Raw genomic sequence first — 253,824 nt, forward strand, 5'->3', positions numbered from 1 at the left:
ATTTAAATTAGGAACTGCAATGCAGCGACACTGCGCGGCTAAATCCGAAATCATTGCCGCGCAATATAGATACCTACCTCTCTGAAATTTAAAAATTATATAATAAAAACGGTATAAAAGATTGTTCACATTAAAAGAGAGGTTCAATGGCGCAACATTGAAGAATAGATTTTAATAATGGACCCAAATCTCTAAGATGAACCAAATTTACAACACTTATTTAGAACCCTTACCCTTACCTATATCTTTTTTAAATATATATAAAGTAAAAACCCAGGTTTTAAGCCCTTCAGTTACGGGTTAATTATGTTATGTAATGAAATGAAGTTGTTACAAAATATGCTAAAGAAATATAAAACAATAAGTTTAATGCTCTCAAAAGCGTAAGTTCCTTGTGTACTGGATTTATTCCCTGTGTACACTTTTAATAGTTGCGTTTTTTTGTAAATATTGATGGGAGTCACCATCAAGACTTGATAGATGTTGCAGAAAATTAAATAAAATTGTTCCTTACAACGTGAGGTCTTTTGGAAATAAACCGTTAATTTATATTTTGTTTGAAAAATTTATCTTTCTGAACTGTGATAAAATTGGTATCTGTAACCACAGAAATTATGAGCAAACATTTTTGTGAGCAGCCTAACAAGTTTTTTAGTTCAGCACGCGTTTCTTATTTATAACCGACTTAGGTACGTAGTAAAAGAGTTCAATGGGATCGTACGATAAATGATTGGCAATTGTAGCGTAAAGCGCTGCAAGTATCACCAACCGCTATTGTATGTTTAGACACCCGAATTTAAAAGCAAGGCCATTTGTCGCTTGTTGTCATCACGCCACATTTTGGTAGCGCTGTCGCATATAATATACTCTGTGTCCCGCATGTATCGCGTGAATGTATAGTGCCGCGCCGCATGTATTTTGCAAACTTACAAAATAAAATTGACGCTCAGTTATATTAAACACGTTTAATATTATTAACTTTTATAATCTACCGGGTTATACATGTGATGTGATTCCAATGCTCATCGTCTTTTATTGATGGTTGAAGGAATTCTGTTGCGTATCGGTCGATCGAAATTGACATTCGCCACTTAAATTGTTGGCGGGAAGACGTTTAAGTTTTGGATTTTAACATTTTTATAACTAATGGCTGTGAGTGATGTGATGTGTTACGGTTTTGTTTATTATTAATGTTAATAATTGCGTTTTTTGTAGGAGTTTTGTTTATCTGTTACATTCTTAGATTAATTAAATATAAAGTTATTGAAGAAATTTCGCAACGTAAGTTCTTGAGGTTTTTATTTATTTGTAGATAAATATAGTTTAATTATAAAATTTGCAACAGGTACTCTGGTAGCTGTAGTTATTATGTCATAGAATATAAAAAATACAATAAAAACAAAATAAAGACTCATTCTAAATTTTAAACTATCATAATTATTTTAATGTAAAACTAATTCACTACAGGAATATTTTGAGGAAGTAAATTTATTACAAGTAAAAATGCTACCGATCTGACTTTATTGAACTTTTTGACGACAATAGTCGAACATTAGCATTCAATAACGCATACATTAATTTTAAACTACTTACAGAACTGTCGTAAATAATGTTAATCATAATCAATCTTATGTAGCCTGGTCATGCTCCTGCCAAATTAAAACTAAGCGAGTAATAAAATATATGAAATATAATCCAGCATACATCAACTTGCAGAGCGTCCCCTGGTAGTCTGGTACCGCTGGAGCAGTGGCGTTCACTTCATATGCACAAAAGCACTGCATACCCAACATTGTTCCTATAACTCGTTTACGAGTAGGATTTTTCTATTTTACGCCATCTTTCTGCCTTATGCGTACCCTGGTGAAAAACCCTGTGCACGCCACTGCGCTGGAGTTAGGATCAAAAAAGTTAACAGATACCTGAAACTGTCCGGAAGTTAGAGAGTTGACTCTCCTTACACTTTCCCGATTGCAGCAGGTTATAATATGTCTGTGGTATCATTAGTACCACTGAGTGTGCCCATGGAAGTATATAAACGCCCGTTGTATGATTTCAACTCCTACACTAGCTACAACTGATAAAAGAACGAATAATTATTATTCTCAAAAGACTAAATAGGTGTATATATTTATCAAACATGGCTGAGACTATAATAGCAATTCGACATATATCCAGTGACCTATCTATTCAAACCCTGCAAATTCAAAAACAGACAGACGCACATTCAGAGGAAGCAACAGTTGTGCGAAGGGTGGGGTTGAGCATTGAATGGCGCTCCACAGATAACGCTTTTAAAAATCTTTCTCATTTGTATGCAGTTCTCAAATCATGAAATTACTCGTCCATACAAAACGATAGATTTACGATATATCACGTTAGTGCATCTTAAAAATATACTAGGTGCTCGTTCTAAATTTTAGCTGTTCTAACATTCGCAAAAAGCGAATAAAATATCTTGTTTAGGGTTATGTGAGACTTCTAGCTCGAATTCTCAATCAACCTTTAGGAAAACATCTTCTGAAATGCCTGCGAGTTCTCCATACTTTCTCAAAAGCGTGATTTACCACTTTATCAGGTCGCGCTAGGTCAGCGTGGTGGACTACACCCCGACCCTTCTCATTCTGAGAAGAGACCCTTGCCCGTAATGGGCCGGTAATGGGTTGAAAATGGTGACGATGATGATTGGCCCATGTTGGCCCATACTAGGTGGCTCCTAGATCTTCATGTAACTAGAAACTCTTGCTCAAACAAGCGCGAATTTTGATTGACCTTGACTTAGGGCTAATATTTCCACGCCACACCACCCCGTACCAGGTTGAATGCTTTGATTTGACCTTCGCTAGAACACTCAGATGTCATTCTCGCACTATCAAACCTACACATACAAGAAAAATAATATGATGTAAATGAGGTTACGCTCTTCTCGGGAAAAAAAATCCCACCCTGATACTTATGCCAAATCAGAGGTGAACTAAACCAAGATTTGATTTTATTTTTAGTTCTTACTAAAAACTGGTGATGGTGATATTATAATATTGCATAAGTGACACCATTGTTTGCTAGATTTTAATCTGTCCCAACAAGGTCATAAGATGCCAAGAACGATCTGAAATCTCGACTAACAAAGGCCTTTGGATATTAATAATGCAAAAGTCTTCACAAAAGCTGTTTCTATCTTCAATGAGGGATCTTGAGATATGCGAACACTAGATACATAAACATGACTTTTAATATAGTTACCATTACTTACAAGATAGGTACATACAAGATGCACAAAAAGGAAAATGGAAATTATTGCGTGTTCCGATTTGCTAACACAGATACGGTCTGAAATATGATTGATAACTATGTAGCTGATAATCAAGAGTAAAGTAAATCTTAGCAAATAGTTGGGGGATAAAATATCTCCACGTAATTAAATCAGAATGAGAAGATCCGTAGAAACTCGCTGACATTGCTCACCAAGTCGTAAAGTGTCATTGGGTCTGCACAAGACCCTCCATATTACCGATCACAAAGTGCATTGTAAAAATAATCCATTGACACTTTCGATATAAGCGGTTAGGAATCTGAGATGCCTTTAACATTCAAAATACCTGTCTTAAAAGTTAGAGGAACTAAGCATGGCACCTCAAAATCAAATAGGCGCCTATACAATAATTATCCTGTCATAGGTATAATGTTTTCCCGCGGCAAAATATACATTTTCAAATCAAATAAATGCTTGCATTAAAGGAGTACCAAGTTTGTGTTGCAATAATAATTATTTTCTTTAAATACTTTTATTTTATAAACATAAAAGTATGTGAAGAACCACGAATCATGTGTTTTATTATTTGATCATAAAACATCAACTGGTAGAGTAAAACCTAATTTTTCTTTAAAAATCTTTTCGATAAAATAATAACGTTTCTACACAAGTTAGTAGGTCTGTTTATGGAGCTATCATTTTAATGGTAGCTCCAGACCTCTAGCGGGCAATCGACGTTCCATGGATACCAATCTAACGAGATCAAACTGGAGGGTTAACGATAATTAAGGCGGAGGTCCTATGACCATCTCCCGATTAAACTTTCAGAACAGCTCAATACCTACCTACATTATACCATACCACCTAATTTCAAATGCAAAATTTAGCTTAATTCAATTGCCATAAGAACTTTTTTTCAAGTGAATATGTAATTAAAAAGTAGTATACGTACGAGGCCAGTCCATAAAAGCTTGTAATAATGTGTCCAGAATGCCCTCTATTTCACTTCCTTGCCGATATGTGTGTCCTATTTCACCTTCAGATCTCCCAACTTGACATTTGAACTTGACACTCGATAGCTGCTGATAAGAATTAAGTTAGTCGCAATATTACCAATGTTACCGGTCTTTCACCAACACTAGCCTTAACCCTAATTTTATAATTTTTTAAACCCCAGAGTAAAGCAAAAAGTTATGACTTTTTGTTTCTCATCTGTTTATTAATCAGATATGTCCTCTTAGTGCCTAACAGGACGGGCTAATTTGAATGCGGTTTTTTGGCATTAATTATTGTATTACTTCTGGGCAGATTTAGCTACAACGGAAGCTTCAATTTTCGGGTGTTCATTTCAAAACCAATATCAAGTAACTGTTTCCTAAAAAAATACTGAGCCGAGCATAGACTCAGCTAGGAGGTTCATGGCTCTTATGTGGGCGTTGTAGAGATTTATTTAGAACATATATATAAGCTACTAGCTGTACCCTGCCACGCTTCGCTGTGACACATTGTGATTAAATGGTTGAGAAAAATAGATAAAAACAATCCTTGATGCGTATTATATATCATGCTAAAATTTCAGATCGATCGGTGCAGAACTTTTTGAGTTTTTGAAGCGTACACAAACCAACATTACATTTTTATATACATAGACTATTTAATGAATAAAGTTTCATTAGAATTCTTTATTTGTTGCATGCTTGTTTGCTTTTTAACTGTAGCATAATCACAGCATCGATATTTATATAATTTTACGTATATCAAAGTTATGTCCCGTAGATAGACATGACCTTATTGATTAATTATGTTATTACAGATTATACAGGACAAAAACCTTTCCGCGACTTGAACAGTTAAGCCTATAGACGAAATTTTGAATACTAGGTAAAAGATTTGCTCACTCGCACTCGGAGTCGTTAAAGAAAAATGGACCTCATGATTGAAGGTTTTAGAGTCGCAAATCCTGTAATTCTGATTTTACAAACGTCCTTTGAATAGCCCGACCTAAAGAATTATAGACAAATTTGAGCTTTAATGAATGCAGAAAAAAACGTTTTTACTCCAATTTCCGTACTCGAAAACGACTCCTCGATTGTACTAAAGTTACAGTTATGTATCCCAGTTATAATTAATTTTAGTTTTAAGCCCAGGAAAACATAACGCGAGATTTAAAAAAAATGAAAATAATACTAAAATAAGATATAAATAATCATTTATTTTTGAACGTACACGTACACCCATACATTTTGATACAGAAAACCCCAAATCAACAGGTGCCTAAAATGTACCTTTTTCAAACTAGCTGTTTTTTAATTTACGTAATACTAAAAGTGGTACGCCCAACTGGGCTACATTATGTAGTGAAATTTACTTCAAATGTATTATTTTAAATTAATTTATCGATTTGAATTTTTTTTTAATAACTTTATTGGATTTGAACCTACGACCCTTGACGGTATCTGACAGGTGGTCAAAACGTGTTTGTGTGACCGTGGCAAGTGCGAGCGTGCTAGACAGTCGAGATAGCAAATTCGACACTTGCACAGATACAGAGTACAGACTAAAGCTACAAGATAGACGAAATCTTATATTCGAAACATTTACACCAATATTTAAAATTGAAGTGTGTCAAACAAGAACTGCCTTTTAGAGTCAATAATCAAACTCAAACTATTTGGTTATTTAATACTGTGGTGAAGGCTTTTCCTTTGTATAAACCGAGAATCTTCGCGGTAAGAGTATTCACTCTTGTCTTGTAGGCAAGCCCACCTAGCCTGTCAGTTCCAACTGAGATATCGTGCAGTTTTAAGTAGAAGCTACTGTCATCCAGGGCCAATTCTTAAAAAAACATATTTTTTGAGTTTGAAACAATATTTTTATTTTGAGTATTAAAATTTATTAATATTTAAGGTTTATTTTTTTCAGCTGTCTCTTATCTATCTATCCGTTACCTATTTATGCCGTTTATTTTCGTTTTTGCAAAGTAAGTAGAAGAAATTTTATCGTTCTTCTATAAAGGAGATGAGGTGATTTTGTATGAATTAAAATGTTGGTACACTTACCAAATGAACATAAAGATATTGCAATAAGTACTTGCAATAAGTACTTTTAAAAATATTTTATTTCTTTTAATTCCATACTGTTCAGCAGAGTAAATTGACTTTGAAAAGCCACATTTTATTGATTAATTTACACTAAAATCTTGGCATTCTACATGCTTTGATTCACTTAGGTACAGAACTATTATAATATTATGTGTTTCCCTACTGAGTGCAAGGGAGGTACGGAAATTGGTTTGGATTATGATAAAGTATCACACTGACTGAAACAACTGACCCTGACTGACAATAGACATTATTGACAAGACAGACATTCCATCCATAAAAGTACATTTTACTCCACCGGGAATAATAATCGAGGCACTAATAACGAGTGAATAACCTGTTTCGACCAAAATCTAGAGAGCGGCCTAGGAAAACTTTAGGAAACAGCAAAAAATTTACAGTTATTTTCTGAGAACTTGTGATGAAAATCTTCGTATGAATAATACCTTACGTTACAGTAAGGTATTCATTAGTAAAAACTCGTGTCTGGGCCAAAATTTATAAACAAAACTCTCTTTTAAAAAATTTACATTTTGCAGACTGTAGCATATCCGATTGCCCTATTTCCTTCACTTTCTTTGACTTTCTGATCTCCGTGAGGTTAAGACAGCTTATGCCCGACTACAGATGAATACCAGATTTCCTCGAAATCAGTTTATCGTCTGGAATGTCTCGAACATATTGACTTTTGCATTTAAATAAATAGATAAAAAAATAAATATACTACGACAATACACACATCGCCATCTAGCTCCAAAGTAAGCGTAGCTTGTGTTATGGGTACTAAGATAACTGATGAATATATTATATGAATAATATACATAAACGCTTATAATATAAAGATAAAACACCCTGACAATGAAAAACTTTCATGTTCATCACAGAAACCTTTTCCAGTTGTGGGAATCGAACCCACTGCCACGGATCGAATCGAAACGAATCACTCTGAAAGCAGGGTCGCTGTCCACTGCGCCAGTCGGCCTTAATGTTATAGTATATTCATTCGATGTTTGCCGTATCTCGTCTATCAATTTCTTATAGTCTGTAATGATATTTAGTCTGAATTTCTCGTCTAAATTCGCAAGTTATCTGTTGCACGTGGGGTTATGAACCATGCAGACCTCGAGGCTTATCTCGGAATAAACATAACATAATATTTTTGCATGGTTGCTATTACTATTTCTTATCGCTCTGGAGTCTACAATGCAACCAATTCTATTATTCTCTGAACTATAATAAACTGACGGGTCTAAAACTAGTGGTATCCTTTTCTTTGGAAAACATTGTGAATAAGACAGCATAAACACCAAGGCCGAGGGTTCGATTCCCACAACTGGAAAATGTTTGTGTGACAAACATTGATGCTTTTTAATGTCTAGGTGTTTATCTGTATAGTTTAAGTATTTATTCATTTAAATATTCATCTGTGTGTGATGAGCATGAATGTTTCTCAGTGTCTGGGTGTTCATATGTATACTATAAGTATTTATGTATATTATAAGTATTTGTGTATCTATATATATATAAAAGAAAGTCGTGTTAGTTACACTAAGTACTTATAACTCAAGAACGGCTGTACCGATATGGCTGAAAATTGGTAGGTGGGTAGCTCAGAGCCAGGAGACGGACATAGAATACTGATTATCCCGTTCGACAGCGTTCCCGTCTGAGTTGACATAAAAGTCAGTTACACCATTTATAACTCAAGAACGGCTGGACCAATTTTTATGATATTTGATTTTTTGGATTCCTCTTAGACCGGAATAGGATAATAAGAATTAAAATAATAACATTCATCAAAAAAAATATGATGCGCGGTACGAAGTTCGCCGGGACAGCTAGTTATTCATAAAAATATTCATCAGTCATATTAGTACCCATAACACAAGCTACGCTTACTTTCGGGCTAGATGGCCAGGGGAGCTATCTTCACGTATCTTCTTCCGGCGGATGTTCTAAGAGGCGACTTAGGGAATATTACGGAAACGGGCAGCCGCCTCCTTCGTGCCAGTACTACCATCTACTCTGATCATCAACCCTTCAGCCCAGCGTGCTGATTATTGGCAAACCCTCCCGCTAGATGTGTGTATTGCCGTAGTATATTTATTACTAGCTGTTGCCCGCGACTTCGTCTGCGTTTAATTTTGTTTTTTGATGTGGCATTCAATTTAGTCGAAGTTCTCAAAAATTTTTAAGTATTCAGTATCGCTAAGCCTTAAATGAGGGGTTGCTGCTGTCCGCTGAGGAGTTCTGCCCTCTATCTCCAACCACATTTATCAGATCTACACCAAGCAAAATTAAACACATATTATAACCTCTATAGTACAAAAATAATTATTTAAATCGGTTATAATTTGTCGGACTTATGGTTTAAAATCGTCAAACACTTTCATACCCTCTCCCAAAGGAACCGAGCTTAATGTCGGGATAAAAAGTATCCTATATTACTTGTAACACTTTCAAGAATATGTGTACAAAGTTTCATGAGGATCGGTTTAGTAGTTTTTGCTTGAAAGCGTAACAAACAAACTTACATTGACATTTATAACATTGGTAGGGATAGGGATAGGGATTTCACCATTATCAACCCTTTACCGGCAGTGGCGTGCATAGAGGGCATCGACAGGGTATGCAGCTGATTTAAAATGAAGGAAATCTCCAGTACGAGTTATAAAAAACATCAGGATAGGCAATGTAAGAGTTATAAAAGGCCTACCTATAAGTATTTATAACTCTCTCGTAATGGAGATTTTCTTCATTTTGTATCATCTGCATACCCCGTGCATACCCTATATGCAGTGGCGTGCACAGGATTTTTGACCAGGGTATGCATAAAGAAGGAAGATGGCATAAAATTAAAAAATCCTTCCCATTTATGAGGAAATCTCCAGTACGAGTTATAAAAAACGTCAGGATAGGCAATGTATGAGTTATAAAAGGCCTACCTATAAGTATTCATAACTCTCTCGTAATGGAGATTTTCTTCATTTTGTATCATCTGCATACCCCGTGCATACCCTCTATGCAGTGGCGTGCACAGGGTTTTTGACCAGGGTATGCATAAAGAAGGAAGATGGCATAAAATTAAAAAATCCTTCCCCTTTATGAGTTATACAAAAATTTTAGGGTATGCAGTGCTTTTGTGTATGTATGAAGTGCACGCCACTGCCTCTATGCACGCCACTGCTTACCGGCCCACTACGCTATTAGGCCGTCTCCTGTAGGAGGTCTCCTGTAACAATGAGAAGCCGAAGGGTTGAGGCCGAATTCCATCACTCTCAGATATGCAGATGATGGATTTGATGAGTGTCCTTTCAACGTTATCCTACTTATTCTGCCGTCCATACAGCCGTAATACTAATAGTAGAAATCGGATATACTTTGACTCTTAGGTAACTCAATAAAAATGACTAAATGACCTTTGGCTTGGAACCCTGGGTAGTTTTCGAATATGCTTAGTTATCACCATCATCTGATTCTGACTACCGTGGTATTGTGTGTCATGTTTGTACCTACCTAGGGCCTAGGGCCTGTTTCAATGTAGAAATTTTTGACTTTGTCTTTAATCTCCATAATTAAAAAAGGCTTGTATCTATGTACGCAGTTGCACTTATAAGGAAAATCGCGAATTCGATAAGTGCGCAATAAATAAAAAATATATCCGTCCAATACTTACTTCTAATTTTTTTTTATAAGTCCATGTCTTACATTCCTACGTGCTACATTAATTTATGTTATTGACGTAACTAAATTATTGATTACCGTCCAATATAAATCCAAGCGCACTACGAAAAAAACGAGTTTTTTTTTTTAACTCTAGGTATCGTGTGCTTCATATGAAATCATTTGTAAATACGTCTATACGAGATTTTACAGAGAGGCTTGCAGTCAAGGATCTTTAGTTTGTATCATCATCGTCAACCCTTTACTGGTTCACAACAGGGCACTAATCGTTCCGAGAAGAGGGTTTAGGCCTTAACCCACCACGTTGGCCCAGTGCGGATTGGTAGACTTCACACACCTTTGAGAACATTATGGAGAACTCGCAGGCCTGCAGGTTGGTTGCCTCACGATGTTTTCCTGCAAGTGATATTTTCAATTCCTTGAATAAAAAACAGATTTGTAACACCAAAAAATATGAACTTCTTCAGCTTATCATACAAGGTAAAGTGGCAGGCAGAAGAAGGCCTGGCCGGAGAAAAATATCATGGCTCAAAAGTCTACGACAATGGTTTGGAAATAGCACCAAATCATTATTTAGAGCAGCGGTGTCCAAAGTAGAGGTAGCCCTAATGATTGCCAACCTTCGTAAGGAGATGGCACCCTAACGAGAAGAAGAAATAAAAAACGCACATAAATCCGAAAAGTTATAGGTGCGTGCCGAAAATTGAACTCTCTAAAGGGAGCCCGGAGTTCTAACCTCTAGGCTATCGCTTACTTTAGATCATTCCTATTAATTTCTCAGTAGGTACATACTACATAGGTTAAGGTTGCCTGGCAGAGATTGCTACTAAGCGATAAAGCCGCGTTTTGTATTCTGCTTCAGTTATTGTGTCTCTATTTTTTTAAATTATTATGTACTAGCTGTTGTCCGCGACTTTGTCTGCGTTTGATTTTATTTTTTGATGTGGCATTAAATTTAGTTGTAGTTCTAAAAAAAATTAAAGTATTCAGTATCGCTAAGCCTTAAATGAGGGTTTTGCTGCCGTCCGCTGAGGAGTTCTGTCCTCTATCTCCAACCACATTCAGATCTACACAAATTTATTTATTATTTATTGGGCAAATTGAAACACATATTACAACCTCTATAGTACAAAAATAATTATTTAAATCGGTTATAATTTATCGGTATAAATCGTCAAACATTTTCATCCCGTCTCCCAAAGGAACTGAGCTTAATTTCGGAATAAAAAGTATCCTATATTACTTCTAACACTTCCAAGAATATGTGTACAAAGTTTCATGAGGATCGGTTAAGTAGTTTTTGCGTGAAAGCGTAAAAAACAAACTTACATTGACATTTATAATATTAGCAGGGATAGGGATAGGGATATCTAACTTGTAGTGGCAAATAAAGAGTATATAAATAAATATACCTACTATACTTTTTTTTTGAGCGAAAGATAGTTTAGCAATGCAAATTTTATTTACATTACTGTTAAGAATCGTTAAGTTCATAGTTGATATCGTGATTAATTATATATTAGTAGGTAACGATTGCATATTATTGGCTTGTTTTTCGTTTTAGACACAGGTCACGCGGTCCTTTATGCGAACCTCGGGTCGTTCCATTATTGGGTGTTGATCTCTGCTTAAAAATTACTAGTAACTTGGCCCGAGTCAGGAAATTAGGGTTGTGCAGCTCCGTGCCTCAGAGTTCACGGTTCGGTTCTTAATAATGACTTATCTATGAACTGACTTAGGTGTGAATTGCTTTCATCGCTCACAAGATAGAAAAATGAAGGTTAAAATGTAAATAGTTGATGTTGGAAAAGAGCAACTGCTGAGTTTCTTGCCGGCTTGCTCGGTAGAATATTTGGTACCTTCCGAACCGGTGGGAGTCACTACAAACAGACAGACTGACTTGACGTTTCAAAAGTGCTTATATTAGGCCTTCTTGAAATGAATGATTTTTTAATTATTTTTTTAATTATTGTTAAAGCCCTCGATCCCGCATGGGAGAAGCGTTGTGGGTCATTGATCTTAAAAGACTGAGTATGACGACGAAAATGATGATCATTGGCGATTATATTAAATTACTTATTTGCAGAGTATTCATTATTAGAACATAAGTATTTCGTATATATGTTTGACATTGCAATCACTAACTAACTCCAGATAGAAATTATGTTAATCCGTTTCCCCGTTGCTGCGTGAAACAAGTTAAAATAAAAAAGCGGACTTTAGCATCAATAATAATATTAAAGGAAAAAAGAAGGAAAGTTTTCTATTAGGGTTAGTGGCTCCCTTCTAACTTAATGCTCATAGCAATTTCTATTTAAGTGTGGAATGCTTTCGAATTCGATTACGATTTTCATTATAGAATTCCTTCAGGCGTGCCAAGGCGCACCGCGTCGGCCGTAATTGGAATTTTCTTCGGTAGGGATCAGAATAGTTAAATACAATTTGAACCAATACGACAGACTTGGTCAACCGTGGAATAAAGATTGTTTAAACTAATTGGTCGCCTTAGGTTGATTAATAAGTTTTATTTAGTTACTAACTATTGCTCTAAACATTTCAACAGGAGTAAATTTTCATTTCTTTATTTAAAACCAAAAGATGAAGTTTTTGTCACCAAATTTCTACTGGTTTTTCACCGCAATTTCTACTGGTTACTTAATACAAATAATGAGTTTGACAATGATTAGCTGGAAGCTTTAAACGGAATTTTGTTAGCCACCGAGTTAGTAAATACCTCCAGTATCAACTACAGTTCGCCCAATTTAAGTCCGGCTAGAAGTAGGTACCTATGTAAGTTTGGTAAGTTACGAATGAAAGCAGCGCAGATACCTCTTACTGTTTTTAATAATGCAATAGTTATAGTTTGCATTTGTACAAGGTGGATGGGCGAGCGTTTCAGCCCGCGCTGTAATATTGTGTGAACTGTACCAATAACAATGCAACCTTTTGCAGCCATAAATGACTTATTTATATCGGGCCAGCTTAGATCGAGATCTCGCGTACCACAAGCAAACTTCCTACGTTCACATAATAGATCGCGTGAAGCGCTATCTAGTTATAATACTGGGAAACAATAATGTCAATAGATGGCGCTCTATCGATACCAAATACATCGTAGTTAACTTTCACGCGATCGAATAAGTAAATGCAGGAAGTAAATCATACACTTTGCGCTACGACCTACACTCGTTAAGCCTTCAAAGCGCTAGGTGGGGTGGGGACCCACACCAAGTTTATATCGAGCCTTTTAAATTCGCAGTATGTATTTAAAGTTTATATAATGCCGCCTTTTGTAGTCGGTTATAGTGTCTCTATTTTTCTTTTATTTTTAGTGGTGTGAAAATGAAGAGTATATAAATAAGTTATAAGGGTTCTAAGTGTTCCTTCTTTTTGCAGGGCACTACTTTTTTTTAAAAATAATATTTGTATTTTCAGATACAATGGCGGAGGCGGAGCAGGAGGCCGTCCGGTGCTCTTCAAGCGACAGCGATAACTTCGAGAAGATTGACTCTGAAGACGTGCAGCATGTGTCCAACGTACGTTTTTTGTAATAAATATATTAATATGTTATGGTGAAATTGTGATCTCACCAAGACCCCCTACTCGATGCTGTGGCTGTGGTAAATTGTCCACATGTTGGGTGCTCAAAATGCAACACATCTCGAACGCGTGTACCATTTGTCTTTCTCTTGCCTTGATGGTCCAGGTTTCAACACCGTTTTATATATGGCAAAATTAAGACATGCCGCACACCCGCGGAATGTTGCTAGGTCACAATTTTTTTCTTTCTCGTTTTCCCATTTTATTGTGAACGCTTAATATATTAGAGGTAAAATAATTACTGTCAACTGCTAAATTGTATAAAGAGATTAACCGGTTGTTCGAGGAACCATTCTAAAGTGGAGTGGTTTTTAAAAATAATAATAATGAATAAATATACTGCCACAATACACACATCGCCATCTAGCCCCAAAGTAAGCGTAGCTTGAGTTATGGGCACTTACATGATTTGTGAATATTTTCTAAAAATAATATGCATAAATAATTATAATATACAGATTACTGAAAAATGTTCATGTTCATCACACAAACATTTTCTGGTTGTGGGAATCGACCCCACGGCCTTGGACGCAAAAAGCAGGGTCGCTGCCCACTGCGCCAAAGATTAGTATTACTCGGCCTTCAATATTAGTCGTGTACACGGTTTTTGTGTGTTTCGGTTTAATTCTGTGATCTCGCCAGTGCCTATGCTCCTGGTCAAATGATCAGATCTTGAGATCAACTTATTATTTTGTATCCAGGAGGAGAACGCGCAGTTCACTGTGGGTGACGAGACGCCAGAGGAGGAGGAGCCGGCTCACGAGGGTGGCGACCGCTTCCCCTACGCGCCGCCACCCAACATCAAGCCAAAGCTAACCATCGTGCAACAACTGGCCCTGGCAGAGAAGCGCAGCAAACTAAGGTGAGCAATATTTTGACACGCTTTATAATAAAGTCAAAGTCAAAAATATCTTTATTCAAGTAGGCCCATAGGTGGCACTTTTGATGCGTACATAAGAATTACACGGTAGTGAGATGATGGCGATAACCACATTCGTAAACTTAAAACTAAAGCTACGAGGGTTCCAAACGCGTCCTGGTCCAAGAAGAAGCCGACAACAAACTTAGCCGGGTGTTTTTTTTGTTATCACCATCTCACAATGTCATTTTAAATTATTAGAAGAGCAACCTGGTTAGAGCTATAATTTACACCCAAGCTGTTTTATCGATTACGTAGTCCTTTATACTATAATAGCTTCACCTGTATGTTTGTAACCGAGTCCTTTGGACTTGATTTTGACCCTCTTCAAGCGGTCTGATTTCTTTCAAACTTGGTAGATATATCGAAGATCGATGACAATACATTATTTGGTTAAGATTTTGCCATTTTTCAACTTGCAAAATAAGGATTTTTTAAATTTATACATTGATTTAATATGTTACTATTGTAAGCTTACCTACTCAATTTATATAATTTTCATCTATAAGTCAAAATCAAAGTCAAATATTTCTTTATTTAAATAGGCACATATAATGGCACTTTTGATGCGTACATTACATGTAAAATATGACATAGAATTGGGTTGATGAGAATCTACTAAATCTAACTCGAACTAAATTCGTCAACATAAAACTAAAGCTACAAGGGTTCCAAACGCGCCCTGGTCTAAGAAGAAGCCCACAACAAACTTTTTTTTTGTTTTCATCATCTTACATTGTCCTTTAAAACTATTATTATAATAGGTATTTATAACTATTAATAGTTTTAAATACCCCACAATAACTATTATTATAGTCGATAAGGCTGGAATGATGTTAATTTCAATTTCCAACCATTATCTTAAGCCGATTTTACAAAATGAAACAAATTTTATGGTGACAATGTAACCGATTATTTTTGCTCTGATAAAAAATAATAGTTTAAGAAAGACTAAAATTCAAACTTTTACAAATACAAATAAACTAAACTAAAAGGTACAAATCAGTTTGGTTTTTTATACCAAGCGTGTTTTTTTGAACTATTTTTTTTTTCTTTATATTTATAACATAAAGGAAAAAATTAATAGCTGCCGCCCTTGACTTCGTCCGCGTTTGGTTTTGTTTTTAAAATATATTTTTAAGTTGTGTATTCTTGTAAAAAAAATCGGCGCTAAGATCCTTTTTAATTAAGGCTGTCTTTAAAAATAACTGTTTTGTACATTTTTAAACGCGCTATAATTTTTACATTAGAAGTTCGATTGGAATGAATTAAGAGCATTTTACTGCTCTTTTTATATTTATTTGAATAAGAATTAATACTAATGTTAACCCACTTCTGTTCCTGACGACGCGGGGCGGCGGTCTAATATCTTTTAGAACACAAAAGCTGCGAGTGAATATGTCTAAGTGAATTTTCATCTTCTTTCCATAATGAAGTTTACTTTCTTTTATAAAGTTTATATATATATATATATTTTTTTTATTGTTTTTATATGTGATTTCATAACTGGACTTCCCTCAACTAAATAGGTACTGACAGAATACCAGCGTTGTGGGTACATTAGTATCCGGAGCATTAAGCTGAGTCAGAACCTTTTTATTGGCACGACACATCATAGACTTACCTATTAATAATTAAGTACAAAATTTTTAAGTTACTCCGTATGTAAGTCTGTTTGTGTTGTTCTGGTAAATAAACAAATTCTATTCTATTCTATTCTATTATATTCTAAGTTTATTGGATACTTTATACTAAGATATATTCTCTCGCTGAAACAGAACAAGTATATGCACTGTGCCCATCAACCTAAGGCGTAGGTGTTAAGTTACATGTGCGGAATGTTGCTAGCTCACAAACTTCTTCCCATTTTCCAACTTTATGGTGAACGTTTAGAACATTAGAGGAAAAATAATTACAGTTAACTGCTAAATGGTATGTAGTGACTAGCCGTTTGTTCGAGAAACCAATCTAAAGTGTTAGGATTTAAATTTAACTAGCGTCGTAATTTCCATTTGTTTATTTTTTTTAATTTAGTCGGTTTGTTTAGTGCGCGTCATCCCCGAAACGACTGTATCGATTTTGAGAAGATTTTCACAGACGAAGTGTAGGACAGTAAAACGAAAGCAGACATCTTTTGGAATGTTAGTCGCAGTAGTATTCTTTAGTTTTTCTTTGCGGACAGCAAAGAAGTTTCTGGAAATTTACCCCTTACGGATTGAAACTGGGGTTGGAACATAATATAACATTGATAGAACTATTTCTGAATGCCGCCGCCGTCTTATGTTTTTCCCAAAACATTGCTCTATTGAATGGGAGATATTAGTTTGTATACGACAATTTTACGGAAGAAGTCGCGGGAAACAGCTAGTAGTAGCATAGTAGATAGATAGTAATATAAAAAATCCCCATGTCAGCAGCTCAGTATTGAAGTAAAGTGTGATCTAGAACAAGGCAAAGTCTGCATTATTTTTAAATACTATTTTCCTCTATTTGAATTTTCCTATATTTGTCCTCCTATTAAAGTACCATAGTCAGACAAATATGGTGATGCTATAAAACGACTTTAAGCAATATCTAACACGTCATTATTTATGGCCGTCTATAATCGCGCGGTTTATAGTTGTCGGAAAAGGCGGGAAAAGTCTCCAAACTACGATTCAACCAGTTCGCGGCGAACATTCGCGGTGTGTGCACTTTACCGCATCGCCTTTGCGCATTTAACGAAAAAAAAAAAAGTGGTCCGCGAAAACAAATTACAGCGTTATTATTTTTGGTAGTGGTTCGGTTAATAGTGATTATTGTTTGGTATATTCCTGACTTATTTTACATATTATTTAACTAATAATTAATAATATAATTTTGAATTGCATTCTGAGTACTTTTTTCGGAATGTTGCCAGTTACATTAGTCAATTATTAATTTAATGTTTACATACGAGTGACGTCCCGTGATTTATCGATACATGTTATCGATATTTATGCTAATTCTTGTTTGGTAGTACTTCGCCAAACCTCTTGTATCGCTAATCGTATGGCGGATATTGATACAATCGATGATAAGATATAAGGTGGCGTATTTTGTTTTTTTATTGATTGTTGATAATATTCTCAAGTAAATATAGAATTTGATAAAGTTTGTATTGCGGTGGGTGTAACACATCATTAATTTTGTCAGTTGTAAATAAATAATTATTATAATGAATTATCATCTGAGTATGAAGCTACATATGAAGTGAGTTTTTTTATGTATTTTATTTGTACCATCTTTGCTAGGGAACTTTGCGGTGAAATTTAATAGATAATTTATTCAAATAATCGTAAGTACTAATTAATATTATCTACTTCAACTGAGCAATGACTCAGTACATATGAACAGTGGCTTAAACAGAGTTTTTGACCAGGTATCAAGCAGAATGGCATTTAATAGAAAAAAACCCTTTTTAGTTTCTTCTAGTTTAATAAAAAAATTAGGGTACGTAGTGCTTTTGTGCATGTATGATGTATGCAGTATAAGCCACATTGCAGTTCTAGATTTAATTTAAATAGGATAATCTAGAAAGATTTCGAAGCAAGACACGACCTTCGACCTAACTAGGCTTAAGCCAGTTTATAAAACACCACACATTGTCGCCTTAAATAATATATATGATATCGTAAGGTTTAAGTAAAGCAAAAGCAAGCAAAACTTTTTTTTTGGTAACTGGTAACATAGTTAAAAATTAAAACACGATAAAAGACCTCTTGCGTGCCTTTATATGTGCTACCTATATATCTAAGAACCTGCCTAGAGGAGTAACGTGCACATTGGACCGAATTTAGATCATAGCGCTTCGACAACACAGCCCACGGACAGGTGGGCAAATAGGTCCACCTAATTTTTAGATGGGCATGAAAATGTTTCTTATAAGTACGTACGCTCTTTCCATGTCAGATTATTTTAAGATTTCATTACAAACACAACTGGATTCTTGTGTTTTTAAAATTTTGCATTTGAATGCAGTTTTAATTTCGTTCAACGCGTGTCGTTTTACCGGTTCCCTTACGTAACACATTAACCTAAAGCTGCTTGATATAAAACTAGTTTTAAAAGCCTACTTAGTTTAAAAGATTTTTTTACATTACCAGTTCTTGTCCGAAGCTGCACCCATCTCAAATTTAGGTATTTTCGTGTAAATTTTATCGAACTCCTAATTGTCCCGGAAATTAAATTGACATCCCTAAAAATAATGATATATTCTAGATAATATCATCGTTTATGTGGCTTAGCCCTACAGGGCAGACATTCATTGGGATTAGCCCTAAATACAATAGTTTCTAAACATTTTGGTTGACCTGAAGTAAGCTTGCGCCTAGTTCAGACCGGACAAAAATATTACAGACTCTTTCTGTACATTTTATGGTAATTTAATTGACGAGCGGACTAGGTCGCCGACAGTATCTTTTGGTCAAAGACCTTGGTAGGTTACTGGCGGAAGGTCGGTTAAAGTCGAGAGCCGCCGACCATGATGGGAAAATGCATAAAAAGTAGTCCAACAAATTGCTTCATATAGGTATTAATTATTATCGAGTGCAACATTATATTGGTTGCATCATGTATGGTAATTTTTGTGTAGATTTTACCCCAATTTTAATGTCGTACCTAGTACCTATGAACTTTCAAAGCCAAAAAAGTATTATATTATAAGTATAAAAAGTATTATGACCGCTAGAAAACACTTATTTGTTCGCTTCTTTATGTTTTATTGCCATTCAGTTTACATTTTTGGATTTTTAGTCCACGTCTTTAAATTAAATTGTATAAATTACTTAATTTAGGTGGGTTTCCGTGAACAAGTATCACTTATTTGGAAGTCAGTTGAATTTTTTTAGTATGTAAGTAAGTAATTAAAAAGATAATCAATTGGCTAACACGTACACGTATAGGCGACCTTTTATTCTTATTTTCCTCCGTAATTTTAAATGACAATTTAATTTTCTTAGCAGATGATGATAGGTTCTCTGCCATATGAACTCCGTTAATATACATTGTATACATCTATAAAACACGTCGTAAATTTCCTTATTACCTACATTATGGTAGCATACATATTGTATAACATGACATAATCAGTACGTTTTTGTTATTTACAATAGAATCCATATATTCCGTACAACTACAACCGGTTTACGCGATTTATACTGTATGTAGTCTGTATCTATATTAATAAATTAAATTGAAGTACCGTGATGTGATTTTAAAACAAAAATTCATACCTATAATTTTTTCAAATATAATTTTATCATTTGATTAATATCATTATCCGAATACTACACAGATTAAAGTATAAGCATTGTAGCTGTAGATATACCTAAATTTGGCTCATGTTAATAATGCTTTGAACTGCTTAATCATCTTAATGTTTTTTTTTATCGTCTTCAATAGTTCATTGATTTTTGGTATCTAATTATCTAAAGTAAACAAATTCGACTGGTCTAAAAGCAGTCCAGTTTGCAATGTTCACTATGGTCTATCTTTGACAGTATTTTTGCAACGAAACTACATCGTTTTTTAGCATTGATGCGTTATATCACAGTCGGATCTGAATTTTGTCATTTATAAACCAATTTGAAAAATTACACTTCCCATTTAATTTCATTTTCATCAGGTCAAGATCTGTTGAAGGGATCATGGAGAAATTGAGCGAACTCTTCAAATAATCTATGCACACCGATTGTGATTTGATATCGAAATGCACCATGGCCACGGAAATACACAATAATAAATATTACATTGGTTCCGTTTTGAGTATGGAACTCCTCAAGCTTTAACTCAAGCCCCAGATCCGGGAAAAGCAAGATTTTGTTGAAGCTTATGAGCAGTTCTTATTTAGCTACTATTACTTTAATATGACTACAGTACAATACGTGGAAAAACACAACATTTTTAAATAGGTACCAAGTAAAATATACAAAACTACTGGTACTTTCCTTGCTTCTTTATAAAAAGGAATAGAAATGAAATTATCTGTACATACCTAGTAACTTTCTTATTTTACTTAACACATTACAAAGTCGAGTTTTTTATCAAGGAATCATCAAAATATTTTATTTTTATTTATGGCCCAACTGCATGCTTCCTAGAACTTCAAGGCAAGGCATATTGACACCGAATTTTATTATTTTGTCTATTCGAATAACAATTATTATTAAAAATATTAAGTAAAAGTATTACTATTATTATTAAGTACTAGATGTGCTCTGCGGCTTTGCCCGCTTAAATTATGGGAAGCGTCGTACTGCTAAGTAGTCTACAACTACCTACCTCAATAAATCAGATACCAAACGTACGAGTAATGTTTTTTGGATCGTACTGGAAGTGCCAAATATATAATCGTATGATATTAAGTACCTACATCCTGATAGTATTTCTACATATTTAAACAAACGGCAGAGGTGTGGATGAATAATATATTTGTTCTTCCTCTTGGAGCTTTAATTACCTACTATTTGCCCTTAAATAACGTAAACATTGCCAAACGCAACTACCCGCCCCGAAAACCTACTCCCGTTTTTGTCTTATTTAAAATACTTTGAAAAATTACTGTATTAATAATAATGTGTTGCTTAGCAGCAGCTTTTATTGGCTTAGGTCAAAGTCAGCAACGTTGACCTAAGCCAATAATTGAGTAGGTCCCGTCTTTGGAAGTCTGAAAGATAATTTGGTATTCACCAGTCTCAACTCCTATCACCAACGAACAGCGATATTTGAACTGTTACAGTTTTATTATAAGTTTAGATAATAAGTTAAACGATAAAAGGAAAAGCAATATGAAACGGTAACAATTTAACGTATTCTTATATTAAGATCTACCATCAAGTTAAAATACCTACTATGCGTAATGCGTAACAATATTTTTCAATGTTGCAACGTAAGAAATAATTAAATGTAATCGTAACAACCTGTATTAAAATATATAAATATTTTATCATATTAAAATCGTTCAAGAAGTTGTATCATAAATCACCTTCATTGAATCTAAACCTCATCAGATTCTCGATGCTGAAGATATCATATAGGTGCGTTAAGGTTATGTATAGCAAAGTATGTAATAGATAAAGTGTTCGATTTTGACTCATCAAATAAATTAAGATTTAAGAATTTTTGATGACTAGGTGGTTTGGCAGCTGACTCTGCTTCCAACTATCTCAAAATATAAAATTATGAAAAGATATTGAAAAACAGCAACTGCTGAGTGTACCAGCCTATTAGTAGAAATAGGCTTCCAAATTGTCAGTTTATATATTAAACGCGCTTTATATATTAATACTGTTACCCAGCATCTCTCCTCTTCTTACCACCTATATGCTGATGATCTTCAACTGTATACTGCTGCGCCCTCCAATGATATTCATGTTGCTATTAATAATCTTAACCGTGATCTAGATAAAATTAACACTTGGAGCGAGACGTATGGATTGTGTCTAAATCCTAATAAATCTCAGGTCGCTATATTGGGTGGTCCCAAGCAAGTATGGAAGATCGTGGCAAGTAACTTACCTCCGATCCGGCTTGGTCCTACAGTCACTACAGACAGATAGACTTGACGTTTCAAAAGTGCAAAATAAGTTAAAATAATGCCTATTTTTTAGCTTGAAATAAATTAATTATAAATTTGAATATATACACGTTTGTGCTTTAATAGTGACGTGATACATGTATCGATAAAAACGAAATAGACACGTTCACATTCCAATTTGTTAAAAGCTTATGGCGGTCTTCTGCCTACGTGATATTTAAAGAATAAATTATATATCGTGCAGCGTATTTATATGTACTTTTTTATTATCTGCACTTAGTACCGTATGTGGCTTACGACACATTAACATAATAATAGTTAGGTACTTATGAAAGTAATATAATTATTATAATGCAGTCAGGAAATAACTGTTAACATGAAGCTTACTCGTATATAGCTTATAAAGTTTGTATTTCATAGTTAAATTCTGAATGACAAAAAATTGCTTTTTTGTTTTATTCTCGTTCTAAGTTCAAATTTGTATTTAAATTGTAGGTAATAGTCCCGTTAGGGACTTAACAAACGCACTAAAATTTTATAAACGTATGTTTGTGTATTCTATCATTTGAAATTTTGAAACCGCAAATATTTTTTTTTTTAATAAATCAAACATTATATAAATAATTGTTTTTCTGTCATCTAACGGTCGAAGATGAAACACTTATATTCCGTGTCAGCCGTCAAGGATAACACAGTTGTTTATTAATATACCAGTACGGGCTTGAGGAAATAAATATCAAGTTAAAACCCAACAACGAACTTGTCATCGTGGCTAAGTTTGTTGTTATGAATCTTCTCTAGCCATTTGACCAGCATCTGAGGTATCCGCCTGAGGTACAGGCGGAGGCGTTGTGGCTCAACGGTAGTTTTCAATAGTTTCAAGTTTCAATAGTTTCAAGTTTCAATCTTATCTTTGCATATAAAAATAAAGTTGTGTGTGTGTCTGGTTCAATAAGTGCGAGTATGTAAAAATATTGAATTAATTTTTGTAAAAAAAACCGTAACTAAAGAAATAACTTTCGTAGCGATCTCTCGATCGACTATTTGATCATTAGGGTATCACTATAGATTAACAGGACTTGGAGAAAATATATTTCAAATCCGATGAGCCCAAACTTGACTCTTATGCTGTAAGGTGACGAGGACGAGACGAGGAGCAAGTCTGCTGACCTTTGTGGTTTTAACATGAGAGCTAAGTTGCAGGTATTATTATACCAATTATAGCACTGCCAATCATCACACTGTTAGTATACCTAATAATCTCGTGTCCGGATAAATAATAAAAAACAAACATCATTTCACAAGTGCGTAATATGTGACCTTGGGTAGTGTTGTTAAGCTAATCATTGATAAATACTGCGAACTAGTCAGAAAGATTTTTGTTGGATAAACACGAGCATAGCGGCATAATAAATGGTTCAATTAATTTGGAAAAACCAATCCACCAGGATAGTTCTGTGACCATGCATAGTCACAGGTGCGTATCAGTTTATTTTACAGTAACATTTAAAAATCCATGACGAAAACTTTCAGCAAACAAACATACGCTTTTAACATAGTGGTGAAAAATCTTACACATGTCCATGAACCAAAACAATCACACATCTGCTGTAAGCGATCGAGGAGTTGGATACTTTCCTAACTTTGCTGATTCAAGTATTACTTGATCTCCTTCAAGGTTATTTATGTCGGCAATCTCTACATCTGTTGTGAAAAATTCTTATAATCTTCAAACTCTAAACAGATTTGATATTATCCCTACTTGAGCTGCCGCAAGCCGTTATCTTGACCCGCGGCTGTGTTCAGTAGATAGGCAGCTAAATACTTATGAGCTTGTCATAGTTTTTCTTTTCAGGTCTCTTTATATTAGGTACAGTTTTTAAGCGGACAAGTTTCATGCACAAGTCCTTAATAAAGACGAATAGATAATTCACATATTGTTTTGTGTAATCAGTAATTACGCGTTTAATAAGGAAATAACAATGTTTTTCATGGAGCATTCGTATTTCCTTGTGTGTTACTTACGTGATATGCATTTCATAACTCCCATACCGCTTTAATTAAAGTCAAAAATACATATTTAACATCCTTTAAGATTGGATTAAAAGAAGTAGACGGCATTATTTGGACTGTACATAATTAACTGAAGTAAACAATAATAATAATTATTTATAATTTAGATTGTCTTCATAGCAATATTTATATCTACCAATTTAGTTTACAGATAGAGAACTTGGTATTTTAGCTAGTACTGGTACAGTGGTGCCAATTCTGTTGTACACAGATGTCTTAAAAAAACTAAATTTATAGGTCTAACAGTGGTGCTATCAGTTTCCAAAAGACGCATTGTAAAAAGGATAAGTTAATTAAGTTTCCGATCCCTAGATACCCGATAATTTAGGTATTCGTTATCCGCAGAAGAACTAGATTTACCGACATAGCTAACCGAGTCGCGAAGCTGAATGGGCGGGGCACTTAGTTTGGAGAACTGATGGACGTTGGGGTCCATCAGACTACCTTTACATGTAGTGAGCCCGTATTCGGCCTCTTGATACGTCATCTGCCCTTTTTTAGTACAACTTTAGTAATGAAAAGAGCATAACATCATTTTCATTATATTATTTTTCATTATTATTAGAATCTATGTTGAGTTGCCAATGTAGGTATTTTGGAGCGCTCCAAAAAAGCGTTACTTAAATTGGGCTTACGATAATATTTTACGACTTAAAAGGATTTTTGAATAAACTTGAAAGATTCTTACGCAATAATTTTTTTTTTGGCAACATTATTGTGTCCAAAAGTGACAATAAGTGACGATAACATTTCGAAATGGATCTCTAAAATGCAAATATTGTATTGATAGCGGTTCTTTTAATAATTAAATTATTAGTATCTCCACTGCTATAGGTATTATTATTATAACTATTTATTTGTACACCACATGAAGAATTATACAAGAAAGAAAGAAACATAAAAAAAGAAGTAGAATAGAAAAGGCAGCCTTATCGCTGAGTAGTGATCTCTGCCAGGCAACCTTAGAATTAGGAAAAAAAGAGGAGAACTAACTGCAGGTGGAATAAAATCTATACTTATAATAAAACTGTAATTGGAAGATTTCTGTACATTTAATATATTTTGAAAATTTTGACCGAGGGATGCTTTATAATCGATACTGAGTCCAAAACAGATTTTTATTTAACTTTTGTCTGTCTGTCTTTCTTTCTGTCTGTCTGTCTGTCTGTCTGTATGTCTGTCTGTCCGGGCATCACGTGAAATCTACTGAACGGATTTAAATAAAATTTGATATTCCGGGTCAACATATAGGCTACTTTTTATCCCGAAAAACAATAAGCTTCTTCCGGGAAATGAGATGAAATTTTTTACAAATTTTACTTCATACCTCTGTTAAATTTGAACCGATTTAAATAATTCTTTTTTTATTTGAAAGTGTATACTATTAAGCATGTGTTGTGTAGTTTTAATGAAGATCTGATAAATATTGTCGTAGATAAAGGACATAAATCTCCGGAGTTGCTCCGGTAAGACCAATTAAATTTAAGCACTTGCCAGCTCCGTGGTTATCAGAGGAGATTAAAATTCTAATGCATAAGAAGAACACGGCAAAATTTAATTATAAAATTAATGATTCCGATGCTAACCGTATAAAGTATCATAGGGCACGAAATCGCTGTAATACATTGTGTAGAGATGCCCAACGTCGCCACATCCATAAGTCAGTCGAGAACGGTGATACCGCTAAGACTTGGAAATTTCTTGAGTCACTTGGAGTTGGTAAATCATCCCCTAAGACTTCTATCAACATTGATATTGAACTCCTTAATAAACATTTCTCTACTTCTGATACAATTGATAGTGTCAATAAGGAGCGTACTCTTAGTATTCTTTCTTCGTCATCAACTCCAGACTTTTTATCTTTTACCTTCAAGACTTTCACTGAATGTGATGTTAAGAAGAGCATATTGTCCATCGCCTCGAATGCAGTCGGTACTGATAGCGTCAGCCGTAATATGATCGTTCCCATTCTTGATGTTGTTTCCCCTTTTCTTACCCATATTCTCAACTATTCCATCTTGACTAGCAAATTTCCTGAAGCTTGGAAGAATGCACAAGTCACCCCTCTGCCTAAAAAGGCCAATCCTGTTTCTTTCTCTGATTTCCGTCCCATTTCTATTTTACCGTTCCTTTCTAAAGTTCTTGAGAAGCTAGTTTACGAACAATTCCATCTTTTCCTTAATAAAAACTTACTTCTCAGTCCCTTGCAATCCGGCTTTCGTGCTGGTCATAGTACAGTTACAGCGCTAGTAAAAGTAACTGATGATATTCGGTGGGCGATGGATAATAAGGAACTCACAGTACTGATACTGCTAGACTTCAGTAATGCCTTTAACTCAGTTGATTATGATATCTTGTTGAGTATCCTGCGCTCCATTAACATATCTCCATCGGTGATAGATTGGTTTCGGAGTTACCTGTTTGGTCGTCGGCAACGCATTCGGATTGAGGAGACCTCTTCATCCTGGTGTGATGTTGCGGCCGGGGTACCTCAGGGCGGCGTGTTATCTCCCTTACTCTTTGCTATTTTTATTAATTCAATTTCCAAACGTATCTCTTCTCTCTATCACATGTATGCAGATGATATCCAAATCTATCGTCATTCAACCCTTGATAACCTTGGTTCTACTGTTGCTGCTATTAACACCGATCTTAATGAAATTTTTGAGTGGAGCAGGCAGTATGGACTTAAGGTTAATCCAGCAAAATCTCAGGCTATTATTATTGGAAGCCCTGGTATGCGGTCAAGGGTTGATTGGGGAAATCTACCTAGTGTTGATTTTAATGGTGTCATAATTCCGTTTTGTGCCTCTGTAAAGGACCTTGGCTTGCATCTTGATAAAGAGTTATCGTGGTCTGTGCAAGTCAGGGATTTGAGTAGAAGGACTTTTGGCACTTTTAGGTCGCTGTGCCGTCTGCGATCCATTCTTCCAATCCCGACTAAAGTTATGTTAGCACATTCTCTTTTTCTCTCTATTCTCGACTATGCGGACGCAAGCTATCTTAATTTGTCCGAGGACTATCTTAACAAACTTGAGCGTCTTCAAAATCTAGCTATTCGGTTCATATTTGGATTACGCAAATATGACCATGTATCTGAATTTCGTCAGAAGCTTAAGTGGCTCCCTATCCGCCGTCGCCGGGATCTTCATGTACTTTCACTTCTGTACTGTGTGTTATTTAATCCTAAGACTCCTTCTTATCTTAAGGAGAAGTTTAAATTTCTTGGAGTGCAGTCGGAACTTAGATCGAGTCGTGCGCTGACTTTGAGCATGCCGTTCCACAAAACGAAGTTTTATAAGCATTCGTTCACTGTCAAAGCTACTGAATTGTGGAATGCACTCCCATTGATCATAAGACAGTCGAAGTCATTGGGCATATTTAAAAATGCTGTTAAGGCTCATTATCTCGCTCAGTAAAGACGACTATTATTATTTATTATTATTTATTTATCTACTCAAACTCATATTTAAGTATTTATGGTATATTAGGATATGTATTAGTATATTTATTTTTTTTATATTTATCAATAGTATTTTTAATTTTTTTTTTTATTTGTGTAGTCTGGTTTATGTATTAGTATGTAGATATTTGTATGTATGTACTAAATAGTGTACCCCACCTATTTGTTTTCTTTTTAGTTTTCCTAATCCTAAGGTTGCCTGGCAGAGATCGCTACTTAGCGATAAGGCCGCCTTTTGTATCCTGCTTCATTCTTCATGTGTTTGTTCTTTTTTTGTCTTGTTTCTTTGCTTGAGTGGTGTACAAATAAAGAGTATAAATAAAAAAATAAAATAAAATAAATCTTCACAGATAAAAGCGAGTCGCAAGGCATATGGGACAACGATCGAATGCATGCGCACCATCTTACTTATATAATAAATGCGAAAGTTTGTGAGTATGTATGTATGAATCGATGGAGATGTTTAAAGTAATCATTATTACTTTAAAAAAAGTCCGGGAGGCTAAATGTCTAACTGTTAAGGTACAATAACCGCTTTTTGTTATAATTTGTCAATCAAAACACTGGTACAATCTTAAGATGGCGTTCCTATCAGATCTTTATCCAAATAAATAGTTTTATAGTTAAAATTGATTATGTACCTGCAAATTCTTTTTTAAATTATTCAAATTGGACCTATCGTTTAAACGTTACGACGGTTATGGAAATGCTTAAAAATATTTTAATTATATTTGATGCAGACGAAGTTGCGCGGGTCAGCTAGTATATATATAAAAAGTTAAAAAAGGTATATTGATTTATAAAGAATGCTAAATGAGAAGCTAAACTGTCCTTGAAAAATCAACGGCTACAGTTTCTGAAATTTATCGCGTGTGGTAAAGCTGTTACTATAAAACTATGCTAGTAATGATTATGCTGATAATTTAATCAAAGCTTTATTTTTAGTTTTGTTTAATATATATATACATTACTGAAATCCTATTCTTCAATGTAAAACTTTTTACTTTTATATGCATTTTAAATTTATAAAACTTTTCGTGTGCACGATACTTACATTGATTTATTTTAAAATTAAAAATTAAAAATACTGTATACTTAAAATAAAACTGTAACGAGTCGAATTCTGTACTTTAATATCTGTTCAATTGGATCCAATACTTTGAGACAATGTCAAAACCAATATCATACAATGAAAATATAATAAAAAATAAAATAATTACAATTCCTTGGAAGGTTAATAACGGAAGGTTTTTTGCTAGATTTCTATTGATTATTATGATTAGGTCATTACAATATAATTTATACAATGCTATTATCTATTAAGCAATGCTTGATCGCCGTTGATTATTGATATTTGAAGTTAAAAAATCGGTGTTAAATTTCTTATTCGTGATCATAAAGTTTCAATAAGAACCTCAGAAATTTATAGTGGAAAGTGAAATTGTAGTGATGTGTGCAAACAAAAGTGTTATATGAACTTTTGGACTATAATAGCGCCGATTGCAGCAATAACGAATTACGTGAGAGAATTCTTTACGATGCTTAAGAGAAGGACATCGAAGCGTTTTGTTTTGGGTGATACGTCTGTAGATGAGGAAAAATACGACGATGAAGCAACGGAGGTCATGCCCTCCAGCTTGGTGCAGAAATTCCAAATGACTATCGATTCAGATCCTGACAGGCGCGAAAAAGAAGAAGAGGATCACATGCAGGTACCAGATGGTAGACTCCTTCGGCTCCCTCTTACGGGAAGTTTAACGTGAGTATTCCTAAATTATCTACGGTAGAATGAGAATGGGAGGTACATTAACAGTATTGAGTTAATAGTAATATTAAAAAAAAAAAAAACCCTGTTACTAAAAGGTGGCGTGTTTTTAAAACAATGCTAATGATTCGAATATTTATAAAATGAAAGAGTATCTACATGTTAAAACTCCTAATGATGTAAATTATGTATTCAGTGTATTATGTAAATTTATGAAAATTCAAGCCATCGACATTGAAAGTAAGGGTTTTAGGAATTTAATTACGGCAGCTACTTATAAATTCAGCTGTCAAATATTTGAACGATTTTTATACTTTCTCGGTCGTAGTAAGTTTGGTACAAAGGTTGTACTAACTACAGTCTAAGTTACTTACACTAAAAAATGTAAAATTATCTTGTTATAATGTCTGCCTTAGTAAACTATGCACACAAACTATTAAAATACCTATTTAGAGATCGATGAATAAATACATGATCAAATATGTTTAATTTTAACAGGTCTGACCAAGATTTTAAGCAAGAAGGCTATGAATGGTATATATTAATTATTGGTGTTTAACATTATAAAATGTAGGCTTAGGTAGGGTTAACTTGCTGGCCACAAGACAAATTAAGTCGCACGCATTTTTCCGCGATTTGAATAAATGTATAGTGAGCAAGCCGCGCGCCGCGCTGCGCCGGTTACCTACCAGCTATCATGGCTTGGTTGGTATATATTCATAATTTTTTTTTAAGCTGATTGGTGGTTTTTTGTACATCAAATTAATATATTTTAAAATTATTATATTTTTAATTAAGATACCTATTTTACAAGCTTTAACTATTACTATAAAATTACGATTGCTTCAAAAATGTCTTCTTTAAATCTTCGTCGGGCTATTATAGTTAAGTTTTCATAAAATTTTAGTTAAAATATCCGGGATCTGATTCCGAAGTAAAGAGACTTTAACGGATGAAAGACCATATTGCAAAACCATTTTCTTATTAAATTGTTACATTATGAAATGTCTACGATATATTGATTAAAAAGTAATAAACAAAAGAGTAGTATTAAGAAAATTAAATTTCTGGTGGATAAGAAGCATAAAGCTAAATTACTCGTAAATGTAAACGGCGCGGCGGTGGCCTGAGGCGGCCGTACTTACGGCGGCTTTACTTCGGAATTCAATTTGTTGCTGTTTGTTTGTTGTTGTTTCTTGCAGTCCAAATAATATTTGAATGCGTACTTAATTTTCTTGTACGCATAATTTAATTATTTAATTTTTTTTTTGCTTTGTAGTGAACTGAAATATCCTGAATATTGCTTAGTTTCTTTACATTGAATAGATAAAAGATGTCTATGTTCGATAATAAAAAAAACAGTGAAGTAACTTGTCAAAATGTGGCGATTTAGATTGAGTAAAGATTTGCCTATCAAATAACATGTGTCTGCTTTGGTATGTGAAGACTGATTAAATTGACTTCCATCGTTTCTGTATACCTACAATATAAAATCCGACCAACAATGTATAGATAACTACTTTGACCTTAAAAACAGTGTAAACAAACTTGAGGGAACCTGTTTACTATTAGGTGAACTAAGCAACACTTAAAATAATATTACCTATGTAGGTATGTACTAAACGTTACATCCTTATTATATAACTGATTTAATGTTTTAGTTTTAATCTGCTTAAGTCACAAAACATAATTTGTTGATTAGATATTAAAGTGTTAATTACCTAATTAGCGTTAAATTTAGTATAAAAATACTGATTACTTAATAATTTTCTAATTTACAATTTTTAATTTATTTTATTAATTTATATACAGATGAACTCTGTTATCGTAATAGGAAAAATACATACATTATTTCCAGTACTTGTTGCGTTGCAGCAGAAATTATCGATAATTACCTAGACCTTTCACATTACTACGCAAATCGGAAAAACATTTTCATACGCAATAATCAGACCCAACACAATAATTAATATGGGCAACTCCTACAATTAATTATAATTTATATGCCATCCTCGTTTTGCGATACGTAAAGAGTGAGTGTGATAGAGACGGAGGTATCGTATGATCCGTCATTCAAAGATCATTGGCGAACGTAACGTCACTTGAGAGCACGAAAACAAAAGCAAAACAGAGTTTCATTTTCGCGAAGAAATGTTGGATTTTTGTTGTTTTTACAATTTATTAATAGTTGTGAATATTTGTGATCTATAAAACAGTGATTTTTCTTTACGTTGCTTGGTGAAAATGTACCCATCGATGAACGGTCTTTACTCCGAAGGGCCTTACAGGTTAGATTTTAGATTCAATTGTAATTTTTAATTTTTTTTCCATATAATTGGTATTTAATTTATAAGAATACGAATAACTGCATTATTTAAGAATAGTTTAATACATCCCTTCGTTTAATAAAGTTCCAAAGTAAAAATAAATTCGTGCAAAACTTAGTTAAGCAAACATTAAATTTCTCTTCAATTTCGCAATTTGCATGACTATTTGGCCACTTTCTTAAGATTTCTAATTAGGATTACAAAATACATGCGCTATGAATGTGGTAATTCTAGAAAATTTGGACATAAAAAGCACTTTGAATTATATGTTATGTTTAAAAACAACATTAGAACTTGGGTAATAGTTATTATGTGTCTTATTTATAAGATTTTAATTCAGTACCTTTTAAATGACTGAAAACTTAAGTACTTTCCTCTCATTCCTATCCTCTCCTATCCAATCCTATTCACCCAAGTTTTAAGAGCAGCAGCAGTTCTTGAAAATGCAAATTGTGTGATCAGATAGATAAATGGATGGCGAATGAATGATGGCAGATAGAAATACTTGCATGTAGATATTTTTCTTATCTTGATAAATTGGAACATTTACTAAATAAAACTGATGCAATCACTGCTTTTTTTCTATATTTTTATACTCCTCAGAAACCTGGACTCTAAAACCTTGTATACTCTCCAGAATAGATGCTTTCGAAATTTTGTGCTGGTGCAGAGTATTAGGTGTTGTAGGCATCGCACAAACATGTTTATCTTGGAGGAGTTAAAGATCCAGACCCGTCTCTATAGTCTATGTGCTCAAAGACTTTTTGCCCATGGCGCAAATGCCTGATTGTTTAGAACATCTTATTATTATGGACCAAACTATCCTGTGTTACTCTCCGTCCTTTTAACTATCTCTATGAGTTGAAAAAATGAGTTTGATTAGTTGCATTATAATATTAATAAGGATTATGTTTTGATAGTTTAGAATAAGTATTTGTGGTAAACTAAATTATTGTTAATCTACAGTGCAAATTATATAATTCTTTTAATATCAGTGTGAAGTCCAAGTAGCTGCTGGCTATCGCAATTAATTTAATCACATTTATCAGAGAATTAGGTCTTGACCTGATTATGCAAATAATTAAAATTGTAAACACTAAATACAATATGCAGCTGTTTTGCTAACAGCTTTGCGAATGTATGTAAAATCATTCATAAGAATTCTTAAAAAACAATAATATATATTTTTTTTTGGCTTGTTGCTATCCCACAATTATTGCTATATATAGTATCCATATCACATATTAAATGTAATTGATTGTCAACCTGACAGCGTCTGTTGTTAAAAATATAACACATATTCAGTTAAATCTTGTAGTGAAAAATGCATGTATTAAAGTGTTTATTCTAAATGTATTCTAACGTATAATCCCTCTTCTCCAGGCCCTCTATGTCCCAGGGTACGGTGATACACAGTCAACGTTTTCAAGAGAAGGATTTCACCATCGCCACCCCTGAGGAATTTGTTCGACGCTTTCAAGGGACTAAGGCAATAAATAAGGTACATCTTACAAGCTTTTGTTTAACTAAACATGTACTTGAAAACATACTAAAATTAATGATGTCATATTTAAAGTAAACTGTCTTTCCTCAGGATGCAATCTTTTTCCTATAAATGTTATGGAAATCTATTAAATGGTTTAGCGTTTTATTCGGTTTTTCAAAAATTCTGCGGGTACTGTTAGTTTTCCCAGGATATAAAGAATCCTATGTATGTCTAGAGGATGCAAGTAGTCTTTGTGCGAACCGTTGCTAAGATCTGTAAAGCTGCATATAGCTGGAACGTTACCCCCATTTTTCCCGGGATAAAAAGTATTATATTATATCCAGGTTGTATTGAATGTAGGTACCAAACAAATAAACTAAAATATTTTATAATGGTAGTATGGAATTATAGAGTAGGTATACCAACTCATAATCTTGCCATCCAAGACACGGCCATCCAAGACACAGAACTGCTGTTGGTATGCATGCTTGATTGGCACTTATGCGGTTTGTATTTATCATTATAAACCCATTACAAGAAGGGTTTAGGATGTTGTCCATCACGCTGGCCCAGTGATAAATGGTAGACTTAAGAAGTCTTTGAGAACATTATGTAGAACTCTAGCATGCAGGTTTCCCTTACGATTTTATTTATTTTAATTTAATAGATGACCCGCGCAACTTCATGTGTACGCAATCGGTTATTACCGGTTTTAATATCGTAAAAACCCTAGATAAACCCATAGCAGCGCCACCTACGGGGTCCATTAAGAGGTGGAAGAGGTGGAAATATCCAGATTTGTTTAACAAAATATATCATACGCGGCGGGGCGGCCCGCGGCTTTTTTCTTGCTTTTAGAATTTCTATACGCGTCGTAACTACTAAACGATAGGTCCAATTTGAATAATTTTAAAAGGAATTTGCAGGTAGGTAATCTTTATTATAAAACGTATTTGTTTTGATGAGGATTGATTAATATCATGATAGCATTGTCACATCTTTCGATGGTACCCGTGTTTTGATTGACAAATTATAACGAAATGCGGAGAACTCTTAAGCATCCGGGTTTTCCTACCATGTAATATTTAATTTCGCATAACTGAGCAGTTACAGGGGCGTGTCGCGGATCCCGGCCCCTCACGAAAGGAAGGCTGTAGTACGAACCACTAAGCTATCACCGCTTCTTTATTTATCACTCAAATTTTAATTCGCAATATTTGGATACTATTGTCTATTCATTTTAGATGCATGCTTATGGGCTACTTTTCGTGATGACGTCAATTTTATTATTGTGTGCCGGATTAGGCATAGATTTTATTATTTACGCACTCATTCGTTTAAAATATAATTTATATGCGATTGTTATATAAAAATGTAGCAGGTTGTTATTCAACCTACGTGTTTACAACTGGGCACAGGCGTTTCACGTCTTTACGTGACGGTTTTAGAGCGTAGATTCACCACGCTATTCCAATGCGTGTTGGTGGGTTTTAACGATTAATATCACATGGTAATAAAAACTAGTTAGTTGTGGTTAGACCGCAAGCGTCTTAATCTGTATCTGTAGCAATAGCCACCGGGTGAGATTGCAATCAAAGCCAAATTGTACGTTCTACCTTATTGTGCTGTTGTATTTGTATCTCTGTAAATTTTCTCTGTGGTGTACAATAAGTGTATTCATTCATTCAAAGACTAACTCTTAGTGATATAATAGTAGATTGTTCAACAAGGGGGCAAAGCAATGTATTACGTTATGGGCGCCGGAATAAATCCCAAGCAAACGTGGGATCTTAACAAGAGAGTAACTCCCGAGCGTAGCGAGGGTGTTGCTCCTAATTGTTGCGAGGGTTTTTTTACAGTCGCCCAAAACATAACAAAATAACACCTTTGAATACTCTACTTTTCAAACCTCTCGAGCCAATTGATTCAAGTTTTGGAGGGATTTCTTTTACTATATATACTCTTATGACAAGGACGCCATCTCACGTTAGAACGAGACAGAGATAGTAAAATGAACAGATTTTATTAAGATACGCCACGCGCCATGACAGTCCTTATTGAAATCATAAATTTCCTAGGGACTCCAGTTCAACATTACTTACTCGTTGAGCCTATAGGATGTATTGACGTACTTGATCTTTCAATACTAGGCTATTTAATAAGGTATTGGCCAGAGAGAGTTGTGTGAAAGTTATGTGAAAAGATTTGGTACGCATGTTTTCTGTTAAATATTATGTAATATTTTTATTTTGTTGAAGGTTCTGATCGCCAACAACGGCATCGGCGCGGTGAAATGCATGCGATCGATACGAAGATGGTCCTACGAGATGTTCAAGAACGAACGGGCCGTGCGGTTTGTGGTTATGGTCAGTATCAGTGTTGCCAGCGGCAGATAGTCAAATAAATAAATATACTATGAAAATACACACATCGCAATCTAGCCCCAAAGTAAGCGTAGCTTGTGTTATGGGTACTAAGATGACTGATGAATATTTTTATGAATAATATACATAAATACTTATAAAATAAATATAAACACCCAGACACTGAAAAACATTCATCTTCCACACACAAACATGTACCAGCTGTGGGAATCGAACCCACGGTCATGGACTCAGAAAGCAGCGTTGCTCCCAACTGCGCCAGTCTGCCGTGGCACTCTATTACACAAAAACTAAAAAGTTTTATTTATTAAGTAAAAAACACACGCTGAGAAGACAACCCTTAACTAGTGAAAAATAACAATAATAATAAATAACTCAAATAATAAGAATAAATAAAATAAAAACCAATGATGATATAAATTAATTGTTACTAATAATAATATTTTGTTATTGGGTATACTTATAATTTTGAATGACTTGTTAATTTTTTTTAATAGTTTTGATAAAATTGATGATATTAATTCATCAATTTCATTAATTCTATATAACTATATAACATACAATAAAATTCAAAATTCAAAATTCAAAATTTCTTTATTCATGTAGGCGTATCACAGGCACTTATGAAGCGTTCATACATAATTGTTTACATAATTGTAACGGGATGGTGATAACTTCGTTCGCCAACTTAAATCTAAAGCTACGAGGGTTCCAAACGCGCCCTGGTCTAAGAAGAGCCCACAACAAACTTAGCCGGGTAAATTTATTTTTTTGTTATCACCATCTTCCAGTAAATTTAAATTAAGCTATGAAGCTAGAGCAATTCACACCCAAGCTTTTTTATCGTTTAAATAATCCTTAATGTTATAATAGGATTTTTCTGTAAGCTTACGTTTTATATAAACTTTGAATTTATTGAGAGACAACAAAAAAGATTTCATTTGGTAATTTGTTATAAAATAATATACAATTGCCCTTGAATGAATTTGCAATTTTGTGTAGCCTAGTAAACTGCACAACGAGTTTATTTTTGCTTCTAATATTTATATTGTTACAGTGGATTTTCTTTTTAAATTTTGATATATTTTTATGGACATAAATTAAATTTTCATATATGTACTGACTATGTGACACCGTCATTATTTTAACTTCTTTAAATTTATCCCTTAATGACTCTTTTGGGCCCATTTTATATATCGCACGAACAGCCCTTTTCTGCAGGACGAAAATAGAATCTATATCAGCAGCATTACCCCATAATAAAATGCCATAGGACATAATGCTGTGAAAATAACTAAAATAAACAAGCCTAGCAGTTTCTATATTTGTCATATGACGAATCTTTTTTACCGCGTATGCTGCAGAACTAAGTCTGTTCGCTAAATTATTTATATGTTGAAGCTTAGCATCTAAAGTTATTCCTAAAAAGATTGTCGTATCCACCAAATCCAACTCCTCATTATTAAGTTGTACAATGGTTTTTACTTGTTTAACATTCGGTAGTGTGAATTTAATACTCTTCGTTTTTTTTTCGTTAAGAGCTAAGTTATTAGCCTCAAACCATTGTACTACTTTAGCGAGACATATGTTTACATCGTCAAGATTTTTTTCACGACGTTTAATTTTAAACATCTATGATGTATCATCAGCAAACAATACTATCCCGTGATTGTCCTCAGCTAGGTAAGGAAGGTCATTCATGTAAATGAGGAATAGGAAGGGTCCTAATATAGATCCCTGGGGGACACCAATTTGCACAAATTACCCGTTAGACCGCTTTCCGTTCACGTCAACTTTTGAATTCTATCATTAAGATAGGAAATCATTAAATCTAGAGCTATGCCCCGAATTCCATAGTGGTGTAGTTTCCTGATTAATGTTTCATGTTGTACACAATCGAAAGCCTTGGACAAGTCACAGAAGACGCCAAGTGCGTCCCGTGACTTCTCCCAGGCTTCAAATATATTTTTTACTAACTCAGCACCAGCATCGGTTGTTGAGCGACCCCGTGTAAAACCAAATTGCTGCCCGTGCAATAAATCGTTCTTATTAAAAAAGTGAAGTAATTGATTTAATATAAGTTTTTCAAAGACTGAGAGTAGGTAGTACAGATATTGGTCTAAAGTTAGAGGGGTCGGTAGTACTACCCGATTTGAACAACGGAACTAGTTTGCTATGTTTCATTAAATCAGGAAACACACCACAGTCTATACAATTATTAAATATGAATGATAGGTCAGGTGCAATTATATCAATCAAAGACTTTACAACGTTAACGGAAATGCCCCACAAGTCATTTGTTTTCTTATTATTTAATAATTTAAATGCCTTAATAACGTCTGAGCTACTAACGTGTCTGAACTTAAAAGTATCGTTACATTCAGGCACATTAAACTTCAACAAAGAGAGAGCGTTGTCCGGTGATGATTTCAATGATTTTGTTGTGGAGACAGGAATGTTGGTGAAGAACGTTTCAAAAGCAGTTGCAACCTCGAAAGCTGACGTTATTGACTTGTTATCTACATCAAGTTTGATGTCATTAGTTCGAGGTGTTACTCTTCCTGTCTCCTGATTAATTAAATTCCAAGTTGTTTTTATAACATTACTGCTATTTTTTATTTTATTCTGTATGAATATAGATTTAGCCAAAATGCATTCACGTTTAAATTGTTTGGAAAACAATTGCACATTTTTTTTGAACTCATCACTGGTGTTATATTCTCGTATCGCGTACAGATCATATAACCTTTGTCTACTTTTATGCAATTCAGTCGTAGCCCACTCACTGAAAACTAGTGTATCAGTAATCATGACAGACTTACTAGTGAAAATGGAATTAAATATTGTAATAAATTTACTGAAGAAAGTAGTGTACATTGCGTTAGGCCCAATCAAGGTTGGGTTGTCAAGGTGACGTCACGGACGTAGCTAGTTTCTGATTTGCATTGCGAGGTTTTTACTAAAATAAAATTGCTTTACACTGATTTAGGCTCAGGAAATTTTCTTAAAGTATAGTCTGAGTCTGTCTTGACGTGAAGTGATCTTAAGTGAGGTTTTTGTGGCGTTTTTTTGGAAAAATTTGACGAAATTTCACGTAACGTGAGAAGTGATTAGTTGCATACCCTCAACTCATCAGTGCCAATAAAAAGTGTTGCGTTTAGTGGCTGGCTATCATATTATAGTTTCTAAAAATGGAATAGGCCAAATTTGGAGTGTGTGGGTTATTTATACACGCATTAAGTCAATATTATAATCAATAATTGGTTATAGCGCCATCTATTAGTTCAGCTCTGTACTACTAAAGGAGTTGGCTATTAATATGAGCAAGAACTGTGTCCAGTGCGGGCGTTTTGTAGCCCCAACGTCAGATGTCGTAGCAAAATGTACGAAGTGTTCTTCTTTGTTCCATCGGGAATGCGCAAAATTAAGCCCTAGCGGCCCCATTCCCAGGAAATGGATTTGTTGTCCCTGTATTAAAGGCAAGGGAAAAGTGGCGACCTCAAGAATTCCAGACACTCCGAACCATCAATTGCCATGCTCCCCTAATCCATCGCAGGCTGCGGCTGCCGTAGCCCAGGCCGTTGGGAACCCTAGTATGCACGATGATGTTGCAAGTAGCATAGTGGCCGAGCTCAGACTTTTGCGAAGTGAAATCTCCTGCTTCAGAGGGGAGATGGCACAACTGAATGCTAGTATAATCGAGTTTAACTGTCGGGTGGAGAAAATGGAGGCTAGGCTCTCACAATTGGAGGCGCAATCTACGTCGCGCGAATTAGGTGACCAGGATAATGAGCAATCTGTTATTTCACATCTTCAAGAACAACTAAATGAAAGGGATCAAGACTTACTATCAAATAATGTGGAAATATCGGGTTTGCAAGAAATTGCCGGTGAGAACCTTATAAACCTAATTAGCCTGGTAGGAAAAAAATTAGGAGTCGACGTGGATGATCGTGATGTGGTCTCTGCGGAGCGCGTGGGCCCGCGGCGCGTCTCAGTAGGCTCCGGCGTCGGCGATGCGGACGGGCAGTTGCGCCAGCGGCCGCGGCCCGTAGTCGTGCGTCTCGCTCGGCGCGCGGTGCGAGACAGCTTGTTGCACGCGGCCCGCGTGCGCAGAGGGGCTGATACCTCGGGCATTATATCTGACTCCGCTCCACGACGTTTTTATGTTAATGAGCATCTTAGCCGAATGAACAGGCAACTATTTTATAAAGCACGCGAGGAAGCCCGCAAAAATAACTGGAAATATGTGTGGACCAAGGGGGGACGTATATATATTCGGCATACGAGTTCAGCGCCCGTACATCGTGTTCGCACTGAAGCAGATATTGAGCGTTTTTTTGGAAGCGTATCTATTTGATTTTAGGATGCGATAAGGCTATATCATTGTATATAAATAGACTATGGCGTGTTTTTTCATTTTTAGATAATAACAATCCACAATTGTTGTTTTTTACAAAAGTATCTATTAATTATTATGAATATTTTAAAACCTATGAGTATAGTAAAGCAGCAATGCCTGATTTTATTTATATTATAACGGTATATATTATGTGTGAGAGTGGGTGTAAAATGATCGGAAGTAATAATAATTGTATTTTATTTTTTATTTTCTATTATATGAATCTACATTTTACAATATATTACATTATTTTATTTTTGTGTGCTTATAGGATGACAATGCTTGTATACGTAATATATTCTTATAAATGTTTTGAAATACCATAATAATTTTTTAAAAATAGGTTTCCTCAATGCGGGGTCTTTAGGAACTATGCACGATGAATTCTTAGTTGCTATGGGTCGTGTTCAGGTTGACATCATGGCAATCAATGAAACCTGGCTTCATGATGGCGAGGAAGGCCGTGCGCCCTCTGTCCCCGACTATAGACTTTTGCATATTCCTCGTCCGGTCACAGTGCGCAGTGGCCGTGGTGGAGGCGTTGGTTTTTATATCAGAAAGGGACTCAAGTTGAGGCCCTGTCCGTTCCCCAGGCACGAAACTGTTGAGCAAATGTGGCTAGGTCTCGCCGTCAACTCGCTTAAAATTGCTATTGGTACAGCCTACAGGCCCCCGTGGTTAAATGTTGATCTTTTCTTGGACGTCCTTACAGATACTATTCAGGCATTGTCTAGCTATGAGCATATTATACTGCTAGGAGATTTTAATATTAACTTATTGAACAGTAATGAAACTAAAAGCATTAAGCTGACAGACTTTTTTAATTATTTGCAATTGACACAATTAATTACTTCCCCGACACATTTTACTGATTCTAGTGAAACACTTATAGATATTATAGTTACGGATCTCCCTGTTAGAAGTGTAAATGTAACATCTATCCCGTCTTTGAGTAGTCACGCCCTTCTAGACTGTGTTTTGTGTATCAAGAAGAGAAAAATTCGCCCAAAAACTGTTGTGTACAGGCCTCTTAAGAGTGTATGCATGGATACTTTTAATAGGGATCTCGATGCTATACCATGGGTTGACGTTTCGTCTGCGGACTGCGTCAATGACATGCTATCGGTTTTTAATAATTGTTTAAATGAATTGTTTGATAAACATGCACCAAAAAAAACAAGAGTTTTCAGAGAGAGATACAGTCCTTGGATTACATCTAACGTAAAACTTATGATGAAATTGCGAGATGATGCGCATATTCGGTGGCGGTATGATAAATCAGACGTTAATAAAACATCTTATAAACAATACAAGCATTTGGCTGTGGAGGCTATACATAATGACTATCGTAGCAAAAAGTTAATGACTGTAGTGGAATCCTGTAGTTTGACTGTCTTGCCCCTTGCTGCTACGCATTACTCTCCTGGCTGTACTCCCTCTTTTCTTGACCTTATTATGGTCTCTTCTCCGGATTTTGTCTTCAAGCACGGTCAATGTCCTGCTGATGCATTTTCATATCATGATTTAATTTTTCTTTGCTATAAAATACGTCCTCCTAAAGCTAATTCTAAAATAATTCTCCAGCGTAACTTTGGTGGGATTGACAAGAGTCGCCTTTGTGATGATGCCAGTCTTCTTGATTGGACTGCTATCACAGATGTCGACTCGATTGATCGTAAGGTTGAGGTATTTAATACTTTGCTAACGCAGCTTTATGATACACATGCTCCTATACGACCGATAAAGATTAAGCATCTGCCAGCGCCATGGTTGTCGGATGAGATAAAAGTCGTAATGAATAAAAAGAATGCGGCTAGATATAAATATAAAGTGAAAGACTCGGAAGACAACCGTAAAAAATATCATAAATTACGGAACCGCTGCAATACCATGTGTAGAGATGCTCAACGACGCCACATTCATAAGTCAGTTGAAAATGGTGATACCATTAAAACATGGAAATTTCTTGAGTCGCTTGGAGTTGGTAAGTTATCCAGTCATACTTCTATTAATTTCGATATTGATCTCCTGAATAAACATTTCTCTACTTCCGATACAATCGATAGTGTCGATAAGGAAAATACTCTTAGACTTCTTTCTTCTGCCTCAACTCCAGACTTTCCTGCCTTTAACTTCAAATCTTTCACTGAATGTGATGTTAAGAAGAGCATTATGTCCATCGCCTCGAATGCTGTCGGTACTGATTGCATAAGCCGTAATATGATCATTCCTATTCTTGATGTTATTTCTCCCATTCTAACTCATATCTTTAATTATTCAATCCACTGTAGTAAATTTCCTGATGCATGGAAAAATGCACAGATTATTCCTCTTCCTAAAAAGACAACCCCCGAATCTTTTTCGGATTTTAGACCTATATCTATTCTACCCTTTTTGTCAAAAGTTCTTGAAAAACTAGTTTTCCAGCAACTGAATCTATTTCTTAATAAACATTCCCTTCTCAATCCTTTGCAATCGGGATTTCGTCTTGGTCATAGTACGGTTACAGCATTAGTTAAAGTGACCGATGACATTCGGCTGGCGATGGATAATAAGCAGGTTACAGTTTTGACTCTGCTTGACTTTAGCAACGCTTTCAATACTGTTGACTATGACATTTTGCTTAGTCTGATGTGCTCTATTAACATATCTCCATCTGTGATAGACTGGTTTCGGAGTTACCTCTATGGTCGTCGACAACGCATTCGCTTGGATGAGTCTATGTCTTCTTGGTGTGATGTTACGGCCGGGGTACCTCAGGGTGGCGTGTTATCTCCCTTACTCTTTGCTATATTCATCAATTCCATTACTCAAAATATATCTTCTCTCTACCACATGTATGCAGATGATATCCAAATTTATCGCCACTCAAGCATTGAAAATCTTGGTTCTGCTGTCTCTGCTATAAATTTGGATCTTGGGGTTATTTATGAGTGGAGCAAGCAATATGGTCTAAAAGTTAATCCTGTGAAGTCTAAATCAATCATCATTGGCAGCCCTGGAATGATTTCCAAAGTTGATGGACGTAACTTATGGCCTATTCTATATAACGGTGTAGGTATACCTTTTTGTGCTACCGTTAAAGACCTTGGCTTATATTTAGATCAGGATTTGTCTTGGTCCACACATATAAAAGAAATGAGTAGACGTATGTTTGCCACCATGGGCTCGCTGCGACGCCTAAGATCTATTCTCCCAATCCCGACTAAAGTTATGTTGGCACATTCCCTCCTTCTATCTATTCTTGACTATGCGGACGCAAGCTATCTTAATTTGACTGAGGACCAGCTTAACAAACTTGAGCGTCTCCAAAATCTTGCTATTCGGTTCATATTTGGCCTACGCAAGTATGACCACGTATCTGAATTTCGACAAAAGCTCAAGTGGCTCCCTATTCGCCGTCGCCGAGATATGCATGTCCTTTCACTTCTGTACTGTGTGTTATTTAATCCTAAAACACCTTCGTACTTGAAGGAAAAATTTGATTTTGTAGGATTGCCTGCTGATTTAAGATCATGTCGTATGCTGACACTTCACATGCCTTTTCACAAGACGAAGTTCTATAAACTCTCGTTTACAGTGCAAGCTATTGAGTTGTGGAATGCGCTCCCACTAAATATACGTGAGGCAAAATCGCTTGAAACATTTAAAAACGCGGTGAAAGCATATTATCTTGCACTATAATGACGACATTTATTATACCTTGATTATGTTTATTTTTATTATCTATATGTTCATATATGTGTATGATTGAGTATATATTAGTTTATTATTTTATATTTATTTATTATATTTTTCTTATTTGTGCAATTTTGTTTATGTATTTGTATTTAGCTATTTGAATGTACGTTTATAATAATTTTACACCACCTGTCCGCTCTCTCTCATCTTGTCCTAATCCAAAGGTTGCCTGGCAGAGATCGCTACTTAGCGATAAGGCCGCCTTTTGTATTCTACTTCTGTCTTTGTATTTCTTTTGTTTTTTTTTATTTTCCTAACTTCATTGTGGTGTACAAATAAAGAGTTAAATAATAATAATAATAATAATAATGAGAAATGTTCTTTTTTTAAACAAAACATTAACAGTAAGCTTAAATATCCAAAGGTCCTATGGCAAAATTTAAAAAGGACAGTCTTGCCTAATAATCCGAACCAATTGCCGGCACATTTCACTAATGCAGATGCTATTAATGCACATTTTCTTAATGTCCCAGGATCGAATCACGTCTCTTTCTCTCAATTAACTTTTTATGAGTTCAATAAACTATATGAGGACACTTTTTCTCTTAACACAGTCTCTGATACCGTAATCTTTGAAATACTTAAGCGGTTACATTCTAATGCTGAGGGTATAGATAAAATAACATTAGATATGATTTTTATGTCACTTCCTCAAAGTTTAGATAGCATTCGATCCATTGTTAACGCGTCTATAACTACTTCTGTTTTTCCGAATGACTGGAAAGTTGCACTAATTCGTCCACTCCCGAAAATTTCTAACCCTCTCACGCCAAAGGATCTTCGTCCTATAAGTATTTTGCCTTGCTTATCGAAGGTATTAGAAAAAGTTGTGTGTTCTCAGGTGTCGGCTTATATTGAGAAGCAAAAAATTTTGCCGGATTATCAATCAGGTTTTAGGGCTGGTCGTGGTACTGTTACGGCACTGTTGGATGTGACTGACAACATTCTTAGACCACAGGATTTGGGTATGTGCACACTGTTGGTGCTTCTTGACTTCTCTCGGGCATTTGACAGTATCAATACAGCACTTTTATTATCAAAGTTATCGCATTATGGCTTTACTGTTGATACTGTCAAGTGGTTTGAGAGTTATCTTAGCAAAAGAGCACAAATTGTGGAAATTGTACTCGAGGATGGTAAGGTGCATCGTTCGGCGCCGGTGCCAGTCAATAGAGGCGTGCCACAGGGCTCAGTCCTTGGTCCTCTTCTTTTTATATTGTATTCTGCTGATGTTGCTAAGCAGATCTTACACTGTAAATATCATATGTATGCAGATGATTTGCAACTCTACTACCATTTCAAGGCAGAAAACCTCGATGACGCTGTTCGTTTTGTTAATGCAGACTTGGGCCGAATAGGGGCTTGGGCAGACCGTAATTCTCTTGTACTTAATCCGTCAAAGTCGAAGTATATACTATTCGGTTCTGCAAAGCAACTATATAAGCTTCGTTCCGGTGTTAGTATAGATATTGAGGGCTGCGCCATAGAGAGAGTCTGCAAAGCTCGAAATTTGGGATTGCTCATGGATGCAGATTTGAGGTTCGAGGAACACTTAGCAGAAGTAGTTCGCAATTGTTTCTACAGACTAAAGATACTCTACAAGGTCCGTCAGTATCTTTCAGTAGAAGTGCGCTTACAGCTAGTAGAGGCTTTGGTGCTGTCTAAACTAAACTACGCGGATGTTGTGTTCGGTCCTCGATTGCTGTGCCGTACGAAGCGTCTCATCCAGAGAGTGCAGAATGCATGTGCGAGGTTTTGTTTCGACATACCTCCTAGAACCCATGTAACTCCTTTCTTAAACAATCATCACTTGTTAAAAATGAGTTCTAGAAGGAAGTTGCATCTTGCAGGTCTTCTCTATGGCGTAATAAAGCAAGGTAAGCCTTTGTATTTAATAAATAAACTGAATTGGGTTAGTGACGATGAAAGGAAGCTTCGAAGTAGTCGAAACCAGCTTCGCATCCCACTTCATCGTACTGCTGCGTTTAGGGGCTCGTTCACGTACTCCGCCACGAAGTGTTGGAATAATATTCCTCCGCCAATCAAGAACTTTAAAAGTAAGTTTGGATTTAAGAACCAAATTAAACAATATTTATTGGCCAAACAGGTGGAATTCCAAGAACATGTGGCGGAGTCATCTTTTCTCTAGAGACAGTCTGTATACTTTACTATACTTTACTTTACCACTTAATAATTTTATCACTATTATATTACACTGTGTATCTTAATAAGTTTATGATATATGTACGTTTTTATTTTCAAGTTTATATAAATATATGTTACTTTAGTTTATTATTATTATTGTTGTGGATTTATTTAGTTAGTTTTTTTTTTTAAACTAAGCTTAAAATGTGGTCAGTAGATGGCTACGTATTTCCGTGGTGTTACCTGGTACAAGGTGCCAACTGAAAATCAGCGCTGTATGCTCCCACTGGCGCATGCAGCACAATGCTGAGCTGGCACCTTTTTTCTAGGTTGTGCCACACATAACATATGTGGTGTTGTGAATATTGTAATGTGTGGCGCAATGTAAAAAATAAATGTTTCTTTCTTCTTTCTTTTCTTTCTTTCAATTGTAGATGATAAAAAAGGAAGGTCCTTAACAAGGCCTATTCTCATTTTCTCCAGTCGGTCTGATGTCACAGGCACAAAAGTTATTTTATGTTTAGACAATATATCAATACATAACTATATAATATAATATACAATCTCAAATCAAATACAATATCATTTCTTCTTCTTCGCCGGCTTCTTCTTGGTAGAATCTGTGTTCCGAACCGGTGGTAGAGTCACTACGAACAGACAGACTTGACGTTTCAAAAGTGCTTAAATTATGCCTGCTTGAAATAAAAGAATTTCGAATTCGAATTGTTGCACATTACCGTATTCCCACTCGCAGGTCACTCCGGAGGATCTGAAAGCGAACGCGGAGTACATAAAGATGGCGGACCACTACGTACCCGTGCCGGGCGGCTCCAACAACAACAACTACGCGAACGTGGAGCTGATCGTGGACATCGCTGTGAGGACGCAAGTGCAGGTGAGGATTTTTGGATGAGATATGCCGAAATGCCATTTTGCCTACTACCGAATATTCGGTCACGCTCTTGGTCGATGCGCCGAAGTTCTCTTTTGTAGTACTCGTGTTATAAACTGGCAGCAACTATTAAATGAAATCAAGTCATACTTAACAAAAGCTATTTTTTGTAATGCCTCAGTTAATTATATATTTATCAGCAGCTTATTATATATAAATCCTATATGTTTAAATAAATATTATATATCCTATGTCCATCCCTAGATGATCCAAGTTTCGTCGATATCGTTTCATCGTTTGCGTTTTTGACGTACAACTTTGGCATCTATAATTTAAAAAAAACGGCTTGAAAAAACTTGCACAAGAAGGTAACAAGGTGCAATATGGAACACTACATATATCGACATTATTGGTATAACAACATTTACTACGTATTATTAATTTTATTTTATTTAAGAAACATTTTTTTACCAATAAATAGTAGACATTTGACATAACATGGGTATGTTTATAAATGTGTATTTACCCATTAAGAGGAAAAAAAAATTACCATATAATGACGTATATTTCTTCAAATAAACTTGAGCTATAATAATTTATTTGTTCCCAGGCGGTTTGGGCGGGATGGGGCCACGCGTCCGAAAACCCAAAATTGCCGGAACTGTTGCATAGAGCTGGCGTAGTGTTTATAGGACCGCCAGAAAAAGCCATGTGGGCCCTCGGAGACAAGATCGCTTCCTCCATAGTGGCGCAGACCGCTGATATACCCACCTTGCCCTGGAGTGGCAGTGGTGAGATAAAATTAATATTGTAGCTTTTGTTACAGTAACTTTTTTTAAGTAGTTGAATAGTCCAAATTTGATAATAATAGCTTGGTGTGTCACTCGTTACATTTCGAAATCAAAGTCAAATATTTAATTAATAAAATGGTAGAGGGATGATGGAAGTAACTACATACGTAAACTTAACGTTAAAGCTACTCGAATTCAAAAAACTTCATACACATTAAAGGAACATTGCCGAAGATCTGTTTGGTGTGGAAAGATTGAAGAAATTATAAATTACACAAAAACAAATTATACAATAGCAAATTAAACTCGTCTAAGAAAATAATGCATCTCGTATGAACCCTTCATAAATCATAAGTGTCTGTGATACTTTAGTTAATATAGTTTACAAGAAATACATATAAATAACATAAATAAATATATAGACTACGAAATACACACATTGCCATCTTGAACCAAATTAAGCGTAGCTTTTGTTATGGGTACTAAGATGACTGATGGAATTTTCTATGAATAATATACATAACTACTTATGACATTTAGATAAACACCCAGACACTAAAACATTCATGTTCACCACACAAACATTTTCGAGTTGTGGGAATCGAACCGACGGCCTTAGAATCAGAAAGCAGGGTCGCTGCCCACTGCGCCAGTCGGCCGACAAACCACATCATATTTACCATGTTGAGACACCTTGACCTTGGATTATCTTTGGTCTTGTTGAGAGACTCAGACGGCGCGAAGATACCTCAAGTTGTACCACTGAAATTCATGAAATTAACGATAGCTAACCAATGAATAAATTGCCTTCATTAAAGTAACCAATTGTACCGCTAGTATGTTGTATTTCAGAATTGAAAGCGGAATACAACAGTAAGAAGATCAAGATATCGTCGGAGTTGTTCGCGAGGGGTTGTGTCACCACTCCAGAACAAGGACTGCAGGCGGCGCACAAGATAGGTGAGATGTTTTCTTCATATGAAACACCCGAGGCGACGGTTAAGACTGGCTGCTGGCGTGGCGACGCACAGTGGGCGTAAAATTGAACATCGAATTAAAATAATAATAATTAGGCTGTTTAAAAGGCTTCGAAATGATTTAATTTTCAATTTTAAATTGATATTGCATATTGCAAATTATTTCTTTTCTTTTTCTCTAATATTGTAATTTTTCAATATATAACTATGGACTATGCCTGAAATAAAGATTATTATTATTTTTTTATATTTATTTATTTTTGTTTTTATTCAATTATAGTCGTAAAAATGTAATAGGCCTGTTTTGACATTTGTCATCGCGACGTAACTAGTTATGGAACCATAAGACTCGGGACTCGATACTCACGATAAATCAATTCAAGTTTGTATCAGTACTTGATTGATATTATTATGTATTGTAAAGTGTTCGTTCGTTCAAAGTATTCCTTTAACTTCACAACCGATACGCGTGACTGGCTTGTGGCGTTGATTATACGTCCACTTTTCAACATGTTGAAACAGAGTTAGTACTATATAACAACAAACACAAAAATCGAGTCAAATCACTATGTTTAAATTAATGTCCAAAATAGAAGAGCCATAGTTAACGTAATAGTAAACAGTATATATCAAACTTAAACGAGCGCACAGTCAACTTTACAAGATGAGGAACGAAAAACTGCGCAGTGCGCGCGGAGACGCTTCAGTCATGTGCCGCTTGGTCAGATACATCAACTCACTCTTACTCTTTATTTAGAACCCATTTTGAGAACCAAGCTCATTCTTTGCAGTAAAGATAACTACACAATATTTAATTTCGATATTCAGTAAAAAAATGGTTACAGCTCTAGTATAAAAAAAAAAGACTGAGAACGTAACTGTTTTCGGAACGTTTCGCAAGAATTATAAATTGCATGCTACTATAAAGTAAGCGCAAAAAGAATACTCGCGATATATTCTTTCATATTATTTAACGTCCCAAAAAAATTTACGTATTTTTTAAAACACTGTATGTAATTGATTTTTATTTTATTGTTTCTTTCAGTTTCGTTCCAAGTTACATTCTATGGTCTTGCACAAATGTCAAAACGGGCCTATTACATTTTTACGACTATAGTACGGTTAACACCAATTACACTTATTAAATACATAGCAGATTAATATACATATTAAAACGAGAGCAAAAGAAGAAAAAATAAAAACAAAAAACATAATTATAACAGTTCAAATAACTTTACAATAGTTTTACCTGCTAGTAATTATGCTATCTTCGTACGCAATCATCTTAAGTTATAATATCAAGAAGGTGTTAATCGAATCTCGTTGCTGAATATAAAGTACCCCGGCGATAGTTTCCATACAATTGTTTACAGTACCTGGGAATCGGACCCTGTATCTGTAGTCAAACATGCCAAGCACCGGACCAAAGAGGCAATTACACAAGCACAGACATTTCTGGTATCATTATTAACGTTTAGTAGCCTGCTAGTAGTAAATTATATTTTTGTTTCCTCAGGGTTTCCCGTCATGATAAAAGCGTCCGAGGGCGGCGGCGGTAAAGGCATTCGGAAAGTGGAAAACCCCGATGACTTCAGCAACATGTTTCGACAGGTTCGTATTTTTCATCCACTTAGAAATATATACATATATTGGGACTGAAACGAGTCAAATTCTGTACATTAAAAGATAAATAGATAGAATATATTTAAAAAAAAAGTTTTTGAGGGCTCTATAATCGATACTCATGGAAAAACTGTATTTTTTTTATTTTTGTCTGTCTGTCTGCCTGTGTCTTGGCCGCGTATCATGCTGAAAGCACTACGTTTGCACATTTTGAGTTCATACTACGGAGTAGGACATAGGGTACTTTTTAACCCGAAATTTAGCTTGTTCTTTCGGGAGAACGGGCTAAAGTTTTTGACGATTTCAAACCACAACTCCGTGTCAAATGTAAACCGATCTTCCAGCGACCCATCCATTTACTGTTTTGGGTCAACGTTGCTTGCCCAGCGCTATCGACTAATGTGTAGTGCTGCTTTTAAGCCACACATGCCAGTTGCTATAGGGAATTAAAAGCATTTTAAGTAAAGCGGAACGGGAGTTGGTCCCCGGGACGGTCATTTGCGATTAGCAATGTTTACGTGATTGAATATGTCAAATAGTGTGTGGCTAAAGCCACGCCAAGTCGTTTGTTTAAATATGTTGAAAGAAGTTGCATCACTGTCTTTTATATCTGTAATTAATATCATAGGTTTTATATAATATGTAAATTATAATAATAATAATAATAATATCTTTATTTTATCAAAATAAACGTATAGTGAAGTGAAGATTACTTCAGATGTTTTAGAGGTACATTATATACTGTCTCTGAGACAAATCTTTAGAACCAAAACAATAACAGTTTTTCAATAAATCACTGGCATAGTTTTTACTAAAAAAAATCAGATGCAGCCCTACATTAGATGCAAAATTAAAATCTAGTGACAGCTTTATTAGGTACGCGTTGCATAGCGTAGGTACTATGCGCGTGTCGGTCTTTTATCTAGATATTTTATTTAAATCTTCAAAAGGGTTGTTATACGTAAACACTTTAAGAATGTATTGAATTAGTTTGTATGGCAAATGAAATATTTTTATATTTCGTAATTCGGTGACAGGGCAAGGTAGAAGGCACTAGAGCACCCGGTAGGTCACCCATGCGATGGACCGATCAAATCAAATCTTCAGTGGGAGGTCCCTTGCATGAGTGTTCCAGACTATCTGGAAACAGGGAGAAGTGGCGAATGATCGTGAGGCGAGTAACAACTGCCACAAATAATGTCCCACCGTGATGACCACGATCACTCTGGCAAGAGTGTTACGACAAAGAAGAAGTAATTCGGTGACCCATTGAATGTGGTTAAAATTAAGGAAATTTAAAATTAAAGTCGACCTAGACTTAGCTAGTCGTAGCTCATAATCTAAAGAGTTTGGCGTCTGATTTGATCGCTGTGGCCGCTCCGTAACTTTGCAATGTTAAGACTTGCTTTGATTAACAGGTCCAAGCTGAAGTACCAGGCTCGCCAATATTTGTGATGAGGTTGGCCAGGTCGGCCAGGCATTTGGAGGTGCAACTTTTGGCCGATCAGTACGGTAAGTTATATACATTAATGTTATAAAGAGGAAAGTTTGTTTTTGTTTGTTTGTTTGTACTGAATAGAGATTATTATTAGGATCGTTTATTTTAAAACTCCCTCCAAAAGACCTATGTATTATTATTATTTTTTTTATTGCACACACAAAAACAAAATACAAAGAGAAACACAATGACGACCTCCCTGGTGAGCGCTGTGAATTTAAGTAGGAGGTCCCGGGTTCGGTTCCCGGCAGGCGCAATTTGGGAATTTATATTTTCCGAATTTTCTCTGGTCTGGTCTGGTGGGAGGCTTTGGCCGTGGTTAGTTACCACCCTACTGACAAAGACGTGCCGCTAAGCGATTCAGTGTTCCGGTAGAAACCGATTAGGGATATGACTACCATACTCCCAAACAGGTTAGCCCGCAACCATCTTACACTGTATCATCACTTACCAACACGTTAGCCCGCAACCGTCTTACACTGTATCATCACTTACCAACACGTTAGCCCGCAACCGTCTTACACTGTATCATCACTTACCACCAGGTGAGCTTACAGTGAAGGGCTGACATGTAGTGCAATAAAAAAAAGGATAAAAAATAATAATAATAAAAAACTACCTACCAATTGTAGATCAGTGGACTACAGTTATTGTGATGATGATTTTTATTATTTTTTATCTATTATATATAATTCCAGTATCACGATGTTTGTCCGGGATGAACTCCGAAACTACTGAATCGATTTTATCTCAAATTATAATTGTGATATTATTTTATTGTAAACTATTTTGGTTTACCTAATAATTGAACGCAATACGAGAAAAGCACAGCAACGCGGGGTTCGCTAGTTATTTTATATATCATTGTTGTTATTAGTTGATTTCTTTAAACGAAAGCTTAATTATTTTTTTGCCAGTCTGTGTTTTTGTCTCTGAAGAGTATTCTAAATGTTTTGCTTTCGTAGGTAACGCAATATCGCTGTTCGGTCGCGACTGCTCCATCCAGCGTCGTCACCAGAAGATCATCGAAGAAGCACCCGCAGCTATTTCTAAGCCTGATGTGTTCATTGAAATGGAGAAGGTAAGCTAAGTATACCGCTAGTCTGACACTGAATTATTTATAGTATTCCAGGATAAAAGATATAAAACATACACCTATAAGGAAATATAAAAATAAAAGTTGATCGACTCGCAAGGACAATGTTTCTTACACCCATGGGGGGTGTATTTTAAAGAAGTAATGTATTCTTTAACCTTATTAATTAAGCTATCCTACTGTAACAGGTTTTTCATAAAACTGTATCTTTAAACCCCGACGCAAACACGCCGGGTGTTATAAGTTTCATGTGCGTGCGTGTGCGTGTGCGGCTGTCCGTCTGTTCTTCCTTTCTTTCTTTCTCTCTCTCATTCTTTCTTTCTTTCTTTCTTTCTTTCTTTCTTTCTTTCTTTCTTTCTTTCTTACTTTCTTACTTTCTTACTTTCTTTCTTTGCTTTTTTCAAACAAAACTCCCCCGATATGGGGGGCGACTAATATAATGTAAACTACATTACAATTTTTCGAAGAATACAGCTTTTACATTCTCATTTCGTTTTCACTTTTAAATTGTATCTACTGCTTGGTCGCAGGCCGCGGTCCGCTTGGCTAAGATGGTGGGCTACGTGAGCGCAGGCACGGTGGAGTACCTGTACGAGCCGATGACCGGCGCCTACTACTTCCTGGAGCTGAACCCGCGGCTTCAAGTGGAGCATCCGTGCACTGAGATGGTCGCGGACGTCAACTTGCCCGCAGCCCAGTTGCAGGTTAGTGATCTTATGTTATCCACGTATATTGGATAGAACTTTGCGAAATTCCATGATATATAATTGACATAAGAAAAATCATCAGGAGATGGTAAACGTATCAAATTCATCAGCGTATAACAGTCCACTGCTGGACTAAAGTAAAGTGCTTTTAATACATACAGATTATGACATCCTGTTGAGTCTCCTGCGCTCGATTAACATATCTCCATCGGTGTTAGAATGGTTTCGGAGTTACCTCAATGTTCGTCAACAGCGCATTCGGATTAAGGAGTCCTCATCGTCCTGGTGTGATGTTGCGGCTGGGTACCTCAGGGTGGCGTGTTGTCTCCCCTACTCTTTGCTATTTTCATTAACTCAATTACTCATCGTATTTCTTCTCTCTATCAGATGTATGCAGATGAAATATATAGTCACTCTACCCTTGAAAATCTTGGTCCTACTGTTTCTGCAGTTAATAGTGATTTATCAAACATTTCTGAGTGGAGCAGGCAGTATGGACTTAAGGTTAACCCTGTAAAATCTCAGGCTATCATTATTGGCAGCCCGGGATTGGGTGTTAGAGTTGATTGGCAGAATCTTCCTCCTGTTGTATACGACGGTGTCACTATTCCCTACTGTGACACTGTTAAAGATCTAGGCTTACATCTTGATAAACAACTATTATGGTCTGTGCATGTCAACGTATTGAGTAGGAGGATGTTTGCGACTATTAGGTCATTGCGTCGCCTGCGTTCTGTTCTTCCAATTCCGACCAAAGTTATGTTGGCACATTCTCTTATTCTCTCTATTCTTGATTATGCGGATGCAAGCTATCTTAACCTGACCGAGGACCAACTGAACAAACTTGAGCGTCTTCAAAATCTCGCTATTCGGTTCATATTTGGCTTACGCAAATATGATCATGTATCTGAATTTAGACTAAAGCTTAAGTGGCTCCCTATTCGTCGTCGCCGGGATCTGCATGTTCTGTCGCTTCTGTACTGTGTGTTATTTAACCCTAAAACTCCCTCTTACCTAAAAGAGAAATAAAATTTTCTTGGAGTGCAGTCAGATTTACGTTCTTGTCGTACGCTGACTTTGAGCATGCCGTTTTATAAAACTAAGTTTTATAAGCATTCATTCATTGTTCAAGCTACTTGAGCTGTTAAAGCCCATTATCTTGAGCAATAAAGACGACAGTGATTAACTCTTACTCATATTTAAGTATGTTTTAGTATATATTAGTTTATTATTTTTTATATTTATTATTTTTAGTATTTTATGTGTGTAATCTTGATAAGTATTAGTGTGTAATTGTTCGTAAGTATGTATATAATTATAATACACCCCACCAATCAGTTTCTCTTGGTTTTCCTAATCCTAAGGTTGCCTGGAAGAGATCGCTACTAAGCGATAAGGCCGCACTTTGTATCCTACTTTCTAAGTTTATTTTTGTTGTGTTCATTGTTCTTTTTTACTATTTGTGGTGTACAAATAAAGTGTATAAATAAAATAAATAAAATAAATAAAGGCCTCTCCCACCAGGAGGATTTGTGATCGGTGTAGATGGTAGCAGTAACACTGAGGTTCTCAGTTACATTTCCTTAGTCGCCTCGTACGACACCCGCGGGAAGGGGGGGATTGTGACTGTATTTTGATTTACCGTCACGACACGTCATCTAACGGCACTTCATTGTTTATCCCCTAACAATTATAGCCACATCCATTTTCTCTAATTTGCCTTATAATGTAAAAATATATTACTTTCATTACTTTTTAGGGTGGTGGGTATATTTTAAAAATATAAAAAAAAACACAAGTGCTGTAAAAAAATCATGTACTTGGGTGCATTTTTTTTTTTTGATTATTTAAAAATATACATTAACCTAAAAACAAAAATATTAAAAGCCAGGTAAGAAAAAAAAGACTCTCATATAGACAATCACTTTTCGTTTCGAAATATTTTATATAAAATCAATGTAACGAAAAACTGAATCGAGGTAACCTAACTTATAAAAAAATATTTTTCAACAGATCGCAATGGGTCTCCCGCTATATCACATCAAAGATATAAGGCTACTGTACGGAGAGTCACCCTGGGGCATGACCAACATAAACTTTGACGAACCAAGGCAACGCCCTTCACCGTGGGGGCACGTTATAGCTGCTAGGATAACTTCTGAAAACCCTGACGAAGGTGAGATATAACTTTACATTCTACTGTATGTTAAGGATTACTACTATTTTCTACCAAATGGTAGAATTTAAAATACCACTTGCTTCAACGGTGAAGGAAAACATAGTGAGGAAACTTGCTTGCCCAAGAGTTCTCCATAATGTTCTCAAAGGTGTGTGGAGTCCACCTATCCGCACTGGGCTTGGACTTGTGGGCGGAGACCCGTGCTCCGTAGTAGGCCGGTATTGAGTTGATGTTATGATGATAATTAGTAGGACTATTTCCTCAACGCGAATGAACTGTAATACAATAATTTTGGTAATTTCTTTACTTTTCATTTATTTGGTATATAATTGGGATTAGTCTTTAAATCCGATTATTTTCCTCATTCGGTTACCCTTGGTTGCAGGTTTCAAACCTTCATCGGGCACAGTCCAAGAACTGAACTTCCGATCGTCAAAGAACGTTTGGGGCTACTTCAGCGTGGCAGCCTCTGGTGGCCTTCACGAGTTTGCGGACTCACAGTTCGGGCATTGCTTCTCTTGGGGAGAAACTAGAGAGCAAGCGAGAGAGTGAGTAGACCATTATACCAGTGGACTAGGAGATAGTGTGACCTTTAGAAGAGTTATTTTCAATACTTAACGATCAAACTTACACAGTGTTAACGAATATTTAAATAAATATAAATAATAATAAATAAATATACTACGACAATACACACATCACCGTCTAGCCCCAAAGTAAGCGTAGCTTGTGTTATGGGTACCAAGATAGCTGATGAATATTTTTATGAATATGATACACATAAATACTTATAATATACAGATAAACACCCAGACACTGAAAAACAATCATGTTCGTCACACAAACATTTTCCAGTTGTGGGAATCGAACCCACGGCCTACGACTCAGAAAGCAGGGTCGCTGCCCACTGCGCCAGTTGGCCATCAAAATGACAATTTGATCTAAAATTTGACTGGAAATCTTTGACTATAATTATTATTTCCTTAATTTTTATTTTTTTTTATTTTTCTTTTTCCGAATGAGTTTGAATCTTATTCCTTAGAATCAGAAATTTGCACACTGTCGTTGACAGTAGATTGCGTAGGAGTGTATTTTAATTATTGTAAAACAACTTATTGTGATCCACAATTCTAGCAAATAAGTTATTATTTATTATATTGGAACTGCTTATAGACTTTGTAGACGAGAAATAGTAAAATAGTGTAATTAGTGGCGTGCACTTCATACATGCACAAAAACAGTGCATACCCTAAAATTTATATATATCTCGTATCGAGGGTTTTTGCCGTTTTATGCCATTTTCCTGCCGTACCCTGGTAATAAACCAAGTGCACGCGCCACTGGTGGTAGTGGGGCTTGTTGTGTAAGAGCCATACTTATTTCAGCCGCTAAGCAGTATTCCGGTCTGAAGCACGTGGTTGCCGGTGTAATTACAGACACATGAGGCTTTAAATCTACGCCTTAGGTTCATGGACACGTACCAATACTTTGCAGGATGTGTTCCTCGCATGCCTCGCGAAGTGTTGCCCTGTTTATAGGCTTGGTCCATCAATTATTAATTATTAAAAAAAACACTATTGACGATAAATTGGATGGAACAGGATTCTTGAGAATCTTTGGGAATGTTAGGGAATCTGGTCCCACGATGTTACTGAAAATCCAGGACGACAGTAACTTTGGTCTAAGCTGTCCCCAAGATGGCCTTTTCTGACCTTATGTTGATTTAGTCCATCCAATCCGTACTGATATTGCCAGACCGCCTTAAAGTTTGGACTATACTAACTTGTTAAACTGTAAAATGATGTTGAAAAAGATCAAACTTATGAGTTTCTTGCCGGCTTCTCCGCGGTTGAATCTGTGTTCCGAACGTGGTGGTAGAGGCACTAGAAACATACTGATGTCTAATAAGAGCTTGTAAAGTACTCATAAGTTTGCTTAAAATAAATGAATAATAATATTTATAAAAAAATATTTTTGCCCTCGAAATACACACATGAATCCCAAAATAAAAAAAAATAGCCTCTATTTAGCAGAAATATAGATTTTGTCAACATTTTGCTTCGCTATGCATAAGCATGATGAAAATAAAAGGTAGATATAGAGATTAATTTATCTATTTATTTATAGGAATTTGGTAATAGCTCTGAAGGAACTATGCATTCGAGGAGATTTCCGCACGACTGTGGAGTATCTTATCACATTGCTGGAGACTCCGGCCTTCCAGGAGAACAATATCGACACAAGCTGGTTGGACGCCCTTATAGCGGAAAGGGTGGGTTACTTCACGTTTCAAAAGTGCTTATATTAGGCCTACTTGAAATTAATTCATTTTGTCAGTAATTCAGATAAATTATATTATGTGACAGGAAAATAAAATACCGATAGTAAAATAATAATATTTACTAATTTTGTGATCTCAAAGAACGAAGAAAAATATAGCTTACAAATTTTCAAATCTGGAAACTAATCACCAGAACGGCTTTGACTTATATTGTATTCCTTTAGTATGTATGTAATGTGTTTCCTTTAGTACTATAACTAATTGGGGTATATTTTTGAAATACGTACGTATTCAGTATTACAGATGCTGATACATAAAAAAAGTTATTGTTGCCTCAGTACTCTGTAACGACCTCTAAATTTTCGAAATTCTGGGCTTTTTAAGCAATGAAATGTCACTTTCTTTAACACTGAAGGAAAACATCGTTAGGAAACCTGCATGCCATTGGTAAAGTTTACGTGCCCTTGAGAAAACTGTCTCTCAAGGGCACGTAACCTTTACCAATGTGGCATTGGAGAAGTGTCATGTAGAAGGTTGGAAATGCGTTGATAACGATGATGATGATTGACCCATATTGTTTTATATAAGGAGGCTCCTTGATCTCCATTTAACTTGCTCACCCTAATGCGAATTTTTGATGGTTGACCTCGACTTAAAGCTCAAATTTCCACGCAACCAATGAATGCATCAATGCATCAATTTGACCTGCGCTAGTACGCGCCGATGTCATTCTCGCACGATGATACCCATACGTACTAGCAAATAATATATGAATAACTTGATTCATGATATATGATTATCTTAAAATCCTGCAGGTACAATCGGAGAAGCCAGACATAATGCTGGGAGTTCTGTGCGGATCAATTCTCATAGCTGACAATATTATCACGGCAAACTTCCAAGAGTTTAAAAGTGCTTTGGAGAAGTGAGTAATAAATGTTATAAGCAACGTACTAGCCGCTCCTTTTAGGTAGGTATCTACTCAGATTTTATAGAAGTACTTGCTCGACGAAAATACATGATTCCGTATTAATTTTGCGTTGCTTTAAATTGTTAGTCTAGCAGAAATAACACTTTCAAGAATCACTTTCCTTTGCGACATTGATTCCAATCCAGTGGTATATAAAACCTAAGTTCGCAGCTCTATGTGGAACAGGACAACACTATTGTTATACTGGTAAATTTAGATAAATATAGATATTTGTTTTTAAAAGAATTGGCATAATTACCGTGTTCAACCAAAAGTAATTCAAACGTCGTAATAATTATGGTTTTTTTCAAGGATTCTATAACTGCATAGACTGTAAATATACTTAAACTGTAATTAACGGTGAATCTCACTTGAATTTTCATCGGTGATTGCCCGACAAGTATGGAACCCATTTATTGCAAGATAATATGAACTTTCTGTGCTTTGTTATGACGTCAGATTAGAATGCATTTGTCACCAGCTCTGCTTGTCCCGCGGGTGTCGTACTAGGCGACTAAGCGAATATAACATAGAATGGACAGCAGCGTGCTCCTTGCTACTACACCCATATATATTGCAATCACCAACCCGTCTGCCCAGCGAAGTCGTTTTGGGCAAACCCTCACATTCGGAGAAGCCTTTAGTAAAGCAATGGGTTGTTAAAGACTATTGATGAAAATTAATTCACTATAAATTAACTTAATACGGTTTAAACTCTAAAATTACCCTATTTTCTGCCAGAGGTCAAATCCAAGGTTCGGGCCAACTGTCCAACAGCGTGGAAGTGGAGCTGATACACAGCGGCCATAAATACAAGGTCAGCGTGACCAAGTCCGGCCCTACGTCTTACTTCATTGCGATGAACGGCAGTTTTAAGGAGTTGGAAGTCCACAAGTTGACTGATGGGGGTGAGTACTTTAGATGACCTTGAATTATAATTTGTCCGTCGTGACTTTGAAACATTTGAAATGGCGATCTTAAATTAATCAGAACATTAAAGTTGTAAAACGATGCAAAATTCAGGGATAGGGGTTCAAAATACCTGTGTCGTAATTTGATAATGATCTTTAGTAGTAATAGACATTTTTGTGACGGAGCACATCTTGGGAAATACTATCGCCATGCTTATTTCTTTCGCAAAGCATCAATGTTGTGTGAGTGTCGGAAGGTGTGGTTGCCGATGTAATTACAGGCACTTGGTCGATGGACACAGGGTAGCATTTCCTAGGACGTGTTCCTTGCATGCCCTACGAAGAATTGCTGTTTATAAGTGATAGTTTTCTACTTACGAACAGATATACAATTTCCTGGGTCCGTCAATTACAATGAAAACAATTTAGACCCCACTTATTGGATAGAAGCAGGCGTTACTCTGCTGTAATACATGATATATTATGAAAATTAAGATTAATTTGCCATAGTCATTTTTCACTTAACAATTATTGATTGTTAAGTCAACATCTCCTGAGGATGCTCAGGTTTCGGAGCGAAACGTGCGTAGAGGGTACATTGCCGAAGATCGATCTGTTTGGTGTGGAGTATAAGAATTGAAGAAATTATAAATTACACCATACAGATTCTTCTGCTTTTCGCGGACTATAGCAAATTAAGCTTATTTTTCATAATAGACCCCACTTGATTGAGTATCGCTATTTTAATTTCTACTCCATTGTTTTAGTTGCTTTTCAAATTTTTTGTTTTGTGATTTGGAATGAATTAAGGAGTTATAATTTATGTTCCTCATAGTCTGTTATTTTTTTACTGACTCAGAATGCCGCGTCGCTGCCCACTGCGCCAATGGGCTGTCTAAATTTTGTATTTGAAATGAGAATACACCGAATGAAGAAAGCTGCTTAAAAATCATTATGAAAATTAAGCTTAATTGGCTATACTCCGCGTAAAATTTATAATTTCTCCAATCCTTACACTCCACACCAAAAAGAGCTCCGCCACTGCACCCTCTAAGCACGTTTCGCTCCGAAACCTCAGTAGATGTTGACTTTACAATGAACAATTGTTAAGTCAACGCCTAACTTTGTTAGTAACGCCTGCTCCTATCCAATATTTAAAAATCTTGGTTACTTTTTCCTAGGGACACTTCTATCAGTCGACGGCGCTTCCTACACAACTTACCTCAGGGATGAAGTCGACAAATATCGGATCGTGATCGGGAATCAAACGGTTGTCTTCGAGAAAGAGAAGGATCCATCTAAACTACGCGCTCCTTCCGCCGGCAAACTGATTAACACCCTGGTAGAAGACGGCGGCCACGTGGATAAGGGACAACCGTATGCCGAAATTGAGGTCAGTTCCGTCAATATAAATAGGAAGTCTAAATATAAATGACAAATAAAGTCAGTGTTAGTTTAATGCGTCTGTGTTTTACTTACGAATTACAGATTGTAGCAAACTTCATAATATCTCATCAAATCTCACCTCGTATCATACCAGCTCAGCCTATTTATTTATTTTTAATTTATATACTACGACAACGCACACATCGCCATTTAGCCCCAAAGTAAGCATAGCTTATGTTATGGGTACTGAGAGGACTGATGATTTTTTTTATGAATAATATACATAAATACTTATAGTATACATATGAACACCCAGACACTGAGAAACATTCACGCTCATCACACAAAAATTTTCCAGTTGTGGGAATGGAGAAAGCAGGGCCGCTGCAAACTGCGCCAATCGGCCGTCAATATTGTAAACAGACTACTATTGTACCTGTATAATACCTTAAAATCAATAATGGCAGTCTATATTGTCGAATTTTGCTTTAAAAGTTTACGACACAGTTTTTGTAGGCTGCGATGTAATTCAAGGTAAATTCAGAATTGAAAGTATCAAAGCTTCTAGATTCACGATTTTGCACAGTCTACGGTACCAATTCTGATGCACCTAAATCTCCTAAAAAACTAAATTTTTGGTCTAAAAATACACATTATATATTATTATTTATCTTAATTATTATCATAATTATTCTTTATCTGTCCCTTAATTTATGGTTTTGTTCACCAGGTGATGAAGATGGTGATGACTTTATCAGCGCCAGAGTCCGGCAACGTGACGTGGTCCCTGAGACCTGGTGCAGTGCTGGAAATGGGCACTCTTATGGGGACCTTGGGTAAATATATTTCTTACCTTCCTTCATCGAGAAACTCTTTTCACTTTGATACAATTTTTCTGATAACTACTTTGCTGTTTTGACACGGTTTTTGCATTATGTAAGTAGTAAATGGTTCTATATACTAGCAGTTATATTTAGCTTACCAGATGCTGCAAAAGTTTTTTTTTCAAATTTTCATTATTTTACTTTTCTCCCAGAGCTCGATGACCCATCACTAGTGACCACGGCACAACCCTACAAAGGCCAGTTCGTGATAGAGGACCACCCGCAGGTTTCCGACAAACTGAATCACGCGCACAACAAGTATAAATGCGCATTGGAGAACACCCTCGCCGGTAAGTTTTTTTTTTTTTTTTTTAATCCACTACAATTTAGCCTTTGACTGCAATCCCACCTAGTATTAAGTGCTTAGCTGCACGTCTTTGTCGTTAGGGTGGTAGCCACTAGTCACGGCCGAAGCTCATTAACAGACCAGACCAGAGAAAATACAGAAATTATAGTTTGTTAAATTGCCACTTCCGGGGATTGAACCCGGGATCCCCACTTAAGGGAGTCGTCGAAATCTTCATCATCATCATCATCATCATCATCTTTCATATGACAACCACATTCATCCTGTACCTGTAATACATTTAATAAACACGAATGCACACAATCAAAATGTACCTAAACATACATATAGACACACACACACACACACACACACACACACACACACACACATAAATAGTAAGACATATTGACTATTCATGCAAACTAAAGTCACATCCACGTTAGTTAGCATAGTTAATAGTAATAGCGAGTGACTGAATCTGTACCAGTAATATCTGTACGCTTAGTATAAGTTTTGGATGCTCGCAATCGTGGAGTCTTTTACTAGTATGAAATGTTTACACTGTTTTTAGAGACCATTTTTAGCGTCGCAAATTCTGTAAGGCCGTCACTTAGCTCCACGATTGCGAGCATCCAAAACTTATACTAAGCGTACAGATATTACTGGTACAGATTCAGTCACTCGCTATTACTATTAACTATACTAACTAACGTGGATTTTACAAAAGTCCAAGTGTGGACGAATTTGAGCTTTAAGACTAGTGGCATAGATTCGATTCCGACGTTCAATTAGGAGCTTACAAATTTGAGGAGTTAACAATGTAATTTACCTTTTTATTGCGGATTTTGATGCAGTTTTATATATTACATATGTAACACTTGTGGGTATCAGGTGTCAAAAGCATAGACATATTAAATCAACATGCCTCATAAATAAATACAACAATACACACATCGCCATCTAGCCCCAAAGTAAGCGTAGCTTGTGTTATGAGTACTAAGATGACAGATGAATATTTTTATGAATGAAATATACATCAATACTTATAATATACGATAAACACTCAAGACGCTGAAAATCATTTATGTTCATCACACAAACATTTCCCAGTTGTGGGAATCGAGCCCACCACCTTGGACTCAGAATGCAGGCACCCGACTGCGCAATTCACACACACCTTAGTGCCGTGAATACTTGTATACGTTTTGAGGTTATATGCCCTGTTGTTTTATTTTTCTTACTTTATTACTTTTATTTTAGGCTACTGTCTGCCGGATCCATACAACACACCAAGATTACGCGAAGTTGTCGAAAAGTTTATGCAGAGCCTGCGCGACCCCTCCCTACCTCTACTCGAGTTGCAAGAGGTAATAGAAAATAGAAATAGAAAATATTTATTAGAAAAACTCAGTACAATAAATCTTTGGAATCCTGACCCCTAAACTAGGAAATCCCGTATCTTAGGGGCCAGTGCCTTCCCATACATTGATTCAATCATTGAGATCATATATAGTGCACTTTAACAAAGGAAACTTTCAAAGGTGTGTTGAGTTCTCTAACGGTTTAGTGAGAATAGCATGCTGACTCGAACGCGTGTGTATGTGTGTGTGTGTTAATTTGATTGTGTGTATGGGTCTGTGCGCCCATCTGTACGTGAATGTTGTGAGTGTATGTTCCTGTGTTCGTGTGAAACAATTACAAAAGCATAGACATACAATACAATACAATTTTTAAACGGGCTTGAGTCCTAATAATGACGCTGAATTCACGCCGATTTTCGTTCAAGTCTTAGTTATAGATTTCTCTACCATTTTCCTAAAACTAAACATGTGTGTACTTATGCATTATAAGTTATACTTCTTTGGCGTAACAAGATAAAAATCTTTTCAAAAATTTTTTCTTTCGCCTTTTACTACGTTTGTAGAAAAGATTACACTAACAATAGAAAAAAGATATTGTTTGAATTATTGAAAGTCAACTGTGAAATCTTTAGTAGAAAAACTAAAATGTTGACTATAGCTAACTTCATATTGTCGGTTTTTTGTGACGGTGTGCGCGCGCATCGTAAAAATTTACTATCACCATTTTTCCCTAACGCGCCAAAAGAAGTATAACTTCATAAAAAATCTGTGTTGTAATGCGTACGTTCCACGTACAGGCATGTTATTTTAATGATATATCTTCAAGTTTTTTTATTACTTTTACAAGGGTGTTCTTAACTTTTGCTGTTTTTTTAGGTGCTCTCGTCCACATCGGGCCGTATACCGATCTCTGTGGAGAAGAAGGTGCGCAAACTGATGGCGCTGTATGAGAGGAACATCACCAGCGTGTTAGCGCAGTTCCCTAGCCAACAGATCGCGAGTGTAATCGACCAGTGAGTGTTTGTTATAAGTACGACCAGATAGTCTGTCAAGGCCAACGTTGCGCTCAAACAGATGGATTTTTTGGGGCCTTTTGTATATCGTAGATAATAGTGCAAAGACAGTACGAACATTTCGGAGCGATGTGCGTTTTCTTATTTTTTGATGGACCAAGATGTAAAATTAACGTGTTGACCTGCTAAAGTACGGCAATAGGCGAATTTTATACCCGATTATTATTACACATATTTTTAAAGAACTCCCTGGCGCATTGGCGAGCGCTGTGAACCTTAATTCCGGGTTCGATTCGGGCAGGGGCAATTTTGGAATTTATAATTTCTGAATTTTGTCTAGTCTGGTCAGGTTTGTTTCGGCCGTGGCTAGTTACCACCCTGCCGACAAAGACGTGCCGCTAAGCGATTTAGTGTTCCCATACGATGGCGCGTAGAAACTGACTAGGTATATGCCTACCATACTCCGTATCATCACTTACCACCAGGTGAGATTGCAGTCAGGGACTAATTTGTACTGGATTAAAAAAAATAAAAAATTATAAGACGTACTCCCACTCGTGCGCCAACGCTCGGTGAGTTGATAAAGCTGTGGGAAAAATAGAATTTTTACCTTTCCCTGAGGATAAAAATAACTCTTGCCCGTGCTATCCGTACAGGACCTTATGGTAATAACCATCAAAAAATCGTACGAAAGGAAAACTTCCGTATCACTGTAATTACACCGACAACCACGCTCTTCAGTTCGGAAAACAGCAAATAGTTTTCAAATGTCACTTGCTTTTACGGTGAAGGAAATCGTAAGGAAACCTTAGAGATCTCAATAGAATTCACAAATATCCCAACCTATACCCTATTGAACTTTACCAGTGCGGAAGACTACGACCTAAAGCTGTGTTTTGAGGAGACCCATGCTCTATAGTGGGCCAGTAATGCCATTCCTTAAAGACGAGTGGTCAGATTTAGATGCGGTTTCCTGCATTACATATTGTAACCTGAATGATAGCCTGGTGGGCAGAACTTCAATTTTACTTTCGGGACCCGAGTTCGAATTCTCGGATACCGGCACGCACCTCTTATATTTCGAAGTTATGTGCGTTTTAAGCAATTAAAATATCACTAGCTTCAACGGTGAAGAAAAGCATCGTGAGGAAATCTGTATTCCTGAGATCTTCATAATGTTCGCAAAGGTGTGTGGAGTCCACCAATCCGAACTGGGCGAGATTGGTGTACTACGGCCTTAACACCTTCACATTGTGGGCGGATACAAGTGCCTTGCAGCGGGTCGGTAATGGGTTTATATGATGATGAGGTAGCAGATTTAAAAAGCATAAACAGGTAAACATATTTTTAAAGAAATTCTATTTTTCAGTCACGCAGCGTCGTTGGCCAAGCGTTCGGACCGAGACGTCTTCTTCATGAGCACTCAGGCGCTAGTGGTTCTGGTGCAGAGATACAGGTACTGTACTGTCTTCACTCTTTATTTAAAGGTTACCCTCATTATAGGTAGAATGCGGAGATTCCTTGTTGTTTACACACTTTATATTAGCTTCACCTGTATGTTTGTAACCGACTCCTTTGGACTTTATTTTGAACCACTTCAAATGGTGTGATTTCGTTCAAACTTTGTAGATATATCGAGGATCGATGACAATACACTAATTTGATAGAATTATTCCATTTTTCAATTTGCAAAATGAGATTTTTATATAATTTTAGATAAGGCAGAAATGTCAATTCTGACCATCTTTAGCCGATTTCTCTAATACCTATTAATATATTTGTAACCGGTAAATTTTGCTGTGATAAAAATAATAGTTGAAGAAAAACTAAAAATGACGCTTTTATATCTGATGTGATGGCAGAGATTCTATGTATTTTTGTAATATAAGAATTTGTGAAATCAATAGCCATTCTTCGCTGGTTTTAATTTTAAAGCATAAATAGAAGTAACTACACTATAACACATTTACTTTTTATTGCCTCATTGGTTTAGTGATGATATCATTTGAACCACTTCGGAACACGGGACATTTAAGACGGAAGGGCATTCCAGTATTTATTTTTGTTACGTATTAAAAACGAGGTACATGCTCGATTTCTACTAAGAAACGGTGCAAATCCTTAAGATGCCTCACTATAATATGGTAGAAAGATGGTGGGACCAAATCGAATCTTTTTGTAAATAATAACAATTTTTTTTTAATCGTGTTTTGCTGTGCCTTATGGTAACGGCAGATCCAAATACAGTTGTCATATCATCTCTCTCCGCGAGTGTCGTACGAGGCGACTAAGGGAATATAACGGAGATGGCAGTCAGCAGAGGACGCTGCTATCCATCCATCTATGAGCCATCTATGCTATGAGCCATCTACTGCGATCACCAACCCGTCTGCCTAGCGTGAACTCTTTAGCACTTTAGTCCAGCAGTGGACTGTTATAGGCTATTAATGACACCTATCTTTGTATTCATAATCTTTCTGGGGCTTAATTATGATGGATTAACGGCGTATGGTTTCGAAACATATTTGCATATTTATGGGTTTGATAAGATAGCTCGAATGTCGAAGTGAGTGTAAGGTTTGAGTTGTACAGTGGAAAACGTATGGTTTTAAAATTACGGTTTTTGTAGGAACGGTATACGCGGTAGGATGAAGGCTGCCGTACACGATCTGCTGAAGCAGTATTATCAAGTCGAGAGCAACTTCCAGTTGGGTAAGTGACGCAAGCTCACTACATTTTACGTATTTTGTCTCTTTCGCACAGTTGGCGAACGACAAGTTTTATTTATTATTGGAAATTAGCAGGCGTTTGCGGGATTCCATCATATGCAGTGATACATAATTTAAATTCCTTTAGCCTATTATTCATTGTCAACATTTCCTTCATGCTTCGGTGTAGGAGCGACACGTGCGTCGAGAATACATTGCGGAGGATTTTTTTGACCTCACAGATTCTTCTGCTTTTTGCAGAGTATAGCAAATAAAGTTTAATATGAATTGTTTTATATAATGTTAAATAACAAAAACAGCAACGCTTAAACATATTTTTTGATTGTTCGAATTGAATGTGATAAATATGTAGTTATCTGGTAACGTAAAACCTTAAGCTATGAGGACATGCCATACACAAATTCTGTGCTACTATTTCATGACCAACGTTTCTCATATTAATAATTGTTAATTGTCATAAATTCGTAGGCTCCTATGACAAGTGCGTTATGGCTCTGCGTGACCGCTACAAGGACGATATGCAAGCCGTCGCAAACATCATATTCTCGCACAACCAAGTCGCCAAGAAGAATTTACTGGTGAGCTAAAACTACTGGGTGTTACTTAACATGTTTGAAAGATGAGATGTGCTGTCTGCGATCTTTATAATACGTCACTACACTCATTTCGTAGGATTTTTTTAAATTACAGGTCTTTTGTTTTTAATAACAAAAAATTTCGAATATGCCATAATTATTTTCTTTACTAAACTATCGTTTCAAACGTATATTCTGCATAAAATAGTTTCGATGTTTCACATTCGCCAGAAGTCTTGTGTATTTTCGATTATAAACTCGCCTTTGACCACAATTTCATCAAGAAATTATGGTGTGGTATGACCATCTTAGGTGATATGTAGCTCTTATTTACTCTGTAAACAGTGAAGGCGCATCAACAACTTTAAAACTAACTACCTCACAACGATGGTCTGTTTATGCCTAAGCTCCAAGTGAGGGATTTAGGAGGAGGAGAAAGTACGTGGGGCTAATCCTTCAAACTGATGAGCTTTACTTTTCGTTTTTTTAATAGGTGACAATGCTAATAGACCATCTCTGGTCAAATGAGCCCGGACTCACCGACGAATTGGCGGCGACACTTAACGAACTGACGTCGTTGCATCGCGCAGAGCACAGTCGAGTAGCTCTCAGAGCTAGACAGGTGAGATTGTTTGATAACGCAAATATAATATACTATTCCTTATAAAACAATAATCTTCTTGTTTATCAAAACAATAAAGTGTAAAAACGCGCAGGTTGGTACTAAGCTTTTAATTTCAGGCAGCCCATTTTCGTTGGAATTGCTAAACTACAATATAACAATGAAATAAAACAATAAACCCTACTATATATGGACTATAATATAGGACATAATCTCTGGCCCAGTGCTGTCACCATAGCGTGGTTAAATATGACCAGCAAAGCAGTACAATGTTATAAAAGAAATTATCCGGCTCGAAGGACCATTTTAATCACAAGGAATAAGAAACCTGTTATATTTGGTTTTGAAATCTACTTTTACAAAATAACACTATAACTTAAGCTTTAAATCTGTTGTGTACACTAATTCACTTATTTGAGTAGTAGTTCAACTATAAGCTCTTGAAAAGTAATGTTTGTCTGTTTGTAGTGAATCTACGTCTTAATATCAACCGATATTCACCCAAGAGGTGAAAGGTCTATCATATAATAAGGTATTAATATAAAACCATATTTCCAGGTGTTAATAGCTGCTCACCAACCGGCGTATGAACTCCGTCACAACCAAATGGAGTCCATTTTCCTATCAGCCGTGGACATGTATGGGCATGACTTCCATCCGGAGAACCTGCAGAAGCTAATACTGTCGGAGACATCCATTTTCGACATCCTACACGATTTCTTCTATCATACGAATGCTGCGGTAAGTTTTATGCAGATATTTACATCTTTCTTGAAGAGAGTTGTTAAGCGACTCTTTTGATAGATCGTAGATTTCTTATCTGTGCTGTCATTATTTCAGTTAAGAATGATAATTTATGTAAAGAATTATTCAGAAGAATCAATGCGTTTGTGTTGTAATTGATCATAATATAAATATTTTTTTACTGTCTATTAACCAAATCATCAACTAGGTCGTTACATAACTAATTGGCGCTAATATTATTTTCTAATTGATATAAAACAGTGTGTTGTTCATTAGTAGTATGGACCCATAAAAATAAGGTCGTAACTGCAATGTTTTTTACTAGATAGGGCTAACAGTTGACCAAAGGTTGTTCGGAGGCATATAATTCTAAGCATCGATGGTACCAGGACTGTGGCTTAGTTAGAAAAGCAGCCTGTAAAAAGCGATTATCATAATGTCAACCGATGGAATGCCAATGCTGCACGTAGTCGTTTTGTAGGGAGTTTCAAAATCCAAGGTTATGTGTAGTTTGCGTCCAACGGCTCCCTGTGACGTCATCATTAAAATTTATGATTTCAACTTTGTGTCATAGTGGAAGCAGAAGAGTAGTCAACTGTGCCTTCCCGCTGTTTGACTGATATTGAATATTGAATTCTGTGCACAAAAATGCACTAAGTTCGAGAAGCCATAAAGTTTGAATCGAACTGTTAGTGAAAAATAATAAATAACACTTCGCCCACAGGTATGCAACGCGGCCCTAGAAGTGTACGTCCGGAGAGCGTACACGTCGTATGACATAACGTGCCTGCAGCACTTGGCTCTGTCCGGAGAACTGGGCGTCGTGCACTTCCAGTTCATCCTGCCCACTGGACATCCTAACAGGTCTGTACATTAGAACTTTAAGAACGAGTAAAATGGTCTTTGATGTATTTTCAGACTATTTTATTAAACAGTCATATATTTCTGTTAACTTAACTAAATTACTAGGTTTGAATGTCGTAAAGTTAGGTTTCTTTATTAGCACATTTAATTCTTTACTACATTATGGTACTTTTAGGCTTATATCTATAGAGTATACTTCGCTCAGATAAAACCTAGTGTTAAAATGAGACGGATTAATGTCAGACCCGTAACTTTGTCCCGTTTAACTGTTTTTTTTTTTATTCTGGGCAAAGTTACCGTATTCGTTAACGTTTATTCTGCAAAAAACAAAGGATGAGATGATTTGAAACGTTAAGATTTCACGAGATAAACACAAAAAAGTTTAATATATACGTCACGTTTAATATACACGTGTAACTACTTTTAGGTAATAATAGTATCTGTCATTCATTTCAAGTACAGGACATATAGTTTAGTTCGGAAACGCGATGACCTTAAAGGGAACTTTTGCCGAAACTTTTTCAACAATATGTTTTGTTGCAGGATCCCAATCAGTCAATCGGAAATCGAACTAGCTTCAGCGCAGGATCAGGAAGGTGTTCCAGCAGAACTTTCTACCGCTGCCATGCGAAAATGTCATCATAGGACGGGAGCGTTGGCATCTTTCAACTCTTTCGAGCAATTCAAGGAGTATTCGGATGAGTTGCTCGACTTGGTTCACGATTTTGCCAGTTCCGCAACTGTAAGACGAGAGGTATGTTCTAACCAAAATTGACTGACTAATCTTTTACAAACCTTGACTTGTTTAAGGAACATAAACAGCAGTGATAACGTAAGCAAACCTCTAAAAAGGGATTAAAACTATTTATGGGCGCAAAGGCAAATTCCGCGAGGGATGCAAGTCGCTCGTGCCGATCGGATTGTGTCAATCAAGATAATATCTTGAATCATATTGTAATTTTTCTTTAAAATTAGTATAAGTTCGTCGTCAAAGTTAAGACACACATTCCTGCATTACGTAACAAAAAATAACTGTGGGATATTGCATCTGGTAAGAGACTAAGCGAGCAAGCGAATGGAACTCTACTAATGCGCGTGCCGCGTCACGCGTGGGATATGTGTCAGTATGATCAGAGCTTAGTAAGTAACTTATGACAACCCAAGAAAATAACCATAGACCATAGATCTGACATAAACTCAATCTACGGAGTTATTGTTTAATGTGTAGTAGATATATTAGAAGATTATCTAGATACTTTTGATTTTCATCGTCAAGCTTTGCCACTAAAGAAAGAGTTTTGCTCATTTTGCATATACAACCGCGTTTCCACGCTTGAAAACGTATCTTCAAAAACCTTAATTACTATAATTACTTTTAACTTACTTGCTTTTCACATTTTTGTTTTATTGAGATGGCCCTATTAATTTGTTAACATTTTAGTATTTCGCTGTGCGTATTCCACCGCTCTGATTGGTTGATTTATTAATAGTATTGTTATGTCACCAGGACTTGCAAGCCCTTCAGGAAGGCAGTGAAAATCGGGACAGTACAAGCATAAACGTCGGTCACGATCTCAAACCGAATATCGAGGATGAAGTTGTAAGTAACCGGCTCCTCTTTTACCCAATATATTTTCGTTTTAACTTATTATTCTTGCTTTTCGGCTGAATAGTATAAACGTTGTTTTACTCAAGTTGTTTTGCTGAAAAGGTAGAAATAATATTATTTGTAGGTTATTAAACATTTGTAAAATAACACTGAGTTTTCATAATAAATATTTCGTCTTGCAGCCATTGGAGCCGATCCACATCCTAATGATCGGGATAAGGGATACAGGAGAAAGCGACGACATTGCTGTGTCGCGTCGCTTCGGACAGTTCTGCCGCGTGCACGCGCGAGAACTGCATCAGAAACGTGTCCGCCGCATCACCTTCATGCTGCTTATCAAGTAGGATACTTTCTTATTGAAAAGCCTCCGTAACAAACCTTCTTTACTTTGACGAGACGTGTTTCAATTTTAACGATTGAAATTACCTCTTGGCTCTTCTTAACTACGTGGAACGCGAACGGTGGTCATAAATGCAATTTACGCCTGGAGCTTTTACTATGGTAAAAGCTTGTTTAATTTAACATTCGCGTCACGTAAATTTGATAAAGGAGAGTCGGTCTGTATATTCAAATTGGATTTATTTAATTTAAACAAGAAAAAAAAAAACTCCTACTACTGTAATGATATTGCAGAAGTGGCCCTCGGTGGAACCTAAAATAGTCGTGCTAACATAGTAGATGTCAGCCAATAAGCATAGCGTGGCCAAATTGGATTTTAGGTATCATCTCATTATAACGTTCCTTTCTCCCCAGGCGCCAATTTCCCAAATTCTTCACGTACCGAGCTCGAAACGACTTCACAGAAGACACAATTTACCGCCACTTGGAGCCGGCCTCCGCTTTCCAACTTGAGCTATACCGCATGAGAAGCTACGATCTAGAAGCACTACCCACTAGCAACCAGAAAATGCATCTGTACTTGGGCAAAGCAAAGGTAATTAAATACTTTAGCAATACATTAAAGATGACCTTGACTTACAGAATGTGACAGTGCATAGGAATTAACATTTTTCGCCCTGCGCACAGTTTAGAATTGTTTTAATACCGCCTCATTTTTTTTGGCTAATAGAATTGCACTCACACAGAAGGTGATGAGTGTTTTCTGCAGCTGTTCTCTGTAACCATTAAATCAAGTTTTAACTTTCACGGCTCGATGAATGTTAAAACGCGATAGTTGTTAGATTATATTTGACCAATGTTTGTTAACTCATTTGAGGATTGTGAGATCTTCAGCTGGTGTTGGAACTTCAGCCATAAAATTGATATTATTATTAGTTCTACTTGTCTAATCGATTTGAATATTTATTAATGACACTGCATGTAGGATAGTGCTCTACTTAACTCCTCGACAACTTACAGATGTATCTTGTTCGCGGAATTTCTATTTTCGTGGATTTTAAAATGTTAAAAATTTTACTTTGTAGGTCAAGAAGGGCCAGGAAGTGACAGACTATCGTTTCTTCATTCGATCAATCATCAGACATCAAGACCTTATCACCAAAGAAGCGTCTTTCGAGTATCTGCAGCATGAAGGAGAAAGGTAACCCACCCATTACAGCTTGCCTGCTATAAACTATTGAAGTTCGTATCCCAGCACGGATCTCGAATTATTTATAAGATAATTAGTTTTGTGCGTTTTAATTAATTAAAATATCACTTGCTTCAACGGTGAAGGAAAACATAATGAGGAAACCTACATGCCTAAGAGTTCTACATAATGTTCTCAAAGGTGGGTGGAGACCACCAATCCGCACTGGGCCAGCGTAGTGTTTTCCGGCCTTAACCCCTTCTATTTGTGGGAGGAGACACGTGCTCTGTAGTGGGACGGCAATGGGTTGATGTGATGATGATACTTCTACAGTCTCTATAAAAAGAATACTTCAGATTTTCGGAAGTTTCTTAATGTGGTTAACTATCATTAGCTTTAACTTACTCCAATTGATACTCAGACCCAGCTCCAAACTCTCCACTTCCATTCTACGCAAAATATTCGCGCGCCTTTATACTGTCTGGAAGAAATAGCACGAATTCGGCCGCCTTTTACTAATATATTCCTTAACTAGCTGTTGTCCGCGACTTCGTCTGCGTTTGATTTTGTTTTTTCATGTGGCATTAAATTTAGCTGCAGTACTAAAAAAAAATGATAGTATTCAATATCGCTAAGCCTTAAATGAGGGGTTTGTTGCTGTCCGCTCAGGAGTTCTGTTTTCTATCTCCAACCACAGTTTGAGCAAAATTAAACACATATTATAACCTCTATAGTATAAAAATAATTATTTGAATCGGTTATTATTTGTCGGCACTTTCATCCCCTCTCACAAAGGAACTGAGCTTAATGTCGTAATAAAAAGTATCCTATATTACTTCTAACACTTCCAAGAATATGTGTACAAAGTTTCATGAGGATCGGTTTAGTAGTTTTTGCGTGAAAGCGTAACAAACAATCTTACATTGACATTTTATAATATTAAGTAGGGATGGCGCGGGGTGTAAACAGAAATAAAACAATAGTAGATTTCAGGGTATGAAGATATAAAAAAACTTTTCTCTTTGTTTGCTGTTTTTCCCAGTTTAAAATAATATATAACAATTGCACACTTCCAGAGTATTATTAGAAGCAATGGATGAGCTCGAAGTGGCATTCTCCCATTCCCTGGCCAAAAGGACGGACTGTAACCACATCTTCCTCAATTTCGGACCCACAGTCATTATGGACACCGCTAAGGTAGGCATGAATTCTATGCAAGGAAGGTTTTCAAATAAATATGTTCGCATTTTTCTTCGATCTACAGACGACGCAATTTTTAAACCACATACAAAACGTTAACACATAAAGATATTTTGGGAATTGATATTGTCTTTCATGAATCCGTTTTTTTTTATATTATAAAAAACTATATATATTATCAATTTATTAATTTTAGATTGAAGAGTCCGTCCTAGGCATGGTAATGCGCTATGGGCCACGACTTTGGAAATTAAGAGTGTTGCAAGCGGAGATTCGATTCACACTGCGGATTGGTGAGTGGTTATTGTGACTCTTAAGTTTTTATATGTCTTATCAGGTTTTGGGCTTTTATCCAAAAGGCTCCTAGACAATGGTTTCGACCATTTCTTCACCAAGAAAGCTTAAATATTACGAAGTAACATTGGCTATAATTTTTTGAGAACACAGCAAAATATTGCCTATAAAAGGCGTTCCGCGAGAAAATGTTGTTAGATTGCCGGTAGAAACAACAGTGGGTTACCACCATAATATTGCAGTATTAATCCTTATTCAAATAAATAGGTTTATCAAGGGTATTTATAAATTAGTAAAATACTTTTTAATTCAGTTATTTAATTTAGAAGTCTCTCGAGCTCAAAAAAATAAGGACTACACGTAAACAAAACTGTTATTTTAAGATATAAAAAGAATATCTGTGTCATTCAATTCTAGACCTACATTTAATGAAACAAAAACAAACACGAGCGAAGAATACAGCTTATATAGTAATGATGAGGTTACGTTAGTAAAGGTTTTAGTTTTTAGTTTTAGGTACGTATTACATTATAATAACTTATTTTGTTGGGTTAAGTTAAAGTTATGTTAAAAGTTATGAAATACATTAAAGTTTACTTCGACATAAGTTTCGTTAAATCATAAATGGTTTTAAAAAGTGTCATTTCTGTTTGGCCAGGCCCCGGTCAGCCCACGAAGAATGTCCGCCTGTGTCTGTCCAACGGCTCCGGGTATTCCTTGGACGTGTACACTTACGAGGAAGTTATAGACCCCAGAACTGGTGTGGTGAGTTGAGATCTGTATTGTCGCTTTCTCGTGCTGCAAAGTGTTATAAAGTGGGTAAATAATTAAACTTTGGAGAACTATAAATTGATTTGTGCCAGATATTTTAGTTACACAAGGATTAACACTTACGCCTCAGGTGGAGTAACAAATACCGGCACTTTGTATGTCGTGTTCCTTGCATAGCCATGAGAAGTGTTTCACTGTTAAAAAAATATATGAGCCGTCACGGGACGCCTGGCAGATGTGAAACATCGAAATTGTTTTCTGTAAGTTATTGCAGATATTGCATAATTAAAAGATAAAGCATTACAAATTTGTACCAGAAATAAAAAAAAATACAACCAAATGGATAACCACTCCTTTGTGTAAGTCGGTTAATAATGTCTGTTTTATTACAAAATTAATATTAATTTTTATTGTTACATACGAAATACAAAAAATACAATCATATAGCGTGGCGATGCGTCGCCACGGCCTGTGTCGCCACGCCAAAAATCTGGTTTACCCTCCGCCTATAGATGTTTTACATCAAAAATGTCATCTGTTTAGTCCATAAATTATTATTACTGTAAAAGAAAAAAACAACAAGAGCGAAATACAATATTATCGATATCGTTTTCTTTACAGATAATATTCCAATCATTCGGACCGAAACAAGGTCCAATGCATGGACTGCCGATCTCCACGCCATATGTCACTAAAGACTATCTACAGCAGAAGAGATTCCTGGTAAGAAATAGTATTTTTCCTCTCTCGAGGTGACAAAGGAGGAAACCTGTTACCTCGAGAGGTTCCAGATGACATTAAATTATATTTTTTTTTTCAACGATCACTTAACTTATCAGCCCGTCGAACGAGCATTGAATACGGACATAGGTTAGCAAAATCGGCTACGTCTTGCCCTTTTTATAAATAAATACGTGTTTATTCTCAAAGAAAATTGTGTTACTCAAACTCTCTATCTTTTTACAATATATGGATATATTTGATTAAGACTTAAAATTCCTATTGCCACTGCAACATCTCTAGACTGAGGCAAAAGGAAAATTAATTAAATTAACGCAACTCAAGAAATCATCCTCGTAAAGGTTTTGGAAATTAGAACAGTAGATTTAGAGGTAAAATTGAGGCAGAAAACTGTTGCTAGGATAGATAGGAACACGTTTACATCCATCGTAGTTGAAATAGAGATTGTGTCTTGACAATAAATCTTTATTTCAGGCGACATCGCAAGGCACGACTTACGTGTACGATATTCCGGATATGTTCCGACAGGTCATTGAGAAGCGATGGAAGGAATGCATCGACGAGGGTACAGTTGATGGTAAGCTTATTTGATATTATTTATTACTGGCGGTCCCTCGCGACTTTGTCCATCCTTAAAAGATGGACATATGCTATCGCGGACGTTTTTTTTGAAATTTTTAAGGGGATCATCTTTGTCATACATTATTTTATCACAATTTTAACCGTTTACGCAGCGGAAGCTGCATTGCTGCTATGCCCATTTTGGTTTTAGCGTGATGATATATTGCCTATAGTCTTACTCGATAAATGGGCTATCCAACACTGAAATAATTTTTCAAATCTGACCAATAAGATCATCGCGTTCAAGTAAAGAAACAAACAAAGTCTTCACCTTTAAAAAGTTATTTGTAATCTTATACTAATATTAAACATATTTTAATACTTATTTTTATTTATCTTATGACCTTTAAAAACAATATCTTAGAAATTCACGTATTATCACCAAATAGCGTTCGGTTTCACAAAGCATTTGTGCAGATAATGCCCCAATTCTCTTGTTCTTATGCTTGACATTGATATGAATAGCTTTCAAGAAAGCTTAGCTTTAGTGTTAAGTTAACGAATTTAGTTATCACCATCAACTCACGTCTATGTCATATATTACATGTAATGTACACTCCAAAAGGGACATCTATGTGCCTATTTGCATGAAGAAATATTTGACTTGACTTCTTAGACCAGGGCACGTTGGAACCCTCGTAATCTTAGGTTTAATATGGCGAACGTAGTTAATACCATCACCTTACAATTATGTTAACATGCTTAGAGAAATAAAGACAAACAGGCTTAGAGAAATAAAGAATATTTGAATTTGAATTTTCATTGTAGATTGGTATTGTCTGTCATAAACAAGTCATCACGACTGTGGAAAGTTGACCGGACATCAATTGGTTTAGAGGACAGGGGTCTCGGGTCATTGTGACGAATGTTCCCCCTTACACTGAATAATCTGTTCAATCAGGTCCAGCGCCAGACACCGTGATGAGCTCGGTCGAGCTGGTCGTGGAGTCCGATGGCGAGAGACGAGTCGTAGAAGTGACAAGGTTGCCGGGACAGAACACTGTAAGAATATAAGACACTATTATCATTGTTTAAACGCATACACGCTCACAGATACACGATCGCACGCACGCACAAATACATGATACATATAAAATTACGTGCAGTTTCACAAACAAGTGAGATGCAGTTGTTATACATGCTATGTATAACAATAGTTCTGTCTTTAGATAGTGATATTTAGTGGTAGATTCCGGTTCGATTCGATCCTCGGCAGGGACAATTTGGGAATTTATAGTTTCAGAATTTTCTCTGGTCTGGTCTGGTGGGCTGTATACCACACTGCCGACAAAGACGTGGCGCCAAGTGCTTTAGCATCGGATGTCTAATCTGATTAGGGGAATGAGTTTAATATAATTCCATACCCGTAACCGATTAGCCCGTTACCATCTTAGATTCATTATAACCAATGTTCTTTTAGAAAATTTATATTTGCTATCGTATTATTGCTTTGCATCGTTCTCTCGCTCTAAGTTTATACGTTACATTTGGTCAAAAAGGCCAATATGATTCTACCAGGAATTTAAGCTGACATTCCTTTTTCAGGTGGGTATGGTGGCGTGGCGGTTAACACTTTTCACACCGGAATATCCCGAGGGACGTGACATAGTGTTGATAGCCAACGATCTCACTCACTACATGGGCTCTTTCGGACCCCAAGAGGACTGGGTGTACTACAGAGCCTCCCAGTACGCACGCGAAATGAAAATACCCAGGGTAAGTTACATGATCATCATCACCATATCCAGTGGCGTGCATTGCATATATGCAAATAAGCAGTGCATACCCTACCCTCAGGGTCTTAAAGAACCTTCAGATAGGACCATTAAAGTTTTGTAATTAAAAAAACACTAAGTAAAAAATATATGAAAGCGCCATCTAGTAATGAGCGGCCAAACTTCTAGGTCAAGTGTCGCTAGACAGGCGACAGCGCAACCAGCGCGCGCGAGGCGTAGGTATAGCTTATAAAATAAAAATTTCTACTTCGTATTTTATTATTTTCGTATCGTATTTATAATTTTTAACCGTAAATGCTAAACATTTACCTTTTAAAACACGTAAAAATACCTATATTATCATTTAAATCTCATGTTATCGATTGCAGGGTAAATCAATTATTATGAATCACTCGACATATGACGCCATCTACTGTTGCATAGAAATATCAAATAAAATAAGCACGCCCAAAGAAAGAATCGTTCTGCTAGATGTGTGCGTGCAAGTTAGTAGTGTGTGTCGTGTAATGTTATAATCGTGCGCTTGTACTTACAAGATTAGCATCGGTCTTGTGTGAACAGTTTCATTCATAAATTCTCTATGTATAGGTGTCTATAAGCACTGCTTACGGAAGTGGATAATCAATTACGTGTTTGATTTTTTTATGAAAAGTATTCCAGGAATTATTGGAAAGTGAGAAAGTTAACAATAAATATTGTTTCTATTTATTGTTGACATATCAAAATAAAATAGCGTTCGTACCCATACTTACAAAAAAATTAAAGACATATTTTCACTAATTTCGATTGCAATATTATCATTAGCATATTCAATCGCCATTATTGTTTACCTTCGAACAATGCTCTATGGCGTTGGTGATAAATAAACGGTTAAAGTGCATAAATTCAGCAACTTATAAAAGTTTGAGTAGTGATAGTTTAATGTGTTAACGTTATTTTATAGTTTATTCATTCATTTTATAATGAAAGCATATTCGTGCGGTATTTGTTTGGGTTCAGTGTGCCTGGAAAAAGTACTTAGAGACAACTTTAATTTCTATCCCTTTATCGTAAAATTAGAAATCATTCGCAAAGGAAGGTGTGTACCAATGTTACAAATATCCACAAAAAAAGGTGATAAAGTAAAACGTATGTGTAATAATAAATATTACGAAAACTATTCTTGACTAAGCGGCTTTGTACACACCAATCGATTATTTTGCTTTCCTTTTGTTTTATTGTCCAATATACGTAAAGTTTGAAATGATAAAGGATATTGTGATATTAATAATTTTCATCAAGACGCTAAAAACATGGAAAAAAATATTATCATCTTCAGTGTGCTTAGAAAATGCTGCCGAATGGTGTGTCATAATTTTGTGACGTAAATCAGGGTATGTACTTTTATTCAATTAGCAGTAGATAGACGATAGTATTAAATCAATCAAAAATATAACTTTCGTAAAGTAATTTGAATATAAACCGACATATCTAAAATATAAATTTTACTTTATGTTCGTGCTGAACACCTTGTGCATACCCTGGGTCCAAGGGCTATGCACGCCACTGACCATATCCCGGTTCTCCTATTGCAGTTAGAAGGGCTTCGGCTATAGTCCACCACGCTGTCCGGATTCGTGGACTTCACACACCTTGAAAACATTTCGGAGAACTCTCAGGCATGCAGGCTTCCTCGCGAGTTACAGCAAGAAATATTAAAAAAACATAAAATGCACATAACGTTGAAAAGAGGTGCGTGCCGGGATTCGAAACTCGGTCCTCCGAAAATGAAGCCGAAGTTTCTTGCTACTATTCTTACTTATAGGATATTACCGCTTCAACCGCTTTACCGTTTCGCAAGTTACATATCTAACTTAATAAATAGGTCCAATTATTTCGAGAAAGAGATGAACTGCCGAATCCAACTCGGATGGGCAGCGTTCGGGAAACTTCGTGACATCTTTTCGTCCTCCAAAGTGCAAAGTCTTCGAACAGTGCGCGTTGTCAGTGATGATTGATGGCTCTGAAACCTGATCGCTTACTTTAAGTCTTATAAGAAGGCTTAAAGTCACTCTGAGTATGTCTACGTGATCAAATCGGAAATGAGGAGTTACGCAGAAGCACAAGTTTTACTGAAATAGCACAACGAGTCGCTATATTGAAGTGGCAATAGACGCATAGTTCGGAGAACCGATGGACGTTGGGGTCCCAAGGTGCTGGAATGGCGATCGCGCACCGGTAAAAGCAGCGTTGTAATAAGAAAGTACAACGCTAATAAGGCTTAACTTCTACGCTACAGATTTTAGGGCACAGAGGGCACTTTGTTGGACATGTTCCTTGCATGCCCGCTCTAGTTATAGGTGATGGTTTTCCCCTTACCATCTGCCATTTGTTTGGCCCGTCAAGTATAAAAAAAAGATGTGTCAGACCGACTTTAACACTGCTTTTATTAACAGATATACATAAGCGTAAACTCCGGCGCACGTATCGGCGTAGCGGAGGAGGTGAAAGCGGAATTCAATGTTGCCTGGCTCGACGCTGAGAGGCCTGAACGAGGCTTCAAGTACCTCTACCTGAGTCCCGAGGCCTACTCCAGGCTCGGACCGCTCAACTCTGTTAAGGCACAACTGATCGATGATGAGGGAGAGTCGAGATATAGGATCACTGATATTATTGGTGAGTTTATATACTTCAGATTTGGGTCTTGGAACTCTACATCTCCAATAATAATAGAAATAGTAAATTTATTTAATCCGTAATGACATAATTTTAGAGTAGCGCTCAGATCAGAATAAGTTCAATTAAAATCCCTGATGTGTGCTAAACTGGTGTCAGATAGATATAATAGTACAGAAAGGGTGTCTTATACCACACTTCTCTTTATATATTTCTTTACTATTACTTACCCTGTGTTGGATAGATGCAGGTGTTACTTTCCGGAATCCCATGATAACCAAAGAACTTATATACTTAGTTTACACGATAACTTATCCAGTAATACTGGATACGAATCTTCCGAAATGCGCTTTCGACGCACTCTGCGCTACGACACCGGTGCATATTAAGGAGGTGTTGACTACAATGTACAATTGGCCAAGACTCGCTTCATGATAGTAAAAATAATAAGTTTATTTTTTTAAAACAACTTAGTCTTTAATAATTAAACAATTGGTATCAGTAGTACTTAAATAATTATCTTAATAAAACATGATGGTTGGCCTACTTTATATTCCAATGATTAGATTTCATACAGGATAAATAGCTCAAGGAAAGCTAAATGTTTATCCCATATAAAAACTTTGGATGTTCATTATTTAACCCGAAGCGAAATAAAAAACATTTGAAGACTGCTTCAAGTGTTCTTTTCTAACGTTAATACACTCCCTCCAGGTAAAGAAGAAGGCTTAGGTGTGGAATGCCTTCGCGACGCGGGGCTCATAGCGGGAGAGACGGCTCAAGCGTATGAGGACATTGTCACCATCTCGGTGGTCACCTGCAGAGCTATCGGCATTGGATCATATGTTGTCAGGTACCGATTATTCTATACATCTTAAGAAAGAAATATGTGATTTTACTTCCTTGAGTTTCCTAATGCCTTGACCATTTCAGTTTTAATTGAGTCTTAAAAGCGCTACCAGACTTGATTGGGTCAGTACGTTATAATCTACTCCACTACACTCACATCTAAACATAAACTACCCACTTTTTTATATAAACTTTAGTTGTCTTGATAAAATTTAACACAAAATATTTTTTTATTTCGCACCGATTATAGATTTTTGAAACTTCCTAATATTTGAAATGTTATATTTTAGTGTTATGAATATAAAATAAATCTTATATATACTCGTATATTTCTTCTGTGCGTGTGTATGTCACAGAACTCCTAAACAGCTGGACCGATTTGAATGAATTTTTTGGTATGCGTTTGGGTGGCACACTTTAGATCCACAAATCACCCGACAGATGGCGCTAGTCATAATATAAATATACTACGACAATACACACATCGCCATCCAGCCCTAAAGTAAGCGTAGCTTGTATTAAGGGTACTATGGATATTTTTATGAATAATATACATAAATACTGAAAAACATTCATGTTCATCGCACAAACATTTCCCAGTTTTGGGAAACGAGACCCTTGCACTCAGAAACCAGGGTCGCTGCCCACTGCGCCAATCGTCCGTCGAAATCAAAATATTTATCAGGGATGAAGGGGTACTGCTTTTAAAATTTCTGCGTCAAGTCCCGCTAACACTCCCGCTACGCCCAGGAGTTTACACCGTTAAACTAAGTAATTGCATTAAACTTCATTTTGAACAAGCTACTGTCATTGTATACATTGTTTGTTTTGACGGCCGAATGGCGCAGTGGGCAGCGACCCTGCTTCTTTAGTCTGAGGCCGTGGGTTCTATTAACACAACTGTAAAATGTTTGTGTGATGAGCCTGAATGGTTTTTCAGTGTCTGGATGTTTATCTGTGTATTATAAGTATTTATGTATATCTATATATATATAAATGTTATGTTGGTTTGTGTAAGCTTCAAAAACTCAAAAAGTTCTGCACCGATCGAGATTTTAGCATGATATATAATCCGCATCAAGGATTGTTTTTATCTATTTTTTGCATCAGTCACATATCCGCGACCGCGAAACTACAGTTTTTTTTTAACGATCGATGTACCAGTGACCGCGCCATCTGCCGAAAGCGAGAAAAACACTCGCTGACATATGTAATGTATTCTTTGTTTTGTTTCTCATTTCTCAACCATTCAACCATTGTACCCATAACACAAGCTAAGTTTATTTTGGGGCTAGATGGCGATGTGTGTGTACTGTCGTAGTATATTAATTCATTTATTGTAAAAACTTTTGATTTCTTTGCCAGGCTCGGACATCGTGTGATTCAAGTGGAGTCCTCATACATTATTCTCACGGGCTATGCGGCGTTGAACAAAGTGCTGGGTCGCGCGGTGTACGCCAGCAACAACCAGCTGGGCGGCACGCAGATCATGCACAACAACGGAGTCAGCCACGCCGTGGCCAAAACCGACCTGGAGGCCATACAGACAACGGTGACCTGGCTGTCTTATGTTCCCAAGGTCAGCCTTTTTTTTTTAAATACAACTTATTTATTTATTTAACTAACTCCTTATTTGTACACCACTATGGATTTAGTGGGAGCGCATTCAACAATTCAATAGCTTGCACTGGAAACGAGAATTTATAGAACTTCGTCTTGTGGAAAGGTGTAGTGGCAGCATACGACATGATCTTAATTCAGCAAGCAATCCTACAAAATCAAACTTTTCCTTCGAGTATGATGAGGTGTTTTAGGATTAAATAACACAGTACAGAATAGGGAGCCACTTGAGCTTTTGTCGAGATTCAGATACGTGGTCAAACTTGCGTAGGCCAAATAGCAAGATTTTTAAGATGCTCAAGTTTGTCCAGCTGGTCAAATAATACTTCACAGGCTTTAGAGGTAAATTATGTACTGTCTTTGAAGCTTATCTGTGAAACCGAAAACCTTATTGTTTTTGAGTAAACAACGGCCATAGTTTATACTTAAAAAAATCAGATAGAGTCGTAAGATCATATGCAAAACTAAAATCATGTGACTCCTGTCATACCCAAAGTTTACCCTTTTGGTGCGGGACCCTACTACTAAATCTCCGCTGTCAGACAATCTGTCCGTCTGTCACCAGGCTGATTTTTATTTATTTAAAATTTTTATTTGTACACGACTACACGACTACAGTTTGGGAAAATAAAGGACGAATAGAGAAAAACGCAAAGACTGGAGTAGAACACAAAAGGCGGCCTTATCGCTTAGAAGCAATCTCTGCCAGGCAACCTTAGGATTAGGACAACAAGAGCGCGAACAAATAGGTGGTGTAAAATTATTATAAACCAACATTCTAATAACTAAATACGAAAAGATGATCTATATCTGTTGCCGCTATAGCAAGAAATAATAAAAAACAGAATTAAAAATATTTAAGGGCCTCCCATACAACAGACATGATTGTTTTGCCGTTTTTATAGATGACCTCACGAGCGCGAGTCCGACTTGTACTTCGTCGATTTTTATACTATTAAGAAAACCTTAATATTCATTGCTAGACGCCGTAAAATCCTTTTTAAAATCTTGAACACGACTTTGTACAGGATAAGCTCAGCATAGTGCCAATAATGCGATGCGCGGACCCGGTGGATCGGCCGGTTGAATGGATCCCGCCCCGCGCGGCGCACGACCCACGCCTAATGCTGACGGGAGACAGCGCCAGGGGCGGCTTCTTCGACGCTGGCTCCTTTGATGAAATCATGAAGCCTTGGGCGCAGACTGTTGTCACGGGTATGTACATTTCAGAACCCTGCGGAAATAGTTTCTAGAAAGTTCCTTAATTCTCAAAACAACAAGTAGCAGTAGAGCTTCTTCTGGCAATGCTCGTCTGGGGAAGTACTACCAACAAGCTATTACTATTCATCATCATATCAACCTATAGACGTCCACTGCTGGACATAGGTCTTATGTAGGGAGTTCCGAATTCCACGGTTTTGTGCCGCTTGAATCCAGTGGCTAACTGCGATGCGCCTAATGTCGTCCGTCCACCTCGTCGCGGGTCTAACAACGCTGCGTTTACCAGTGCGGGGCTGCTATTCCAGCACTTTGGGACCCCAAAGTCCATCCCTCCTCCGAACTATTTAAGTAACACCTACGTCTCAGGTTGATCGATAAAGTTAATGGCACTTCGCAGGATGGATCTTGCATGCCCTGCGAAGTTTTTTTCTTTTTTTTTAGACGATGGTTATCCACTAGCCATAGAGTGGGCCATCTCCTTGGTCCGGCAATTAATTCAAAAAAAAACATGTGTGTATTACTGTACACGCGTTATAAGCTATACTTTTTTGGCGTAACAGGATATAAATCTTTTCAAAATTGTTATCTTTCGCCTTATTCTACGTTTGCAGAAAAACGCACTAACAATAGAAAAAAGTTATTTAATAAAAATTAAAGTTTTATTATAACGCATAATCTAGTTAAATAATGTTTATAAATTATCTCAAATAAAATATTTCTTCATAATTAAAGAAATGGATATAATAAACATTATTAAATTAGGAATAGTAATAGACTCAATATTAGACAACCAAGTTTCACTCAACATTAAAATTTGAGATTTTTGTGCAATTGAATCAATTAAATCACCCGACCCCACCCGAGTCAGACTTTGACAATTGAAGAAAGTACACACTGTCAAACCTTATAGCTAACTTTAGGGTGTCGGATGTTTGTGACGGTGTGCGCGCATCGTAAAAATTTACTCTCATAATTTTTCCCTGATGCGCCAAAAGAAGTATAACTATAAAAAGGAGTATTTTAAGTCCCGATGTGTATGTAGTGTGATGTATAGCTTCTTTAGAAGTGTTTATATCTTCTGCACTACGTATTCTCTTAGATCTTCGTGTAGTTTCTGAAAAATATTGAAATGCTCCATTCATTCATCATTCATTATGTATGGTGAATGAATGGAGGAATGAAGGAATGGGCCGGTTATAAATATCTGCAATACTTACCGTTAGTTTATTGAAACTATTTAATATACATTTTCATATCATATATTAACCTCCATTTGGGTAGCACACAGATGCAATCATAATTCCATTTTTATTTTAAAAAAATATTATTGTTTTCTTCCAGAAGTAAAAAAATTGTTTTTTTCATCTATTTTTGTTATTTTTGCACTTATAAATTGAAATCAATGCGTCATTTCAAATCCAACGATTTTTTTTATTTAACTTTGGCATGATTGTTTTCTCAAACAAATAAAGTTTACTTATTAACTGTATGTTTTCCCCAGGCCGAGCTCGTCTCGGCGGTATCCCAGTGGGCGTGGTAGCCGTGGAGACGCGAACGGTCGAGTTCACGCTACCCGCTGACCCTGCCAACTGGGACTCTGAAGCCAAGACGGTGCAACAGGCCGGACAGGTATATTAACTTGTATTTTTAGAAGGACCACCTTGTGCGTTTACCAGCATTTGTTACAAAATATCGGTTTTATTTTCTACATCTCTGCAGCGACCTGCACATTAAAGTCGCGTCAAAATAAGTTTAACGGTTCTAAAGATTGCTCTGGACAAACCGATCTCGACAAATTTTGAGAGCATTTTGGTTATGCTAATCGTTCACATTATTTCGAAATTACCGACATTGCCCATTTATATATTTGTACATAGGATCTACGGTATATAGGCACCGTAAATTTCAGTAGATCCTGAACTTCAATAATTTTATTCGGAAGTATCACCAAGATAAGTCTCTTACAAATTTCAACTACGCCTCGCAAGAATATATTCCTTCGCGCTGGTGTTGTGGTTAGGGTCAAATGTCCTATAATTTATTTGGAGTTATATACAAACTCCACGGTGGGAACTTTCGTTGTCCATATTATGACATTAATTACTTGTGGCGCCATCTACTTGGTAACGTGGAGACCGCTACTGATAATTAGAACACATTTCAACCATTTAACAAAATCAAGTGCTACATTGTTTTGTTTATGCGTGAGTAAAAATATGTTTGCGTTAGGAAACAAAAGTAAATAAATAAAGGAAAAGTTATATAGCGGATAACATCTTTATTTCCCAGGTTTGGTTCCCGGACTCTGCATACAAGACATCGCAGGCAATCAACGATTTCTCACGGGAGAATCTGCCTATAATCATATTCGCTAACTGGAGAGGATTCAGTGGTGGGCAAAAAGGTAAGTTTTCAATGTTCGTGCATATATGAAAGTAAAATAGTCTGGCTCAGTGGTTCATTATTGTTGTTACATATCGTGATTATGGCGCTCGTTTGCCTGAGACAGAGCAGCCGAGGCCAATATGGCGGCGTCTATGGTTCGCATTAGCTGACTGATGCGAAATACACATTTGTGCCAGTGCTCCGCGCTTTTTGTTTTATTTTCGTTTCTATCGAATATTTCTTCAAATTTTTCTTTAGTTACAATGCTAAAATAGTTTCAATTATAAACCACGGTTTCATAAAGATTTACAATGTTTTTTTGGATTCTATCCAATAATTACGTGATCGTTAAAGGAATATCAACATCGACCTCGTTTTTGAGGACCTCCCAGGCGGTACGGTGAGCGCTGTGAATTTAAGTAGGAGATCCCAATTTGGAAATTTATAATTTCTGAATTTTCTTTTGTCTGGTCTAGTCGGAGGCTTTGCCGTTGGCTAGTTACCACCTTACCGACAAAGACATGCCGCTAAGCGATTTAGTTTTCCGGTGCACTGTCGCGTAAAAATCGATTAGGGGTATCACTACCATACTCCCAAACAAGTTAGCCCGATACCATCTCAGACTGCATCATCACTTACCACCAGGCGAGATTGCAGTCAGGGGCTAAATTGAAAAAAATAAAAAGACAAAAGAAATAAAGTAAAACGCACGATTGGCCCGCAGACATGTACGAGCAGATCCTCAAGTTCGGTGCGGAGATCGTGTGCGCACTGCGGCGCGCCACCGCGCCCGTGCTGGTGTACATTCCGCCCGGCGCGGAGTTGCGCGGCGGCGCGTGGGCCGTGGTCGACCCCAGCGTCAACAGCCTGCGCATGGAGATGTACGCCGACAACGACGCCAGGTGAGCCCGCCGTTAACGCCAAAGAATTTAGAACGTCCAGAACCCTCATTCAGCCATGATTGCATGCAGTGCTGTGTTGCAATGTTGTGTGCAAGAACAGTGAAAACGCCCCGCGCACGTCTCACTTCACACCCGCGGAATTTTCTAGTTCTAGCTCACCAACTTTTCCCATTTTCCCCATTTTATTGTAAACGTGGTAGAATATTGCCTGAACCCTTCTAATTCGGAGAGCAGACCTGTGCCCTGTAGTGATAAACTTTTAGAACATTAGAGGTAAAATAATCACTGTCAACTGTAATAAAGCTACCTGGCTAAGTTTGTTGTGGGCTCTTCTTAGACCAGGGTTTGTTTGGAACCCTCCTAGCTTTAGTTTTAAGTTAACGATTGCAGTTATCACCTAACATTAGTGTTAACATGTTAAATGTATGAACGCTTCATAAGTGCCTGTGATAAGGTCTACATGAATAAAACATTTTAGAATTTGAATTTAAGTGGAAAGATGTGTCTAACCCACTTTATTAATGTTCGAGAAACACTACTAAAGTGGAGTGGTTCTTGATGCTTCAATGTTAGTCGGGTACACGGTTTCTGTATGTTCTGAATTCTGTGGGATAAGACTTATTCGATGACAATGTTCGCAGAGGGGGAGTCTTGGAAGCGGAGGGCATCGTGGAGGTGAAGTACAGACAGCGGGATATACTCAAGACGATGCACAGGCTAGATCCAGAACTGCTCAGGCTTGGCGCCCGGAACAATGGTAATATTTTCACCACTGACTTAGTTAACTATGGACTTAGTTTATATATATATATATATATATATATATAAATTTAGTGTGTATTTAGGACTTAAGTATCAGCTAAGAAAGGAATTTATGGAATTCCCTCTAAAAGGGGTTGGTAGGTTGTATAAAAGTATTATCTTTTTAAGTTAGGTAAATAACTCTTCATAAAAAATACATATATACCTAAAATGACGGCCGAATTGAACAGTTGGCAGTCTCCCTGCTTTCTGAGCAAAGGCTGTGAGATCGATTCCCACAGCTGGAAAATTTTTGTAGGTTGAACATGAATATTTTAAGTGGTTGGGTGTTTATCTGTATATTAAAACTATTTATGTCTATATATTATTCATTATTATTCATCAGTTATCTTAGTACCCATAACACAAACTACTCTGGGGCTAGGTGGCGATTTGTGTATTGCCTTAATATATCCTAACTAATATTATAAATAAGAAAGAGTGTTTCTTTGTTTTGTTTGTTTATCCTTCCTTCACGACCTAACCATGCAACCAATCAACTGGATTTTCGGCATAATGTTAGTTAACTTATTATCCTAGGAAAATATACGGGTCACATGGAATTTGTAGAAAAACAAAATAAACGCGGAAGAAGTGCGGGCACTTCTTTAAATGCGTCTATGAAATGATGCAAATTAGAAAATTCTTTAGCATTAAGTCCGGCTTTTGTAAAGTAAAAAAGTGGTTTTGTTGTTTTTACAAAATTCCTGCCATACAATATACGTAATATCTTTTCAGAAATCAAGGACCAGATAAACGAGATCTCGAAGAATCTTGACCGGCGCGGCTCCATTGACGACGTGCTCATTAAGACTGACGCCGGCAAACAAGGTAATTACGCTTTAATGAACGAAACGTTAATAAAAAGAATAATAAGATGGACTCAAAAGTAAACAGATAAGCTAACGCAGTATGGAGACTAGATCCGATTAATAATATAATTACCTAAATTTCTTGCGACCCACCTACCTTACACTACAGTAACTCGACACGGTTACCCCGACTAAAATACTTCGACTATACCTTTTGGGCCTCGTAAAGCGTGCCAGATGCACGCCTTTACGCACTCACATACGCATGCGTGTGTGCTGTTTTGCACGTTTGTTCGTAGTTTCAATACTGCTTTCATTTATTTAATGTGCTATGGGTTTGTGTTATCTTTAATATCACTATTGATTTGTCATGTCATAACTGTGTCTTTCCCTGAAAAACCATAATAAATAAATAATTAAAGTATTTTAAAATGTTATTAAGTCAACATTTTCTTATTGTAGCTGAGACTAGAGTTCGTGAATTGGATACGGAATTGACTGCCGCTGAGAAAACTATGAAAGAGCGAGAGAAGGAACTAGCACCTATTTATCACGAGGTACCTTAAACGCACAAACGCATTACGTAAAAAAACACATTAGTATAACGTTAAAATATAGATACGTATTACGTATCAAAATATATTAGTTTTGTGACAGAACAGATAAGTATACACAATACAGATACGCATAACGTAACAAATCTAATACTTTTTACGTAACAAACAGAAACGTGTTACATAACATATCAAAACCTTTTTACGTAACTAATATATACGTATCACATAACGAAACCAATGCGTATTACGTAAAAAAACAAATACGTATTAACAGAAACATATCACATAACAAACAAAAACGTTTTACGTAACAAAACAGATAAGTAATACGTAATAAAAAAATACGTTTTGCGTAACAAACAGATACATATCACATAACAAAACCGAAACGTTCACGTAACAAAACAGATACGTATCACATAATAAAACAAAAACGTTTTACGTAACAAACAGATACATTTCACATAACAAAACAAAAACGTTTTACGTAACAAAAGAGCTGCGTATTACGGAACAATACAGATACTTATAACACATATATAATATGTAAAATAGCATCTACAAAGCGTCATTTTATCTTAAATTCTTGATTTCAATTGTGTTCAATTTGCATCAGATCGCGGTCCAGTTTGCCGAATTACACGACACCGCCGAAAGGATGCTCGAAAAGGGCTGTATATTTGTAAGTATAAAATAAATATACAGAAAATAACAAATCTGTATATTTTACACTATTTTAATGTTCGTAATGATGACACTTCTACGCCAAACACTGTCATTATATAGTATAGTGATACGTTGTATAGCGAATTTTAGCTAAAATGTATTATTATAAAATGCAACAATAGGGAATTTGTTTCATAATTCATTGCAATTGATAACCCACCCAAATGCTTTTAATTCAACCTAGAAGGATTCATCCCATGAATTTCCTTCGGGCGTCCATTTTTCATGCGATATAAAACTGGAGTACCTTTAAGACAAAAACCTTCAATCAAGAATCTGCATTATTTATAACTAGCTGTTGCCCGCGACTTCGTCTGCGTTTGATTTTGTTTTTTGATGTGGCATTAAATTTAGTTGTAGATAAGGGGTTTGCTGCTGTCCGCTGAGGAGTTCTGTCCTCTATCTCCAACCACAGTTTGGGCAAAATTAAACACATATTATAACCTCTATAGTACAAAAAATAATTATTTAAATCGGTTATAATTTGTCGGAGTTAAGGTGTAAAATCGACAAACACTCATCCCCTCTACCAAAGGAACCGAGCTTAACGTCAAAAAAGTATCCTATATTACTTCTAACACTTCCAAGAATATGTGTACAAAGTTTCATGAGGATCGGTTAAGTAGTTTTTGCGTGAAAGCGTAACAAACAAACTAACATTGACATTTATATTATTAGTAGAGATTTTACTACTGATAAAAATGGTGATATTTTTTCCGGTACATTTTTATTCTGACCAGGGTAGCACAAAGCAGGAGTATGGCTAATTGAAAAATCCTCATTATAAGCTACTTGTATATTTTTTTTTTAGGCTAGGCAGTGCATTTGTGTTTGTATGAATTCCACGCCACTAGTCTAATGTATTGCCATAGAAAATTAGCGTCCTCAGAACAGGGTTTTGTTTTCCTACTCAGAGTTCTAATTGGAAAGTGTTCCCTATACAAGAAACGTGTTTTTTTTCTCGATCAAAATTGTGTTAATACTATACGGATCCCCTTGTGTCAATTCGCAATTAGCCGGTTCTTTAATGTTAAATCGCTCCTCTAGGATATAATACCGTGGCGCGACTCCCGACGTCTCCTTTACTGGCGTCTCAAGCGTCTGTTACGACAAAACGCACAAGAGCTGAGGGTTCAAGCAGCGACGGCCACCGGACCTGAGCACATGGACCAAAGAGCCGCAGCTGCTACTCTGCGCCGCTGGTTCACGGAGGACAAAGGAGAGACGCAGGTAAGACTACAGGCAGACTGAATCTAGTGCTATCCTTATCTACAGAGAAGGAGTAATAAAGGATGGAACTACTAAAATTATAATACATTATATCAACCTATTACCGGCCTACAGTGAGAAGGGTTGGAAAAGAGCAACTACTGAGTTTCTTGGCGGCTCTTCTCGGTAGAATCTGCTTTCCGAACCGGTCGTAAAGTCACTACAAACACATACCGTTACCGTTTCAAAAGTGCTTATAAAATAGGCCTACTCGAAATAAATGATTTTTTAATTTTGAAGTTTGGTTTAGGCCGTAGTCCACTGCTGGCGCAGTGCGTATCGATGGACTTTTGACTCTGTTCACACACCTTTGTGAACAAGAGTCAAAAGTTAAAGTCAAAAATATCTTTATTCAAGTAGGCTCATAGTTGGCACTTCGGATGCGTGCGTACATTACATGAAAAATGTGTACACGGTAGTGAGATGATGGCGATAAACATATTCGTAAACTTAAAATAAAGCTGCGAGGCTTCCAATCGCGCCCCGGTCCAAGCAGAAGCCCACAACAAACTTGCCAGGTGTTTTTTTTTTGTTATCACCATCTCACATTGTCATTTAAAATTATTAGAACATTATGGAGAACTCTCCGGCATGCAGATTTCCTCACGATGTTTTCCTTTAACGTTGAAGCGAGCGATGTCTTAATTGCTTGAAACGCACATAACTTAAAATCACATTGCATTCCACTCAATTCAAAGTGATTTCTGGCTACGAAGGATATAATATATTGGTGTTATTTTAATTGAATTAAATTTGAATGGAAACGCGATTGTTGCCCACAGTCCCACCAATGGGAGCACGACAACGAGGCGGTGTGCAGGTGGCTGGAGGCGCAGGCGGCGGACAACGACTCCGTACTGGAGCGGAACCTGCGGGCCATCAAACAGGATGCCGTGCTCCAAACTGTGAACCACTTGGTCATGGTGAGTGTTACCCTCGACCTTTTGACGACCTCCCTGGCGCCACGGGTTCGATTCCCGGCAGAAATTATAAATTTCTAAATTTTTTCTGGTCTGGTCTCTAGATGGCTTTGGCCGTGGCTAGTTACCACCCTACCGACAAACCCGTGCCGCTAAGTGATTTAGTGTCCTGGTGCGATGTCGCGCAGAAACCGATTAGGGGTATGACTACCATACTCCCTAACCGGTTAGCACGGTTAAAGAAGCATATTTATTTTTCCATACAAACTAATTCAAAATATTCTCAGTGTTTATATATGACACTCTATTGAAGATAACTATAGATAAGATACCTACGCTACGCGACGCGCACCTGATAAAGTGACAGGAGTCACTTAATTTTACTTTTGCATGTGACCTTAGGGCTGATCTGATTTCCTTTAAGTAAAAACTATGGCAATGGATACTCAAAAACTATTAGCGGTTCGGTTTCCTGTTCCTCTAATGCCTCTGAAGTATTATTTCGGTTTTCATTTACATGTTGTATAGCATCACACGCTGAATTTCAGTGACTGACGTATTTTGTCGATAAGATGTCAATTTAATTTACCTTAACTCCCAAGAAACTGTTTCAGTTTACGGGTAATCAGATATTTTTGACATTAACTGAATTTCCTAATGCTGATATTCTTTTTCAGGAACTAACCCCATCGCAACGCACTGAATTCATAAGGAATCTCACTGCCTTAGAAATGGAATCAGATTTTAATAATAGTAAATAAATAATTATAATAAATAATACAATGTATATTAAACTCAAAGTGTTAATAATGAAATTGAATCGTATTCGTTGTTGAATAGAATTCAAAATCTTTTGGGAATTATTATTACTTTTTTTAAACTATTATTCTTATGAAATTTTCATACAATTTTGTTTTGTTATTGTTGCGGAATTAGACTGTGTTTTTTTTTCAGATTTATCATCGTATGAATGAACGTTTTATTAATTTATTTATTGTTCTTTAATCCTTTACAGAAACGATACACGATGAAGCGTCATAATATTTTATCTCCTTTCACAAAAAAATAACCGTCTAATTCCGCCCCGTACAGGTGTTCATTTGTTACGTAATACAGGTATAGTTCGGGAATTTACAAGTTCTACATTGCCTCGGGACTGGTATGGTGAAATATTTCGGTCGTGGCTAGATATCTTAAGGCAAATCAGTATCGCTAAGCATGTATTACGGTTCAAAGCCATACATAAGTCGATTTGGGATATGGATTTAATATTAATAACCTTACCCCTTCGATCCTAACTGCATTTTCAAAAATAATTTTGCTTCATGTTTTTTTTACGTAATAAATGCATCGCCTCCACTCCCAAGGCCACCGCTATGTATGCCGTGGCCTACGGGACAATCTATTTTTTAATACAATGCAATATTAGTTCTTATTTTAGTTGTAGTAGGGTCTATGTTTGAAAAAAATACTCTAGCTGTTAGTAAAAAGTCGCTTGCGATTGTGATCATGACAAGATAGGTTTGATATGTAAACAATATCCTAAAAAGATACCTAATGTTATTTAAATGTTACATCAAAACTAGGTTCGTCCTATTTTATATTTAGATTAAAGTAAAAAAACAAATCGTTGATTTAATTATTTACACGAAAATATTATTTATTATCGTTTCTTATGTCACAAGCTTTGTTGAATAACACTTTTATAGCTATTTTGTGCGGTTAAGTATTTTACTAAAGATAACTCTTAACATGTCCACTAAAACATTTACTTATAATTGTTTATGTGTGTAAATATTGCAAAGATGGTTTAGTCTTTAGTTAATTACCTAAACTGACAGATTATAAATTCCACGGGAAACCTGAAATTCCTGGCTATTGATATATGGTATTTTCCTCGACATGTAAGGAGACTACGACCTTCTCCAGTATGCCAGTTACATATAATTTATTTTAACTCTTTTTTTCATCTTCCTTAGATTGAATTTTCAAAAAAGTTAATTCTCTATTTGTGTTTGTAAATCGAATACCAAATTTTTTATCAACGTTAGGGAAGGAATTTCAAAAAGTCCTTCCTTACGTACCTCTTCAGGAGTCAAGGAATATTACATTCGAATTTCAAATCTAGACCTACTTATATAAGCTGTGGGATGTCTTACAGACAGTCAAAACACTGTTTTTTATTATTTATCTTATTTAGGAATGTTTTTTTAATCGTTAGCTAATCTAATCACAACATATGCAATTTTCTAGACTATTAGGTACCGATACGTTGAGTATCGACATTTATACATCAGCTAAAGATTATTTGACGATTATTAATTCAGCCCTTATGACCGGTTCACACGAGTCGTTGCAACGACGTTCTATATAGAAAAATACAAAGGACCGGAGGTGGGGAGTGCTCTACGTTGTAACTGTGCGGCGACGCAATGCCCGCGTGATCGCAAATGCTTCAAAATTTTAACGGAACGTTGACGCAACGCACAGTGTGTCCCGGTCGCTATAGCCATAGATTTTCCACCAAAGGCTACCAGTGGTTCGTTTAGATTAATCTTTCTGTAATGGTGCCAATTCTGTTGTACATCATCCTCACTTCAACCGACTGGCGTCCACTGGACATAGGTCTTGTAGAGAGTTTCCAGCGACTCGTTCGATGTCTTGTGTCACGGGGTTCTGGTGCGGGGTCGTCATTCCAGCACCTTGGGACGACCCCAAAGATCATCGGTTCGCCGAGCTATGTGCCCTGCTCATTGCCACCAGATTCGTGGCTCGCTGATCTATGTTGGTCACTCTAGTTCTGCTATGGATATATCCACAGAAAACAAGGCCAGAATTGCAATCAGAGTGTCAGACCCTTTAATGACTTTAGTCAAAAGGTTTGTGTACAACCGAATTGGGGCCAATGTAAACTTTTTCTTAATTGTTGCTGGTTTAAAATCAGTAGCATTTTTGTAACTTTTTAAGTTAACAAAATTCGGCAGAATACCCCCTTTAAGATCCCACTGAACCTATTATATAAGGTGAATTGTACGTAAAAATGCACATTGCGGAATCGGGATGGATGCCACAGTTGTACTTCGATTCTTAGTATGATAAATAATTACCATAAATGACATCAGTGGTGTGTAACACATTTTTCCATTTTGAAGTTAAACACGCCAGCAGGGTTTTGGCAAAATATATTTTTTCTTCACGGAGAAAGGACAAAATGTTTACGTAAAACGGGCAAATTTCTCCTTATACCTGTTGCCTTGCTTTGGCTTGAGGACAAGTAAGTTTTATCTCTTGTACGTAAAATATGTAACTCGGGGGATACAATTTGGTATGCCTTCTGCCTATACCTACTAGTCCTGCGTTTGTTAACTTTAAAACTTTGACGGATTCTAATATAATTGCCTGTACACAGGGCGACATTTTAAATCGATAAGTTATACGCGAAATGGGATATTCTGACGGTGGTGATATGGTTCCACAGATACGTCAATACATCCGAGACTCGCTTTGGTTGCGTCTGACACAACTGCGACTCAAAATGTGGCCATGTGTAAGCTCTTTAATAAATTAATTCTCTTTATTTATTACCATTTATGTGATATACCTATTATGAGTTTTTTTTTTTTTTAATATTATTTGGGGTTTTATATTTTATTAATTAATGAATAAAATAGAAAATAGATGATATTAAAATTCTATGTATAAACGATTGGATACTTGGTTCCTGTATTAAGAAAACATACCTACACATTGAAATCAGAAGGAAGATAATTGGATGTATGTTTGTATATTTATAAGGAATCGGGAATTAGCATGACTGTTAGCGATAATATTTGAAAAGTTGCGGAATGCCTTAGTACCGAACGCATTGAGGGTTTTTGATTACTCTATATCAAAGTGCGGATTTAAGCTAAAAGCTGAAGATAACGAATTGTAGACTATGATCGAATTGCTATTACTATAATTTATTCCGTTTTCGTCTATTATTTAATCAACATTTTAAATTTTTCATTTCACATAACAGCATAAATATTTTTTTCAAGTGGCGTTATTTCGGTGATGCGTTTCCAATTGAGTTTGCTATGTGTAAAAAGACTATGTAGAATGTATGTGTTTCCGTTTGTATGTACAATTAGTTGTGAAACATATCAAACATTCGAAGGAGTGTTTGTAAATTCTTAGTACCAGTACGATGTCGCGTAGAAACTAATGAGCAATATCAGGTAGCCCTTTATCATCTTAGACTGCATCACCACTGTATTTTATAGAAGTTGAGCTTTTTTATGTGAAAAAAGAAGTAGTACTTCTTCCACCAAGTGAGATTGCATGAGATTGTCAAGGGCTAATTGGAAATTCGTAGAGGAATAAAAAGAGAGTACGTAAAAAAAATTTTATTCAAGTTATAATAAACAATGGTTAAATATTGGTGTTTTAATAAAGTCATATGACTTTTCCCGAATATTTTTTTTCCTCTCCGAAAATCACCATTCACCCACTCAGATTAGACACCGTTCAAGTTTTGGAAAAATGTACAAAAACATTGCAGTAACTGAGGAGTGCGGTTTAAAGAAGTGCAAAAAACTGGCATCTCAAGATGACAACCGTCTTCACGTACAGAGGTACACCGATACATTCCTAGCCTGTTTGTATTTATGACATAACGTTTTATTGTTTATTTAAAAAAAAAATATAATCTTATGGTTTTCAATTAATTATTTTCATACATAAGTCATGATTTCTATATTGTTTTTTATTTATAATTTATTTATTTTTGCTATGAGCCAAAACATATACTGAAGTGAAAGCATAAACATAAAAAAAAAAAAACTACTATTGGGAGTCATGTAGGTTTTCTATTCATTAAAAGTCATTTTCTCTCTCTTCATTTAACAGTTTCTCAATAAATTTTAATTATTTTATAGTCGACCTATAGTCAAGTTTAGTCCAAACTTTTTTTTTAACTTTGTCAAACAAGTTTTAGAAAAAAAAACAACTATGAATTGCAGAACAAATTAAGGTTTTGGTTTTAATATAACTGCCATACTTCCTAATAAGTGTTTTCGCCACCATCATAGACTACATTATCACTTACCACCATGTGAGATTGCATTCAAGGGTCACCTTATATTAAAAAAAAAGTTCTCTTATAACATGAGGTCTCACTGAGTATGGACCCTTTCACTGGTCAATAATATCGAGGGAGGGTACAAATACGTTGGTTGCCGTTTTACCATTTCATTTATACTGTTGTCACATCCGCCATATTGGATTTATGATGACGTCGCAATTCATCTTTATCCCTATCCCTACTAATATTATAAATGTGAATGTAAGTTTGTTACGCTTTCACGCAAAGATTACTAAACCGATCCTCATGAAACTTTGTACACATATTCTTGGAAGTGTTAGAAGTAATATAGGATACTATTTATCCCGACATTAAGCTCGCTTCCTTTGCGAGAGGGGATGAAAGTGTTTGACGATTTTACACCATAACTCCGACAAATTATAACCGATTTAAATAATTATTTTTGTACTATAGAGGTTATAATATGTGTTAAATTTTGCCCAAACTTTGTGTAGATCTGATGAATGTGGTTGGAGATAGAGGACAGAACTCCTCAGCGGACAGCAGCAAACCCCTCATTTAAGGCTTAGCGATACTGAATACTTTAATTTTTTTTAGAACTACAACCAAAATGTATGCCACATCAAAAAACAAAATCAAACGCAGACGAAGTCGCGGGCAACAGCTAGTATGTTCATAGCAAGACTCCAAGGTAAAATTCACTTGAATGCATGTTTTGGTTCATCCGTAGATGTGCAATAGCTTATTATCGGCTCAACTATTTGAGCTAGAACTAGAGGGTTCGGTTATAGCAAACAGTTTTTATAAGAAATAAAATAAATGAATATTTAATATTTTTTATTTCGTCGTTTTATTTACATTGTTGTAACATCTGTTGCTGTGGATATATATTATATGGTTATATGGTTTGCATTTGTTACAGAGAAATTAAAATAAATTGTTACTAATGGATATACACATAATATTAATTTTAAAATAGAGTTTAGCCCGAATTATGGTCCCTGTTAAAGTAATGATAAGGGAACGACTATAGTCATCCTATCCTAACTAATTACAGATACGAAATGAATGTTTGTTTGTTTGTCCTTCCTCTACGCCCCAATTAACCAATCAACTTGGTTTTTGGCAAAGAATTAGTTGAAAAGACGGGGAGTAACATAGGCTACTATTTATTTTAGGAAAATAAACGGTTTCTAAGGGCTTTGGAAAAGAGCGCGATAATCGCGGCGGAAGAGAACACAGGCAACAGCTGGTTTTTTTTACATTTCTTTCAAATCCCACTGTATTCATCATCCCACATGTAGGGGTTGTCATCATTTTGTTTGAATGCCACTGTCCCTGTTGAGGAGGACGGATAACGGGGACTACATGTTTACAACGGAATAATGTTGACACTGGTTAGTATTAAAAAAGACATTGCATTGTCTTTTTCATCACGTCGTATCGAATGCGTGTGCTTTGATCGTTAGGTGAACCTAATGACCTAACCTATGATAGTAGTGTGCTTATGCTAGTGTGAACACTAGCATAAGCACACTACTATCATAGTTGACTATTACCTGGCCTCCAAATTTCGCTCTATTGTTCACTATGGGGTGATCATGTTTGTATCAGTCACAGTTCACTTTGAAACAAATCCGATTTTTTTGTAAAACTTTTAATTATCTACTCTATTATTTCTACCTACATACTATATGTAATGAATATAATATGACACGTACCTAATTGTATAAAGAGGTGTTAAAATGGAAAAAAAAGTTACATTACGCAGTAAACTACGATGTTTCAACTTCAATCTTCTCGCAGAAGCTGATTGTCTACATAAAGATGCTGAAACCTTACTATATTTAGGTAAGCTAAAAATTGTAAGGTTTCCTCTCCTCAAACCATATGACAAATGTTCGTATTTGCGTCGGCCTGAGTGTGATGACATGCGCAGGCGCAGGCTCCGAGCTTTGTTCGGTTTGCTCGTCGTTTATGATTGCTCTGGAAAAATAAATCAAAGGTAAGTTCTAAAACCCCACCTTTTGGCTGGAATCGTGTAAATAAAAGCACCTAAATCGGTTGAGAATTAAGTGCAGGTATAACCCGCGCCAACAAGAGTAGATTTATAAAAGATCGGCCGTCAGTCATGATACTAAGTAGGTACTAATATTCGTTATATCATGTAGGTTTTTTAATACATGCGTTCTAATGAGAACCTCCTCCTTTGAAGGATGTGTTAATGGAATTAAATTTCTTCTCTTGACGATCGTAATGAAATGTGTTAGTGGTGATCATACCGTTTACTTCTCCGACTATATCTATATTCTGGTTTGTCTTCTTCTTCGTTCTCCATTTCCTCTTCTAGCGACCCTTGTTCTTCTTGAGAGCCTTCAGTGTAATCTCTACGTCTTTTGTTACGGGGTGTTACCGGTCTCGCTCCATCTTCCCTTCCTGTAGTTAGTACGTGTCTTTCCTGTGTTGGTTCTATTTTCTCAGGATAATATTTCCTACTCTTGTGACTCACTTCTGCTCTTTCTTCATCTAATCTGCTATTGGTAATAAAGAACGGTATCCCTATAGATGGTCCTTTTCTCCTTTTATGCTTACTTCTTCTAGAAGTTGTTTCAGAGCTGTCGTCGTTAGCCCTTCCGCTCTTTCTGCGTTTTCTGGAATGCTCGGTATCCATTTCTGAACTTCTTAGATGCGGTTTGAATGCAGTTTTGCGGGGTTTGCTCCGATAGCTTTTGTAGTACATATCGTACATTGATTTGGTAATTCCATCGTCAGTATCATCTTGATATAGGTCTGAAATATTAAGCAATTCTTTCATTTCATTAAAAACAATGAATAGATTTTAATGTATTTCATAGAGATGAATCGGATCTGATAAAAGAATAAGACTCTTATTCATTTTTAAAAACAAAGTAGATATAATTTAAATATTCATAACCTACGCTCGTTAGCTACTTTTCAAGAACTTTGTTTGTCTATATAAGTGATAAAAGTTACCTGCATCATCGTAGTCTTTGAAAATTTTCGGTCTATTTATCCTCTTTTTCGAAGAGTGTTTCTTTATGTTCGACGAAACGTCCTCCTCCGACGAAGGGATGTCCTCACTTTTGTTTAAATCGACGAATAAATTCGACGGGTTCATTTTAACAGACAAAAAACTAAGTTTCGGTGTCGTTGTGTGGTGTCGAGATCTGTTTTTGAATATCTTCGGTCTTGAAGTGATATTTTCGAAGTCAATAACGGTGTCGCTTCTACTCCACTTTGTATTTTTTATTTGTGGTTCTCCATCGATATTTTTATTTATTTCTTGTTTGCCTTTGGTCGTATTCTTTACGTCTGTAATATTATCTGTGATATTAATTGATCGTTTTCTTCTACTTTCAAATTCGTGGGTACTTTTGATTTTGTAAGGTTTATCGTATCGTCTATTTGTATGTCTGTATACTTTCTTTCGGGTATAGTCATCTTCGTCTGAATGAAGTGCTGAAAGAAATAAAATATCAGTCTACACAGTCAGTATAAGGTTGGACATAATCGAATTTCGTTACGAAAACATATTCGAACTCAATGGGTTAGCTACAGTAGAGATTGCAATAAATAACGTGTAGGATGAAAACCGAAATATTACTTCACAGGCTTTAGGAGATACATTATTTACTGTCTCTGAGACTTATCCGTATAACCGAAACGCTAATAGCGTTTGTGTACACCACTTCTATAGTTTTTATTGAAAGAAAAATAACAAAACATGCAAAATTAAAATCAATTGACTCCTGATTAATCAAAATTAATCAGAATTAATTTTGATTTATTAGTTACTTACGCGTTGATCAATTAGCTTAAGTACTATGCGCGTGTCGGTTGTTTATCTTCAATAGGGTTGTCATAAGTAAACACTTAGAATGTTTTGAATCGGTTTGTATGGAAAAATAAATATGTTTCTTTTGTTTTGAAATTTTTACAAGGTGATTCCTTATGCACCCCTAAATAGTATTTCGTTATTCACGTTACACGTTGTATATACCTACCAATAGGAAGTTACAATTAGTTTTACCCGATTCTTTAATGTCCATTGGCTTCGTAACTTTGATTTCATCGGGATAGTCAGGATTGTCTTCAGGAAAAATTCCATCGTCGCCTCCAGAATAGACATATCTGAAAATGTTTCATAGAAACATGCGTTACTGCGGCTGTCCTTGTTGCCATAATTAGCTACAATTATTTGTTTATTATTTATAACTAAATTCGTCAACTTAAGAGTAAAAAAGAGTTCCAAACGCACCCTCGTCTAAGCAGAGGCCCGCAACAAACTTAGCAGGTTGTTTTTTCTTCTGTTATTATCTTTAAAGTACCTTTATAAAAATATATGTGTTGTGTGTATGTGTATGTACTTTTGATCTATTTGTGTAAACAAGTTTATGTATTCGCATGTAAGTAAGTATTTTAAAAATGTGTACCACCAGCAGTCTATTCTCCTCTTCTTTTTTTTCTTAATTCGAAGGTTGCCTGGCAGAGATCGCTATTAGGCGATAAGGCCGCCTCTTGTATTCTACTTTTTTCCTTATATTTCTGTTTTTATTATATAGAAATAAAGAGTTAAATAAATAAATCTCACATTGTTATTCAAGAGCAACCTGGTTAATGTAATAATGTATACCTAAGCTATTTTATCTTTGACGTAGTCCATTAAACTATAATAGGACTTTTCTATGAGCTTACGTTTAATACAAAATTTGAACCAACCTGGTGCTCCAGTCCATCTGTCTAGCATCCTCGAGCCATTGATTGGCAGCGAGCGTAGTTTCTCTGACCATCATTATCTTAAACTGAATGAATATTTTACGCAACTCCACGGTGATGTGTGATGATTTGTTTATCTCATCTTGCACTTGGGACTCTTGTTTGCGTGGATCTGTGGTTAGTGACGATATTAATGAGGTTATGGATTTCTGGTAGAATTAGAATTAATCTGCAATTAGCGCAAAATAACCAAAGCCGTAAATAATAATAATGTTCGGGTAGATTTTTTTATTTATTTATTTTGCGGAAACATACAGTACTATAATTATATAATAGGTGATACATGTTTATAATACTTTAACCTTCCTAGTTTTCTATGTTAGTTTGGTACTCATATATAAATTAACCTACAAATTAATAAGTGGTGTATATTATTTTGAATTATGAAAATACTTATGACTTAATAATTCATTCATTTATTCATTGTAAAGTAAACATCTCCTGAGGATGCTCCGGTTTCGGAGCGAAACGTACGTAGAGGGTACATTGCCGAAGATCTGTTTGGTATGGAGTATAAGGATTGAAGAAATTATAAATTACACCATACTCGCGCGAAGTATAGCAAATTAAGATTAATTTTCATAATATATAATGGAATTCTGCAAAGTAAAGCCTGCTTCTATCCAATAGAATTTTGAATGTTTTATGATACCAAATGTAATGAGTAGGGTCCCATTTAAATATAACGTAAGCAGATTTATTACAATTATTTATTCCTCCCTTCCCCTTTTCAGCAAAAGTAAGCAAAGCTTATACCCCCTCTCCCCCTAACTTACATAAACATTGGTATATGATTTTTTCTTTTAATGTACCCACTCATGCTCTAATATGAAGCAAAAACTACTGCTGGCGTAATAATCATCATCTAAACAAAGACCTCCCTATAGTGCTTTTGTATTACTTGAATGCGAACGCTAGTCCTTCTTTCACTCATACTCGTTAAATTAATTAATTTAGCCATTGTAACAAAATATCAATAGCCGTTAGTTTTCCAAAAAAGAAAACCAATTTTAATAGAAGTGCACAAATATCTTGATCGACGGAAGTGCACGAAAAATTATGATTAGTGAACAGCAAAAGTGTCCTTATTTACAAACGATTACCACGTGTCTTCTCTAATGTGTTTTCAAGTCTCAACAGAACTGAGCCAGCCTTCCATGGCTCCAACGTCAAGATATGAATATGACGCGGCAGCCCGTGAAGACGGAGGCCTGAGAACTGGAATTAAAAAAAAAACATGCTGCAAAATTGAACTGTCAAATCTAGTTCAATTTTCGTTTTTTAAGCTGTGCTCTCATCGATGCCCTATGAATACTATTTCACCCGATTTCTTCCTCAAACCTCTGGCGTAACTTCCGTGCTGGCTTCATTCCTTACAAACACATACTACCCTAACACATGTTGTTTTTTTTTCTCTGTAAGTTAGCCCTTGACGGCAATCTCACCTGGTGGTAAGTATAAGATGATGGTAACGGGCTAACCCGTCAGGGGTATTTCAGTCATATAAAACCCATGTTACAACAGAACTGCCCGTTTCCTCTTAACCAAGATATCTCCTTAATCGGATGCCTAGTGATTTAGGTGATTCCGAGAGAAAAAACCGTTTCACGAACTCTTACGTGATGTCTAACGATGTTAGGCACCGGTTTAAGGTACGACACCGATTCAGGCTTTTTTTCTCTAGGCATCATCCATCCGATTTAAGCGTTTCCTACTATTAGTGAAAACGGATAAAAGTATAAGTTTTACTTTACCCTCTTGTTCCTGACATTCTGCCACTTCCTGCGACTGATCTTCTCACCGGGGGTCATGAACAGCCAGGGTTCGTACGTCCATTTCCGTGACATCTGTGTTGCCCTCTCGGGAAATGTTTGATCATCAACTGAATGAGAAGTTATTTATATTAAAAAATTCTACCGAATTTAATAACCTCTTCCTTTTTTGAAAGACGGTTATCAAATTCTTTAGTATTTTTTTTAATTTATGATTGTTTCCAACTGTGTGTCAGTGTTGTCAACTTCGTCATTCATACAGATTTGAAAAAATATTTTTTCGTTTTAAACGGTATCTTTTCATGTGGTCTAGGTATATAATGTATATATTTCTATAATGAGCAATTTTAAATTTTTACACAAAAAAGTCGTTTTATTTACAAATTGTTTTTATAAAAGGTTTACCGTCTTGCTTGAAATTCCTGAAGAAGATTCTGTGTTTGCCCTTAACGACCAAACCCACCCCGAAAGCCTCTTCGTTTAACGACTCTTCTAAACCAAAACCATCATCCGTTAGTAGTCTTCTGTGAATCTGAAAATTCGGTATCTATAAATACAAAATTTACTAAAAGATTAGATATTATGAAAAGCATGAATAGGTTGGATATTAAGCTTAAGTTGATAAATTTATTGCTAAACGAACTTAACCTCTATTGAACATATTCAGAGGCACTAATGAGGTAGGAGGGGCTTAGAAAGATGAGGTATGAAAGGGTAAGAAAGGTGTAAAAGGCGAAGGCGCGAACGTCGAACCGAGCTGAGTTAGGGGGCACCCTCGGGTCAACATCCCCCACTTCCCCCCCGATGTCGTCCAGCCCTGGTGCTCTTCTCATGGCAACCCCTACGGGTAGGGGAAAATGGGGAAAATAAAACTACTACAGCCTGTCCATACCATCTTAGACAGCATCATCACTTTCGCCATGTGAGATTATTATAAATATATTAACTAATGGCGCAGGTTGTACTCACCATAAGTTCGACCTCCCCCTCATTATAAGAAGTCCCCCCCTGGACCCTGTCTGTGAGCACGCACAGATCCACGCTGCTGTTCCAGGACTGTAGGCAGATGCGCGAGCTCACCGGGTAGAAGCATGCCGGCAGATGCTTCTTCTGCTGCTGACCTTTAACGATTTACTTACCTTACTCACCAGGTAAAGTTCAAAAACTGTAACTAACTTTGAAGTTTAAACTCACTAGGTACTGAACAGTCATTTTATATAATTTATGTGAAACATCTATATATAGACAAATATATAAACATTAGGGTGGCGCAAAAAAAACTACTATTTTTTTTTTTTGAGTCTCGGATGAAAAAATGTTAGTTTTTGATGTTTTAAGAGCCCTGTCCAAAGGACAGCTCAAAAAAAAATTTTTAAGAGGTCACTCCAAATTTTTTTAAATTTCGAAAAACGTCGAAAATCGATTTTTTTTTTTTTTTTTTTTTTCTCGTTACGGTATAATTTTATAGACCAAAAAAAAATAAGTTTCTGAAAGTTTCAGTTAAAAATTTTAATTTTGAAAGGTCGCTCAACAAATACTGTTAAAATGTTGTAGTTGATCAAATAAAATAATAAAATTAGAAAAAAATTGTGTTTTTTTTGTTATCCTTGATTTTTTAGTTCATCTCGTGGTGTATTTTTATAGATTATTGTACTAAATAAAGGAAAAAAAATGGCCGGAATTTTAATTTTAATATTAAAAGGTCACTCGAAAATATCTAAAGTCATTTACTAATAAATTAAAAAAAATTATGAGCGACCTTTCAAAATTAAAATTTTTAACTGAAACTTTCAGAAACTTATTTTTTTTTGGTCTATAAAATTATACCGTAACGAGAAAAAAAATTAAAAAAAAAAAAAAATTCGATTTTCGACGATTTTCGAAATTTGACGAAAAAAAATTTTGAGTGACCTCTTAAAAATTTTTTTTTGAGCTGTCCTTTGGAGAGGGCTCTTAAAACATCAAAAACTAACATTTTTTCATCCGAGACTCAAAAAAAAAAAATAGTCGTTTTTTTTGCGCCACCCTAATAAACATATATTAAGCTTACAGATAAGTCCTATTATAGTATAAAGGACTACGTAATCGATAAAAAAGCTCGGGTGTGAATTATTGCTCTAATAAGCTGTTCTAATAATTTAAATGACAAAAAAAAAACCACCCGGCTAAGTTTGCTGTGTACTTCTATATAAATATACGAATATGGCTATCGCCATCATCTCACTACCGTGTACTTCTCATGTAATGTACGCATCAAAAGTGGGCCTACTTGAATAAAGATATTTTTCACTTTGATTTTGACTTTGACGAGGGGAGGGTAAACCTGATTGTTGGCGATACATGCCGTGACGACTTATCGTCACGCTATATGTACCAACTATACATGGTCGATGTTTAGTGTATACAGTATTATTTACTACGTTACATATGTACGGATAGCCTGTTTAACTTAAAAAATATTTTTAACAATAAAATGAACTTAACAATGAAAGTCTTCAGCCTCCTACAAAGAAAGCAAAATCACACTATGGTTGTAATGCGTTATCATTTCAGTATGCCACATCTGACTCCTGTTGTAATCTATTCTATTATGCCTAACTTAAACAAAACAGTTTCGATGTTTCACATTGGCCTAACGTGACGGCTCACACCCATCCTTAGAGGAATTATCAATTTTATAAATTTGAAATGCATATAAAAAAATCGGAACCGACAGGGTTTGAACCTGCGACTCTCTTGCAATCGCGGCGACTCTCTGGCAAACGTTTAAGGTCAATACAGGCTCCTACTTACTTGTAGATTCGTTCCAGCAACTTCTCTTCATCATTTGCCTAGAGTTGGAGTCTGTGAAGAACCCGCCGTTGTTGCTGATATTGGTCTTGAATATAGACACCACCTCTTTACCAAGATCCGTCCTAATAAATAGATAATAATATTTCGATTGGTAAGTACATAAACATTGTAATATTTAAAATTTGGGAGATTAAAGGGCTAACCTGTGGCGGAATAAAAAAAACTATGAATGAATGAATGAATTTACTTTTATTGTACACCACATAAACATATAGTATAATTATAAATAAAAATTTAACAAAAAGTATACAATGTGGCGGCCTTATCGCTACATAGCGATCTCTTCCAGGCAACCAAAGGCGTTAAACACAGCTGAAGAAGAGAGGTAGGTGGTGCATTTAAATAAACATGCATATATACCTATATAATATATACATATAATAATTTTACAATAAAATATATAGATACTGATAATAATTAATATATACCCATATAATTAATATCAATAATACGTAAATATATACAAACCCCAAATAAAACAGAAGGGAATAGGCATGTTAAAGTTCCGAAGATTCAGACAAAAAATGATCTTTAACAAGTTTCTTAAAAATGGTAATAGACCGTGCCTCTCGGATTTCAAGAGGCAGGCATTCCAAAGCCTAACAGCCTGAATAGTGAAAGATCGGTGGAAGAAGAATTATGTGAAGGCACCCTTAAGATCAGTTTCCTTGAAGTACGGAGAACTGCACCTGGGTTACCAACGAATTCAAATTATTCCTTTAAATAAGGTGGAGAAGAAGGGAAAAACAACACACAGTAGAGAATAGAAAGAATGTGCAAATTCCGGCGAATAGGTAACTATTGTATGAAGAAGAGTTTTTTTTTGTAAAACAGAGTTATAGGCACCATTGATAATAATAATTGAATTGATTGGTTAGTATTTTTTTTATAATCGTGTGCTCTGAACAGTTGCGGCGTATATATCAAATAGAGGAAAACGAAAAGCATTTAATGGTCTGTCGGGTCAGCTAGTATAGAATATTTTTAAAATTCAAAAAATTCAAAGTGCATTTATTTCAAACAGGCCTAGTTTATAAGCACTTTTGAATCGTCGAGTCAGTCTGTTTGTAATGACTCTACCACCGGTTCGGAAGGCAGAATCCACTGAGAAGAGCCGGCAAGAAACTCAGCAGATTGTTTTTTTCCAACATCATATTAAAGTTTAACAATCTTTAGAATTTTTCTGCTTTGTGAGAGATGAGAGCGGAGTAGCCTGCTTCCAAGCGGCCTTTCAAGCAGGAATTCTTTAATCGTGTCGTAACCGCGATTGGTTAAATGTGTTTTAATATATTGTTGAAACTTATGTGTAATACTACATTAGGATTTCTGAACTTTTCTCGGACGATATGCATGATAATTACTTATGTTTTGTTTAATATATATTTTATTATTATAAATATATTGCGAGGCTACTGTATAACATTGACGTCCTTATTCCTTACCCAATAGGAACAGGTCCTACAATCCATTCGATTTCAACAAACTCCTCTCCGCGGTACAACCGAATGATTTGCGTCACCCAGTCGCTAAAACGCTGTCTGATCTCCTTGACTAGCGACCCCCGGATGCTGTGGTAGGAAGCTTTTTCAGCCACCTGCTCGGGAATATAAAAATGAGAATTTTTCAGCTTTATTTCCTCAATCTGGACACTGAAACATCGTCTCAAACTTTTCGTTTGTGTGTTGCATGTCGCGTGACGGTCGTCCGCGGAGAAGGGATGAAGTGACAATGAAGTTGTTCAATGAAATATTATTCCGAATTTTTTTATTTAAATGTCTATAATGTGAAAAAATGTTTCACTTTTACCATGGTTACATAAAACTACGTAATCCTTTTTTTTACTTAAGTTTCATTAATATAAAGCGGTGCTCTAGCTCTGCCTAGGTACCGTCCAAACGTCACGTCTGGCTTCACGAAAGATTAGTGCTGGGTCTTCAATAACCACAATAAACATGTGGAGTGGAGACCCTTTTAGAATTACATCATACTTGTCATTGTTTATATCTTTAGTCTTTGTTGAAGTATATTTTTATTTTTGTCTATCATCGTCCTCATCACATAAATCCATTACCGGCCCACTACAGAGCACGGGTGTCCTCCCACAGTGAGAAGGGGTTTAGGCCGTAGTCCACCACTCTGGTCCAGTGCGGATTGGTGGACACACCTTTGAGACCATTATGTGGGACTCTCAGGCATGCAGGTTTCCTTACGATGTTTTCCTTCGCCGTTGAAGATATTTTAGAGGTGCGTGTGCTGGGATTCGAACTCTACCCCCCGAAAGTGAAGTCGAGCTCCTACCCAATCAGCGCTATCACCGCTTTATATTTTTGTGTACACCCAAATAACAATAACAAAAAAAAACACATCGCCATCTAGCCCCAAAGTAAGTATTTACGAATAATATACGTAAATACTTAAAATATACAAATGAACACCCAGACACTGAAAAACGTTCATGTTCATCACACAAACATTTTCGAACCCTCAGCCCTGACACAGAAAGCAGGTTCGCTGCACACTGCACCAATTGACTGTCTACATTCTTTCCTTCTTTCGGCAAGTAGAATCTATTACTGGTTTTAATTCATACGCACAGGCGTGGGTCTCTCCTGGTCTGGCCTGAAGCTGTAAGCGCCGGACTGCAAGCCCTGCTGGCTCTGGCTGTAATAGTAGTAGTTCTGCGATATCAGCACCTTCGCGCCGTCGGTATGCTGGATGGACTCCAGCAGACCAGTCGTCTTGTCCACTGACACCTTTATGTACTGGAAAGTTGGAAATTGACATAGATTTATGTAATAAAGGACTTAAAACGAGGATATTTTCCTTTGTCCATGCCAAGTTACCACCTAACAGCCAAGGTCAAACCGTTTAACGTTCCGGTAGTTAGAGACTAACTATTCAAAATTCAAAATTCATTTATTTCAAGTAGGCCTAATATAAGCACTTTTGAAACGTCAAGTATTATAAATAAATAAATAATTATCTACTGCGATCTAGTACCAAAGTAAGCGTAGCTTGTGTAATGGGTACTAAGATAACTGATGAATAACTTTATAAATAATAACATTACATCAACATTTTCCAGTTGTGGGAATCGTACTCACGGCCATTGACTCAGAAAGCAGGATCACTGCCCACTGTACCAGTCAACTGTCCATTATTAACTATTGATTACTATTTACCTTCTAGATAATATTTTATTGCACACTGCCTTTCCAAGAAGGGTATAAAGTGAGCGGTATGAGAGATGAAAGTTAATTTATGGCATAGTATCCTTTTCCATAAAAAATACTCAAGATATGTAAATAGATCTCAAGATATGTAAATAAATTGGCACTATCGGTGAGTTTATACTTAAACCTCATAGCATCACCAAAAGTGCATGCTTTGTTTCCGAAACCGTCCGCCCTTAAAATCCTCCAGTTCAAAAATAAAATGGATCCAGAAATATTGTTGTAGGGCCCAAGTTTACCGGCATAGCTCTACCTAACTATCAGCGAACCAATGGAGGTTAAGGTCTCAAGGTGCTGGAGTGGCAACAATGTACCAAAAAATCCCTGCTGTGCGGGAGCCATGGTAATACGCTCGATCGTAACAATAGGTAGATCTTCCTGCGAGCGGGTGTTCGTGCTCGGGGACCGAAGTCCGAGTCTTTGGAAGTTGTATATATGGTCAATTTTTGTGATCACGTTTCACAATTTCGTTATTAGGATCGTTGTAGCGTCTTCTAGTTTGGTAATGTGAAGACCGAAAAAGTATTCCCATCACCCCTATCCATCAGTAGACGTCCATTTGTGGAAATAATAATGATTGTGAAGTGTGTCTAAAATCTCTGATTGATTTGACGATTTTCATCAATCTTGGAATGTTACGTTACTAATTTAATACGTTAATAATTTCTGGCGTCAGTGGTAAATTTATCAAAAGGTAATATGAGTGGCGTGTGATGGCGGCAGATCAGAATGCAGTTGTCACCACAACTGCTCTTTTCGCGCATGTCGTGCGAGACAACTAGGGGAATATAACGGAGGACGGAAGGAAGAACAGCAGCGTTCTCCGAGCTACTACCACCAACCCGTCTGCCCAGCGTGGTAAATATGGGCAGACCCTCCTATTGGGGAAGGTCTTTAGTCCAGTGGACTGTGATAGGCTATTAGAGTGAGGTCAATTTTAACAAAGTTCTCACCTCGTTCGAGATATAGGACGTCTCGTGTTCCGCATCGGGATTCTGTTTAGATTTTTTCACCAGCTGACCTTCCGCCTGCACAATAGATAATAACAGTTGACACACAATAAAGATGCGAAAAAAAACGATACGTGTAGAAAAAAGGGCGTTTTTGTATTTTGCACCTTGGAGCCGGTTAGTCACAGATCTGCAAAACGACATGCCAAAATATTGGTCACGTCCGTTACTAATTAAGAGTGAAGGAAAAGACTTTAATTTAGTGTTAATTTTAGTCACTGAATCGTAAGAATCGGTTTCGTACAGGGATCAAAAGGTCGTCCAAAATTGCTAGACGCGTTTGAAAAAATCTTTTGCGAGTATTGTGACGTTTCTAATCGCACCACTCTTTATAGTAATTTCGTCAGTTCAACTTTTATTGGGTGATATAGACTTCTATAGTATAGAGGATGAGTATAAGAGTGGATTGTTATAACTACGTACTTCATTGTCTCTATCATCTTTATTTTTATTGTGTATTTCGCACTAAATTCCTTCTTAAGGCAGGGTCTGGATGGTTCAGAATCACAATTGGTAAATGGCGCTGCAATGCTGGCGATTGGGGGTAGTTTTTTTTATTAATTTTCAAGGCAGAAGCACGTCTGTCGTACTTGTTCGTCTTAACTAATATTATAAAGCGAAAGTGTGTTTGTTTGTGTATTTGTTTATCTTTTCTTCATGCTCTAATCAAGCAGCTAGCCAATTTGATTTTTTGGCATAGTTAAAAGGACAGAGAGTAACATACGCTACTTTTAGAACATCAAATTTCCAGTGGTTTGCAGGTCTCACACGCACTCAAATCGTCGTTGAGTCGTAGAGTCGTTGTCGAGTATGGAAATGCTCGGGCATCGAAGTAAAGTGGATCTTATTAGCCTCACATTAAAGCTCAAATTTTGTACTAAGGCTGCTGGTATCAGGCTGCTATATCTTATAGTCAACGGCACACTATTAAGTACACACAGAAACCGTGTACACGACTTATATTGAAGCATCAAAACCACTCCACTTTAGAAGATTTTCTCGAACATGCGGTTAGCAATTTATTCCCATTAGCAGTTAACAGTACATAATTATTTTAACTCTAATGTTCTAAGAGTTTAACATAAAATGGGAAACATTTGTGAGCTAGCAACGGGTTGTTAAATAAGTGGTGTGCGGGGCGCTTTAACTGTTTTTGGACACAATGCACTGCACTCGGCATGCAATAATGGCTGAATGGGGGTCTGCATTTTCTTAATTCTGTGGCCAACGCACCAGCTGATCTCTTATGGGCTCTATGTAGTATGACGTGAAGCCCAGAGGCGGTATGTTCTCAGCCTCGAAGCACAGCTCTTGAATGGCGGTGGAACTCCGTCCGGGTAAATTGATGACCGCTGTCGGTAAGGGCACCATCTGGTACTCCACTTCTTCATCTATAAAGAAACATTCAGTGGCAGAATAAATAAAGAAACAAAACGTTTCTACGCTTTTTGATTATTTATTAGTAAAAGATATAAGTAAAATATTGGAATTGAATTGAATATAAATTTAAAAATTTCCTTTTTCAATACAGTGTAAATTGTTCTACTAGTCAAGCCCTTAAATTCGAGGGAATTGTGAAAAAAATATGTAATCTGTCATCTTGGACCGATTTTCATTGAACATAGCTAAGAACATTCCCGACTTCATAACAAAAAAAACAAAATTAAAATCGGTTTATCTGTTCGGGAAATACCTGACATAGACCAACACGCACTCACCCCGTCTATTTTGTGCGAGGGGTTTAAACTCACTATTTACTCCTTTTAAATCTCTATTTTTCCTCATATTATAAATATTTAACATTGTAACATGTTTTTTCTAAAAACCATACTCATATTTTTAAAACCACCACCACGTATGCACGTTTGGGTTTACTGATATAAAAATGTTATCACACAATTTTTCTTTTAACTTATTACTTACTTCCTAAAGGTTGTGTCGGTTAGCAACTTTTAAACAAGTTACAGAATACGGCAGCAGACCCTGGGAACGTGCTAATTCGCTTTGGGGTAAGGTTTTCTCTGTAGGGGGTATGACGCACTAACCGTTGAAGTCTCTGATTGAGTAGTGAAGAGCAATGGCCGGCAGCCGCACGTGGTGGTACGTCTTGACGCTGAGCGGGTTGTACACTAGCAGCAGTATTGACTCCTGCCCTTCTGCGAACTGCGAGCATGGACATGCTATATTCAAATATCTTTTATCTGGTACTCCTACCAGATTGTTCCAGTTGCCAGCTTCGGTGGCAACTAATTCAAATTCAAAATTCAAATTTTCTTTGTTCATGTAGACCTATCACGCACTTATGAAGCGTTCATACATATAAATAAAATAAATAAAAAAGCCATTTATTTCTCATTCCAAATATATAAAGTTTACATTGATTTTTAAATTCTATTTTATACAAAATTTTACAGATAAGTCTTGACCAGAGTTAATTTTTATTACCGTGCATTTACTCAGCATAAGTTTCATGTTTTCATGTCAATGTATATATGTACTTTTTTTGTATACTTAGTATCTTTATATTGTCGCAGTTATATGTATATGTTTTTTTTTTTTTTTTTTTGTTTTTGTCATAGTATTTTCTTATTAGTTTGGTCATTTGGTTTTTATTGTTATTGTAACTTATTATTGATATTATTATAATGTTTCATTTATTGTGTTATTTGTCATGTGTGGATGAGAACCCCTTACGGGTATAGGCCTCCTCCAGAGCTTTCCAGGATCCTCGTTGCGAGGCTTTCTTTACCCAGTCTGTCCCGGCTATCCTGCAGATGTCGTCTGCCCATTTAGATTTGGGTCTGCCTCGTTTTCTTTTTCCTTTAGGGCCAGTCCATGTTGTAACTTTCTTGGTCCACCTGTCGTCAGTCAGCCTGGCTATGTGTCCGGCCCATTGCCATTTTAGTTTCAGCGCGTGTGACAAGAAGTCTATGACTTTCGTTTCTGCTCTGATATCAAGTGAGTTAAACTTTTGAATTTTTCTAATGTTCAATAAGCTACGCTCCATTGCTCTTTGGCAGGTTGTCAATTTATTTTTTGTTTTATTGGTGTGGGTCCAGGTTTGGGCACCATAAGTTAGGCATGGGAGTAAACAGGAATCCATAGCCAGTTTCTTAAGTCGTAAAGGTAACTGGCCCTTAAATACCTCTCGGAGTGACCAATATCTATTCCATGTTTTTGATACTCTTCTTTCCACTTCTTCAAGAGTATTTTGCGGTTTGAAGGAGATTTGTTTTCCTAGATAGACAAAATCTTCTACATATTCTATTTCTACATCGTCGATATATATAGAGATATGGGTCGTATTGGTAATCAGCTTTGTTTTCTCTAGGTTGATCTCTAGGCCTACTTTCCTGCTAGCAGCTTGTAGGGTTTTTAACATGTATTGCAGTTCGGTACAATTTTCAGTAAGCAAGACCACGTCATCGGCAAATCGAAGGTGTTGTAACCTTTTGTTATCAACGCTAATTCCAAAGTTATCCCATTTCAGTGTTTTGAAAACTGTCTCTAGTACTGCTATGAAAATCTTAGGTGAGAGTGGGTCGCCTTGTTTAGCTCCTCTTTTGACTGGAAATAATGATCCGAGCGTCTCTAGCTTCACTTTGCTTACGCTTTTAACGTACACGTCTTTGATAATGTTAATGTAGACACTGTGTATATTATTCTGAGCTAGTGCTTCCCATATAGAGTCGTAAAATATTGTGTCGAAAGCTTTTTTGTAATCGATGAAAGCTAAATATAGGGGTTTCTGGTATTCGCAATACTTTTCAAGAATTTGTTCGATGGTGTGTATGTGGTCAGTGGTAGAGAACCCGGAACGAAAGCCAGCTTGCTCTATCGGTTGTTGGTTATCTATTTGTGGGGTTATTCTGTTGAGGAGGCAGGAAGAGAATAGCTTGTAGAGGCTGTTTAACAGACTAATGGGTCTGTAATTTCTTATATCCTTTGGATCACCTTTTTTGTAGAGTAGGGTTATGTGCGACTCAGCCCATTGATTGGGGACCTTTTGACTGCACTTTATAAGTTTAAAAAGGTTATTAATGGGATTAATTAACAGGTCCGTAGCTGTTTTAAGAGCAGCATTGGGAATGTTGTCAGGACCGGGGCTTTTTTCCATTTTTAACCGTTTAATTTCTTTTATTATTTCATACTCACTCCAGTCTTCGATATCTGTTGTATTGATTGTGGGGCGTTGGCTGGTGGTATATGTGTTATGTCTGTCAGTTTGTGTGTCGCTGTAGAGCTGTTTATAAAATGTCGTGGCCACTTCAAGAATACTCAATCTGTCTTTGGATACTATTTTCTGTTCTGTCAAGCTAGGTATCCACATCCTATGTTGTTTTAACTCTCTGTTGGCGCGTTTTATGCTGCCTCTTTCAATGAGATTTTTTTCTATTATTGCGTGTCTATGTTTTTTGTAGTCTGACTTTATTGCCCGAGGCACCTTTTTATACAAAGCGCTTAGTTCCCTTTTAATTTCGGGGGTTTTAGGTTTTGTGTTTTGAAGTTGGTATCGTCTTGCAATGAGCTTTTTAGTGCTATCGGTAATTATACCTTTCTTAGGTTCCTTTTTAAGGGTAGGTTTTGTAGCTTGAAGGCCTAGAGTTATGTAACGTTCTAATTTATTGTAATAGGTCTGGACGGTGTCGCCCTCCTGACAACACACTTCTTTCTGGTGCTCTATCAGGTGTTTTCTGTACATCTCTATCTCAACTTCGCAGTTTAGTTGTGGTAATTTCTTGCTGAAGCTCGCTCGACTCTTTTTAATTTTTTGTAGGCATATTTTTGCTCGGACCAGCCTGTGATCCGAGGAGAAATAAATCTTGTGAAGTATTTCTACGTTGTTAAAAACTTTTCGTGTATCGGTTAGTATAAAGTCGATTTCATTTAGTGTCTTGCCATCAGGTGAACGCCAAGTCCATCTCGAGTTGGATTTCATCTTATAATAGGTATTCATTATTGAAAGGTTGTTTTCGTTAGCATATTGTATTAGTTGTTCTCCTCTGTTGTTTCTTGTACCTACGCCAAATTTTCCCATTATACGTTTTTCGTTAGGCGTTGGAGCTCCTATCTTTGAGTTGAAGTCGCCCATTACTATACAGTTCTTGCCTGCTGTGGTTTGAGCTGCCCTTAGGGTGTCGTAGAACGTCGTGATATCTTCCTCGTTAGCGCCTTTTGTTGGAGCGTAGACTTGAATTATGGAGAGTAATTTGCTATTGTTGAGTAATTGTAAGATAGCGACTCTGTCAGATAACCCTTGAAAGTTTACTATGTGGTTTTTAAATTTTTTATTTATGAGGAAGCCGACTCCATGTATTCCTTTCTTTAAGCCTGAGTAGCATAGTATGTAATCTCTATGTTCTTCAATATGGCATCCTGCTTTTCTCGTTTCGGATAGTCCTAATATGTCGAGTTTTATACACTCAAGTGCATTTAAAAGTTCCAAAAGCTTTTCATCGGACGCTAGTGATCTTACATTGTATGTGCCTAAGTAAAGTGTGTTTTTTTTGTTTTTTGATTGCTCTGGAGGGTTTTGGTCTAGCTCTCCCGCGGAGACCAGCCGTTGGGGGAGAGTGTGAGGGGTTTCATCCTTTGATTGCTATTTACGGGTAGAACCCGTCTTGCTATTTTGTGGAGTGCTAGTGTTATCTCTCTGTTGTAGAAAATCCTTGAGACAGACTCTGTTCTTCTTGTTGGTTTGAATATTTGTGGAGTCTTTTCCACTATTGTTGTAAGTTTTAGGTGATGGAGGCAGTGCCCTTTTCCGAGTGTTAGGACTGGGCTCTGGTTTGTTATGGTGCGTACCATTTTTGGTTGAATTTAATATTATTAGACGATCGTACTTTATTATAGCTTTGTTACCCTTTAACTTTTCCTGTTCTAATAGTTTTTGTAGTTCTTTCCTTTTTTCTAAAACTCGCATAGGGTAGTCTTCTTTCACGTAGCAACCTGAATTTAAAAGACGATTTTTATTTTTCAGAATCAATATTTTCTTGCCCAGAGTTGAAAAGGTAACCACTATAGGTCTTGCTCTATCGCCCTTTTTTCCTTTCCTGTATAAGCTTTCAAGTTCCGTCCTTTCGCAGTTTATATTTAAAGTTTGATTTATTATGTATAAGACAATTTCTTCAAGACTTTCATAACTTTTTTCCTCTTCCTTGATACCAAAAAATAGGATATTTCTTTTTCTCAGATGTCTCTCAATAGAATCGATGCGAGTAGTTTGTTCTTTGATGTCCTCTTTAATTTGTCGATTTTCTTGTTCGAGTAACTGAAACTTGTCGTCAATTTTTTGGGTTATTTTGGTAGCTATTTCATTCCCAATTAATTTTAAATCCTCTTTTTGTCTTTCTAGATCAGCTTGCATCTTGAGCATAAGAGATTTCAGTTCTTCCATTGTGTGTTTGATTTGGTCGGACTAGGTGCGACTGCCGGCTCTGTGTTTAGTGGATTAGACAGGGATTAGGCTTTGAACTACTAGATGTGCCACCTGTGACAAGGTTGTGGAACCTTTTGTCGCTTGGTTGCTACTGGCCGTTAGATGGCGCTACTCTTTTAACGTTTCTTTTATGTCTTGTACTAATCTAAAGATGTCATGTCGTTCGGTTTTGAGTTAACTTGGCACTACTTGGTGGTAGATGGCGCTGATTTTTTACGCGATGTTTTTTCTTGATTTTTTGGTATTTACTTGATTGGAAGGAATGTAGCTATTAACTTAGCAGTAAATAAATATGTCAGGCTGTCTTTGCGGTCTTCTTGGTAAGTTCTTGGTGGTACTATTGCTGTGATAATAGTTACGTGTCTGACACGGAAAAAACCGTTGTACTTTTAAATTTTTGTTGGGATTTCTTGAAATTTCTAGCAACTTACTTGGCGAAACAGTTTTAAGTACCACACAGTTGTTGCCGGGCACTGCACGGAGATTTTATTCTCTTGGTGTCAGTTCAGTTTGAGGTTCCCGTTGGTAAACAGGACCATTCACTCGCGGCTTGCAGGCTTTTGATTGTAATTTCTTGTTTTTCTTAATAATCACATTTACTATTGTTTCTTTTTGTTTATAAGCACAATGCACTCCACTTACGCTATATTTTATTAGGACTTTTCCGATGTAAATATTTTTAATTGAAATTAGTTATTAGATCAACACTACAGTCGACATGACAGGACGACTGCAGCGCCCCCACTCCTTGTTCATACATATATGTTTACATAATTGTAAGGGGATGGTGACAACTTCGTTCGTCAACTTAAACCTAAAGCTACGAGGGTTCCAAACGGCAGTGGAAAAAAAAAGTCTGAATCCAAATCCTTCATCTAACGTGTGGCTGGTGGAATAGAAGCGTTTGCCGGAAATTGAACCTAGTCCCTCCGCAAGGGAGCCTAAGCCACTGGGCTATAAGCGCTTTTTACATCTATACTTATAATAAAACTGTAACTGGAAGATTTCTGTAAATTTAATATATTTTGAAAATTTTGACCGGGGGATGGATGCTTTATAATCGACACTGAGTCCAAAACAGATTTTTATTTAATTGTTGTCTGTCTGTCTGTCTGGCTGTCCGGGCAGCACATTAAAACTACTAAACGGATTTAAATAAAATTTGGTATAGTGTTAGCTGATATTCCGGGTCAACATATAAGACTACTTTTTATTTCGATAAACAATAAGCTTCTCCCGGGAAATAGAGTGAAATTTTTTATCAATTTTACTTGATACCTCAAATTTTAATCGATTTTGATAATTCTTTTTTTATTCGAAAGTGTATACTATCAAGCATGTGTTGTGTAATTTTAATGAAGATCTGATAAAAATTGTCGGAGATAAAGGACATAAATCTTCAAAGATAACAGCGAGTCGCAAGGCATATGGGACAACGATCGAATGCATGCGTACCATCTTACTTATATTATAAATGCGAAAGTTTGTGAGTATGTAGGTATGGATCTATGGATCGATGGACATGTTTAAAGTAATCAAAAAAAAGTTCGGGAGGCTAAATGTCTGACTGTTGAGGCACAATAACCGCTTTTTTTATAATTTGTCAATCAAAACACGGGTACAATCTTAAGATGGTGACGTTCCTATCAAATCTTTATCCAAATAAATAGTTTTATAGTTAAAATTGATTATGTACCTGCAAATACCTCTTGAAATTATTTAAATTGGACCTACGTTTCCGTACGATCGTTTAGACGTTACGACTGGTATAGAAATGCTAAAAAATGTTTTAATTATATTTGATGCAGACGAAGCTGCGCGGGTCAGCTAGTTAAATATAAACCTGAAAATACTTACGCGGCATTGACTCATGTTAAGCTGATGGCAAACAACAAATTGTTGTATGTTTTTTGGACGTCTGCTTCCCCCCCAAGATGGAGTTAAAATTCTGAAATAAAAAAATCTCATAATACGTATGACCTCTGGCGCAGTGGTGATCGCTTTGATCGAAAGATCGTCTTATAAGTGGGACGTCTGGGGTTCGAACAGTCTGGTGGGCCGTGACCTTCGGCCTTGGCCAGTGCTACCACCCAAAGAAGTGCCGCCAATGGACTTAACATTCCAGTATACTGCATTCCAGTATACCGATAAGCAGTGGCGTGCATATAGTTTATGACCAGGATAGGCATAAAGCAGGAAGATGCCATAAAATTTAAAAATCCTTCTTATTTAAGAGTTATATCAAAGAAATTTGGGTAGGCAGTGCTTTTACGAATGTATGAAGGGCACGCCACTGCCATAAGGAGTATGGGCTTAACGTAACTTTGATACCCCTAACAGGTTATTCCGCTGCCCACAATGACATGCATCATGTTTTACCACAAGGATATAGCAGTCAAAGGCATATTCAAGAGGACTAAAAAAAAGCAATTATACAAGCAAACTGAACTAGTAATTTTTGTAACTAACGAGCCACTCAATGTTTTAGTATCATGCCCACTCTATAATACGTTCATGCTTAACCGTATGGTTCCACGGAAGACCAGGGCTTTGGCCCATCCAAGCTGCTGAGTGGAGACCAAATTTGGGCCCACACTCGTTATTTTTGACATATTTTCTTTCTTTGTGTTCCTTAAAAAAAATTTTTTTTCTGTGCCTCGACAATAAAACACTATTTCATGATTTCTTTAATTCTTTTTAAATATTTATATATCTCTTACCCCAAAAACTGTGATACTTTCTTGGAACAAGCTTCGACCGCTTCAGATATTGTTTTTATGAAATCGTTCACAACGTGCTGTTGACTGGTCCCTAAAATATAGATTTTGAAAAAGCATTAAAAGGCGAAGCGTTGATAGCCTCGTCCGATCTATCAACAGTTATAGGTAAATGAAAGCTGTGATAGTCCAGTGGACGGCTCCACTTTCGGAGACCCGAGTTCCAATCCCAGCACGCACGTCTAACTTTTCTCCGTTTAGTTTTTTATTTACGTTTTAAGTAATTAACACATCACTTGCTAAAACGGTGAAGGAAAACATCGTGAGAAAACCTGCATGCCTGAGAGTTCTCTTATGTTCTCAAAGCTAGGCGTGAGAAGTCCACCAATCCGCACTGGGCCAGCGTGGAGGACGGCCTAAACCCCTCATTGTGGGAGGAGACCCATGCCCTGTACCGAGCTGGGTTGTTGTATCATGATGATCTGAATTAAGAACTAGTAAGTTGAATGCGTGTTACCAGTGATGACTTACGGATCTGAAACGTGGTCGTTTACTATGGGCCTCATAAGAAGGCTCAGAGTCACTCAGCGGGCGATAGAGAGAACAATGCGAGGAGTATCTCCACATGATCAAATCAGCAATGAGGAGATTCGAGGAAGAACGAGACTTACTAGAGTGCTCAGCGAGTCGCGAAGCTGAAGTGGCAATGGGCAGGGCGCATAGATCGAAGAACCGATGGACGTTGGGGTCCTCGGGTGCTGGAATAGCGACCCCGCAGCGGTAAACGCAGCTTAGGTCGTCCCGCAACTAAGGCTTTCTACAGTTATAATAAATTCTTCAAAATGAAAATTTTGTGAAAATTATCTTTTCTTGTTTGTAATTTTATTATAATGAATTTATGAATTCATATACATGAGATGCATGGGAGCAATTTATTATTTAATAAATACTATGTGTATCAGTGGCGTGCATTGGGTTTCTTACCAGGGTATGCATACACCAGGAAAATTGCATAAAACGGCACTTACTCTCCTCCTATTCGAGTTATATATCAATGTTTGGGGTATGCAGTGCTTTTGTGCATGTACGGAGTGCACGTATGTGATGTATAATATTAATATTTATTGACTATGGACAGACAACTTCAGACGAGTGACTGGGAGCCGCTGGAGTAAAGCGGCCCAGGATCGTGGATTGTGGAAATCCCTACAAAAGACCTATGTCCAGCAGTGGACGTCAATTGGTTGAAGTGATGATGATGCTGATGATGAATTGATACAGCAAACTGGTCGAAGAACTATCGGAAACATACAAGGTTAGGATAAAAAAGACTTCTTACCTGTGATGGCATCATGGTGTAATACCAAGCTGACTGCATGCCTCAATAAGTGCAGTTCATACGAGTCCGCCATACGTGACAGAACTGTCAGTTGCTTAACTATCTGGAAAGAGCAGACAACCCTAAAACATTGAGTTTTAATTAATCACGCTTCGTGCATTTTCACGTATATTTGGCTCTGTAACTATTTTTATTCATTTTTTACTAGCAAAAGTTCTTGGTCCGGGTTTATTACGGTGTTTATAAATCCCACGGGAATCGGGATAAAAAGAAGCTATAGCTCTTCGCTCTTTAAACTAACTCTTTCCCAAAACTCAAATTAATTAGTTGCGCAGTAAGGGCGTGAATGTAGGCCGATTGGCGCAGTTTGCAGCGACGATGGCATGTCGGTGTGATGAGCATGAATGTTTTTCAGTGTCTGGGTGTTTATATGTATATTCTATTTATACTATTTATGTATATTATATTATTCATAAAAATTAAACACGCACATAACTTAGAAAAGTTAGAGGCGCGTGCCGGGATTCGAACTTGCCCCATCGAAAGCGAAGTCGAAGTCGTACCCTCTGGACTATCACCGCTTCTAATAAGTTAGTCTCACATTTAGCTAAATATATAATACATATCTCTAATTTGTTTAAGATGCAAAGAGTCGTTCGATAAAAATTTTAATAGCAATATCGTTTTGTCGCAATATTCTTCAATTTTTAAACAGGCACTGTAGTGTATGTGATTACACTGTCTCGTGTGTTCCTGAGCAATGTTACTACGTCAGTATTACCCGAGCCGCAGGCGAGAGTAGACTTGTGACAGTTGGTCGTGAGCATTGCCGAGCCAGTGACTAGGGGACGCTATTAGCAGATCCTACAGGCACTTATGTCTACAAACACATTCATTCCTTTCTAAGTTGTTTTATATAATATACCATAAACCGCCCCGTTACATCGCCTATTTATTCGTATGCTGGCATCTGTCTGACAAAAAAAAAGAGTTTAGCGCGTTGTAAAAAATAAACTTTCATTTCCTACTTAACACTGGGGCTAGAATTTTTATAAATCCTGAAACATGTATTTTACATTTAATTAATTGTCAACCTAAATCAGTGTATCTATCTTTCATTCTTTTAACCTTTCTTTCTTCTTTTATTCCCTATTCATAAGGAAATATATATTTAAATAAATAAATATTATATGCGCTCACACACACGTAAAATATATAACAAGTTACCTGTAGAAAAACGTGTGCTCTTCTGACAAAGTATTTGAGGCTCGGTCTTGAGGTGTAAAAACCCGTCCAATATGTAGTCGCATCGCTTCCATACGGTAAATAGTCATTCTACAATCATAAATAAATACAGTAAATATTGTGCATCAACCGCAGCCTATAAACCACCATCTGCTAGGAACGGGCCTCGTTTTTCATGGGATTCAATGCGGATTGGTGGGTTTTAACGACTATGTATAATGTAATATATTCCGATTCACAAGTAGGTGATTATAATCGGAACCGACAGCTTAACGTACTTCTGGTACCAAAATTACTACTGCATATTGTTTTTTTTTGTTTGGCGTTACTATTTAAAAAGTAGATACCACACTTACTTAGTTAACTTTTGTAACTGTACAACAAAATTTGTAATTGTATTATTTGCCTAATTAATTTAAAATGACATTATTAACTATTTATTTTCTTTTTATTTTTGAAACACTGTCTGTAGTTTTTGTGAAGGGGCGGGGAAGGTTCAGCGCTGAGCATTGTTGCCAATGTACAGCAAAATGCTCAGTTTGCGGCCAATTGCCATATAGTCATGTTACCTAATATAGTAAATATACTACGAGAAACTTCTTTAACAGAAAATACACAATACTTAACAATTTTTGATCCGACGAAGTCGACAACTATCCACATATTTTATATCAACTTCTCTCTCATGTTCACATCCATATAAAAAATATTTTGAGTTTGGTAAATGATATTTAAAATGTAATGAATAGTTTGGCAGCAGTGTTTGGCAGTAACAAACACATGATAAATGTAATTAAAAGCTTAAATAAAAATCTCTAGTATCTACAGACACTAAAAACATAAACGTGCAAACCTTTTCTGTGTGAACTGCCTTATCCCGCCTTCCGTACAAGTAAATAGCTTTCAAATAACAAGATGGCGTCGAGTAGAATATATTGATGTCGGACATATTGGCTGGGTGGCTGTTCACGTGGCTGGGGAAATAAGTATATTATAATTAAATATATAATCAGTACAATGCACCACAAGCTGGGTGAATTTATTTGTTTACAATTTCTATTTACTGAATCTCGCCAGGAGTTGAGCCCCAGAACTCGACGGCTCGGGGGAGCATAAACCTTCTTTTAAAGCTTCGACCTGGACTTAGGGTGATGTTTGGTCATTTGGCTTTGAACTAGAGATAGACTCGAGTCTGGATGCCATAAGAAATAGGGAACCTCGACTGTGCCTACTTCTGTGTCCCACTTGTAATAAAATATCGGCTGTAATTTGATCGTCAAATAAGTGTATGGGGCGGGGCGTCTCATGAGCGGATCGACGCGATTAGGGTTGGAAATGGAAATGCACGACGTTACAAAGAAGGTATATATATTTTTGAAGTTATACTTTTTTTGGCGCGATGGAGAAAAATGATGAGAATGAATTTTTACGATGCGCGCACACCGACACCTGAATTCTACATCGTAAAGTTAGTTCTAGGTGGCATGAAAATCGATAACTATGTTCAAGTTGTATATTCTAGTATTTTTATATTTAGAACATGTGTTTCGTAACAGTACAAACAGTGTGCATAAATAAATATTATTACGTTAATAAAACCTTTTTTATTGAAATAAAATCTTTATATTTATCGCTAAAAGGCAGTAGGCCTTTTAGTTATTTTTTTTTTCATACGCCAAAGAAGTATAACTTCTAACGCGCGTACATAAGTACACTGGTACATACACTCTTTTTTATATTAATTATTTACGGACCAAGCATATAACCCACCTGATGAGAAGTGGAAAACCGTCACCTATAAGCAGACCAACACTGCGCAGGGCATGCTAGGAACACGACCTACTAAGTGTCGCCCTGTGTTATACAATCTGCGGTGTAGGTGCTAAACCTTATGTGCCTGTAATTACAGCGGCACCCACGCCCTTCAGACCGGCCCGACCCTTATGCCGTACGCTATACTGTCTATTGGCAAATCCAGGGTTGCCTCAACCACTTGCGGGTGGGGGTGTCACGCTGGCATATAGAAACATGTTTGGCATTGCGTATATGTGACAAATCTGTATCGTACATTTGTCTGGTTCTATCGAATATTATATCTTTAAACGACCAATTCTTGTATAAACATATATATATATATATATATAAAATTGGAATCTCGGAATCGGCTCCAACGATTTTCATGAAATTTAGTATACAGGGGGTTTCGGGGGCGATAAATCGATCTAGCTAGGATTCATCGTATTTTCCGGTTTGTGTATTAATATGTGTAGTATAGTAGTGTAGTATTATATAGTTGTGTAGTATTATTGTTGTGTAGTATTATAGTTGTGTAGTATTATAATTAATAACCGATTTGGTGCAGACGAAGTTGCACGGGTCATCTAGTTATTTATAACAAACCGCTTTATAGTCAAATAGCATCAAATAAGTTATCGTGGAACAAATTCCGGAACGGCCTTATTGACAACTATTAATAAAAAACATCTCGCTCGTTCGTTTCACTTTTTCTCTCTTTCCCGAACGTAAATATGTACATTATGAAGCTTAGCTTTAAAATGCGTTAAATTAGAACCTCCTTTTTATGCTTGTAAGAGCAATCCATAAATATTATTACTCATGTGCAAAAACTAGGAAGGAAGTAATTGCAGACAAATTCCTGATAATCACAAATAAGCCAGCCACCCGGAAAACGTCATGCTTAGTGAATAGACTAACACTAATTTAGACTATTTGATAAATTGGCTGAAGAAGGCATATAAAAACGTCGTGAATCATTTTTAGAATTAATCTATTTTCGATCGTATTTTACATTGAACCCAATAGTTTAACGTAAATTTACGCAAAATAACAAGTTTTTATTACCTATTAAAGATAAAAGACCGACACATGCATAGTTCCTTTTTTTTTTTGGTGATGGGGGGGAAATCTTCTTAAAAGATACCCAATTCTCTGTAGGAGAATTTGGGTTATGTGGGATTTCTACCCACTAAAACCCCCTCGGTTGCCAGCCTAATGCCAGTACATAATGGGAGGCTCCGGGATCTCCTAGGAACGCACCGGTGCCTCCCTTGCACAACGCTTATAGCTCGTCCCGGGAAGATTTATGATTCCCGATTTACATGCATAGTACCTACCTACGCTACGCGACACGTACCTAATCAAGTGACATGAGTCACTTGATTTTAATTTTATAATGGTAGGGCTGTGCCTGATATCTTTCAGTAAAACCTAAGGTGTTCACTAAAAATCTATTAGAGTTTCGGTTTCGAAGATAAGTCTCAGAGACGGTAAATAATGTACCTCTAAAGCCTGTGAAGTAATATTTCGGTTTTCATTTACACGTTGTCTAATTAGAGCAAAAAACATATAATATACAGATAAATAAATACATATTATATACATATAAACACCCAGACACTGTAAAATATACATGTTCATCACACATACATTTTTCTGTTGTGGGAATCGAACCCACAGCCTTGGGATCAGAAAGCAGGGTAGCTGTCCACTGCGCCAATCGGCCGTCTAAAATAAAAGATTTCTTATCTTCTCTCTTCTATTAAGATATATGAACCAAACTTGGTTTTACTTGATAAGTTTGTCGATGTTCATAAACCAGTGCGCCGCGCTCTGGTAGGTGAAGTCTCCCCCCATGGTCACCATGATGTTGTCGTGCTCGTAGTACTTCGCCTGCCGCTCTATTTGTGATATGAAGTCGTTTACCTGAAAATACGCGACGTTAGTGATTTTTTTAGGTAGTACAGCTTTCTGTGACTGAGCTCGTTCGGGGAACTACAACCACATTTAGTTCTGCCGCTAAGCAGGATTGTTGCAATGCCGTGTTCCGACCCGATTTGCGTGGTTTAATTGCATTACATGCAGATGAGGTTTAACGTCTGAGATTCTTGGAAACAGGGCGAGTTTGTTGCATGCCCTGCAAAATGACGCTCTGTTTATGGGCAATGGTTTGTTTGTTTGTGCTTCTTTTACGTCCTAACTAAGCAACCAATCGAACGGTTCCAATGGGATTTGGAAAAAACATGGGCATTATTATAATAAAAAATAAAAAGAAAAGTACAGGAAGGACGCCTTCATGTGCTTTAGGAGGACGATTTGGGACCAAAGGCTTCTCTCACAAGAAGGTTTTGCCACATAATTAAGAATATACAGAAACCGTGTACACGACTAAGATGACTGATGAATGTTTTTATGTATAAGATACATAAATTGTTCGAATATATATATAAACACCCAGACACTGAAAAATATTCACGCTCATCACACAGACATTCTCCAGTAGTAGGAATCGAACACACGGCCTTGGGCTCAGAAAGCGGGGTCGCTGCAAACTGCGCCAATGGGCCATCATCATCATCATCATCATCATCTCAACCAATTGACGTCCACTGCTGGACATAGGTCTTTTGTAGGGAGTTCCACAATGCACGGTCCTGGGCCGCTTGCCTCCAACGGCTCCCAGCTACTCGCCTGATGTCATCTGTCTGTTCGCCAATGGGCCGATGGTGATGAATTATGAAATAATCATCAAGAAACTTACCCTTTTATCAGCATTATAGGCCTTCGTGTCTGGGTCATCAATGATTGGTTCGTCGCTGCACAGGAAGTCGAAACAAAATCCATTGGGAGCGTTGTATAAGTTGTACAGCGTGTGTGTCATTATATCTGACATCTTACCTAAAAAACAATACTTTTTTGAAAAGGAGGCCTTCAAGTTTCTTTGCAGTAATCAGTAGGAATCAGAAGGGCGTGGAAGCGGTGATAGCGCAGTGGGTAGGAGCTCGACTTCACTTTCGGGGGACCGAGTTCGAATCCCAGCACGCAACTTTTCTGAGTTATGTGCGTTTTAAGTAATTAAAAAAATCACTTGCTTCGACGGTGAAGGAAAACATTGCTCTACAGAGATTAACGTTCAAGGAGGTTAAACTAAAAAAAGATGGCTCGTTATTTTCCCAATCAACCATATAATTATGGTTCCTGAAAGATCTTTGTATTCCAAAAGAGAAACTCACCAAGTACGTCACTTCCCCTCCACATAAACTCCAATCTGTCTTCTTCTATCATTGCTTCTCTTTCTTTGTGGTCTACCCTTCCTGAAGAAATTAACACGTATTCAGTCGGTCTATGGTTATATTATTTTTTTATTAATTCAATTGTTTAAATCGTATTTTAGGAAGCATTTTATTATGAAGCTTTCTGTACCAGCTATTGGCTGTTGCAATTTGTCGTTAGTGAACTTCTTAAGACGTATATTATACACTAAGTAGCTGGCGCTCGCATGCTTTGACCGCGTTGATGATGGTTTTTTACAAAGCCTGTGGGAATCGTTTCTTTTCCAGGAATAAGAAGGAGTTTATGTGCCCACCATTCTTTCAACTAACTCTATGCCAAAAATCTTGTTAATTAGTTAGTTGGTTAGGGCGTAAAGAAAGGACAAGCAAACCATCAAACACACTCACTTTTGCACTTTCTTAAATAAAATAATAATAAATAATAATAATATATAAAACGAAGTCACCCAGCCACGATGCCTGTCTGGGATCGAAAAACTGAAAAACTACCAAACGGATTTTCATACGGTTTCCACTAATGAACAGAGTGACTCATGCGGAAGGTTTTCGTCTATATTTTATTAAGGTTTTCTGTAAATTGGTTGAAATATAACAATGTCAGCTAGTAAAATAATATAAAGTAAAGGAAGTAAATAACTTTGGAAAGATTGGATAAAGAAACTAAACACTTATTAGCGTCATCTGTTGATTTCAGACGATTGCATGAATATTTCACGAAGTTCAAGAATCTATAGGCTTAAATTTCGTATGACAAGATGGGCAATACCTATAAACAGTCCGTCGAAGCCCATCTGAGCCAGCAAGGAGGCGTGCTCTCTCGTGTGTCCGTATGTATCGATCTGCCACGCTGCCTTGGGCTTACCGCAAGGGCCAAGAGTGTCGTTGAGTTTTCTGTACAACACCAAATTATTAACTGTTATAAAACGAGTTAAAAGAATCCGTAGTTTAGTACAAATTAAACATCAAAGTATATTTATTTATTCAAATAGGCCCGATTTCTTTATTCTTTATTCAGATGGCACTTTTGATGCGTACGTTACATATCTGCTTGACCATCATCAAACAAACAATTGAGACATTCTTCATTGGTGCTATGCTCCTATTGTTCTTAACGTGATGATATATAGCCTTATAACCTTCCTGGATAAATGGGATGTCCTATCGGGCACTGAAAGAATTTTGCAGACATTCCTGAGATCATGGCGTTCAAGTAAAAAAACAAACAAAAAACTCTTCAGCTTTGAGTATTAGTACAAGATAAGATCTGAAAAATTGTTAAGCTTCCTAGAATCCATCATGCGTGATCTGTTTTGGAATAAATGAAACACTTGGAGGGATCAACCGCAGATTATCACGCCCTTTATGAAACTCACCGATGTCCCCAAGTATAATGGTCCAAGAGTTGGAGGTAATCAGCAGTGGCCTCGTCAGCCTGCACCCAGCCACCGCCAGCAAACTGGATGCGACCTTCCGCTACCAGACTCTTGAAGGTAGCTCGGGTGGCACCACGCTGCTCTTTCCACCAGCGCCAGAAGTAAGCTGTTTCTGAGAAGGTAAATCTGCAATTCAAATGTAATTCTGAGCTCTCTAGAATATTAATTGAAAATTTGATTTTGAGTATACCCACAGTCTGAGCTTGGGGATGAAAGGCTACGAAAATTAAGCTTAATTTGCTATGAGTAGTCCGCGAAAAGCAGGAGAATCTGCATGGTGTAATTTAAAATTTCTTCAATCCTTATACTCCGATACAATACACACAATTATTCATTGTAAAGTCAACATCTCCTGAGAATGCTCTGGTTTCGGAGCGAAACGTGCGTAGAGGGTACATTGCCGAAGATCTGTTTGGTGTGGAGTATGAGGATTTAAGAACTTATAAATTACACCATACAGATTCTCCTACTTTTTGCGGACTATAGCAAATTAAGCTTAATTTTCATAATATATCATTGATTTCTGCAAAGTAACGCCTGCTTCTATACGATGAAAAAGGTCTGACAGCGCTGGAGTGTGTGCATCCATGTGTCCATTATCTCATATTCCTCGTCAGTGCGTTACGTAGCGGATTGTTTCAAACCTCACTTGTGTAGTAAAGAGTAGTTAAAGAGTGTATGTTATTAAATTGTTCAGTTAAACACGTTCCGTCAACACCGCTTGAAGTGCTTGCTCTACAGTTTCCGACAAATTTACCTTAACAGAGTCTATTTAAAAAAGTGCGTTCGTCTTTATAGTAGCCAGCGACTAATCTTTATGAGAAAGAATTCAAAACAATATGAAAAGCCCCAGAAAACTAGAATTATAGAAGTTGAAGTATGCCTGTTCTGTATCCAACAGGAAAGGTTATATTGTCCTGTATCCTGCCCTGTGTCCTGTCTATCAGTAATCTGCAAGATATATTTCAGAGCATACCGCTCAGGAAATACTTACCTTTCTCTTCAAATTGAACCGAGAGGGAGTCCAAGTAGTGGATATGGTTTTGTATGAAGCTTTCTGCTTCTTCAATATTTCTGATACTAAAATTTACTACTCTAGTCAACAAATGTAAATAAAACATAATACGGCTTACTTTCTTCTTTTGTCGTGCAAAAGTTCGGAGAGGACCGAGTGATATATAAGCTGGACATTGGCTGTACTGATAGTCGTTTTAGCTGCAATAAATATATGCAATTACTTAATTAATAAATATCTTAATTTCATCAATAATAAGACATTAAGTACTAAGTATACCTAAGCAAGCTATTCTGTGAAACGTTATTAGATTGATAAAAATATTCATCAGTCATCTTAATACTCATAACACAAGGCGAACTTTGGGACTAAATAGCGATGATATTTATTCATTTATTTATTTATTTAACTGCTCATAGAGTTACAATACACTTATTAAATCTTTGAGAGGCCTATGAAAAAAACTATAACTTAAGATTTTCCTGTACCATAAAGGAAATTCAACATTTTCCTTAACGGTAATAGTAGGTATAATGGATGCCTTCGAAATAGGATTCTTAAGAACGTCAAGCACCTACTTGTACAAGGTAAAATTTAATTCTAATGATGTTTGAAGCCCATTGTTATTTGTTTTCCAGAAAGATTCAAGATAAATAAATTATATCGATCATTCTTTTGTTTTTGGAACTTATTAACCTAGTGTGACGTTTTTGTCACAGGTATTCCCATCGCATATGAGCTTTTTTTTAAATCATAAACCTCAAATGCTTGGTAGGGAACTGGGGGTTTTTACAGGAAACGTCCGTTCGGTTAATAGGGGGATCAGGGGCACCCATTTCATATATTATATACAACGTTGAGGTTACCGGTGCGGTGTTGTCACTCCAACACCTGGGAACCCCAACGACCATCGGTTCTCCGAGCTATGTGCCCCGTACATTGCCACTTCAATTTCGCGACTCGTTGAGCTATATCGGTAACTCTAGTTCTACGGACTTCATTTCTGATTTGATCACGTAGATATACTCCTAACCTAGCTCTTTCCATCGCTCGCTGAGTGACTCTGAGGATTCTTATGAGTCCCATAGAGATGCTTACTGCCATAATAATATTCATCGAAGGTCTTCTCCCAGCCTGCGTCCATGTGCGAATGCGGTATGATGTGGACGTTCAGTGCGCCGTCTCTCGTTGGAGGGCATTGCTGGAAAAAAAAGATACGTAATAGAAGGAGAGAATACCACGAGTTTACTGCAAGATTAATCTGCACTTTTATGGTTCTAGTATAAGTTTAGTTTGTCTATATCATAATTTAGATTTTTATAACGTTAAGCTATTTTACCTTCATAAAAATATATCCGCGTGTTTTAGTAATTTTACTTGCTCGTGACGAGAACCTTAGTACATCGATATAAGGCAAATAAAATAATCCAAGATTAAACACGTGTGTTTTATTTAAAGAAAAATTGTCACCACCCCACCACTTCTCGCGGCTTTCGTACGAGGCGACTAAGAAGGGAGGATGGGCGTCAAAGTCCTCTCTGCTTTAGACAAAGGCAAAGGCCCTTAGCCCAGCAGTGCACTGTTATAGGCTACTGATGATTCTTTCATATGGGAGAGAGAAATCTAGAACTTAGACCTTCTACGCTGCTCTAATGAGCATTTGCGCTAACACTAACTTTGCAATGAAATAAAAACATCGCAGTTTTAATGGAAATCCGTAGATATATAATACTTACTTTATATCCACATTCAATTTTTGACTTCGTTATCAATTCACTATCGTTAATTTCGATTAAAATAATTAAAATTAGATAAAATTGTTTACTTTGAAGCATTTTAAATAATTTAGATTTTTTAACTGTGATGTATTGTGAAAACTGTTAATGTTGGTAATTAATTTCGATTTCAAAAATTAAATAAATTTAGCATCAGTAATTTTAAAATAAAAAAATGTTTAAAACATTCTATAATACAATTATTGTGATAGACGTAACGAAGATTTTATAAAACAGAAACGTCTTAATTGTAAATTTAACAGCACTTTGGTTAAATTCAGGCACGAACTAAAAATTAAAATTACGTTAGTGTACCTTATGTTATAATTTATAAGGGTGTAGTCAGATTGATGTTTTGTAACTTTTAAATATGGCTTTATGCCTAAAACCTTCTCATTTCGTGAGAAGAACTGTGTAATGGTAATGGTTTGATAGGATAATGTCAGGATACTTTTGTACGTCTTACAATCAGCCAGTTAGTTTTAGTTAAAAAAATACGCAAACCAAGCTTAATTTTTTTCATTGTGTTTGACTAGAGTTTTTACATTTTTACTGGAAAAACGGAAAGACAGACAACGGAGTGATCCTATACGGTTCAGTTTTATTCGGAAACCTTAAAAACAACGTTAATTTTTTTTAAGTTTTTCAGTATGTAGTGACTCTACCACTGGTACGAAATGCGGACTACTTTGATGTAGCCGGTAAGAAATCCAGAAATATTTTATGATCACACCTTTACCTCAGTTGAAATTGTCGGTTCAAATTCACGTGAACAACAATACGGTCGCCTTTCGTAAACATTCAACAGGTGTAATTCGATAAAAGTGGAAAACCTATTACGTATAGCGCTTACGGAGAAAAGATCCAAACATTAATTGAGACATGTTATACTTGTGTGCGATTTCACCTTCATCTTTATTTATTTAACTCTTTATATCTATACTACAACATTAACATATACAAACATAAAATAAAAACAGAAAAATGAAGAAAGAAATAGAATACATGAGGCAGCCTTACCGCTTGCTGAAGATGCTGAGCTGATGATTACTCTCGGAGGTTATTGAGTGATGGTGATAATTTTTTGACGGCCGAGTGGCGCAGTGGGCAGCAACCCTGCTTTCTGTGTCAAAGGCCGTAGGTTCGGGTCGATTCCCACCGGCATTGAGGCACCGGTGCGTTCCTAGGAGATCCCGGAGCCTCCCGTTATGTACTGAGGCTGGCAACCGAGGGGGTTTTAGTGGGTAGAAATCCCAGATCAGTGTCTGGGTGTTCATCTGTATATTATAAGTATATATGTGTATTATATTCATAAAAAAATTTCATCAGCTATCTCAGTACCCAAAACACCAGCTACGCTTACTTTGGGGCTAGATGGCGATGTATTGCGATGTCTATTATCGTAGTATATTTATTTATTTAAAAAAAAAAAAATCACGTTGGTAGACTCTCGACGAGGTAAGCGGATGACATCTGGAGAGTCGCTGGATTCAAGCGGCATAAAACGGAATCTAAAGACCTATGCCCAGCTGTGGAGGTCAATCGGTTGATGAAATGATGATAATAATTTTAATGTTTACTTTAACTTTTTTATCTTATTTCCTCATTTTGAAGCTGGATCTCTAGTGATTTCCGAGTGTTCCGAAAATCCTTCCGAAAACCTTTTGACCTTGGCCCCAAATTTTCTATTTTACGACGGCCACAGTGGGCAGCGACCCTGCTTTCTGAGTCCTAGGCCGTGGGTTTGATTCCCACAACTGGAAAATGTTTGTGTGAAGAATATGAATGATGTTCAGTATCTGGGTGTTTATATGTATATTATAAGTATTTATGTAAATTATTCATAAAAATATTCATCAGTTATCTTAGTACCCATAACACAAGCTACGCTTACTTTGGGACTAGATGGCGGTGTGTGTATTGTCGTCACTATGGCAACTATGCCATTCGGCACCGACGGTAAAAGAGCCCTAGCTTAATTGGTTAAAGAGCTCAGGCCGCGATTGCCAGAAGGTCGCAGGTTCAAATCCTGTCGGTTCCGAAAATATTATTTTATTTTATTTTTTATTTATTTATAAAATTTTGCTTGAACATGGTACAAAAAAAATAGATGTTATGCATAATTCATGATCTTCATATTCAGCCAAAATTGGTGTGCAAAATCGTTAACATTATTTTAAAACTAATAATAATTATAACATTACGATGATAACGCAATTATACAATTTGGTTCTACTAAAACTTACTACAAACTAAATTTCAAATCATAATATTAAAGCATGTCCTCAAATGTCAGCCAATACCAAAATGTTTAGTCAAGTTGATTACTCTTCTTAAAGTTATATAATTTTTAAAATTAACCTAAATATTCATTTACATCATAATAACCTTGATTCAGAAGATGCTTTTTCAATTTATTTTTAAATATATTAAAATTATTTGTCTTAATGAGATCTAACGGTAGTTTATTGTATAGCTTAGGTAACATAACATATGAGCTTTTGCTATATTTAACTGTTTTCGATGGAGGCATAAGAAGCTTTTGTTTATGGCGCTCTCTATTACAAGTTTGATTTTTATATTCCACATTTACCTTCTGTCCCGATTACATTATTATATATAGTTTTAATATTAGTTATTTAACCATATAGTATTTTATTTTATTTTATATATGTACTGTTTTTGTAATTTTTGTAATTATTAATATGTATGTGTATTCTTGGAGTTTTGCGCACCGCTATAAGGAATTCATATGTGAGCCAATTCCTCATAATGGTTGCCTGGAAGAAATCACTATAAGTGATAAGGCCACCTTTGTTACACAAATTTAATTGTTGTATAGAAGCAGGCGTTACTTTGCGGAAATCCATGATATATTATCAAAATTAAGCTTAATTTGCTATACTCCGCGAAAAGCAGGAGAATCTGTGTGGTGTAATTTATAATTTCTTCAATCCTTATACTCCACACCAAACAGATCCTCGGCAATACACCCTCTACGCACGTTTCGCTCCGAAACCGGAGCATCATCAGGAGATGTTGACTTTACAATGATTAATTGTTAAGTCAACTTCTCCTGATGATGCTCCACAAAACAATTAATCATTGTAAAGTCAACATCTCCTGATGATGCTCCGGTTTCGGAGCGAAACGTGCGTAGAGGGTGTATTGTCGAGGATCTGTTTGGTGTGGAGTATAAGGATTGAAGAAATTATAAATTACACCACACAGATTCTCCTGCTTTTCGCGGAGTATAGCAAATTGAGCTTAATTTTGATAATAAATTTAATTGTACCTTTGTTGTTTGTCTCTTTTATTTATATTTTATCTTGTGTGCAATAAAGTATTTTTTATTGATTTATTGATTATAATATAAATGCATGTTTTTCTTTGTATATGGATTTAAATTTTTAAAATTGATGATTACTCCGACTCCTCCAAGTGTAGGTAAAACTAAAAACACCACTAAAAATTATAACATTATGCCATTGTAATTAAGTTACCATTGTTCCAACAGTTCATCATCATCATCAGCATCACTTCACCCGATTGAAGCCCACTGCTGGGCATAGGGCTTTTGTAGGGAGTCCCAAAATCCACGGTCCTGTACGGCTTGTTTCCAGCAGCTCCCAGCGACTCGTTTGATGACCCGGCTAAGTTTATTGTGGGCTTCTTCTTAGACCAGAGCGCGATTGGAACCCTCGTAGCTTTAGTTTTAAGTTCACGATTGTAGTTATCGCCATCACTACTCACTGCTGTGTACACATTTTGTATATAATAACGCATCAAAAGTGCCATCTATGTGCCTATTTGAATAAAGAAAAATTTGACTTTGACGTCATCTACTAAATTCACAATGGTATTAAAATTGCATTGTTATTGGATTGTAATGGAATTGCAGTAGAAAGGGAATAAATAGGTGTTGTTATTCGCTTGAAATGTGTCAGCAAAAGTGAATTTCCAAAAAACTACCATTTATAAATAACGTCTAAATATGCAAATTTTTGATATAAAGTAAGTTGAAATGTTATTGATTTAGGTTTTAAGGATAAACTTTGTATCCCATTTGGTAAAACAATCTTAGAAATCAAAAAAAACAAATATTTTGTGTGACGTAAGAAAATCTAATGGCAAAAATAAATATATATAATCTGCATCTGTCTGTAGAATTTGCACAATACTGCAGACACGGTAAGTACCCGTGCACGGTCACAGCATTTCGCCTTTCTACCCTCAAGCGCTTGTTAATAAGTAATTATCTATATCGATTGCATTTCAATTAAAAGTAAGGACATATTATAGCAGTGCTAGCGACTTTGCCCACGTTTAACACTTGAATAACCTTTCAAATCTATCTTAGTAAACTGTCTAGCATCAGATTAGACAATTTATTAAAAGAGACACCAATGTCAAAGTCAAAGTCAAAGTCAAAAATATCTTTATTCATGTAGGCCCATAGGTGGCAGTTTGATGCGTACATAAGAATTACACGGTAGTGAGACGATGGCGATAACACATTCGAAAACTTAAATGTAATAATGAAAGTAAATAATGTACAAAAGTAAATAAATAAGTGTATAATGCAAGTAAATTATACAAGTGATAATTGTATGTAAGTAAATAATGTACGTAAGTAATTAAATAAGTGTAAAATGCAAGTAAATTATATAAGTTAATAATGTACATAAATAAAACATGCAAATAAGTAAATAATGTACTTAAGTAAATAATATAAACAAGTAAATAATTTAATCAAGTAAATAAATAAGTATATAATGTGTTTCATAGTGTGATGTCTTACGGGATCTTTGTATGGGGCAAAGCTGCTGATATTTAAACTATATTAATATTGAAGAAAATAACTGTACGGTCAATATATAAAGTTAAATCACGTGAATCCCTCCGTGAAAAATTTAAAGAAATAAGGTATCCTTACGGTAACCACACAATATATTTATAACAATATAGTATTTGTAAGACAATATATTAGTCTTTATAAACAAAAAGTGGATATAAACAGTCGACTTACAAGAAATGGTCATAAATTAGTGAAATCTGCATATCGTCTGCGAAAGGTGCAGAAGTCATTTGTGGGATTGAGTATACGCTTTTATAATATGATTCCTAAGGTTATTTTGGACCTACCAATGCATAAGTTTAAAGAATGTGTTAAAACACATTTATTACAGCGAGGTTATTATACAATTGATGAATTGTTTAATGACAAGGTTGCTTGGAAGCATCCGGCTCCGCTTTCATCTCTCACAAGATAGAAAAATGAATTTTAAAACGTAAAATGTAAATTGTTGATATTGGAAAAGATCAACTGCTGAGTTTCTTGCCGGCTTCTTCTCGGTAGAATCTGCCTTCCGAACCGTTGGTAGAGTCACTACACACAGACAGACTTGACCTTTAAAAATTGCTTATATTAGGCGTACTTGAAATAAATTAATTTTGAATTTTGAATTTGAATAAAGTAAATAATGTACATAAGTAAATAAACAGGTAAATTATATAAACAAGTAAATAATGTACTTAAGTAAATAAACAAGTATATAATGTAAGTAAATAAAAGTAAAATAAATAAGTATAAAATGTAAGTAAATAATGTACGTAAGTCAATAATTTTAAGTAAATAATATAAGTAAATCCCTACTAATATTATAAATGTCAATGTAAGTTTGTTTGTTACGCTTTCACGCAAAAACTACTTAACCGATTCTTATGAAACTTTGTACACATATTTTTGAAAGTGTGAAAGTAAAATAGGATACTTTTTATCCCGACATTAAGCTCGGTTTCTTTGGGAGAGGGGATGAGTGTTTGACGATTTTACACCATAACTCCGACAAATTATAACCGATTTAAATAATTGCTTTTGTACTATAGAGGTTATAATACGTGTTTAATTTTGCCAAAACTCTGGTTGGAGATAGAGGACAGAACTACACAGCGGACAGCAGTAAACCCCTCATTTAAGACTTAGCGATACTGAATACTTAATTTTTTTTAGATCTACAACTAAATTGAATGCCACATCAACAAAAAAAATCAAACGCAGACGAAGTCTCGGGCCACAGCTAGTAATGTATAAAAGTAAGTAAGGGAAAGTAAAGTCATAGTAAGGGAACTTAAGTAAATAAAGGAAGTAAATACATAAGACGCTTAAGTAAATAAGGCGGTCAAGTAAATTATATACGTAAGTAAATGAAGTGAGTGACTGAATAATATAATTATGTTAATAATATTATTATGTTAATAATGTAAGTACGTAAATAAATAATGCACGTTGGTAAATACAGCGCGTGTGCAAATAACGTTATTACATAAATAATGTAAGCACGTAAAAAAAAATCAGTGATTAACGTAACTAAGTACCTAAATAAAGTGATTAACTCTCTAGAGTTGGTAAGTAACTGATGTACGTAAATAAGTAAATAATATAAGTAAATAAATAATGTATGTAAGTAGATAATGTACGTAAGTAAATAAAGCGCGAAAGTAAATAATGTTATTACATAAAACATGTAAGCACGTAAATAATTAAGTTAATCACGTAAATAAAGTAATTAAGTAAATAAAAAGAGCTTGTAATAATGAAATATACGTACGTATAGTAAGTAAATAATCTGAGTAAATAAAAAGTGTGAGTAAGCTAATAATTTAAGTAAGTAAATAATGAGCGACGGTAAATAAAGCGCGTATTTAAATAAGCGAGCAAGTAAATAAGGTAGTATGCTTTATACGTAATATAGCTAACTAGGCTTAATTTTCATAATATACTAGCGGACCCTCGCAACTTCGTCCGCGTAGAGTCAACCTTAGCTAAAAAACATGTTAGCACCCATAGTGTCAATTAGACTAAGTATGAACTACGAATTGCGCATACATTGTGACTTTATTATGTATAATTTTTATTATTATTATTTTTTTTATATTAATATTTTTATATCCTTAGACAGGGTATTCATTTTGCTAATGATGATGTTGTTTAAAATTTTTACTTTATGTAAAAAAAAACTTTGTGCAATGCTTATTAATTACAGTACTCGGAAATTTTCACCTAAATTAATTCAAAATGTTTATTTTAATGAAAATAAAACATGTGGTATTATATATTACAGACAATTCAAAAAGAAAATCGATAATAAAATAAGTTTACGAGATTTTTCCTTAATGCGCATACCAGCAGGACTAAATTATATTACGTTTAAAATATGGCTTCGCATTCAAGTTAAACACGTTTATATACAATTCTCTTTTACATCAGCGTTTATCAAATACATAACTGTGCTAATTTAATGTCAAAATGAAAAATTCTAAGAGTTACGGTTTAAAACTAGGACTCCTGAATGTAAGATCGCTGAATACCGGACGAGATGAGTTATTAGCTAGTATAGATCGATATAAACCCGATATTTTAGCGTTAAATGAGACATGGCTTAAACAAGATGAACAAAACTACGCACTCGTCGTGCCTGGTTATGTGCTCAAGCATAAAGCTAGAGCAGGAGATGCAAGGGGAGGAGGAGTTGGTTTCTATGTAAGGAAATAACTAAGAGCGCGAATTAAACCCTCACCCGACTCTCCCCTGGAACAGCTATGGCTTGAATTAATTATACCAGGTAGAGGACGTCTTGCAATCGGAACGGCATATAGACCTGAGTCAGTATCCGTAATTACAGCCATTGACGCACTTAATGAATCTTTATGTGTTTTTAGCCCATGCAATCACACTTTTTTAATGACAGATTTTAATGTTGACATGCTACAGCCTGAAAAGCCATCTTGCCGTGAAGTTGCGGAGTTCCTAAATTATAGAAACTTAGCACAAATCGTACAGGAGCCAACCCGTGTAAATGAAAAAAATAGCTCTCTATTAGACCTAGTAATTACAGATTCACCGGAAATATGTAATAGTATAAATGTATATCACAATCCTGATTTAAGCGATCATGCTATGATAATTACTAATTTAAATGTAAAGAAAACTAAAAGGGCACCTAAATTTATATGGAAGCGGTTTTTAGATAGAATAAATGATGACAATTTTTCAAAAGATTTGCAAAATATGAAAAGATTTAAATTTACGGAAAATACCAATGTAAACGAACGTGTAAAGTGTTTAAATGAAGCAATACTACTAATTTTTAATAAACATGCACCACTAAAACGTATAAAGATTTGTGAAATGGCTATGCCATGGATTACAGACAATATAAAGTTTATGATGCTACTTCGAGATAAAGCACTTAACAGAGCACACACTGCAAAAAAAGTTAAAAATATTCAAAAAGAACGTACTAGAAAGGACTACTATAGATCTCTTAAAAACTTAGTGAATGGAGCATTAGACAGAGAAAAATCAGCGTACTACACTTATTATGTCAACAAAAATATTAATAAGCCTAAACAAATGTGGAGTTATTTTAAACAGAGCTGTCCTCTAGGCAATAGTAACCATCTTTCAACTTTACCGCTATCCGTTAACAATCCAAATGCTATAAACGATTTTTTCCTAAATGTACCAGGAAACGAAAATGTGGATCATAGCCTTATACAACTTTTTAAAGAGCAGAGACATTCAAGCAATATATTTGAAATTAAACAAGTAACAGAGGAAGATATCTTAAAAACGATTTCAAGTATCTCAACAAATGCTTTTGGTCATGACGACATAAATATACAAATGGTTAAACTAACACTACCTGTAACGTTACCAATAATAACACAAATAATAAATCAGTCAATTTCCACTAACACTTTTCCTGACTCCTGGAAACTAGCAAAGGTGAAACCAATACCTAACGGTGGAAAGGTCGAGGATTACAAAGATTTAAGACCCATAAGTATACTACCTGTTCTTTCCAAAATTGCGGAGAGAGTAGTATGTACTCAATTAACAGTTTCTGGAAAATGGAAAAATGCTACCTGAAATACAGTCTGGATTTCGCACTGGGTACAGCACCGCAACTGCGCTTGCAAAAGTATCCGACGACATTCTTTGTGAATCAGACAAAGGCATGGGAAGTATTTTAGTGCTCTTAGATTTCTCTAGAGCCTTTGATTGTCTCAATATGGATTTATTAATTGCTAAGTTATTGTACTACGGTATATCGAGCACATCAATTAAATGGTTTTCATCTTTTTTATCAAACAGACGTCAGTACGTTGAAAGTGAATCTGGACAGGGTGAATTAGTACAATCAAACGTAAGAAATATTAATAGGGGCACTCCACAAGGATCTATATTAAGCCCTATACTTTTTATTTTGTTTACGGCTGATCTTGTCAATTCTATAAAACACTGTAAAGTACACTTATATGCTGATGACACCCAAATTTATTATTCTTTTGACCCTCAGCATACACGCACAGCTATAAATTTAATAAATGAAGATCTAAAGGCTGTTGGAGACTGGGCCAAAAATCATGGTCTCATCCTTAATCCGCTTAAATCTAAATTCATTATTTTTGGCACTAAACACCAACGTCTGAAAGTGAAACAAAATTTAAAACCTTTAATTGTTGATGGTAAAAATATAGAAAGAGTTGATTGTGTTAGGAATCTAGGATTGTTAATGGACGAAGATTTGAGATACGCTGAACATGTTAAAAATAAAATAAAAAATGCTTTTTACAGACTTAAAGTTCTTTATGGCATAAGAAAGTATCTGTCAGAGAAGGTGAGAAGAGTTCTTGTGGAATCCTTAGTATTATCATCATTTAACTATTGGGACACTGTTTATGGGCCACGTCTATTCCAAAAAACAAAAAAAAATATTCAGCGAGTCCAAAATGCTTGTGTAAGGTTTTGTTTCAATATTAAGAAGAAAGAACATGTTACACCGTACTTAAACAAAAACCAAATTCTAAAAATGGAGTTCAGAAGAAAGCTACATCTGACATGCCTAGTCCATAAGATTGCTACACACAAAAGGCCTTTGTATTTATATGAAAAATTGGATTGGGTAAGAGACTCACAAGAGCGGAGTACACGAAGAAAAGAAGGCAATTGCATTCTCATTCCGACACATAGAACTTCTGGTTATAAAGGTTGTTTTAAGTATTCAGCATCAAAAATTTGGAATGACATCCCTCCTCCCCTACGCAAACAAGTAACGTCTACAAATAGAGTTAAAAAATTCTTTAAATGATTGTACAAAAAATCTCAATAACCACCAGTAAATAAAAAATAAATAAATAAAAAAATAACAAATTATTACTTTTCCCACCTTTTAGTATTTTTATATAAATTTTTCCTTTATTCACATAAAAGACACTCACATTATACTACATACTACATATATTACATTTAATTTTTGATTTTAGATTTTTAGTTTTTTCTTTTTTTTTTAGTATTTCATGTTTATTAATTTCATAATTTTTGATTTTGTTTATTATTTACCTCTTTGATGATTTTGTATTTCTCGATGTAAATAAGTTTGTTTTAATGAAAAATATCTTTTGTTTGTTTATATATTATATTCTTTGTTATTGTTCTTTTTTATGATTATTTTGTTATTGTTTAGTTGCGAGGATTCAGTGACGACGAAGATAATGGGGCTGGCTGAAAACCAGTGCTGCGCGTTTTAGTTTGCAGCTATACTGAGCCAGCTCCTTTGTCACACATTTTTTTTTTTTAAATTTTTATACTTAAACAATTATTTTATTTCACAAATGTAACATTTTACACAAATGTGTGACAATAAATACGATTTTTCTTTCTTTCTTTCTTTCTTTCTTAGAAAATAGTCGTGTGTGCGGCTACACTGTGTTAAAGAACTTTAAAGAAACAATTTCGACAATTCGAACATACTCATACTTCCGTCGTTTTGGCGTAACGTTTATTTACCTAGTCGTAAAAATTGAGTCTAAATAGTAGGAATTTAGTTGACTGTTATTCGGAGAGATCTCCACCCAAGAGAACTGCTAAAATCATAATCATCGTGGCTATGTGCCTACTATTATTTTACGTGGTATACTGAGTTAGTAAGTTGCCATTATTTGAGTTTATTCATACATACATACATAAATACATACATACATACATACACACACACTCACACACACACACACATACACACACACACGCACACACACACACAAACACACACGCACGCACTCACACGTACTCGCACGCACACACATATAATCCTGCAGGAACTAATTGTTTTCTCGGGATAAAAAGTAACCCTCGTCAATTTTCAAATTCTCAACTATGCCTATCCAAAAGACCACGTCAACCTAAAACTCCAAAAAATAGCAATGCTATCTTGTAGGAGATATTTGCTTTCCGGGATAAAAAGAAGCCTATGAGCTATTCCAGACTATATTGTATGTTTCTGCCAAATTTCAGCCAAATCGGTTCATTCGTTATGGCGTTAAAGCGCAACAATTATCCATCCATCCATCCTCACAAACTTTCGCACTTATAAGTAGGATGGTACGCATGCATTCGATCGGTGTCCCTTGCGACTTGCTGTTGTCAGTGAAAAGTTACTTTATCTCCGGCAATATGTATCAGATCTTCATTAAAATTAGACAATACATGCTTGATAGTAAACACTTTCAAAAAAAAAAAAAGAATTATTAAAATCGGTTCCGATTTAACGGAGCTATGAAGTAAAATTGATAACAAATTTCATCCCATTTCCCGGAGGAAACCTTTTGTTTATCGGGATAAAAAGCATCATATATGTTGACCCGGATAATCAGCTACCATTATACCAAATTTTATTTGAATCTGTTCAGTAGTTTTCACGTGATGCCCGAACAGACAGACAGACAGACAAAAATTAAATAAAAATCTGTTTTGGACTCAGTATCGATTATAAAGCATCCCCCGGTCAAAATTTTCAAAATATATTAAATGTACAGAAATCTTCAAGGTACAGTTTTTTTATAAGTATAAGTATAGATAGATTATGGGGTACATTATTTCATAGTATAAAGGAATTAGAATTGAGGCTATGACACAAAGTAAAGATTTGAAGTGAGTCAGCAAAATTGGTTTGGTACGTGAGACTAGATTGTTTATGACTGTGTTTTATGATTGCCGCGCGGTGGAAGTTATAGCGGAAAACTTAACGCTTAATATTTTTGATAACTGTCCTGTACAAATGTTCATCCACTATTCTACAAAATATACTCCGACCCATCGTATCCCATCGCCCCCCGACCTTTCACTTATTTTGTTAAGGGACCTAGCAATTTTAAATTGCCTAATACCTTTCTGATGAATTGCTTAATCGAATGGCACATGATTTTTTATATAGCCGACTGGTATTTCTAATGATTAGCGCGTTCAAACAGAAAGACAATAAACTCTATATTTTTAGTATTAGTATAGATTTGGACAGATACATTAATAACATATATTTTAAGATAATACAAGCGATTAACATTTATTTGAGCTTTATTTTACCAGCAGAACGTGTTTAGAACCTTTCCAAATCATATTAAATTTAGGTAAAGGTATAACACAAGTGAACCACAGTAGAAAGATCATATATTTATCTCAGAGATTAACTAATTGTCTCGCTCGCTTTATTCTTTTATACATTACGATATTTATTATTTACTTTATTGCATTTGCATTTCAGTCAGTATCCAATTCGCTCTTGCCTCTTTGATTTGCTAGACTAAGGCGTTGAAGTTAGGCTAAATGCGGTTACCAGACGAGTAAACCAATTTTCGACTTAAGACAACGCGCTAGTTTAATTTTAACCGTTTTATTCTACTTTATCCGAAAGTTCATTAGAATAGTGATAGTGTGATAAATTAATGAATAAATGAACGAACGAATTAATGAATGAATAAATGTATAATCGGATTAATGAATGTATTTTTATTGTACACTCCGAAAAGAAAAGCAATCAGAAACAGCGTAATTGATATACAATTTGGCATCCACAGCGTGATGTGATGGATTCATATTATCGGTTCCGCTGACAGTGAGACCGCTCCGGCGTGATTGTCGAAGTAATGTGCTATTATAGAGACCCTTGTCTACCTCTGTTTTATGGGATTGCAGTATATGGACAGATTTTAGATTAAATGATTCTATATTATTCTAGATTTTAGATTAAATGATCCTATCTTTATATATAAAAATGTTATGCTGTTCGTTAGTCTACATAACATACTAAATCAAGACTGACTGGACCGATTTGGCTAATTTATGCCTTGAAATACTCGTGGAAGTCTAGGGAAGGTTTAAACGGTGGGTAAAATACCAATATATATAATTCTTCGGTACGTGTGTTTGTCACCTAGTATATATGTGTATGTGTGTGCAGTGGCGTGCATAGAGGGTATGCACAGGGTATGCAGATGATATAAAATGAAGAAAATACCCCGTACGAGTTATAAATACCTAAGGGTAGGCATTTTATAACTCTTACAATGCCTATCCCTAAGTTTTTCATATCTCATACTGGAGATTTTCTTCATTTTATATCATCTGCATAACCTGTGCATACCCTCTATGCACGCCACTGTGTGTGTGTATATATCAATGGGTTTGTGTGTATATTTCTTGTTAGTTTAAAAATGCGATTGGACCCGGTAGGTGGCGTTGCTTTACCGGGCAAGGCAACCTGCCAGATCCGCTTGTACTCTATAATTAAATTATTCTGTGGCTGACTGACTGCTTCAATGATAAGAGAAAGATGTGACTTTTGATTCTCTACATCATAGTTATCAACCCAATGCTGGTCCACTGTTGGGCACGGGAGTCCTCTTAAAATCGGTAGGGTTTTGGGCACAGTCAACCGTGCCTCCACTTCCAGCGGGTGCCGTACGAGGCGAATGAGGGAATATAACGGGGAACTGGCGGCAACGTTCTCTGTGTGCAGTGCGACTGCTACCATGTACTGGGATCACCGACCTTTCGTAAGAGCTGTGCGATCAATATATAAACTTGAATCACGCGAATCCCTCCGTGAGAAGTTTAAAGAAATAGGTATACTTACTGTAGCTATACTCACAATATATTTATAATAATAAACTTAGTATTTGTAAGACAACATATTAGACTTTATAAACAAAAAGTGGATATAAACAGTCGACTTACATGAAATGGTTATAAATAAGTGACATCTGCATATCGTCTGCGAAAGGTACAGAAGTCATTTGTGGGATTGAGTATACGCTTTTATAATATGATTCCTAAGGTAATTTTGGACCTACCAATGCGTAAGTTTAAAGAATATGTTAAAACACATTTATTACAGCGAGGTTACTATACAATTGATGAATTTCTTACTGACAAAGTTACTGACAGAAAAATTAATGTTAAAATGTAAATTGTTTATGTCGGAAAAGAGCAACTGCTGAGTTTCTTGCCGGCTTCTTCTCGGTAGAATCTGCCTTCCGAACCGGTGGTAGAGTCACTAAAAACAGACAGACTTGACGTTTCAAAAGTGCTTATATTAGGCCTACTTGAAATAAACGAAATTTGAATTTGACTTTTTCTGGCCAGCGTGGTGATTATGGACAAACCCTCCCGCTATAGGCTACTGATGATGTACTACTTGGTGCTACTCGCTACTAACTATTTAGTGATACTTACTTGGGTTATGATCATTTCATTTCATAAAAACATTCAAAATTAAAAAGGTTTTTTTTTTAACTTTATTTATACCTCGAGCGTTTTTTTAAATATATGACACCAATGAGCCGTGGCGTGCGAGGGTATGTATAAAGCAGGAAAATGGCAAAAATGAGAAAATTCCCCTCTTATGCGAGTTATATAAAATAATTTTAGTATCCAGTGCTTTTGTGCATGTATGAAGTACACGCCACTGCCTCTGAGACACTGTTAAATTATGCGTCGGAATTTTTAAAAACGATTCAAACGCCAACGAAATTTCAAGCTAGTAAACTATAAAAATAAAAAAAAATACGTGTTGAAGGTACGAGAGAGTTTTTCTATAAATTAAACTGTTGAATCTTGGACTGATACTGGTAAGTGATTATGCAGTCTAAAATGGTGACGGGCTAACCTGTTAGGGGTACAGCCGTTATATTAAATCCATAACATAATTCGTTTCCACGCAGCAACGTACAAGAACGCTAATTGTCGGTAGAATGGTACCTAACTAGTCACGACGGACGCCATCAGACAAAACCACCTTTGCGAGCTAGTCAGATTCAGATTTGGCGGGGTTTTATTAAGTACCTATGGGAAAAAATGTAAACAAATTATGTGCCTTCTTCGAATGCTGCTTCTACAAAAGCGGCCGCATCTGTGCATCGTCCATGCACTACCGAATTCGACAGTACAGCCGACCTTGCCCCACATAATCCTTCGTCCGTACTCGGCGTGTTATATAATGTACAAATATTGTGAAAAATATGCTGATGCCGCTGTCTTGACTTGCACATCTCGCCTCACAAGTGGAGAGAGTTTTTGGTTGAACTGGCTAAACACATTCTTCTGACTCATTTGTCTAGTTGTTGGCATGTTTAACTACGGTTCGCGAAGACCTGAATTCTACCTCAGCGTGTTCATATCCGTGGTCTTTGGCGCAGCAAACGCTGTGGTATTAAGTTGGAGGTCCCGGTTTCATTGCCCTGTGGGGGCACTTTGGAAATTTACAATTTTCTCATCTTCTCTAGCTTCACCTGGTGAGAGGCTTTGATTGGGCTAGTTACCGTGCTGACGACGTGCTAGTTACACTGTTAATGTCTTTAGCTTATACATTTAATAATCACGCACGCACCTTACTTTTCTAAGTTATGAGCGCGTTTTAAGTAATTTAAGTATCGTTTGCTTCAACGGTGAAGTAAAACATAGTGAGGAAATCAGTATGCCTCAGAGTTCTTCATAATGTTCTCAAAGGTCTGTGGAGTCCTCCGATCCGCATTAGGCCAGCGTTGTGGACTACGGCCTTAACCCCTTCTCATTGCGGGAGGAGACCAGAGATCTGTAGTGTGGCGGAAATGGGTTGTTGGTTGTTCCGGTACGATGTCGCGTAGAAACCGATTAGTGGCTTTGAGTTTAATATATTTTCCATATTTCCTAACAGATTAGCCTGTTGCAATCTTAGACTGCATAATAACTTACCACCTGGTGAGGTTACAGTCAAGGGTTAACTTGTAGTGGCTATAATAAACCTGTGCTATTTTAAAGGCCAACACTCTGAGCCGCAGATTAAAGCTGGACGAACAGCGATATTATAAACATTACCTTAAACGCGGATAAGCATTCAGTTAAATAAATAAATAAACTACGGCAATACACACATCGCCATCTAGCCCCAAAGTAAGCGTAGCTCGTGTTATGGGTACTAAGATGACTGATGATTTTTTTTATCAATAACTTATAATATACTTACATTAAAAACACCCAGATACTGAAAAATATTCATGTTCATTACACATACATTTTCTAGTTGTGGCCTATTTTCTGGTTCATCGATCCTACGGCCTTGCACTCGGTCGCTGCCCACTGCGCTATTCGGCCGTCAATAATCATCTGTTTATCAGACAAAAATCCAGAAAAGCCTTTACATTTCATCCGACCAGTTGCCATACGATATCTGCATCGATGTAGTGGTAGTACATTAGGTACGTATTTAAACATATCAACCTTCTGAACTGGATTCCCTTGAAGTGAAGTAACTACTTAAAGTATAACAGTGTATGTGGTAGTAATAGCAAAGTTACAGCACATATTATACTCCATTTTATCTCGATTCACTCTTTTATGCCTGTAATGTGTTGCTCTCCAGGTTTCGAAGGCGTTTTCGAGATCACAAGGGTTGTCTCTCATTAGAGCGATATCATCAGCGTAAAAGAAATCCTAAGGTTTATTGCTTTTGTATATCAGCTATGAGATAGTTCATAAGGACATCAAAAAGGAGCGGACTCTGCACCGAACCCTGGTGAACCCCCACCGCAACTTTAAACTCATCACTGATGGCGGTCTTATTTCGAACTCTGGTAGTAATGTTGAAATACATAACCTATAACACATTTATGTAGTACTCCGTTCGTTTCTTAGATCTTTAAGCCTTCCATATGAGCATTTGAGGCACTCGGTCAAATGCCTTCTCGAGGTCCATAGACGCAATATGTATTGTTACATCCAGAGATAGATATCTCTGGATTATTCCAGAGATACCTATCTCTGGATTATGATCCATGGTTTCAACTAGCAGTCTGAGGTCACATAGTTTCTTGTTTTAATGGGTAGTTAATTGCTCTTTCCCTGATCTTAAAAGCGTGTGAAAGTAATGTAGTAAAACTATAACCTAACACGTCCTAACCTAAGAGGGCTAGAACAGCCAGAACAAAAAAATCTTTCTGAGCATTAGAATTCATATTTACTACAGCCCTTTGAGCTTTAGTTACTCAGGGCAGACCTTATACATTTATAGATTCAATAATTACCTGCAGATATTACCAAATAATTGTATTATTTTCAGTGCTTTTAAAATTTTCAGAAATTGTGTGTTTGAAGTTATTACTAGTAATAATAATATGACACGTTGTTGTGATTATCTCCGGATGGCCATGGTCAAACGGGGGTACGGACCTCGAGGGGTAATATGACCTTTCAAGATCCGCCAGGTGCGAGTCGGACTTGCACACAAAGGGTTCTGTATCATTAAACGGCAAATAATCATGTCTTTAATATTTATTTTGTTGCTATTTTGTAGCAGGACAAGGACTACACCATCTGTGAAAATTTCAACAGTCTAACAATTACGGTTCATAAGATACAACCTGGTGACGGACGGACGGACAGCGGAGTCTTAGTATTAGGGCACGGAACCCAGACAAACGAACCGAAACTGCAATGTTTCCTATGTTTACTAGATGGAGATAAGTCTGATAAAATACATGTCTGAAGCCGCGATTGCGGGAGATACGGGGAATTCCCTCAGAAACCCCGTTTTAAATTATTATGTTTTTAAAAATAATATATACAACCTTATATTATTTCAAAGGCTGCGTCAGTGGATTCAATGGCGTGGCATAATCAACGTTCACTGATTCATTGCAATGAAAATCACTTTCCTAGTAGCTGCGTACATAATAGGAAATTATAATCGGCCATTGTTAGGGTGACATTGCTTGACGTTATAGCTGGGGTAATTAAATTTGTGAATGAGGTTACCTTCTCCGTTCTCCCGGCTACGTGACATTGGCGCTGTAGACTGTCTTATTAGACCCTGATGCCATAAGGGTATATCTATAAATATACCAACGTACTCGTATACTTTGTCCCGCCTCACTGACCGACAACCTAAAAAGGCAGAAATTTCAAATTTTGGGAGAATATTCTCGGAGCACTCTAGAAAGGAAGAAGCGCCCATTGGGTAGGACTTCGGTTTCACTTTCGGGAGGCCAAGTTTAAATCCCAGCATCTCTAACTTAAAAGTTATGTGCTTTTTTGTTAAGGAATTAAAATATCATTTGCATCAACGGTGCAAGCATCGTTAGGAACCCTGCATACCTGAGAGTTCTCCATAATGTTTTCAAAGGCTACGACCCCTTCTCATTGTGATAGGAGACCCGTGCCTTGTAGTGGGCCGGTAATATTTTGATGAAATGATGATGATGATTACCCCTAAGAGGTTAAACAGGGGGAGAAAGTTTAAATTTGATTCTAAAATTTAAAATCTTTGAAACTTCTTAGCAGATAAAAGTTTAAAATATCTTGGTAATAAAATTTGGTATTTGGACTTATTCTTAAAAAATTATAAATATCGACGTTTTTTCCAGTTTTTGAAAGCAGGATATTGCGGGGTCAAATAGGGAATGAAAGCACTATAATTTTTTATGTTGTTAGCTTTACCTTATTTTTGAAGAAGAAGTACTGATATTACTTTATAAAGACGGCAGAAAGACGGAGAAATTTTTAAACTTACGGGAACTTATTAAATTAGATCTGCCATCGAAAGACTTTGGATTCGATTGATCACTAATTACGGCGGTAAATAAGACAGTGATTGCATTACTGGGCGATTTACCATTTCGGTAAGTCAGCTATTTGGTAACGTATTCCGTGGTGTAAGGTTAGGTACCTACATTGACTATTTTATAAACTTTCAGGAAACGATTATTCAATAATTTCTAAATCACCAAAGCACGCAGCATGAAGGCTCGAAAAGGTTAATTCGTTTAATTATCTAGTTATTCGAAACATTTTAGTTAATTGCAGCAAAAAGTATGAGACCGGACGCCCGCGGAGCGACACGGTTGGCGAGGTCCACTGATGCTAGTTCCGTTGTAAGCAAATCCTTACTAAACTAGACTGGTACCATAAAGCAATTATTTTTATATCATCCTCATCATCAGCCCATTTTAGTTCACTGCTGGACTGCTTCCTGGCTTGGGAGATGTGTGATGGTGCCACATAAGACAGGGGTTATGCTGGCGTTTCTGATAGTTGAGCATTGAGTTATGTCCAATTAGGGGAGTCGCTGGGTGCCATTTTAGATACATATCGTTAAAATATTGCAGTATGTGGATTATTTTATAAGTAAACATATTTCTTTTCCTTTTCTTTCCTTTCCTCTATGGTTGGTGAGCTGCATCCAGTTCTTCTCTGCTGTCTTTACGATATCATCAAACCATCGAGCTCGGCCGATGCTTCTGTGTACAGCGCGGTAGCCAACCCAGAGTCACTCGGCTAAGCCGCACATCACCAAGGAGTTTTGTCCATATCGTGTTAATAATACAATAACTTCTACAACATAGATAAAATGAATGAATGAAATTTTAATGCACACCACAAAAAGTACATAAAAAAAGAAAAGAATAAAAAAAAAAAATAGATAATAATAAATTAAGACTTGAAAGCTTATTAAAACTTATGAACTTGCCTTATATTTAAATTCAAATCAATTTTTACTTAATTCTTGTTCAAGTGCTTTTGGGTGAACGAAAAATAGGAATTTATCTGATTGAGTTACAGAATTAGCGATTTTAAAACGACTGGGATTAGGTAAATTTTGCTATGACGGTATAATTTTTCGATAAAAACTAATAAGTATTATCAATAAATATAAGCCTCCTGTATTAGCCTAGATTATCCATAGTCATATAGCCAAAGTGCACACGACGTAGTATTTGATTTTTCTTTTTGATTATTGAATACTAGCTGTTGCCCGCGACTTCGTCTGCGTTTGATTTTGTTTTTTGATGTGGCATTAAATTTAGTTGTAGATCGGATCGGAGAAAAAATTCAAGTATTTAGTATGGCTAAGCCATAAATGAGGGGTTTGCTTCTGTCCGCTGAGGAGTTCTTTCCTCTATCTCCAACCACAGTTTGGACAAAATTAAACCCATATTATAACCTCTATAGTACAAAAATAATTATTTTAATCGGTTATAATTTGTCGGAGTTATGGTGTAAAATCGTCAAACACTTTCATCCCCTCTCCCAAAGGAATCGAGCTTAATGTCGGGATAAAAAGTATCCTATATTACTTCTAACACTTCCAAGAATATGTGTACAAAGTTTCATGAGGATCGGTTAAGTAGTTTTTGCGTGAAAGCGTAACAAAGAAACTTACATTGACATTTATAATATTAGTAGGGATAGGGATAGGGATAGGGATAGGGATTGGATTTTTTCAACTATCATTATTCATTCTTAAGTCAACAAGTCCTGAGGATGCTCCGTTTGGTCGTATACTCCAGAATAAGGATTAAAGAAATTATACCATACAGAGTTTCTTGCTTTTGCGGAGCATAAAGTCAAAAGTCAAAGTCAAAAATATCTTTATTCAAGTAGGTGGCACTTTTGATGCGTAGATATATATAGCATACATGTATATGGTGTATAGCAAATTAAGCTTAATTTTCATAATATATGAATGAATGAATGAATGAATACACTTTTATTGTACACCAAAGAAACAAAAAGTAGTTACAAAGATATAAATACAAATCAAGAGAGTACAATTTGGTGGCCTTATCGCTACATAGCGATTTCTTCCAGGCAACCAATGGCGTAAAAGGAAAAAACATAGAAAAGAGGTAGGTGGTGCAATAAGATTAAAAAATTAGACAAATATATAAATATAAATAAAATATATATATATATATATATAAATATAACTATAACATATTTAGATTTTTGGTCAAATAAGGTTACAAAATTTTTTTAAGAAACTTATTGTTTGACCGAATTCCAAATCTTTTTAGGAAGTCAAAAATATTGGATAACTTTTGATCGAATGGTACTTGCATATTCGGTTTCGAAAGTACATTATTGATCGGTTATTTTTAGACGTTACGATATTTTTTATAGAGCAAAAAATATTTCGAATGCCTTCATAAAATTTGTTCCCACGACCTTGCATACGTGCATTGTGCAATAACTACTCCCACCTACCGAAGACTAGTACACGCGCGCGACTTTTTTTATCAATCTATTTGTTATAGTTAAACTATAAAAAACAAAGTCAATTAAGTAAAAACAAAGTTAAAAATATAGTATAGTAGGTATTTGTGACACATAAGATAAGAACTGAATGAGCATTTTTATTGTTGCCATAAGTATTTGTAATTTTTTTTTGTGTGTTGTTTGCAAGTTTCTTTTGACGAAAATGTGAACTTAAACTTGTTTTTCGGGAGATTATTTTCTTTGTCGAGAGTCGGGAGGACATACAAAAATTCGGGAGAATCCCGCCAATTCCCGACCCTATGTAGATATCCTAGTGGGTAATATGCAGGGTCAGTGTTAGCCTCATGTTCTTGTAATTACCCGACAACCAGACCAGAGCACAGCATTGCAACGATGACTGACTGCAATAATTTCAACATTAGAAGTAAGAATAAACTTACAGTGCAATATACTAGGTTTACAGTGGAATATACAATTCATAATTCGTTTAAAGGGCATACAATTCTACAATAAACTACCAATTGACATCTTGGAGATGTCTCTTAAAAAGTTCGAAGTTTGTATTAAACGTAAGCTTATAGAAAAGTCCTATTATAATATAAAGGACTACGTAATCGATAAAAAAGCTTGGGTTTAAATTATTGCTCTACAAAGTGCCACCTATGGGCCTACTTGAATAAAGATATTTTTGACTTTGACTTTGACTTTGATGCTGCGTAGCGGCAGAAATAAGCATGGCGATAGACCTAAAAAATAAAATTAAAATTAATCAAAATTATCAACCTTCATGCTTCTGTCGACACTAATAAAAAATAAGCCTAATATAAGCCCTTTTGAAACGTCAAGTCTGTCTGTGTGTAGTGACTCTACCACTATTTCGGAAGGCAGATTCTACCGAGAAGAAGCCGGCAAGAAACTCAGCAGTTGCTCTTTTCCAATATCAACAATTTACGTTTTACATAAAGCTTAAAAACTGTTTACATGTTTAATAAATGGAATTTTAATAATTAGGAGGCTTAAGTTCTTAATTACTTATCAGGTTTCGTCAACCATGACAGCTCATATTTTCCACAGTATTATTGAAAGCTCGCCCACCCGGCAAAAACAGGAAGTATTGTGTTTGCACTCGTAAAATATGTCCTACTTCCACGGACTTCCGGGAGCTGGTAGTTAGTATAATATGTGGTTATTTGGTATGTAAACGCAACAAGGTTACTATGTTGAGTTAAATAAAATTTTAACATACTGGTAAGTGCGAGTCAGATTATCCCGCATAGGGTTCCTTGAAACAGAGGAAGCAAATGCGTTCTAGGCAAGGTGGTCCAATGTTATGGACCTTAAAAGAAGATTCAGAGTCACTTAACGGATGACGGGGACAGCAACGCTCGACGTATGAATGTACGAATGACCGAATGAATACAAAGTGTATTCATTCATTCATTAATTCTATTGTACACCACACACAGAATATTCACATAATACAAATATAATAGAGCGTTAAGGTAGGTACAATTTGGCAGCCTTATCGCTATAGGTATAGCGATCTGTTACAGGCAACCAAGGGCGTAGAAGAAAATAGAATAGAAGTTCGGTAGGCTTGCATGCCCTGCGAAGTATCTATAATATGAACCAGGTTTACCGACGTACAATAGCGAACCGTGAAGCTGAATATACATGATGAAAGTCACAAAGAATCGCTAAAATATATTATTAATCGAATGATTCATGGATGATGAAAAACGTATTTTTATTTATATTCGAAGTGAGATTGGTATTTATTTTCAATAAATAAAACTGCAAAATCTGGCGATCCGCCATGACAGGTGAAACGCCGAATTCAATTTTATGACGTCACGTCTTTATAAACATAACTTTGAACCGCTTTAGCTTTAAAAACCTCTACTAACGAAAAACTCTCAAGTATTTTGTGATTTCAAACTATTATTCGCTAAGATGTTTGTTATCAATACTAAAATTGATAATCTTGAGCTATGAAACAAGAGTTGACCAAAGCTCTAATTTGCCTATGATGACACGAATGCGGCCATGACACTCGGCAAGAGTTTTTGAGGGTAATAATTATTTAAAATATAGTTTGCAATTTACATAAAAAAAAACTTTGAACTTCAGCAAAAATAACATTTTTTTTTGGATATAGTAGACTAGCTGTTGCCCGCGACTTCGTTCGCTTTCGTTTTTGTTTTTCGAAAGACATGTGCCTCATAAATGTGGAGGCACTTTATGTATTTAGGATAGCTACGCCTGGCGTAAAATCGCCAAACACCTTTGTCCCCTCGCGAGAGAAATGAGCTTTTTTTCGGGATTAAAAGCATCCTATCTTACTTCAAATACCTTCAGGAATATGTGTACAAAGTTTCGTGATGATCGGTTTAGTAGTTTTTGCATGAAAGCGTAACAAACAAACATACATTCACATTTATTATATTAGTAGGGATACTGTCGAACATCATAGCGCAGTTTTTCAAAATTAATCATCATGCCTAAAAGGCAGACTAAATGTATGCTTGGTACATCAATTTTTACCATATAATATTTAGTAATCTTGCAGCAAACTGTGCTATCTATATCGTATCTATACGGTTTTATTTTGGTGTAATAAAATTTGACAATTTTGTAAATGGAACTCTAAAATAAAAGGAATGTAGAAAAAAAGCTTCAAAAGTAACTTGACATAGGGCGAAATTACGAAGGTCCGAAGTACTTACATTTTATTTCCCGTATCTATGCATACAACATTCGTTTTCCAGCTAAAAAACGGTCGTGTCAGTCAGTCAATGTGTATGTTTGTCTGTTTATTGAACGGCTTCCAACACGGAGTTGTGTGTATTGTCGTAGACACATCATAAACATGTTTAAACGAGCCTACTTGAAAACTTACGCTGAAAGTATAGAAAGGACCACAATAACGTAAGCTAAACAACGTAAAAGTTACAAAAAACGTTAGCTATTCTTCCTTCCTTCTACCTTCTCAACTATAAGAGAGAAGGACTTTGCCCAGCAGTGGGACATGGCGAAAATGAGTTCTTGCGAGATAAGTGAGCTCGTTAAAGTTATGTTTGTACTTTTCAATCGGCTATTATTAAATAAAAAATTTGAGACAGAAATATTTTTCTGAATTCTTGGAACCAGAAATAAACTCGAATGAACAAGGGCAAGGTTCTGACGCTTACATTCATTTTTGAATTCCGGCGCGTTATAAAAAATATTTCAAAAAATTCTCGTTTATAACTGGTAGGTTACCTAGGTACCTACGTTTTACACCTTTACCCGAAGATACCCGAATTAGTTCAATTCATGTTTATAATCTTTTATTTTTTTTTTGTAATGCGATGTAAATATTTTAGTGGGATTAAATGGCTTATTTATTATTATTTTTATTTAAGTACCATTATAATTGATTTAATCTGGTGTTTCTTTAAATCCGAAGGAAACAGAAAGTTTCGAAGTTTGAGTACTTAAGAACTTGTGATTATTAATTTTAACGCAGTTTCTGAAACGTAGTATGCCAATGGGATCCAAACACAAAGCCTCCGCTAACAGTCCATCCGTTTATCCGTCCGCCCGCTCGTCCGATAAAAATCTTGATACCAGTCAGGAGTTTGAATTTCCATTGCATGCCTCTCAGAGTAAGTTAAATCGTGGCCTCCTTTTATCAAAACAAACATACGTTAAATTCGTTAGTATTTGTTGAAGTCCGTAAACACGAATTCAAGCAGCGTTGTTTGTCTATGCTCTAAAACCCTCTCCATTGCCCAGTAATTCGACTAAAAGGCTGAAGGTAATAATTGAAGAATAGTAAAGTATAAAATATATTCAATTGCTAAGAAAAACCAATTAATTTTGTATCTTTTTTATTTTTGAAGTTATACTTCTTTTGGCGCGATGGAGAAAATTATGAGAGTGAATTTTTACGATGCGCGCGCACATAGACACCTAAATTCTACATCGTAAAGTTCCAGGTGGCATGAAAATCGATAACTATGTTCAAGTTGTATATTCTAGTATTTTTATATTTAGAACACGTGTTTCGTAACAAACAGTGTGAATAAATAAATATTATTACGTTAATAAAACCTTTTTTATTTAAATAAAACCTTTTTTATTTAAATAAAACCTTTTTTATTTAAATAAAATCTTTTTGATTAATTTTAATATTTATCGTTAATCATTACTGAATTTTAGTTTTTTTTTCCATACACCGAAGAAGTATAACTTCTAACGCGTGTGCGTAACTCAGGCACTCTTTTTATATTTAAATGCAAGTTAGCTCTTGACTGCAGTATAATCTTATATTCTAATTTTGTTAGTAGTAGAGGAAGTCCGGGGAAGTCCCGGACTGGTAGTCGGGTAATTACAGGCGCATGAAGCTTAACGCCGACGCCTCAAATTGATGGACCTTCTGGATTGATGGATCCTTGCCCTGTGAAGGTTTGCTCAGTTTATAGACGATGGTTTCCCACTTAACATTGGGTGTGCCATCTTAGTCCACCACGCTGGCCCAGTGCGGATTGGTGGACTCCACATACCTTTGAGAACATTATGTAGAACTCTCAGACATTTGGGTTTTCTCATGATGTTTTCCTTAACCGTCGAAGCAAGTTAGATTTTTAATTGTGCTGGGAGTGTGCGTGCTGGGATTCGAACTCGGCCCCACGAAAGTGAAGTCGAGCTCCTACTCACTGCGCTATAATGGTAACGGGCTGAAAACATTTAGAAATTATAAATTCCCAAATCTCCTGCTGAGGATAGAACCCGGGACCTCCCACTAAACACAACAGCGCTCACCGCTGCTGGGGAGGAAGGTCATCAAAATATATATATAGTTAAAGAAATAAGGTGGTTTTTAGAAAAAAATGTTTATATCGCAATTTAGAAGGCTAATGAAAACGTATCTAGTATTAAAAATTTAAAATATTTAATTTTTAATTAACCATTAACTGAATTTTTTCGCAAAGCTTCATTTCCTATTTGGTTACCGGAAGTATTGGAATTAATTAAATATAACATGAACTAAAATTTATTATCGTTATAGAGAACTGAGAATTTAAAGCAATTTATTTTGACTCCTAATTAAGGGCTATCAAGTAAGTTGTGCTCGGAATTTCTTTCAGTAGATCTAGAAATGTAGAGATCGGATTGACTTATTTTTTTTATATATTTAGTAATTAATCACAAAATCGGTTATTATCGTTTTTAATATCTTGAAAAAACCTAGAACCTTGCAGCGCAACCTACAAACAACCGAAAAATATTAAAAATTACAAAAAAAGTTATTGTTTTTGTTATCACGTCACACTTTTTTTTAAAATTCCACTACAAGTCTCGGACTGCACTCTCACCTATGTGAAGATGAACTCTTAGATGGTAACGGGCAGACCTATTAGGTGGTATGGCAGTTATATTTATTTATTTATTTATTTATTATATATTAAACCCATTATATGTCTTTGTTGGTAGGGTGGTAACCAACCACGGCCAAATCTTTTCATAAGATCAGAGATAATTCAGAAATAAAAAATTCCCAAACTACCTGTCCGGAAATCGAACCCGGTACCTCAAACGTAAACAGCGCTCACCGCTGTGTCAAAAAGGGGAGGTAAATAAAATAAACGTCAAACAAAGTTAAATTTATTATCTTCTGCAGATCACTTAGCTTTGTTTCCAAGTAGTTGACGCCATTTTGGCGCTCTAAGTTGTGAAGCTGTAATACGAAGAACTCTCTCGTGAAGAACACTTTTAATTTAAAAAAAAATCTGTTTTGAAAATGGACGATTAATTTAAAAATGGACCTTAGTTTTAGTTTAGATGAATATAAATCGGATTGCGCGTTATGTAATATCTGGGACAAAATGTAGAACTGATTTTTAAACCAAACTTGTTTAAAATGCTGAAGTAACGAGAATTCCTCAACCATTACTGGTATCCCAGTATCTCAGTAGCTATCGCTATATATTATAAAATATAACCATACCCACTAAAACGCGCGGCAAAAATTTACAAAAACAAACAGACTTTCTAACTTCTTTATTTCTTGGCACAAACTTGGTGGAAAATATTTATTTCATGCTTTATAGACGATTAGCAAAGCGGTTTTGTTTTTTTTTTAAATTAGATCTGAAGGGGTATGCTTTATGGCTTAGGATTTGGCCACTTGAAGGTGCTAATGCAGATAAACAAAGAATTTAATTATAACACAAAATAGTGAAATAATCGCTTTATTAGATATTTTAACAATAGTAATGTAATTAACAAAATTTTACTTTGTTAATTCTCCAATAATATTAATGATAATATTAATTTCTTACCAATTTGTTACCAATAACAATGATCGGTATATATTTAGAACACGTTATGTATAGTTGAGGTTTAAAACGAATTGAGGTACAGTATGAAAAGTGTGGCTAGAATTTTAGATGACTTTTCCTATACAAATTGCGCAGACCGTGCTATACCGGTATGATTTCAATGATATAACTCTATGCGATTATTTAAAAGGAGGTTGTTTAACTCAAGTTCAGTTCTGCAGTAGGCGCGGTCGTTGCCGCGTTTTCTTTAACAACAAAAAAAAATACAAGTAAATTTACGCGCCAAACTATAGTTACTTGTGTTTGTGACTAGATTTCGAATTTCGAATTGGGTCCAGTGTTGTGCTTTTTTATTTGGAGTGTATCGAACAAAAACTTTTTAAAAGGGAACGGTAAGTGTGCAACCTTCTTTATTTTGTAATATTTTACAGATTTCTTTAAAATCGCATCTTTAATTCGTTCTCTTCAATTCGTATATTTTATTGATTCAGTAAAATACGAGAAAATTCAGGTCTAACGAAGACTTTAAATGAAATGTGTTTTGTCTAATTCCTAGCAGCTTCAAGTAATTATCGTTCTAAAATTACGGTTAACCTTAGTTTAAATCGAAGTTTATGGTCTCTAGAAAAGGGATTTTGTAATAGTTTGAAAGTTTTTTTTGAAAACGAATTTTAATCTATGGTGCAATTTGTATTTAGAATTTTTTATAGCATTTTTCAGGTAATCTTCAGTTTTCGCTCAAATGTACGAATGGATGGACGGACAGACATACATTACTTCAGTATGTTTGGCTGTCCGTCCAAGACAAACAACACTAAGTTAGATACAAAGTATCTAGTAATAGTAGTAGTTGAATTAATTTATGAATGAATGATTTATTTTTAGTTACTATAAATAATTTCTGTTTTTCCAATAAGCGATGCGGAACTCCAAAAAACAATAATAAACAACGTTATTTTTATATTTCGAATCTACCGATCTATTTTTAATTACTCGTACAATATTGTTTTCGGACAGAATTTTTAAAAATAAACCATGAATGAATTTATTTTGAACTTATAATTTTAAAGGTGCAATGACCGATTTTTAAAAACAAACCTTGTAAAAATAAAAAAGTGTTATTTTTGAACCGAGCATAAGTTTTTTTAATGTAATTGACAGTTTGAGACGAAAGTCTCAAAATTTGCAGCCTTTTATAATGTTCATCTGGACACATACATTCTTTCACACTAATTAAGAGCTTCGCCCACCATACCACATTTTAGTGATTAACGTATTCGGGCTTAACGTGCTTTCCGAGGCACAAGGATGGACAAAGGAAATAATGAAACATTCCTGACACTGGAATGATAACGACAAGTTTTTACAGAAAGTTTTTTTTGCATCGACGCGACCCGGGACTCGTATCCTGGGCCTAGTGAACCGAAGCTGAAATGCAAACCAATAGACAATAGAGTAGGTCTCGAAGCTAAATTAAATCGATAGATTTGTGCACAGAGTTGTTAGATTTATGTTCTTACAATCTGAGCGATGGAGAGAGCTATGCTCGGAATATCTCTACGTGATTAAACAAAGTGAAATCTGCATATCATACGCGAAAGGTGCGGAACTCCGTTGTGGGGTTGAGTATACGCTTTTACAACATGATTCCTAAAGTAATTCTTGACCTACCAATACATACATTTAAAAAATGTGTAAAAACACATCTAATACAGCGAGGTTACTATACATTTGATGAATTCCTTAATGACAAGGTAGATTGGAAGCAGCCAGCCTCGCTCTCATCTCCCGCAAGATAGAAAAATGATTGTACATGTTGATGTTGGAAAAGAGCAACTACTGAGTTTCTTGCCGACTCTTCTCGGTAGAATCTGCTTTCCGAACCGGTGGTAGAGTCACTAAAAACATACATACTTGAAGTTTCAAAAGTGCTATAAAGTAGGCCTACTTGAAATAAATGAATTTGAATTTGAAAGCCGCTGAGAAAAAGAAAAAAGCCGCCGGGCTAAGTCGGAGGGCGGCTTTTGTGTCTTACAATGCTTAAGGATTACTTCTTCTTGTTTAACTAAAGAGCTAAGCTTTTGATCGTGTAACGTTCTCTAACCTTTTCTATCCATTGCACTCTCTTTCCCGTATTTACAAATACATTCTTGTAGTTAAGTAGTCAAAATATTTTTTTGTTGTCCTGTTCCCCTTTTTTATTCCACTACATGTTAGCCCTTAACTGCAATCTGTCTAAGCTGGTAGCGGGTTAAGTAGCAGTTATTTTAATACCCCTTATCAGTTTCGAGACTTATTCGCCAACTAGCCTCGGCCGTGACCTCCCGACCAATCTAATTCGTGATAAATTCAACAAACCTCAGTCGGTGAGCGACCATTATCCCTCTTCTGTTTTCTATAACTTTCATATTACTTACTTTCATTAGGAACGTTGTTATTGTAAAAAGACGGCCGACTGGCGCAGTGGGCAGCGACCCTGCATTCAGACCTAAGGCTGTAGGTTCGATTCCCACTACTGGAAAAATGTTTGTGTGATGAACATAAACTTATTTCAGTGGCTGGGTGTTTATCTGCATATTCTAAGTAATTATGTATATTATTCATAAAAATACTCCTCAGATATTTTAATACACATAACACAAGCTACGTATTGTAAAAAAATTAAAATAGGTTCCTTAACAGATGGACAGACAAAGTTAGAGTTGTGTTTTCTATAATAATGAAAGGAAAAAAACTAAAATTAACAAACTTATTTTTGTATTTCAAGTTTCCAGGTAGGTTTTTTTTAATTATGGCTCAAAAAATATACCTACTTACTCGAATATTCTTACAAGGGCTCGTAAGTTTTTTAAAAGAATCGTGAATGAATTTTTACTATAAGTATCGAATTTATTATTTTAAAGGGTACTTATTGCAATAATCGATTTTTAAAAACAAATCTTGATAGAGGAGCTATTTTTAGGCAGAGACATATGGATGTTTTTTTAAAAATGTACTCCGTTGTTACTTTAGGGACGAATTCCGGACGAATCATCATGTGATCATTTTTACACACAACATGGTAAACTGGCAATAATGTTCTGTAGTAACGTACCTAGATTTAATTCTCTGTTAGCATATATTACAAACCTGCGTGTTTTCTTTTTGGAAACTTTATGTAATAAATAAATAAAAATAAATAAAAATAAATCTGCGTCCTTTTTCTTGAACTGGTTTGTTAAAATAAAATGCAGTAAACATGAATTGATAGCCTACGAGGTAGTTACGATCGATAATCTAGTAGTAATAAAGACTTCAGCTTCGTTTCATGGTTACCGAGTTCGATTCTCTTTTAAAAGACGACGTTTCGTTTGTTTTATTTAACGCAGTCCGTTTTCTAAATAAATAAATATATAAATATATGCTACTACGACAATACACACATAGCCATCTAGCCCCAAAGTAAGCGTAGCTTGTGTTATGGGTACTAAGATGACTGATGAATAATTTAATGAATAATATACATAAATACTCATAAAATACAGATAAACACCCAGACACTGAAAAACATTCATGTTCATCACACAAACATTATCCAGTTGTGCGAATCGAACCCACGACCTTGGACTCAGAAAGCAGGTTCGCTGCCCAATGCGCTACTCGGCCGTCAAAAAAGTCTTTTAGTCTTTTCGAATTTAAAATTCTTTTACTTTCTTCAATTTTAATTATAACTGCTTTCGTTTGCTCGAACAAAGACCTCGTGTTTGGAAAAAGAACTTTTTAAAATGCGTATGAATTTACCTTTTACCGTTTGCCGTGGACACCAAAGATTGCAAAAAGGAAAACCTATCAAAGGCCTTAGTGACAGAACGCAAAAGATCAGTCTAGTTGTTCAGCTAGCGTTTTGCCACTTATCCACGCAAGTAGGTATGGCTTGTATAACAGTATAAAGGAGAAATAAATATACCTTTGAGCAACCACTTAATATCACTTGCTATAACGGTGAAGGAAAATATCGTGAGGCAACCTGTATGCCTGAGAGTTCTCCACAATGTTGTTGAAGTCTAGCAATCCGCATTTTTCCAGATTAGTGGACTACGACCTAAACCCAGTGGCGTCCACAAAAGATATGCAAAGGGTATGCAGATGATACAAGATAAAGAAAATTATTTTGTCCTGTTGTTAAGATTTCTATCTATACAACGTATCCATTCCAAAATGAATGTCTCGTTGCCAAAATACAATGAATCCTTTCCAAAATGAATGTCTCGGAAAATACCAACTAATATTACATTGACATTTAAACCAGCATCCATTAAAACTGTTTGAAGCTATCTGTAGCAAGTTCAAAGCAATCACGGCGAACAAGTTAACTCATAACTTTATAAACTAGGAAATGCAAATAATTCTTTGTTTCCTGAATCATTTACATAAAAAGTAATAAAAAATTATAATAAAAAATGTACTATTTATGTGCAATTTTTTGTGCGTATTTTTTGCGTTCAGATTTTATTTTTCTAATTAATAAACAGCGTAGATAAAATAAGGGAAATAAAAGATGGAAAAAAAAATCGTTATAATTACAACGTGCGTACAACTTGTTGGAAGTTGTATTGGGGTATTTTTTGTAGACTAACTAGTCTACAAAAAATATATAGATAGATTCTAGTTTAATAATCTATTTATAAATATCTATTTATAGATTCTAGTTATAAATATATAGATATATTCTAGTTTAATAATCTTTAACATCTATAAAGGATTGAGCTATCTAATGCAGAGTGACTTTTCATCACCGCTTTCCTTAAGAAGAAAAGCGGTGATAGCGCATTGGGTAGGAGCTCGAATTCACTTCACAGGGGGCCGAGTTCGAATCCCAGCACACACCTGTAACTTTTCAAAGTTATGTGAGTTTTGAGTAATTAAAATATCACTTGCTTCAACGGTGAAGGAAAACATCGTGAGGAAACCTGCATGCCTGAGAGTTCTACATTATGTTCTCAATGGTGTGTGGAGTCCACCAATCCGCACTGGGCCAGCGTGGTGGCCTTAACCCCTTCACAGTGTGGGAGGGGACCCGTGTTCTATAGTAGGCCGGTGATGGGTTGAGGTGATGATGATTCGATGAAATAAAACTACATAGATTATTTATTAATCGTTTGAGTTATTTCAACCTTATTCCAGCAACACTCAGAAGTCAGTATTTCAACAATAAAGTTGGAATTTCTTAATTCAGCTTACATATGTTTCATAATACCTACGAATGCAAAAATACCGGTCGATACTGATAACCTCGTTTTTGTAATAAATTTTTTTAGTGATTTTAAACAAAAGTAGGTTTTTGAATTTACACAAGATTTCCCATTTAGTCTTCGTAACATATAACATACAGAAGTAGAGCGTTTTGTAGTATAAGTGGTTCTTGCGAAAGTAAATAAATCATCATCATACCAACCCTTTACCGGCCACTGCCACACTGGCCCATTGCGGATTGGTGGACTTCACACACCTTTGAGAAGATTATGAAGAACTTTCAGGTATGCAGGTTTCCTCGCGATGTTTTCTTTCAGCGTTGGAGCAAGTGATATTTTAATTGCTTAAAACGCGCATAACTTAGGAAAGTTAGAGGTGGGATTCGGAATTCGGAACTGGGATTCGAACTCTTCGACGTCTTCTTTGCATTTTCTGCGAAATGTTGTTTTATTCATAGGCGATGGTTTTCCACTAACCATCAGGTGGACCATTCGCTTGGTCCGTCAATTAATTAAATAAAAAATCCGTCATAAAAACATTCGGATCAATCTCTCAATGAAAAACATACGCAAAGACATATTGGTAGATATCAGTAGCCTTTTTTACCGAATAACTTTTTTTTTTTCGACAGTTACACTATCATTTGATTAAACTGTCATTTACTGGTGTTCATTTTTCTTTTAATTCTTAACAATGCTAAATTAAAAAAAAAAGTGTGTGCTAACCTAACCTTTACGCACGATTGAAGTAAAACTTCCACTATTATTGATTGATGAAAGAGTAAAATGTTCCTGGGACTCCGCCATTTTATTTAATATTCACTATTTCATTTTATATTCATTTTATAAATATTTTCATTGGTTAAATAGATTAATTGAGTGTACATAATTGAAGGTTAGATCAGCACATGTCAATATAACCTCGTCATTGAATATTATAGAATGTCGCAATCGTCAGAAAATTGATGAATAATTTATTTATTACAAAAGTAATAAAAAACGGTGTAAACGCGGCTTCGAACTGAAACCCTAAATCGCTTGGCGAAACCTCTTTGTATGCAGGGTGGTAACTTGCGTCCCTCCCACCAGATAAAACCAGTGAAACATACAACAATTTGCCTGATCAATTAAAAGAATTACCTTTTAATGCGTTCAAGAGAAAACTGCATAAATGGCTAGTTAGTAAGTGTTTTTACTCTGTAAGTTATTTTTTTTTATAGACTTTATATAATTTATTGAATGAAATTTTCTACTAATTAATATTTTATAATGATTTTACTATTTGACATAAAATTTTACTGACATATTAATACCGAACATATTACATTACATATGCATTTTATATGATTTATGTTGATTTTTTATTTATTAATTTATTTAATAATGAATTTGTTATCATATGAAAATCTGTCATATTTTGCTACAGTTCATAAACAAAATAAACTAAGCTAATTAAACTAAAACATAACTAATTAAATATTAATTGTAATTATATAAGCTTTAATGAAATTAATTTGAATTAATCAAATTCTGAACGTTATTAATTATTTTTAAGTTAAGATTTGCATGCCTTTAAAATGGGTAAACATTGTTCTGTATAACTTTTTGTAACATCTATAATTTTACATGTTTTTTGCAAATAAATGATTATGATTATGAAAATGCATCAAACCGAAACCTACCCGGGAGCTCCCACTGGTGGCCAGCGCTGTGTTCTTATAAGTGGGAGGTCGTAAAATTGCTCTATTATCTGGTTTCATTAACTAATACTTCATTAAAGGAAGTACAGCGTACATAAGCGTGCTAGATTAACTAATTAATTAACTGGCGCGTGCTATAGTTTTAATTTAACTTTTGTTCTACGTACATGAATTTACTGATTGCACTTAACTTAAGATTATTTTTTTTTAAGTCATACTTCTTTTGGCGCGATGGAGAAAAAGAATGAGAGTGAATTATTACGAAGCGCGCGCACACCGACACCTGAATTCTACATCGTAAAGTTAGTTCTAGGTGGCACGAAAATCGATAACTATGTTCAAGTTGTATATTCTAGTATTTTTATATTTAGAACACGTGTTTCGTAACAGTACAAACAGTGTGAATAAATAAATATTAGTACGTTAATAATTTCTATATTTATCGTTAATCACTACTGCATTTTAGTAATTTTTTTCTATACGCCAAAGAAGTATAACTTCTAACGCGTGTACATAAGTACACACACTATTTTTTTAATATAACTGCTATACCCCTAACAGGTTACCCCGTTTCTATCTTAGGCGAAACGTCACTTACATCGAACAAAAAAATTACGAAAAATTTAGCCAACGTAAAAAGAACTCTACGACCCAAAAGAATTATCTTCCTTTATCAAAGCGTTAATCCATTGCTGCGTGAAAAATGGAAAACCAATAAACACCTTGGCATTTATAAGCGAGGATTATAATTTTCATGAAAAAAGAGCATTAATATTGACACCTCCATTATTTTTTTTTTTGCAATGGACGTAAAACTTCGTGTTCACTTGCCAACGGGGTCAGTGTCGGTAACGTAAGAAAAATAATTAAAATCAATTTTGGTTTCTATCCCCAGTACATAAGTACTAATATTGATTGATTAGATTTCATCTGAGGATGAGAATTCAGAACTAGGTTAGCACTAGAAATAGGGCTGGCAACTTTACAAATTGTTTACTGTTTAACGGGTCATCGTAACGTTCAGAAATACATATTTCCAAATACTGATCTGAGAAGAAGCCCTCAAAAAACTTAGCCAGGAATTATTTTAATTTGGATCTAGGTATACCGCAAATCAACAAAATACTACTACCTAGTAATACTAAATACAGAATTAAATAATAAACTAAGTAAAATTGTCGAAACGGTAAGCTAAGGTTACTGAAAATTTGTTGTGCGAGTGATAACCCTAAAAAAGAATGCAAGGACCTCGTGCGAACTTATGATTCATTGATTGAATAGTTAGGTATTCTTTTTTTTTAGAATAATTATTTGAAATTTTATCAATGGCTTCTTTTTTGCAGCTTATTAATTTTATTAATTTATGCGAATTATTGTCAATTACGAACGTTAACTGCACAAAACGGGCAACTCGAGTCTTTTACAGATTGCTTTTTAATTATTTTTGTTAGTTATTGAAATGCTTAGTTGTGGAGTGCACGGTTTAGATACTTGACATAAATTGGTCATTTGGTGTTCAAGAGTTGTATTATTTGCGTTTGCGCTGCATAAAGTGAAATAATCTGAAGGTAAGATCACTTTGTAAAGGCTATATGCAATCCTTGGCTATCGGTTTTGGCAGCGGACAGATAAACGTACTTTTACATTAGGCATGAAGAAGATGGCTTTCATTTCTTCCTTTTCTTGCCCTTAAGTAGGGTTTGAATATTGGTACCTACTTCCATCAAAAAAGTCAAATATTTCTTTATTCAAATAGGCACATAGATGGCACTTTTGATGCGTTAATTACATACAAAATGTGTACATAGTAGTGAGATGATGGCGATAACCACATTCGGTATTTTAAAACTAAAGCTACGAGGGTTCCAAACGCGACCTGAAGAAGCCCAAGCAAACTTAGTCGGGTGTTCTTTTTTGTTATCACCATCTCACATTGTCATTTGCACTTAAGAAGCAACATGGTTAGAGCAATAATTTACCCCTAAACTTATTTATCGTTTACGTAATCCTTAATACTAAAATCGACCTGGTCTATATACTTAAGTTTATTTAGCCTATAGCAATGTACTGCTGGAATAGAGGCTTCTGCCATCGGGAGGGTTTGCTTAAAATTACCATGACGGACGAGTTTTTGGTGTTGAGAAGATGACAGAAGTAGCAAAGTAATAAAAGTGCTTTTATCACTTTTATTACATCAGTTAAAGTAATAAAAGTGATAAAAGCTGACCCGCGCAACTTCGTCACTCTTAATCGTTTTAATATCTTAAAAAAAAACTTGAAGCTAATTGCAGCGCTACCTACCAGGTCCAGTTTTATTTCCAAACGATTTTATTCGCGGCCCGTCGTCGCCGTTCGTGTTATTCTGTACCCGTCGCACCTTCTTAACGATAGGTTCAATTTTAATAATTTTGAATTTACAAACAGTAACACTTAAGATGAATAAATGTATTTTCTTTCTTTCTTTAAAAGAGGTCGCTGCGGCCTTACTCCTTATTCTCTTAGTCACCTCATAACACACCCGCGGGAAGATGGTGATGTAAACGGTATTCGGATCTGCCGTCACGACATGCGTACATACTTAACTTACTGAAAATATAACTAAACTAATTACCACTAATTACCATTGTTTTAGTTTAAATTATTAATTTTTTCCTTATGCATAAAATAACTGAATAACAAAACATTTAAACTGTGTAGCTCGCAATATGTAGATGGTTTGCTAAACATTTACATTAACTATTTAGAACTTGAATCTTGTAGAAATTACTTATGCTTCGATGCTATTGGCGACCTCGAAGGCGCAGTGGCGAGTGGTCTCATTAGTGGAGGACCCGGGTTGGATGCCTGGCAGGGCAATTTATAATTTCTTGGCTTGGCTAGTTATAAAAAAATAATGGTTAAAAAAAACTGTAAAATATAAACTTATTTCTAACTTTTAGCTTAGTTTATTTACAAAAGTTTTTCTTAAACTATTATTTTTATTAGAGCAATAATAATCGGTAACCCATTAACCTAGCATCACATTTGTTAATATTAGCGAAGTCGGCTAAAGATTGATAGTTGGAAATTTAAAAAGAAACATCATTCCTGCCTTATCTACTGAAGATGAAAAAATTTGGAAAATCCAAAATATTATTATCCAATAAAATTGAATTTTTTTTAACTGAAACTTTCAATGCTCATTACAATTTTTTTTTTCATATTAATTATTATTAATTTTTTGTAAACAAGACACGGGAATGTCATAATGATTGCACATTGAAAGTTACAATTAATATTAGCTAGAATAATTACATGGAAATTTAACGACTGTGAATTGAACGCTCATATTAACTAAGAAATTATGTCGTCTGTTACTTTAGATAATTAAAAAAAAATTATTCCGATACGATCATTTTTTCGACCAATTTTACCAGAAAAGATTATGTTTAATGTTATTATTTACTATGTTAAACAAAAAAATTGTTATCGAAATGTATTTTATGTGCCTGACAAATTATTTGACTTGATATTAGTGTACTCAAATGAACCTGCAAGTGCCATATAAATAACAAAAAATCAATTTCAATTTCGAGAAAACTGCTTTTTTTGAAATGTCGAGAGTAGAGCACAACCTCAACGCTTCGCTTATGAGGCGTGCAATAATAAAAAAATAACAAAAATCTTATTCTGCAAATTGAAAAATGGAATGATCTTTTCAAACTAGTGTATTGTCATCGATCCTCGATATATCTACAAAGTTTGAACGAAATCAGACCGTTTGAAGAGCGTTAAAAGTTAAGTGAAAAGGGTTCGGTTACAAACATTCAAACAAACGCACAGGTGAAGCTAGTAAAAAGCGTGTAATAACTTAAGAGTATAACGCCTTAAGTTTTTTATAACTCGTACTTTATTTTCCATTTTATAATATCTGCCCGCTTAGTGAATACCTACCTTATGCATACTCTGTGTGCAAACTATTATCCAAACTAGATTCTCCGCGACATCGTACCTGAATCGGTTGGCGGTACGTGTCGGTAGGGTGGTAACTAACCACGCCCGAAGCCTCTTGCCTAGAAATTCCTAAATTGACCCACCGGTGATCGAATCTGGCACCTCCACTCATAAGACCTGGCGATCACCTGTGCCAGTGACCACTGTGCCAAGGAAGTCTTGGATATCCAACGAGTTCAATGCATTATATGTAACACGTCTTATAATGTAAACAATATTTCCATTAGTTGTTCGTGTAAAGTATGTTTATAAAATACAAAAAAAAACAAATGTGATAAAATAAATACCAAACAAACACAATCAAAAGAGATTTTCTTTATGTAGAGTGTGTGTTCATTATTTTCATAACAATTTGATACAAAAAATTTACACTAAAAATTAACAAAATGATATTTTAAAATTATAAAACAAATAAGAAAAACAGACGATTGTAATTCGATATACCAACTCCACGGCCAAGTGATAGTGCATATAATAACACCACAGTGAATAGGTCTTCACGCAATTCCTAATCCTTGAGCCCTATTCAAAGTAGAGTGACCATGTTCAATATATACCAAGAGATATTCCTAACTTAAACCAACGTAAGGAAATTCGTATATTTGTTTTTATCGCTTTTGTCTGTGCCAACTGGGCACAAGGTACTTCGCCAATGTCTTGTAGATGGAGAAGGCACGGTGAAACTAATGAAAAGTTAATCATGAATATATACCAAGAAAGAAAATATAGTTGTGATTAGCTTGTTAGTTCTTAACCTAAGACAGCACAGAAATCACAAATATGAATATAATATGGAACAATTTTTTTCTTTAAACTACGCTAACAATACAGAAAACAGGTATTTAATACATTGACAATTTTACTAAAACGAATTATCTAGTTAAATAAAGTTGAATTAAATATCGCAGAAAAAAAATCTACATTTTTAAGGAAATGGACATAATATCATTATTAAATTTGGAATACTATAGCCTCATTATCGGACAACTAAGTCTTCTACTCAACATTAAAATTGGAGATTTTTGTACAATTGAATCAATTAAATCACCCGAATGAGCCCGCAGACTTTTTAACAATTGAAAGTGTACACTGGCAAACCTTATAGCTAACTTCATATTTGGGGTGTGGGTTTTTTTACTTCAAAAATATATATATTTATTACTTCAAAAATAAAACGGTACATTTCTGTCTGGTGGTCGCAGATTATAGCAAATTAATTTTTAATGTAAAAGTAAGTGCAAGAGTATGAATGCAATCGGTAATCCTTGAACATTGCTAGATGTAGCGTGGCCATATTTAGTTAAACACACATAAGGTCGTTGGGATTGACACATGGATTGCATACTTAAAACCAAACATAATTTATGACGAAGCTTCATTTAAGTTGTAATAAAACGTTTTAAAATCTATACTGGATCTCTTTGTTAGTTGGAAATCTAAAAGGTATTTGTTATGTAATAAGGACTAAGAATTGCTAATGAATACAAAATTACGATGAATGTTAAAGCTGTTGAATGTGCACTTAAATGATTCTGAACGTTTTTATTTGTATAGAGAACAACCAATATACATTTGGCGGCAAAATATTCTTATATAAAAAATACACAATAATAGCAATACTAAAAAATCATTTCATTATTTTATTTTTTGTAACGTTGACTATATTTTCCAAAGTTAGATGATTTTTTTTTCAATACGGATTTTTTTTTTTGACAACTGTTTCTTACGTGCTTAGATTATAATGATTTTAATGAGTCGGTATTAAATAGATTATTTTAGCAACAGTAGACCTTTTTTGTGACAAAGCTCATTTAGGAAAGTACTTAGCGCTAAGTTCTGCAGTAAAGCAGAATGCTGCTTAACTGCAGCATTACAGCATCCACAACAGCAGCAGTATTTAGGGTCTGAAGCGTGTGGTTGCCGGTGTTATTACTGATTCATAGGTACGGCTTAAAACCGACACCTCTGGTTGACGGACACAGAGTATATATGCAGTGGTTTTCCAGTAACCATGAGGTTTGCGACCTGCTTGATCCAATAATTATCAACCAACTAAAAACTAAAGATGAAGATCGAGGTCTCGAAGTGAAAATTTAAGCACATGTCGGGGGTCGTTTAAATATTATTAAATAGGAATAGTCTCTAAAATTGAAATACTATCATATTCACATTAGTTCGATTACTGAAGCGCACTGTCGGCTCTAATAAGGAACTTATGTTTGGATTTAATTAGCTTTAACATATATACCAGTGCAATATAAATAGTAATACAATGAATAATTTATATGTCATCATCAAGGGTTGATATGAATTATATAACTATCATATCAACCCATTACCGGCCTACTACAGGGCACGGGTCTCCTCCTACCATGAGAAGGGGTTGAGGCCGTAGTCCACCACGCTGGCCCACTGCGGATTGGTGGACTCCACATACCTTTGAGAACATTATGTAGAACTCTCAGGCATGCAAGTTTCCTTTACCTTTCCTTTTCCTTTACGTTGTTTTCCTTTACCGTTGAAGCAAGTGATATTTTTAATTACTTAAAAACGCACATAGCTTAGAAACGAACTCGAAGATTTGAACTCGGCCCTCCGAAAGTGGCCGAATGAAGCGGTGATAGCGCAGTGGGTAGCTCGACTTCTTTTTCGACGCTCACATTACTGTAACAAAACATTAGGTATGACAAAAAAATCCTCCCTAATATTATAAATAGGAAATTATGGTTGTTTACGTTTTATACTTCCTTTTCGCCCTAACTAGCTTCCCACGGGAAATTTTAAAAATACGGAATAAACGCTAAAAAAGGGAATGGAAAAAAATATGCTCGGGAATTCATAGATAAAGCATACTGAGGTAGGTACTTATTTCTTTGAAAGTGATTACTGAACGAATAAGTTTTTCTTGAGTTCTTAACGTAGGCGCAGAATCCTCATAGCGTTCGAATGCATATATTTCTAGTTGTAGATATCACCATCTCAGTACAATGGAACAAATTGTACGTTCCTATATTTTGAAAGTTTTGACATTGACTTTGAACTTTAAAACCGTAATGGTATTTAGACTATGTTAAAAACTCAAGGTTTATTCTGAATTTAATAAAAAATATCGAACCGGATTTCACGAGTATCGATAAATTGTAATGCAGATATTATAAATTAAGATTAATGCATAACAACTGTAGAGTAACTGAAATTATTTGCATAACAAAAACATGTCACGTTTTTTCCCACGATACTAGGTGATGCTCGCGAATTCGTGCACGAGGAAGTTTCTAATAAAACTAAAAAAAAAAACCCAGGAGTTCAACTACAAACTAGTGATTTTTTTATAATTCCAAAATGTATATCCTAACCCTGAGAAAGGTTTTATTTTATTTTCAAGAATAAATAAAGAAGAGAAGAATTATTGTAACAATACACAAGGAAAACAGTAAAAGTACTTAATGGTAGAGTGCAAAGGCCTTATCACTATATATAGATATAAATCTAGAAAGTGGATGATGCATAAAGTAAAAAAAAACTTACATGAAAATTTATACTATATTTACATACTAACTAAAACAATACAGGTATAAACGAATAGAATAGATATTTATGATAAATATATGCTATAATATAGTGTGGTAGAAGAAAATATAAATTCCCAAATTTTTCCCGAACCCTGCTTACAATACACCATTGGCCATGGTGTTGTCGAAAGTCCAACATCAATACCGTATAAAAATCCAATGCTGGTTTAATAGAGATTTTTTGCTATCACCATCTCGACTGTGACCATATATTTTGTGTGCCAACAATGTGAAACCAATCTGCAAATAAACGATTTGAATTTGAATTTGAACGACACCCGCAGAAAGGGGAGGGGTGGTGACAGCTGTATTAGTAATCCACCATCACCACACGGTTCAAAACTAGTCAGAATTCTATAAATTGGTAATGAATTTGCCATCAAATGTCCTCGGTTACACCATATTGTGTAGCAAGGTCTTCTGGGTACTAATGGTAATTCATGAATGCAACCTCAATTTGCCCCAGAATTCGCGAACTCGCGAACCAGTTCGCAGGTCAAGTTTGCCATACTTGCTTAAGTTGGCTTTTCGTGGAACACGATTCTACTCTGAACCGTGCGAAGAATTTCGATTTACCGGTATAAAAATAGAGCTACATGGCTAGCATGGGCAGGAGACAAAAAATATATCCCCCGATTATAACCCCTGACAAGGTATAAAATTAATGTCTCCTGCCAAAGCAAGGCAACCGGGGATAGGAGAAGTTTAGCCCCTTTTATTATTTGGATTTTATTTCCACTTAAGTGCTAATGCTCGGAGAGTTGATAAAGCTGTGGGAGAAATTACATCCCTATCATTTAACCGGGCAGAAATATTTCTACTACCCGGGATGCTGTGTGGTTGGTGAGTGATCATGTGACAGAATGTCGTTTCAAAACCTTAAAAATCCTTACTTAATCAATCCTTCCTTCACGCCCTAACAAAGCAATCAATCAACCAGGTTTTGGCACAAAGTAAGTTGGAAGGACGGAGTTTTTTATTCCAGAAAGAGAAACTTCTATAAAAAAAAGGAAGAACGCAGAACAGCATGCAAAATGCAATACATATCCAACATTCATCTCCCCCCTCTGGCTCGGTACGCCCCTCCTTAGTTAACCTGCACCCCCAAATTCCTCCGGAGGGTCCTTATTAATACCAGGCTTAGTGTGGACGTTCAGTTAACATGGGCCACACAGTACCAGAATTCCCGACCTCAAAACAGCCTCCGAACCCGACCGTAGTAGCCGGATGACGTGTGGTGACGGCAGAACAGAACAGAGTTGCCACCACCCCTGTTCTTCCCGCAGGTGTCGTACGAAGCGACTAAGGGAGATATAACGGAGAGCAGGCAGCTGCATCCTCTGTGCTACTTCTACCATCTTTAAGGCCTTTAGTGAAGCAATAGAATATAATAGGCCGTTGGTGATACATATTTAAGAACGAGAAAAATTGAAGGCTCGTAATACAAATTTGTATGAGAACCTAGCTTATTAATAACACATTTACAATTAACTACACCATTGATAATAATAATAATTGATAAGCAATTACCGATGCAATTAGGCCATGACCAGCCCCAAGACCTTAACATTGATTGCATAATTAGTTTCACCTAGCGTTTCCGCTATGCAACCGGTTTTATCAATGAACCGACTTGAAAGCCTAATTACTCGTATATTTTCCGTAACTATGTTTTTAGAGTCCCATATACAAACGAGGAAACTGTAAAGCCCATATTAATAAATCGATATCGAGCTAAAAATATGTTTCTAAGGTATTAATCAATTTATGCATAAACCGAACTTACCAAACCGAACCGGTTCTTAGCTTGATTCGGTTTATCAATAATAACCGTATTGCACACTCCAGTAAGAGGCAAGAGCCGCAAAACGAGACTTACAAATCGCTGAGGTTCTCAGTTAGATGCATTTTTATATATGAACACCCGGCATGCAAGGAACACCTTACCCTCTTTGTAGGAGTTGTGCCCATCAGCTTTAGGCGTGCTGCTTGGCGCGTGGCGGAGGAAATAAGCATGGCGCTAGTACTACCCCCGACGAGCTTTGACACAAAAAGCTCAATATTTATGCTTCAGAACTAACCGAACCGAACCAGTACTAAGCTCGATTCGGTTTAGTAATACGAGCCTTAGTTGCACACTCTCGTAAGAAGCAAGAGCCGTAAAAGGACATTTACGAAATGCAGAGTTTACACATCTATTTCTCCACCATATCTTGGTCTTATTGGACGATTGTATTTCGATTGGGAAGGTCGATCTTCAAAGAAAAATTTGTGATTTATTTGAATTATAGTTTCAAGTCGTGGGTAAAGACCTAAAGCCACTAACTGGACCCTGAATCTCTCGCTTTAAAGCTTTACCTTTTACCAAATGCAACATGATATTTTACATTGGATAGATTTTACTGATAATAAGTCTGCAGGAAACTCCACGGTTCCTCTTTTCTGAAATTTTACTATTTAACAATCTATCCAACCGGAGCAGTCTGCTTTCAAACAAATGTTTAATTAAGAAATCCATTTATTGTATAGTAACCTCGATTTAATCAATGTGCTTGTGAACATTATATACAATAATTTATGCAAAGGTAAATCTAATATTACCTTCGATATCGTGTTATAAAAGCATCCTGTACACAGAGATTTCTGCATTATTCTCAGACGATATGCAGATTTCACTAATTTATGTGTTTCGAGTAAGTCGATATCCGTTTTAATTCATGTTGATTACCAATGTTTTTACACTGATTGTTTATAATATTCTTGAAGTAGAGCTTTTTCTTAGTCGTCCGAGGACACCGCCATGCGTATTTCTGCCGCTAAGCAGCATTGTTGCAATGCTGTTCCGGTCTGAAGGTCGTGGTTGCTTCAGGCAGCAGAAGCTTTAACCTGAGGCGTAGATGCCTCAGGTTGACAAGGCGGCACTTTTTAGGATGTTTGTTCCTTTCATGTTAAGTGCTGCTCTATTTACAGGCGATGGTTTCCCACTTACCATCAGGTGGGCAATCTTCTTGATCAATCAATGATTACTGTAAAAAAAAGTTTATATGCACTTTATTGCACTTTTATTTCATAATTTCTTTTTCTCTTTTCTGTAGTAAAGTTTCGACCAGTCCAGTCATTTAAGCTTAAATTAGGTAAGAATCTCGGAATTCGAGATACCCAGCTGTAAGTCTGTAAATACTTGTATATTAACACCCTGAAAGTTGTCTCAAAACCTACTTATGGTAGGGTGTACGCAACTATTTAATTTCAAGGTCAAAGGTCACAAAAATCGGTTTCTTGCGTTTTTCTGTATATATCTCACTTCCTATGGGTTTTTTTTGCTATTTTTATTTATAATCAATATTGTAGAATACAAAATTCTCTACAAATTAAAATATAAAATAAAAAATTCATACGGTGAACCGTTTGAAAAACCGATTGTTGTGACCTTTGACCGTGGTAGGTTTTGAAGGTGAACTAACTATAATGACTGGACTAATCAGCAGCTTTTTCCCATAACCGTAGGCCCATAGAATTAAAAACATACAGAACCCTCACTCAGCCATAATTACATTGTGTCAAGTGCATTGCGTCCAAAAATAGTGTAAACGCCCCGGGCACGTCTATCTCTTCATCCGCAGAATGTTGCTCTGAAACATTTTCTCATTTTTACATTTTGTAGTAAACGTTTATAACAGTTTATTAGCTGTAAGGTAAAAAAAATAATGTCATCAGCTTCATGAATAGAAGTGAAAACCGCTTGTTCGAGAAACACTACCAAAGTGGAGTGGTTTTTAGAGCTTCAATATTAGTCGTGTTCACGGATTCTGTACGTTCTTAATAATTCAGTGCGTAGGACATAACATAACGTTATAACAGACAATATTGTATTCACATACATCACGTGAGCCTGCCAACCTTGTACGAAATTAAACACATATGGTGGATGCAGATAAATAATAGTTGTTTTAAGAATTCTAACCACACTTGTCTCACGAAGTTACTAACATTGACCTAATATGTATTTCGTAATTCCTAACCTAAACCAATGATTTAGTTCGACTTTAGGTGCTGAAAACTGCTACATGAGTTTAAAGGAATTTTAAACCTTATTTATTGCACCACCTACCTCTTTTCTATGTTTTTTCCTTTTACGCCATTGGTTGCCTGGAAGAAATCGCTATGTAGCGATAAGGCCACCAAATTGTACTCTCTTGATATGTATTTATATCTTTGTAACTACTTTTTTTCTTTGGTGTAGAATAAAAGTGTATTCATTCATTCATTCATTCAAGGAACTAAACCTATTAATATTTTCGATGACTTCATTGGTGCATTTGCGAGCGCTGTGAGTGTAGGTCCCAGGTTTGAACCTTGGCAGGGGGCAGTTTGGGAATTTATAATTTCAGAATTTAATAGAATGGTAACTAGACAAGATCGAATCCTCTCTCTAGAACTTATATGTTATAATTATACAAACATATACACATATACACACATACACACACAAACATACACAGAAACACGCATACTTATTTTGTAGGCTGTAATTTTTTTATTATCATCTAAATTTCTTTATAACATGTCTGTCCTTTTGCATATCATTGTATCTCTTGTTTTGTTTGTTTACCTACCTTCATTTTAATGTATTTTGTTAAGTTTATTTTAATTGTAATGGAAGAGCGGAGTCTTCTGACACAGAGGTAGTAAATACTACTCTTAAAAGAAGGCTTCAGCGATATATTGATACCACTTTGTTACTTACCGAAATAAACTATTTTTATAAAATAACAAAAAAAAAAAAAAACATTCTATTTCAGGTCGGGGACCCATATACAAAATTTAACACAAACAAAATATAAGACCGATTTCAAAAATAAATAAATAAAGAAAAAAAAAACAATAATTAATTAAAATCTAGAATTAAAAATTACAATCAATTAAATTTCAATTAAAAAAAAAAATAATTAAATTTTATTTTTATAATTATTATATTTTAAAGTAGCCCTTCACTGCATTCTCACCTGGTGGAAAGTGATTATGCAGACTAAGGTAAGAGTAAGTATGGTAGTCATAATCGGTTTCAACGCGACCTCGCACCGGAACACTGAATCTGTCTTTGTCGGTAGAGAGTTGAGTTGAATTTAGAATTCGCATAGTTTCTAAGGGGATGGATAATTATGTTGGAAAAATATTTGTTACTTTTATTTTGAACAATAAATTAAAAAAAAATTATAAATCCCCAAATTGCCCCTGTCGGGAATCGAACTTGAATTCACAGCGCTCACCGTTGCGTATTCTAAATCTTACTAAGCGATAAGGCCGCCTTTTGTATTCTACTTCCATCTTTTTATTTCTATTGTTCTTTCATATTCCTAACTTCATAGTGGAGTACAAATAAAGAGTTTAATAATAATCTTCTGTATTCCTTTCATTTAGGTAACCTGGAAGAGATCACTTTTAGTGATAAGGTCGCCTTTTGCCTGTAATATTTTATGAATATTCTTATTTTTTTCTGTCACTACTACGCAATAAAGAAGTTTTAATATATTAATAAATAGTTGGAAAATCCAAAAGTGCACGCCTCATAAGCTCATTCATTACAATAAAATCGAGATTATTTGTAAATAATAATTAAACTACATGTAATTATACCGTGATAAGTATTAGGCTTCTATTCCTCAAAATACTGAAGGTTATAAAAAAAAATCAACTCGATAAATAAAGTATTTCGCTCGTTATCGTGACCACAAGATACGGGATCCGCACTTACAGACACAAAGACGTTCAAGACAGAACTTTTTTAATTAGTTTAAATAATAAAAAGAGATTAAAAAATATCATAAGTGTTAAAAATAACGAATAAAAAAGTGACATTTTAAGTTGGAGAATCACTCGGTGTGCGTAAACTGGCAGTAATACACTCAACGCTTCGCTTATGAGGCGTGGGATAGACCAGACCAGAGAAATTCCCAAATCGCTTCGCCGGTCATCAAACCCGTGACCTCCCACTTTTAAGAGCACAGCGCTCACCAAAAGACCAGGAAGGTCATCAAAAGGTACCCATAATTGACTGACTGATATTAGAATGCCTTTTTTTGTAGTTACATATCTATTCAAGGTCCAAGGTAAACCACAGACTAACAAAAACAATACATACCGAATAGTAAGTTATGTATCTACACTTAATAAAAAAAAAAATTATAACTGACTTATGCTCCTAAGGAAGTGAGGCAATTAAACAGTTAGATAATAAAAACATTAAGATCAGAAATGATAGTTATTATGGAATGGCTACTTAAGTGCTTTGTTATTTTGTCAATTTTTTTGTTAATTTTTTGTGTATCTTACGAGATTAGTGCCCGTGTCCATTAACGACGAATCTCTCTCTTATTGTGCCTCTCCACTACTGGAGGTTGGCCGTCAGCTCAGCGAACTTCTCGCGGTCTTGCGCCAAGCGAAACAATGTTTCCACGCTTACAATATTGTTCCATTCACGGATGTTGCACAACCATGACGTCTTGCTCCTTCCATCACTACGTTTGCCCTCTACTTTGCCCATCATTATGAGCTGGAGCAGTTGGTATTGCCCATGTCCCAGAACGTGGTCAAGATATTTGACTTTACGCTTTTTAATGATGAGCAGTAACTCCCGGCTTCTGAAGACGCTTTGGACGACGCAACGACGAATCATCATCATCATATCAGCCGATAGACGTCCACTGCTGGACATAGGTCTTTTGTAGGGAGTCCCACATTCCACGGTTTTGTTTCAACGACGAACGGCAATGCCTAAATAATTACAAAAACCATAAGAAAGAATTTAAAATGTGATAATACAAACGCAAAATACCACACCTTGCGACAGAATTATAGAAATGTTAGCTATATATGAGTTTCTTAGTGAAAATCCATTTATTGTGTAAAAAACTGTAAATTAAATAAATTAAAAAATAGTTATTAAAAACCTAAATCCTTTGTAGTTAGGATTTCAGGTTTTATAGAGTTAAGAGATATAAACTATAATTATACTATTCAACAAAAAAATGTGTGCCATCAGGGAATCCCCGCCATTAACAAAATTATGCATTAAGTTAACAGATGATGTACTCGTAAATAAGTTTGTCGGCAAGCGCAAGATGATTATTTCATTTTTTATTTAAACTTTTTATTTGTACACAACTACACAGTTAGGAAAATGAAGGACGAATAGAGAGATACAATACATACACAAAGACTGGGGTAGAATATAAAAGGCGCTTAGAAGCGATCTCTACCAGGCAACAATTGCATTGAGGTGCAATTGCAGTGCATTGGGTATCTGTTATCTTCTAACGCAAGTCGCATCAACGAACTTCAAAACGCGTAATATTTCCTGAAATTAGTTTACAATATAAAATTTTAATTTATAATTAGCATAACGGTTCAACACGGTTTTAAAAAACGCATAACGTTTTCTTAAACTCAGTTTAAATTTCTTTATTTAAATAGGCTATGTGCCTATTTTAATAAAGAAATAAGATGGCACTTTTGATGCGTATATACCTACACTCTAAAAAAAAAAGCCAACTAAGAGAGATTTTCTCTTAGTTGACGTTATATAAATTATAACAATTATGATAATAAACATAACAACAAAAGCTGATTAGTTATAGCAGCAAGTTCATTATAGATTGAGCTAACAATGTAGGTATGTTCATTGATTCTAACAAATAAATACGTTGTTTCTATTATTATTTACTTCTTTGTATGACTAGATCATTTATAATTATTTAGCTTAAACAAGTACGTAAATTGAATCAGTTAAGAATATGCCTTATGTAACAATAATAGGAGCGATACAGTTGCCCAGTCCATTGAATTATGATAAACAATCATTATCATCTTATTTGATGTATCTATGTTCTTGTTAGGCTCGTATGGAATCAAGATGCTTGATCACAACAATCACTATCTTGTTAGGAATAACCAATTTTTTTTTAGAGTGTAATATGATTTTTATTTATGACTAGCTGACCCGCGCAAACTTCGTCTGCACCGAATCGGTTATTAGAGGTTTTAATATCTTAAAAAACCTAGAAAAGAATTGCAGCGCTACCTACCACGTCCAGTTTACTTCCAAAGTTTGTTACTCGCGGCCGGGCGGCCCGCTGCATTTTTATTACTTTTTGCGTTTTTATCCCCGTCGTAACTTCTAAGCGATTGGTTCAATTTAGGCAATTTAAAAAGTTTCAAAATTCATATTTATAAAACTATTTATTTGGATAAGTATTAATATCATGATAGGAATGTCAACATCTTACAATTATACCAGTTTTTTGAAAGAAAAATGATGAAAAACAGTAGTTATTGTGACTTAACCATAACAGTTAGACATATAGCCACACGGATTATTTTGTAGATAATCACGATTACCTTAAACATGTAGAACATTATGTATCAACCATTTTCGCGGCGTACGCCAGTAAAACTCTAAATCGGTATGACATCTTTAGAAAACATCATTATATATCAGCCAATTTACAGAAAACCATAGTAAAATATACACTAAAACCATCCATCCATACTGAGATCCATCCATCCATACATTCATCCTAACAAACTTTCGAATTTATAATATCAGTAGGATGATACACATGCATTCGATCGTTGTACCTTGTAATATGCCTTGCGACTTGCTGGTATCTGCGAAGAGTTATGTCCGTTATCTCCGACAATATATATCAGATCTTCATTAAAATTAGACAATACATGCTTGTTAGTATACACTTTAAAATAAAAAAAGAGTTATTAAAATTGGTTCAAATATAACGGAGCTATGAACTAAAATTGATAAAGACTTTCATCTCATTTTCCGGAGGAAACTTTTTGTTTATCGGGATAAAAAGTAGCCTATATGTTGACCCGGAATATCAGCTACCACTATACCAAATAGTATAGTATTTAAATTATTATATAATTATAGTAGTAGTATTTAAATCCGTTCAGTAGTTTTCACGTGAGACCCGGACAGACAGACACAAAAATTAAATAAAAATCTGTTTTGGACTCAGTATCGATTATAAAGCATCCCCCGATCAAAAATTTCAAAATATATTAAATGTACAGAAATCTTCCAGTTACAGTTTTATTATAAGTATAGATATTTAATACGAGTATGTTTGTCTATTACCATAAACAACGAGATGTTTATGGGTCTACTGCGAATACCAATGACTTATTGACATGGGTGAATGATGATTTTTGGCCCTAAATTTTTAATATGGTTAATAAATGACTTTATTGTAGCTAATGAGAATATTATTTTATTGATTGAATTTATTCTTGTTTCAGATAATATAGCCAAATTGAAGTAGAGCATGAGCATAGACTAAAACAAACAAGATGGCGCCGCAAGAGCGAACTCCTTGTTGTGAAGAAGAACCCCGCCAAAGTACACCCATAGAAAACAATTTGTCAAACATAGATTTAAGCGGCAGTTTCGTAAACAAAGGATACACAAATGACCCAGGTGATAGTGCGGATAGTGTTGCCAGCACAAAAAGAGTCACAGATGACGGGGAAAAGAGGAAAAAAGTCACAGACTTCGACGATTTGTTGCCATATGTAGGAGAGTTTGGGATGTATCAGAAGATTTTGTTTTTGTTAATGATACCGTTCGCGTTTTTCGTGTCATTTGTGTATTTTTCGCAAATCTTCATGACGATTGTGCCGGAGCAGCATTGGTGTTGGATACCGGAGTTGGCCAATTTAACAGTGGAAGGAAGGTAAGAACAATCGAAATTTTAACCAAATTTTAAGTTTAAAATTCAAAGTAAATGTTTATTTATATGCTTTCAAGCTAGCAAGGTTAGCAAGGTGATAGCGCATTGGTTAGGAGCTCGACATAACTTTCAGGGGGCCGAGTTCGAATCCCAGCGCACACCTCTAACTTTTCTAATTTATGTGCGTTTTAAGTAATTAAATTATTACTTGCTTCAACATTGAAGGGAAACATCGTGAGGAAACCTGCATGCCTGAAAGTTCTACAAAATGTTCTCGAAGGTGTGTGGAGTCCACCAATCCACACTGGGCCAGCATGGTGGACTTAGGCCTTAAAGCCTTCTCATTGTGAGAAGAGATCCGTGCTCTGTAGTTAGCCGGTAATGGGTTGTGGGATTGGGATGTGATGATGATGCTTACAAGGACATGGGGGGTCATATTGCAGGGCGTGTTCCTAGCATGCCCTGCGAAGTTTTGCTCTGTTAATGGGCGATAGTTTTCCACTTACTACGAGGGGTGCCATTTGCTTGGTCCGTCAATTATTATTATAAAAAACAATATTTTCGTGCTTCCGAGGTGTTGAAACCACCAGTACCCGTTTTTCGTAGTCGTTTATTCAAACTACTAAGCCATCGGGACATTATACGTTAAATGAAGGAACTTTTAGGGAAAATAAAATCATCATTCTATTGCCTTTCTTTATTAGAAGGGCATTTTAGTTGAGTTTAGAGATTTATTTAATAATAATCCAACAGCGTTACAAATTATTTTGGTTAAGAGTTTATCTTATTACTAAAATAAAGCCAAATCTAGATTACAAATCGAAACTGTGACAATTGAGTAACAGGTGCAAGTAAAAAATATACAAAACAATCAGTTGCGATAATTAATAAATTATTAAAGAATTATTGCTCTAACCAGGTAGCTCTTTTAATAATTTTAAATGACATTGTGATAACAAAAAAAAAAACACCCGGCTAAGTTTGTTGTGGGCTTCTTCTAAGACCAGGACGCGTTTGGAACCCTCGTAGCTTTAGTTTTTAGTTTACGAATGTGGTTATCGCCATCATCTCGTCTCGTGTAATTCTTATCTAAGCATCAAAAGTGCAACCGGTGGGCCTACTTGAATAAAGATATTTTTGACTTTGACTTTGATATTATATCAATGATTGAACCAATTTTTGGGATGGTAATGGCCCATAAGATACGGAATTTCCTAGTTTTGTTGTCAGGATTCCAAAGATATATTGTACTGAGTTTTTCTATTAAATATTTTCTATTCTTTTCTATTCACAACATGCATAATGCATACGTTTGAGTGGGTGTGTGTGTGCGTGTGTGCGCGTGTGTATGAGTGTGCAAATGTATGTGCTGTGTGAGTCTTCATTTATGTAAAAGTAGGTACAATCTTACTCGTAAATGAATGATTTAATATCGTATAATATCTCTCGCGATGCATTTTAGTTGTATTGTTTAGTCTTTAATTGTGTTTTTCGATAAATGGAATAGGTATGTCAAGTTTTGAATACAATTGACGGCCGATTGGCGCAGTTTGCAGCGACCCTGCTTTCTGAGTCCAAGGCCGTCGGTTCGATTCCCACAAATGGAAAATGTTTGTGTGATGAGCATGAATGTTTTTCAGTATCTGGGTGTTTATATGTATATTCTAAGTATTTATGTATATTTTTCATAAAAATATTCATCAGTCATCTTAGTACCCATAACACAAGCTACGCTTACTTTGGGGCTAGATGGCGATGTGTGCGTTGTCGTAATATATTTATTAGCCAGTCGCCGGCAGTATTATAGAATTCCGATCATAGCTTGAATTTGATTTGAGAACAAACAGTAGATTTGTGTACAGCCCAATTAACACCACTGATTGATTGAGATCAATCAGTGGTGTTAATTGGGCTGATTGATCATTGATTGAGATCTCAACAAGGCGATTGTGACATATTGTGACTTAATGCAAGGTCTGTATATGATATATAAAAACTCCCATACCTACTTATGTACGTTTTTCATACTTATGCCATACCTGTATTTGTAATAAACTTCCGCGTGTTTTATCAAACTGAATTATCAATGTTATGTACCTACTTAACAGATAAAGATATATTTCATTTTAAAATTCTGCCGCTTAATTAAATGTAAATTTATTATCATCCGCCTATACAGTGGTCTACATATCGATAATTTATCATTCCCACTCCTTTGTCTCGGAAGCTGCAAAAAAAAGCTTAAATACTATCTCTGGTCGGTGACTATGGGCCTCAAAGAAGGCTCAGGAAGACGCAAAGAGCCTGGAAGGAAGGTAGAATGTGGAACTCCCTACAAAAGACCTATGTCCAGCAGTGGATGTCTGTCGGATGGTATGATGAGGATGATGAATGAGGGTGGCATGAAAAAAAATTCCAATTCGCCATTTTGTGGTGGCGGCCATCTTGGACCGATGTTTATCAAACATACCTAAGAAAACTCGTTAGGGATATACGATGACGCGGCATGATCACAGACAAACACACGCACACACATACACTCACATACACTCTCTCTCTCACACACACACACGCACGAACACACACACACACGCACATACACACACACATACACACACTCACGTACACACACACACACACACACACGCACACCCGCATTGATGGCGATACGTTAATTCGTCAACTTAAAGCTACTAGTTCCTAAAGCGCACCGGTCTAAGAAGAAGACAATTAACTTATTCGGTTTTTTTTCAAATTGTTATTTAAAACTATTTTATTGTGTGTTAAAATCTACTTATATAAATTATGTTAGTTATATAGTATGTATATTTAATATTTATATATTAAATATACATACTATATATTTATTTAAATTATATATGTATTTGTATCTTTACATTTTGGTATTTATGTATCAACGCTCTTGGCACTATCCCGTTCTCTTGCTGTAAGTCCTATCTACAAAGGTTGCCTGTAAGAGATTGCTTGCAGCAATAAGGCCGCCTTTGCATACTGTTTCTTTTCCTGTACGTTATACGTGCAATAAATCATATCATCCTCATTTTGTTAATTTTCATTAAAATTGAAAATGTATTGCATATTGCATCAAAAAATCTTTAGTTTTCGTTTCGAAGTTAATAGCCAGGTACATTCGTCTATTAATTCTTTTCGCGAACACTTTTCGCACCAGTGCGCTCTTTGTATGAAGGCATTAACAATACAATTGATGCTGCACCGCCGACGTTCTCTGGATTGCATTGAACACCGAATTAGTGTTAAACTATTGTACGTACTTGTTATCCATTGACCTACAGTAGTCTGTTGATAATATAATAGTTATATACCTGACCAAATGGTACTTTTCAAAAACAAATCAACTTCCTTTAAAAAATAGTCAAATCGCTATAAGTGTCCCTAGAATATTGTGGTTAATGACGTTTATTTTCTCAAAATAAATGACAATTTTACTTAATGAGAATATTTACAACCTTATTCTATAGGACTTTCATATGTTTATAAACGACAGAGTGTGAAGTAACAAATATAAAAAAAAAAACAAATACAACCGAATCGTTAACCGTTTGAGAAATCCGTTTAAAAATTGCAATAAAAAAAGGGATTTGGATGTTTAAGTATGTAGCCTGAATAACCAAGTGTCCACGAATTTAAATTCCAAATTCAAAATTCATTTACTGTTACCCTCTATAAACAAACAGACTTGTCAAGTAATAGTCAAGTCAGTCTGTTTGTAGTGACTCTTCCACCGATTAAGACGGCAGATTCTAATAAAATAAATAAATAAATAAAATAAAAAACTCAGTAAATTGCTTTTTTCAACGTCATTTTATAGCTTATAATCATTAGAATTTTTCTATCTTGTGAGAGATGTGAGCGGAGAGGCCTGCTTCCAATCAGCATTTCTTCAATATCTTTTTTTTTTTTTTTGTTGCCGTTGACGAAGAGTTGTTGTTCAAACTAGAGAGCAGACAAACTAGTAGTTCTACTAACTAGTAGTGCTAGCTATAAAAGAGAGATAATATAAATTCGTCACATCATGATTAATCCATTACAGGGCACGGGTCTCCTTCCACAATAAGAAGGGTTTAGGCGTAGTTCACCACGCAGACCCTGTGCGGATTGGCGGTCTTTTTAGAACATTATGGAGAACTCTCTGGCATGCAGGTTTCCTCACGATGTTTTAATTACTGAAGGAAGCGATATTTCAATTGAATGAATGAATGAATACACTTTTATTGTACACCAAAGAAAAAAAAGTAGTTACAGAGATATAAATACATATCAAGAGAGTACAATTTGGTGGCCTTATCGCTACATAGCGATTTCTTCCAGGCAACCAATGGCGTAAAAGGAAAAAACATAGAAAAGAGGTAGGTGGTGCAATAAATAATATTTAAAATTATACAAATATATAAATAAAATATATATATATAAAAAAATATTTATTGCTTAAAATTTTAGTGATGCTTGCGAACTCGGCCTTCCGAAAGGGAAGCCGAAGTTCTTACCACCAGGCTATCAGCGCTTATTTATTAATTAGATGCATTGAGCTCTACCGTAAGCTACACTATCATGTTGATACTAAAACAACTCAACAATTGCATGCATGCATCATAAAGCAATACTGTATTCTTGAGTAATGGTACAATCTAAGTACCTTCGTCATCGAATCTGCGGTTTATAAAGCTATTTAATACAGGCTTTAAGAACAAAAGGTTTTGGCGGTCACGAATTGCTTTAATATTTCACGTTGGGATTCACTTGCGTCATTAGCAGATTTCATAGAATCATCGCAGGTTTATCGTGTCATGACGGTGCAATATGAATACATTTGCTAACCTACCTACTTTTGTATCTGTTACAAAAAGTTTACATCCTTGGTTGATTGACCGATACTTTATCAGAAAGGTCATCAGTAACGTAAGACTTGAGCCGTTTTCACTTATAACGAACAAGGCAATACCTAAGTAAGTAACGTCGATTCAAAGAAGATTCCTAAGCATACATGTTCTTTTCACCAATCAATTTTTACTTGGCAACTGGTACTGGCAATATATAAATATACTACGGCAATCAACAGTTCTGAGAATCGAATCCTCACTTTGGACTCAGAAAGCAGGGTCGTAGCTCACCAACCTACAATAAAAGTATGTTCATTCATTCATTCATCAAGATATAACAAGATATAATAATATCGATATACTCTTTGGCACTTCCTGCATCCCTAGCAACGCGCCGAGGTGACTGAGCGGATAAGCGTTTAGCTTAATTGCTTAATTGAACTCCTGCGCATATTATTCAATGAAACTTATGATGGTGGTTCTGACCTAGGCGCCGGCATAGATGAAAGATAAGACCGTGGTGTTACTCAACAACAGGGCTACGACCTTAATACATAGTAATACACTTCCTGCAATAAGACCTTTTTGCATAGGGAACTCTCCAAAGTCAAAATTTATTTATTTTAGTGTTTGTAGTGACTTTTCTTCGGTTTTTTTTCGGTTCAATAGGCAGATTCTATGAAGAAGAGCTGGCAAGAAACTCAGCAGAAAGATTGCTCTATCTTGTGGGACATGGAACAGACCAGAGCAAATTAAGACATTATAAATTCCCAAAGTGCCCCAGCCGGAGATTGTACCCGGGACCTCCCACTTACCGAGTCCTTAAACTTACTAGACTATTGCGCCAGGGAATTTTTGTTTTAAAAAAACAATTTAACCTAGCTTGTACAGTATGAAGACAAAATGTTCAGCTACTTATAGGTAAACTCCGCATGCAAATAAACCGTGTTAAACTAGCTTACAGCCAAGACAAAAGTATATCCAGTGTAGGCAATGTATAAAATTTCATTCAGACAACTTGAAATATCTAGTACTGTTCTTATTTTTAGACGTCTTTTCAATCTGGTTTTTGTGTGCCTAAAAAAAACATTTATTTAACTTTTTGCCCGTGGCGCGGTGATCACGTTCATGTCGAGCTTGCCTTAGTGATCAAGTCAAAGTCAAAGTCAATAATGTCTTTATTCAAATAGGCACGTAGGTAATCATCATCATAATATCAACCCATTACCGGGCCACTCCAGGCCGGCCAACTTCACACGCCTTTGAGAACGTTATGGAGAACTCTCAGGCATGCAGTTTTCCTCACGATGTTTTCCTACACCGTTGAAGCTAGTGATATTTTAATTCTTTAAAACGCACATAACTTAGAAATGTTAGAGGTGCGTGCTGGGATTCGAACTTGGCCTCACTGTACTATCACCACTACCACCATAGTAGTAAATACATAGTAATAATGTAGTACATAGAAATGAGATGATTGCGATAACCATTGATTTAATATGTTACTACTGGCGACAAAAACTTTCATTCGTTAACTTAAATCTAAAACTGACAGGCTTCCAAACGCGCCCTGGTCTAGAATGAAGCTGACTCTTACTTAACCGGTTGTTCTTTTTGTTATCACCATCTCACATTGCCATCCAAATCGGCATCTGCATCCGCGCAAAGGTGAATATTTCTGTAAAACAATCTTCTTTGTCTCTAGAAGCACACACAGAACGGTGCTTCCATTCCATCATATGCTGGTGGAATACCAGAAATCTTAAAAATCAGTTATTAATTTATAACTCTCATTTTAAAGGCAAATAAATTATATAGAAGATGCCGGCAAGAAACTCAGCAGTTGCTCTTCCAACATCAACTATTAATTGTCTTTGCTATTCAACATCAAGCTACAAACTTAGGGAGTCAATAATCGTAATAACAAAGCAGGCGCCACGATATAATTATTGCTCTAACCAGGTTGCTCTTCTAATAATTTAAAATGACATTGTGAGATGGTGATAACAAAAAAAAAAAAAACCCGGCTAAGTTTGTTGTGGGCTTCTTCTTAGACCAGGACGCGTTTGGAACCCTCGTAGCTTTAGTTTTAAGTTTTCGAATGTGGTTATCGCCATCATCTCACTACCGTGTGGTTCTTATGTACGCATCAAAAGTGCCACATGTGGGCCTACTTGAATAAAGATATTTTTGACTTTGACTTTGACTTTGATAGGACGCAGCTGGAGTGGTAGGGGTATGGTATTAGAAAAAAAATAAAAAATAGATGTAGTACACGGAGAAGTCACTCAGAATCGCTACTATAAATGTATACAAAGGGTATTGGTATGCACGTAAAAACCAAAACCAAATAAAACTTTTAACAGTAAAAGTTTTTCTAAGCGTATCAATTCGGCCGAGTAACGTTGCATAATGCGAACGTTCCGGCAATGCTAAATATTCTTAAGTAATCGTTACGTTGTTACGATCTGAACTTGAACATTTGAGGCTGAATAAGTAAAGGTCATTGAATTCGTGCGGAGGCCAAGTTTGTATCGCTCAGGCATCAGCCGAGTTTGACAAAAATAAATAAGCTATTTATACAATACCGGTAGTTTTTGCATCCACAGATTTCTGTTGCGGAGTGCGCTTCTTAGGGGTATTCGGTAAAGATACATAGATACAAAGATAGATACAATTATAAAGAGATAGGTAGATTAATTAATTCATAGATAAAAAGACACATAGATACATAGTTAGATACATATAAAAATAGATAGGTAGATTAATTGATTCATAGATAAAAATACACATATATACATATATAAAAAGACATATAGATACATAAGTAGGTAGATAGATATTGCAACAAATCACGCAAGAGTAATAAACTAAAAAAAAAGTTTTTTTAGGAAATTAGGACCCGCTTAGTTTTATGAACATAAACCTCGCATTATGCCCGTTTTCACTAGCGACAAGACAATACCTAATTAAGTTACGCCTAATCTTAAAAGGCCTAGGCATACACATCAACCGTTCCCCAATTCTAGTCACCTAAGATTTGGTGAAACGATCTTTAGGTTTAAGTTGGCGAACGAAGTTATTTCCATCCCCTTACTATTATGTAAACATATATGTATGAACACTTCAAGTGTCTGTGGTAGGCCTACATGAATAAAGAAATTTTGAATTTAAAATTTGAATTTGAATTTTGAGTTGGGAAAACATATCTAATTCGCCATTTTGTGGCGACAGCTATCTTGATCCGACTAATTCACCTTTCAAACAAAAAAACACAAATTAGAGCCTAGTAGAATAATATACACTAAATTAAAATTCGGAGGATTTGGTGAAGTGTTTTTTTATATAGACATTGTCTAAGTCATTAGGCATTTAAAGTCAAAGTCAAAAATATCTTTATTCACGTAGTAGATGATGGCGATAACCACATTCGTTAACTTAAAACTAAAGCTACGAGGGTTCCAAACGCGTCCTGATCTAAGAAAAAGCCCACCCTTTGAGAACATTATGGAAAACTTAGAAATCCAAAACCTAGAAAAGTTAGAGGTGCTGGGATTCGAACTGGACTCCCCCAAAGTGACGCCGAAGTCCTAACCTTGGTTATCACCGCCTCAGAAATTGATGATCTATAAAGTCAAAGTCAAAGTCGAAAATATCTTTATTCAAGTAGGCCCGGCCCACAGGTGGCACTTTTGATGCGTACATAAGAATTACACGGTAGTGAGATGATTGCTTTAACCATATTCGTAAACTAAAAACAAAAGCAACGAGGGTTCCAAACGCGTCCTGGTCTAAGAAGAAGCACACAACAAACTTAACCCGGTGTTTTTTTTTGATATCACCGTCTCACATTGTCATTTAAAATTATTAGAGGAACCGCGAGCGAGCTTTTTTATCGATTACGTAGTATTTTATTACAGATAGCTAAAAGATATAAATAGATATATAGATTGATAATAATTATATTCCATTTCTGCCGCCAAGTAGCATTGCTGTTTTACTGAATTCCTCGCATTCGCTTCACTAAAACAATAATTTATAATAATGGATACATAAATTTCAAATTTAAAAACCTCCTACTTTTAATTTAGTGTACATTATTCTACTAGGCTCGATTTTGTGTTTTTTTGTTTGAAAGGCGAACTTTGAATTTTTTGTTTGAATTAGTCGGGTCAAGATAGTCGTCGCCACAAAATGGTGGATTAGATATTCTAACAAAATTCAAATTCAAAATTTCTTTATTCATGTAGGCCTATCACAGACACTTATGAAGCGTTTACACATATAAGTTTACATAATTGTAAGGGGATGGTGATAACTTCGTTCGCCAACTTAAACCTAAAGCTACGAGGGTTCCAAACGCGCCCTGCTCTAAGAGGAGCCCACCACAAACTTAGCCGGATATTTTTTTTTATCACCATCTCACAGTAAATTGATATTAAGCTTTGAAGTTAGAGCGATTCACACCCAAGCTTTTTTATCGTTTAAGTAATCCTTAATATTATAATAGGATTTTTCTGATCTCTCTCAATATGGGTATCAAAGAAAGGTCATTTCGTGGCGGCGGCCATCTTGGACCGATTTTCATCATGGCTAATAACACTCCCGACTAATTCACCATTGAATCAAAAAAACTCAATCAAAATCGGTTCGGAACATTAGATGCCACAGACAAGCACACACACAGATACGTTTCGTCTAGAGATAAAGTGAAAGTAAGTTTAAGCTGATGTGAATATAGTTCATTTTAGTGTGTAATCTCCAACGTAAATTCACGTCAATTAAACAGGAATAAAATGTTAGATAGAAGCAGGTGTTACTATGCGGAAATCCATGATATATTATGAAAATTAAGCTAAATTTGCTATACTCCGCGAAAAGCAGGAGAATCTGTTTGGTGTTATTCATAATTTCTTATCCTTACTCCACACCAAAAAATCTCAATCACCAAAAAATCGAATCGTGGAACGTGGAGGATCCTCAGGCGATGTTGTGAAGTCTACATCTCCTTACAATCCATACAATCTAAACAATTATTCATTGTAAAGTCAACATCTCCTGAGGATACTCAATTTCGGAGCGAAACGTGCGTAGAGGGTACATTGCCGAAGATCTGTTTGGTATGCAGTATAAGGATTGAAGAAATTATAAATAACACCATACAGATTCTCCTGCTGTTCGCGGAGTATAGCAAATTAAGCTTAATTTTCATAAGGAACAAAATGTTCGAGCGTTCAGAGATTTGGGAATCTAGCTTCCTTTCAAAACACGGAAGTTTGCAAGTTTAACTCAGCATGGCTCCAAGAGATACGTTAACAAAATATTATATGAAACAGGAAGGGCCTTGTGCACAATAGCAAATTATTATCGAACCTTGGTTTTTTAATCATTTTCAGCTTAGTCGCGCCGATTGTTTTGTTGAATCGGCTGTTGTACGTATTTACGTGGCTTTGACCTCCGTTCTAATAATACAGTTTGCAAAAGGGAATATTTGATTTCAATGATGCACGAGGAATAAAATTTATAATTTTAAAAAGCGTTTAGCTAAGCAGTTTGTGTACATGACTAATATTGAAGCATCAAAAACCACTCCACGTTAGAATGTTTTCTCGAACAAATGGTTAGGCAATACGGTATGTATTGCCTAACCATTTGTTCATTAGCAGTTGACAGTTATTATTTTACCTCTAATGTTCTAAGCGTTCACCATAAAATGGGAAAATGGGAAAAAGGTAAACGCTACACACCGCGGGTGTAAATTGAGACGTGCGTGTGGCGTTTTTGGACACAATGCACTGCAAACTATAAAGGCAGAATGAGAATTCTATAGTTTCTTAATTCAATGGTAAGTAGATATTTTGTCGTCTTTGGGGGCTGAAATTAAAATTCTTTATTTAGAAAAAATATAGTAGGTCTAAATACTTATATATATATATATATATACAATAATAGAGGTCCAAATATAGAGGTAAAATAAAAAGCATAATAATTAGTACAGGACTCGGCAGACTTCACCCAACACACACGTAGATACATATATATTACTGTCGTTTTTGTATTATGTAAGTTCTCGAGTTTTAGTGAGACTAACGGACAGCAATTTATTTTCATATATAGATAGATAATGTCAGTATAGGTAATTATATAAATCAAGTCAACTGTTTTTGTGCACTAAATTAAGAAAATCCTAGACTGAAAAAAAGTAAATTTCTTCACTTCGTCAAAATCAGGTTTGAATCTTCTCAGTGGTAAAATTCGTATATTTTGTGGTTATTATTATTAGCCTGCCACAAACATAGACTGCATTGTCATTTACCATAAGTTGAGATTGCAGTTTGTTCCGTGGTAGAGTCAATAGAAGCGGACAGACTTGATATTTCAAATGTACTTATATTAGGCCTACTTGAAATAAATTAATTTTGAATTTTAACTCCTAACGAGCTTTCCCCCCCCCACCCCCCCCCCCCCAGCCCTTGGTGACGCTGTTACAACCCAACCCAACTATTTGGGTACAAAGATGTTTCGTTACTGATATCATCCTTTCAATAAATAACCGAAACCAAGATTGTCTTTACAACAAATAGCCTTAACCTGAGGTTACCCTTACCAGTACCGTACCAAACAAAGTTAACTTACAGGAAAATAATAATACATTCCATATTAAAATTTTCTGCGAAGTTCTAAACAGAAACAAAAACTACCATCGCGGTTCAATGCATTTACATCACAAAAAATAAACATAACGTTTTTATTGGACTGAAAAACTGACGGTTATTTCCTTTGAGTTCAAGCAAAAAGTGTGAAATTATTATTATTTATTTATTTTATTAATGAAAAATATACATTTTTTATGTTAACATAACAATATCTGTTACGGCGTAACAAAAACCCAGACGGGTTTATCCGTACACCGGTATTCATCATTAAGCGCTCGGAATTATAAGTAGGTACAGTATTTTAAAGCTACATACAAAATATGATATATGACGGGTAGTTCCAAAAAAAAAAAAATATAAAAAATAATGATCGCGTTTCAACCAGTTCTACATATCGTACTTCATCGTTTGAGTAAACTTTACACAGGATGTTCCAGCTATTTATTATTACATTTATTAGTTTGAAAGAAAAATGTTTTAAGTTTCTCCTTTATGTTTTTAGAGTTTATTTCCTGCTTTAGTTTATAAGGCAAGCTGTTCAGCAAAGTCGGCACTAGACAATCCAGGGTCTGCCTTCCGTACAAATTGTTACTTTGGGGAATAATGAGTTGGGCGTTTGACATACTGCGCGTTATTATTGGTAGTTTAATCTGCTTTTGGAGATTTTTCTTGAAAAAGTTCTCCATTAATAAGGTATATTTAATTTTATCGTGTATTGGCATGATTTTACAGTACGAGAATAATTCATGGTAATTACCTCTAAAATTGTTTTTGACTTTGTATGGTACAACGGTTTTTAGCAAGCGCATTTGGAGCTGGTAAATGGTATCTAAATGTGATTTACATGTTCTCCCATAACTACTAAGACCATAGGCAATAGTTGATTCGGCAAGAGCTTTGTAAAGCGATAAGCGTATACTATAAGGAATTCTATTTTTTATAAGAGTAAATTTTGCCAACATGGATCGTAATTTATCACACACGTGGTTTATGTGTGCTGTCCACTTAAGACGATCGTCAATTACGACACCAAGGTATTTATGGTAACTAACCAAGTCAACAGGACCACAATTACACGGATTTATGGTAGCATGTAGGCACGCATGGCTATGGGCAATCAGGTAAGGAGTTACAGTACTTCTGTTTTGACTGGAGCTGATATACATTAGTTTCGTCTTTCTTGCATTTAGCACAAGCCCCATGTCATGAGACCACTTAGTTAGTAAATTAAAATCGGTTTGCAGTTTCAGAAGAGCTATATTTATATTCTCGCCCGCTGCTATAAGACATGTGTCATCAGCAAACTGGTAAATTTCACAATTTTTAATCAACCCAGTGGCGTCATTGACATAGGTTATGTAGTGCAACGGTCCTAATACTGATCCCTGTGCTGTACCTTCTGCAACAGGCATTCTGCTACTTAATTCATTTCCAACTTTAACTTGGTATGATCGTTCCTTTAAATAGTTTTTACACCAGTTTTTTAGAGGTCCCCTTATGCCACAATCATCAAGCTTTTCCAACAGAACATCATGCCGTAGTGTATCAAATGCCTTACTATAATCAATGAATACTATAAGTATATGTTGTTTTACATTTAGGTGCTTAAAAATTGTGTTAGTGAAGTTAGAGAGTAGTTGGGTTGTACTTTTTTGGGTTTGAAATCCATATTGGGTGTCGTTTATGATATTATTATCATCGTAAAATTTAGATATTTGGTTACCTATAAATTTTTCGATAATTTTATTAATTGTAGGTAGAATCGTTATGGGTCGGTAATTTTCATATTCTTTACGACTTCCGGTTTTATGGACCGGTCTGACTATACCAGATTTTAGTTCAACTGGGTATTCTCCTGTTTGGACTGATGCGTTTATCAGCTTTGTTAAAACTGGTAATATTTTTTGGCCTATATGTCTTAGGTCCAATGCTCTCACGCCATCTACACCTGGCGCTTTATCGCATCTTAATGATTTTATTATCTTTAAGACTGTTGCAGGTGTTGCTTTTTTGAATCGCATTGAAACATTAGCGGGATGAGCATAAGTAGATTTATCTAGTAGTGTAGTGTTACAATTTGGTATAATCTTTTTAACATTTTCGTAAAATTTTATTGCAAATTTTTTTGCAATTTCTTTAGTATCAGTATGTATATTTTGTAGTGCATTTAATATTATATTATCTAAAGATTGTTTAATTCTACCCGTAATTTCATTGAGTATTTGCCATAATATTTTTGGGTTCCTTTTATTCTCAATAATTTTTGCTTTTATTTTATTATCTTTATTTTTTTGGATTATTTTATTAGCATAATTTCTTGAATTATTATATTTAAGTTTTAATATTTTATCACCAGGGTCTTTAAGCCACTGCATAAAAAGCCTATCTCTATGGGCGCATGCGTTTTTAATTTTATTATTTATGTTAAATGAATTAGTAGTGCATTTATGTCTGTCATAATTTCTTACTTTAATTTCCGATTTTTTATAACACGATTTAATATTATTTATTATTATGTTATATATTTCATAGGGACATATAATATTCTTAATAGGCTGCCAATCTATTTCATCAAGATATTTATAAAGATTTTTATTGTTATATGTAATTCTAAATTTCGGAACATCATGTATCCGCTGTGGTCCAATGCATGCGAATGCAATAGCGCGATGATCGGCCAGAGAAGTTCCGAGCGCTGCCGTGTAAACTTCTTGTGAGCGGGATCTAGCGAAAATGTGATCAATACATGACTTAGTTAGTTTGTCTTTATATAGTTCTATACGCGTATATTCTGAGATCCCGCACACAAGGCCGTGACCATACATAACAGTGCTATATTTATGCTTTATAGGGCAGTTGGATTTTAAATCTATGTTAATGTCTCCTAACACAAATAGGTCTTTATTTCGCTCGACTTTACTGAGAAATGTGCTAAGTTCCGCAGTAAATAAATGCTTACTCTGACTTGGTGGTCTATATATTGCACACAGAGTGGCGGTGTAACCCAATGAAGTAGTAATTTGGCCAGAAAGGAGTTCAAAGTGTATTGATTTATAAATTTTGTTAGTGAATTTGTGTTTTTTCTTAATATATATAATTATCCCACCTCCTTTGCGTCCGGTACGCAGCTCTGTGTGCATTTCGTACCCCTGAATATTATATAAACGACTTAATGAGTCGGATATATTAGCCTCTGTGACAACGATAACATCGGGAGTATTTGAGCATTGTTGAATGCATTGCTCTAGCGATGTGAAATTTTGAATTATAGATCTAATATTTATGTGAATACATAACAGATTTGTTCTAGAAGGTATATAATCGATAAAGTTTTGTAGGTTTTTACAATCTGACACTTCGGATATATCTTCCTTATAGCTATCTAGGTTTAAATTCATTTCAGTATTAGGAATTAGTTACTATAAATAGGTTTAAAATAGTAAGTATTATAATAAGTATCGAAATAAAGTTGTTATTTTAGATTTTTAACGTCAACGCTTGACCGAATTATTATCGCTTTTTCTTTTTCACCTTCTTTGCGAACGCGTATGATACCTTTTTTGATCCATATGTATTTGAAGGTGCTGCTGAGCTCTGATTTACAAAACCACAGCAGGTATTTCTTATAGGGTGTCAGGGCTTCTCTTAGGTACACTATTTTACTATTCTGAGTTGCAGGATCTATATCCGTAACCATAATTTTTTTAACATTTGACTTTGAAGCTATCAACCAAGTAGTTTGAAGTTGTTCTGATTTAAGTTGCACCTGAATAGGACCTGGAACTTCCTTCTTGCCCGGAAGACGGACAGCATGTTTGATGTCGTCGACTTGTTGTTTTAGTACTGTAGCTACTTGTTTAGCAATTAGCATGACATTTTCGTCATCCTTTTGTGGGACATTACATATTTCAACACAGTCAGATAGTTCTCGCTGCTCTTTTTCCTGTAAACGTTGTTCTAGAGCTCCTACTCTCGTTTCTAAGTTGTTATTTCGGTTTGTAAGCTCAATGTTCTTCTTTTTTAGGTCTTGTAAGGTACCTTGACAGGCTTCTAAGGTCGCAATTACTTCATCCAAATATTTTGTATATTCTGTTTTCCATATTTAAATGAAATAAATGCCTCACATAGATATTACTGCAATAACACAGTGGTTAGAACTTCGCCTTTAGTTTCGGGGGGCCGAGTTGGATAGCGTTTTAAACAATTAAAATATTACTTGCTTCAACGTTGAAGGAAACCTGAGAGTTTTCCACCCTAGTTTTTCGAGTTTTAAACCCTTTTTATTATGGGTGGAGACCCGTGCCATGGGCCAGTGACTATGTAGGCATTGTTGTGTGTATATATAATGTGGACTGTATTAATGTTTATGCATAGAAATTAAACTTATTGCTGGTTTACTAGGATTTATTTTGTTACAAAGTTTAGTAAATGCACTCAGACCGCCAATGCGAGAATGATGGCGTGGGCCACGTAACTCGAGATCGCGGGTCGCCCCCGGCGGAGCCCGCGACCCGCGGACCGGGTTCGATGCATACTAGTGGGCATCGAACAGGCATTATTTATATTTAGTCTATCATTTATTCTTATTCATTTTTTTTTAATTCTTAACAATGCTTAAAAACATTAAAAAAACACTATTAAACATATAAAAAAAAAAACACCCTTGAATGCCCAAGCAACCATTTCAAGGACTACTGCCTTCTGTATCCGACCCTTGATCCAACAACCAAGCGAAAGCTTCTTAAGATGTTGGTCAAAGCTTTTCGCGAGAAGACCATTGACTCAAACGACGATCGGAACAATAACGGTCGACTCAACATTCCACATGGCGGTAATTTCGTGAGCAAGGTCCAAGTATTTAGATACTTTTTAGATATTTAGTTATTATTAAGCCTTTATTTTGTAATATTTTTTTTTTATATACTTTTACTGTGTTAAATTAATTAAGTTAAATTAATTAAGTTTCATCATTTATTCTGGTTTCATTTATCTTTATTTCGTTGTTCCAGACGAGCATTAGCCATACCACCGAAGACAGAAGGACCCTACGCCCACGACAGGTGTCATATGTACCAGGCCGACTGGACTCTCGCGTTGGCTCAGGGTAGAACCACGCCTGATGATGAGTGGCCGATCGTACCCTGCACCGGAAGCTGGGAGTATAATAGGAGCGATGTGCCATACGAAACTATTGCGTCACAGGTGTGGTGGAAAATCTTTATTGCTACCTCGGACCCTTGGGCAGGGCGGAGGTTATGTGGGACTCCCCCCTCTAAAGGGGGTACACCCAAACGAAAAACAACCACGGCATGCCCCTCTTGTTGGCTTTGTTAGACGCCCGGGGAACTATCCTTACCCTCACTTAAGCAGGAGGTCCAGAATTTTCTCTGTTCTGGTCCTGTGGTAGGCTTTGGCTAGGCAAGATGATGATAATGACTAACCTAATGTTACATGGAAAAGTGTTATCAATAAACCGAGCAACACTTCGCAGGGCATGGAAGGAACACGTCATAAAAAACTCCACCCTGAGGCCTGTGTCCATCAACCGAGGCGTAGGTGAAACCTCATGTGTCTGTAATACCGACAACCATACACCCTTTAGGTACATCAATGCTGTTTGTTACCAGAAATAAGCATGGCGCCAATACTTCTCCCAGACGACCTCTGTCACAACAAGCTCTGCCACTGTAATTTTTTTTTAGACTTGCGCTTGACAACTATCATGCCTGATGTAAAGCAAGGATGCTGTCTAAGTTGGGGCGCGCTTGTCTAGAAAATGCCTTTTCACTCTTGCCTTGAAAGCATTCAAGTTTTATGTATCAGGAAACACCGAAGCCGGAAGAGCGTTCCAAACTTAAGCAGTCCTTATCAGAAACGTAGATGAACGCGCTTCGTGCGTGTTGCCTGTATGACAACTTCATAAGGATGCCACCGTTCACGGCATCTCGCTGTTCTGTGGAAGAATGGCCGGAACAAGTTTATGAAGTAACTGAGCACATTCGCCAAAGTATATCCTTATAAGGCTATAAGACTGATGTGAAAGGCATATACTAATTTCGGCATCGACGGTAGGGGGCCGTAGCTTAATTGGATAACGCGCTCAGGCCGCGATTGCCAGAGTCGCAGGTTCAAATCCTGTCGCTTCCGAAAATTTTTATATGCATTTTCAATTTATAAAAATAAAAAAAAAAATCCTGTAAAAAACCGCCAGGCAGGCAACATTACGTCGGTGCTGTGTAGTTTCGCCTGAGTAAGGGATTCATTGCCGATGATTCTTCTCGCGCGGCGATCAACCGAGTACGATATTACAATAATGCTTAAAGCGAATAGTAGTATATCGACCCCTCTTTAAATCACTAAAATTATTAACTACCGGGTATATACATCTTCGAATCAGTATGCTTCGTAAAAAGATGTAGAATTAAGTTTTTCGAGATATGTGGTTTTTTGAGGTTTTTTCTTAGTTTTGATTATGACATACATATATATAATACACCGTATAATGCTATCATAATACATAGTGTACATATGATATTCTTATAATAACAATTTTTATTCTTTTTAATATATTTGCAATTGAGTGGTGATGTTAAATAAATTAATATGTCGTAGACTGCGACTAAACATGTATAATAAATGAATTTGAATTTGACTTCTTTGATTAACAAATGACATTATTATTTTTGCCAGTTGGACTGGGTGTGCGACAAGGACAACCTACCAGCAACCGCGCAGGCTATCTTCTTCTGCGGTGCCATCGTCGGTGGGTTGGTCTTCGGGTGGATAGCTGATAAGTACGGCCGGATACCTGCCTTAGTTGGTAAGGAAAAGTTTACCGATGGTAAAGTCGCAACTAACTGACTGACTTGATGCTTAACAAGTGCTATGAACTCTGAACTTTAAAGTCATATTAAGAACATTAATTAAGCCGCATCTTTCAGCTGTCTCGAATGGGGAGAGTTTTCGGCCATTACCGCGTTAACACGTGCTATTCTCGCTACGCTCACTTCATCTTAAACCCATCTGACCATCTCTACATAGTATAAACGCGCTACGGATTTTGATGCGGTTTTAGTTTAGATTGTATGTGCATTTTTGGGGCCGCGTAGTACACCATTGCTCTCACAGGGGAGAGCACAGATTCTGAACATATCTTAATTCTGTGGGGGAGAGGACGCATCTGCCCAAAAGTGGGTGAATTAATAATCGTAATAATAATCAAGGGTCGTACGAGTATACAGAAAGCAGTAGTACCTTTAAATGGCGCATATTGTAAGAATCCCTGAGCCTGAGCCTGATCTGGAGTCCTGAGATGTGATTTTTTTTATAAAAATTTGTGGAGTTATAAAAAATATATATTAATAAATAATTTAATAAAATTATCATCATCATATCAACCTATTAGTCTCATCATTAAAATTTGAGATTTTTTTTTTGTACAATTGAATCAATTAAATAAACCCCGGAATGAGCCCGCAGATTTTGACAAAGTGTACCCTGTGAAACCTTTTACTAAAAAACAAAATTGTTGACATCGTAAAAATGTACTCTCACCATTTTTTCCCAACGCGCCAAACGAAGTATAACTTCAATAAGAATAAATGGTTTTATTTGCTTGAATATGGTTAGAAATTAGGTTATAATATTGAGCTATAGTGACCAAGGTCTTGTTTGATCGCTACTTAACTTTCAATTTAATTTCAGGCACGAACCTGGTGGGCTTCGCCGCCGGCATAGCCACCGCGTTCTGCAACGCGTTCTGGTCGTTCGCTTTATGCCGGTTCCTCGTGGGACTGGCGTTTGACAACTGCTTCACTATGATGTATATCTTGGGTAAGGACAGGTTAAATAATCATTTATGTCTCTTCTATACTTATAATAAATCTGTAACTGGAAGATTTCTGTTCATTTAATATATATTGAAAATTTTGATCGGGGGATGCTTTATAATAGATACTGAGTCAAATACAGATTTTTATTGAATTTTTGTCTGTCTGTCTGTCTGTCCGGGCATCACGTGAAAACTACTGAACGGATTTAAATAAAATTTGGTATAGTCGTAGCCAATATTCCGGGTCAACATATAGTTTACTTTTTATCCCGATAAAACCAAACTCAAAACCAAACCTATCTTCGGCAATGTAGGGTACATTGCTCCGATTTCGGAGCGAAACGTGCGTGGAGGGATACGGGTCTCTTCCCACACTGAGAAGGGGTTAAAGTCGTAGTCCACCACGCTGGCCCAGTGGACTTGACATACCTTTAAGAACATTCTGGAGAACTCTCAGGTATGCAGGTTTCCTCACAATGTTTTCCTTCACCGTTGACGCAAGTGATATTTTAATTGCTTAAGTACAAAATGTATTAAAACTTAAAACCTTTATTCACAGTTCTGGAATACGTGGGACCGAAATGGCGTACATTTGTAGCCAATATGTCAATAGCGATATTCTTTACTCTCGGCGCGAGCCTTCTACCCTGGATAGCGCTGTGGGCGGATGACTGGAGGAGGTACGCCCTTGGGATCAGCGCGCCCTTCATCATCGCCGCAGCCACTCCTTGGCTGGTGCCAGAGAGTGCAAGGTAACGGAAATGTACAGATAGATAGATAAGCTTGCTTGTTTAGTAGTACTGCTGTTTGAGACAGAGGCCGGTCGTGCGTAATAATTATTACCTTATTTTTTTTTTATTACCGAATTAGATATAACAACAGTACTTACTCCTTAATTAACTTATTATGTACAATGGTTATTACAGAAAAAAACTCTATCTTTATACTAAACAACAAGTTTTTGCAGACATGTGTAATGATTGTTCTTGTTGTGCACTTTACATTTCGCATGCTTAATAGTAGAATATGGAGGAATGTTATATAATAAGACCCTATGTAAGCTCATATTCACCGAATAAAATTTCATTTCATTTAAAATCATTTAAAATTAAGAGCTTCCATCTATTATATATTTATGGCATTAGCATATTTATAAGAAAGTCTTTGAATAAAACAATCTATATCACGCTCTTAAGAAACGGGCTATCGTAATTTAGGGGTTCGGATGCCAATTAATTTGTACATTTCTAAATTTTCCTGCTTCTAAAACTGGTAACTTCTACTGTTTAGCTGACCTCCCCTGCCTCCCCTGGGTACGCCAATGCCCGCAGACAAGCCTAACTTGGTGTTAAGATCCTCTGTAAATACAAAGTACCTTGTCTCGTCTGTAAATAATATTTTTTATATGTGCAGATGGTTGTTATCGCAAGGCAAGATCGACAAAGCTATGGTCATTATGAAGAAATTCGAAAGAATTAACAAAACGAAGATACCTGACAAAGTGTTGAATGAGTTTACGGTAAGTCTCCGTCATTAACGCTTCATAAGTGCCTGTGAAAGGCCAACTGTTTTTTTTTTTTATTACATTTAAAGTACCTTCTTTGTATTTCGTACTTTCATTGTCATAATAATCTATTCGTAGATAAAAAAGACCACTGCGAAAAACAACAAACCACCCAACCAAAGACCTCCCAACATGGCGTTTGCCCATAATCAGCACGTCGCGTTGGGCAGACGGGTTGGTGATCGCAGTATATTCTGGGTCTCCTTTATATTCCGTTCGTTTATATAATAGAATTATGTCCTACCATTTTATCCTGGATAAGTTTAACGAGATTTTAACGACTGACTGGTAGTTAAACTTCTATCTATATATATAAAAGAGAAAGTGTGTGGGTATGTTCCGTATAGGCTCCGAAACGGCTGGACCGATTTCAATGAAACTTTCAGGGGATCTCCGGATTGACCTGGCGGGTAATCCTGTACAGTTTGGTGACGATCGGAGCACTCCTGTTTTTTAACTGTCAAACTGTCAAATACAGCTTTTATTTACTATGATTATATTCTATTGTTGGGTGTGCATGGGTGTAGATAGTGATCTTCACCCGCTCGAGAAGAGAATAGAAGAGAATGAATACGGAGATAAATAAATAATTGAATATATTATGAGAATTAAATTAAAAATTTAATGATGTAAGTTTATTGTTTAAATAAAATAAGGCGCTGGGTACGCTAGTGTTGTATAAATATCCCTTAGAACAAGCTTTTTCATTTATACGTCACTTGATGCACATGACAAAACATGTCTGTTATTTTCTATTCATTAATTCATCCATACTACATCCATACAATAATAGATATTCTTACCTCTTTCCAGGATGCAACTCAAAAAGCGATCAAGGAATCCGAAGCTGAATCCAAAACTTATTCAGTTCTGGACATCTTCCGGACACCCCGGCTACGACGCAATGCTTTGCTCCTCATAGTCATTTGGATGGCCATATCCCTGGTGTTCGACGGCCATGTACGGAACGTCGGGTCTTTGGGTCTAGACATATTCCTGACCTTCACTATTGCGACCGCCACGGAGTTCCCAGCTGATACGTTTTTGACTGTGGTGCTTGATAGGTAAGATTTAGAAAATATATTATACTTACTATAAAAGGATTAGTTGTGATTGCTCTATATATAATTTCAATTATTATGTTTTTTACGAATTCATTCCTCAGTCGGAACTAATCATTAAGGTTTCTTAGGACTTTCTATCCTTTTTATTTAACCTTAGAATTTAGAACTAAGCGCCCCAGCCAGGGCGCGGAACCGGTTTAAATTTACCGGCAAATTTTGTTTAAAAACCAAAATGTTTTTATTTTAATGTTCTGCGTTTTACCGGTTAATGATAAAACGAAACGAAATGCTATATTTCACAACGTTTAATAAACCAAAATTAACCGGTTTACGCAAGACGCGTTTTTAACCTACCCTAGTTCGTGGTGAATCTTTGCTGCACAGAAAAACGGTATAAATTATACATCTTTTTAATAGACATGCATCGATTCTTATAAATGAAGATGTTTAAAACTTTTTTTTTATTGCTTTGTCTGTGGTGTACAATAAAGTGTATTTGATTTAATTTGTGTAACTGTACTGTATCAATGATTCCCTGATATTCCTTATATATTATTGCATATCAGATGGTCACAAACATACAGATGATTTGTATTAGTGTCATGACCGAAGCAAGATTCCTTTACGTTGTTTCATTTTCAGATGGGGCAGGAGGTGGCTGGCTTGTGGGTCCATGGTAGTTAGTGGCATTTTCAGTTTACTGGCCACAGCTGTTCCCGTTGGTAAGTACTTATCTATTTGAATAAGCTACTGTAGTTCTTATAATTAAGATATCCGAAAGAACCATTTGGCCTAGATATTTTACTCTCCGTCTTTTCAAACAACTCTATGAGGAGGGCAAAAAAACTTACACTCTTTCGCATTTATAATCCTAATAAGGTTCAGTAATTGTTTTTATGATAAAAAAGAATTTTCGCAGTTATATATTAAAGTGTATCAAAAATTAATCAAATTACTTTCATTATAAAATAAATATAAAATACTAGCTCTTACCCGCGACTTCGTCTGCGTTTGATTTAGTTTTTAAAGTATTCAGTATCGCTAAGCCTTAAATGAGTATAGTAGTATATATATAAAACATGTGACTGTAAATTAATTATAGACAAATAATTTGAATTAAATAAAATTGCGACTATAATTAAAGATCTAAGCTATCCTATCTCTTAAGTTGGACCAGACTGCTCACGGTGTGCCAATTTAATTTAAAATCGGTTAAGTAGTTTAGGAGTCCATCGCGGACAAACATCGTGACAGGAGATTTATACTAAGACAATACACACATCGCCACCTAGCCCCAAAGTAAGCGTAGCTTGTGTTATGGGTACTAAGTGACAGATGAATAATATACATAAATAATAAGCATATACGTATAAACACCCAGACACTGAAAAACATTCATGCTCATCACACAAAAATTTTCCAGTTGTGGGAATCGAACCCACGGCTTTGGGCTCAGAAAGCAGGGTCGCTGCAAACCGCGCCAATCGGCCGTCTAAATTGCAGATTTACCCATAACACAAGCTGCGCTTACTTTGGGGCTAGATGGCGATGTATTGTCGTAGATTGCCTAGTTTTGTATAATCATTTAGTTCATAATCATTAGAATTTTTACAAACTATTAAATTAGTTGAGTATTTAGGAGTCACAAATAGTAATAAAGTAATTCTATTCTATTCTAAATCTCAAGTATTTTGTGATTTCAAACTATAAGTTATACTGAGTTTTTTGTTATCAATACCAAAATCAATAAACTTTAGCTATGAATGGACTTACTAAAGTTCTTATTTTTCTATGACGTCACGAGTACGGTCATGACACCCGTCGTGCGTTTTCGCGGGATATCTTTTTTTTAAAATATAATTTATATGAACAAAAGCTTTTATTTTAGCAAAATGAGTTATTTCTGGGTTTTGTGGACACTTCGGAATACCATAGGGCAGTTTTACAAAATTTGTGTTCGTGCCTACTGACTCCTACCTACTGCGTTTCTCGACCCGCATTTGACCACGCATTTGTGTTATATTTTATCTAGGTGGTCCTTCAGCATCTCTAGCCATCCTCGGTAGATTCGCCGTCAACATATCCTATAACATCGGGTTACAATACGCGGCTGAGTTGCTACCAACTGTGGTCCGGGCTCAAGGAGTCGCTTTAATCCACATCATGGGATATGTGGCGTCAATAGTCGCTCCTTTTGTCGTTTACCTGGTAAGTTTGAATTTTTTTTATTAAATATCATCCAAGTGAACTTGGACTTACGTTACGATAACGTGCGGCCAAAAAAAATAGATATATATAATTTCCAGCGCCATCTGTCGGGCTGATTTGTGAATGTAAATCATCCAGGGTGCCACCCAAACGCATACCAAAAAATTCATTCAAATTGGTCCAGCCGTTTAGGAAGAGTTCAGTGACATACACACGCACACAAGAAATATATATATAAAGATATACAGGGTGGCCGGTATGTTGTGGGGTACCCGAATCACTCCCATTTATGTTCCGCGATTTTTTATAGTTTTAGTTATAATTTTTTTTTAGATTTTTTTAAGAATTTCGACATGACCATCTTAAAAAAATTCTAAAAAAAAGCAAAATACTTTTTTTTAGAGTTTTCTTTTTTTGCAACCGAATTCTCATGAGTACTTGTATGCATAAAATAATCAGCTTCGTAGCTTTGATGAAAGTTATGAAAATGTTGGTCTAAATTTAAAAATTTAAGTGCCGTGAATTAATACTTAGATTTTTAATTTAAAGTTGAAAATTGAAACTTTTAACTTCTAACAAGTGACAAAGAAAAGGAAAAAACTACATACAACATGGAGACAAGAGTGCCGCGCCGCACGCTTCGGGGAAGGAAATTAAAAAAAACCTTTGACCAGTCTCATAAACGACTGTCTCTCACCTTCTTCTCTAGGACACTGGCTGTGGCGCAGTTGTTACTAGCCTCACGATCATTCGTCACTTCCCCTTATTTTCAGACAATCTGGTACACCCATGTAAGGGACCACCCACTGCTGAATTGATTCGATCGGTCCATAGTTTGGTTGACCTACCACGCGTTCTAGTGCCTTCTACCTTGCACAAAATGGCGTTCTATGGAGTTTTTTTTCTCCAGGAAGTTTGCATCACTAGAGTAGTAATCAGAAATGAAAAGTGTTACGGGCATAACATGACGAAGCTTTTGGGCTTCACTCCGGGCTTGCGGAACCGCAAGATCTGATAGAAATTTCACTTCAGTTATATTTGCATATAACAAGGAAATTGTCAGTGTTTGGACATATTCCTGACCTACCAGAAACGCAAATAGAACGAATAAAGCCAAGCCTATATCTGAACCGGTAATGTCGCGATACGCTTTCTGTTATTATCATAGCAGTGTCAATTTGTAGTAATATTGCCACACTTTTTAAACAGGCGTTAATTTTATTGAACGCAGATTCTGTTATCTTATCTTATATCTTTAAACGAGCACTTCTTGTATATATATAATTGGAATCTCGGAATCCAACGATTTTCATGAAATTTAGTATACAGGAGTTTCGGGGGCGATAAATCGATCTAGCTAGGATTCACTTTTAGAAATTGTCTTTTTATTTGTGTTTTCCGGTAATAACCGATTTGGTGCAACGAAGTTGCACGGGTCAGCTAGTTTTGTATAACTGTGGGGAAAAAATATAGCGTGCGAATCAATGGAACAATCTAATGTGCTTTTACTGCACTTTTGTGTATTGGTCCATCAGATATCTCAGGACCACCCACTAAGTTGATAGAAGACCTAGCCACTGAATACAAGGCGGCACAAAGTTGTTGAGTGTAGGTATCCCTAGAATAAACGACCACTGTTTAAATCGACGATTATAACTTAAATTTGGCGATGGTAGATTTGAAGGACCCTTACTGGCATCAGTAAGGGTAGTTAAACTATTGACGCCAGTGAGATTCCTTCCTTGCCACGTACAATATCGCATTTACCACGAGATCACGAGCGTCAAAATACATCTGTTCAGCCTCTATACGCTGTCTAGACAATGTCGGCATTACCTCGAAATCAAAGGCGACGAACTGCTGTATTTATCTATCTATATCTGTATCTAATGAATAAAATAAAATATTACGATAATACACACATTGCCATCTAGCCCCAAAGTAAGCGTAGAAGCAATAGATTTTATGGGTACTAAAACAACAACAACGAATATTTATGAATAAAATACATATTAAATACTTATAATATACCGATAAAAACCACCACCATGCCCACTATACAAACATTTTCCAGTGGTGGGAATCGAACTCTTGACCAGCCTCAAGAGTCCTCAGACTCTCCGATGGAGAGAACTGTGCTAGGAGTATCTTTACGTAATCAAATCTGAAATGAGAAGCTCCGTAGAAGAGCAAGAGTTACCGACATACCTCAACGAGGCGCGAAGCTATAGTGGCAATGGGCGGGGCACTTAGCTCGGAGAACCGAACGTCGGGGTGCTGGAATAGCACCGGTAAACGCAGCGTAGGTCGGCCTCCAACGAGGTGGACAGACTACCACCAAGCGACTCGCTGAGAGGCGTTAGAAACAAGCGGCCCAGAATGGTGGATTTTGGAACTAAGTAAGACCTATGTCCAACATCTGCTTGGTCCGTTATTTATGACTATAAATTTAAACTTCTAGGGTAACATATCTCAAGACCTGCCGCTCCTAATCCTGGGCGTACTTGGCATAGCGGGCGGCTTTCTGTGTCTGCTGCTTCCGGAGACGATGGACACAGAGATGCCGCAAACCCTCGCTGACGGAGAGAACTTCGGCAAGGATCAGACGTTCTGGGATATGCCATGTTTTCCCAGGTAATTATAGTCAACAACCATCCCACTGCTGCATATGTTAATATAGCAGTGGATGGAGCTTCGGACTCATCGTAACGCACCTCTGACTTTTCGTAGTTATGTGCGTTAATTTAAGAAATTTAAAATATCACTTGCTTCAACGGTGAAGGAAAACATCGTCATCGTCATGCCTGAGAGTTCTCCATAACGTTCTCAAAGGTGTGTGAAGAGTTGACAAGCTCGGTAGAATACGGCCAAACCCGCATGATTCTCGCGCCCTGTTGTAGGCTCGCTTAACACTTCATATTAAGAGATATAAAATAGGCACTCTCTCCAGCTCTTTAAGTATCTCTTTACCGAAAAACACGTGTATCCACTACCACGTTGCTGCATGAACAACCTACAAAGACATTAATATTCATTTGTAACTTTTTACAGAAAGAAGAACGAGACAAGTATCCCAGAGACATACAACACTCGATCTTCGGCGCGAAATCAAGAAGATCACTTCATAAGATCCTTGCCGGCTTCTGGGTCCAGGGCTTCCGTTAGAGCTTCTATCAGATTATCGTCTAGGTCCGCGAGGAGAAACCAGGACAACAGTGGAGTTTGATTCTAATTCCTAGAGGATAAATAAAACTTGGCTATGACAATGAACCTATGGAAACTTTGACCAATTGATTTGCCGAAGTGTGATTGTGAGATAAACGGAATTGTTGTTAGGTATTATCTGCAATGGCTGAAACTGATAATAAGTTACTCAGGGTTTGTCATATAATCCAACCAGTCTGCATTGGAACAGAGAGGTGTGTCTAATCTCTTATTAAATATTGTTTCTAATGAGAGAAGAGGAGAAGTTTCTAAAATCTTTGCTATAATTATCATACCTCAGTTTTTTGAAACAAGAACAGTTCACATGCGATGTTACCTTGGAACATTTTAAAACGCAGTTTTGTTGCAAAGTAACATTAAAAGCTTATAAATAACGCAGTTTTTGTCCCAAGTGACTGCAACCTCAGACTGAAAAACTGAGTTTGTGATGATAACGATCGATCGATCAAAAATTGCAGACCTAACAGCATATCCAGTTAAAATTTGGGACATAGATAATTGTGGTGACATTAGCATACCCTGAGAAAGGATTTTCATAAGTCCTACGAGCTTGAATTCTACGCCTATAACTCGTGGTGGGATTAGCTATGTCATCGAATATTTATATTATTTTGTATTTCATTTTTTTAATATTCGAACGATCTCTTAAAAGTTTAAAATTGTACATAGAATGCGTATTTATTTATGATTTGTTATACGAGTGTTATAAATAGATCCAATTTGATGAGTACAAAATCCTTCTTATATATTATTAGAATGCTTGTTTTTCTAACATCTGTTTTTACATAAAATATTCTGAGAAGAATCCACAGATTTTTAGATGATAAAGTTTAATATTAGTGAAAATGGTTCTGAGAAATACCCCCTACCGATACTAAATCAGAAATTGGTTTAACATGACAAGAACATATATTGTTGTTTTCTAAGTTGCAGTCGAACTGAAAGGCAATTTTATCAGTAAAATTCTTTAATCAGTTTGGACGTGACTACATCTGAACCTGTTATTTATTTTCTTTTAGTTAAGTTAGTGTAAACGGATGTTTCATTAATTTTAGTTGTAAATGCACAGTACTTATAGTTAATGCTGAATATATTCGTTGGTTTAGTTAAGCAACACTTTTGTGAGAAATACATATATAAAGATAATTTTCTGTTCCTAGCAAGTTATTACAACGATGTGCTTAACGATGTATTTGTATATAATAACAACGGACCCTGGTAAGGCCAAGAGATAGAAACTTTGCACAAAAACTGTGTTAAAAAGCTTAAGTTTTCTTGCAAAGTGACTTACAAAGACTGTCAACTTTGTATGTTTGGGCTATGTAATTTACGAGTAAATCGTTTCAGTGGTCTGTTTTTTAGCATTGTCTTGTATGTTTTTGATAACTTGCCTTTAAACTCAATTTTTTTGTCTGCTAATGCATTAGAAGTACTCACTTATTTATTAGTTGAATTTGAAACTGCTTCTGAGATGCCATTTAGTATTTTTTTTGGTTCGAAATTATAAAAACTAAACCGTTCTGTGATAATAATAATAAAGTAATTAATTTCATAAAATAAAACTTACTTGTTTTATTTTACCTGTTAATACTATTCTTATGTACTGTAGAAAAATGGAAGTGAACCTAGTACCTAAGTAACCTATGTACTTTGATTCGTGTCACGATATTTTGACCAACCACCAACCCGTATTGGAGCCTCGTAGTGAATATCAATCTTAAGAACCACCTCTCCTAGCTATGAGAGAGGATTTCTGTTACCTTAATAGGCAGAAAGGTGGCCAAGATATAGAAAGACAGAGAAAAATGTGAAAAATACAGTATTGGTTTCAGTATCTATTAAAACTAACTGACTGACCTAAAAAAACCATGTATGTACTTATGTACACGCGTTAGCAGTTATACTTTTTTGGCGTAACAAGATAAAAATCTTTTCAAAAATTTTATCTTTCCCCTTATTCTACGTTTGTAGAAAAAACGACATTAACAATAGAAAAAAGGTATTGTTTGAATTATTGAAAGTCAACTGTCAAACCTATTTTAGAAAAACAAAAATGTTGACTATAGCTAACTTCATGGGGTCGTTTTTTTTGAGACGGAGTGCGCGCGCATTCCAAAAATTTACTCATACCATTTTTCCCTAACACGCCAAAAGAAGTATAACTTCAAATATCTCATTTGCTTGTTAAAATAATACTATAAGAAACTATTTTAGTTTTATAATTAGGAATCATGATGATTATTGCCAGTCGTGTAGCAAGCAAAATTCATAGATGAGAATGATTTTATGAAAATAAATATTATAATTTTTAGTATCATAAATTATAATCTGACCATATACCATTGCCATGAAACTATCGATTTCAAGTAATATGAAATCCATTCCTACTAGGATACTGAATTGTGTGTGTGTGTAAAAATGATCATCCTAAATTAGACAAAGCATAGAATGTGTAAGTTAAAAATATTATAGTGACGATGTCTGAATACTTGAAGTAAATATTACCAAGGCGAATCGAATCTGGAATCTCTTGTTTAAGGCAATAATTACACAACACAAAGGCTTTTAAATCAGATAATACTAACAACTGCCGCGCTGTTTTTCTTATCAACTTACTTACGTCATGCGCCTATATCTGGTATTCTGCAGCATTAGTTATTATTTGCTCTGCGTTTTAACATATTTTGTTACTATTTAATATATTTAACATAACTGAAGTTTGTTTAGTTCTCACTTTTGATTGTTTGTTCACAGTTAGCGTCTTATGCGTTACTTACGCGTTTCTGCGTGAAAATGTTACGTTTGTTTGCATTTTATCTTACGATTTTACGATTTCATTCTACGGAATACATTCATACATATAAGATCGTTAGATGACCGAATTCTATTTCAGTGTGCAACGTTGCACTTTGTTTTATTTGAAGTTATACTTCTTTTGGCGCGTTAGGGAAAAATGATGGGAGTAAATTTTACGATGCGCAATCGCAAACCACCGACAATACCCTGAAGTTAGCTAACAACATTTTAGTTTTTAAAAATAGGTTTGACACTGTACACTTTCAATTGTCTAAGTATGCGGGCTTTAAAAGTGATTTAAATAATTCAATTGTACAAAAATCTCAAATTTTAATGTTCAAATTGGTGGTCCGATAATGGGATAACTAGATAATGAGTTATAATAATACTTTCAATGTATTAAATAGCTTTTTTTCTATTGTTAGAAAATAGAACAAGATAAAACTTTTGAAAAGATTTTTATCTATCTACGCCAAAGAAGTATAACTTCTATCGCGTGAATGAATGAATGAATACACTTTTATTGTACACCACATAAACATAACAAATTAAAAGTAAAATATTAACAAAAGGTATACAATTTGGCGGCCTTATCACTACATAGCGATCTCTTCCAGGCAACCAAAGGCGTTAAAAACAGCTCAAGAAGAGAGACACACAAAAACGTGTGTGTACTTATGTACACACACGTTTTTTGCATTCAAAATTCAAAATTCATTTATTTCAAGTAGGCCTAATATAAGCACTTTTGAAACGTCAAGTCTGTCTGTTTGTAGTGACTCTACCACCGGTCGGAAGGCAGATTCTAACGAGAAGAAGATCACTTTTTCTGCCGCCAAGCAGCAGTGCTGTTTTTCGGTCGAAAGAGTGTGGTTGCCAGTGTAATAACAGGCACATGAGGCCTAACACCTAAGCCTCAGATTGATGGACACAGGGCACTTTGCAGGACCCATACTCTGACAAGTGTAGCTCTATTGATATACGATATTTCCACTTAACATCAGGTCGGCCATTAGCTTAGTCCATCTATTGTTATTTAAAAAAACATGTGTTGATATAATATTTTAATATATGCCAAATTTTTTATAATAATATAATACTTTAAGAAGAGAAGAATGTGTTCACCAATCCGCACTGGGCTAGCGTGGTGGACTACGGCCCAAACCCTTCTCATGTGGGAGGAGACCCGTGCCCTGTAGTGGGCCGGCAATGGGTCGATATGATGATGATGATAGAGTCAAGAATATTTTTTTTCTGTGAAACACTGTATATGTTATAGCGGTCCCTCGCGACTTCGTCCGTATAAATGAACCTTAAAAGACAGATATAAACTGTTGCGGACTGTTTTTATAACTTTTAAAAGAGAACAACTTTATCATACATGATTTTATCGAAATCAACCGATTTATCGATTTCATCAAACTTTGACCATGTACGCAGCACATGCAGCGAAAGCTCTTAGAAGAAAAAAAAACCCATTTTGAGTCATTCTTCATTGATGCTACGCTTCTTTTAGTCTTAGCGTGATGATAGCCTATAGCTTTCCTCGATAAATGGGCTATCCAACACTGAAATAATTTTTCAAATCATTCCAGTAGTTGCTGAGATCATAACATTCAAGTAAACAAACAAACAAAGTCTTCAGTATATTAGTATGACATATAAGATAAAGAGGGACCTTATTTCATAGTGTCCGGTGTGAGTCTGTCTGTCCCTCTGTCTTTCGGCCAGCAGGCTGTACCTATCTCATGAAGCGTAAAAGGCTGATACAAGAAACGTTTTTTTTTTTTGTTTTTCGCTCCATACTTAATTTATTAATATTAATATTTAGTGTTCCATAATGCGTGTTTTGTACGGAACTTAACGTGTGCAGACCGGCTCACAATTCGCTGGTTCTATTTCAATTCCTTTACACTGTAAATTATTACAACTGGTTATATATAGAACTACAATGTTTCCTTTCACAGAATTCTAGGGCTTATATTAAAATGAATTGAGACGACTATAGCGTATCATGTACATAACATATGACTTCTTGTTACGGGATGTAGCTGAAGGAAAATTATTAGGATCTAATTGCGAAGTACTCAGGGCGTGCCATAGAGTCAAAAAATGTTGCGACTGATAAACAAAAACTCTAGATTAGTGCAAGAAGGCACCAGTCGTAAGAAAATTGGCGTTTTCTAAGGCAAGTCGCTTGCCTCGGAGAGCACTAAGTATTAACTATAAGATACCGGTCCCGGTTTTTATCAGTAAGAGAGCGAGATATATATTTATTTACTATCTATCTTATTTATTGCACCACCTACCTATTTTCTATGTTTTTTCCTTTTACGCCATTGGTTGCCTGGAAGAAATCGCTATGTAGCGATAAGGCCGCCAAATTGTGCTCTCTTGATATGTATTTATATCTTAACTACATTTTTTCTTTGGTGTACAATAAAAGTGTATTCATTCATTCATTCATATATATATACTTATCTGCTGTTTTATATATTTATTTAAAAAAAGTTCTTATTATTTTTATATTAAATCCGAAACAGCACCTATTTAAAATCTTATGTTTATGTGATCTTTGTGGACTAGCAACTATTTATAAGTGAAACTATTTATAAATCAATTTTTATTGTAAAGCCGTTGATTACGAATAAATCATCATAACATAACGGGTCTCCTCCCACAATGAGAAGGGGTTAAGGCCGTAGTCCACCAAGCTGGCCCACTGCGGATTGGTGGACTCCGCACCACTTTGAGAATATTATGAAGAACTATCAGGCGTGCAGGTGCATGCATGATGATTTCCTCGCGATGTTTACCTTTCCCGTTCAAGCAAGTGATATTTTAATTACTTAAAACGCTCATAACTTAGAAAATTAAAAGGTGCGTGCTGGAATTCGATCTCGGCCCCCCGAAAGTGTAGTTTAGCTCCTCCTACCGAATGCTCTATCACGAATAAATAATAAATAAAATAAATATATATATACAATAGGAAATAGGCTGAAGATTTTATACTAAGATTTTCGTGTGTATCCCCTTAGAAGCCCGACACTCTAGGCACAGTAGCCCGGCTGCGGTCCCGACTTTTGACGGGTTAATCAACATTTCTTAAAAACGGTTAAAAGGTCTTAGCAAGCGTGTGGAATCCAGTGATAGAATTATGCAAAACAAGTAAGCATTGTAAAGCTTCTTAATTTAAAAGTGACGTTGTCAGTGTAGTAACACTGACAACGTCACTTTAGTACTTTAGCTTAGTATGTCGAACAGTTCGTGAAATAGCAACCAAAAAGAACACGAAAGCGGATAGTTAGATTCTGCATATCCAAATTGAAATCTCGCACTTCCGCAGTCCTGTCGTGACGACGATCTTTAAATTGGCCTAAATATCGACAACTCCCGTTGTTATTATTATTACATTATTAAAAAAAAATGGAAATGATAACGATGCAAATAATTTTATATTAACAATGGTTCTCATAAGAAGTCTCAAGGTCACTCAGGGGGACCTTGGGAGAGAGCTATTCTCGGAGTATCTCTACGTGATCGAATCAGTAATGAGGAGATCCATAGACAAACCAGATTTTAAAATGTAAAGAAAGAATCGTCAAAGATTTGTAATAAACAAAATGTCATAGAAAAATGACTCTGGATGTACATCTCTTTCGAACTCTATGGTGACAAATAAAGATCTATTTACACTTATTATTAGTCGATACTCAATCAGATTCAATGTGAACGAGCATTTAAATGTATCTTCTTTATGTAAAGTAAAACAATGTAGGTATATGTTACATATATATAAAAGCGGTGATAGCCAAGTGTTTATAGCCTGGTGGTTAGGATTCAAGCCTCTATTTCGGGGGAACCGAGTTCATCCATCGGCACGCCTTTTTGGAGCTTTGGGTATACCAAGACGAGACCCGTGTTCCGAGATGGTTCAGCACAACATGTCTTCTTTAAATGTGACTTATTATTCTGGTTTTGGAATATGATTCCTCCCTCCCTGCCCCATCTTCCCGCGTGTCGTACGACGCTTCTAAATTCAAATTCAAATTCAAAAATATTTTATTCATGTAGACCTCATTACAGGCACTTATTAAGCGTTCATACAATTAACATGTTACACTAATGTTAGTGATGGTGATAACTGTATTCGTTAACTTTAAACTAAATCTAGGGGGTCCCATACGCGCCCTGGTCTAAGAAGAGGCCACAACATACTTAGCCAAAACTTTTTTATTATCACCATCTCACAGTCAGTTAATATTGAGATATGAAGCTAGAGCAATTTATACCCAAGCAAACTAAATAACAAAACAAAAATAAAAAAAAAGGTGGCACCATAATTCTAAGGTGGGAAAAAAATTTACTAAAAAAAAAAAATGTATACATAGATACAACGCAGTCGTATTTTTTTACTTTTTGATAAATTTTAATTAAACGACAGTACTTAGAACGCTAATATTAACTAGGAATCAGTACAGTGCATTACTTTATATAATAAAAAAAAATATATTCCGGTAAGATAATTTTTTCGTCCAATTTCTCTGCCACATACACGGATCCGTAAACACAGACACACGAACGTCAAAGAATGATTAGTTTTATTATTATTTACTATATTTAACAAGAATAATTGCTTAAGATATATATCATACTAGCTGTTGCCGGCGACTTCGTCTGCGCTTGATTTTGTTTTTTGATATGGCATTCAATTCATATGTGTACAAAGTTTCATGAGGATCGGTTAAGTAGTTTTTGCGTGAAAGCGTAACAAACAAACTTATATTGACATTTATAATACATGTATTAGTAATAATAGGGATAGGGATAGGGATGTGCTATACAGATTATTTAACTTGATGTTAGTGCACTCATATTATCCTGTAAGTGTTATACTAATAAAAATAAACATCATTTAAGTTTTGAAAGACTGTGTTTTTTGACATGTCGAGAGCATCACCTCACGCTCCGCTTATGAGGCGTGCAAAACTATCAGGTTTTCGACTGTGTTCCTCTGAAGCCTGTGAAGTATTATTTCGGTTATCGTTTACACATTGTATTTTTGGTGGACTACAGCCTAAGTCCTTCTCATTGTGGGAGGATACCCGTGCCCTGTAGTGGGCCGGTAACGGTCTGTTAAGATGATGATGATGCATATATTGTTGACGATTTGTCGATTTGAGTTGACGATCCTCACCTTGGGCAAACGGTGCTGAAGCAAGCGTTCAGGGCATAGTGTGGAGCCGGGCTCAAAATGAGATAAAGCATAGTTTAATGACATAATATTTATTATATAAATACGCCGCGCTGGTTTAATACGGTACCAACATTTTGTTGTCAGGAAAAATCTTAACAAGCCAATTTATACTTTATAGTTCATTTCTTGAAAGCTTAAATTAACTATTTGTAATCAAACTCGTACCAAGCAGACTAAAACAGCGTAACTAGCATTTTTAAGAAACCCATTTAACATAAAGTTGGCATACAATTCGTTTTAACATCTTCTCTTTGCCATTTATAGTAAGTTGACTAATGCCCGTTTTCACTAAAGGTAGAAAACGCTTAATTGTTTTAGAACTGCGTAGAGAAAAAAAACGTTTCACCAACTCTTAAATGATGATTGACGTTAGGCGCCATCTAAGTTACGATAACTATTCGGCGGTGCGTAATGTTTAGGGAACTCGTTAATTGACACTACTGACAGACAAAAAAAATATTAAAATTTGGTTTTGTTTTTTTTTAATAACCTTACATTCATACGACAATGATAAATATGATCTTACAAACACAAAATACCACACAGTGTAGGGTGGCATACCTCACACACCAATCGATTTTCAAGGATCATCTTTGATTAAGCGTAAATTTTTCTGCGTTAGTGAAAACGGGCATAAATCTACTCTATCTGAAAAACTGTATTAGTTAAGTAAGCCTTTAGTTATAAGTAAGCCTTTTTTTTCGTATTCAAAACCTGTAAATTTTATGAAGCCTTTGTTAGCCTTTGTAAAATAAAGATTAAAATAAATTCAGAAGTTTCAAAGCTTATCGATCACACATCAAATCTTTCCTTTTCATAGTATTAGTATAGTATTTCCACGATACATACCACGATATTTTTTTTGGATTTGTCAATATTTCGACCCAGTTGCCTGGATCGTGGTCACAATAGGACTGCGTAGGTACGAGATGTCACGTTAGATGTCACGCGCAGAATCTGACTGCCCGCTTTCGTGTTCTTTTTGTCGGTATTTCACGAATTGTTCGAAATACTACACTGACAACCAAACAACTTTATCGTGGTATGTACCCGTTGAACTATATTAAAGAAATGTTGATCAACCACGAAAATATTAGTTTAAATTGATGGGATTGAGTTTTGTCGCTAGATTATTCCTCAAGGAATTTATAAGTAAGGGTAATAAAGCACCGCATGTACGTTTATTCTGAGAAAGCCCGAATAAGGTGCATATAAGAATATAACCTTGTCATTGTATTATAGAATGACGCAATCGTCAAAAAAATTATTAATAATTTATTACAAAAGTAATAAATAAACAAGTATATTCAGAAATTTTCAAAACATTTGCAATTTAAAATATTTTTTTCAATACTGTTGAATTTTTATTCACTTAGCTATTCACAATTGCTACGTTGTAAAATATTGGAAATAAGTAATCCTAATTGATTATAATATTTGCCACTAGCTTGCGTATAAGTCAAGAAGCGTGGAGTATATGACATATACTTCCGACATTATTCAGAATAAAATCTGAGTCGAACCTAAAGAAGTTTTACTTTAAAATTAAAAATGTCATTATTGCACTTACCGCGTTTCATCCTACCGCAGCGGGTACTTAAGATGTGCATATAAGATACAAATTGATACGGACTGTAATCATTCAGCGTCCACGCATCGTCGAAATCGTACAGTTTACTGTACTGTTCTCCTTTAACATAAAGTCCTTTGTGCCTGACATAAAAAAAAAGAGGTAAGCCAAAAAGTATATTCGTTTTTAACCGATTTCCAATGTCTTGGCAATATTGGATAGAAGCAGGCGTTACTTTGCGGAATTCCATGATACATATATATATATAAATATATATATAATGAAAATTAAGCTTAAAATGGCTATAGGTACTCCGCGAAAAGCAGGAGAATCTGTATGGTGTAATTTATAATTTCTTCAATCCTTATACTCCACACCAAACAGATCGCACGTTTCGCTCCGAAACCGAAGCATCCTAAGGAGATGTCTTTACAATGAATAATTGTTATGTGAAAATTTAAATTTTCATATAATTTAAACCGATTTGGATGACCGATATTATAGGTTAAATCGATGTTATATCGCACACGCTTGCTTCAGTTACCTCTACTGATATAACTTTGAACCGATATCAAAAACAAGGATGGGATTCTCAAATAGGTTGCATTTTTTGTGTTTTTTAACCTATTTAGTCATTTATGATCCGATTCGGGAAATTGTAGAAATACAAATCATAATTTAGACGGCCGATTGGCGCAGTTTGCAGCGCCCCTGCTTTCTGAGCCCAATATTTCGATTCCCACAACTGGAAAATGTTTGTGTGATGAGCATGAATATTCTTCAGTGTCTGGGTGTTTATATGTTATATTCTATCTATGTATGTCTATAATTCATAAAAATATTCATCAGGCATCTTAGTACCCATAACACAAGCTACGCTTACTTTGGGGCTAGATGGCGATGTGTGTATTGTCGTAGTATATTTATTTAATATTGTTTTTCAGCATGTGGGTGTTTATGTGTATATTATAAGTATTTATGTCTATTATTCATATATATTCATCAGTTATCTTAGTACCCATAACACAAGCTACGCTTACTTTGGGGCTAGATGGCGATGTGTGTTGACGTAGTTATTTATTTAAATATAGGTAGCCTAAAGTGGTTTTTGGGCATTTTTGATATTAACTTATATAATAATTGCACATTTTGATTTGAAATTGACTCGTAGAGGAGGAATTTTCCAATTTACTTCATATTGCTTTAAAGTTCTGAGTTTTGCGGTCTTGCAGCGCTCCTAAAACAGATTTTTAAAATTAATAAACATTTACGAGAATACTGTGAATTTAAGTAGGAGGCCCCGGATTCGATTCCCGGTAGAGGCAATGTGGGAATTTTCTCGGGTCTGGTCTGGTGGTGGGCTTTGGCTGTGGCTAGTTACCACCATACCCACAAAGACGTACCGCTAAGCGATTAACTGTTCCGTTGCGATATCGAGTAGAAGCCGATTAGGGGTATAACTACCGTACTCCTTAACAGGCAGTAGCGTGCACTGAGTTTCTTACCAGGGTATGCATAAAGCAGGAAAATTGCATAAAATGGCAAAAATCCGCCTCCTATACGAGTTATATATCAATTTTAGGGTAAGCAGTGCTTTTAAGCTTGTATGAACTGCACGCCACTGTTAACAGGTTAGCCCGCGACCATCTTAGACTGCATCATCACTTACCACCAGGTGAGATTGCAGTCAAGGGCTAATTATTGGTGAGCGGTTAATGTATTTCTAGGAATCTCCTTAGAAAAAGCATTGCCTTGTTCGTCGATAGTGAAAACGGGCATCAGAGACATTTCGCGTACCTACGTAATTTCCACTTATCTTTATAATTGATCATACTGTATTTAATTATATCTGCATAGATCATAAGTTCCTCAACATTATCTCCATAATTGTTATGTTGTTTGATTTGAGATGTAATTTCTTATCTGAGTTTAATAATAGAGATTTAAAATATAATTAGATACCATTATGCGCCGATTGGCGCAGTGGGCAGCGACGATACTTTCGGAGTCCAAGGCCGTGGGTTCGCTTCCCATAACTGAAAAATGTTTGTGTGATGAACATTAATTTTTTTCAGGTGCTTATATGTATATTATAAGTATTTATGTATATCATTCATAAAAATATTCATCAGTCATCTATTCATACCCAAAACACAAGCTACGCTTACTTTGGGACTAGATAGCGATGTGTGTATTGTCGTAGTACATTTATTTATTATTTAAAAAAAAAATGTCTATATCCCGATATAGAAGCTAAAGCCTCGAACCTACTTGGCTATTACTGTTCAGCGCTTAATATAAGTAGTCAGTCATCTTAGTAGGTACCCATAACACAAGCTAATCTTACATTGGGGCTAGGTGGCGATTTGTGTACCTATTGTTGTAGTATATATGTAAAGAACTCTTTTCTCGAGTTCATATATTGAACCTTTTCTGAAAGTCACCGATGTTTTTTACAGTGATAAGTGACAAGTAAGTAGTAAGGGCTTTAAATGTTATTTCTTGTATTTTCACAGAAACGCGATTTCGTCTTTATTTCAACTACCCATTGAAGGGAGTATTATGAACATTATTATAGAACAACATTTAAAGCTCTTATTTCAGGTCTTTAAAATCCAATAATGTCTTCTTAAAATAAACTCTTAAATATCTTTTTTAAATGTTACTTATCACTGTAAAAAACATTGGTGACTTTCAGAAAAGGTTCGATAAATGAACTCGAGAAAAGAGTTCTTTATATATATCTAATTTAAAAAAAAAACGTTTCCCAAGGGATTCGTAAATAGTCCTAAAAACATACAATATCTAGTTATATACAATGATAATAGCTAGTTTCCAATAAGTAACTAAGAATGAATGTAGGTATTTCAAATTTTCGTTAGAGTACCTTAAGATTACCTTCATTTTGGTGACAACTAATATAAGTCATATTGTGAGCTTAATATCCTTTTATAATATGACACCTAAGGTACTTTAAAATACAATATTTCATTCGTATAACACAATATAATCGTGGCATTTTAACTCAAGCCTGCGTGAAAGCTGGCCTCTACGCTCTCATCTTTCACAAGATAGATCAATTCTGATATTTTTAACTGTAAAATGATGTTTAAAAAGAGCAGACTGTTTTGCCGGCTCTTCTTGGTAGAATCTGCCTTCCGAACCGGTGGTAGAGTCCCTACCAATAGACTGATCTAACGTTTCAAAAGTGCTTATAAACTAGGTACAAAAGGTGAAAGGCAATGTTAAGGTACTCTAACGAAAATTTGAAGTACCTACATTCATTCTTAGTTAATTATTGAATATATTATTATAGATTCTACCAAGAAGAGCCGGCAAAACAGTCTTTTCAATTTCAGAATTGTTCTATCTTGTAAAAGATGAGAGCGGAGAGGCCAGCTTTCAAGCAGCCTTGTCGTTAAAATTCCACTATTATATTGTGTTTTAAAGTACCTTAGGTGTCATATTCTAAAAGGATATTAAGCTCACAATATGACTTATATTAGTTGTCACCAACACCTTACCAAAACGAAATGTTAAGGTACAAAAGGTGAAAGGCAATGTTAAGGTACTCTAACGAAAATTTGAAGTACCTACATTCATTCTTAGTTACTTATTGGAAACTAGCTATTGAATATGTTTTTAGGATTGTTTACGAATCCCTTGAGAAACGCTTTTTTTTTTAATTATATACTACGACAATACACAAATAGCCATCTAGCCTCAATGTAAGCGTAGCTTGTGTGTTTAACTAGGCCTACTTGAAATAAATGAATTTTTTATTTTTTTTTATTTCGGTAAACTAAAAGAGGATTTGTTACCCGCGGTTTTCTGTTACCATGACGCAACGTCGGCAAACCTTTGTGTTTAATGAAGAGTTCAGTATCAATAAACTGTGCAATACAGTGATGGACGTGCTCCAATTAAAAACAATCTACTGTCCCGATGGCGCACACGTCACTTGTGAACTCGTTCGTTGCAGTTCACAAGATTTATTAAACGCGATAAAAACGTGGGATTATTTTAGCTAGATCTTTAATAGATGCAATTAAAACAACGATTAATAAACCCCGCTTTATTACCAGTGAATTATATAGGACATGGTTAATTGTCAAAGAATTAAAATTCTTAAACAATAAACCGGTCAAGTGCGAGAGTTTTCTTTGCCCTTGACTGCATGCAACCTTGTAATTAATTGATTGATTTGTAATTCGAACACATAATATAATTTTTTTATGAATGTAGTTACAATTAATTGCTGGTGTGTCTTATGAATAAATAAATAAACCTCACCTGGTGGTAAGTGATGATGCAGTCTAAGATGGCAGCCGGCTAACCCGTTAGTGACTATTGTGGTCATACCCACAATTGGTTTCCACGCGACATACCACCAGAACACTGTCGCTAACTAGACTCGGCCGAAGCCTCACACCAGACTAAAGCAGAAAAATTCAGAAATTTTAATTCCTAAATTGCCTGCCGGGAATCGAATCCGAGCCCTCCTAGTCAAATTCATTGCGCTCACCGTTGCTAAGGTTGACAAAAAAGTTGTATAAATAATTATTGATTTAAAAGAGCGGTGATTGCCTCGTGGTTAGAACTCCGGCTTCACTTTAAGGGAGGCTGAGTTTGAATCCCGCACCTCTTACTCTTACTTATAAGTTACGTGCGTTGTGGCAATCAAATATCACTTGTTTTTACGGTGAAAGAAAACATCGTTAAGAAACCGGCATACTCCGGTTTGAACAAGAGTTTTGCGGTTATGACAGAAGACACTGAGTATTCCAAGATGAGGTTCAAACAACAACCAAAATTTATTTAAAAGTGGTGATAGCCTCGGTCGCCCATAACCCGGAGATCTCTTGAAACTTTTTAACTGGAAATATGTGCGTGTTTAATTTTTAAAGCAATTAAAATAACACATTTTACTTTAGCTGTGAACGAAAACATCTTGAGGTAACCATGCAGGTTAGCCTGAGAGTCCTGTTAAACGTTCTTAAGGTCGTGTGAAATCTACGTATCCGCACTTAACAAGCGTCGCTAAACCCTTCTCATTCTGAAAGAAGACCCCTGCCCTGTAGTGGGCCTATAATGAGTTGAATGATAATGATTCCCAGGACAATACAGAAGCAATCAATGTATTATTTTTCTGTTACAGCCCCACGCTTCTCATTCGATTCATCGTAACCAGAAAGACGTCGGAAAAAGTGTCTTTTAAGGGAAAAAGCGAATTCGAAAATGGAATCACATGAGAAGACACTGAAGACCACGGGTGAAACCTACGGTCTTGAACCTGTGGCCTTGGAAATGCAGCAGCCTAATGGTAAATACGCTTTTTATTTCTATCAAACTAAAAGCTAACCCATGCCATCTTTACCATCAATAGATGCCATTTTTATATTGAAGTTCGGAGATCAGACGGATGAAAATCGTACGATGACGTGCCTTCTTCTTCAGTTATAATATGTCTGGTTCACTCTTCTATATCGTCAAACCACATCTTCCTCTGTCTACCAGGTGCTGTTTTCCCGGTAATTTCAAGGATCAACCTTTTAAACTAGTACAGGGATCCTATCTGTTATCGTCATCATCATATCAACCGGTAGACGTCCACTGCTGGACATACATGACATGTCTCTTGTAGGGAGTTCCAAAGTCCACGGTTCTGTGCCGCTTGGATACCTGCGACGCGCTTGATAATGTTTATTTCCCAAAAAGTGCCGCTGAAAATGCGGCTTAGTGCCGTCTGTCCACCTCGTTGGGGTGGTATCCTCTCTGTAGATGACCGAAAAACGTACCTTCCTTTGTATGACGGTTGTCATCAGTATTCGTTGGCATGTGGCCCTTTGTAATACTTGAGCTGCAATCTAACCGGGTAATGATGAAGTCTACAATGGCAGCAGGCTAACCTGCTACGCATGGCATCGTACTGGTACGTCAATTTTGTGGTAACTAGACAAGTGTTCAGGTTCTCACCAGACCAGATAGAATACTAAAGAAACTAGATTAAGTTTTGAATCTACCGCATTTTTCTCGTTTAGGCAACGGCTCCCTCCCTAAAAGGGTGCTAAAAGACCTTGATGACCTGTTCCCGTACATTGGCGGCTTTGGCTGGTACCAACGGATCCTGTTCCTCCTGATGATACCCTACGCGTTCTTCTTTGCATTCGTATACTTCGCCCAAATATTCATGACCGTGGTGCCTTCGGAACATTGGTGCTATGTGCCTGAACTTGCAAATTTGACAGTTGAAGAAAGGTAAATAAAAAAAGGAATATTTAGCAATTAAACTGTATATAAATTTTATTCAGTGCTTAGAACTTATATACTAGATATGCAGAAAAATCAAAAGAAATATAGGGTTTACTGATTGCAAATCGTTTAATGTTATTTTCAGAGAGTTACGAGTACAAGTTAGAATATTTTTTGCAACATCCTATTTATTTTTGTTTCATTATTATTATAGTTCCTCCTCTATAAGTTTTCGTTCCAAACAAATTGAACTTAAAACTCCATCAATCCATTACTATGCCCTTACCTTTACGACCTTCTTGGTTTTACGCTCCCCCCACACCTTTGAGTGATAATTTAATTACTTAAATCGCACATAACTTAGAAAACATAACCCAACGCACATAACGCTATCACCGCTTCAGCCACCGTTTTACCATTAGTCCTACTTAAATTGTATATGTATACGTAAAACGTTTTTTTCACAATTTTTATCAAATTACAGACGTCACCTTTCGATTCCCCAAAAGGATTTAACTAAGTATGAGAAATGCCTTGTATACGATGTTGATTGGACCGGTGTTCTGGAAACTGGTAACCTGATGCCGGACTCAAAGTGGCCTTCAAAGAAGTGCAATGGAAGATGGGAATTCAATTTCACAGATGTGCCTTATGAAACTATAGCTACAGAGGTAAGAAATAAGAATTTTTAAATTTACTTTTCTCTATTCAGTTTGCCTTTCAAAATAGACAACGAAGGAATTTTAATAATGAGGATGATCCCAAGATTAGCTACAAGAGTTTAGAAAAATATATAAAATAAAAGTTTTACTATGTAATTTTGACCCTAATGATTGACCCCATTGAATCAATGAGATTTATTTTATTAAAGAATTTCACCCCACACACAATTTCATAAGTGTTTTTACCTACACTTGGTGGAAGTACAAATTTCTAAAATGAATACGAGCTTGAATTGACAAGGCATCTCTCCTTGTTTTGCCAATAAACAGGGATCGTTAATTAATAAAGGACTTCTGCCGCTATTAAGAGAGATCCAACAAATCCTTCTGGTTCTCTCGGTTAAATCTAAATAAGTCTAATCGAATAAAACTGAGTACTTTCAGTTAGTTAAACTAGGCCTTTGTATTTGCAGTATAAAATGTATCAGTTAGACTAAAGATTACTCGTAGTAATCTGTAGTTTAACTGATACATTTTATAATAACAAAAACATCAATATACGATGCTTCATTGTTTAAATCAAGCGATTGTAACAATTTTCGCGAACGTTAGCCATACTTACATTGCTAAACCCTCTGTCCTTCTCCGTCTATACAGCTGGGATGGGTGTGCGATAAAGACAACTATCCCGCAACGGCTCAAGCCATTTTCTTCTGTGGATCAATTATTGGAGGGCTGATCTTTGGTTGGGTAGCCGATAAATATGGACGTGTGCCTGCTATTGTAGGTAAGTTAACTAACTTCGATTTAAGAACTGCTTTATGATTGCAGGAGTTAGAAATCATCACGTAAGGAGAAAGCGTTATGCCCCCTCCATGGCAGGCGTTCGTTTTCCTCAAGCGTTGTTTAGATTATCCTCAGGCGCATATCTGTCTCGGAATGCCTTAGTTAAATGTGTCTTTTGTGGTCAGAGCCTGGCGCAAACCACCGAACGCAGGCTTTTTCATTTCATCTATCTATCTAAACAGATCTATAGTTAAAAATATTTCATGGTACCTTTTAAAGGCTTACTTCTATGCCTTTGTTTATTAATACTTTTTCCCTCTTCAGGTACAAACATGGCAGGTTTCTTAGCGGGAGTTGGCACAGCTTTCGCAAATAGCTTCTGGTCTTTCTGCCTTTGCAGATTCCTGGTGGGATTGGCGTACGACAACTGCTTCGTTATTATGTACATTGTGGGTAAGAAAACCAAAACTAACCACTGTATTATGGAAAAATTGCGATGATTGTTATTGTTTTTTATTTATTTATTGGTTATTTATACTCTTTAATTGCACACAAAAAAAAAATAAAGAAGAAGAATAAAAAAACCCAGACAGAATCAGTATACAAAAGTCGGCCTTATCGCTTAGTAGCGATCTCTTCCAGCAACCTTAGGATAAGGAAAACAAAAGGATAACAGACTGCAGGTTGTGCATATTAAAAAAAAACATACTTATACTTGAACTAGATTCTAGATTGAATTAGATTTAATAGTTACTTAACTTAACTTACTTAGTACTAAAAGTCACGCAGCAAAAAAAATACTAAATAGATTTCGAAGGATATTGTGTATTTGAATATGGATCTCAGACTGCAATAATATTTGAAAAAAGAAATATTTATTTATTACATTTGATTAAAGGAAAGCATATATTTTGTCTGACATTAATAATTGAATGTCTACAGTGGTAGAGTACGTGGGGCCAAAATGGCGTACATTCGTCGCGAACATGTCAATAGCAGTATACTTCACGTTTGCGGCGTGTCTCCTCCCCTGGATTGCCCTGGGGGTGTCCAACTGGAAGGTGTACACACTTATAACCAGCGTGCCCTTGGTGCTGTCGCTGTTGACTCCGTGGTTCGTGCCTGAGAGTGCAAGGTACAGTGGACATAAGAAAAAATACTGGGTACAAATTCCATAGCGAATTGGATGGTCAATATTTCTGCTGTTAAGTTTTGATTGTTGGCGTCAGTAACACTGTTTTATAAAGCTGATTTGTATAGCTATAATATTGTTCCAACACGCGCTGGATAAGTGATGTGAAACATCTTAATATTTTAGAAATAAACTTTATAAATAATTTCAGATGGCTCATTTCACAAGGACGTCTTGATGAAGCATTCAAAATTTTGAAGAAATTTGAAAGAGTGAACGGAACCAAAATACCTGAAGATATCTTAAAGGAGTTTAAGGTAAGGAGTACACTATGTTACACACAATGCAACAGTTATTTAATGTACACTGCATACCTAGATATGGTGTGATTTAAGATAGTTTGGCGGACGCCTGGCGCAGTTGGCAGCGACCCTGCTGTCTGAGTCCAAGGTCGTGGGTTCGATCCCCAAAACTGGAAAACGTTTGTGTGATTAACGTGAATGGGTGTTTATCTGTATATTATAAGTATTTATATGTATTATATTCATAAAAATATTCATCAGCTATCTTAGTACCCATAACACAAGCTACGCTTACTTTGGGGCTAGATGGCGATATGTGCAATGGCGTAGTATATTAATTTATTTATTTATAGTATGTACTATAGAGTATGCAGATTTAAGAGCTATTTGAATTCCAATTGCAGGATACAGCCACAGAAATAGCTAAAGCGGAAGCAGAAATCAAGAATTACTCCGTAGTGGATCTCTTCAAGACGCCACGTCTGCGGCGGCACAGTATCCTGCTCGTGGTTATCTGGATGTCCATCGCCATGGTGTTTGATGGGCACGTGAGGAACGTTGGCTCGTTGGGCCTAGACATGTTCCTGACCTTCACGATCGCTACAGCCACAGAGTTCCCGGCTGATATCTTCTTGATTTTGATATTAGATATGTACGTATGAATTATAAACACCATACCAGAAATGAAAATGAAATAAAATGAAAGTTATCGATAATGTAATCAAATCATAACAAAACAGTTACGTTGGCAAGTAACTAGAATTCAAATTTACAATTATCAGGCGCGTACTAAAGACAGAAAACATGAAAAAAATTGGCTTCACGCATTCTCTTAACTTTATTATTTCATTCAAATTATACACTATCGACTAGGATCAACTGCTTTTGTTAAATCTCATCAGAATCACAAAATGGCACGCTACATTTGCGCAACACCCAAGCCTACTACCCAACTACCCAAGTTCTGCATGAATCCTCGATCGAAGGTCTTATTTTGTCCGTAATACTTTTGGATATTTTTGTTGAAACGGCCATGTCACATCGGAGGTTAAATGGCTTAATTCTTATCCTTTATATTTATTTACAGTTTGGGTCGTCGTTGGCTCGCTTTTGGCTCCATGTTGATGAGCGGTTTGTTTAGCTTCTTAGCTACGACTGTTCCACTCGGTAAGTAACACCATACCTCTAAAACCAAATCACTCCATGAACAAAGACTCTTCCATAACTCGTGAGTTCGCTCCTAGCCAAAGTAATTAAATATGTTCTCATGAAAGGAAATAAAAGGTTGAAAAGAAATGATTAGCTTTAAAAAGATATGGCAGTAAGAGATGCTCATGCTAGCCATGCTGCCGTGCTGGGCTGGAAAAGAAATGTATTAAGAGATAAGCTATACCTGTAACGTCCGACGTTCTGAACATTTTATGTTAAGTTCTACCTTTGTTTTATGTACTAAATAAATACATAAGTAGTTGATTGATAAAATATCTATGTTTTGCAGGCATCCCATCGGCCTCACTCGCGATCGTCGGCCGCTTTGCCGTCAACATATCCTACAACATCGGGATGCAGTACGCGGCAGAGTTGCTACCGACAGTGGTGAGGGCTCAAGGACTGGCTCTCATACACATCAGCGGCTACGTGGCCACTATACTCGTACCTTATATAGTTTACTCGGTAACTATCAAAATGACATCTTAGCCAAAAGACTTGTCCACATCCAAGTTGTTTTTTTTTATTCCAATATAAGTTAGCCCTTGACTGCAATCTCAGGTGTGATAATGACTGAAACTGTAGCTGGCTAACCTCTTAGGGGTTAAGCTTTAACATTAAATCTATACTATGTTAATCGGTTTTTACAGAAGCATACATGTATATTATGTAAGAGACAAATGAATGTACATTTGTCTCGTAAAAGGAATTCCCTATTGTCCTATGTAATCTCGGAATCCCTGTGAAGTGACATTACGGGATATTTATTTTTTAGCCAGTTTAATCAATCAATCAATCAAAAATACTTTTATGCTTACAAGAAAAAAAAAATAAAAGAGAACAAAGGTACAAGTCACTTAAATTTGTGTAACGAAGGCGGCCTTATCACTTATAGTGATTTCTTCCAGACAACCATTATGAGGAATTGGCTCACATATGAATCCTTATTACTAAGAAACAAAATAAAATAGCTGTCTTCCTGCCTAAACTCTGTTCTGCATGTTGGCGTGGCGTACCTATTTACTGTTCTTAGATAATTGGGAACGTCGACAAAGGTCTAAAAATCTATCTAATTTTCGCAATGATTTATCCGCAGCCGTTAATTTACTCACTAGTTTAGTCGGGTTACAGATTGGGATCTGTAATCCGACTAAAAAAAAACAAACGTAGTTTGTTAAATAACAAAATTATTTTATCTTAGCACCAGTGACCATACTCACATACCTCTTTTTACTTTTTAAAACAAGATGATGCTTACTTTTTCCACTTTTATTCTAGGCAACTATTTCTCCGGAGATCCCACTTCTGATACTCGGCGCAATCGGAATATTTGGTGGTTGTCTATGCCTCTTCCTGCCGGAGTCTATGGGCAAAAACATGCCACAGACAATACAGGACGGTGAAGAGTACGGATCTGAACAGAAGTTCTGGGATATGCCGTGTTGCAAGAGGTAATTTTTTTTATTTTAATTCTACACCTAACAAAATTTTCTTAAAAGTCTTACAGTGCTTTCTTAGAGCAGTTTTAACCAATCGTGTTGTTTAAATGACGCACTATGTAATCAGACACCAAAAATACAGAAATTTGACGGCCAATTTTCTAAGTCTAAGGCCGTGGGTTCGATTCCCACAACTGAAAAATGTTTGTGTGATGAACATGAATTTTTTTCAGATTCTGGGTGTTTATATTTATATTATAAGTATTTATGTACATTATTTATAAAAATATTCATCTTCATCTTAGCATCCCTAACACAAGCTACGCTACTTTGAGGCCAGCTGGGGATGTGTGTATTGTTATAGTATATTTATTTATTTACGATTATCGCAGTGTCATTATTGAGTCCAGTTGCACTTAATAACAGTTTTTTTTTTTTAAATTAGTAACAAATTGGTACAAATTATTAAAACGTTGTTTTTTTTCAGGAAGATCTGTGAGCCCCCTGTAGAACAGCAATATAAAATATGAAAAGACATCGAAAGAATAAAATTAGTTTTATGTCATTTAAGTTCCACATACATTAGCGGTGCGAGCGGTGATAGCTCAGTGGTTAGTGATTGGGTCTCCGTTTCCGGGGACCGAGTTCGATCCCCGGTACGCACCAATAACTTCTCGGAATTATGTGCGTTTTTTTTTTTTAATTTCCCTTTTTTTAACGGTTATGGAAAACGTGAGGAGCCTGCATGCCTGAGAGTTCTCTATAATGTTTTCAAAGGCGTGTGAAGTCTTCCAATCCGCACATGGCAAGCTTGTTGGATTACGGTCTGGACCTTTTCTTTCTGAGATGAGACCCGTATCCTGTAAAGGGTTCATTGTAAAGGTACGTGGCATCACAGAAAGTTCGTGCAAGTAGAGTGCCCACTAATGCAAATAACTTAACGTGTAGTACAATTTACATGTATGTTACAGCAGTAGACCGTGCTAGTAACTTGGGCTCGAAGTTCGGTAGAGTTTGATTGAGTGTACTTGCAGGTAGAAAAGCCTTTGATTTAGGCTTAAGAAAACACATGCAATCAGTCAGTCGCGATGCTATTTTGAATAATCGCTTTGTGTATAAAGACATTTAAACGGGACGTTAACGTACATATAATTAGGAATAACTTAATTGAATTGCTTTTATATATTGTATACTCATGTGTAATAATTTGTGAATAAATTTCTCGAATAAACTGTGTTTTTTCTAAGTCTCATGCATGAAATAATATTAAAAATTTAACAAAAAAAATCGACGTCTGAAATAATCGTCAACAATTTAAGGAGAGCACTGTCGCCTGTAATACAAGATTTTTACCTAAATCAGGGACAGTAGATCTTAAATTGAACTATTACATACATTTATTACAAAATAAAATTGTTTTAGAAATTAAAGATAACTGTAAATTAGTCTAAGTTCATATATATAAATTATATATATTAAATTAATAGTAACAACGGTATAACCTTTTTGTTATGTTGTCAGATTGCATAAACAATGCATATTTATGCCATAGTAGCAAACGCGGTTGATTTGCTGTAATTTTTTGAAGATTTCCGTTGTCTGCCTCCGAAACTTTTTTAAATCAGATGTATACGAAATTTAAATGAGACCAATTCAGAATAAGCCCGTTTCGATCCAAAGAATATTTTTGCAAATCTCTGTTATAAATGACGGAGTTGTGAACCTCCTCCTACTTGAAGGAAGTCGGTTGAAAAATACAGTCGATATTGCAGTACCACTAGTGCTAGTTTTGCTTAACAAACGTAACTTCAGAGTTAAGTAAATGTAAAATTTGTATGAAATAGTTAAATCATAACGTTTAGTCATCAATACAAAATGACACTTTACGGCTAATATTACCTTTGTTTACTTAAAATCTAACAAGTCGTCGGTCTCAACGTCATTATCACTACATAACAACATTTTCAAATAACATTAAAGGTGTGTTTACAAGCTCCATTTTGCACAATTAATCAAAAATATTAACTGTCCTTTATTAATTTTTTTTTAGCCAGCAATTAACATTGACTTATCCTTAAAAAGTTATTCATTTGTAAGCGAGTGGTGGAAAACTTTAAATACTGTATTTCATAATTATACGAGATTATGTAAAATAATGTGTATGAATATTTTTATAGAGCAAAGGTGCAATGTGTGGCGACTAGTTAAATCCACCTGAAAAAAATAAAACTAGAAGACGTTAAACCACGCAGCATTTAACGTGATTCACCGATAAAAAATGGTTTATAAACAGTAATAGTAATCAAATCGGGTAAAAAGATGAAATCCGTTAATAAATAAAACAAAAATTCGCCTGTGTAAACGGAACTGAAAACGTAAACAATAGTGTTGTACTGATTAACAAACACATCGATATTCACAAAAATCATAAATGAAAATATAAAATAATTGCTGTCTCTAACGCTCTTTATCACATTTTATATATATAATACGATTAATGTACATAATTGTGGATAAAGGACGTTATACCAGTTTAATGGAGTTGAGCGAAATGTGGTAAAATATTTTTTTTGCACTACATTTTATTTCATGTTTGATATTTTTTAGTTGCTGATTTATTTTTAGGGCTGATTGCTGTTAAAAGAATTGTAAGAACTGATACTTTTCATAATTTAGGTAGTTCTTTAAAGCGAAAAAAGGTAATATGTTATTCTTGACCATATTGACGCCTAATAATTGTCCAGATTACACGATTTAATAAAATGTATGTGATACTTAAAAATTTCTGAGATACTTGTAACGTAAATTTGAAGAAGGCACGTACCTTTCTTAGTTAATTATTAAAATTTTAGGGATAGAATAAAAATATTACATTTTTTTATTACCAATTTATATGTATTTATATGTGTTGTGTATAATAAAAGCTGTTCCATTAAATCACTTTAATAAACAATAAAATTTAATTAATACCGAATTCGACAATTGCAAATGGTAATGTGTCTAATATCTTTAATACGTTAATGTCAAAATCATTTATTAGAACTTATTTCATTTTAAAAAAAAGCATTGCTTTGCAAAGAGTTTACTTGTTGAAGTTATGATCTCAAACCATTACGATGAGGCGCTAGTAATAAAGACCGGTATCGTCAGTTGAACGTGCTCAACTGAGGAGAGCGAAACTTAGTCACCTTTCCAGTTCTGGATTGGGTCTACCCTACATCAGAATATTTGCACTGATGCGTCTAGACGGTTATCGACTGATTTTTATCGGCAAATGTCATCACTAAACTTATATTTACAAATAAAGTAAATTCTCTGATAACACTCAATATACATTCTTAATTTTTCATTCATCCGCCATTTCATTAAAGTCACGGCATCCGAATAATATATCTATTAATGATGTATGAAATCACAAGAATATCGGTATATTTAAATATATTTAATTCATTAAATCTCATATACGCTGGTTACTTGGAAGCTGGATCAAACTACGTAAAACCAAAGTTAGAAAGAAATAATATTGTAAATAAGGGTTTATGGATTAGAAATAATAGGGACAAAAAGTATACAAGTGATTTTATATTTAGAGCTAATTCCCTTGATACTGATAATGTACTTCAGAACAACTATGATGCGTTTGGACAGAACAATGTGGCAGGTTCGGCATTTTTTTCTGGATTTAACATGGAAAGGAACAAACGGTCACCGAATGGTAAGAACAAATATTTTTAGAGAATCTGACTAATCAAAAAGAGTTGTAAACAAGAAAAGAATCTATAAAAGTTTTTAAAGACCTTTTTAAAATTTTGTACATTTGAATAATTAATATCTGCTGTCTGATTTAATTTTCTTAAAAAATATTTCTGACTATTCCTATAGATTTAATAAAATGAAAAAATCGTGTGTGCTACTAACTTATGTACATGCGTTAGAAGTTATACTTCTTTGGCGTAACAAAATAAAAATCTTTTCAAAAATTTGATTTTAGATTCCTGTATAATGAAATCACCGGAATGGGTCCGCAGACTTTGACAATTGAAAGTGTACACTGTCAAATCTTTTTTTCTTAAAATATCGTTTATAGCTAACTTTAGGGTGTCAATTTTTGTGACGCGTGCATCGTAAAAATGAGTTGGCGGACGATGTATTCCCCTGTCACTCGGTTTCGCAACTACTTTCATCCTGTTAAAATCGTCTAACCATGTGTTTCACTCCCATTTTTCCTAACGCTGCTAAAGCAGCATAACTTCAATAATTTGATCTTTTTTACTACTTTTATCTAATTCTTTAGAAGTATGTAACTACTTTTTGATATAATTATTTATTTAAATTATATTTATAATTTTCAGATACCTCAAAACCACATTCTACCAAGATAGTGAAATGCAATAATAATTCTAATTGTCCAAATGTCGGAATTGAATCTAAATTTATTTCAACACTGAAACCAGCATCAATATTTAATGACTATCCGTATGAAATTGCAGTACTTCTCGGTCAAAAAAAAGATTACCTTCCATTTTTGACTGAGAAAGATATCGAAAATAATGAAGAAAGATTGAACAATAAAGAGAAAAAATCCATCACCCAACAAAGTATTAAAAATAACTTAAACAGAGAAAAATCTTCGAGCGTAAATGATTTAACGTACACAATATTTCCCAACGAAAATACAAATAAACCTCACGCTAATAGAACTAGTATAATACCAAAACGAAGTATGAATCAACATGATTATGGAACTGAATTGATAAAAAAAATTGAGTTCACTGAAGATTTTAATATGACAGACCCTAACTTTAATAAAATAGATAGAAACAAATTTGATAAGGAAGATTTGGCTTTGCAAAATGCTCCCACAACAAATATTAATGTATACAAAATCTTACCGAAGAGACTTGATGATGTAAAACACAAATCTTTAAATGAAAGAGGTTTATTAAAGGTATTGACAATGCTTACAAAAACATTCAAAAAAATTACGAAACAACATCAAGACATAAAAAGAATTCATAACAAGTTATATGACCTTAATGATGACTTTACAAAAAATTCGGAATTATTAACAGGAAAATTTGAAGACTTTAATTCCAAATATTTATATATGATGAATCTTAATGATAAACTTAAAATAATGGAAGCTAAGTTGACTGAAAAGGAGCAAAAGTTTAATGATAAAGAGAAAGACATGTCTAAAAATTTAAAAGAGTTTGAAAACCAGCAAAAAAAGTTCCTAGGACAGCAGCGACAGTTTTACAACGTGCAAAAATTAATGCTAGCGCAAAATGAAAAGATAAACTTTAAACAGAACGAAATAGCAAAAACTCAAAGTGAAATATCCCACAGACAAATCAATTTTGCTCGGATTTTAAAAAAGGCTAAACAAATTCTTATGAACTCTAGAAACATGAGCCCTACGAAATTAAATACGGCAATAGCTAAACCAAAAATAAAGCTAGGGGATGAAAAAGTAGAGCCCCTAAGAGTTGTTAACACTTCAAAATCTACCACCACCACTGCAAGACCCGAAACAACTGAAACAGTGAAAATTAATTTATTTTCGATACCAACTTTAAATCGACTTGAAAATCAGGACCAAATGATTTTAGACGAGAAAGATTACCAACCAGTCGACGAATTAATATACAAATATTATTTTAATAACACATTCATAGATGATTTGATGAGAAGAAAAATTTTAGCAACGTTCATAGCAGCTTCGGAAGCGACAGATAGCAATGTAACAAAAAATAAAAGAAATGGAAAGGCTAACACGACAACGACACTTATGGTACCTGTTAAAAATACAGTTGAATCCAATTATAGGCCTAGGAGTAGGCGTTGGGTTAAGCATTCTACAAAGAACAATCAAAAGAAATCTTCCAAAGGTTCTCCAACTACTGTTATTAATACGGAGCCTATTCATAAAGAAAATATAGTATATACTGCTATTAACAATGATAATTTGAAAAAAGATATTACTAAAAAAGTTGACCCATTCATTACCATGGCACTCAGCTTTTGTAGGGAAATTGGACAGAATTCAAACCAACAAAACATGAATTGGTGTGTGGAAAAAGCGCTCCGAAGATTAAAAGTAATCGGTAAGGAGTTCATTTTTTATACATATAACCATAAACACACAAACACACACGCACGCACATGCACACGCACACGCACGCACACGCACACACATACCCACGCAACAAACATACATATAAAATACTCTAAATCTAGTAGAACATTTGTATAATTAGTGTACTTACATACTCGGAAGTGGTACATGCAGCACAGTTTTTACTATTGCAGTGCCACCCTGGAATTTATTTTAAGTGCCATTGTAACTGTTCCAAATAAAGATTTATTTATTTTTATTTATTTATGTTATGTTTTTTTAAATAGATAATATCTCTACATCTAGGCTACAACTTTGTATCGCGAAAAATTCTACACTTATTCACTTAGTGTTCTAGCTTCTAGAAGGAAAAAATAAAACAATTTTTATTTTATGTCAATATTTTAGATTTGAAAATGTCACCGTTGATGGCTGCAAGGCCTCCTGCGTCACTCAGTACCACAGCTCCGGAAATAAGTCAAAATGAAATCACGATATCACGTGAGTGTTAACACCATATTTTAAACCTCGGGACATCCTTGACTGGACATAGTTCTTCTCACCCTCCAAGGTTTTGTGTGCTTGTCCGCGTTTATGAATATTACACCCATTCTAATTATATTCAAACAAATTTTTTGCCACTTTTTTCACTTGATTCGTTACGTACGCATTATTCTTTATATACTCCAACATTTCGCGCATTCTCGTTGCTCAGTAATATGATTATATGATTGCTAATCTGACCAACAAATTGACCAATTTAATTAATATAACTTTAGCTAAATTCATAAATTACATGTAGATAAATTAACTAACACAAGATAAATAATATTTTTTGTAATGTACACCTGTAACTGACTTAGTATACATTTTGGCTAGCTGTAAGTATACTAAGGATATAAATAAATAAAACCATGTAATATTTTACCGTATAATATTTCTGCAGCGGGAAATTTATTTGGTAATTTATACTGACCAACCGTACCGCCAAATATTTAGCGTTCCAGTACGATGTCGCGTAGAAACCGATTAGTGGTATTGTTGTATGTGGGTATAACTGTCATACATTAATTCAATTTTAATGTTAAAATTAATTTATTATTGTATGCTAATAATATGTATTAAAAGTTACAGAAACATCCCCGACTCCAAAACTACAAAAGCAAAATGCCCAGAGTCCAGTAACAACTGAAGACATCAATGCTGTCATGTATTTTCCCGGTAAAAATATTGATCACTATCATCATCGCACGGGTTCTCGGGTAGGACTTCGACTTCTCTCTTGGAGTGGGGAAGGGGGGGAGGGGGAAGAGGGGGGAGGGGAGGGGGGAGAGGGGGAAGGGGATGGGGGTGTTCGAATCCTAGCAATTAAAATATCACTTGCTTAAACAGTGAAGGAAAACATCGTGAGGAAAGCTGCATACCTAAGAGTTTTCCATAATGTTCTCAAAGGTGTGTGACGTCCACCAATCCGCACTGGGCCAGCATGGTGGACTGAGGCCTTAACCCCTCCCTACTGTGGGAGGAGCCCCGTGCCCTGTAATGAGCCGGTAATGGGTTGGTGTGATGATATTAAACTCATATCCCTAATCGGTTCCTAACAGAACCGAACGCTAAAGCAAGAAAGCGAGAGATCACCTTACTTATTTGCATATCGCTATATCGTTTAACCAATAACCTAGTATTTTTATATGTTCCAGACAACGACGAATTGGAGAACAAATTAAAGGAATATGGTAAGTAAATAAAATCCATATTTATTAAACATCGAAAACAATTTTCAGCGAAAAAACTAATTGCGCTAAAGAAAATAAAACATTACTTTTTTAATTTTTTGCACTGTAATTTCAGATTTAAAACCTGATCCAGAAGGCACAGTTTACTATGATGGGAGTTTGCACGCCAGCGATATTGCACGAATTGGTTAGTACATTTAATATCTTCTTCAGACTTCTTTCTATCTTTTTTCTACCTAACCGAAATCAGTAGGTACAGTTAAATTACTATTAACCAGAGAAACGGAAAAGTATACGTGTTGAAACACAGACAGACAAAAATATAAGAGGCAGGTATTTCGAAATAACAGCCATCTATTTATAAAATTATAAATTTTTTACTATCTTCCCGAAATGAGAAATAAAAGTGCAAAATATTGTTTTCTTTCCTTTTGCGCTGCGTAAACGGTTAAAGTTTCGATAAAATCATGTATCACAAAGACGTTCCCCTTTAAAAGTTCGCAACTTAGCTTTTAGAAGTGACTTATACGCGGACGAAATCTCGAGGGACCGCTAGTATGTGTTTTATTTGTGTAATGTAGTTCAATTATTAGTATGTAGTTATAAGAATGTATTTTTTTTAATCATGCACGACCTGCTGTCTTTTTTCCTTTTGTTTTCCTTATCCTAGGTTGCCTGGCAGAGATCGCTACTAAGCTATAAGGCCGCCTTTTGTATACTGTTTTTTTTTTTCCTTTTCTTCAGTATTTTTCGTGTGCAAATAAAGAGTAAAAATAAATAAATTTATATCAATTATTAATGTGTAACGTACTGTAATTTCGTTTAAGTATAAATAGGATATATAGGGTGATACTTATGGCCATAGAAAAAGGAGTTAATTTTTTAAAAAGGTATTTGTTTTTTGTAGTACCTAATAAATGTCGAACCAAGCAGATTACCAACGACGATAATAAGAAAACCATAGCCTGTAAATCGAGCTTCGCAGGGCATATGTACACGTCTTTATATATATATTTCTTATGTGCATGTGTATGTCACTGAACTCCTCCTAAACGGCTGGACCGATTTGAATGATGTATGCATTTGGGTGGCACCGTGGATGGTTTAGATTCAAATCAGCCCGACAGATGACGCTGGGCCGCTAGGTTTGTATATATTGTACTTACGCGTCAAAGTGAAAATAATGTTTTTCGCAGGTGATACGGACAGCGGTGGTTTCTCAGACATAATGCCAGGTCTCGACAGCAACTCACGAGTCCAAGTTGACCCCTTGGCCTTTGATCTACAGGCCCAAAGACGAGCTGATGTTAGAAAGTACGTTGATGTATAGAGAACTCTAATACAGCTATCTATGCCTATTTCTCTTTTGCACGCCTCATAAGCGAAGCGTTGCTGGGTGGGTGGGTGGCTATTGCTGTCAGTTTCCGCACACCGAGTGATTCTCTAGCTTAAAACGTCACTTTTTTATTCTTTATTACTTTTTTAAAGTGAACATTACATTAATTAATGTAATTAAATTGTAATGTTGAGAAAAAACACAATTTTTAAATCTCTTTTAACTATTAATTATTTAAACTAATTAAAAAATGGTTTAAAAAGTTCTGTCTTCGACGTCCGTGTGTCTGTATGTGAGGATCCCGTATCACGATAACGAGCGAAATACTTCACGAATCGAGTTGGTTTTTTTTATAGGCTTCAGTATTTTGAGGAATAGAATTACTTTTCACGGTTTAATTCGTTGTAGTTTAATTATTATTGACAAATAATCTCAATTTTATTGTGACGAATGAGATTGTGAGGCGTGCACTTTTGGATTTTCCAACTATTTATTATAGTACAAGTATATAGCTCTACCTTTGAGTGGAAACCCTCTTTTGAGTGGAAAACAATCGCCTATAAACATAGCAACACTACCAAGGGCATGAAAAAACATCCTGAAAAGTGTTGTCCTGTGTTCAGTCAACCTGAGGCGATGATTTAAAGCCTCATTTGCGTATAATCACACCGAAAACCACGCCCTACAGACCGGAACACAGCATTGCAACAATGTTGCTTAGCGGCAGAAATAAGCAACTTGTGGTAGTACATCCCCGGACGAGCTCTATCACAAAATGCTAGTGCTAAAAACTAGCTTCTCCCACTTAGGTTTTTTGGAGTTTACTCCTTAAGAATCGATTTTCATATATAAGGCGCCCGGTATGAGAAAAATGTGAGGAGTAAAATCTACTGATGAATGACCTCGTTACGTTTTCCCTTTGCGACGTTGCATGCCCGGCAACCGTGATGCGCAAACATGCAATGGTGATTACGTATCTCGCGACAGCAATGCGACAGGCGTAAATCTTGCAATCACTGCTGTCAAACGTTACTTTTCCATACAACAAGTAAACAAAAGTGACGTTTGACAGCAGTGATTGCAAGATTTACGCCTGTCGCAAGCCTGTCGCGAGATACGTAAACACCCTGTCGAACACAGCAAGGTTGCTTGGTCTAAGCTACCCACCCACCAATTTTCAGCCATATTGGTACAGCCGTTCTTGAGTTATAAATAGTGTAACTAACACGACTTTCTTTTATAAATATAAGATAAATAAATTATTATTATTATTATTCTTATTCATTTCTGCCCTGTATTAATTCGTTTGTTTTTTCAGAATCAACGAAAGAAGACTGAAAATGAGTATGGCTCGATAGATAAATATAATCCAATACATAGTCTAAGATTGTATTACGAATTGTAACTTATTACTATAGAACAATACCAATTTATTTATATTTATTATTCGATATAAAATTTAAAATTCAATAAAGTTATGAAACATCATAAGTTGTGTTTACCTATTAGTTAAATAAATCCGAGTTAATAGAATTAGCTACAAAGTCGTTCTCCTTATTTCTCTTTCTTCCTCTCTTTCTAGACTGTACTTTGATGTTACAAAAAAAAAAAAGATTGTGTTAGATTCATGAGAAAGTAGGGGAATTTACATTTTAATCTAGAATCTCGACGATTCTTTCCTATTAAAACCCCCTCTCTTATAAGAAAGGTGACCTGCGCCCAACTAAAAGACTTACTAAAAGGCAGGCGTAGACTATACAAAAAACACTAACCGAAATATAATAAACCCTGACAGCACTAGTAATGAGTCGGCTTTTCTTGTTTAGGCTTAGGTCGGGTAGTTAAATCTAGGCCTTTTGTTAAGAACCCTATGCCCATTTTCACTAAACCTGGGAATCGTCTTAATCAGATGCCGAGTAATTTAGGTGATTCCTAGAGAAGAAAAATGTTTCAAGAGCTCTTATGATGTCTAACGACGTTAAGCGCCGTCTAAAGTTAAATGATTCCGCGGATCGCAAAATTTAGGGGACTCGTAAACTGACACTTGACAGATGGAAAAAAATATAAATGCGGGATTTTTTAATAACGCTAATACCATACAAAAAGTTAATAATATTATAAAACAAACACAAAATACCACACCTTGTAGGAAGAACCATAGACAAGTTAGGTTATATGAGTTGCCTAGTTGAAATCGATTTGTGAAAGGTAAATGTATGTCTATGAATCTTCTTTGATTAGGTGTTTCTTACTTAAGCATTGTCTTAGTGTTAGTAAAAATTGACATTAGACAATCCACTACTTTTCTTAGAAGCTTAAAGCAAGTAGCTTTGAATAATTCTCTTTATCACCACTTTTCCTTTTAGAATAAGGCCCATAATAATATTAGGCATTTAGGTGGCCAAAAATGAGAGCTATTTGGGAATACTTAAAAAGTAGGGTTTGGATCTTCAGCTTCTCCAGAATTAACACTAGTCTGTCTATGTAATAAAGTAGAAAAGTTTGATTTTATCATGTAGAGATACTCCACTTACAAGCGGGTGGAGTAGTTTTTCTTCTTATTAAAATTTGACTGACCATGCAGATTGTCCACCAGATGGTTAATAAGTGAAAAACTGTCTATAAAAAGATCTAAACTAATCTAATAACTGTTATAAACATATCGACCAGTGCCGCTCTGTGTGCATGATGGGGACGTGGGTGATAAGTCTTATTATATTATGTACTTTCATGGACGAGCTCTGTCACAAAAAACCCTAGTTATATTTATAATTCTCCTTGAATTAATGCGACAGCGAAAGTTTTATCGTGTTTGTTTATAAAATTATAAATAATTATTGCGCACAGACCTCAAATTGTATAATATTTTTTTTGTATTTAGGGCCATTTTTATATAAAAACATTAATAAAAACTAAAAATAACACATTTAAATAACTACAATGTTACAAATAAACTGAAGAATATGCTGAGTCACCTAAATTATCAAGATACCGAAAATATAATTCGGTCGTTAAGGTAAATTTACTAAATATGTATGATATTTTATTGAATATTAATTTGAATAAATAATAAATAATCACCCACAAACATGCACGCACACACACACAAACACACACACACACACACACACCCATGCTCGCACACACACTTATACACGTAATAAATTGTATGTTGATAATGTAAACTTCCTAACATATATTCTCTGTTTTGTTTTTTTTTTGTTTTTTCTCTAATCTCATAAATTCAAATTCAAATTCAAATTCAAATTCATTTATTTCAAGTAGGCCTACTTTATAAGCACTTTTGAAACGTCAAGTATGCATGTTTGTGTTACTCTACCACCGGTTCGGAAAGCATATGGGAAGACACTGACCCCTAAGACACGGGATATCCTAGTTTGGGGGTCCAGGGTAATATTAGAAAAAACATTGTACTTTTAAGCAAATAAAAACTTTTTATTATTATTATTTTTATTATAATAAAAATAACATGCCATATTAAAAAAAACAAGCATACTATATCCACCGTTACCACACACAATGTGTACAATTTGTACATAAGTGTACGAATTTTACTTATATTTTCCTGACTTTATAAATACAACAATAGCTAGAATAATTGAAAGGTAATAAAACAAAAGCCTGCAATGAAAACATCTTCCACAGAAGGCTTAAGATTACAGACATATTTTTCAAGATTATAATTTTGAGAAATATGTTTGGGCTGGCTTTATGGTTATTTCGATATATTATCTACTTTGACGCTGAGGGTAACTTACCCGGTCATATTAGTTAAATAAAACAAGAAAAATTGCACCTCCTTGATCTACTCCATTACGCAGGCAATATACCTCAAAAATATTATTATTTTGATCATTTAATGCGTTTAGTGCAAAGTATCGTAGCAAATATTTTCAAAAGTTTTTTTCAATAGCTCTACTTAAATTTATAAAACATAAAACTACACCAGCTTCCCTTTGATTCTTATAATCGCTGTTTCCTTTGAACATCGTTTTATGTTTTGTGACCAAAAGTATGACTCAAATAAAGAATAATAAATATCAGTCGTGTTGTAGAAATACGCCTTTGTGGTATAATCCCTTTTTAAAAACAAACAAGAAAAACTAAACATATAGGTATATTTATAAATAAATATCTATAATATATTGTAATGTTTGATATTAACAGTAACTAAAACGCAACCCTGGTATTGTTTTGCGAATTATAATAGTCTCAAGACAATTCCATCATCCTCCTTTGTGTTTTCTTCAAGCTACCCACCCGTCATTGGCGAAGTAAACTGTGCCGTGCAGGCATGACAAAAAGCCATTAACTCAAAGAAGAAGAAGAAGAAGAAACTAAACAATTCGCGTTTGTCTTGGTAAATTCTTGATAATGTATGTAATCGTCCAAGATGAAACTACCTGCGCACTAACCTGGGAGTTCATCAAAGTTATTTTTTAATCGGAAATTTATCGTGTGACTAACTTATCATATTGATATTAAGGGGCAAGTACCCAAACCTAAATTTAAGACAATGATGAAATGGCAGGTTTGGTGTAAGTGCTTTTGTGTATGTGAATATATGTTATATTCAGAAATAAAAAAACTATTGCGGAAGTTACAGTTTCTTTTTTGAGACGTTTATAACACGTTCACCAAGCTGAATTACCTTGTGTAGTACTTTTATGGCGTTATTTACAAAACAATGTTAATACATTACGTAGCAGTCGCCGGCAGAGGCAATCAACGTACAGACGAAAAATATCGTGTTCAAATTGAAAAAAGAGAAGAATTGTTCATATCCTTAATTTTTCGACATACAAATTATCATCAAAATTATAATTTGTTAAATTCATAATAAACGAAGCTATTGTTTATCAGAGCATTATTAAACTATTTTAATTTAATAATTGTTTACTAAACAGCATAGCTTGTAAAGAAAGATTTGTAAATGAATATACAAAGCAGCACTAAGTTGATATAGAAAAACGTAATGTCACGATTGGACTACGACGTGGTTTTCTACAGAGTGTTTTGTGTTACGTTGTTGGCGGTTGCATTTACTTTTATCGTGATATTGACTAACGTTTTTATAGACATCGATGGATTACTATCGAATAAGAAAAAATGTGAGCATATCTTTTCTTTTAGTCTCTTAGCATGATCATTCTTCAAGAATGCTTATCTTCTTTTAGTAGTCCTCTCTAATGAGACTAGTGAGATAGCAATAGTTACATAAGTATTTTTATACTTTATGCAAATTTTATTATTGTTCATCTCATGCACTACTTCAAGTAGGTACATTTAAAATAAAACTGAATAGTAAATAAATAGACAGTAGTTCAATATTATGAAATTATTGCTATTTTTTATAATTTTAATAAAGTTTCAGACTTGCCAGACATTTCCCCAATACCAGAACCTTTTATATATGATGAAGATAGTCCACTGGACTTACCGAAATACCTTATTTCTAATGAAGATAAAAATTATGATAGTGAAACAAATCCATTATATAGAACTAAAAGATCCATAGGTAACACATGAATTTTAAAAATATTATTTAAATAGCATACTTTATATGCCTATAGTAATTATATTAACAAGAACTTTCATTTAAGAATCGGAAACCGGTTATCAGGTAAAAAGTCCTGCAATGAAAAATATGCTAACTAGACGATTTGCTAGCCTTCTAGAAGAATTAGACGTGGAAAACACTAAGAAAGAAATTAAATTTGAAATAACAACAACAAAAGAAGTAGGCAGAGTTACAAAAAACGATGAAGATTATACGTTATCAATTAGAAATAAGGACTTACTGCATTTTGCAATGCATAATATACTTTTGCAAGGTTTGAAACGGCATACGGACTTAAACGATATTTATAAAAAATTTCATGAACTTATAAAAATCTTTAATAAACGCAGTTATAATAAAATAACACAGGGTAAGATATTTTTTTAATCATTTATTTCAGGTCTTGTTCATATTATGTTAGTTCATAACAAAATAAATTAATTCAAATATAATAATGCATTCAGGATGTTGATGAGGCTGTCGCGCTTTTGTAGCGCATCAGGGATGTTTGCGGAAGCGAGAGTGGACTGCTTCTATGCCACAATGCGCAAAAGATCTGGCTCCCTGGTGCGAAGGTTTTGGGGGAGCACCATCAACATCCTGAAGATGAATTCTGGCAGGTTGGACTGCGGGCATTTGAGTCAATGCTGTGCTTTTTGAAAGTGATTTAAATATTATGTATTATTTTTTATTTATTTTATCATTTAGTTCTATAGAAATAATGAATTTTTAATGCCTGAAATAAAAATTATTATTATTATTAAATAATTGCCTTTGCAAGCACTAAGTACACAAAATATTGTGTGTATCCAGTGCTTCATTATGGGGCAGTCTAAAAGTCCAGTACATTTATTATTTATAGATGAAAAACTCACAATATTGAATACTATTGCCAACTCTAAAGAAGCAATAAAAGAGGTACCTGAAATAATAAAACGTTATCATTATAACGAAGAACATAAGTTTTTTGAAGAAATAATGAAATGTAAAAAGTTGGCAGATCAAGTAGCAGGAACCACTGTTTCTAGTGACATTAACACTAAAAATGAAAATAAAACTGAAAAAGGTAACTTAAGGTAACTTTAGGTTCTTGAATTCTTATTACATGCAAACAATGTTAAAGATGTTTCTTTTTGTAGATGATAAAGTTGTAACAATTAAAGTTGTCATTGAAATCAGTGATAAAAACCAATCTAAGGTATCAAGTAAAACGTAAGTTTTTTTTTTCATATAGCCTTGTATTTTTATAATTTTTATTAGTGCTCTTGGAGGAATTATTAATTTAAAATGTTATATTAATTATGCATTTGAAATTTATAAAATTATTACTAGTAGTAGTAGTAATTAGTATTAGTACAGTGTATTTTAAATATAAACTGATAGAGCTAAAATCGTTTACAGACAAAAAAATGAAAATGTAGAAGGGCTTATAAAGTTAATATATAATGGAAAACCAATCAAAATAAACCAATTTCATGATGAAATAATTTCCCAAAACTCTAGCAAGGCTAAAGAAATTCGAGATACTGAAGAAATAAAGAATTCTGTTAATAATAAAGCCTACAGTAAAGAAAATAAAGTGAAAAACATGGAAATGATTAAAAATAATCATACGTATACACCAAGTCCTTTGCTTAAAACAGTATTAGATGAGTATTATTTACAAAAAGTTAAAACGCAACGCTCAAAGAGGCAAATTAAAATTAGATACTCAAATAATGTCACAAAATCGTCCAAAACAGAAGATGTCGCTGAGGGCAAAGATGACGATGACTTTTATATAGAAATAGAAACGCATTTCGATGGAAAAGGTATAAAAGGAGAAAAAAAGAAAAAACTTGTGAGGAGTCTCATTGATAAAATACAAAAAGCTCTACACTCTGATATTCAAAAAAGGCATGATAGTGTTGAACACATTAAATTTGTTAAGCGGATGCAGGATCCTATTTATAGCCAAAATAAAATTTCCCTCTCACATAAATTAGCACCTTTGGAGCCTATTGAACATCGGCAAATTGATCCTATAGGAAAAACTTCGGAGATTATTGAAAATATAGCTGATAAAAACGGCGTTGCATGGAAAAGGCAATATAATGGTCCAAACTTTTTATCAGTTTCCAAATCTGTCAATTCTGCTGAGATGAACGAGCTTAAAGTAGACTATGACAGTATTTTAAAGAATGGTATCTCAAAAAGATTACAAAGACCTCTAATTACAGAAACAGTTGACGAAGATGGTAGTACTGGGTTATTAAATCCTAATTCTGGTAACGTAACCTTGTTTTTAAAAGACATTGGCAGTTCTGGTTTTTCAATTGGTTTTAATCAATACGAAGGTGAACCGCCAGATAAAGATAGTATGAAAATGTTTAACGGGATAGAAAATCTAATTAGAGAATACCATAACACATATGATCAGGCAGATAATATAAGTAATGAATCGGTTCTGCGAGCAAACAACAATTTAAATTTAGTTGAAACAGGTCACGAAATTGCGAAAAGAAATGTTGAGAATTTACATAATATTTACAGACGTTCAATAGCGCAAGTAGGAACGAACTATTATAATGCTAATATATATAGTATAGTTTTTAAAAAAGATCCTTCATTTGATAAATATCTTAATACAATCATAAATAATAATATACTAAATCTACAACACAATCAAGAATTAAAATTTCGTAGTAGAATCCGCCATGGTAAAAAGAAACAATTTAATGCAAAAAGTAATGACATTCTGCTATTACCTAGTAACGTATCCTTAAGAAAAATGCCTTTAACTGTAGATGAAAGTATCCTAAACAAGAAACTAACACCTTCTAAATTTTTTACGACTGCTAACCTTGTTAACAGGAATAGAAGATCTTTAAGCATGAAAAAGATCTCAAGCTTAAAATCTAAAATTAAGTTAAATCGATTCTTAAATACGAAAGCAATGGCGAGTAAAAACATATTTTTGATGAAGAAGAGAAATAAACGCCAAGTTAACAATGTTAAAATTATAACAAAAGATAGGCCTAAGGCACCACCTAAGAATTCAGATGAAAATATATTTTTTATTTCAAGAGAAAATACTTATTCGGACAAAGAAACTATGATAAGAGCTGTTGAAACAGCCGATACAAGGATACATAATAAAAACAATGAATATTACGATGAGGAATCGCCATTTGATAATATATACAGAATTCAAAATCCTAATTCACAAGTCGGCCTTGCCGGGAATGTATATAACACAGCTTTAAGGTCAAATAGACTTATGTCTCAATATCCTCACATTTTGTTGGATAATTCCAAATCAAAAGAAGAAGCATATTTTAATGAAAATTACTATAGGACAAATGATAAGCCATATAGAATTGAACCATCGGCTAAACCAGCAATTGGTGAAAAAGAAATTGAATCAGCCACTGAACATTATCATGCTACAGATTTGCAAAATTTAAGTGAACCTAAGGTTGAGCAACTTCTTGGGGCTCAAATACAACCAGGGAGAAATTATAAAATTACCGTTAAAATGTCACCAAAGAACAAAACGAATACAAATCAACGGTTTAAAGAAGTTCATACCACAGTTAATAAAAGTTTTGACGAACACGGCTTACGTTATTATACTTTGCTTAACGTATCTCAAATATCTAAAATAGAAACACTAAACAAAAGTGAAGGCACAAAAGATATGGTACAATCTCTAAGCGATCCCTTAAGATACCATCAAAATCAAATTAAAGAGTTATTAAAACTACACAAAAAAACTGTCGATTTACAATTGAATACTTTGCTAAGAGAAAGTGGTCACTTGGCAAATTTGATTGAAATGAACAAAAAGTATAGTATGAATAAAACAATAAATCTATTAACCAATAACGGAAAAAGTTTAGAAAATGGAGGAATATTATTAGATTCTCTGAGAATACTGCAAGATACAACCGATTCAATTACCGTTAAACCGATACCAACTACTTCGAAACTTATAAATGCATTACCATTTACCACTGAAATACCAAAGACAGATAGATCTATAATTCTAGATACAATAAAACAAAACGAGAAAGTGACATTTCAGATATTGAAAAAAATAGATACAAATACTCAAATACTACAAACATTCCTGCAAAAAATTTCTGAGAAATTAGATTTAGATAAAAAAGATCATACTACAGTTAAAACTACAGAAAATTCTGCTGTGGAAGTGAAGTTAGATCTTTCTAAAAATTGGAAAACTTATGGGGTAAATAAAGACACGTTCTTCATTTCCAATGAACGTCAAAATGATACAATACCCTTTGTTTATGCGTACCAGCAAAGCATTCCAACGAAAAATAGGACTCCACCACAAATTTTGACCAGCATTGTATACCATGGGCATATACACTCAAATGCAGTTAACAACTTAAACAGTGATAATTTCAATAATCCCGCACCTAAAATAGAACCCAATGTACTTGTTAACACAAATAATAGTAAAAGGAAATTAAACGAGTCGAGATTATTTTTGAATGAATTAAACAATTTCCATGTTATTCCAAACAAGGAAAGTGTAATATCAGCGAATATAAAATTAAATACCACTGATGTATGAGTATAAAACTGAGGGCTTTTTTTTCTTTTTGGCATCGCTTCGAGCGGTTTTATTTTAAAATGACAATTTATTAGATATAACCTTGAACTCTATATCAGGTTTTTAATTCCGAAACAAAACATCAACCATATTTAAATAATAGTTTTTTAAGCGATTATAGTAAGAGGGCTGTTCTTTTTAATAAACTTTTTAAAGAAAAAAATTTTTAGTTTAAATACTAGTTATTTTAAACTAGAGTCTTTTCTAATTATCCTTACTGATATAATAAATGCGAAAGTGAATGTTGTTTGTTTTTAAGGCTCAAAACGATTTTATTATTGGCATATATTTAATTAAAAGAACGAGGAGTAACATTGGCTACTTTTTATCCCAGGAAAACCAGTAAAAACTATAATATATTTGAGTCCCAG

At 35.5% G+C, this 253,824-nt stretch overlaps 5 protein-coding genes across 12 annotated transcripts; 4 read left to right on the top strand and 1 right to left on the bottom strand.

The window, feature by feature from the left end:
- Positions 1–1,065: 1,065 nt before the first annotated feature.
- Positions 1,066–94,400, top strand: LOC120627795 (acetyl-CoA carboxylase). 7 transcript variants are annotated; one of them, XM_039895825.1, is made up of 54 exons: positions 1,066–1,281; positions 13,474–13,574; positions 14,340–14,500; positions 33,124–33,241; positions 35,485–35,592; positions 46,653–46,793; positions 47,401–47,581; positions 48,434–48,541; positions 50,075–50,169; positions 51,600–51,693; positions 52,645–52,760; positions 53,306–53,479; positions 55,496–55,658; positions 56,047–56,209; positions 57,789–57,933; positions 58,758–58,867; positions 59,654–59,820; positions 61,005–61,216; positions 61,940–62,045; positions 62,246–62,383; positions 63,643–63,749; positions 64,620–64,756; positions 66,126–66,212; positions 67,386–67,468; positions 67,954–68,063; positions 68,554–68,682; positions 69,241–69,423; positions 70,151–70,290; positions 70,834–71,044; positions 71,798–71,890; positions 72,082–72,239; positions 72,653–72,833; positions 73,324–73,439; positions 74,504–74,624; positions 74,824–74,920; positions 75,580–75,686; positions 76,314–76,415; positions 76,908–77,010; positions 77,956–78,056; positions 78,600–78,770; positions 81,226–81,445; positions 82,160–82,298; positions 83,660–83,873; positions 84,943–85,129; positions 86,637–86,764; positions 87,425–87,539; positions 88,245–88,422; positions 89,064–89,179; positions 89,962–90,054; positions 90,498–90,592; positions 91,209–91,274; positions 92,366–92,548; positions 93,370–93,510; positions 94,185–94,400. In XM_039895825.1, the coding sequence occupies exons 1-54, from the start codon at positions 1,191–1,193 to the stop codon at positions 94,266–94,268; spliced, it is 7,188 nt and encodes a 2,395-aa protein (XP_039751759.1). In that variant the 5' UTR covers positions 1,066–1,190; the 3' UTR covers positions 94,269–94,400. The 7 variants fall into 7 exon arrangements, with proteins under 7 accessions (XP_039751759.1, XP_039751760.1, XP_039751763.1 ...); XM_039895826.1 differs by lacking the exons at positions 1,066–1,281; positions 13,474–13,574; positions 14,340–14,500 and adding exons at positions 17,212–17,362; positions 28,973–29,407; XM_039895829.1 differs by lacking the exons at positions 1,066–1,281; positions 13,474–13,574; positions 14,340–14,500 and adding exons at positions 17,212–17,362; positions 29,009–29,407.
- Positions 94,401–100,449: 6,049 nt separating this feature from the next.
- LOC120627951 (lysosomal alpha-mannosidase-like) lies at positions 100,450–132,737 on the bottom strand. The gene is made up of 27 exons (XM_039896081.1): positions 132,635–132,737; positions 131,655–131,736; positions 130,462–130,647; positions 129,855–129,979; positions 129,029–129,109; positions 128,557–128,693; positions 127,588–127,721; positions 124,852–124,972; positions 123,981–124,088; positions 122,754–122,856; positions 121,418–121,508; positions 120,555–120,645; positions 114,304–114,421; positions 113,492–113,649; positions 112,202–112,276; positions 110,610–110,777; positions 109,458–109,609; positions 107,956–108,077; positions 106,132–106,283; positions 105,568–105,694; positions 105,145–105,272; positions 104,494–104,608; positions 103,334–103,502; positions 102,645–102,745; positions 101,588–102,073; positions 100,876–101,383; positions 100,450–100,579 (listed from the first exon to the last, which is right to left on the bottom strand). The coding sequence occupies exons 1-27, from the start codon at positions 132,678–132,680 to the stop codon at positions 100,450–100,452; spliced, it is 4,014 nt and encodes a 1,337-aa protein (XP_039752015.1). The 5' UTR covers positions 132,681–132,737.
- A 52,129-nt stretch (positions 132,738–184,866) lies between these two features.
- On the top strand, positions 184,867–213,304 carry LOC120628337 (organic cation transporter protein-like). Its single transcript, XM_039896660.1, has 11 exons — positions 184,867–185,252; positions 201,774–201,966; positions 203,455–203,584; positions 204,469–204,597; positions 205,155–205,347; positions 206,009–206,114; positions 206,973–207,223; positions 207,866–207,945; positions 209,256–209,431; positions 211,893–212,065; positions 212,483–213,304. The coding sequence occupies exons 1-11, from the start codon at positions 184,870–184,872 to the stop codon at positions 212,655–212,657; spliced, it is 1,989 nt and encodes a 662-aa protein (XP_039752594.1). The 5' UTR covers positions 184,867–184,869; the 3' UTR covers positions 212,658–213,304.
- A 9,052-nt stretch (positions 213,305–222,356) lies between these two features.
- LOC120628381 (carcinine transporter-like) lies at positions 222,357–235,276 on the top strand. 2 transcript variants are annotated; one of them, XM_039896725.1, is made up of 13 exons: positions 222,357–222,441; positions 227,438–227,602; positions 228,321–228,537; positions 229,016–229,202; positions 229,851–229,980; positions 230,304–230,432; positions 230,922–231,114; positions 231,323–231,428; positions 231,818–232,065; positions 232,501–232,580; positions 232,912–233,087; positions 233,901–234,073; positions 234,549–235,276. In XM_039896725.1, exons 2-13 carry the CDS (start codon positions 227,518–227,520, stop codon positions 234,589–234,591), a joined length of 1,767 nt encoding a protein of 588 aa, XP_039752659.1. In that variant the 5' UTR covers positions 222,357–222,441; positions 227,438–227,517; the 3' UTR covers positions 234,592–235,276. The 2 variants fall into 2 exon arrangements, with proteins under 2 accessions (XP_039752659.1, XP_039752661.1); XM_039896727.1 differs by lacking the exon at positions 222,357–222,441 and adding an exon at positions 227,081–227,165.
- A 2,156-nt stretch (positions 235,277–237,432) lies between these two features.
- Positions 237,433–253,550, top strand: LOC120627952. The gene is made up of 14 exons (XM_039896082.1): positions 237,433–237,776; positions 238,414–240,168; positions 240,588–240,680; positions 241,308–241,400; positions 241,880–241,915; positions 242,031–242,102; positions 243,112–243,229; positions 248,283–248,383; positions 248,641–248,790; positions 248,876–249,180; positions 249,327–249,452; positions 249,601–249,898; positions 249,972–250,044; positions 250,234–253,550. The coding sequence occupies exons 1-14, from the start codon at positions 237,461–237,463 to the stop codon at positions 253,412–253,414; spliced, it is 6,717 nt and encodes a 2,238-aa protein (XP_039752016.1). The 5' UTR covers positions 237,433–237,460; the 3' UTR covers positions 253,415–253,550.
- Positions 253,551–253,824: the final 274 nt, after the last annotated feature.

This window comes from Pararge aegeria, chromosome 12 (genome assembly GCF_905163445.1).
Source record: "Pararge aegeria chromosome 12, ilParAegt1.1, whole genome shotgun sequence".
NCBI classification, from domain to species: domain Eukaryota; kingdom Metazoa; phylum Arthropoda; class Insecta; order Lepidoptera; family Nymphalidae; genus Pararge; species Pararge aegeria.

Coding starts and splice junctions, on each gene's coding strand:
- LOC120628337 (XM_039896660.1), top strand. CDS start 184,870: ATGGCGCCGCAAGAGCGAACTCCTTGTTGTGAAGAAGAACCCCGCCAA. Junction 205,348..206,008: donor CTGGTGCCAGAGAGTGCAAG/GTAACGGAAATG, acceptor TTATATGTGCAG/ATGGTTGTTATCGCAAGGCA. Junction 207,946..209,255: donor GGCCACAGCTGTTCCCGTTG/GTAAGTACTTAT, acceptor TATTTTATCTAG/GTGGTCCTTCAGCATCTCTA.
- LOC120628381 (XM_039896725.1), top strand. CDS start 227,518: ATGGAATCACATGAGAAGACACTGAAGACCACGGGTGAAACCTACGGT. Junction 231,115..231,322: donor TTCGTGCCTGAGAGTGCAAG/GTACAGTGGACA, acceptor AAATAATTTCAG/ATGGCTCATTTCACAAGGAC. Junction 231,429..231,817: donor ATATCTTAAAGGAGTTTAAG/GTAAGGAGTACA, acceptor TTCCAATTGCAG/GATACAGCCACAGAAATAGC.
- LOC120627952 (XM_039896082.1), top strand. CDS start 237,461: ATGATGTATGAAATCACAAGAATATCGGTATATTTAAATATATTTAAT. Junction 241,401..241,879: donor TGCTGTCATGTATTTTCCCG/GTAAAAATATTG, acceptor TATATGTTCCAG/ACAACGACGAATTGGAGAAC. Junction 249,181..249,326: donor TAAAAATCTTTAATAAACGC/AGTTATAATAAA, acceptor GCGCTTTTGTAG/CGCATCAGGGATGTTTGCGG.
- LOC120627951 (XM_039896081.1), bottom strand. CDS start 132,680: ATGGACGCAGGCTGGGAGAAGACCTTCGATGAATATTATTATGGCA. Junction 130,648..131,654: donor TTGCACGACAAAAGAAGAAA/GTAAGCCGTATT, acceptor TTTGAATTGCAG/ATTTACCTTCTCAGAAACAG. Junction 103,503..104,493: donor CACATTAGAGAAGACACGTG/GTAATCGTTTGT, acceptor CACTAACCACAG/ATCCACGCAAACAAGAGTCC.
- LOC120627795 (XM_039895825.1), top strand. CDS start 1,191: ATGTTAATAATTGCGTTTTTTGTAGGAGTTTTGTTTATCTGTTACATT. Junction 33,242..35,484: donor GGACTAAGGCAATAAATAAG/GTACATCTTACA, acceptor ATTTTGTTGAAG/GTTCTGATCGCCAACAACGG. Junction 58,868..59,653: donor TTTAAAAGTGCTTTGGAGAA/GTGAGTAATAAA, acceptor ATTTTCTGCCAG/AGGTCAAATCCAAGGTTCGG.